Here is a 288,358-nt window from a genome sequence, read left to right on the forward strand (position 1 = left end):
ATAAGGTAAAACCTGTCTGAATGGAAGACCTAGGTAATTGGACTTGATTAATTTGATGTAATGTCTGTTAAGGAATTCTTAGGTGTGCATCTAGGTGTGCATCTCCCCCAGGCCTGAAAGAGTTGTTCCATGGTATTTGTGCATGTATGTGTGTGTGTGTGTGTGATCATTTCCAGACCTGGAGGGAAGGTGAGATCCTCTAATAAAAGAAAATGAAGCTTGGTGGCTTGTGAAAAAAAAAAAGCTTCCTGAAATACCTATGATTGTTTGGCATGAGCAAGCATGAAGGTCTGATTGCAGTATGAATGTGAGTATGTGTCCCCCATGCCCCAGGGAGTGATAAGTGAATGGATCCAGAGATCCACGTGATTGCCTGTGTGAATTCCCCCCCCCCCCCAATCTTCCTTCTGGGTCATTCTTTGGAGGGAAGTAGGAAAGGCGGGGAGAATGAGTGTCTGCTCATTTTTACCATGAGTGTGTGTATGAAACGCCCCAGTGATACCTGTGAATGCCTCTGGGCATCCCCCCCTCCTTCTTTCCCTCCTTCCTTTTGGGTCATTAAAGGCTGAAATTTTTTCTCCTCACTTTAACCACTTTTTTTCCCCCTCTCTTCTGAGAAATTTGGAGTAAATGGGTGATCTGCTCCGCTTACCTTTCACTATTGTGATCTTTCATCTGCATATAAAAATTATGCAGTTACATTTCTTTGCTCTGAATACAATTTTGATTTTTTTTCTTCTTCTGGAAATTTTTGAGGTTTAAAATGCTTAATTAAACCTATAAAAAGGAATGATTTTGAGATATTTTGCTTACATTTGTAAATGTTTTAACATACTTAATGAGAATTTGCTTCCATCTGAATGGAATTTGATATTTTGGAGTGTTGACTCAAAGTACCTTTTTTTTTAAATTGCAATTTTTTAAAAAGCTGTTCTTCTTACCTTCCTCTTTTACACCTGTGCATTTTTAAATGTTTATGAGTCAAGGTGCTCTACCCTATGATATTTTATTTGTTTGTTTGTTTGTTTGCAACACAAGTTGTTGTCCCTCTTGGAAATTTACTCATCTTACTGCAAAAGTGTTTCAATCATACAGGCAGTGGGAATGCCATGTTCCATGAAATTTACCTCGTCTGCCTCCTGAAATAATGTTTGGATTTCCACACTTGGACAGAATGGGTGAGATTGCACAACATGAGACTAAAGATATGTCTGTAAAGAACTGTATTCTTGGCCTCTCCTCTTTTTTTTTTACCTCAGAAACAAAGGACTGCTAGCTCAAACCATAACTCTCAATTTGCTGCTGGTGATTGTGTGCTGATAAAACCTGACATGAGGGGAAAAAAACTTAGCCAAGCCTGGGACAGACTACCAAGACTGACTGACCACTCTTACCAGCCTTACCACCAAACCAAGCATGCCACCCTAGCAGACATGAAAGAACCCTGAAGGAGATGAAGAAGTAAAGACCAAAAGACTCTCTTCTATCCCCAGAAGACAGCTGTAAAGATTATGGGGGAGGGTGGAAACTGATTGTAAAGTTTTGTTTCTTTGCCTCCTTCACAGAAATTGTAAGGTCTTCTTTCCTGTCTCATTTATATTGTAATCAGTTTAATGTATTCATGTAAGAATTGTATTTGAGAATGGCTAGCACAGCAAGTTCTGAACACCTTAGATTTCTGGCTGGTGGGAGGGAAATTTTGTCCGAAATGTCTGTATTTTATGTATTATAGAAGTAGCTACACACACACACACACACACACAAAGAGAGAGAGAGAGAGGGAGAGAGAGAGGCTCCATTCAGAACTAGATTGAAACTATCTCCTTGACCCAACTCCACAAAGCTTTTCCTAGGTTGATTTTTGCCTTTGCACAAAAGCCTAAACAGTGATATCTCCCTTTTAATCCCATGGGGGAGGGTCAGTTCCCCTCAGGCAATTCCCCCACTTGAAGAGTAGCAGAAAGGATCTTCAAAACTCAAACCCTGACTGACTCTAAAATAAAATAAAATGATGCTGCCCAGTTGCCCAGTAAAGCAGGACATGTTGCACTGGTGGTCTCTGATAGGAGTCCCTGGGCTCATTGTGTGTAATTAAAAAAAAAACTAAATATTGCACACTAGCTAAACTCAATTTGGCCTCACTAAAATAGGAGCTAGGGCAGATTAAAGAAATCCCTTGGAAATGGGCAGCCTGTACTTCTTTAAAAGGCAGAACCATGGCTGTGAAGGTTTTTTTGGGGACTTCTGCTTGCTTGTAATCTGGAAGCTCACAGAAAGTGATATCTGATATTAATTGGCATGGTAAATTGGATACTGTAAATTTCTTTCCAGAAATTGTGCCCTGGTTGCTAAGACCTTCATGGTTGAAAGCTCTCTGGGAGCCAACTGAAGGGATCCTTCTGCTGTCTCTCTCAATGTCTTTCCATCAGAAAAATTAAGCCTCCCTGATCTGACCAATTTTTATCTTTTGTCAAAAACATGTGCGTTCCACTCACATGTTTTGAAAAAAAAAAGGAGGGATTGTAGGAAGTTATCACCTAGCCCTCTCCCAGAAAAATGAAATATCCTAGGAAATATTGATAAGGCAGAATATTATATTTTCCTGGATGTGAAAAAAGGGAGAAACACATTTTAAACACAAAGTAAATTCCTGCGGCTTCCAGCCCATCCCCACTTTGTCAATGGGCCATTAAGAAAGCCAAGCTAGTCCACTTTAGATAATAAAGAGTTCCGCTCCAGGGGGATGGGTGTAGAGTTCTGGCAGTGACAATGAAGGCATGATAATATAAGCCTTTACTCAACTGACCACATGGCATCTGAACTCAATCAAACCTGGATTCAAAACTCAGCAGCCTAGAGGGTTGCCCTTGCATGGGCCCATGTGAGTCTGACAGCCAATCAGAATACATTTCTTACACAGGAACAGGAAACAGATAGGTGGGGCCGAACAGATTATAAAAATCCCTGCAAGCCCTTCTTCAGTCCTTCTCTTCCCTTCTCTTCTTCTCCACCAACATTGAAGCATGTGATCACCTTTTCTGTTCAGGGCTCAAGCCATGTGGTCCTGTCCACCATTAAACCATCTTTCCAAGCAGCCTCCATGTCTCCAGTGTCTTTTTCCCCACTTGGAGCCGAACCCAGAAGGACATTTCTTCCAACAATGTGATCATAATTTGCGACATTCTCAGATAGCTTCTGACAAGTAATGTGAATTGGGCAAGCTGGATTCACTTAGCCATGTGATTTGCTTAATGACTATGATGGTTTGCTTAATGACCATACAGTAAAAATAGTTATAAAGTCAGGTCCCAGATCCAGTCACATGATGGCTCATTTAATAGCCATATCACTTAGCAACTGAAATTCAACTGGGTTCATAAATTGAAGACTGTAGACTGAGGATAAAATTTAAAGGAAGAAAATTAATATGTGTTAACATTGTGGTGCCACCTAGACAACAGGTAAATTGGGATTACATGGAACAGAAATTATGTTATATCATTCCACAAGAGCAGATTTAAATATTTGTGGGTATTTTAAAATCAGCTAAAGTTTGGAAATATTGAAATTAAAGAATAAAAGCTTTTTTTTAATGGGTTCATTTTCCCTCTAGTTTATTTATCACATGATAAGATCTATAGTTTACATGAATCAGAATGGAATCAGTCTGGAGATTTTTACTACCAGAGGAGGAGCTGTTACTGATTATATATTTATGTTGCCTTTATTGATTTCACTAGTATATAATGTTTTGATATTATAGATTGACCAGAAAGTGATCACTTACCATTTGGCTTGGACTTAATGTGGACATGTGGAAATAATGTAGCACAATAGTCACAAAGTAACAGACACAACAAAGTAAAGTTATTGCTAGGTTTCAAAATTGTGTCGTAGGCACCAATGTGCCCATCACTATTTCATTTAGTGAGCTCCACCAATCTTCCTACCTGATGTTTGAAGATTCTTTCATTTTTTTTAAAAAATGGAAATATTTATTCTACAAAGGAAAGGACCACTCTGAAATGCAATCTATCTTTTCTCTGACCTTCTTTCAGTATAAAATGTGGTGTAGATTCAGCCATGCCACATTCTGTTGGGAAGAGAGTCCAATCAGTTACAACTAAAAAATAAATTAAATTTAACAGAACTGATGCAACCCAAGACTACAGAGATAGACTTTCAACAAATGCTTCAACAAATTCTACAGGGCCAGGAGGAAATTAAGAAACAGTTAAGGGAAATGAAAGATGAAATTAAACAGAACCAAGCCCAAATCTTTAAGAACTCACAGAGACTGGACCTTGTGGAGGGTGGGGTGGCGGAGGCGAGGGGGGGGGGTAGAGGCATTACAGAAGGGGAACAAAGAACTTGACATCCAACAAATGAAAATAGAGTTTGAGAGAATGTCCTTTTATCTTAGATTTCAAAATGTAATAGAAGCAGATGGGGAAAACATAAGGGACATTATGACTAATATTTTAGCTGAATACATACACAAAGATAAACAGCAGATGGAATGGGAGATAGACCTAGCCTATAGAGTGAATTCAGCATATGCCAGAACACATAATGTACCCAGGGAGGTTCACATTAAATTCCTTAGGAAAACCACAAGAGATGAAATTCTGGGTGTACAAAGGGGGCAAACATTGACATACTGTGACAGGGAGATAACCATTCTAAAGCAGATTCCCAAAAAAATTAGGGAAAAAAGGAAAAGCTATTCGCAATTGGCGAATAAACTATACCAGAAGGGGGTGTGGTTTAGATGGTTGATGCCTGAAGGTATGCTGATATTCTGGGAGGAGACAAGAATCAGAATTAATACACCCATAGAGGCACAGGCCTTTATGGAAAAAAATAAAGCCAACCTAGAAAAAATAGAAGACACTACAACGGTCATACAGGACACGGGAGGGGCCGGAGCTCTGCCAGCGGGGGGTGAAGGGTCAACACCAAGAAAGCTCAGATCACAAAAATAAATAAGAAAATCACAATGTTATAAACAGACCGAAAGTAAAAATGAATTTATAACTAGACTATATATTATAATTATATAAATTGATTGAAAATTATTCTTTCTAGAATTAATATGCTGACTTTTTATGATCATGTATTAAGATTTGATATTTTGATGTAACCTAGGAGTTTGGAGGGAGGGGGCGTCTGCCACACTTGCAACTGCCAAAATTTGTAATTCCACCTACCCTTTTCCACATAAATGTTTTTAAAAAAACCAATAAAACTTTTTGAAAAAAAAATAAAATAAATTGAGGATTTGAAGGCATAACTTCAGGAATTTGTCTTATTGTAAATGAGTTTTATGTACAGTAGAACCTCCTGTCACCAACACTTCTGACCATGATCAAATTGGGTTCTGACCAAAAAATTCACTATTTATTTTCCCCTGGCCGATTTCCCCTTCCGCTTGGCATATTTTTTTGTAAATGCCAGATTTCCAAAATTAGGTTTGGGTCATGACCAAATCGGGTTGCAACCAAAGTTATGGAATGAATTATGGTCGTGACCAAAGCTTCTATTGTATACGTGCCCTGACACCTGTTTCATCCTCATGCCGCCAACATGTTCAAAACTCCAACTTTGTCACCCTGCTCAATACAAGAGATGTCAGATTAGCATATTGATTTCAGAAGTTCAAGGCAGCAAAACTGGGAGAAAAGAATTAAGAGCACAGGGCTTTATCCCATGTATGTTGTAAAAGAGGAAAAGTGTAACAAACAAACGGGGAGAAAGTTTTGCAGGATTTCTAAAAAGGGTCGAAGGAAAGTTTAATAGCTCTGGGGCAGTGTGCCTGCACATAATTCTATATGCCCTTGCTTTTTAAACATAATTCGTGGTTATTGCCAAGTTTCAAACCTGGGCTGGGAGAGTTCATAGTAGAAAAGACTGTCACATTTTTAAAAGCTTAGTTCTGCTATAGTTATCTTATGAAGTCATGCTATGTGTCACAGTGGCAATTATCTACTCAGTTTTATTATATACAAAGTCTTATATATTTATTGACCACAATAAATTTAGAGATACTATAAAAGTCAATGTGACTGTAGCTTAAACAATTGAAATAGGAGCAATGTTAATATTTGACACATATTTTGTTGTGTCCTTACTGTGGAAATTGAGTATAAACTTTAAATTAAATAGTCACTTTCTTACATTGTGTATCAGCAGTGATAGTTTAACTTATTATCAATAGATTTGAGGGATGAGGAATAGCAGTCTATCAGAATGGAGATACAGAAATCTATATTACCACTTGATGGCAGAAAATACACTGTGCTGCCATCTAGCTTTCATTCACATTTTTGCAATCCAGAGCTAGTTTTTCTAAATCAGGGTATCAAACTGGTGGCACATGGGCCAGATGTGTCATGCACTGGCCACACCCACACCTGGTTTAGCAGAGTGGGAAAAGTTGTGATATGTCACGTGATGATTCCGTCACAAGTTTGACACCCCTGTTCTAGATGAACAGCATGAATCTTGCAAGGTTGGTCTTTAGAAAAGCAAGTGATGAGGTAGGTTTCTTTTTTAGCCTAATAAACACGTTTGGAATTTTGAAAACACGTTTTAGGTGTTCTTAAAATATAAATTGCTTGCTTGGTTACTCAAAAACTGATCCCTCCCACCGAATAAATCTGCACAGCCTGAGGCCCAACTGCATCCCTTGAAAACAGAGCTTCTGCAAAACTTGTTGCTGAGTTGTAATTGCAACAAGAACAATTATAAAATAATACGACTATTAACTGAACTAATTGAATATAATTAGTTCAAGTAAAATAATTTGTTGTTTTTAATGACCCATTTTGAAAAGAGACAAGTAATACATATAGAATAATTCTTAGAGCTTACCCTCTGAAGGCACTCTCTCCAATCCCCAGGATGCAAGTTGAACATATGTGCCAGTGTCTGAAATCTCATTTTCGGGAAGTGGGGCAATCCTACGGTCAATAAGGCTTTCCATCAAAACTAATTCCTTTTCAAACTGTATTTCCTTTACTGGCCTCATGACTAGTTGTCTGAGTAGGGCTATTACGCAAGGGATAAAGGTCAGGCCGGCCACACCACATAACAGCAGAAATAACTTCTGTTTTGGCTATTTCACTGACCACACCTGACTTGTTCCTATAGAAACAGCAGTCTTCTCCCAGGAATACACACAGCCCACCTTTCTCAGCAGTTAAGGGGTCTATGGCACGCCAGTTTTGTAAAACTACTGCTGCCAAGGAGTCTATTGGATCTTGGACCTCAACCAAGGTGCCAGCAATTTGGTTTAGGCTTTCTTGGAATTCCTCTGACAGCTGCCTAACTGTGTGATGGAGTGTGTTATTCCACCCACACCTGTTCCAACTGCTGTCCCTAGTCCCAGGATCACTAACAGTGGGATTAAGAGCGGCACCCTTTTCTGAACATGTCCCATTAGAGGTACAGGGAGAGCCTGTTCCCTGCTTACCACACCCATTTTGGGGAGGAGGTGCATCAGGGTACACACTCCAGTCCAGTTGGAAGGTAAGCATAGATACGCATTTTTCCCATATAAGAAGAAGACTCCATTTTCTCCTACACACACACCTATGTTCATGGACTCGGAGGTTCCTTTCATTAGTCCAGACCTGTAATGTTCCTGCCAGGAACATACCAGTTAGGGGCTATAATGGAGCTTTTTGGTTAGGGTCCACTTGCTTATCCCTGAGGACTGGACTTTCAAAGAGATAGTGGGAACTGGTGTTTCCAGGGGGGAAATGAACACAAAATCCTGTGGTGGATTGAATCGAGAGCCAAACGGGGAATCGGGGTGGCTGAAATGGCCTTGGACATCTTCCAGTAGTCAAATTCCCCTCCCAATGGTTAAAAACGAGGGGGGAGGTGGAAGCGAGAAAGTGACCTTCTGTTGGAAGAGGTTGTGAGCAGATAGGGACATACTGCGGGTTAATTTTATATCTACGAGTGTCTTCCTAGGGCAAGGTACATTTTGGATGGACATTGTTCTTCTGACAGTGACCCCACAGGAATGCCAGGTTCCTGATAATGTTTGATGCACAAGGAGGGTGACCCTATGATTTCCACACCCATGGCTATGGGGCCAACAATGGGGAGATGGCTCATCCCCAGCCTTTTGAGTGCATTGTACAAGTCACTTTGCAGCTGGACCTCTGCTGCTTTGGTTCCCCATCTACCACCCTTTTCAAGGACTATTGTGGCCTTGGTCTTTTCCCAAAGATCTGGCTCAACTGGAACAGCATGGCAAGATGAAGGTCCAACAGATAAACACAAGAAGCATTTTTGACCTAGGGCAGGGTCAGACTGATTAATTAAGCTTTGACCCAACTCCAGTATTCTTAACATATAGTTCCCTTTTCTCAATTGTTGCAGGGGCCCGTTCTCCCTATGTTGTACCCCATTTCTTACAGATGTGGGATTGTCAGATGTGGGAGCGGACCTGTTCCACACCCTGTGACCTGATTCTGCCCTGTTTTTTGGGATTCTCAACATCCTTGGATCTTCCCTCAAGGACAAAGGGGGGGGGGGTTACTCGGGTATTCTCACAACATTGGGAACTACTATTCAGGATGTTAACACTTAGCAGGCCCTTTGCCAATAACAGCCAAAGCCACAAAAAGCTCATAATTGTCCCTTATGCAGAACCTCTCCAAACACAATTCTTTTAACCTACAGAATCACCACGTTAGGGAGAAGGTGGGGGTTATATATAATTTGAGGAAGGGTAATATCAGTTTTGGGTGATTCACAAAGCCAAGTCTTATTTGCTAAATATATTGGCCACAATCCCAAAACTCCTACTATGCTACACTACCATGGTTCCCACGGTTCCTCAAACATAAGTGTCATCAGAAGATTCGCACTCCTCTTTGTCACAGTCAATGATTGTAGCCTCAGCAACTGTCTTTCTCAGGAGGGGGCAATTCCCGAAGAATGAATACCCAATACAACAAATCACAATAAGGGTAAGCACACTCACTAAAGCAATAGATAGTGCAATTATGGCTATGAATACTTGACTTTCCATACCCTGACAGGTGCTCAGACTTTCTAATGCATCTTATATCTAATAAATGGAACATTGTCTTCCTCCTCCAAATCTTCGGTCATACGTAGAGGAGTCAGTTTCCAGGGGTGACTCCCAGTAAGGCCTCTTCTGCCCCGTATGTAGTTTGTCCATTTGCCAGTAGGACAGTTATAGGGGGCACTTCTTCAAGCATACCACTAGAGGTCGGGCCTCATCCTGGTCTACCTTCCAATACTCCTCAGCAGCTGGCTTAATTTGTGTCCAGTGAATCCAAGACTTGGATTCTAACACTTTTACTGCAAGTGGAGAACACATGACCACAGTATACGGGCCCTTCCACCTATATTTCAAATTCTCCCCTTTCCAGTGTTTAGCCCAAACTCTGTCTCCCACCTGAATATTATGACTAGAGGTGCTCAGAAATGGTGGACTGAGACACAAACAGTATTTTTAGATTTCTTGTATTTGCTTATTTAATTCTCCCACCATTTGATTCACCCATGAGGTCCCTATTTGACCTAAGTCCCCAATGTGATTTTTCAAGTTAGCACTTATAACTGGGGGTCTCCAAACATCATTTCAAAAGGAGATAATCTAATTCCCTTTCATGGAGTGCATGCACAGACCAAAGTGCCAGCAGCAATGCATTCACCCATTCAAGGTGGGTTTCAAGACACACTTTGTCCTTGGACTTCCGGTTCCGGCGGCTACGGCGACAGGCAAGCCTTTGCCTGCTCCCGCTCTCCCGGTGGGCTTCCCCCGCTTCTGGGGGGGCACAGGACGCCCCGGAGAGGTGTCCTGCCGAGGGAACGGCTCGCGGAGGGTCCTGGCGTCGGCGGCGGCTGGCGGGGGCTCCTCCGCTTCGTTCTAGGCACCGGGGAGCAGTATCGGAGGGCGCCCGTGTGCGCGCGCCTCGCCCCATGCCGATCGGAGAACGCGCTATTGAACGAAGCAGCGGCAATGTGGTGAGAGGCTGCCCTTCTCCATTCCCTCTATCTTAAATTTATGGACCCTTCAGCATCTTTTTAAGAAAAAAAAGTTAAACTTTCGGACTTTTGCCAGAGGTGCGGCTAGAGGGAGGGGGATTTCCCCCCCTCCCTTGGACAAGCGGCTTGAGAAAATTTTGCTTTCGCCCTCAGGGGAAGGAGGAGGGGGGAGAGCCAACTAATGATGCCTCACCCTTATAAAAGTGACTTTCATCGGACTTAGCTCCAGAATCTATGGGTGAACTGAGAACTTTTTGAATTTTTAAAACTTTATTATGCCTCTGAGCCCAAAGCTGGCAGGGCAAGATGGCACACTTCCGTTGTCTTCATGAACTGTGAAACCTGACTCCACCTCTAAAATTCAGGCTTCCGGTCTTTGTCTCCGAGCCACCCAGAGGAATCTTTTGTGGATTGTTCTTCTTTGAACTCTTTGGGGAAAAAACTTTCATCTACTGCTAGACTGACTAAAGAAATCCCCATCTGTTTGGATCCTCTGCCTTCTGGATTCGCCTGCCTGCTCTACTTCTCCAGCTGCCCAGTCTCTATTTTGACAGACTTCCTTGCTTTAAAAACCATGCCTCCAAAAAGACCACCTCCTGGAAAGCCTGGATTTGCTACTTCTGCCCCAACGTCTGCAACGTCTAGCCCAGCTACACAGTCAAAGATAACAGAACTGATGCAACCCAAGACTACAGAGATAGACTTTCAACAAATGCTTCAACAAATTCTACAGGGCCAGGAGGAAATTAAGAAACAGTTAAGGGAAATGAAAGATGAAATTAAACAGAACCAAGCCCAAATCTTTAAGAACTCACAGAGACTGGACCTTGTGGAGGGTGGGGTGGTGGAGGCGAGGGGGGGGGTAGAGGCTTTACAGAAGGGGAACAAAGAACTTGACATCCAACAAATGAAAATAGAGTTTGAGAGAATGTCCTTTTATCTTAGATTCCAAAATGTAATAGAAGCAGATGGGGAAAACATAAGGGACATTATGACTAATATTTTAGCTGAATACATACACAAAGATAAACAACAGATGGATTGGGAGATAGACCTAGCTTATAGAGTGAATTCAGCATATGCCAGAACACATAATGTACCCAGAGAGGTTCACATTAAATTTCTTAGGAAAACCACAAGAGATGAAATACTGGGTGTGCAAAGGGGGCAAACATTGACATACTGTGATAGGGAGATAACCATTCTAAAGCAGATTCCCAAAAAAATTAGGGAAAAAAGGAAAAATTATTCGCAATTGGCGAATAAATTATACCAGAAGGGGGTGTGGTTTAGATGGTTGATGCCTGAAGGTATGCTGATATTCTGGGAGGAGACAAGAATCAGAATTAATACACCCATAGAGGCACAGGCCTTTATGGAAAAAAACAAAGCCAACCTAGAAAAAACAGAAGATACTACAACGGTCATACAGGACACGGGAGGGGCCGGAGCTCTGCCAGCGGGGGGTGAAGGGGCAACACCAAGAAAACTCAGATCACAAAAATAAATAAGGAAATCACAATGTTATAAACAGACCGAAAGTAAATATGAATTTATAACTAGACTATATATTATAATTATATAAATTGATTGAAAATTATTTTTTCTAGAATTAAGATGCTGACTTTTTATGATTATGTATTAAGATTTGATATTTTGATGTAACCTAGGAGTTTGGAGGGAGGGGGCGTCTGCCACATTTGCAACTGCCAAAATTTGTAATTCCACCTACCCCTTTTCCACATAAATGTTTTTAAAAAAACCAATAAAACTTTTTGAAAAAAAAAAAAAAAGACACACTTTGTCCTTGACTAAGATTCTAGTCACTTCAAATCTACAATTGCCTGGAGTTCCTCTGCTTTAGAATATCTGGGGCTCAGTCCCCTTTGCATTTCCAATGCTGTATAAGCTGTCATGTCAGGGTGGCTCTGATCATCTTGCGTTGCTGACAGCTTTGCTTCTCTGTCAGCTGCTCTTCCCTTTTCTGCTGGATCCGACTATCCAACTTGGAGAGATAAGCCACGGGCTGCCGCCAACTTCCCTTTTCTGCTGGATCTGAGCATCCAGCTTGGAGATTGTGCAGATCCCCCATATGAGATCTTAATTCCCCCGGGTAAGCACACTAGTTGCTCTTTGTTTCTAATACTCCATGAATTGCATGACTAGTAAATATAGTAATTGGCTGCCCACAAGTCAATTTATTAACTTCCTTGATCAGAAGAGCAGTTGCGACCAGGATTTTAAGGCAATGTGCCCCCCACTTTTGCTAAGCTGTGGGGTGTTGCCATTTCCCTTTTCTTGAGTCAATAAAGATTTCTCAAGGTTGGGAAGTCCCTTAACATAAGCTTGAGGCAATGCTTACTTTAAAATCTCAAATGCCTGTTTTGTGCATAACAGAGACAGGCTGGAGCAACCTGATTAACAATGGCATATGTGCCTTTTGCCAGCATGTATCGAGTGACAAAATCAGTGAGTATTTTCTTTCCAAATAGCCCCATGAGCATGTAAAACTCTAAATGCATATTTTCTGTCTGCGTAGACATTAACTATCTTCCATTTAGCTAACTGGAAGGCTCTTCCTCTGACTGGGCGTGGGATTCTAACTACTGACTCCTCCTCATACATTCTTCCAGCAGGTTCCCCTGGCCTCCCGCTTTTCCTGTCTAAGGGCCTCGGTGAGAAAAGTTACATTTCTTCTTACCCTTTAAAGTTCCTTCTTCTCTGAAATTTGAGCCCAATTAATGTATGCTTTGTATGCTCATTCCACAAGTTCAGAGATGCCTTTCCTGCCCCCCTTTTTTGTCTTCTGTAATTTTTATCCTAATGTCATCTGCAGAGTGACCAATGAAGATCATATTGACCATTCTCTTATTTTTTCAACCTCAAGATCTAATGTGGTATATTGCCTAAAGATTTGATAAATGCATTGTAAGAATTCCCCTGAATTTTCATCATTTTTCTGTTGAATTTGATAGACCTTCCCTAAGTTCTTAACTTTTTGTTTGAGTCATAACAAAACTAAGGTCCAATAGTTTTTCAGCTCAATGGACTAAGGTTCCCAATCTGGTACCTCCAGTAACCATGTCCAGTCCAGATCTTTTGCATGATCCTTCTGAAAAGGTTTATTCATGGTTCCCTTCACCAGCCTTCTTTCCTCTGGGGTTAATAAAATTTCCATCAGATTTTGTATGTCTGCCCAAGTAGACTGGTGAGTTCAGAAAACTGGATGCAAAAAGAACATGCATCTCATCTGGATTTCTCTATAAGCAGGAATTTGATTTTTCCAATTATATAAATCAGCCATTGAGAATGGAGCATATATCCACACCTTACATAGCTCCCTCTCAACTCCTGGCAATAAAAATTCCCTTGGGGCAATTTGAGTCTTTTAAAAAAAATCTCAACTGCTCCCTTGGACCAGGTTTGTGGCCCACTTATCTGTCTCCCTTCGGTAACCTTTTTGGTTTTCTTCCTCCTGGCCCCACCTAATGGGACCGTTTGTTCTTTCTAACCAATATCTGATTCAACCTTTTGTCTCCCTGGGTCTCCTACTTCTTCAGTATCAAACATTTCATGTCAAAGATACACAGGTGGAGGGCACTGATGTCAGAGACTTTTTCTCTTTTCTTTTCTTTCTTTCTTTTTCTTTTTAACAAAACAAAAAACACTTAAACACATCAACAAGGACAAACACGCAAGTTAAAACAACACAGGAACTAAATGTTTCGTTGAGACTCTCTTTTTCTTTTTCTTTCCTCCTTGAGGCTTGTTACCCATTCTGGTAACTGACTATATCTCAGGGTTTTTCTAAGAGTGTTGTATCCTGTCCACCCAGGACTACACACCTTACAACTCTTTTTCTTCTTCTTCTTTGTTCTGGGGTGTTTAGTGTCTTCTCTTTTCTAATAATTTTTTATTACCTGCTCTTAAGTCTTTGGTAATATGGTCTTGAATTGCTTGTACAATGGGGGTGAGGATAATTTCTCTGCCAGAGACTTTAGTTGAATGACTAATGGTGTATGGTGACCTGTATGTTCTGGAGGATTATCTTCTGCCCATAATTGCTGCACTTCGAACTCCTGCCAGGTATCGAGGACTCAAACCTCTTGGGTCACCATTTTCATAGAATTTCATCTGGGGGGTGCCTCATCACCAGGGCCATCTTATCTTCTTCAAAGGACAAGGTAACTCCTATCTTACATAGGATGTCACGACCCAAAAAATGAACTGGACACAGGCATATAGAGGAACTGGTGTTCTATATTTCTTCCATTCAGGGAACATTTTAGGGGCTTCAATAAAAAGATTACATTATTGCCCCCTATCTTCATTCGGACCAAGGGTTCAGGAGGGGCTTGACTTAACCCTGGTCCCCTTTAGTCTTCAGGCCACTCATCTACTGCGGCCAAGCCTATAGCTTCTGTCCTCTCTTACAGCCGACTTCAGCCTCTGCCCTGGAATCCACGGGGGCTCATTCCTCTTCCCCTTCTTCCTCTTTGTCTCTAGTCACAAAGACCTTACGTGCAATTTCCATTAATTGGCTCATATTCATTCCTAAAGCTCCTTCCTGCCTCTGGAGTTTCCGCTTAATGTCTGGGGCGCTCTGTTGGCCACTCATTCTCACAGAACTTTTTTTAAATCCCCGGGATTGGGTTTGGGATCTCCATAATCTCCACTAAAAGCTTTCTTAAAATTTCTCAACATGCATTGAAGAGGTGTCCGAGGAACGCTTCCTCCACCTCCCATGTTCTATTTCTAAGACACTTTCCACTGACCTGTGGCCACAGAGACTCACGGTCACCAACAGGAACTGCAGTGGCTTAACCACCCACGCAATTCTAGAGCCTCATTAGATACACCAGTTCCATTAGGAAGGGATGCTATCCCGGGCTCAGGGGGATGATCAGGCCCCCTCTTCTACTCTCAACTGAGTGGGCCTACAATTCCCACAATACTTGCCTGCAGGTGTCTTCTTTTCTCAGCCAGCGTAATTTATTGATTTGTTCTGATCCCGGTCCGGTTCTTGGATCGGTGGTGTCCACCAGATGCCTGAGTGGGGTCATCTGCCCCCTTCCAGAGAAACTCTCTGTGGTGCCTGAAGGTTGGGCGAGACCGCCTCGATTGGGCACCGGTCGCTCCATTCTGTCCTCAGCGAAATATCGTTCTAAGTCCTGCCGCAGTCGCCACAATTGTTGCAGAAAACAACAGGACTTAGATGTCTCGGGATCAAGGAGAAGTTTATTGGCAGCCAGGTTCAGAAAAGCTAGTCAAAAGCCTAGCATGCAACTTCTGAACAACCCTTCTCATGGAAGCACACATTCTTATACTTTCTCAAAACCAGCACAACACGGAAACACTTAACCCATTTCTTATTAGTTATCTTGGGAAAAGAAGCCTTATAAGTAGATAGTGTCTTACTTCTCCTTTTGTCTTGGGCCACAGGTAATGGCTACGTGGCTTTGTAAGAACTTTAGCTGAACTCTGTGGTTTTGGGCTTTTGACATTTCCTGTTGTTTTTGTACACGTCTTAAAAGCAGGTCTTTACATCTCCTTTCTGCCACGTCTCACTTTTATATTTTAATTCACATTTTATCCTGCTTTATCAGCACATCTCAACTGTGGGGTAGTAACTGGGAAAAATAATTTGGCAGTTTGAATATGAATAATTTAATCAGGATATTTAGGTGTTTTTCCATTCAGGCAATTAAACAGATATCTGAGTATCCTTAAACAGAATAATCTGAACCTTTATATGTTTCCGATTAAACCAGTGTTTTCCAACTTTGACAATTTCCAGATGAGTAAATGTGAATCTCAAAACTCTTCCCAATAGTCACTCTGGCTGGGAAATTCTGGCATTTCTAGTCTACACATCAAGGGGATGCCCAGATTGGGCAGCGCTTCATTGAAAGTGGAAAAGGCAATGTGGTGACCTTAGCTAGTTTGGAGATCAACTCTAATCTGTCTCAATTAGCATGAGTAATAGCAAGAGTTTGTGAGAGTTGTAATTCCAAAGATGTGGGAAGGAGCCATTGCTATTTTAGTATGAAACTCCCCATTTGAAAGCATATATATTAAGCATGTTGTCATACATGGGGTCCTTCTTTTGAAGTAAATGAAATTTGTTTTCAGTAGTACCTCAATTAATATAAAATTGGTTGCAATTGGTTGTATTGCTTGTTTTTGGAAAATGATGTTTGCATATCTGAGATGAAATGACGGCACAATGTAATACATTTCAGAGGTCTCTGCTGCCATCTATTGATCACCTGGATCTTTGTAGCTTATGTATGGCAAACCTTGTTAGAACAGATTTGGGAGTAAGCTATCTTCAGAATGTCTATCATTCAATTATTCCATCTAGATTTTCTTGAGTTTATTTCAAACTACACTACCATCTCTAGAATGGTTTCTTTGTATTTCTCCACACATAAAATGATATTTCAACTTTGTAGTCATCCATAGGATTAATAGCTAATTTGTCTGACTAGAATGTTTCAATACTAAAGATCAACTAAAAGTTAATTTCACTCAATGTAATGCTATTTTGACTCAAGAATAATTTGTACACAACATTTAGGGACAAGACTGTGGTAGATGGCAGCCACTTATATTACATTCTTTATGTTTTAGTTTTAAGTTTGCAATTCAATGAGTTGCCATTTTAGTTAACTAAAAGAGTTGCTGGTAGTGGGTATATTAATAGAGAATTTTCTGCAAATCAGCTAAATGAAAAAACACTACATGGGCAGCACATTGTACTCTTTGATGGATTTGTAGAACCAACCTCATTATTTGGTGTTAGTATTAAATTGCTCCCTTTCATTTTGACTGATGACTTTCTCAAGTCAGAAATTTTAGGCTTCATGATTCCTGCATGCAGCTTTACCAATAAGGAAATAAAACACTAGGCAGGAATAACTGTAAGCATGAGAATGAATTTTAAACGGAAAGGTTTGACATTTATTTTTGCTGTTACACTGGCCAAAAAATAAACAAATCCATGCATTAAATTTCAGCTATGGGTTTTTGAGTTACCAGGAAATTTTGAACACAATTTCATCATGATTATTAGCAGCCAGAGCAGTGGACTAAACTGACTGCTTCAAATCAAGATGAGGAAAACAGTCCTGTTACTGATACTAATTCAAAATATTTTTGTAGACGCTACAGTTACCATAATTTTTCTGTAGAACTCTTCAATCAGATAGGCAATTTTAAACGTCTAATTAGCAATCTGGCCAATAATTCTTCACCCTCACTTTTCTCTGTTCCGTGCCTGAGAATCTATTTGAGGCTCTGACCACATGATAAATTCTGATATCAATTCTTGTCACTTAGCCGCGTTTATGGAATATTATATTACAAATATATACTCTCATCCAAATATAGACATTTTATGAGATTGTTCATGAGACTTGCCCTGATTGTACCTTGAACTCTACTACCTGCATTTCTGTATAGATCCCATCTAATGAGACCCATCATTTCAATTTGCCCTGCATTTTGTTCACCCTACTTTTTGGTCATCTTTTCTATAGTAGCCTTATAAGTTTTTGATTATCTTTTAACCCTTATTCCCTGTCGTATACAGTTTAACACCCAGTACTCTGAGTTAGTCTCTCATGGTTACTATTGTTTTAAGTCCCCACTTAAGTCTATCCATGTCTGATAATTTGAAATGTTTATGGGTTTTCTGTGTCATTAACTCCCTTCACCAGTACCAGATGACTTACCATTTTAAGTAAAACCATCATTATAATATTTAAGATTTATATAGAGAGCGTTTTAAATAGATTACAATCCTATTTAAGCATTCTAAAACTAGTCTTTGAATAACATTGCTTTCAGGAGCATTATTCTGCATGGTTTGCATTTTAATTTAAAGAAGCTTTATAATGAGTTCATTGCTAAATTTTCATATTGTAAAAAACAGATATTAAATCTTGCAACCTTATGGTATGCTTTAAAAACATAGTGAGTTCAAGGACTTAAATCAAGGACTTTCCAACTCATGCTACATAGAATTTCTTCTAAAGTTTGTTGAATGATATGGAAATCATCACATTCCTTCCATATATTCATTATCTATGGCCTCATAACTAAAAACATATGCATATGATTTCATCTGAAACTTTTACTGAAGTATAATGGGGTAGGTGCTCATTCAGATGGAATTTTTGTTTCCTTAAAGGTATTGTGATCAGAAGAAGCTTGGCAAGTATTGGCTATCCTAGAGCCCTTGTCCATTTCTATCTAGCCTAATCACAGTTCAAATATGCTGGTTTTTTTCTATTGTGCTCCCATAATGCTGCCTTCATTTGATCTTCAGCTCATTAGACAAACTGAAATTGTCCATATACTGGTGTTAATGTCTTCCCCCCATACCTTCTTATTTTGATATTGTCCAGTGTCCAGTGTAAATTCTGTTAGGTTTCATAAGTCATTACTTTGAAGAAAAGGCGACTGCCTCCACAGGAACATGCTGAAGCTCTTTTTGGTACCCAAATGGGTCCATCCGTTTCTGAAGGCAAATGTATGAATTATGATCCAAAAAGAGATATAAATTAGCCAAGAAATGCTGGGAAGGAATTTCCACACACTGAAGCTGGAAAACTAAAGAGACAGCACAATATTGTTGAGCCGCAGAGCCACTGGGGTTAGAATGCAGTATTGTAGATTGACTCTGCTCACTGTCATGAGTTCGATTCTGCCCAGCTCAAGATTGACTCAGGCTTCTATCCTTCCAAGGTTGGTAAAACAAGGACACAGATTGTTGGGGGGGGGGCAATATGCTGACTCTGTAAACCGCTTAGACAGGGCTGTAAAGCACTATGAAGTGGTATATAAGTTTAAGTGCTATTGCTATACCCAAAATCAATAGGACCATACTACTCAGGCAAAGCACAACTGAAATAGCTGCTAACAAATCCAAAAACAGTTGACAATAAGTCTGTTTTCCTAAATTAGTCTTGCACAAAGCTATTGAGTTATCCAAACCCTGATTTTGTTCTCTTGACCAATCAGTATGTGCCATAATTAAGCAAGCAACTTTTTTCAGTATTCACTTCATTCATTTTTTTTCTTCCCTCCTTTCATTGATCCAGAAAGTTGTGTCACCTGCAGAAACATGCCCTTGGAGCCAAACAGCTGCATAACTGGGTGAAAATGGGACTATGTAGTGATTTGGTTCATCATCCATTTACTGGACAAAGTAAATGTATCTTACATCACCTTCAGATTAATCCAGTATGATTCAATGAAGCATATTGGCTAAACTATGGAAATTAAATTCTTCCAAGGAGTGTGATGTTTTATTTGATTTGACTTTCATTTATACCATGCTTAAAAGTACAAGATATTTTGAAATAAAGTATTCCTTGATTATAATATCTTGTTATCTCCTTTTTTTCCATATTGCTCCTTGTCACCCATTAAATGAGCTGGGAAGGGTCGCATTGACATTTCCTTCCACCTTCCTTAAAAACATGCCCAAGCAAAGCCACAGGTTAAAGTCACTCCATTGTTCCATGTGAAGGTGATGGAGAGGACAAAAAAATAAAATAAACTAGTCATTACTTATTAACATCTGGTTTTTAAATAATCAGTCCCCATGACCAAGCATATGTCAAATTGTTATGAAGATAGTTTGGCACAAGAAGGAACATGGATTTCCTTTTTATACTATTACACAATTGAAAATTACTTCATTTCACCACTTAGTTCTTTTTCTTACTTAAATGCCTTGAACATCTGGAAACAGTCAAAAGCTCAATAGAAGGATTTTCACACTACTTTTCCCTAACTCCCCGCCACCACCAATTCAGGAACAACTAAGGAAACATTTTTTTTAAAAAAAATGCTAATATCAGGTTAGAAAGCCATGCCTTTTTCTTGGAAGGTGCTTCTGCAGATGGCATTCTTGAGTAGTTCACTTTTTGGGAGTTTGGCCAAGGAAGCTTGATCTGAGCAAAGGAAAAATTACCTTTTTTCTAACAGATATTTTAGCTTTTGCTTGCAAAGTTATTTAAAACTGTTAGGAGACCAACTCTTAGCTGGGTCAAACCAAATTCTGAGCTCCATCACTGTAAAATCATAAATGTGACCAGGATATATTTCAGACATGATGTCTAACCAAAGGCTACCCCATTCAAACCTCTATATCAAGATCCCTTTTTGATAGGATGGCAGTCCAGAAAAATTACCTTTTTTCATTTAAGAAGATACGCTTTTTCTTCTGTGATGTAGCTTAGCTAGCCAAAAGCCTTTTTTTTGGAGGGGGGAGATAAAGGACTTTGAATCAATATTAAAAACGGGGGAAATGATGATGAGAAAAAAATCAATGCTGAGTTTTTAGACAGGATTATGCTGCTTAACATGAAACATGTTTTTGCCAATGAGTCTGTGTAAGAGGCAGAGTGGTGTAGTGGTTGTTATTTGACATACTAATCCATTCTCAACTGTGGGGGTTCAGTGGGCGACAGTGGGCCAATCACTTTCTCTCAGCCAACCTACCTCATAGGATGGTTGTTATGAGGGAAAGTGAGAAAGCGGAGCATTAAGGCTGCTTTGTGTTCCAGAACAAAAGGTGGAGGGAAAATCAAATGGTGTGAAAGAGAGAATGAGAAAAAGAGAAATGTTGATTGTTTGTGAAAGAATAGCATGCTACAAATCCATACTTCTTTTAAAGTTTAACATTTGAATGGTATGTTAAGGCCCCATGGAATTAAAAAAAGGCATGTGTGCTCAGCTCTATGTAAATCATCGTATTGGCTTGCATAAAAATTGTCTCTGCGTTCAAATAATAATTGCTTGGTAGCATTCCAACAGGGAAAATATGTCTTAATATTTGTAGCTATGTTATATTTTGACTCTAATGGTTCCATGTCAGCCTTTCCCCCTAGTTTTCTTTCTTTTTAATTAAGTAACATGTCTTCTTCTTTTTGTATTGAAAATAAAAATGTTGATGCAGAGAAACAATTCAATTGTTTAAACTGTAAATGTCTTTAAATATATTAGAACATTGTTTGCATTTTTGCCATTCACCCAGAGCATTAACATGTTGAACAAATATGCACATTGTTTTGTAAACTATCACCAGATGTGCTAGATGGTATCTATTTCTGAATAGGCAATGAGACTGTAGTTGTGGCTGTACCAATATTAGAAAAGATAAGCCGTGATGCCTTTGTTGTTTCTAGGGTGGCCCCATGGGCCAGATCTAAGCACCCTGCGGGCTGGATCTGGCCGCTGGGCCTTGAGTTTGACACCTGTCTTAGGGCTTTTCTGTAATGTCTAGTGGCCCATTGCCAAAATGGGCCAATGAGCATTTCCGGAGGCAGGATGACATCCTTCTCGATTGGACTGAGATGGGTGGCTACAGAAATTGAAAAATGAATGAGTAAAATACTCATATCATCTTCCCATTGCAAGTATGATTTCTGTGCTCATTTTCCTGCTATGGTTTCAAGCACTTTTTCCCTTTCTTTATCACATCAAGATACAAGCTAAGCAATTCATTGGCAATATTGCAGTGGGGGGATATACCCTCACAACTGAATCCAAGATTATTATAATTTCTAAATGTCTTCTAGAATTGTCTTTACCAATAGTACTACAATAGCACAGGGGCTATAACACTTCCTTTGTAAACAGAAAGTTGATATTGCCATTTATGCAGTCGTTTGAATCTCATTTGAGAAATAACATAGTGATACATAATTGAATTTTATTTTATTTTTTACAAAAAAGCCCAGAAAAAGATTTCTATCAGGTTTTTCAAGTGCAGTCTTCTATTCATAAAATAAGATGCTGCAATCCCTGTGCTATTGTTGCATTACTGGAGAAATGTAGATTTAAGAGACATTAGAGATGAACAAATATTTTAAAAAGCCATTTTTATGTTATAGTTGGTAGTTGTACCTGCATCTATGTGTATTTGATGCTTTTACCTTGTGCACATAAATTTAATTTTGCATCTATGTCTACTCTGTTTATCGTTCTGTGTGTAAATATTTCTATGTACGCATGCCTTTTGTACGCACAAGAACATATATACACACATATATAGTGCCTTAAGCATATACACATATTTTATATATATATGACATCATATATATATATATATATATATATATATATATATATATATATATATATATATATATATATATATATATATATATATATATATATCTGTGTGTGTGTGTGTGTGTGTTTATTTGTACTGATAAATAAATAAAGGGAGACTGTGTGTGTGTATATATATATATATATATATATATATATATATATATATATATATATATATATATATATATATATATATATATATATATATATATATATATATATATATATATATATATATATATATATATATATATAAACAGTGACGTGAGTGGAGGTTTGCACTGACACAGTTGTGGGTTTCAAATATTTTTAGACTTGTGGACTTCAACTCCAGAATTCCACAGCCAGGCATGCTCAGTTCTGACTTAAAGCGGCAGCATTTGTTTTTTTCCTTTGCGAAAAAAGGTTCCTTTTTTCATTTTCTTTTTCTTCTCCCTTCCCCTCCTTCCTCCCTCTCTCCCTTCCTCCCCCTCTCTCAAACACACACACAAAAGTTGGATTGGATATCTTTTCCAGTGGCTTGAAAGCACCTCCTCTGCCATCTCCCCCATTCCCCTGCTGCCTTCCCCAAACACCTCCACCATTGCAAATGCAGCCTGCTGTCTGGGTGGGAAATGCCTGGAATGCAATAAAGCCAACCCACTCACCTCCTGTTGGCAGGCTGGGGTGAGAGGAGAGGCAGAGAAGCCGGAGGGAAGGGGGAGCCGATCCGAGCCTTCCAAAAGAAAGAGGCTGGGGGAAAGTGTGTGTGCTACAGCATGGCTCTTTGCCTGGCTTCGTGGATGAGTCTGGTTAACTGTTTAAAAAAGCCTCTAAAAAGCGCCCTCTACTATGAGGCAGGAGTATTGCGTGCCTCCCCTACATCAGGAATTTTTAGGCTTTTAACCCTTGCTTAACTCTGCTTGAGTGATCATAAAACGTCTAAAGTCAAACTAGAGGAGGCATGCAGTTCTTCTGCCTCATAGTAGAGGGCGCTTTTTAGAGGCTTTTTAAACAGTTAAGCAGAGTCATCCACAGTGAGGCAGCAACTAGCTCAGCTTTTTCCTTTTACATTTTTTTTCTTTTCATGATGAGAGCGGTGAGGCTGTGCCTCACTTGCCTCACCTGACTGCACGTCACTGATATATAACTAGTAAGACTCACCCATTCAGCAATTTCTGCAGAAAGTCAAATGGCTCACTCTAATAAAAGCAAATTGTGTTGTTATAACACAAGTTGCAATGGTAAATGTGGTCCTTGAGCATCAAAAGGTTTATATTATAAGGAATATGTGTACATGCTTAAAATTTAAATTTTTAAATTTAACAATAAATTTAAAAGACAAACCACTAGAAGACACAGCCTAATTCACCATTTTTTAAATCATGGTTTTTCCACTGTTGTATCCGCCGAATAGGGATAAGAGATCTCTGCGTCTCCTAGGTACAAAACTCCAAACTAGGATTTTTAACGTTTTTACAATGTAATCTTCTTAGAGCTCAGTAGGTGATTTCCTTTGTAGGCTGAATCATAGCAAGCTATTGAATAGAAAAAGTTATACAAAGCACATACTTAAAGAGAGCTAAAATCCACTCATGCATGGGAAAAGTGGAGAGTGAAGATCTGAATCAACAGTAGGGTTGACTGGAATCAAATTGTATAACGAATTGTCTAAGAATGAAATCATCACCCAGGACCGCAAATGAAACTGTTGAAAGGAAGGGAGATGGTCAAAACCATAAAATGATTGAGTAATAGTTGCATATTGTGTTGCAATCAATTCTGCCACTTTTAAGATTTCTTCTACTGAGTAGAAGAAAGATGAATTGGGACAGCCATTTTATTTTAAAGTGTACCAAGAGTAAAATTTATGATCATCACAATCTTCTGCTGCAAAAAAATAATATCCTATATTGACATGCAAATCTTGTCTTTCCATGTGCAGAAGAGTACTTAACTCCTCGATCTCCTGTTGGTCAGCTCTAGATAAATGAACTGTTTTAAGTGAGGACCAGCAATTTATTTCTCTTATAGCTGTTATAAAGTATTGAGTTATTATGGTTCTTATTGGTTGATTAAACATGCTTATGATTTTGTATTCTTGTTATGCAATTTATTTGGGCTGTTTGTGTGCATTTCAGTTAGCATACTTCTGCTTGGAGGGTGTGCTGTTCAGCCAATAAAAAAGACACAACAGCTGCCTTTTTAGTTTCAATAGATGTATCAACTATATTTGAGAGTTGCTAAATTACACATTGAACTGTGGTGCTGGAGAAGACTCCTGTGAGTCCCTTGAACTACCAGGTGATCAAACCGATCAGTCCTCGAGGAGATCAATCCTGACTGCTCTTTAGAAGGCCAAATCCTGAAGATGAAACTCAAATACTTTGGCCACCTAATGAGAAGGAAGGACTCACTGGAGAAGAGCCTAATGGGGTTACGATGTGTTGGACGTGACTTCACAACAACAACAACAAATTAAACATTCCATTACACATTCAAGCTTGTTTCTGGCAAAAAATGGGGTGCAATATGAAAACATGCCTTTGGAAAAAGGAACCCACAAGGAGAAAAAAAAGATTTAAAAAAACTTCAACAATTTTCTTTTTAAGATACAACCAAACTTACCCCCCCCCCCCAGCTTTTAAGTATTTGCACATGCCATTTGTTTAGCATGGAAAATTTCAGAAATGCCTGAAATACTTATTGCATCCTCCAAATAGATTTTTCATACATAATTGCAGGTTACCAAGTTTCCCTTGTTTTTTTCAAAGTTCAATAGGAAAAAGAAATTTGTAATATTTTCCTCATTTCTCTTATTTAGTAATTATGTGGGCAGTATAGAAATTCACAAATTACTTAAGTCTAAAATTAAAATGTATTTTATTTAACACTGTGTATTTTTTAAATGAAACATTGCTTGAAATAGGGATGGACAGGAGGCTGTGTGAAATGTATCATCTCAACCATCACGATACAAAGATCACCGCAGATGGGGACTGCAGCCAAGAAATTAAAAGATGCTTGCTCCTGGGGATGAAAGCTATGGCAAATCTAGACAGCATACTAAAAAGCAGAGACATAACCCTAACTAACACAAATGTGTATAGTCAAGGCTATGGTTTTCCCAGTTGCAATGTATGGCTATGAAAGTTGGACCATAAGAAAGGCTGAGAGCCAAAGAATTGAGCCCTTTGAACTATGATACTGGAGAAGACTCCTGCGAGTCCCTTGGACTGTAAGATAATCAAACTGGTCAGTCCTAGAGGAGATCAACCTTGACTACTCTTTAGAAGGCCAGCTCCTGAAGATAAAACTCAAATACTTTGGCTACCTAATGAAAAGGAAGGACTCACTGTAGAAGAGTCTAATGGTGGGAAACATTGAGGGCAAAAGAAGAAGGGGGATGACAGAGAATGAGGTGGCTGGATGGAGTCACCAAAGCAGTAGACGTGAGCTCAAATGAACTCCAGAGGATAGTAGAGGACAGGAAGGCCTGGGGGAATGTTGTCCATGGGGTTGCGATGGGTCAGACATGACTTTGCAACTAGCAGCAACAAACCATCATTTTCTGGAATGCTTTGAAATTACAGTACTGAATGTACACATCAGTGTAACTTACTATGCCTTTCTATTTGCAGGACCACCTCTGTGCTTGTTTTACTAGTTTAGGTAGAGTGAGCAATGTCTCTCTCCCTTAGATATTGTCACCTGATGGAACTTTGGAGGAACATCATCTTATTGGTTGTTCTTTGGAATAGTCCCCCACTTGGGATCCAAGGATTCCCCTTTTATCCTTTGGAAAGGCTGTGAACCCTTGGATTCCCCACAAGCATTTGAACTAGGAGACTATAGGGTCCGGCATCTGAAGGGGAAAAGGAATTTTTGTTTTTGTTGAATATTGTGAGCTGCTTGGAATCATTATATGAGATAGATGGCCATATAAGTTCTGTAAATGAAGAAATTACAGAGTGGAAAGATGATCACAAAATTCTCCTTTGTAATGATTTATGGGAACCCGTGGGTCTGTCTCACTATATGTAATGTTCAACAAGCAGTAGAGAGAAGAAATAAACAGGCTCAAATTATTATCTAATCACTATTTCCTACCCTAACCCATCTCACAGGTAGAGTATGGAGGATAAAATGGAACCAGTAGGTAAAGACCAATCTTCACTGCTTTGTGTTCTGGAGGAAAAAGAGTGAGACTCAAGGCTGATTCCTGGTGAATTTATGAACATGTCTCTGTAGTTTTCTTAGGTACAACATGCAAGTGGATTGTCATTTCCTTCTTTTGAGATTCCCCCCCCCTTTTTTTTTTCTTTCTTTTTTTACTTCCTAGCCAATGGGGATTTCTACAGTAGTTGTTATCCTTTCACATCCTAACCAAGTCAGGCCATGCTTAGTATTTTGAGTTCAGCCAAAATAACTTAGGCATTTTTACCTGCTGTACTGGTGCAGAAAGAGGAGATTGGATAACATAAAATAATTTAATAAATAAAAATATAATATAAATTGGAGGGATTAAATGGATTAAAGAAGGCCATACTTAGTAATCGTCATATATCAAAGTAGTACATGAACAAAATAACCATGGATTTACTTTCAAGATATTGTGGAACCTTTGCAGTTATAATATTTTTATAAAGATAGTGATATTTAGGTTAAAATAATAGATCAAAATGACAGTCTGCTTAAACTGATGTCATGTACGTCAGATTATTCTCACGGACAATGCTATTAACAATCTCCATTTAGGTCTCAACATTGAGATGTTTATAGAGTATTTGGAAAAACGTTCCATTGACCTTTTTATTATATATAGTCTTATGTACAGATATTTCTTTGATTGGAATTTAGTAGCCTATCCCAAGTCCAATTTTTCCTAGAGAACTTCAGTAGAAACTATGTGATGCTGTATTTCTACTATAGACAACACCATCAATTATTTTTTTAAAAAACCTTGTTTTCTTCTTAGTATACCAGGAGAGAGAGAAAAATAATAATTAAAAAAACCCTAGTTTTATCATATGGCAGAGAAACATAACTATTATGATGAACTCATCTGGATATACTCAACAGGAGAGGGATAGAAATTTGCAAAGGTGTCGCTTGGGCTTCAACTTGAAAAGCTGGCCATTTCTTTCAACTAGTCACTCATATGAAGATTTCTGAAACTTGTATATGAAAATCAGCACTCAACTTTCTCAATTATGGATTGTGGAATCAACCAGGGACTATACAATTTAATGGATGGGATATAAAGAGCTTTACCAAGGGAGTATAAAACAATAGACTTTATATCACTTCCAAAATCCTGTTTTTAACTGCTGTTAAAAACAAAAAGAGCTTTTTGTTATATTTCATCCTTACTGATAATCCTTGGCAGGTTTTTGGAAGTGATTTAGCATCTACCATTTTATATACAGTACATCCATGCATAAGATTGATTTATTATTTGCTATCAAGTCATTTTTGACTCTTAGCAACCATATAGATAAATATTCTCCATCAGTGTGTAAGATTACATTGTAAATTATTAGATTAAAAAACGGTATAATCTTTCACATTTGTTTATTAGTAACCAAGATTCTTTACATTCATTGCAAGGCAGAAATAATAATAAGAAGGATATTTGCATCTTTTTGCAGAAAATACATTTTTCATATTCAGATGTGTAGTTTAATGCACGTAAATGTCTCTGAAATATTTCTGTTTGGTTTATTTTTTAAGGAAAGACATAGCGCTCACAAATAAGTGGCCCTCCTCAGTCTTTTCTATAACAAAAACTTAAAGTTGTACCAACAGCATGTCACTCATTATGGTGAGAGCATGTTTCCATTTTTCTTATTGTTGTGTTCAAACATTCATACTGAAAACTCTCTGTATTTCAGTCCAGATTTTTAGAGAGATACCGACAAGGTGTTTTTCTAATTTCTCATCTGCTCACACCTCCTGTCTCTTCGTGTTTTCTCCTCTACTTCCCGTTAGCAGCACTTAATGTTTGAGTAATGTTTGTATGAAATTGATTACTTGACCACGCACTTCTTTTCCTGTTTGTTCTACAATCAAAGTTCAACACTCTTGAATTTTGCACAGTATGAAAATAAATACAAGAGCAATGTGCATACCTAAGGCAGCTTACCTAGGAGGCACTAGAGTAAGTGAAAAAAGATATTCACTGCTGACAAAGAAGCCATTATGCCAAAATTTCGTGGAATTAATTCTGTAGAACATTTATAACTTCACTTTATTGTTTGGTAATTGTATATGGGGTCTTTCTGGCTAAGAGGCGTAAAATGTGGTCTCCATACAATAGAAAGATCACATCACCTGGAGGCATGTAAAATTGTCACAATTAATTATATGCATTGCACTTTAAAAACACCATCTGGATACAGCAAAAGGCACTGTCCCATAAGCCTCTGTGGCAGATAAACAGTTTGTTGCCCCAATGAACAAGATGTTAATCATCAGCATCAGCTGTTGACTAAAACAGAATAGAAAAAATAAAATAAAACTTGAGGAAGCTGAAATTTTTCTTCCTTTAAAAAAAAAAATGCAACCCAGTTAATACGTATGGCTATCATAAAGAAGAAATAAAAATGCTGGATTTTTCTATTATAGGTCAGTCCTTCCTTCCTTCCTTCCTTCCTTCCTTCCTTCCTTCCTTCCTTCCTACCTACCTACCTACCTACCTACCTACCTACCTACCTACCTTTCTCTTTTTTTCTTTCAGATACTGCAATCAAGTGACTCTAGACATTCTCTTTATCTCATAGAGTCAGCTTAAACTTGTTTTGAGCTATTCTAGTATTAACATACTGTTTTCCCTCCTTTCCCAATAAAACGTTTTCCATGGATTCAATATAAGATGCTTCACTGAACAGGTAGTTGATGACAACGTCAGGAGTAGGGATTTCTTTAGCTAAATGTTGATGATTTTTAGGCTGCTACTGGCATGCTTCCTTCCCTCTGGGCAATGCCCTTCATGGCCATTTTGGCATAAGCTGCAAGAATGATCAGACCAGACATCTGGCTTCAGCTCTGATTTGTGTTTTCAGAATTTTTCAGGCCTTTTGCACATGACTTTAGTGTTCTTTTGGAAGAGTGCTACATTTGAAAAACAGGATTAGCATTCACTTAAGAGACTGCTAGATATGTGGTGCCCCAGAGTCAAGCTGGGAAAATGAGTTGAGTCCTGTCAGATTTGTGTTGTTAGTTCTGTCACCATTAGATACTGTACTTTATAGGTGTTTTCCTGTGTTGCAGTGGAGTTTCTTAAGGAGAGACTGGAGGGGGAGACAATTTTGCATACTCATATGCCCTTTCTCATGGCTGTTTGCCACCAGCTCTGACATTTCCATGTGGATGGAGGTCACTGGTTATTAATGTCTCCCTCCCACATCACTTCTGCTCTGTATCTCTCAGTCCTGCTCATAGTGAAGAAGAGCACGGAGGAAAGTAGGAGGCAATACCTCCAATATGTCTTGCAAAATTCCATGATTGTGACCTGCAGGTTGGGTTACTTTTGAACACAGATCTATCATTCTTTCAAAAGAGTCCTAATCCCACGTCCCAAAACAGCCCAATTAATAAATTACAGGTATAAAAAAGCCATGTAAGATAGATGAGAGGGAACTCTCAGAGCAGCTCCTATGCTCCTCACAATTATTTGATATGGATAAATCTGAAACCTCTTAGGCAATTTGGCTGGAGTCTACACCTGCCACTGAAACCACCAGTCTATATTTTCCATTTCCACCTCCCCACGTGTTTAGGAAAGTGATTGGTGGTTCTTTATCCCAACAGTAAGTTTTCCTTCAGTGGAAGGAAAATAAAGCTGGACAATCTACCATCTGATTTCCTTAAATTTTGTCCATTAAAGCTGTAATTATATCAAAAAAAATTAATTAAAAAACTGTAAGCATAGCACCATTCACTGGCCTTGTTTCGGAGACAGAAAGGGCTTCGCCGTCACTATAGCTCAGAGTATGCTCAGAGTACTTCTGGCTCATGGACTAGAGGAAAACACTTATGTAGTTGTCTGGATGTGCCCTAAGAGAGGCATTGTGGATTGTGCTTGTCGATATAATGTTACTGTCTGGATTTTATGAAGACTTTTTTAACACTACTACTACTTTGTGGTGAGCGTCTTCATTGTAAATCAGAAAAATATGACTTTAAAAGGAAAAGACAGAGATTTAAAAAGTACTTGATTAGCAGAGGCTTGCCAAGCTCCAATATTATTGACAATAATTTGCTCTAAGTATCATAACTCTTTTGGCTTTATGAGCAGAAGAACTAAGGCAAAAGAATTATCCAATCTGAGGAGAAACCAGAGAAATTTCCTGCAGGGGAACAAACATGATTTAGAGATGGCAGATCTACCATGGATCAGTGTGCCATCTTGCAATTCCCAAGCTCAAGGATAGGTAATCTGCTGCTATCTGTAGATAACACAGCAATTAACTCACTTACACAGGTGGACCTTAAAATAATTTTGTAGGCTTTAGAAGAATTCTGCAAGGAGGTAAAGCTTACAGTTAATTTTTTCATTCTACCCATGTAGATGCATTCCTGCTGCCATTAAGTTGATTAAAACTAAATTGATATCCCAAATGCTGTATGGCACTGGACCCCAACCTTTTGGGCACAAGGGACTGGTTCCATGGAGAAAGATTTTTCGGCAGATCAAAGGGGGCATGGTTTTTCATGCTGCCTGCATCCTGTGGATGGGGCTTTGTGCAGCCCAGTTGCTGGCATGCCATGGACCGGTGGCGGTCCAGGGACTGGAGGTTGGGGACCCCTGCTGTAAGCTACACAGACATGCACCTACAAGATCTATAGCCATGATGGTGAACCTATGGCACGCGTGCCAGAGGTGGCACACGGAGCTCTCTCTGCTGGCCCACGCGCCATTGCCCCAGGTCAGATTTCAGTGGTGTTTCTTTGGTGAACTTCTGTTCTCCTGCAATTGATGAAACAGAAGCTCATGAAAGAAAAAGATCTTACCTCTTGCTGTGCTGCTAGTGTTGGGATGTCCCACCTCCCACTGGCCAGTTGGTCTTCAGGTCTCTGCTGCGCATGTCCATGCATGTCCGTGCATGAGCGCATTTGTGCATGTTCACAAATGTGCATATTTGCACATGTACACGCATGCACACACACATGCATGTCCACGTATGCGTGTGTTCGCACATGCACACACACCATTCCGTTTGGGTCTGCACAAGTGCAGTTTGGGCACTCGGTGTCTAAATGGTTCCCCATTACTGATCTATAGCTATGCCACCTCCTAGTAGAGATTAAGCTTTCAATGGGGCAGAAGTGGTTTACTTTCTATTCTTAGACCGGACTCCTGCTATTTCAGAAGGAATTGCCGAATTCTTATTACTGCTTTACAGATGTCCTAATCTGAGAACTATGTCCTGAGGAAGTCCTTTTATTCTTCTATCTAAATTCTGTTTCATCTATTTTGCTTTATTTTGTTTTATTTAGTTCTCATTTGTTTACTTCTTGTACGTGTAAATTTAGTCTACATGGCAACTTTATTACTTTCATTATACTGCATATTGAATCTTAAAAAAAACCATTTTATTGGTTGTTGATCATAAATGAATGAATGGACAAACATTTTTTCTTTATTAGAGCCATCAGTTTCTCACAAGAGTAATGGACTAAATTGCTTTTGCTTTGGGACACCAAACATATTTTTGGTAAGCCCATTGAGGTTCTTTTGGTTGTTATGAAATTATAATTTTGCATAACAATCAAATCTTGGCTTAATTTGAGTTTTTCAAAGATATTGTAAAAATTACAGTATTTGCTTCAATGCTAGAAAAAGAATGAAGTGTTGTATATGCTGCTTATCAATTAACAATGCAAAAAAAAATGTGATTCTCCAAATTTTCTCTATGGGTTAGATCAGGCTAGAAGAATCTTTTTTCTGAGTAATGTTGCATTACAAGCAGGTGTTAAATCAGGGTACCTCATAAAGAGGCCTGTATTCTATTATTCTTTTGTTATCAAACTTTTACTCTGTTTAACTTGTGTGGCAGGTCATTGAAAATAATTCACCTGGCAAAGACATATGAAACTGTCTTACAATGATCTAAAGAGGGAGCTAATTCTAGATCACATAAGAAGCTGTGTATCTAAATGATTGCTTGCTCTCACTGGCTAAAATGAGATGCACAACTTCCTATGGGATAAATAGAAGCCTCATTTCAGTCTCCCTGACTGACTGCCTGATCACAAGAAGCTTTCCTTAAAAGCCTGGAAGCATTCTGGAATTTGAGCATATTTTTTCATACTCTTGAAAGTTTTCTGGTCTTTCCCAAGTGGAAATAGGAAAAGGGATTTATAGAGGCCACATGGTTTGAGATACCCATTTATATTTATATATATTTTTAATTGTGTTATTAGCATTTAGTCATTATGCTGCTGGATTTTGACAGTATGTAGACTCATGAATGACTGCAGTTGCAAACATTTTCTCCCATTCTAAAATCTTGAACTGAGTTCTCTCCAATTATTATTATTCATGCTTCTAGACCGCCCCCTCTCCCAAAAAGGGACTCGGGGCGGTGTACAGTCCATGCAAAATATATCAAAATACAATAAAAATTGAATATGTACAGTTGGAATGGAGGAGGTTAAAAATGGAATTAAAAGAACTGTACAAAGCAATATATATAAATATAGGATTTTGAACCCCTAAAACACACACAATAAGTTAAAAACAATACCCCTAAAATAACCAGTTAATACATTTGCCAGGAGGGACAGTTGTAATTATGCCAGGCCTGCTAATCGGAACAGGTGAGTCTTCAATTTTTGCCGGAAGGAGCAGAGGTCAGTAGTGGTTCTAATGTCGGGGGAGAGGTCATTCCAGAGGGTTGGGCCCATCACAGAGAATTGCCTGATCCTTTTAATCAGATATTCCAGGAATTCAATTTGGAATATTGCCATGCAAGCCCTGTACATTTGAGTTAATGTGTCATAATGTAGGAGCATGCTTTTAACCCTTTGCCTTAAGTAGAGAGCTGTCGCATTTAATTTTCCTGAGGAATAATGGCATCACTTGGACAAAATCACATTTGTCTGCTAAAATACCCCAAAATGTAATCCAGACTTACTTACGTTTGTGGTTCACCTTATCTTTTTAAACTCATCTCAACTAAACAGAGCTAAAAAGCCTGGTAAAAGGGGGAACTGGTTAATTCTGTTTATGTCAAAAGAGTTCAGATTTCTTTCCTTTTCCTTTAATCTCAAGGATTTCAGGAAATTTTATTCCAAATAATCTTTCTTAGTTCTCCATTTTATTTCATTTTATAGTATAGTAAAAATGACCACTGAGGCAATCACGTTTTGTGAACATCAGCAACTGCATGAATGAATGCTGATCATTAGCTACTAATAATGTAAGAAAGATACTTCTTCAGCATTTTTGTAGAAAGGGAAGCAAATTCCAATTTTAATTAATGACACAGTAATTTCCTTGACACTTGGATTTCCCCCCTTTCTTTTCTTAGGATTTAAGATAGAAATGATAAACTGAGAAACATTTTTGTTTATTGAATTTCGGAGCCAACCAACCAACAAATATTTCAGATTATATTTTGCCAAATGTTCTTTTGAAAATATTCATTAAAAAGAAAAAAAAGAAAAAAGAAAAGAAACACAAACAAATAGCGTCTTTCTCTGCAGATTGAAGAAAAATCACCCTGGTAATGAAACTTGTTCTTATGAAGGTGCTTAATATCTGAAAACCAATTTACAAGCCTTTTCCAATAAAGCTGATAACTAAGGGAAGCCAGTGAACCCAGAGTCCTTTTGAAGGCTCCAAACCATAGCTTAAACATAACTGACTATCCAGGCTCCCAGCAAAACCTGATGGAAGCTGAATGTCTATGAAGATTCTCAGTCATCCAGGTCATGGTTGTCCCAAAGGTGCTTTTTTCAAAGCTAAAGAAGCTTCTTGGATGAGAAGTGAAATGTCTTCAAAGAATAACCAGAAAGTCCAGTTACCTCTTGAAAAAAAAGCAGCTTTGGGACTAGTGGAGGCTGCTGTTTTATGGTCTTGTTGCAAGGAGCATCTGTAAAGACACTCTGGGCCAGGGGTGGAGAACATGCGGCTCGCGAGCCGCATGCGGCTCCCGGCCAAAATAAATGAGGCTCTTTGCCTCTTATCATTATTTAGTATACTGTGGCTCGGATCGCGCGCTCCCTTTCGGAAGCTGGGGAGGTCCTTTGCAGGCAGCTAGAACGGGCCGCCTGCAAAGGACTTCCCAAGACTTGCTTTGAGGAGCACGGGGCGACTGAGGCTAGTTGTGAAGCCCCAAAGCCCCCACCGCCACCGGAAGAACTGCTGCCACCTCCTCCTCATCCTCCTCTAACAGGCAGCACTGCCGGATTTGCCGCCCGGCGCTGCGGCTGAGATGAAGCCGCCAAAGCTCCAGCCGGCATCTCCGCGCATGGCAGCGGTGCCTCCCCTCCGCTCGGAGCAGCTGAGCTCAGTCAGCACTGGGTTACCCCTGCCCCCTCCTCCTCCTCCGCCGTGCTTTTGAGGAGCCATGAGGCTGCAGGAGCCAGTAGGAAGGCGGGGGGGGGGAGCAGGGGAAAAAAAGCCTCATGGCTCCTCAAAAGCACGGAGGAGGGGGAGGGGGCAGAGGTAACCCAGTGCTGAGCTCAGGAGCAAATCTGGTGATTCTGTTGGAGGAGGAGGAGGAGGAGGAGGTAGCAGCAGTTATTCTGGTGGCAACTCGTACTCGTCGGCATCTTCAGCAGAAGCCCTGCCCACAATGAACAAAGCAAAGATGGAGCAGATCCACGCAGATGACGTCGCTGCAACATGACTGGAGGAGGAATTCTGGGAGTTGAAGTCCACAAGTGTTAAAGCTGTCAGGTTTGAAGACCCCTGGGGTTTTTTTTCCCTAAAGGGTTAGGGGTGCAAGGGTCTTGTGACTTGACAGCTTTAAGAGTTGCCTGCTTCAAATGCCAGAGTTTCTGAGCCAACATTTTGGTTGCTAAGCAGGAGCGTTGTTAAGTGATACTGATATTATATAACACTTTGAATTAAGCGGGTACCTTGAAGAAACATAGCTTTGAGTTTCAAATAATACTGATTTCGTTGTTGTCTTAGGTGACATCTGTGAAAAAAATTTGGGTGCTCAGGCATGAAAATGTGCCGCTCAAACACTATACTTTTCTGCTCACATCGAAAAAAAATTAGAGGGAACATTGCTTCCGGGTCTGTTTTGGCAGGTCACTGCGTGGTGTGGCTCTCTGACTCTCACAGTTTAAAATTTTGGCTCTTTTTGTCGAACTTGTTCGCCACCCCTGCTCTGGGCAATCCAGTCATCTCCTTAATCTGGGGAGGACTGTGGGGAATCAATTCATTCACTGGTTCCACTTTCTACCATGTCATTGACTCTGCTAAAAGTGAAGCCGTCTTCAGTCCACCGCTGTTTCCAGTGGTGGGATTCACTTACCTTCCCTATTGGTTTGTAAATGCAAGCGCACCGTGTCTGTGCATGCACAGTGCTTGCGCATTACATCAGGGTGGGTGGGTGGAGCCTCCCACAGCCACCACTACAGGTTTGCCCAAACCGGAGAGAACCAACTGAATAGCACCTCTGACTGCTACCCTTAGTGTTTGCCATTTGGGAAATCTTTGAAGATGTGGGTGTTTCCTTGGGCATGGCATCTGGACAGTGTGAGCCTGGCAGTGTGATTTTTTTTTAAATGTGGCTGTTGTTATATCAGTTGGTTAGATTACCCTTGAGATTGTATTTATTGTTTTTCTCTTGTATTGTTTTTTTTAAATGTTGCTTTATGAAATGGACAGCTGCATAATTAAAATATTTGCCTGTCTATCTCTCTATATATTTATCTACCTTGGAAGGCTTTTTAAACAACTGCTTCAAAACTATTTATTTTCTATTCACCTCTTCCTTATTGAATGTTTAGAATGGGAAAACCTTTTTTTTTTTTTTGCTTCTCTTTGATACTGCCACATAAAACCATGTACCGATATTTTAGTTCAATTATATCAGAGTTCCCCAAAGTGGTCAACATCAACTTTCAGGGGTCAATGGGACCAGCCGTGATTGTTGTTATCATTTATCATTAGTAGTAGTAACAGCAATAGTTAAAGTAGTAATGAAATGTTTTTGGGTTGATGACAAATCTGAAACTTTATGAGAAGGTCAATCAAATGAGGAGTTTGAATTGTACCAAAATGTGTTACTTTAAACTACTCTATTTCCACCTAAGAGTGGCAATTTTCTTTCTTTCTTTCTTTTTTTTTTAGCAAAGACCATCTACAATCAAAAGGACCTGCAGATGACATAGGGATAATACAGAAATCTCAACCAACAAAAAAATGTAAGACCTGGAACCTATCTGTTGTCTGCTTAATCAATGGAAAAGAGAATGCAATTGCTTAATACAATACTTTGGGAACATTGGAACACTTTGCTCATGTTTTATTGCGCTGTATATATCTTAGGCTTTAATGATTCTCATTGAATGTATAGCATAATGAAATCTTCTTCAGGATTTGCATGCCTTGTAAGGTCAGGCAATGTGAAAAGATTTTGAACAGGGCTCCGTTTTTGCATTGTTTTAAGTCTTACGTAAACCCAGAGAGGCCCAGAAAAGGCAGGCTCTGCTCCATTTCAGCATCTGGTGTCCCCCCTTAAAAAAAAACCCTGCTTCGGGTAATGCAATGAAAAATCACTTCTAATTAAAGAAAAAATTAGCTTCCCTACTCCCCACCCTACATTTTTGCATAATTTGAGCAGTCTCCTTTGTGTTACATTCCAGAAGGCTTGGCTGGGCAGGAAGATCGGGACACTAGTCAGAATGCACATTGAATTTATTCTTTGTGAAAAACCAAATGTCATCCTCTATTTTAATGGGCAGAGCATGAGAAACTTTAAACAAAGCGTTTTGCTTTTTGGGGAGGACCCAAAGTTTCTGGTTAAACTATCTACATTATGACTATCTCAAGATTTTTATGCTATTTTTAGCATACAGTGTAGTGCGTGTGTGCGTGTGTGCGTGTGTGTGTGTGTGTTTGCGTATGTGTGTGTGTGTGTGTGTGTGTGTGTGAATGATCATTGTGCAAAGGTAGCATTTGTTTGTTAGCAGGCTTTGAGCGCCTTAAAGCTTGCAATTCGGAAAGAAGCAATGTCCATTAAAAAGGTAGAACAGGAAAAAGTAAGGCTGAATAATTACGAGGAAATCAGATGCTTGAATTCAAGTGGAAAACATTTAGTAGGTTCAATTTTTGCTTTTGCAAGTGCAACAATAAACAATATTTAAGTCAGTGGATTTAGAGGCAGGGGCAGACATTAGATTTCACTTGCAAATGGTGATCACACATGACTGAGATACTGTGGTTGTGAGTTGATTGCCAATACCCCCTCATTTTCATGTGACGGGGGGGGGGATGACATTGCAACAGCCACAACTAGGAGCAACAGTCTTAAATCCCCCTAGATCAGTACTGTCATAACTTTGAACAGTTGCTGAATGCAGGTTGTTCAGTGAGAATGTCTGTATACTTCTTCCATCTTTGTCTGATATTCTTTGAATCCTTTACTATTTGTTATTGTCAACCTTTAACATACCAATTTGAACTTCCTTCTGAATTTGGGAATTTATTGAAAGACTTTCCTTGTTTTTCCATGTCTGTTTCCAATCTCAGTGTCTTTACAGATATAATTTTAGATTAGTGATCTTGTCTCTGTTAACAACTCTTCTTTGTTAAGTTCCTTCCTGATATCTTTATCTTTCTTAGTTTTGGCTACCCTTCTCTTCCTGTAAATGTCCATAGTTTGTTTTGACATCCAGTCTGCTTCCTTGTGCTTCTTGCTCTTTGGCAGTCTCTTGTCACATTCATTCTCAGCCACTTAATTAAATTCAACCCATAGTTGCTCCACTTCCCTGTCAAAGGGGGTTCAAGGCATTCATAGTGATTTCTCATATCCTCCTTGAAAATGGTGACTATATGCTCAAGACTATATCGTAGAATATGTTTGTGTTTGTTATTCCACATTAGCTTCATTTGGGACTTGTACATGATCAAGTCATAATGTGTTCCACAATCAGTCCCAAATCATGTCTTTACTTCTGTGTGCTTTTCCATTCCCTTTTAACAATTGTATAGTCTGTTGGACTTTGGTGTACTCCATCCAGTGATGTCTGTGTTTATAGGCATCCTTTTGGTTTTTGAAGAATGTTTTAGCTCTTAAGAAATAATTGGATAGGCACACATCAATAATCTTTCTGCTTCGTTTTAGTTTCTTAGGCAATCTGTGTTTTCCTCCTTACTGTTTCTAACTTTGGCATTCCAGGTTCCAACTACAAATGGCACATTTTGCATGCAATTTTATAAATTCAAATTGAACTCAACCTTTAACCTGTCCATTTCTTCTTCTTCTGCCTCAGTTGTTGAAGCATAAACTTATAAAACTATTATGTTAAAAGGTTGTCTATGAAATCTAATTGACATTCATTCATAGATTGCCTTGTACCTGAGAAGTATCTTTGCTGTATTTTTCCTCATGATGATACCAATGCTCTTTTTCTGTGCTTCTTTGCTGGGTCCTGAGTAGTATTAAGAGCAACAGTTTCCAACCTTTTGGGCACCAGAGATCAGTTCCACGGAGGCCAGTTTTTCCATGGACTGGGGAATGCATGTTTTTGCATGTTGTCTCATTCCTGAGCATGCATGCATGGAGCTTTGTCCCAGTTCCTGGTGGGATGTGGACTGGGGTTAGTTCATGGTCCAGAAATGGGGACCCTAGTATAGAGCATGATTTTCTGAATGCAGGTGTCCATATCCAATCCATCTCAATTTGCTGATGTCTAAGATGTCAATAGGTAATCTATTAATTTCATTTTTTACTCTGTGCCCACCATCCAGCACTACATTTGTCTATCATTTCCAGTGACGTGCAGTGAGGTTTATGACTGGTGAGGCACTGACACAGTGCTGGGTTTCAAATATTTTTAGACTTGTGGACTTCAACTCCCAGAATTCCACAGCCAGGCATGCTCAGTTCCAATTTAAAGCGACAACATTTGTTTTTCTCCTTTGCTCCTTCTTTCTTTTTCTTTTTCTTCTCCTTCCCCTCCTTCCTCCCTCTCTCCCTTCCTCCCCCTCTCTCAAACACACACACACACACACACACACACACACACACACACAGAAGTTGGATTGGACTATCTCTCCTACCCCTTCCCTCTCTCACTCACTCTCAAACAAACTCCCCCACACACAAAAGTTGGATTGGATATCTTTTCCAGTGGCTTGAAAGTAGCTCCTCTGCCACCACCACCCCCCATTCCCCTGCTGCCTTTCCCAAACACCTCCACCATTGCAAATGCAGCCTGCTGTCTGGGTGGGAAATGCCTGGAACACAATAAAGCCCACCCACCACCTCCTGCTGGCAGGCTGGGGTGAGAGGAGAGGCAGAGAAGCAGGAGGGGAGCTGAGCCGAGCCTTCCAAAAGAAAGAGGCTGGGGGGGAGTGTGTGTACTACAGCATGGCTCTTTGCCTGGCTTCCTGCCTCCTCCTGTGGTCTCCTCAGTGCTCGCTTGTGCTCTCCCTCCCCAAGTGTAGTTTGATTGCAGGCGGAGCCACGTTGCCTTTTCAAACTTGTAATCAGTGAAGCTGGGCTAGATTTTTATATAGTTTTATCCAGCTGTGTGTGTGTGTGAGAGAGAAATGAATGGGGGCCTGGGGAGGAAGTCACTACACTTGGGGAGGGAGAGCACCAGTAAGGAGACCACAGGAGGTGGCAGGAAGCCAGGCAAAGAGCCATGCTGTAGCACACACACCGGCCCCACAACGTGGCTCTGCCTGCAATCAAACTACTCTTGGGGAGGGAGAGCACAAGCGAGCCAGGGTCCTTCCCTCCAGCCTTTGCCCAAAGCCCTGCACAGCACCAGGAGGATGAAGTTTGAATTCCTCCCCCTCCCTCCAACCCACACATACCTTTTCCAGCTTTTTTTAACAATTAAGCAGAGTCATCCACGGTGAGGCAGTAACTAGCTCAGCTTTTTCCTTTTACTTTTTTTTTCATGATGAGAGTGGTGAGGCTGTGCCTCACTTGCCTCACCTGACTGTACGTCACTGATCATTTCATATGTTCTAATCCCACGGTTTTCTTGAGAAATACAGGAATAGTTTGCCATTGCCTTCTCTCCCTCAGAATGAAATGATGAATTTACCATTATCTTTAAAATAGTCATCTGCAACCATCATTTTCCTCTATCACTGCTGCTTAGGATAGCTTGGAAGCCAAGATGAGATTCACTTCTTGGGTTATCCTGCTAGAAATATATAATCTTGATGTACTCTCTTGTTGTTCTTTATTCTAAGAACACCTCATCATCATAATGAGGCAGCAATAATAGGTGCAGAGGGGTTTACTGTATGATGTACTGTGTGCATATCCAGAAAGTGAGTCTCAAAAGATCACTTATGGAAAAGTATTCATTTCCTTTTAATCGCTAGAATTTTGTGATAAAATGCTTCAGATATTGCTACCCTTCCCCCCCCCCCATGGCTTTCCTGTGCTTTCATTTATGTTTCTTAGGTATTTCAAGATGATAGGTCTACTCTACTGGTTTTCAAAGGTTATATAATTTCTCACAAATGACAAATTGTATCACAATGTATTTTTTTGTGTAAAAATACAGTCTGTTTTTAGGGTAGCTGCAAAAATCAAGAAGTTCAGTAGTATTGGGGAGATTTTTGATCTTCTCATTTTTCCTATGTGGGGTAAGAGCATTATGACCCTCATCATGAATCCCCAAAATGTCAGAAGCATGTATTTCATTGAAAACAGATGTTTCCACTCTGAATGCATTTATACCCCCCTCCACTGCTATCCTGAAACATCTGAATGTAGTTTCATGGCACTGATGCTTGGATATCTTTTTATAACATGATACAACAGTAAGGTTTTGGAAATAAAACATTATTCTAAATCAGAGAACTCTGGACTTGGAGTAACAACAAAATTGCACATAAATTTTTCTTCTAAATTTCAGAACTCCTGAACTGGAATAAGGAGGAGTGTTTCAGTTGGACTTTTAAGACTAGAATACTTTAGACTAGAATACTAACCAATTGATCAGTCCTTAACTTCAGAAGCTGCTTTCTCCTCATAACCTGAATTAGATCATGACATGCTTTCAGATATGTCTCATGGACAGTACATCTATATACATTATTGACCACTTCCAACTCCACTATGCATGCTGACATCATCAGTGGAACATTAAGTGACAATGTTCCAAGCAGACAAGTGTAGAAAGTTAGCACTCACCCCACTCCTAGTAGAATGAAATCTTTTAGGAAATATTTAAAAAGACAGGGTAAAATATTTCTCCTAAAAGAGAAATAAAAATGTTAAAGGAAACAGAAACCCAGAAACCCAGCTCACTGCCCCCAGCAGATATTTTGGTGCACATTAAGAAAGACTGAGCCAGTCTATCTACAAGACAAAAGACCTCCAGCTCCAGGGTGATGGGATTAAGACATGACCCCTCAGGACATAATAGGATTAGCCCTACTCATCTAGCACCAGGGCTCACTACATTTCAAAATTTCCTAAGGGCATTGTATCACCCAGCAAGATTCAACCAAACTTATCTCAGACAACCTCAGCTATGACCCCTGAGAGTCTGACAGCAGCCAATAGAATAGATATTCTTGCACAGGAACAGGAAGCTCAAGTTCAAAGTCCAAGGGAGGGTATAAATAGCAAAAGCACTTATACCACTTTACAGCCTCTCACTCTCCGTTCCATGTCTTCAGCTGCACCAGGACCTCAAACCCATGTGGTCCTGTTCATCATTAAACCCTCTTTCCAAACAGCCTCCATATTTCCAGTGTTTTTCTCCCCACTTGGAACTGAACCAGGTGGATATTTCTTTCAACATGAGCAATGGGAAGTACATTCATTTCTTTTGCTATCACTGTCAACCAGCTAAAATTATGGCATTGGCCCAGGGTTTTATTCTGGCACTTTTTTGGAATAGGAAAACATGCCTGAAACCATGACTAATGTGGCCAAACAGTAATAGTTGGTAAAATTGTTTTTGACCTTGGTGGAGCTTTGAGATCCATATTTCGGATAGTGAAGAAGCAGTAAATGTAGAAGCCATGCATGCAAACATAATACTAATACCGTTACTGAAAGTAAATTTTCATGGAGAAATAGAGGCCCAACGATTGGGTCCCAGTTCTCATGTGCCTATTCGATGGCCTCAATAATAAAAGGGGAAATCTGAACAGTCCATAAAAAGGCAAATTCATCTGCTCATAGTCTTCTGGCTACGATTCTTGGCCAAACCACAGCCGACTAGTATCTCTCACAAGATACATAGCAGGCAGCTTTTCAAATAAACTGTCCTTCATTTCTTGCAGAGTTCCCAATCTATTGTTTTAAATCAAATATATTTTCCTTCTTCTTTCCAAACACCTTCCTTATCAGATTTTGAGTTCATTCACAGATAATGTTTTGGCATGATTTAGCAACTGAGTATTAATGTTCCCTATTTGGGTAAGCTATTTCCCTTTCTTACTGGGGTCTCTGCTTTTTTAAAAAGACTAGACAGTCACAAGTATGAGATGGTGGCTATATAAATTCATTCAATCAATCAATCAATCAATCAATCAATACTGATAAGTTGTGATGAAATCCAAGATTAATCCATCATGAAAAAAAAGAGAGAATTTTCTGCCCAATAGTGATATCTCTCAGAAGTTGAATCCAATTTACTCTAAAGAAACCACTTCCGTTAGTGGAAATTAAATTCAATGGGATATCAATTGCAGCTTTGTCTTTCCAAAGTATAATTAATTTCTTACACAGTGCAAGAAAACCTTATATTAGCAGCTTCTATGATTTCTCCCTTTAAAATTAATTTTCACTTCTGCCTCACCATAGAAGGGACAACTTCTGTTTCAGGCAGTATACTTGATTTCTCAGAGAAAACTCTGTGAGTTGATTTGACTAGTGTGCATTCTCATTTTCCCATGTAGTTGCCTTTTTGGTCAAGTGCTTCCTTTGCTGCATTGAACTTAGCTGTGATGAAAAGGTGATGAATGAAGCTCTAAAAAGCCATGTAGCATACCATTTGCTGGGCTTAGGGAACAGAGAATGATATTGTAGATCCTGATTGGTCACGAATTGTAAGCAAATGATGTATGAAACCGTTGACAAATTGCTGTCATTAAGAATTTTTGGATCATTATTGTTCAATGGAGATTCTCAGCATTATACATATAGTGCCCTTTAAGAAAATTATTTGCGTAGAAGAATGTAATTACCACTCAAGTAATGAAAAGAGTCCTTTTCTTTCCTTTGAGGCAACAGGGACCCGTTCTGTGGAGAGAGGTTTTTCCGTGGACCAGAGGAAGCGTGGTTTCGCATGCTGCCTGCATCTCACGTATGGGCCTTCACTTATTTGGGTGGCTCAGTTTCTGGCATGCTGTGGCCCAATGCCAGTCCATGGACTGGTGGTTGGGGATCCCTGATTTATATGTTCTTGAAACTCTCACCTTGAGTTACAATGAATGAATGAATGAATGAATGAATGAATGAATGAATGAATGAATGAATGAATGAGTGTGCGTGCGTGTGTGTGCGTGTATTGTGTCGTTTCCCTGCATCCTTCCCTAACAAATTTAAGAAAGTGCAGTGCCACGTATCTTTTAAAATCAGAGGTTATATGTGCAGTTTCCAAATCATTTTGGCTGAATTTTAAACTCCCATTTCTACAGCACTGCAGTTCTTATACAGTACAATGACCTTACCCATTGATTTATGTTGCCTGAAATCACAGAATTTATTATCTCAGGGCATGATGCAGAGCATTTTATTCTTCCTTTGTTTATGCTAAAAGTGATTTAAGTCAATAATTCCTTGCAATATTTGAGACAATACTCATGTCTCTTTTAAATGAGATGCTCGGGGTTACATACAGACCTCCAAAGATTAATACCACAGAACATTATAAGCATCTGAAATATAGTGATAATCATAATTATGATAATATTTTTGTCCCTATCCTAGGGATATTCCCATGTCATATCAATTATAACCTTTTGCAGCAGCAAAAATAGTAAAACAAAAGGTTGCAGATTGCACATTTTTTGCTTTCTTATATCTGGTGCCTTTTTATTCTGCTTCTTTTTGGTGGAATATAGGTCAAGTGAGAGTGAAATTAAAAATGCATAATAAATCAATATCTAAACATCAGAATTAGCAAGAAAACATTCTGGTTGCTGAGAACTGAGATACCAAAACACCAAATCATCTGAATTTGTTAGAAATTAAAGAATGAGTATGACATTTGAGCTTCAACAAATGAGGGTAGTTATTTTTATATTAACTCTTATTATCTTTATGTAACTCATGAAATCATGTTTACCACAATTCCTTCAAATTTTCCCTTGCATGACTATAAAGATAGAAAGCTGGAGTATATCCATTCCTATCACCAATTAATCAATGATTTAATCAGAAATCATGGGCTCAGATAAGAACATAATATGAATTTCTTCTAGAAAAGTTACTTTCTCCACATTGAAGTATTCCATCAAAAGAAATGATTAGTTTCAAAAGGCAGCAAGAGACAAAACTACAACATTGTCCATATTGACGTTATACTTTATCATAAATATATTTAGTGATGTAGATGAATTTGGAAAGGAGGAAACTCTCTTATTTAGAAAGTATCACCCAGTGATGAACCAGGACAAATTATTGCAAATTTTCTCAGAATTCCAATAGAATTTATTTGAAAACATGAATGTTTTGAGGAAATAAAAGGCAGCTCTAGAAATAACAAAGCTTTTTCACATGGAGGTTTATGTTGCTTTTAGCTATCTTTCTAAATATCACATGTAGTATTACTGATAATGGGCAAGTCAACACCCCCCCACACACTTACCTCCACACATGCAATCTTAAATAATAATACACTTTAGCATGCTGTATGAATTGCACCTCTATAGTTTATAGTTGAAGTTAATAATTTAGCATGTTGTTAAACCAGATAAGGTTTGCAGTGGCTTGTAACTAATTAGCATATCTTTCAGTTTGCAGTTCCAAATGACAGTTTTACCTACTCAGAAGCAGTGACGTGCGGTGAGGTTTATGACTGGTGAGGCACTGACACAGTGCTGGGTTTCAAATATTTTTAGACTTGTGGACTTCAACTCCCAGAATTCCACAGCCAGGCATGCTCAGTTCCAATTTAAAGCGACAGCATTTGTTTTTCTCCTTTGCTCCTTCTTTCTTTTTCTTTTTCTTCTCCTTCCCCTCCTTCCTCCCTCTCTCCCTTCCTCCCCCTCTCTCAAACACACACACACACACACACACACACACACACAAGTTGGATTGGACTATCTCTCCTACCCCTTCCCTCTCTCACTCACTCTTAAACAACCCCCACACACACACACAAAAGTTGGATTGGATATCTTTTCCAGTGGCTTGAAAGCAGCTCCTCTGCCATCCCCCCCCCCCCCCATTCCCCTGCTGCCTTTCCCAAACACCTCCACCATTGCAAATGCAGCCTGCTGTCTGGATGGGAAATGCCTGGAACACAATAAAGCCCACCCACCACCTCCTGCTGGCAGGCTGGGGTGAGAGGAGAGGCAGAGAAGCAGGAGGGGAGCTGAGCCGAGCCTTCCAAAAGAAAGAGGCTGGGGGGGAGTGTGTGTACTACAGCATGGCTCTTTGCCTGGCTTCCTGCCTCCTCCTGTGGTCTCCTCAGTGCTCGCTTGTGCTCTCCCTCCCCAAGTGTAGTTTGATTGCAGGCGGAGCCACGTTGCCTTTTCAAACTTGTAATCAGTGAAGCTGGGCTAGATTTTTATATAGTTTTATCCAGCTGTGTGTGTGTGAGAGAGAAATGAATGGGGGCCTGGGGAGGAAGTCACTACACTTGGGGAGGGAGAGCACCAGTGAGGTTAAGCAGAGTCATCCATGGTGAGGCAGCAACTAGCTCAGCTTTTTCCTTTTACTTTTTTTTTTCATGATGAGAGTGGTGAGGCTATGCCTCACTTGCCTCACCTGACTGCACGTCACTGCTCAGAAGATACTCTAAGGACCACAGAAACACTTGCAGGGCCCACAATTTATACATCTATTTTGTCACTTTTATAATTGCATATTTAATGTGCTGTCAAAAATGATATAGCCACATATTTCTGCAACATCTGGAAAATTCGTCATCATTTCCGGTGTACAGCAACTCTTTGGTCCAGACCTACTGTATAATTCTGGGTTCCATGAAAGCTAGTATAAAAACATAAAAAAAGGGAAGCTGCTTCTATGTCAAACTCTCTCCATGCTTCGTAAACACCACTTATCTCTCTACTTGTAAAAACAATAAAATTAGTAGGCACAGTGAAGAAGCAGCATCATGTTTATGAAATTCCACTGGAGATATTCTATCACAAGTCTTTCAATGTTCTAACAGTACCGGTACTTTTATTTACTAGTGCTTTTATTTCAGTAAAGGTTTTATCTAATTACCATACAAGAGCTTTTATTATAAATATTCTAATTATTAGGTTGCATTTTATATGTTTGTTATTGAAGGCTATACTTATTAATCTTATTACTAAGATAGTTAATGGTTTTGTTGCATGTATTTATTAATATATGATATATATTATTACATTATAAATTATTAGTTGCTCCCTTGGGAAAAATGTGTGAAGTAGGTTTTTTAGAACATAACTCAGGCTAAAGAAAGAGAAAGGAATAAAATAATAAAATATTTGTTTTCTTGGGCAGCTATCTATTTTAAATAATATATTATTTTACTGAGTTCTGAGAAGATTAATCTTGAATCATAACGCATAGCATCCCCAGTCAGCTTAGTGTTGGTCTCCACTTTATATTTCATGAAACTTTTTTTCCAAAGGGGAGAGTCTTAATTGATATATATTTATTTATTATTTATTTTACCGAGCTTCTAGACCGCCCCCTCTCCCAAAAGGGACTCGGGGCGGTGTACAGTCCATGCAAAATATATCAAAATACAATAAAAAGTTGAATATGTACAGTTGGAATGGAGGAGGGTAAAAATGGAATTAAAAGAACTGTACAAAGCCAGTATATATAAATATAAGTTTTTAAACCCCTAAAACACACACAATAAATTAAAAACAATACGCCTAAAATAACCAGTTAATAGTACATTTGCCAGGAGGGACAGTTGTAATTATGCCAGGCCTGCTAATCGGAACAGGTGAGGCGGTCTATAAATTATATATATAATTTATAGACCGCCCCCTCTCCCCAAAGGGACTCGGGCAGTGTACGGACCACAATAAAACGATATACAAACTTAGATAATTATAAATACCCATTAAAACAAATTATATGATAGGCTGTACAGTTATAGTTAAAAATTAAAACAACCTAAAAAATCTATCTAGTTGATGTATCTCCTAGAAGAGATTTGAAAAATAAGAGAAGTGGACATGTGCAAATGATTGTAATATGTATACTGAGGAAAGTATGCATAGATGCCAAAAATGAAGCAGTCCCTCTGTACTGTCCAGAAGCAACAACCTGACTTTAATTAAGCCAGAAATTAGCCTTCTATTACAGCACTTGTAAAGTATGGGAAACTGTTGAACGCATTCTAATTGCCTTGGCCTCACCCCATACCCCACATGCAGAACATCCCTCTGGCAAAGTCCAGAATGAATTGTGGCCATAGAAGTGGAGGAAATTGTTTTCCAGACTGTGCAAGTCTGCGGCGCTCAGAGTGCAGTGATTGTCCTAGCGCACTTCTTGCCAGCTGCGTTTTTCTTCATGGCCCAAAGCAACGGCTGCCCTGATGATCTCCATGAGGCGTACATAGTATTGTAACAGACAGGATGATTTGCTGCTTTTCTTCTCAGCCACATGCTAGGCAAGAGATCTACAAATATCTGAGCTGATTTATGAAGGCTTGAGAGAGTTGGAGAGAGAAGCTGTGTCGAGAAAGGAAGCCCCGACTCCTTATCCAGGCTGAAAAGGATATATAGTCTGGGTTCATACATTGTCCTGAGCTGTGATTTGTTTACAGTGTGGCTTACACAGTAGTGAGTTATCACACTATTATTTATTTATTAAATTTGTACACCGCTCGTCTCTTTACCGAGCAACTTTGGGCGGTTTACAATGTCATAAAAAAAGAAGAAAACAATTACAGGATTAAAACATCAGAAAATCAGACATTAAAAGATAAAATATTAAACTTAAAATTTAATTAAGAGCCGTAGTGGTGCAGTGGTTGGAATGCAGTATTGCTTGCTAATTCTACTGACTGCCAGCAGTTCAATGCTCACCAGCTCAAGGTTGACTCAGCCTTCCATCCTTTTGAGGTCAGTAAAATGAGGGCTCAGATTGCTGGGAGCAATATGTTGACTCTGTAAGCATATTGGAGAGGGCTGTAAAGCTGTATGAAGTGGTATATGTCTAAGTACTATTGTATTACTATTAACTATGCTTAGTGATAAGCCTCAATTTACCAGTACAAATCACACAAGGCAGTTGAGTTTGAAGTGCCAACTAATACATACTATAGGTTAAGACATTGTGTGAATCCAATCATTGTGGATATGATAACATCACCAAATCATAAACTATATTCACTCAAAGCCTATCCCACAACGTGGACTGTTTGTTTTGGGTTTAATCTATTGTGTGAAGCCAGATAATGTGGTTTGCAAACTATGGGATATGGCTTATGATATATGGCATAGCAGATGCAGATGCAACCAGCTGTGGTTTATTTTATACACACCATTTAAACAATCCATGGTTAATGCAACGCATGCCAGAGACAATAATCCAAGATAGAGTGGGGGCATTTATCCTATTGTCCATCCAAGTAGGCAAATCATGCTCTATGCTGAAAATGGTGCAGGAGAACCATCTATAGCTTTATCTTTGAGAAACTATATCTGTATTGACTATCCTTAATTCCTAATTATTCCTAATTGCAAAGCAATTTTATTTCCAAATCAACTATCAAAATCAATTATTTTCTTTTAGACCCACTGAGATATTGCTCTGTGTAAAAAGAAACCAATTAGCTCCTCAGAAATTATGAAATATATAATAGTTATTTGGAAACTGTGTTTGTAGTCCTATATGCATGAATGTAGAAACCCCATTAGATGTATTTCTTAGTGGACTCTACAATATAATAAAATTAAAGATGGGATTAAGCTCCATTTGCATACTCAGGTAGGGAACAATATAATATATTCTTTTCTTACTGCAGCTCAAAATTAAAGAGATAAATATTTTATTGACATAATATTGACAAAGAATATTATTGTAATTCATTATGCTGAAGTATTTTTTTGGTAAAGTTTTTTATTTTTCCTTTCAAATTCATTCTTAAATATACATTCTCATAATTGCTATTTAACATTTGTCAATTCATATCATTTTCCGCCTGTATATTTACATTTTCATATTTTCTTATTTCGCCTCCCCCTAATTTAATCATGTGTCACCTGAGATATTTATTTCATGTTTTGTTCCTTTTTCTTTCTATTTATATCTTTTTTTCAAGCCACTCATAAAATCGCCTCCATGTCCTGTAGTACACTGATTCTTCTTTGTCCTTTATTCTCAATGTCAACCTGTTCATTTCTGCACAGTCTAATATCTTCTTTATTACCTCACCTTCTGATTAATTATGACTTGTCACTGAAAATATCCACTCAAACCTGCAGGCTAATCTCCTTGAATGGCCTAGATAGGAAAAAGGGATCTATACTTTGGCTTAAGGTTGGATGTCCTCTTCATTATCACCTTCTAATTCTGCTAACAAACATGCTTAAACCAGACTCTACAACCTGGGGATGGGGTGGTACATTAAACCATACATGGCCATGTAATCTCAGTCTTCTGGGAGAGGGGGTGGTATAAAAGTTTGAAATAAAGTAAGTAAAGTCTAAAAAGTGGGCAAAATAAGACAAAAATATGTTAATATTTATTTCTCATTCACATTGAATCTACTTCAATCAATATATTCCTTTATATACATTCAGTAACTTTCTACTTCTATTACTTCAAAAATTACAGTTTGGAAATAAACTTTGGAGGGCCTCACTTATAACATTGCGGATCCGAATGTGCTTCTGAGACCACAATTTATACATCTCGAATAAACAATAGAGCTTTCCACAGACATTATGGTAGAATGACTGTCTTTCAGCTGCACCACTCAGGGGAGGAACCAGTAGGTGTAAATGGAAATATTCACAAGTGGGCCATTTTAAAGCTGATCACGACATTCATAGATGAGTAGTACTTACAAAAGAAAAGAATGGAATATTCTTTAAATAGAAATAAAATGCACTTCTTGTCAGGAAAACATGCAGTCAATGCAAAAAGTGAAGAGAAGTTTTCTTTTCCAATACTTTTGGATTACATTTTCTAAAATAATAATTTACAGCTGGGGGAAAATTAAACATACTAACAAAATCCAAGGACATTTAAAAAAAAAAAACTAAAGTGCTGAAAACTAAATCATTTCAAGGGCTTTCAATGAGATCAGACATCCAAGTGCTGGAGGACTTTTAAAACATGCTTTGCAGTAGTGAGCAGGGAAACCACATCATGGAAATGAGCTTTGAGATTACTCAGTTGATCGTTCTCAGACTTAAAAACAAACCATACAAATGAAACCAAGAACGGACATGCATATGTTATAAACTAATTTCGAATTGGAGCTCTTCTCATCCACCCCACCTCCCCGAACCCGATACTCAGTTTAAATAATGTGGGAGCGTGGAATAGATATTGAGTACAGAAGCGATGTGATTTTTGTTGTTATATAATTTCAACGCTTCTTGTAAATTCCCAGAACCAAATACTCATTTTGGTAAACACTTTTTCCTAGCCAGTTCATCAACACATCCGTGCAATTTTCTTGGCAACAGAATGGAAGTGGTTTGGAATTGCCTTCTTTTGCGATGCAATTTCAACTTTCCAGCTTGTCTTAAAGCCCTGGGATTTCCTGGTTGTCACCCATACAAGTTTCATCCAGATGCTACTTGCCTAGCTTTCCTGAGACCCACTGTGGATCAGCTATCTACCCACACCTGCTGTAGATTTCCTGAGGAAAGGAGAGTGACAGAAATTCTAAATGTTAGTATATGTTTAATTAAAGGTTTAATATATCTTGTTATTTAATATTTAATTAAGTATTAACTATTTGACTAAATATTTAATAACATTAAACATTTTAGGTAGTACATTTCATATTTTGATAGGGCACATCAACAATACATCTATTTATTTGCAGACTATGCTGTTTTGAGCAATGAGTTCTTTGTGGTTCATAAATCATTACACAGAGAGGCTGAACTTAAGGCAAGAGGGATTGATCTAATATGAATGATTGTTCCATCTTCTTTTGTGGACCTCAGATAATTGTCATGGAAATTGTTACAGTTAAAAATTGGAGTTTGAGAACACCATTTCTCACTAACAAATTTTATTCAAAAACATAAACTTTTATGAACTGCAATTCACTTCAAAGGTAGCTTATGAAAGCCGCTGAGTGAGGTAATGTGTCACTATAGACTGAGGTATCTGCAGTAGGCTGATGATGCCCAGCTTTGAATTTCCACCCCTGGGGACCCAAGTGTTGCTGTTACTTCCCTCTTGCAGTGCCTGGAAGCTTTCGGGGCCAGGATGGGGCAACAGACTTTGACTGAACCCTGGCAAGACCAAATGACTTTGGGTGCATAGACCCCTTGAGATTCCAAACTTTGTCATCTTTAATTCTAGATGGGATTCCAGTGACACTATCCCAGGCAGATCTGGTCCCACAACTTGGGGGTTCTCCTAGACTTGTGACTCCTACTAAAAGAGGAGAACATTTGTGTAACTTTGGGTTGTGTGCTAGTTGTGGCCCTTCCTGAGCAGGAGTCCCTGCATTCAATCATTCAGGCCTCACTGCAATGTGCTCTACATGAGTGTATCCTTGAAGAGCATTTGAACAACAGATAGGGCAGAGTGCAATGGTATAGACAGTTCTTGGGGGTCCAAGAATGGACCATGTAACACTACTCCTCTGTGAGTTGCATTGGCTGTCAATCTGCTTCTGGGTGCAATTCAAGGTGCAATTCAGGGTAATCACCTTTAAAGTCCTTCATTGTATGTGCCAACGTACTTGAGGAATTGTCTCATTTCACTGGCTTGGCCATCCCACCCATGCCTCACCCCTACTGATAGAGGAGGCATGCTGTGAGGCCCCTCAGCCTGATTATTCCAATTGGCGGGATCCAAAAGAAGGGCCTTCTCTGTTGTTGCACCTCCACCCTCTGGAACATCTTGCCCCCTCCCCCAACGCTCCTGACCTTCTGGAAGAGCCTAAAGACCTGGTTCGTTCTGCCAGTTAGCTTGGGGCTCCAATGGGGGTGCATCACAACTAAGGCAGTTGATCGACTGGCAACAGATCCCACTTCACTGTTTTTAGTTTATATAGTTTTTATCTTTTATTATTGTAAGTCACCAGAGTTACTTTGAGATAAGGTGGGCAGCCTGTACATTTTGTAAGTAAGTAAGTAAGTAAGTAAGTGTAAGTAAGTGTAAGTAAGTAAATAAATCAATAAATCTTATACCTTTTTGTAAAATGCATTAGTTGGAAAAAGTTGTTATCAGACTTCTTCCTTTTACTTTCTTTTCTTTTTCTTTTCTTTTTCTTTTCTTTTTCTTTTCTGCTACATAGACTATCACAGCTCTGCTCCTATATTGTCACTGTAGGCACTCTGAAGGAAAAGTGGGATAGAAATGCAATGAATATGGCTTTCTGACCAAGTAGTAACTTGGCCCAATTCTTCTTAGCTTCGGAGCCAAGAGTGACTCATGGGAAAAATAAAAACAGTTCCTTCTGCTCCCAACTTCCCAGCAACATGTTGAACCCTTTTGAATATATTCAATGAGGATTAATGTGAATTTTGGAATATTTCAAGCAACATAATAAAAAAGGATGTGGGACTTGGGAAGCATGGGTTGCTATGGTACAAAAAGTCAAATTTGAAACAGAAGAACAAAAGAAAGGATATATGATAAAGTGGGCTAAATTTTTGGTTATAATATACAGATAGAACAATGGGGGGGGGGGAAACAGTTGAGGCGCCTGAAATTTATACTATGTTATAATCTTAAAGATAATTTTTAGAAAATGATACACCAGACAAGTTGTCTGGAATATATAAAGGCAAATTCACACTGGAAATGTGAACAAGAAGAAGGGACACTTTACCATGCTTGGTAGTCATGTGCCCAAAATTTTGGATTCAAATACCTGCACTGATTCAGAGATTTTAAAAATTAATGTACAATTGATACCAGAGATCTTTCTTTTGAGACTAATGGACAAACAGTTGGAAATAAAGCAATGAAACTTTGTTTTTGCATATGGTAAATACAGCAAGATTATTGCATGCACAAAATGGAAAGATTTGACAATACCTACAATGGAGGATGGTTGATGAAGAGGATAAACTTGCTGAGATGGCCAAATTGACTTCTTTAATTAAATAATATCTGCATTTATTGCTGAGACTGGAAAGTTCTTATAGACTTTTTGCAAAAAACAGAAAAAAAATTAATTTAAGATATTTGGTTTTGATAACGAGATAGCATAGTTATAGAAAAAAGAGAGATGTTACAACATTAGAGAAGTAGGTGAACTTATAATTGTACTTATAACTGCTGTAACAAAATCAGAGACCACTTCTTTTAATCTTTTTTTTCCTTTTTATTTTTCTTCTACTTTTTCTCTTTCTTGCACTTTTAGCTTCCTTTGATTTTTTTCTTTCTTATTTATGCCAATTTATATTAGTTTCTATTTCCTTTTAAAATATTTTTAAGCACAATTATATTCCAAACAAAAGCATGTCAATATGTTTAGCATGTTGCCTTTGTGCGGTCCTGCAATTGACCAGCTGTAGCAAGTCCTATCCTGGGGACAAATATGTGTTATTAAATATCCCATTAGAATAGCATAAATGTCCAAATACCTTAGTGTGGTATAAAGTCAGAGTGTATTTAAGGGGTTAACAAGAAAATATAAATCTCAGGGGTTTGTGAGATTTATATCTATTGTTTTCAAATGTAAACTGTACCACAGCAATGAGATATGCTGTGCCAGCAAAAAAATCAATAGAATAAAAATTATTCAGTATGCCACTGTAATATATACTTGCAAATAACCAATTGAAAAACCACATGCAATGAGTAAATAACTAATTCTAAGCAAGTGAAGTTGCCAAAAGATTTACTTTGCCCCCTGTAAGTTATTGATCCCTTGTAATGGCACAGATAGATGTCAGGATTAATAACCTCTCTATATGGGTCTGTAACATTGTGGCACATGACTTAATATTAATTTTTAGTGTTGGCAGGTAATACATACATAATAGCGCATTATGCAAAAAAATATATGAGTGTGTTTGGTGTGAATACTGTAACTATTCCCCTATCACATTGGTAGCAGTACTTGGATGCAATAGAGAAGATTATTAGAGAAAAGTATTTCACTGAATTTGGGGAAAATATCATAATGATCAGTATGTAGACTTACAGTACTGACAATCTAGTTAAATCTTTAACTGAGAGGTAAAGGTAAAGGTTCCCCTCGCATATATGTGCTAGTCGTTTCCAATTCTAGTGGGCAGTGCTCATCTCTGTTTCAAAGCCGAAGAGCCAGCGCTGTTCGAAGATGTATGGTCATGTGGCCAACATGACTAAATGCTGAAGGCACACGAAATGCTGTTACCTTCCCACCAAAGGTGGTTCCTATTTTTCTACTTGCATTTTGACGTGCTTTCAAACTGCTAGGTTGGCAGAAGCTGGGACAAGTAATAGGAGCTCACTCTATTACGCAGTGCTAGGGATTCGAACCGCTGAACTGCTGACTTTTCTGATCGACAAGCTCAGCATCTTAGCCACTGAGCTATGTAGTTTATCAATAATGCATAGATATTTGCATAGAAGAACCCCAGGTTCAATATTGGGCAATTAATAAATGTGTATCTTCTTCCTTCACTTTGCCTACCTTTCTCAGTATTTTTCTCATACTTTGATATCCTAAAACATAGAAATTTCTACCATCAGCAGGATGGACAGAATGTTTAAATGAGATTCTTCATCTTGAGATTCAACTGTACTACTAATTGAAAATATTCTTTCTAAACAAAGAAAGGCTTGCTCACATATTCCACTACAACATATGTAGTTTATTTGGCTTTATCTTAACAAAGATATGTAAACCCAGCCATACTAGATTATAAAGCATAGTTTACGGCTCAAGTGATGTATCAATCAGGTAAGCATGGCTTGGTTAACAATGCATAATTAAACATACCACGACTTAGTGGGGTGTGAATACATTGTTTGTGAACTTATTCATTCCCTATTTTGAAGCTGGAAAAATTAAACTTGTTAAATGTATAAGTCATCTTTATAAGTGAACTTTATGAGACCTCTTCAGGAAAGAAACTTGGGTCATCCGAGATAAATGAGACAATTCTATTTGAAATGATGCAGACACAGATATTAAACTGAGACCAAGATTTCTAAAACATTTTGTAGATTTTAAAAGTGTATGGTTACCAAGGCCTTGTGATTGGGGATAAAGAGATGATAAAAGTCAAAAAATGGAACATCTAAATTAAAAGCAGAAATCTGAAACTAGACCACCAGCTTGGCTACGAAAGCCATTTTTTTGTTTAAATTGATGATTGGGAATTTCGCCCAAAATTGTTATAATCTTGGCTCTTTCATGCTTGCATATTTTCTCTGCAGCTCTCCCAAAGAAATCTGTCGTCTAATTTATCAGGGGGCTTATTAATGAGGGTCATTGTGTGCCTACAATTCTGTTGATTCCTGGGAGGACATTTAAAGTCCACCCCCAACCACCAGCACCCGGATGAGATTCGACAAAAGCTGCCAGAAGACGCTTTAATTAAATGTCTGGTTTCAATGGGATTAACAGCTTGATTAATCCTACCTCTGTCTGTGTGTCAATCATGCCTGTCATTATAATTGTCTGCTTTATAGCTGCTAACTATGTGAAAGCTCAGTCTGGCTGCTCTTTATTTAAATGGGTGGTTTTATATTTATTTATTTTTAATTGGCCCTTGAGAAACATAATTCTCAGCTTCCACTATTTATTACTGCAGCCTGTTTGTCAGGAAAGAAACCTGACTTGAGTCCGTGCTACTTTATTCCAGTGGGCAGTCTGATCATACCCAGCAGCAAAACCTACTTGGTTCAGGTTGTTCAATTTTGTTCAGATTACTTGAAATGTGATTGCGCAGAGAGTTTCACATTTTTCTTACAGGTGCAAATTCTGCCACTTGGTATGTATTCTGATGTAATAAAAACCAACTCATAAAGGATAATCCACTGGCCGTCTTCACTGTTCCTAAGATTATTTTCAAATGGAATTTCATGCTCTGTCCTCCCTCTTCTAGTCCATACCTCTTACATTTTATCATTACTAATTCCCATCTTGCTACTCACTAATCTCCTAATGCTTAAAAAAAGATAGCTATGGCTCTTTCCCAGCCTTTCTTACCCAGATGTTTTCACATGCAGGACTATTCACACACTAAAGCATTCAACAAAACAAGTACGTATTACTTTAGGGTCTATGCATGCATGTACTTCACCCATCGTCATCTTCACCTAGCAAAAGGGCAGAACTCTAGATAACACTGAGGTGAAAAAGAGGAAATCATGCTTGCTAAAAGATTGCTGGAATTGTGGTCTGGCAAAATTTAAGGACACCAGATGGGGGAAGATTGCTGTATGCAGGCAATTGCCTATTTGTAAATAATAATAATCTGGACAGTGGACATGGCAGTACCTGGAGACATAGTAGATAACAATATCTGCCAATCCTAGGTCCTTGAGAAGAACTCAATCGGTGGATAAAAATGCCAAATCCAGTCTAAACATCTGGCTAACATTCTGAGATGAACAACAATAACAATAATAATATATACCATAGGGTTTGCAACTTAAAGTACCACTCAAAACTAGAGAATAAAAAAACTCAACTCTTGCTTTTTTTTTTTTGCCACAACTGGCAATAGTATCAAGAACTTGCATATTATTTTCAATGATGTCCATGATTAACATTACAATATATAAAGCCATGACAACATCAGACCTGATTTAGTGTGCTGCAATTGAAGCAAATATTCCTACTGTCTCTCAGGAAGAAGCAATAAATTAACTAGAAAATATAAAATGAAGTAGACTGGAGCTTAAAAAGAAAATCCAGAATGAAAATAGTGGTTTTGATGCATAATGTAGGAATCAGTATTTTCTACAAACTAGGATCACACAATATATTAAGTCATAATATGATTGTGGTTTATTCAGTTAACCACTTGTAAGAAAATATTGCTGGGCATGTATAAATACTAAAGAATTCAGGAAAATGACCTGGAGAACCTATAATTAAGGAAAGCTGTTGAGATTCTACAAATATGTAGACATAAGTGATGCTGAATTGGCTCTAGACAGGTCTGACACTTGTTTAAGATGTCCTCAATGCTTTCCCCAAGTAGATTTTCCATCTTGCCAACATTGTCATTATTTTTCACTAGACTTTTCTCCTTGTCAAAATCTGCTTCATTGCTCAGAAAGGCAAGTCATGGCAAGTGGCCGCTGAGGTTTCTCCACATAGCTCTTGGAGAGGAACAGGCAGTTATCATAAGATAGATGAGCCTCTACTAAGCAAGAAGGGTCTGATGTCTGTAATGGGCAGATTTTCTGGTAGAGTAGAAAAACAGAATTTAGACAAGAAGTCTAATTCAATGGAAGCATAATAAAGTACAGGTAGTCCTCACTTAACAACCCTAATTGGGATTGTGAATTCTGTTGCTAGGTGATGTGGTCATTAAGCAAGCCATCACATGACTATCTGAACATGGGTTTAGTGCAATTGCAGATTAGCACCATTCTAGACAGTAATATTTGAGATAGTGCAAAACCCATATCAAAGAAACTCAAATGTCAAATGGTTAAGCCTGTTGATCTAGCTATCTATTAAAGAACCCACATTAAGGAAACAGACCAGTTAATACTTTCCAACCATCTGGTGACATTTGGTAGGAAGAGGGGAAAACAAAGTGAAAGGAATCCACTGATCCTTGTCCATAAAGGGGGCTAAATACAGTAAACAAAAACAGAACAATGTACCAGCATTATGTTTGTGGCAGGATAGAAATTATCAATAGGAGCAGTAAATGTTGATGGATCGGCGGCGTTGATACTGTTTTAATGGACATAAATTTCTGTTTATGATACAGCTAGAGGCCTTGCTGTACAAAGGGAAGAGCTCCTAATATGCCAACAATGCACAAGTCCCACCCCTCACAAGAAAACCAGATGGAATGGGGCTTGCCAGTAGATGTCCTGATCCAAAATCAGCCACTTCCAAAACTGGAAAAGACAGCTTTCAGTTTTATAAGCTGGAAGACACAACCCCATGAATCTGGAAAGGGTGAGGCTTGCAAAAATAGCAGTAGTACTTAGACATATATACAACTTCACAGAGCTTTACAGCTCTCTCAAAGCAGTTTACAGAACCAGCATATTGTCCCCAATAATCCAGATCCTCATTTTTTTAAACAAAGTTTTATTGGTTTTTTTTTTAAAAAAATTAAGAAGGAAAAGGGTATTGGAGTAAGTTACAAATTTTGGCAGTTACAATGTGTGAAGGGTGTCCCCACCCCCCGTACTCATAGTATTCATTTAAACAAGTAATTCAATGTTACATAGTGGTAATTTGTCAGCATGTAAATTCATATAAAAGTTTCAATCAATTTGTATAAAGCTGATTTCCTTATTCATTTTTGTGATCTGAGTTTTCTTGGTATTGCCCCTTCTCCCCCCGGCAGCAGAGCTCCGGCCCCTCCCATGTCTTGTATGTCGGGTATAGGATCATCAGGTATATCTAGGAGTGTTTTATTTTTTTCCATAAAGGCCTGAGCCTCTATGGTTGTGTTGATTCTGACTCTAGTATCCTCCCAGAAAATTAGCATACCTTCAGGCATCAACCATCTAAACCACACCCCTTTCTGGTAAAGCTTCTTCGCTAATTGCGAATAATTTTTTCTTTTCTCTCTCACTTTCTTGGGGATCTGTTTCAGAATGGTTATTTCTCTATCTTGATATTTCAACACTTGCCCTCTTTGTGCACTCAGAATCTCATCTCTTGTGGTCTTTCTGAGAAATTTAACATGTACCTCCCTAGGAACATTATGTGTTCTAGCATATGCTGAGTTTACTCTATAAACCAGATCCAGTTCCCACCCCATCTGTTGTTTTTCTTTCTGTATATATTCAGCCAAGATGTTTGTCATGATGTCCCTTAAATCTTCATCATCTGCCTCCACTACATTTTGGAACCTGAGAAAGAAGGACATTCTTTCAAATTCTGTTTTCATTTGGTGGATTTCAATCTCCTGATTCCCCTTCTGCACCCCTTGCACCTCCCCCCTCATCTCAGCAGTCCCTCCCTCCAAAAGATCCAATCTCTGTGTATTTTTACTCGTCTGGTCTTGGTTCGCTTTCAGCTGTTCTCTCATCTCCTTTAGTTCACTTTTTATGTCCCCCTGTCCCTTTAAGATTTGTTGGAACATCTGTTGAAAGTCTGTCTCAGCAGGTTTAGGCTGCATCAATGATGTTAACGTTTGTTGTCCGCTCGGATTTGAAACTGTAGATGTGGGGGCGGAGACAGCAAAGCCCGGCTTCCCCGGAGGTGGTTTTTTGGGTGGCATTATATTGAGCAGTAAAAGTTCAAAGTCAATACAGAGAGGAAATTAAGGAGGGAAACCGCCGAGAGAGTTCAGGAGGCTAGGAGTCCAAGCAGAGAGGAAATTGTTCTAATTACTCCTGGCAGTAGAGTAAAAAAGTCCTTTGTTCCAGGGAGATGCAATTCAACTGGAGATTTGTCTGAGTGTCACAGAGGACAAAGACAGGAAGCCTGAACTTCTATAGGTGGAGTCAATTTTCAATGTTTATAAAGACAACGGAAGTGTGCCATCTTGCCCTGCCAGCTTCGGGGTTTAGAGGCATAACAAAAAGTTTCCAAAGTTTCCAAAGTTTTCAGATCATCACCTCATTTATAAAGTTAAAATCCAAAATCCGCCTTTGTTATGGGCGTGAAATCATTAGTTGGCTCTCTCCCTTCCTCCTCCTCTAGGGCCGAGAGCAAAAGGTTTTAAAGCTGCCTGTCCAAGGGGGGGGAAATCCCCCTCCCTCCAGTCACGCCTCTCCAGCCAAGTTGAAAACGACTTTAAAAACAGCTGGCAGTTTTTTCTTTCCTTTTCTTATGAACAAGCAAGGGAACGGTGGGGGGGGGAGTTTCCGCCTCACCACACAGCAACCGTGTCCTTCAAATCGCGCGTTCTTCCAGCTGCCTCCTCCCGAAGATGCCGCCGTGCCTCCCCATCATGCCTCCCGGTGCCTAGGGCGATGCGGGGGTCCCCTGGCTGCCGCCGACTCAGGGGATCCCCCGCTACGCCGCCCCTTCGGCAGGAGCCTCTACGGGGCATCCTGTGCCCCCCAAGCGGTGGGGGGCCCACCAGAAGAGCGCGGGGCAAGCAGAGCCTGCCCGTCGGGTCAGCAGCCGGAACCGGAAGTCAATCTAGATCCTCATTTTACTGACCTTGGAAGGATGGAAGGCTGAGTCAACCTTCAGCTGGTGAGACTCGAACTGCCGAATTGCAAGCAGCTGGCAGCCAGCAGAAGTAGCCTGCAGTACTGCAGTCTAAACACTGCGCCACCACAGCTCATAATGTCATAATTCAAACACCTTCTGTCACAGAAATAGGAAAACAATGTCCCCATCCTGCACTTGCATTCACTACCAGTGACAGAGTTGGACAGCACAGATGTTTTGCCCTGTCACAGCCATATCTATTATCTCCTAGTGCCTAATTTAATGTCTTTCTCCTGTCATGTGCATCTATCCCATAACTGCTATGACAAAACAAATTCATAATATTCCTCCCAACAAACAAGCTTGCTTCTTTAATTCTAAACTTATCTCTGTCTTTCTCAATTTGGTGGAACCTCAGGTAATAAAGTTATGTTCTAGCTATTGCAGTAGTAAATCACCTACCAGCAAGATCTTAAAGGCAGAAATTCCTTAAAATATGGAAAGCCAATCAACTTCCCTTTCCCACCCATGGGAAAGGCACTAAATATACTTGGTATGTGGATCATACTGCCATGTGTGCTACTCACTCACCAAGAAGAGTTTTTTATGAGAAGTTGTGTCTTCATTGGTGAAGGACACATGCAGTCTGTTGCACAGAAGAGGCAAAAGATAGTCTTGGACAACAGCTGAGTACCATGGATAAAACTTATGCAGCCTTGTAGAATGTTCCCTGTGGCTGTAGCTAGCCTCAGCCTTAATTCTAAACATAATGCTCCTTCCCAAACAGGAAAGAACAGCAGAAAAGTACAGATTGTAATGTTGGACAGGAAGTCAAACAATGCCAAATAGACTCTGAGTACACTTGGCATAGTCAACGAAAGGCTATTTGATTAATACTGTGGACAGCAAAATACTGTTTCTCTAGTGAATTGGCCACCACCCTTACTTGCTCTGCTGCCCACTGTGATGGACTGAAGAAGGCAGTACCGATGGTGGGTCCCATAAATTGTTGTAGACCAGTTAATAAATAATGGTCTTTATCAGCTATAGTTGTTACTACATAGGATATCTGAACTGAAGGCTAGTATTTTGCCTTCGGACTGCCTAGTGTCCCAATATCATTCTGCTGTTCCACATACATGGAATCCATGTCCTAACAGTAGTCACAACCAAGGAAGTTAGATTCTTTCTCATTTCTTAAAGCCTCATTAGCCTCATTTATTGTCAATGGGTTCCCAAATCATAAAAACTGCAGGTGTACTTAGCCCCTTCTCATTTTTTCTTTATGAAGAGTCTCCTTGATAACTTTATCTTGGTCCCCTTCTCTAATTGAAAAAGGGACAAATAATTCCGCATGCCCAGCACAGAGCTATTCTATTCCTCTACATGTGTGTGTGTGTGTGTGTGTGACAGAGAGAGAGAGAGGGGGGGGAGGGAGGGAGGGAGGGAGGGAGGGAGAGAGAGAGAGAGAGAGAGAATGAGAATTGAAATTAGAATTGAGGGTGAACTGTAGCTACTGGAAATGGATACGAGTGTAAAAAAGGGACAAATACCATTTTTGACCTACAGAAACACCATCAGAGAAACAACAACATATGAACATACTATATAATATTACTACTGTATCTGTAGTAATAGAAATGACTCATTTATCCATAGCCAATGTCAAAAGAACATTCCAGTTCATCCTGCTTGGAGCTGGTGATGGAGAAGAGGAACAATGAGCAGCAAGCAGCAGTCCTTAAGAAGGAAAGAGCAGTGACACAGAAGAGAAATTAGGATGGGAGGCTTCTAATCACTTCATCTGGTACAGGGTGGGTCTTATGTGTTTCATCTGCATAAGAAGCACTTAATGACATCAGAGGGAAGTCGCAAGCAACACTTCTTAAGGAGGAAGGAATAGCAATATATCTATGAGAGCAACCACAATGAGACACAAGGAAAGTCTTCCTAGACCATGACCCCTGGAGAAAGCATCTACTGACATAATCCTGCAGCAGGATATTCTTGCCGTGCTTGAAGCACTTTAACACAAAGAGCAGCACATAAGAACAAGGTACTCATGCATTTCAGTGGTGGAACCACAGTCCAAACGTGTTCACACTCCCCCAGAGACTGAAATGGTACATCATTCGGTAGTGGGCAGAAGGAAATTGCAGCCAACACAATTCCTCCTCTAAACCTAGCATATATATATATATATATATATATATATATATATATATATATATATGTATGTATGTATGTATGTATGTATGTATGTATGTATGTATGATGTATGTATGTATGTATGTATATCCTTGTGTATAGGAAGTCTGCCACTGTATCTATATTTCAAGAAGTCTTAGCATGCCTCTGGACAACTGTGGAACTTGTCTGTAGAAGTTGTTGAACCTCTGTCTAGTTGTTATGAACTGCCCGAGAGACCACCTACAGAAAAATAACAGGAAATTTGTACAATGCACCTTTTAGATAGCTAGATAGTATTGTAAACATGGTGCCCACTGCTTCAACAGCCCAAAAGTGGAAGGTCTGCATGCCGGATGTATCCAAACAGAAATCAGAATCTGGACAGATTACAAAAGGATGTTCCAGCAACTCCTGTTGCCAAACCTTGATAAGGATTGTGTTCACCAGAAGGGTGACATAGAGTTGTTTTCCATGTGGACCAATTGTTCCTATAGTAGATATAGAAAGTCTGTACAAAACTCTTAAAATGCCAGGTTTTGAGGATGTAAAAAAGATAGACCAAAATAAATGAATTCAGATTTTTCCCCCACCTTTAATATAGCCTATAGGCCAGTGATGTCTAAACCGTTTTGTAAAGGTGTGCCAAAATTGTGCGTGCACACCCAGACCCACAATGGAATGTGCCTCACCCACCTGCGCATGCATGTGTGACTCATGGGAGGGGGAGAGTTTTCGCCCTCCCCAGGCTCCGCTGGCTTTCCTGAAGCCTGGGGAGGGTGAAAACGGTCTCCCCCGGCCTCCTGGCTGCTTTCCGGAAGGTGGAAACGGATTGTTTCCGAACTTCCAGTTGGCCCGTTGAGCCTGTTTTTTGCCCTCCCCAGGCTCCGGAGGCTTTTCTGAAACCTGGGGAGGGAGGAAATGGCCTTGCCTGGCTCTCCGGAAGGCTGAAAATTAGCTGGCCAGCGGGTGCACGCACACCAGAGCTAGGGATGGTGTGCCAGCAAATATGGCTCAGCATAGCACCTGTGGCACGCATGCCATACGTTCGCCATCACGGCTATAGGTTGTACAATTCAATTGAAAAACAAACTGAAATTTTGGGGGAAATAACAATAAAAAACTAGAATAATGGGGCTGTATAAAGATGTACACCCTTAAACTAATACTTTGTTGAAGCACCTTTTGATTTTATGATAGCATTGAATTGTTTGGGGTAGGAGCCTATCAGCATGGCACATCTTGCCTTAGCAACCTTTGCCGACTCTCCCTTGCAAAAGTGCTCCCAATCTGTCAGATTGCAAGGGCATCTGCTGTGCACAGCCCTCTTCAGGACACCCTACAGATTTTCAATTGGATTCTGCTCCAGGCTCTGGCTGGGTCACTCCAACTTTAATATTATTCTGGAGAAGCCATTTTTCTGTTGATTTGGAGATATGCTTTGGGTCATTGTTGTGTTGAAAGGTGAAATTCAGGCAACTGAATAAATGTCAGGAAAATCCTACTAGAACAAGCTGAAAGCTGTATGAGCTTGATCAGAATCACTTTAATTGATGACATCTGTTTGCTAACTACTATGTACGAGTTTGAATATGGTTTATTAATTCTGAACACAGTCACATCCCTATTTATAAGATTTCACACTTATGTGGCCATATTATCCTAATTTTTTAAATTATTTTCCCCTCTAAAATATTTGCTTGCTTTTCAATTGAATTGTATAGCTTATATGTTATATTAAAGTTGGAATTCTCTCTTGGTCTGATTTGTTTATATCTCAAAAAACTGGCTTTTTAAACTGAGATGTATAGACTTTTTATATCCACAGAAACTGTACAGGCGGGGGACATTGTAACATTGCCACTTGCTTCCTTCTCAAGAGAAGGCTACTTACTAGGTATCTCCCCTGCTTTGCTGCTTTTTCTATTATCAAAAATGTCTTGGAAGTTCACATCTGGAGAAGACACAAAATACCTTGCATGAAAGATACAATGAACATCCAGTCCCAGTCTAGAAAAAGTGATGTGTAATTTAGTGATTGCTATGGACCTATAATGGGGATATTTGCATCAACACAGTGGCCATGTCATTGCATGTTGAAGGACTGACAACTGTTACCATGAAATTAGAAGATACATATTTGCAATCAGGAAAAGCTACATGCATAACTACCCTTACTGAAAATATTTGGCAAATCAGATGAGGGGGGTTACAGCCTGGGGATCTCTCCTCTGGCTTTTGGATTCCAAGGGCATCAAACCAAAGTGCAACCCCTTCAGCCACCACCAAGGCCGTTCACATCATATTTAGCAACACAGTAACTAAATACCATACAGGTGAGCTGTTGATCAGCAAAATATCAACAAGGTTCCACCTGAGAAGCCAAGCCACTTCCTACCAATCAAATTGCAGCTTCAGAAGGTCCTTCCTATAGCCCCACCTTGACCTTGGCCACCACTGCCTGAAGCAGCAATATTGGTTGCAGAGGAAAATATAGGGAACAGCATTCACAGGACTTGCAAAACCCTACTCTTTTCTGAAAGCTGTTTCAACTCTTCTTGAGAGGGAGGGGGAGACAGTGTCAAATCTACATGTCAGACAATTTCAAGGACCTGCAGCAGTGTTGAAAAGAGTACCCTAGAGTACCCTATGCAGAATCTTTTGGACTAGACTTAGAGTGCATGGTTTCCAGTTTAGGAGGGCTGCATTTAGAAAAGCGCATGGATCAATTCACCAAACTGTTCAGCTAAGTCTTCATAAATGCTATTGAGCCTCCTTGAAAAACCTCACTCAGGCCAGAGAACGAAAGAGGGAGGGGGGAGAGACAGAGAGAGGGAGGGAGGGAGAGGGAGAGAGGAGGAGAGAGGGAGGGGCAGGGGGAGAGGGGAGGGAGGGAAACAGAGAGGAAGAGGGTGGGAGAAAGGGAAAGAAAGGGGGAGGGGGGGAGAGAGAGATGAAGACAGGGAGGGAGAGGGAGGGAGGAGAGAGACAGAGACAGAGAGATGGAGGGAGGGGAAGAGAGTGGGAGGGAGGGAGGGAGAGGGAGGGAGAGAGGTACAGGGGGAGAGTGAGATTGGAAACATCCCTTGGAATGGATCACTTCGCTATTCAACGGATACTCGGAAGACTGCATCCTTTGTCTCTAATCGCAGCAGCTTTTGTCTTCTCGCGCTTTCTCTCTCTCGTGCGCGCGTCCGGCCGCTCGCGCTCCGCTTTAAGTACTGATTGACACAGGGAGGAGGCGCCTCCCGCTGACAAAAAGTCCGAGGCGCAGGACTCGAGCGCGGGGTGGGTGGGTAGGTAGGAGAGAAGAACAAATCCGGTAACTTTCAGACGAGAATTCGACCACCAGGGGGAGGTGGGAAGAAAGAGAACCGCGACGAAGTTGGAGCGCTTGGTGGAGACCGCTGCCATTCCTCCGCCAGCTTTTTGCAGAAACTAGCGCGCCTCGCCTTCTATTCCTTCCCGCCTTGGACTGCCGCAGCCTCCCCGTGGATTATCACCCCAGCTACCGTCCCTTGTTTGCTTTCCTCGTCCTTTGGGGAGACTCGGTTGCTTCGGCTTGTCAAGCTTGCTCCGCTGTCCTTTGCAAGGAGGGGGAAACTAAGAGGAAAGGGAGCATCTCGGAGGATACAGGAGCCCCCACCCACCCATTCCCACTAGGGGTCTTTTTTTCGGAGGGGGTCTTTTCCCACTCCCTTTGTTTCTTTCTGCCTTTCTGCCCAGCCCCAAACCTTTTGGCTTCGACATGGTGGCTATTGGGAGAAGGAGGACGACGAGAGCATGAAGCCTCCAGGATGGGCGCAAACAATGGCAAGCAGTACGGCAGTGACGGTAAGTCCCGCTGCGCCGAGGCGTGGAGACCGAGGAGTCATTGGATGTCACCGGGGAGCGATAGTAGCGCGTGCGGCCGCCTGCTTGGGACGGGCAGCCGGGCGCAACTCCAGCCGCTTCTAAGAGGCTGGGAGCCTTTGCAGACGCTCCGCTAGGAGCAGCGAGGGAGAGGAGGTCGCCCCTCTCTTGCAACGCCGCGATCCGGGACGGCAGCTTGTAAAGTTCAAGGCAGGGTTTGCGGTTTCCTTTCTTAGTCGGTTGGCGCATCTGCCGTTGGTCGTCGCTCAGAAGTTGCTGCAACGGACCGAAGTTGAATTCTCCGAAATATTTGCAGTACAACTTATTGGGGTTTGGCACTCCTTGCTTCGGAGAGGGACGGAATGGGACAAAGGGCTCCCCCTCCCCCCGTCTTGTTAAAGTTTGAGCCGAGGAGCTGTTTAGGCTGAATAAGAAACAAGAATTGTATACAGGTAGTCTTCGACTTACAACAGGTCTCCTAATGACAGCTCAAAGCTGCAATGGCACTGCAAACAGTGACTTATGACCATTTTTCACACTTACGACTGTTGCAGCATCCCCTTGGTCAGGCGATTTACATTCCGATGCTTGACAACTGACTCACATTTGTGTGGGTTGCAATCTCCTGGGGTGTGTGTGTGTCATGCGATCACCTTTTGCGACCTTCTGACAAGCAAAGTCAATGGAGAAACCAGGTTCACTTAACTGCCTTGTTACTAATTGAACAACTGCTGTGATTCAGTTAAGTGAGGTGGCAAGAGAAGTCGTAAAATGAGGCAAAACTCACTTGACAAATTTCTCACTTAGCAACATAGCTTTGGGGCTCAATTTTGGTTGTAAACTGAAGACTACCCTGTGTATTAGTGCATAGTATGGTAGCTTCCCAGGCCCTGTACACCATAGGCTGAATAAATAATATATCAGTAGGTTGAAAGTACACAAGAACACCATCACTGCTCACTTGATAATGCTGTGCAGAGGCATGTCTCTGGTGTCACAGAAGAGTTTTGTGAGTAGTATGGGGTATCTGTTGCATATCCTTTTCTTTCCTCTCTTAATCGAGAGTCATATAGAATTTATCATATATTCTAAAGATGAATCCTTCTGGCACATTCATACTGAGAGTCTCCTCCAGCAGTCATTAGTTTGCTAACTTCACTAACCAAAATTGTCAACAGAGCACTGACAACTCAATTTGTCCCACCCATTTATCAGGAAGTGCAGATCAGAACTGTATGATGGAATTCTGTGAAGGAAAACATTAGTATTAATTAATTCAACCCAGATAAAGAAAACTGTTGGTCTCTAATTGAAGATTTAAAAACCCCGCATCAGAAACCATGGTATGACCAAACTGAAGCCCATCCTATTCATTCAGCCCATTGCTCAAGTCTGCCTAGGCTTTTTTTAATTCTTCTCTTTCATCTAAAACTGTGGCTCTCAACCTTCCCAATGCCCCGGCCCTTTAATACAATTCCTCATGTTGTGGTGACCCCCAACCATAACATTGGTGTCTCTGTTCCTAAGACCATCGAAAATATGTTTTTCCCGATGGTCTTAGGCGACCCCTGTGAAAGGGTCGTTCAACCCCCAAAGGGGTCCTGACCCACAGGTTGAGAACCACTGATCTAAAATATTAGCCACCCCTCACAGTTTTGTGTAATTTGCAAACTTTATAAGCATTGTCTCAGTTCCCTCAGTCAAGACATTGGTAAACTTTTTAAACACATTGGATCTAGGACAAAGCCCTATGCCATGCCATTCAGTATTTTCCCTGAAGCTGGAGCTATTCATTAGCATTCTCTGAGTACAGGCATTCAGTCAAATGTGAATCCACCTAGCAGTAGCTTCATCTACTCAAGACATTGGTAAACTTTTTAAACACATTGGATCTAGGACAAAGCCCTATGCCATGCCATTCAGTATTTTCCCTGAAGCTGGAGCTATTCATTAGCATTCTCTGAGTACAGGCATTCAGTCAAATGTGAATCCACCTAGCAGTAGCTTCATCTAGTCCTCAACCTTTCTGGCACCAGGGACCGGTTTTGTGGAAGACAATTTTCCCCTGGCTGGGGTGATGGTGGTGGCTTCATGCGCAACCTAGATCCCGCAGTTTGCTTCTCTCATTCACCCGTCAATTGTGCAGTTCAGTTCCTAAGAGGGGACCAGTGATCTAGTCCATATTTTATCATTTTATTAAGGTGAAGGGTTTGCTAAGGTCCTGGTAAGCTGATTCTTTGGCATTCCTCTGATCTATTACAATTGCATCTGAGAAAAAGATATAATCTGCAACAAATTCATCCTGGCATCTGTTAATTGGAGCATGTCTATCCAACTGCTCACAAGCATTCTATTTACTAATCAGTTCAAGAAAATTGCCTAATATAGACATTAAATTGACAGGTTTGTAGTTTCCTGGATCCTCCTCCTTCCTTCACCAGTCCTCCAGGAATTCTCAAAGAAGACCAAGAATGGTAGAATGTAGTTGATGTGACATTAAAGATCTGAATCTATTCAAATTGGCTAAGTTTTGTCTTGCCTTTTACTTATCCACTATATCTTCAGCTGCAAATCCCTCTTTACCCCAGTGACATAACAATGACCAATCTTTCTGCAAGAAGACAGTGGCAAAATAAAAGCCAAGACATTTTTTGTTTTCTCACTATGGCTCATATCCAATTCACTACTTTCTCCTCACACCCCTTTTGGCTTCTAACAGAACCCTTTGTTGTTTCTAATAGCTGTCACAGGCCTCAGCACATTCTGACCTGGAGCCTTTCTAATAGTTCCTACCATTTCTGGAGACTGTCTTGACTTTTTCTTTGGGTATGTGTTTCTCCTTCCATTTCCATGCATAACCTTTTTTTTCTCTTTAACCCTTTAGAGAGCTCAGCGTGGATGCTCATTGCCCTCTAGTTTCCCCCATTTTTTTATTTTTGTGGGAATTTGTTTCTTAAGATTACCATTTTATCCTGGACCTTTTTCTCCTTCAAGATTTCATGCCATTGGATCCAAGCTACCTTAAAATTACAGGTAGTCCTCAACTTACAGTAGTTTTTTTTATTGACCATTTAAAGTTACAATGGCATTGAAAAATGTAGTTTATTACCGTTTTTCATAGTTATGACCTTTCTAGCATCCCCGTGATCATCTGATCAAAATTCAGATGCTTGGCAACTGGTTCATATATATGACCATTGCTAAGTCCTGAAGTCATGTGATCACCTTTAGTGACAAAACTCACTTAACAAATGTCTCACTTAACAACAGAAAGTTTGGACTCAATTGCGGTCCTATGTCTAGGATTACCTGTAATTAGAATAAACTCTTGAAATCTGGTATAAAACTGTGAGTCTTCTCACTGACTCTTCCTCTGCGTGTCACAAATTCAAAAGAATCAGATTCCTACAGGGTACTTTTATTACTTCAACCAATTAATTTCTGTTGGTGAGGATTAGGTCCCCAATTGCAGTCCCTCTTGTTCTTTCTTCTGACAAATGAAATCAGCAAGTATTTGTTGCACCTCTGAATCTTGGCATAGTTAGATTCCAGGCTAATTGCATGCGCTTTCATCCATGTCCATCCATATACCCAGGCAGTCTGTTATAAACTCCTAAGTTCATATTGCTTTTTTCTCATTATATTCATACTTGGACACTTTCAATGGAATTTCTGTGTTCTGATTGTTAAATTTATATTTACAATGCTGAGTATTATCCCACCAAATCTTGGTGATACCTATCATATCATACCTCTTTATTTGAGTTTTATTCCCCATACTCCTTGTATTGGTCTAGAAATATCTAAGGTTTTGAATAGTACCACTAACTGGATTTTCTGTTAGACTGTAGCTCTCTACAAACTCTTGAGCCCACATGGCCTTTTTCTCCCATTATGTTCTGCTTTCTAATCCTTGGCTACAAATTTGGATATGGGTTTTTACCACCCTTCCCCATTTCTTTTAGTTTAATGCCCTCCTGATGAGATTGGCACTTGCCTTTATTTCTTTCCTTATCTAAGTTGTAGCCCATCTCTTCCCAGGAGATCTTCATGAGGCAATATAGTTCATCCCAGAATCCAAATCCATCTGGATAGTAGTACTTATGTAACTATCGTATTTTTCAGAGTATAAGACACACCTTTTTTCCACCTAAAAGTGAGTGAAAAATTAGGTATGTCTTATAGATAGAATGCGGGCATTTTGGGCCTCTCAAACTCTCTGGGTGTTGCGTTTTCACCCTCCCTGGGCCCCAAAAGGACTCTCCGGGTGCACTGCATCAGTGACGTGCCGTGAGGTTTATGACTGGTGAGGCACTGACACAGTGCTGGATTTCAAATATTTTTAGACTTGTGGACTTCAACTCCCAGAATTCCACAGCCAGGCATGCTCAGTTCCAATTTAAAGCGACAGCATTTGTTTTTCTCCTTTGCTCCTTCTTTCTTTTTCTTTTTCTTCTCCTTCCCCTCCTTCCTCCCTCTCTCCCTTCCTCCCCCTCTCTCAAACACACACACACACAGACACACACACACACACAGAAGTTGGATTGGACTATCTCTCCTACCCCTTCCCTCTCTCACTCACTCTCAAACAAACCCCCCACACACAAAAGTTGGATTGGATATCTTTTCCAGTGGCTTGAAAGCAGCTCCTCTGCCATCCCCCCCCCCCATTCCCCTGCTGTATTTCCCAAACACCTCCACCATTGCAAATGCAGCCTGCTGTCTGGGTGGGAAATGCCTGGAACACAATAAAGCCCACCTACCACCTCCTGCTGGCAGGCTGGGGTGAGAGGAGAGGCAGAGAAGCCGGAGGGGAGCCGATCCGAGCCTTCCAAAAGAAAGAGGCTGGGGGGAAGTGTGTGTACTACAGCATGGCTCTTTGCCTGGCTTCCTGCCTCCTCCTGTGGTCTCCTCAGTGCTCGCTTGTGCTCTCCCTCCCCAAGTGTAGTTTGATTGCAGGCGGAGCCACGTTGCCTTTTCAAACTTGTAATCAGTGAAGCTGGGCTAGATTTTTATATAGTTTTATCCAGCTGTGTGTGTGTGAGAGAGAAATGAATGGGGGCCTGGGGAGGAAGTCACTACACTTGGGGAGGGAGAGCACCAGTGAGGAGACCACAGGAGGAGGCAGGAAGCCAGGCAAAGAGCCATGCTGTAGCACACACACCGGCCCCACAACGTGGCTCTGCCTGCAATCAAACTACTCTTGGGGAGGGAGAGCACAAGCGAGCCAGGGTCCTTCCCTCCAGCCTTTGCCCAAAGCCCTGCACAGCACCAGGAGGATGAAGTTTGAATTCCTCCCCCTCCCTCCAACCCACACGTACCTTTTCCAGCTTTTTTAACAGTTAAACAGAGTCATCCACGGTGAGGCAGTAACTAGCTCAGCTTTTTCTTTTTACTTTTTTTTTTCATGATGAGAGTGGTGAGGCTGTGCCTCACTTGCCTCACCTGACTGCACGTCACTCCTCTGCATGTCCCGTTTTTGCCAAAAATGGGACTGTTTGGGGGCTTTCAAGCCCTCTGCGCATTGTGTTTTCATCCTCCCTGGCCCCCAGAAGCACTATGCAGGCCAAAAACGGGCCTATTTTTGGCAAAAACGGACCGTATGGAGGACTGCAGAGTGCTTCTGGGGGCAGGGGAAGGCAAAAATGCAACACTCGGAGGCCAAAAACTATTTTTTCTTGTTTTCCTTCTGTAAATTTAGGTGCGCCTTATAGTCCGAAAAATATGGTAGTTATTGAATTTCAAGATTTTGTCATGGCTTTTGTCTGGAAGTATTGTTAAAAAACAATACCTCTCTTCCAAGTTTCGTCCTGCTTAAAACCTCACTGGTTTTTGTCATGCTTTCTTCTGGTCTATGATTTCTACGCATAAAGGAAAGAAATGGCTTTGAACAGTGTCAATAACCTCTCTGTTACATTCTGGATACAGACACCTAGAAGACAACACATTTCCCATGACATCATACTGGATCTGTACGTAGTTGCCTTTCTCACAGCAGGGCATCATTCCCTTATTGGCTAGTTTGAGATTTATTGTTACATACAACCATGGCATTTAGCTTCATTTTAAAAAGGCCAATGCTTATTTAACCTTGATGTGTTTTTTTTTTTAAAAACCTATCGATACATTTAGCAGAAAGGAAGATGAACATATAAAATTAGGTTAAAATCACATTGTTTTGACCTAATATGCTATATAAAAGATGAGGCCATGTGTGCAAAATGACACAATAATGGAGGATAATTTGACATCATTTGTAAGCTTAAAAGCTGCCTTCACCTTTGCAGATTTCCAAGGCTAGTTCTGGATGCTCATGTGTTCTAACATAGGGTTTGTGCCTGCCTCGTAGTATGAAATAAACATCGGAACTTTTGCATTAATCATGTTATGATGGCAGACATTGAAGAGCCAGTAAAAACCAATCTGTGCTCTGGAGTTTTGAGCAAGTACCACATGCATTCTATGTCATCTTTTGTAGTTTGTTTCTGATATTTCAAGATTCTGTATTGTACGGTATAGCACAGAACTGCTTCCTGACTCAATGGCAAGTTTTTCAACCCCAGGGACAAAGCAGGAGAGAGGCAGGGTTTAATGTGCTCCAGCTGTTCTGTTTAAATGCAATTTCATTCCACTTACATTTTTTTTCCCCGAGCCTGCATTTAGATGTGTAGTATTGTGTCTGCCTTATATAGACTCCTTTTAGTGTAGAAGTGTAGTGACCACAATGGAATAATGATATCATAGTTCAGTGCATCTAATAAGTATTGGGTTAGAAATAAATTATGGCATGGCATAAATAATTATCAGAAAAAATTATGTTAAAGTCAGCCACTTCATTTAGTCATTGTAATACAGGTAGCCCTCGACTTGCGACTACAACGGAGCCAAAAATTTCTGTTGTTAAGCAAGACAGGTGTTAAGTGAATTTTGTCCAATTTTGTGACCTTTCTTGCAACAGTTGTTAAGTGAATCACTGCAGTTGATAAATTAGTGGCACAGCTGTTAAGTGAGTCTAACTTCCCCATTGACTTTGCTTGCTAGAAAGTAGCAAAATGGGATCACATCATTCTAGGATAGTGCAACTGTCATAAATATGAATCCATTGCCAAGCATTTGAATTTTAATCAGGTGACCATGGGGATGCTGCAACAGTTGGGTGGAAAATGGTCATAAGTCATTTTTTCAGTGCCATTGTAACTTTGAACAGTCATTAAATGAAGTGTTGTAAGACAAGGTCTACCCGTATACACAAAATACTTCTATGTAGTTACTCATTCTATGGTAACTTGCCACAGGAAATTATCTTTCTCCCTTCATACATGTCTCCTTATTAAATTGATTTTATTATGAAAGAGGAATAGATTTGAGTCACAAAATATCAGAATCATCCTGACTGCAGGCTGTAGGTTAAAGCTTTCTGTCTGCACTTTTGAGTATTCCTGAAAGCAGGACTCTGACCTAAACAATTGTTAATGGAGCAGACAATCTATAGCTGTAAGAGAAAGGACATTTAACCACAGCTAGTACATTACTGGCAAAGCCTAGCACCTAACCAGCTGTATCCTACCAGGAGAAGAATCAAGATACATGTGCTCTCTATACATATGTGTCAGGAAAGAAAAGTAGGAGTGAACAATCTCTTTGACAAAGAACAGATGAAATGATTAAAAAAAGGACACGAGTAAATCCTTAACTTTTCATCAATATTCTACTTCCTGCTTATGGTCATATGTGCCAAAGAATCCGTGGCATTGATTTGGATCTCCAACAACTTGATTGTTTTACATGACCCACTACCCATGAGATAGCTTTGCAATTTACTTTCTAAAGCAGGGGCGTCAAACTCATGTCATCAGGGTGGTGTCACATGATGTATCAGGACTTCCCCCCCCTTCATTTAACTGGGCGTGGGCGTAGCCAGTGCATGACGCATTCGGCTTGCGGGCCAGGAGTTTGACAGCCCTGTTCTAAAGCTTTATCAATTGGACAGCTTGACTTTCCACTGTGGCACAAAAGGGGGTCCCAGTAATTTAGTTAACATCTCTTTCTCTTTGTAAAATAACAGCTATCATCAACAATTACTGGCATCAAAACTCGATAAATAAGATTGCTTATTCCCCCTGGAAATTTTCCTCAAATATTACTTCTAGGCTGTCATGGAGAACAAGCTGGATGTATTGGCTGGGTCCAAACATGGCTTAACTATGGGTGGCTTGGTTAACTGTGATTAGTTGGATTAATGCAGTATGTTGGGCTATACATTTTGATTTACAAACCACACTGAGTGGGCTCACATACTGTACATGGCCGGAAACAAACGTTGAGAGGAGTCAAGTTGTTGTTCCTCAAGATTGTACAAAACCCTTCACATTATCTTTCCCCAAATCTTTCCACAGGGTATTTGGCAGAATGAAGTACACAGTATTTTTTAGTACAGTATAGCTTATCATACAGTTAATAAACTATTTTTTCTCAGTAAGGTAATTGAAAATCTTGTTTTGGTGGCTTTATCCCTCACCATTATCATACCCATAGATGGCTGTGGTTGTTCTAAAAACCAGTGCAATAAATTACAAGATGGCTGCATTTTTTCTTTTTTACAACTTCTTCTAAGTTGAGAACGCTTCCTTTTAACTTGGGGCAGCTAAAGGAAAGCCCGCAAATAATGTGATATCAGTAATACTTCTCTCACAATTCTGTCCTGATACAGCTAGATTGTAAGGTGGAGACTGATACAGAGATTTGGGACACCACAAGTGACCCTGGGCCTTCCCTAAACAATGGAATGCAGTGATTGAAAGAAATATGAATTTCCCAATTAGGACATAATCAGACCATGTTTTATAGCATTCAACTCTTTTGGCATTACCAGAAATCTAGATGAAAACTGAAAGTGTTCAGGTGGGAAAGGTTTGTTCCAGTATTGAAGATGGTAAAATGTAACCTACGGATGATATGTTATTCTCCACTTCCTGCTAGCGGTTATATCGACCAATAGCTCTCTCTGCTGATAATTTATTTCCTATTGGCCAGATATATACTGAATCTCTTTTAAAAAATTTGAAGCCATATTCTTTGCTTATATCAGGGTTGATCCACCATTTGGCACTTTAGAAGGTAATAATAATTTTATCTGAGGTCTCTTCATTGGTGAAAGTAAAAATATAGTAACAAAAAATACAGTAGAATTAAGTTTGGTGTTTTTTTTTTGTCTTCTCCCTTGAGAGTCATCACATACTGAAATATTATTTGTGCTCTTTTGTAAAACCTCCTTTGGGAAAGTAACTTTAACCCTCCCATTATACCAGACACCAGAAAAATAAACATTTCCTGGAATTACACCTCACTTCCTTTGAGGAACAGCTGTGTCTTCTGTGTTTTCCAGCTGTGGAAGTAACTATGGCTGGGAAACCCCAGCTTGGAGTACGGGGGAGAGCCAGGTTGTTCTCATTTTCCTCACTGATGCCACTCTTGTGACAGTCAAGAGAACCTTCCTGGGCGTTGCTATCCCCATTTCTATTATACTAGCTGAAAACCTTAGGTGCTGTTCTTTAACATTCTGTCCAGCTGACTTCCGGATGCTAAAACCCTGAATGGCAACTAGTGAGAAAAGTTCTTACTCCCCCTTGCTAAGCCCACATTTGGTTATCTGCTCAACTGATGTCCTTGAATTGTATTGTTTAAACATTTTCCACTACAAATGGAGCAAGGTTGCTATTCTCAGGTCTGAAATGGAAGGAATTTGCTGCAGCTTCAAGGGAGGAAGATTTTCTACTGCAAATTCCTCTTTTTCTGTAGAGCAGGGGTGTCAAACTGGCAGCCTGCAGGCCGGATGTGTTATCCACAGGCTACACCCAACCCAGCTCCGCAAAGGCAATACATTGCGATACGTCACATGACTCGATCGAGTTTGACCCCCGTGCTCTAAAGTTAGGAAAACTTTTTGCCTCAATATCACTAGAATGTGATCTAGGTCAAGGCATCCTTTATGGATGCAAGTAGCCTTCAGTTATCTCTGATGTTTTTTGGCTGCTCTTATCTTGGGGTTTTTTTTTTGTAACCCTTCTGGTGTCTTGCTTTTTTCTCTTTTATTTGTGGCTCATATGGGATTTCTCTTATTTCCATTCTTGCCTTCCTAGATGATTCACACAGCAGTATGTTCTGGCCAAGCTCCTGTCTCAAGCAGGAAAGTCAACTTTAGAACAGAAGCATGTCCTCTTCCAAGTAGAACATAAGTATTTATGGAAAAATCATTTACCTTTTTTCCTCAATATCTGCTATTGTTAAGTGGGGTTGCCCTATTTTACAATCTTTCTTCAATCAATCAGAATAGAGCTGGAAGGATCCTTGGACAATTTCTAGTCCAACCCCCTGTTCAAGCAGGAGACCCTATACCAGTGATAGCTGAACTTTTTGGCACAGAATGCTGAAAGCATGTGCATGTGCACACCCATAATGCAAACCTGTATGCGACCTCCCCTAGAAACTAGCTTGTTGAGGCAAATCTTTGCGTGCGAATCACGCAGTGGATCACCTCTCTCTCTCCCTCCCTCCCTTCCTCCTTCACTCCATTACCTTTGGCTGCTGACCAGTTGTTTAGGCATATATAGGCTGGAAGTTTCTTGCATGTCATATGTATGGTGGTTTTTAAAGAGCATCAAAAACTTCCATTGTTCTAGATTGTTTTGTGAGTCTAGTCTTATTTATTTCTGATCTTCCTATCTATTAAAGCAGTAATAGCAGAATGACTGTTAATTGTGACCAAAGATGACTCCAGAGACATGACATCTCCAAAACATTTTATTGTTTGAAGGAAAGCACTAACAGCAGCACCGCACCAAAGTACTTTGTTACAAAATATTCAAGTAATATCCATCTAATATATGGGGTAATTATACTCCCACATAATCATACAGTAAAAAGAGCTTTTTTAGACTGAGCTAACATTCTGTTTTAAGCATAAATAGGGCACAGATCTGTAGCACTGTCATCATTAATTTTTTAAGCTTGCCTCTGGCCTCACATAGGCATGGATTAAAAAAATAAAAATATTCAATGGCTGTGACTCAGTGCTTTGTTTGGAAAGGTGCTTATCTATCTATCTATAAAAAAGACAAAGATGGTGAGGAAGACGGCTTCCTGGAAGAATAGGAGAGGCCAGGGGATTACTTCACCAGCTTACTTTCTGGTAAAGGAGAGTTTATAAGTGACTATCCCTACCATGGCAACTACCGGTATTTTATAAATAGCAAGTCCCTCCATTTTGTGAGACCATCCATTAAACGCTCTGAGATATGCTCAGACACAGATAAGTGAGCCTGTCTAGTTGTACCTCTCCAAATGGGATAAGGAGAAGGTTGTATCTGACTGAGTAGTAACTGCACTTTATGTCTCCTGATTATCCAATCTTCCCTTGTTAGTGCTTTCATATATCATGCAATACTGCCTCTGCTTATCTTTGCATGAGGCCCAGGGCGACCATTTTTCTCTAACTACCATAGTTCAGGGAAGACAGCTTTTGTCACATCCATATCTTTCCAACATGCTGTCTGGGCACTATGCCAGTGAAGCAGCTATGAAGTTGAAGCTCTGGCCGGGATCCCTTCCATTCTTAAGTGGCAGACATTTTACTTCATTGAGATTGGTGACTTTGCTGTGTCATTAGGCTCATATTTCAGATTACCTATAGATTGTCTCTAGAAGGCTGCATTTGCCACCATGCACTGACCTTGCTCTAGCCCAGGGGTGTCCAAACTTGGCTGGGGAATTCTGGGAGTTGAAGTCCACAAGTCTTAAAGTTGCCAAGTTTGGACACCCCTGCTCTAGCCCCACACTTAAATAAAACTCATAGGAAGCAGTTGGAGTGATCATCAGGAGTTCTGGAATGAAGCATCACAATTCTTTGTACCACTTGAATTAGGAGAGGCCAGTTAGATGTTTATATGCAGGATCAGGAAGCTGAGACTGAATCTTGATAAAGTAGATATATAGGCAGTTTTGATGTCGGGGAATTAAGAAAAAAATGCATACTCCAGATAAAAATCGAACTCCTTCCAGTGGAGCAGTTGCGTAGTCATGCAGTGCTCCTGGTTCCATCATTTTCAGTGATGAATCAAGTATGCTCCATAAGGTAGGAGTATTGTTTCTTACCTCCAACTGTTCTGGGTAGTGACAACTTGGCCATTATGATTCATAAGCCAGTAAGTCAAAACTGGAACTATTAAGTGTCCCAAAGATGCTTTTTTTCAAGAGGCAACTGGACTTTCTGGTTTTTCATTGAAGACATTCAACTTCTCATCCAAGAAGCTTCTTCATCTCTGACTGGATGGTGGGAAATTTATACTATTTTCCACCTTCCAGTCAGAACTGAGGAAGCTTCTTGGAGGAGAAGCAAAATGTCTTCAAAGAAAAACCAAGCAGTCCAGTTGCCTCTTGAAAAAAGCACCGTTGGGATTACCATGACCTGGATGACTGAGAATCTCCATAAACAGCTATTAAATGTGTTTTCTGTATGGGTGCTTTTGAAGGTGGACTGGAAACTGCAGCTAATCCAGAATTCTATGGCCAGGGTGCTAAAGGGGGCAAGTGATGATGGACACATTCACACTTGCAAGAGCCAGTTGTTACATTTTCTAGAATTTTGCCAGCTGTTTGAAAGCAGTACTGAGCCACTCTGCCTTTCATGCCATTCAGCTGCTCCTTGGCTAATGGAGTTTGGGCACTAGCGATGGAGCTGGCAAAGCCAGTTCTTAAACATTTACTAGCTCATCACTGGACACATTGTGCTACCTGCATTCTGGGCATGGTATGTATATTGTTACGTAAAATCCTGCATATTTTGGGAACTGATTATTGCTGGATGACCTTTTCTCTTGAGAAGCTGTCTGACAGTTATGATCAAGTGAGATATCTTCTTGAAAATGCTGCCATTTTCAGAAAGGGCATTTTCAACACTAATGTATTAATTCATGAGGTTTCCACCCTGCCCAGTTATGAATGATGTATAGTTGAGTGAGGTGTGGATATCATGCTGTTGTGCCATTTATTTTATTTCCTTTTTCCAGAGTGAGGGACAGGAGGCTCCAGTAGAGGGTATTAACACGCCCAATTGGCCACAAGATTGGGATGAAGCTGAAGCTACGCTTCTGTGCTCCACCCTTGACTCCCAGTTTCATCTCAGTCCGGCCAAAAAATGAGACGCAAAAAACCTTTCTCCTGTAACTACACCTACTGGAGCCTCCTTGCCTCTACTGCCTCCTGGAAAAGCAGCTCCTGATCTTGCCAGTAAGTGATCTGCTGTGATTCCTTTTATTGGCCACCAGGGAGATTGCTCGGTTTGCTGGAGGTTGGGGAAGCTTCGGTCACCCTTGTGGCGGCCATTTTGGACTGCACCAGCCACATGGCGACTATGCCTGACTCCTGGGCGATTGGGAGGCTTGCGACTTGGGATTTCCAGCCCTACAGCCTCCCTTCGGCATAATTTCCTGGCTGAAGACTTCGGCGGCTGCAATCGAGCCGTGGAGACACCAGCAGCGCTTGCAAGAGCACGAATGCTATTTTTGAAACTGTGAACATGCTGCGTGTGGGTGCTGGGAGCCGAGGCAAGCCTTGAGGACAGCATCCAAAGCGCGCCGTGCTCGGCATTGGAGTGGAGGCTGCCTAGAAGTTTTGGAAACAGGTTTTTTCCTCTTTTTCTCCTTTTCTCTGCTGCAGCCGAAGAGAGGAGCGTGGAGGAGGCTTCGCGAGGAGGGCTGAGAGTACTACGCATGGCGAGGATGGCGGAGAAGGCGGGAAGGTCCCCTTCACCCCCACATTCCCCTGGGGAATGCCCATCTTCCAGGAAGCACCCTACTGCCTCTGCCAGGGCTCAAAAGGCTGCTGCTGCCTCTTGTCCCTCACGAGCCACCCAGCGAGATGAGCTTAGGAGACACAAAGCCATCTCTAAGACCTTTTCTAGAGCAGAGAAGTTGAGGGCCCAGCAGGGTAGGCTCAGATGTTGGTGACGTAGAAAAGCAGACGCAGACAGGAGTAAGGTTGTGATGGGAAGGCCACCACAGCATTGTTTGGGGCTCCCTTTTATTGTAAAAGCTCTGAATAACTTGTACTGTTGGCAGAAGCTGATTGGATTACAAAGGCATGGTATCCTTGTGATATGCTCGTGGACAGTTCATGATATAGATCTGCTAGTTAATCTTCTGCTGCATGCAATGTGATGTCTACGTGCTAATTCTATCGTGCCTTCTTGTAAGCAAAGGATTAAGAGGAAGAAATGTGGACTTTGATTTATCCCCCAGTGTGATTTGCCAGCTACTGGGTAACCAATTAACTCCACATCAGTACTTCCCCCCTTGCTCTAGATCTACATTGGGGGGGGGGTGTCTCCGCCTGTTCCCCCCCCCAGGTTCTCCGGATTCCCTAGGAAGGTTTTTTGGACAGGTTTCCGCATCACCACCCCTTTCCCTGGAGACCAGGAAATGGATCTGGAGGATAGCTGTATTCATGAGGATCCAATAGGGAATCAGGCTTTGCCTAGGCCCATTCTGGCTCTGGTTTTCTCTGAGCCCAAGGCTGTTAAGGAGGAGATTCCTGCTCTTCACCTCTTCCTGGAAGTGGTGAAGAAACAATGGGAGAAACCTGCAGCTTTCCCCAACCCTGGCAGTAATGATATATGTTTTTATAACATTGAGCCAGATTTTTCCCAAACCTTGCAGCTACCCACTGTGGATCCATCTGTGGTTGCGTTGGTGTTTCCTGCTTCTCTGGGGGCAAAGGATGTGGCTGACAACTTTAAGGTGGATGCAGAAAGGCGGAGATGACCCTCAGGAAGATGTTCCAGTCTGCAGCCTGGGTCATCAAGGCTGCGGCATCGGCTTCGTTCTTCAATCGCACGGCTATCTTGTGGATGGAGAAGATCCAAGAGCGCATCCCCCCGGAAGATGTGCAGCTGCAACAGGACCCAAACAAGTTAGTGGCGGTGGCTCAGTTTTCGGCAGATGCCACGTTGAATGCCATGAAGTCCACTTCCAGGGCTATGGCGTGTCTGTCACCTCTCGTCTTCCTTGGCTCCGGAGTTGGCAAGCGGACAACAAGTCAAAGTGGCAGCTGGCATCAGCCGACTACACGGGGGGGTTGCTCCCTGTTTGGGGCTGCCCTTGACCCACTCCTCGTGGAAGACAAGAATAAGAAAAAAGTCCTACCCACCTCGGTGAAGAAGGCAGAGCAAAGGTTTCATCTGTTCTACCGCAAGCCCTCGTACCAGCCTCAGGAACAGGAAGCTCAGCAGAGCAGGTACTCTTCCCTGAGGTCAGAGAGGCAGCCTGAATGTAGCTACAATAGGGACAGGCCTTGCTTAGCACTCTGGCCATAGAATTCTGGATTAGCTGCAATTTCCAGACCACCTTCAAAAGCACCCCTACAGAAAGCACATTTTATAGTTGTTTATGGGGAAAAAAACATCAAAACTATCTACTATTGTTAAAGAGTAGAAGAATGTTTTTTTAGTTCCAGCATAATTGATACATCTCATTTAAATCCTAGAGCTGCACTTTCCTAACTAGATTTTCTCATGCCCTTCCCTTTGTTCCATAGAAATCCATAATAATGAAAGCTGGATTTAGTAAAACTTACACATACCTATTTGCATTTTATTGAGTCCTTTCTCTCAATCTTTCCTGCAGAGTATCTTTTCCTCGTTATTGGCAACTGAAATCGTAAGCACATATTCCTTATACCTCATTTTACATTTTAGCTTAAGTATGATGAGAGTTAATTTTTTCATCATCTGTAAACTGTAGTTGGGAATATGCAAAGGAGCCCACTACTTTAAAAAACCCAACCTTAGTCCACCTACAATTAGTGACTGTAGACTGTAGATGATTTTAGACTGTAGATGGTTTTACATATATGCTAGTCTCTATGTCATTATTTCCTAAGATTTGTAACCAGAAAGACACTATTGACACTTTGACACGCACAAAGAAATGTAAGTTTTGCAGTTATACAGGTAGATTACAATTAGTATGAGTTCAAACAGAGCAATATTAGATTTAGTGCAAGTTATAAATTGATAAAAGATTGCATTTAACGTGAGCAAAACTTTAGTTAATATTATGTGAGTTTGTGTGTAGCTGAGGCTAGCACTGCATAGTTACTGTTGGGGTTTTAGACACTAATCACTGTGTATACAAAATGAAAAAAGGAAGGTTCTATTTGAACAAAGTCAAAAAAGAAGAATCCCATTTTGAAGAACTACAACATAATATAGAAATTATGAATATTATAGAAATTAAAAATAAATGTAAGTATTAAGCAATCTTTTGCTGTTATACTTCACTAATAAACATAAAACTTGGGTAAAAACTTTGACTGTTTCAAGCCGGCACCAATCTTCTTATTTTCCCTAGAAATATTGCTTTGAATTTAGTGGCGTAAATACAACTAATTCATTGAATTTTTAAATACTAATTGGGACCTACCTGTTATCCCTCTTGTTGAAATACTAGGGAGAAAAAAAATTCCTTAAGGAGTTGACCTTGTAAGATGAGACCTATATTAGTCTATGGTGGCAAAAAAAGCCAAGAGTCTTTTATCCCTTGTACATCTAATAAATTTTATTGAAACACATTATATTTTGTGAAGTGCAGCTTACTTCATCAGATGTGTAGGGTGGAAATTGCTGAAGTCATAATGAGATTTGATTTCCATGGGTACAGATGATGAAGAAAACATCATAGTGAAGCTCAAATAAAGGAGAGGCTTCAGAGGATAAGAGGTAATAAAATTCTAGGGCACCCATGAAGATACTGGCATGTTAATCCTTCTCCTACTTATTCATGGATTATTGTAAAGATGTTCAGCTGAAAAACAAGAGAATGGAGAGAAGATTAGCCAGCTTAAAGGTAATGGCTGGAACTGTGGAATGTTACATTTTGAAGAAAAGATATACTGCAACATTATGTTCCATGTTCTACTTATATGACAAATTAAGTATTGTTTGTGGTTTGCCTTACATTTAAAAGTTGTAGGGTTATAAGTTTCTGTTTAAGAGACTCATACAAGCAAGTTGTATTACCCTCTTTGCCTTTGATAAAGTAATATTTTATATATTGCTCCCTGTGTTTCTTAATCTAGTGGGAAAGCCAAAGGAGTTTTTTTTTCTTTTTTACTGTCATCATGCAACCACAAAAATGTTAAGCTTTTAAGAAATAAGACTTCTTGCATCCAAACCAAGGAAGGAATGGGCAATTTATTGTTTCAGTCTTTATTTTCATTTTGCCATCTTTCAATACCAAGTTGAGCTCTTGAAACAAAACACTGGCTGTTTTTAGACTGTGTGGGATGGTTATAACAGAGTGCAGGTAGGTGTGGATTCCTATGCTAACCAAAATGTGATGTCTTTTAAAAATAAACAATATAACTTTTAGTAGGAATAAAACTAGGTCAACCTCTGTAGCCATTTGAGCATTTATTTTAATCTTGGGAGGAAGTGTAGTCTACCATTTTAAATTGATGCAAATTGTTATTGTTGAATCTCAAGTGAAAATGGATACCAAAGATTGATCTAATTTGCCAAGGTGATCCACATTTTATATCATCATAATATTTAGATGTTTGGGGCACATGTGTGCCAGAGCTGGATATTCTACTAAGCTTGTCATGAGATGGATTCTACTTTATTCTCTGAGGAGGAGGGAATCTAGCAATGTTTCCAGGGCCAGCGTCATCATTCTGATAATATTTAGATGACATGATTATTTCTTGGACCATATATTCCCAAGTCCTAAATTGTATTTATTCATTAACGTATTTGTATGATTTATTTTTCACCTCAGTTAACTAGGACTCTTGAAAATATACAATTTTGAAATGAATAAAATAATAACAACATAAATAATGAAATAATATCATCTGAAATTGATAACGCCACACTGATCAAGTCACAGAGGACTTTCAGAAGAATCAAATTTTTATACGTTTCTGGCAAACCGTGGAAATTGTACCCATTCTTGTCTCTTGTGGCAGGCTACACTAAAGGAAAGAAACAGAACATCTGCCCTATAGCCCATTTCTCTTCATAATTTGAAAAAACCCTAATAAACACTTCCTGGTTAGATTGTGATGGCCTCTAGTATTGTACTAGAAGAAGGAACAAGATTTACAACATTCCTCATTTGGTTTGGAGTGTACTGGGCATCAGTACATTCCATAGCTGGGCATCATTTGCATATTGATGATATCACATTTGAACTGGAGGATGACTCTTAGCAATTTCATATAGATGTAAACCAGGATTGGAGGGAAAACAGATCATTAGGGCATCAATTATGAACTGTCTAGGGTTCCAACCTCTCTGTTCCTCCCACACCAACTAGATTCACATTAACAAGTAGGAAGGGAACTATCCCAAAATAGTACCCAATCAATCCAAGTACATCAGTAGATATTGTGGTTAATAGTACTGAAGGTTGCTGAGTGGTCCTTTAGAACAATAATGATCATTCCTACCTCATCCACCCCAGGTCATCCATAAAAGTCACCAGTGTGGTATTCATCCTATACCCATGTCTGAATTTGATCTGTTCTAGGTACAGATAAGCTATATCTTCTGGAGCAGTGGTACCCAAACTTTGTGGGGTGTGTTGGTGCACACAACTTGCACGAGTGGCAGGCTGGTGCACACATGCATGCACACATAGATCAACTGCATCTCATGTGTCCCAGTTCTGAATAGGCCATGGCCCAGTAGTGGGCCACAGTCCTGGGATTGTGTAACTTTGATTGCCTCTGAGTAGCTAAGAGGGGGCTTGGAGCACTAGCAAAATGAGTTGCTTCTGCCACCATACCTAGCTCTTCTTGCTGATGAGTCTCAGGTTTACTGATGTTCCAATTTCAGTGAATTTAATTATAAGTCCTTTGTCTAAGATCATAGATAGTTACTGCCAATGAGAGGAGATTGTAGTAAACAACCTGCAGTTTAGAATTTTGGCTTCTGTCAGCACAGCCAATATCAATGGGTTGCAGTAATTGTAATGCAAAAAAGCTGAATTTCCCAAGTTGTGTCATCCTGCAATAGTACTGCCTGACCATGCCAATTCTCATGAAAAATATTTATCCATTTTCCTTTTGCCAGATTCCTTGTATTGTAGAAAGGCAACATTTTTCTGCATGCCATGTTTGATTTTTCCCAATGACTCTTTAAATATTTTTTAATAATCCACAAACTATTCAGTTTTTTTGAATAATGAGCTTCTATATACGGATTGATAATTGGTGTGTGGTGGGTTGCAGGCGGTATGCCCCAGTATGGGGGTACTGAAGCCTGCCCGGAGCACCGGATACCGTTCTGGTACTGTGCTCCGGAGAGCTCACCCATCCGCCGGAGGTCTTTACCTATGCTTTAAGCCTTTGGGGCTTCCATGCACATGCATGGAGCGTACGGCACCTGCGTGATGCTCTGCCGAACAGCTGGAGCATCGCGGAGGCTTGCGGAAGCGTCGCAGGCAAGTACGAAGCATGCGTCTGCCGTGCGCGTCCATGTGGGTGACGCTGGGGCCGTTCCAACCGTATCGGTTGGAATGGAATCCGGAACCCACCACTGTAATTGGTGAAAATTTGAGTAAGGTGACATTTATCAATGATTGTTGACTATCATATAATAGTAAGTGTGTTCCCATCATATTGCCTATGTGATGCTAAAGCTAGCTGTTTAAACTGAAATAAGGGAACACTAACATTAAGCATTTTACAAGCCTAATATTTAATTACTAAATTTCCTCAGTTCTAAAATTATTAACTGTTTACACACTTATGACATGTCAGATAAAAGCGACTTTACACACAGATGTACATTGACTTTGTAAGTAGTTAGATACGCCTTTTTTGATCACAGATAAGTTCCTTGTTGACACTTGAGTGAATGTCAAATAATGGTATAAGATACTTGTTTGTTCTAAAGATTGTAATAATCGTTTCTTGACATACAAGAAACATTATAAACATACTTTTACACAGTTAATTTCAATGAACTGCAAAGGGAAGAGAGAAAAACTAGTTTACTTTCTGGGTAATATTTTCTGTTATTCTGCATTGAGCTTGTGGTTCTTTCACCTCATGCTCAAAACAAAGCCCATTATTAAGACTGAGATTATAAGAAGTATGTTTCCCCCAAAATATCTTCTTTAAAATAAAATCTATTTAATCTAAAAATCATTTAACCCACAGGGTTTCTGTTTTGCTTTGCTGATTCTGGTCCTGGCAGCTTTTAATCTTAATGTTGGGAAACATTAACTATAATGTAAAAATATAGGTATCTCAAAAGTGCAGGTCTTTATTTTGAATGGAATGCTGTGTGTCATGCTGAGAAAGTTGGAGCTTTCTAAATGTTGCTGAACAACACACTAGCAAGTCCTAGTTAACATGGCTAATAGTGAAAGAAGTTGGCAATTGATATTCATCAATGCCTAGAAGGCCATTGGTTTCTGATGCCCATTACTGAATATTTTTATGTACTGAGATGGGAAGCACTTGTCTGACTTGCCTCTATGTAATGAAATGGTTTGTTCGTGTTGTTTTTCATGCCATGTTGGGGGCCTCCTCTTAGGTTGAAGAAGTGAGGATATGTTTTCCTCTCCATTTTATATTTCTACAACAATTTTATCCTCTCACCACATGTGAGGAAGGAAAAGGGCTGTTTCTAACTTCGGTCTTGAACAGGGATCTAACAGAAAAAATTGAGATAATGAAAGGAGTAAGACAAGGATGCCCTCTTTCTCCACTCCCGTTCATTCTAACATTAGAAACACTCCTAAATAAAGTCAGACAGGATCAGGAGATATTAGGACTAAAAATTAAAAAGGAAGAATATAAAACTCAAGCTTTTGCCGATGACCTAGTGTTTATTTTGGAAGACCCTCTGGAATCTGGCCCTAAATTAATTAAAAAGTTAGAAGAATTTGGAGAAGTGGCAGGTTTAAAAATCAATAAAAACAAAACAAAAATAATAACAAAAACATGACAAAAAACAAGATAATGAATTGGAGATTATAACTAAAATGCAAATAGTCAAGAAAGTTAAATATTTAGGGATCAGGGTATCGGCAAAATGCTCTTCAATTAAGAAGGACAATTATAATAAATTAATAATACAAATAAAAAAGGACTTAAAGAGCTGGAAAAACATACATTTGTCACTCATGGGATGCATTGCTACGATAAAAATGAATATAATCCCAAGAGTTTTATTTTAATTCCAAGTAGCACCAATAAATCCAGGAAAATTATTCTTTCAAGAACTAAATTCTTGTTTTTCAATTCAATCCACTCTCTCAACTGCCTGGAAATATAATTACCAATCTGGGAGTGCCAAACCTCCCTTTTCCTTGCTACCCTGTAATGGTTTTAATTTAATCCTTGGCTTTTTTTCTTGCCATTACAGGATAGCAAGGAATGGGGAGGTTTGGCACTCCCGGATTGGGAATTATATTTCCAGGCAGTAGCATTATCATGGTTGAGGGAGTGGGAAAAATTCTGGAGAACAAATTTGAAATTGACCGTGTCTGCGGCATACAAGGAAAACCAGTACAAAATGTTTTATAGATGGCACCTGCCGCCCGCAAGACTTGTGAAAATATCCTCAAACTTATCGCTAATGTGTTGAAAATGTGAGAAATCATATGGGACTATCACATATAGACATGCGAGGCGGTCAAAAAATTCTGGGTTAAAATCAAAAACTGGTTGGAAGTTATACCAGGGAATCACATAGATTGGAAACCAGAGACATTTTTATTAGGTTTAACCATAACAAAATACAATAAGGAGACTCTATATCTAATTCTACATATTACTACAGCGGCCAGAATAGCATATGCACAGAAATGGAAGAATAACACAGTACCGAATGAAGATGAGATAATAAGGAAGGTCTTAGAATGCGCAGAGATGGATAAATTGACCAAGAAAATCCAAGGAAAGGAGGAAACAGTACTGTTTAATTTGGGGAAAATGGTGTAAGTGGTTAGATGATAGAAATAGGAAATAAGAATTTGGGAAATGTAATTTGTATTATAGAAGAAGTAGATAACAGTGATAAGAATGTAGGAAAAGTAGAATTTACAAAAGTAGAAAAAGTTATATAATAGAAGAAGAATGACAAAGACTGATACAAATGACCAAACATAGACTGTTAAGCAAAAGAGTAAGAAATAATAGAACTATAAGTGTAAAATTAGAATGTATTGAAAGGAAAATAGTGTTTGTAAAGATGCGCCAATAGATATCTGCTGTAAGAAGGAATGTGTAGTTCCGATGTTATTTGTAAGTTTTGTGTATGTTTTTGTCAGTGTATGTGTTTATAATAAAAAAATTAAAATAAAAAAATGGTCATACATTGAGGACTACCTGTAGAAATCTTTCTTTTGAAGTAGGACTTTTAAAACCGAGCTTTATTAATTTAGTTTTAAAATTATATTTAATTATATTGATAATTATTAAGGGTTTTAAAAACATTATTCAACCAAATGCTCCTGCAATTCTTAAATTATTTCTTTTTTACCTCTTAATAATCTTGGCACATTTTAAAACAAAGTGTTGGCCTGTACAGTAGTCATTTTTAGTTTTTAAGCATATGTGCTTTCTAAAATTCCCCAAACACAGATTTCTTGAAAAATGCAGATTTCTTGAAAACCATAGTGAGGTGCATCCCGAGAGTCCCTATTCATTTCTAAAGATTAGACAAACTTTTTCCTTGGCTGGCAAAATATATTGGAGTACAGCCAAGATTCTTAAGCAGCAGCATTGACATCTTTTAGTGAATTACTGCTGCATTTTACCAGACATTCAGTAAAACTAATTAATTTGAAAGTTACCCTAAAATTGCAAATGGTTCCGGCAAAGGGATCTGGTGATGAAAATGGCTGAGCAAACAGTACTTGAATAAGGTCTAAAGTAGATTGGTTTCTTGCAGGATGTCTATTCTCAGTAAATAATCTTGCACAAACAATTCTAGCCTTGAGATACTGCTAAATCCCACCTGGGCCGAAGAAGGCTCATAACTGCTTTGCATCTCCATTTCACCAGCTGAGACTGTTTGCAGCTTATATAGTATTTAAAACAGTAGCATGCAAAAAAAGGGGGAGAAGTTAACTCTGGGCATTCAGCCACAGTAAACGGGATGGGAGCTCTTTTGTGTTTGAATCTGAGTTACAATAAAATAAATACTGTCACAAATGAGGCATAAGATGAAGCCTTCTGGTTCTGTCTCATTAAGAAGTACATAGACTAGCTCTTCAATGTAATAAATAAAATGCATTGATTATAGGTGAAATACTCCTGTGCAACATGGCAAGATGCTTTTAACAATATAAATTGTGCACTTGACCTTGGAGAGATTGCATTTAAAGTACCTGGCTATTCTAACACTAATGAATATTGGGAAAGATAATATGAAAAATCCCACTAATTATTAGGCATTTGCCAAGAAGTATTGGCACTGAGTTCTTCAGTTCCTTCCCCTTCTCCAATTCAGTCTATGGCAACATGGAGGAATTCACCAGAAGGTAAAGATTGGAATGGATTACAGAGTCTCACTTTTTATAAGTCAGTCAACTTTCAGATGGCACAGAATACCATATAATGAAAAAAGCATCTGCTTCCTGCTGCTGGCTCCCAAGACTAAATTTGTATTTTCTGAGTACAAACTTACAGGATAGTTGTGATCCACTGAGCCAAACTAAATGCTATATTGGGGAGAGATGGGGAAACATCATCTTGCTCATATTTCTGTCCCTCCCCACACTGTCTCATGTCCATTTCCAAAGCAGCAATAAAGCATTTTGGATGTTGAATTAGCAGTTCAGGACAAAGGAAAGTCATTTTATCCAAGGAATAAATAATTTCCAGGCTACAAGATTTAATGGTAATCACTAGTTTAGGTACTTTTAAAAGGATGGGATGTGACTTACTGATAGAGAATAGATCTAATGATAGCCGCTATAAAATATTCCATTTCAAGGAACCATCATTCCTTTTTAATGTGAGGTCAATTTCCCCCACGTTTTATATGGATATAGCCTTCCTCCCCGCCCAGGCAAGAGCTATCAGCTGGTTTGGAAAAGAATGCAGTGTTATAAGGTGAAGTAATTTCCTGTCCCCCAAATAACAGCTTCATGATATCTTAATGGTTGGAATGCTGACAGATTGAGGGAGGAGAGGAAACCCTGGCAAATGGATGGGAAGTAGATAAAGAGTAAACAGGGAGGAAGGTAGGAGACATGTAATGATTTTTAAAATGTGGAAAGAATACCAGCTCTTTGTATTGAGAAGAACTGGTAACTCTAATGTTATTTGTATGAGAAACTTTCCTTCAGGCGCTATGATCTTTCTTATCCATTAAGGAAAGCAGTATGCTGGAACAGAATCAGACTTGTGACCTAGCCTAACAAACTTTTTTTTGTCAACATTCAAGAACATATTTTGAGGAAAGACGCAGTTCTAAAAAGAAATATCTTTTTTGTTACTTGTGCATGCAAACCAGAGCTAAAAATTCTAGTTTTCCTCATTCAACTTACCTTAGTGAAGTTCCCTGACTGTGAACACTACATCTTATCTGTTTAATAGCTCAATTATAGGTAGTCCTAGAGATATGACAGGTCATTTAATGAATGTTTAAAGTTACGGAGGCACCCATAACTACATATAACTCTGTTTCAAAATTACGATGGCTGCATCAACCCCACGAGTTATAATTTACCTTTATAACTGACGATAGGGATGCTGCAGTACCTCATGCTCTCTTTTTTCCTCTTCCCATCCTGATGGGACCCACAGCGTTTGCGTCTGTCCCCATGATTACTGGAAGCAACCAACATTTTCAGTGTTCCCACAATTCCTTTCAGAAAATGGCAGCTGCTTTCAAAGCTTTCTCCCTGATCAGCTGGCCATTGGGAGACTGCAAGCCTCTCCTGCCTCCTGCTAGGCTTTGGGAAGTCAGTCCCTACATACAAGGTGGCATCTTTGGGACGAGCTTCCCAAAACCTTTTCCTTGCTTAACTGGCTCCATCCCCCTGAAAGCCACATTTCTTCAATAAGGAAAACCAGAGACCTTTCTTTTGGGCTTAATGGAAAAAGACTTGGGGGGCGGGGGGAAATTGGAACTTTGAGGCTATACATGTTGACAGCTGCAAGACTACTCTACGCACAAAAATGGAAGGATATTTTGACCCCCACAATGGATGAATGGCCGCAAAAGTTGATGGAGTCAGAGATGGCTAACTTGACTGCTTTGAACAAGGAAAAAACCACAAATACTTTTGTTTCTATCTGGAAACCGCTTCTGGACTTTGTGCTTGAGGTAGAAAAAAATGAAACTTTGATTCTGATTAGATAAATTTATTGTTATAGAAAGGGCTAGTTTAAACTATTATGTAAAAGTAAAAAGTTGTGGTTTGATATTACTACTCTATTCTACTGCACCAAAGTGAGTTGGAAGTTAATGCCTTTTCTCCCCTCCCCCAAATTTATTGATCTTTCTCCCCCCTCCAACCCCAAATAGGTGCTAAAACTAAACTTTTCCTGTACACCGCTTGGAGAGTCCAAGCAATGGGTTAATTCAGTCTGCTTGCCCTTAGGACTGAGGAACTATTTTTCCTTAAGCCACACCTCCTCCTGGTGTGCTCAATCCCCCAGAATTCTTCCTCAGTCAGCCCGTTTGGACGTATTTAGTTAGAGCTCTGAGCTAAATTAATCCTTTTTTGGCTTGGACTCTCTATTACGTTTAAATTCTATTTCCTAACAATTTCCCCAACCTTGTGAGACGTTTCTCTCTTCAATCCTGCGACTCTCTCCAGTTTAAATTGCTTTTGAAGGCCAGGAGGTAAGCTGGAAGGTGGTGGGGGGTGCCCCTCAGCCGATCCTCGTGGGACGGCTTCGGAGGCCTGCCGCTTGTCGTTTAAAACGGCGCGGCTGCAGCGGCGAGGTCCCTACGTTCCCAGGCCCCCCGTTTGTTGTTTTAAACGAAGTATTTTTCGTTCCCGGCCTGCTAGAAGACCTCGACCGCAGGGAGGAGTGGGCGATCGTCGCCATTCGAGGCGCATTCGCTCCTCGCTCTCCCTTAGCCCCACGCTGTTGCGGCGGCCATTTTAGGCGCAAAAATAGCGCGCCCAGCCATGGCCGCCATTTTGCATCAGCCATCGTTATCAGGAGGCCGCTGGAGGTGGCAGGGCCTAGCAAGGGTTTCTCGGGCTAGGATCGCCACCTTCGTTTTTTGCCTATTTTTGCGAGCGGCGCTGGTTCCTGTGCCATTCCAACGGTCATCATACCGGCTCAGGGAGGAGGCCTTAAGTAAGCGCAGGCCAAGTTTTTGATAGTCATTCTCCTCCCTGCTTCTCCTGCAGAGCCTTGCACCTCGGTGCAGGCTCCAATCCTACCCCTGGGCCTCCGACTGGTATTAAGCATGGGATGGTGTTTTACGTATTGATTTAATTACTGTGCATATGGCAATTTTAACGAATCCTTTCGTTTTGTTTCCCATTGCAGCAACCAGTCTATCTCTATCCTTCTGCCTTATCATAGCCTTGCTCCATCTTGTGTGGTCATTGACTATGGATCTGCCCAGTCCCCCCGATTCCCAAGATACTAGGCCGAGCCTATCGCAGGCCCCTAGCAAGGGTTCCTCCTCATCGGGGAGTGGGGGAGCGGGCAAGAGTGGTGGGGGTAGCTCTGGGAAACAGCGTTCCAGGCCCCCTTCTGTGGCTGAGGCCAAGGATGCTGAAAGGCGCCAGCGGGCCCTTTACAAGCAATTCGAGAAGGCCAGACGCCAGGCAGACAGGGAACAGTCCCTCTCAAGTATCCCTCCCTCCCGGGAAGAGCTCCAGATGGTCCTCGCCGAGGAGGTGGAGTCCCAGGACCTATCCCCGAATAGGTCATTTGCAGAGCCGGCTTCCCCGGCGCCCTCTTGGGCCTGTGAGCAGGCCCCTCCCCCTGGGGATGCTAGCATAGACGATATGCAGGGTGAGGCTTCACCCCCCCCTAGAGGAGGGTTTGGATCCTGATTCTGACTCTGAGGAGTTATCGCCCCGCATGCAGGAACTGATGGCCCGTGCCATTGCCAAGGGCATCACGGAGGCCATGAAATTTAAGAGTCCCACTGCAGTGGCCCCTAAGGGCCCCAAAAACGATCAGGCAGCTCCCCCTCCAAGCAAGCGTGCTCGCCACCCTTCCCTGGAATCCTCGGTGGTCAGCGAGGCCTCTGCCATTGAGGACCCTGACCCGGAGGTGCTAGGTCTCTCGGACGACGAGGACCTTCCCCCTGAAGCGCCCGCCTTTGCGGGTCTGTTCAAGCCCAGCCTTTTCAAATCTGTCCTGCACAAGGTCAAGGCTGCCACCAGGGTGGGGATCAAGCCCAAACCGACCGCGCCGGCGGCGGATGCCACTCCGGCTAATCCCAATGCGGTCATGTTTGATGTCCCAGCGCCCCAGCAAGAGCTGGTTCCGGTCCCGGGGTTGTTTCTCGACCTAATCCAGCGCCAGTGGGCTCAGCCAGCCACGCAGTCCTCTCCCAGTGGGGTAGATAGGAAGCTTTATACTATGGAGCCAGTGCTGGAGGACCTTCTGGCCCTGCCCACTGTCGACCCGCCCATCGCTGCGCTCACCTCCAACTCCTCCCTACCGGCCGACCTACTGGAAGGCCTTAAGGCGGAGGACAAGAAGGCGGAAAAGGCGTGCCACAAAACCCACCTGGCGGCTGCCTGGGCCATCAGGGCCTCTTCATCCGCCTCCTTTTTTAATAGGGCCTCTGTGATCTGGCTGCGCGAGCTCCTAACCAAGCTCCTGGCGGGAGAAGTCCGTCTCCACCAGGACGTGTCAAAAATAATCGCGGCCTCCCAGTATGCCGCTGATGCATCCCTTAATGCCACGAAATTTGCCTCCAGGGCGCTCGGCTCTAATATAACTTCTCGTCGGCTGATCTGGCTCCGACATTGGCAAGCGGACCAGAAAAACAAGTGGAAACTGGCTTCCGCCCCCTTCAAGGGGTCCAAATTATTTGGCGAGTCCCTGGATCCTCTCCTCATCGAGTCCAAGGACAAGAGGAAGATCCTACCTTCTCTAAACAAAAAGCAGGAACGTAAGGCCGCTCCCTATTCTAGGAGGCAGTCCTTTCGTGCCCCCGAGCCTTCTACCTCTGCCTCTTCCTTCTCTCCCTCTAATAGGTCCTTCGGCCAGCAGGGCGACAGATCCCAGGACAGGGCGTCCTTTCGGGACAGAGGCAGGCAGCAGTTCGGCTTCCGCAAGTATAATCGCGGTGGGGCCTCCAGCAGGCCGTTCCGTAAGTCTAAATGACTGCCCGGGCTTGGCGCCCATCGGGGGTCGCCTCCAGCTGTTTGCCTCCCATTGGGCCCAGAACACCGAGGATGCTTGGGTTCTGCAGACAGTCAGGGAAGGCCTATCTCTGGAGTTCCTGTCTCTCCCCCCCCGGACCTTCATCCGGTGCCCTGTCCCATCCTGCCCCCAAAAGAGGGAGCGTATGGACCAGGAAGTCAGTCATCTCCTAGACATCAGGGCCGTGGAAACAGTTCCCCAGGGCGAAGAGGGGAGGGGGTTTTACTCCATCCTCTTCCTGGTGCCAAAGAACTCGGGGGGGTGGAGAGCCATCTTGGACCTCAAAAACCTCAACAGGCATATCGCCTACCGGAGGTTCAAGATGCAGTCTCTGCAGACCATTCTGGCGGGGATTCGACAGGGAGATCTACTCACATCTATAGATCTCAAAGAGGCATACCTCCACATCCCCATCCGTCCTCAGCACAGGAAGTTCCTGCGCTTCTATTATGCGGGTCGCCACTTCCAGTACAAAGCTCTTCCATTCGGCCTCTCGTCCGCTCCTCGGACGTTTACCAAAGTGCTGGCGGTAGTGGCGGCCCAGCTAAGACGCAGGCCCATAAGGCTCCAGTGCTACCTGGACGACATTCTTATCCAGTCGTCGTCCAGGCAACAGGCCCTACGGGATCTCCAAACCACTATGAGATCCCTCAGAAATCACGGCTTCACTCTAAACATAGAGAAGAGCCATCTCACTCCAACAAACAGACTTGTACACCTGGGGGCGGTGATAGATACCAACTCGTGCAGGGTTTTCCTCTCCCGAGACAGGTTGGCCGGTCTAAGGTCCATGACCCACAAGGTGTTGAGCTTGAGGCAGGCTCCAGTGGTCCTTCTGTCGCAGCTGCTGGGAAAAATGATCTCCTGCATTTCCATAGTGCCGTGGGCCCGCTTGCATTCCAGGCATCTTCAGTGGCTGCTGCTGCCGCACCAGAGGGCATTCAGGAGCAACTCTACCAGGCCGATTCGAGTTACGCCGGACGTAAAGAGGTCCCTCCGCTGGTGGGTGTCTCCAGCCATCCTCAAGGGCCATCTATTCAAGGAGCCCGAGAGGTTGATCATCACCACGGACGCCAGCCTCTCCGGCTGGGGAGCCCACATGGGGTCCCTGGTTGTTCAGGGCAAGTGGTCCCAAGTGGAAACCAGCTACAGCATCAACCTGCTGGAACTGAGAGCTGCCCGCCTGGCCCTGCGCCATTTCAGCCGGTCCATCCATCGTCAACATGTGCTTCTGATGACGGACAATGTGGCCACCAAGGCCCACATCAACCGCCAGGGCGGCACCAGATCCAGAGCACTGATGAGAGAGGCGGAGTTCCTGGGACGCTGGGCGGAGCGCCATCTGGAATCCCTTCGCTCCGACCATATCTCCGGAGTGGACAACACACAGGCCGACTGGCTGAGCAGGACGACCATAGATCCTGCGGAGTGGAAACTGGACCCTCGCCTGTTCCACCAGATGTCCGACAGATTCGGGACTCCGGCCGTAGACCTGTTTGCGTCCAGGGACAACAAGCAGCTCGACCGCTTCTACTCCCGGTTCTTCACCCCGGGGGCGGAGGGGACAGATGCACTGCGTTGCAAGTGGCCCCGCGAGCTACTGTATGCCTTCCCTCCCCTGCCTCTCCTTCCTCAATTCATCTCCAAAGTCATCGCAGAGGGAGCAGAGGTCCTTCTCGTGGCCCCGCATTGGCCCCGCAGGTCGTGGTTCGCCGACCTTGTCCACCTGTCGGTGTCTCCTCCGTGGCGCATTCCTCCGGACCAGATCTCCCTCAGCCAGGGGGCCGTGATTCACCCAGAGCCCCAGTGGCTCCAGTTGGCCGTCTGGCACTTGAGGGGGACCAACTGAAAGGCCAAGGCCTGTCGGAGGAGGTAGTGAGCACCATTCAGGCGGCGAGACGCCCTTCAACCACTAGGATTTATGATGCGTCCTGGGCCGCCTTCGCCAAGTGGTGTGAGGAGCTGCTCATCGAGCCGACGACCGCGCCTGTTCCCTGAGTGCTTGACTTCCTTCAAGCGGGACTCAACAAGGGCCTGGCCCCGAACACCCTTCGACGCCAAGTGGCGGCTTTGTCTACTGTCTGGTCGGGCGACCACCTTTTGCCTCTCAGCAAAATTCCGAAGGTGCGTCTTTTCCTCAAGGGCGCCTCTAACCTTCGCCCTCCCACTGTTCATCGCTACCCTACTTGGCAGCTGTCCGTGGTCCTGCGGGCCCTCTCTGGCCCTCCATTCGAGCCTCTACGCACTACTTCTCTTCGTTTCCTGACGCTGAAGACGGCCTTTTTGATTGCCATCACGTCAGCTCGCCGGATTTCGGAGCTGGCGGCTCTTTCTGTTCGCCAGGATCTGTGCGTCATCCACCCTGACAGGGTCATTTTGAGGCTGGACCCGACCTTTACCCCCAAAGTAAATTCATGGTTCCATAGAGCGCAAGACATTGTGTTGCCAAATTTTTGTCCTCATCCGTCGCATCCCAGAGAGCGATCCTGGCACAATCTTGATGTCAGGAGGGCCCTGAAGGTCTACATCGCTCGTACTGCGGAATTCAGGAAGTCTGAGGCTCTTTTCCTCTCCTTCCAGCCCGGTTCCCTAGGGAAGAAGGTCACTTCATCCACAATTGGCAGGTGGCTTCGCGCTTGCATTGCGACTGCCTATGAAAGTCAATCCAAGGCCGTTCCGCGCGGCATCACTGCACACTCCACACGAAGTGCTGCTACCTCAGCGGCCTGGGCCACCCAGGCCTCGATCCTGGACATCTGCAGGGCCGCTACGTGGTCCTCTCCTTCTCCATTTGTGCGACACTATAAATTGGACATTTTCGCCTCGGCTGAGGCGTCCTTCGGCAGGCGTGTGCTCCAGGCGGTTGTGTCAGAGACCGAATCCCGGGAGCCTTCTTCTGCCCGCCCAGATGGACAATAACTTTGGTATGTCCCATTGCTTGGACTCTCCAAGCGGTGTACAGGAAAATGACCATTGGCTTACCTGAAGGGTCCTTTTCTGTACACCGCGGGAGAGTCCAACCCACCCTGGCTCTCAAGGCCGGGATTCGGGTTCCTCGTGTCAACAGTACATCATCTTGGACGCTTCGCTCCGTCCGCACGAACTGACTCCTTCTAAGAATTCTGGGGGATTGAGCACACCAGGAGGAGGTGTGGCTTAAGGAAAAATAGTTCCTCAGTCCTAAGGGCAAGCAGACTGAATTAACCCATTGCTTGGACTCTCCCGCGGTGTACAGAAAAGGACCCTTCAGGTAAGCCAATGGTCATTCCCACCTATGCCTTCCAATCTCTCCCCTTTAACAACAGTAATTTGCAGCTAAATTATGGCATGCCTGGAAAGAGGGTGTAAGTTACTTACTTTGACTCCAGACTGAAAAAGGAAAGAGATGAAGCAACCAAAGGAAATCTTTCTGCAGCTTTTTGGATTGAGGAACTGAAGAAAAAAAGTCAGCCTCAAAACTTTAGCTTTTTGCTGTGTGTCTGACTCTCTTTAGGATCTAGCTAGTCCTTTGCAGGGACCCAACTTCTGTCCCATTTGCTGCACACGTCATGCTCTAGTTGGCTAAACATTCTGAGATGAATTTTTTTTCTTCAGAAAAGATTTTCCTTGTTTGCTTGCTTCCTTTCTCTTCAGCCTGGAGCCAAGGTAATTTTTTTTTAAAAAAAGAATAGAGATTGGAGGTCAGAGGCAGAGTTTTAACATCTAATGGAGGGAGGGGGGAGTTATCAACGAGTCTGTCCCTCCCAGCTTTTTTCATTTTCTTTATTGAAGAAATCTGGCTTTCTGGAGGAAGGAGGGGTAAAGCAAGGTAAACATTTTGGGAAGCTTGTGCTGAAGCTGCCGCCTTATCATGCAGATCTGGTTTCCCAAAGCCTAGCAAGAAAGAACTAAACATTTGCAATCTCCTGACAGTCAGCTAAATTGGCAGCCAGCTAAATGGGGCAGAAAGTTCTAAAAGTCTGGAGAACTGATCCTTTTTTTGCTCCAGAAAGGCAGAGATATCTTTGCAAGAGGAAGGGCTGGAGTTGAACCAGACTCATCTGACATTTTCCTTGTTTCACACTGGTGAGACAGTCAGCTGTGTGGTGGATGCATGTGAAAGCCACTTAACAACCTCACGTATATTTCACAAAGGCACTGGGAAGAACAGGGATGACTGGTTGTTACTTGTAGTTCATTTAGTGTTTGTCCTGACTTGTGACCCTAATGAGCAGGCTCCATTATGGTCATATAACAGTTCATTAAGTGACTGTCGAAAGTTACAATGGAACTGAAAAAAGTGACTTAAGACCAGTTTTTACACCTGTATGCGCATTGCAGCATCCCCAAGGCCATCTGATTTACATTTGGATGCTTAACAACTGGTTCATATTTATGATGGTTGTAGTGTCCCGTGGTCACATGTGATCTTCTGATAAGCAGCAAGGTTATTGGGAAAGTCCAGATTCAAGTAACAACCATGCTACTAACTTAATAAATGCAGTGATTAACTTAACAAGAAAAGTCATAAAATGAGGCAAAACTCACTTAACAAATTTCTTACTTAGCAACATAAATTTTGGTCTCAACTGTGGTGCTAAGTAGAGGACAACCTGTATATGCTCATCTTGTGAAATATAATTCTAATATAGATTATGGTGGATATTGTGTATTAAAATAATTTTATCAGAAAATAATCAGAGGTATTTTCTTAGATGGAGAGAAATAAGTGTTTCTTTTTTCATGAAGAATATAAATATTTTTCAAGACTTTTGACAAAGTGTTCAGTTAACTTGCCCTCTTTACTTTTTTTTAAACTCAAAGGATTTTTATTTCTTCGTTCCTTCTGTTTACTTCTATCCTTACAAATCTGCTTTTTAATTACTTTCTTTGTGGTCCTCTGTAGTCTCCGTTGATTGAGAAAATGAAAGAGAAAGTGGCATTTTAAAAATGGACTGCAAACTGACTGCTAAGGTTCTGTAAAAAGCTTAATTTTTGTCTGCCTTGACTGAAACATAAACATTATTTAGAAGTGATTTTTGATGTGTTGTTTTGAACAGATAAAAGTGTGTTTTGCCTTCTAGCTGAGTACAGTTGAATGCTTTAATTTCATCCATGTGGATTGGGGGGGGGGTGTTATATGTATACATACGCCAAGTAACCCTACTCTGTCAAAATGATGTTCAATTCTTAATGTTTTATAACCTAATTAAGTGCCTGGCTAAGCCTTTCTCCCTCCAAAACTTTGGACATACATTGATTGATGGGCCTCCCTGCTGGCAGGACTATATACTTTGTGTAAATAATATTGACCTTATCTCAGCAGGAAAGGAATTTTCTATTCACCATAGCCTCCATATATAAAAAAGGAGATAAGGCAGATCTCATAAAATATAGGTCCAAAAACCTTATTAATATATTAGTGGCCAAGATATCTGTGTAAAACATTTCTTGAGCAGGATTGAGACTAGGTGGTGGAGAAAAATCTTACATGAACAACAGGCTATGTTCAGACCTGAGAGCTCCATAATAGTTTTATTCTATACTATCTCATAGTGAAATTTGAAACTGAAGTTACGCAATTGATGGTATCCTTTATAGATTTCAGTGTGGTATTTGAGTTTATAAATATAAATACTTTATTGGATCCTGTACTTAGTTACAGCCATTTACACAAATACCAGCATATGTACCTATAAAGGTGTTAGACCAAAGGGCCCTTGGACTCCCATACTATTCAATCTCTATGCCAGTGATATTCCATCAATGATATTGCATATGCCACAGATTTCTAATACATTTATTAGTATAGTTACTGTATATTCACAGAAAATCTAATTTTAATGTCGCATTCCCAATTTGGCCTGAGAAGACTGTGTGCAACAGTTAGGTTTGTTTCAAACTCCTTGAATAGTAACAATGCCGATTATAAATTGATGGTGTTCAGTAAGAAATACACTAAATGTAATTGGCCTCTGGCTAGGGAGCCCATTGAACTCCTTGATTCCTTTCCAGAATTAAGGAGAGATTTTATCAATAGAAGGACTGTGGGTATGCTGCTTCAAAGGAATACCAGTAAGGGCTCAGCAAGTTCCAGAATGCTAAAGGTAGTCCTTGCTTGACTATGATAATTGGGGTGGCAATTCCATCTCTAAGGAATGCTGTCATAATGTGCACTGCCACATGACTGTGCTGACTTTTGACCGCAATTGCAGCGGTCTACGTCATCTTGGTTAAGTGAATCCTGCATGGTCACAGAGTCCCATGGTGATGAGAATCTGAATTTGCAATCTCTTGCTGGCTTCTCTATTGACTTTGCTTGTTGGAAGCCCGAGGTGAAGGTTGCAGTTGGTGATCATGCAACCATGAGATGTTGTGACTGTCATAATCTTCATCAATGATTTGGATGAGGGAATCAATGGGGAACTCATCAAATTTGCAGATGACACCAAGCTGGCAGGAATAGCCAACACTCCAGAAGATAGGCTTAAGATACAGAAGGATCTTGACAAACTTGAACATTGGGCACTATCTAATAAAATGAAATTCAATGGTGAAAAGAGTAAGGTTCTACATTTAGGCAACAAAAATGGAATGCACAGGTACAGTATAGGTGGTACCTTGCTCAGTAGTAGTAACTGTGAAAGGGATCTTGGAGTCCTAGTGAACAACCATTTAAATATGAGCCAGCAGTGTGCAGCAGCTGCCAAAAAAGCCAACACAGTCCTAGGCTGCATCAACAGAGGGATAGAATCAAGATCACGTGAAGTGTTAATACCACTTTATAATGCCTTGGTAAGGCCACACTTGGAATACTGCATTCAGTTCTGGTCGCCACGATGTAAAAAAGATGTGGAGATTCTAGAAAGAGTGCAAAGAAGAGCAACAAAGATGATTAGGGGACTGGAGACTAAAAGATATGAAGAACGGTTGCAGGAACTGGGTATGTTTAGCTTAAGAGAAAGAAGGACTAGGGGAGACATGATAGCAGTGTTCCAATATCTCAGGGGTTGCCACAAAGAAGAGGGAGTCAAACTATTTTCCAAGGCACCTGAGGACAGAACAAGAAGCAATGGGTGGAAACTAATCAAGGAGAGAAGCAACTTAGAACTGAGGAGAAATTTCCTGACAGAGCAATTAATTAGTGGAACAGCTTGCCTCCAGAAGTTGTGAATGCCCCAACACTGGAAGTCTTTAAGAAAATGTTGGATAGCTATTTGTCTGAAACGGTATAGGGTTTTCTGCCTAGGCAGGGGGTTGGACTAGAAGACCTCTAAGGTACCTTCCAACTCTACTATTGTATTATTGTATAATCATGAGCCATTGCCAAGAGCCTGAATCATGATCATATGACCATGAAGATATTATGATAGCCCTAACTATGAGGAGTGGTGGTATGTCCCCCTCATTCAGTGGCATTGTAACTTTGAGTGATTGTTAAGTGAGGACTATCTCTACTTAAACTTTGAAGTTAGAATTATCCAGATCTTGGTCTCTTACAAGGAAAAAAATAACCCCACTTGGTATGCAGCACAGAATTGTGAGATCTAATAAAGGCCTCTACTTGAAAAGGTTTTTTTAAAGAGGATCTTGAGATTTCATAAAAATATGCCAATCCCCATGGTAAGAGCTGAGTGAGATCTTTATCCCATACTCCATTAGTCAATCATTAAAGTTTTTAACTATGGATGGAAGGTTCTCCTAATGGGCCTTGATAAACTACACAAAATGTGCCTAGAATAATCAATAACTCAATAATATTAGCCAATCTGCAAATATTATTTTGCAGCTCAAACTGTGAACCCGACATTTACTTGCAGCAAGACACTAGATCAAGGATAATAAAAAATACCAAAGAAAAGTTTTGACATAGTATCATACAACAACTCTTGCCAGAACACGATACTTTGCCGAGCTGCAAAGTAAAATGCAGGCAATTCCAGTTCATGCTATACTATGAGAGAAAGTGTATATGTGGAGGTTCAGATGTAAAAGTATATTTTATTTGAGTGGCAGTTATATGCCCCAGCAAGTCTCGGTATTTAGAAACTTTATTGACAGAACCTTGTGACTTCAAAAGCAGCTGTGTCCTACTTCCGTCAGGGCACTAATAATAATGTAGCTAGCAAGAACAGCCAGATTATTAGTCAGAACTGTTCAGCGGAGAGCCCATTACATGGAAGAGACTCGGGTCCCATGCAAAAGTGATCCTCCTTTATTCTGGACTTTATAATGTTTTCTCCTAATTTTAGTTAACACTGTTAGGTCTTGATATACTTAATCTTCTAAACTAATAAATGCATTATCTAACCAATTTAACCAACTTGTCATTTCTCATTAATGTTGATTTTGTGTGTTCTCATGTGTTGCTTCAGATTTTTTTTATTAATAAATCTTAACGTGCAGATGGAAGCAAAGTTAACTGGCAAGCCAACCCTGTTGGGATTTATACTGTTACACTCGCCTAACCACCAGCAGCTGTGTACTTTTGGATGATGGCTAATTTTTCCAGGTTGCTCTTTGCCAAATAATAGGATTCAAATGGAATTCATTCCCGCTGACCAACCCATGCTTACACTCTGATCATCTCCATGCCTTTTTCAATATGGTAAGACGAAAGCCAACATTTTACAGATGGTACCAATCTTTTGCAGATTTCAACTACTAGGATTTTCTGAAGAAGGAGCGGGAGGAAAATATTGAGAAGAAGGAGCATGGACCATTCAAGGGATTTAGAAAGTGAAATTTATTTTGACCTTGTTTCCCCAAAAATAAGACAGAGTCTTATTTTCTTTTGACTACCAAAACAAGCACTTGACCTTATTTTGAGGGAGGTCTTATTATTTTTGAGGTGCAGGAGGTGGCAAGCGTGGTCACCTCATGGCTGCTGCTGTGTTGCAATATTTTTGGGGAGGGCTTAGAGGTCTTATTTTTGGTGAAACATGGTGAGGTAGAAAAAAAGTTATTAGTCTGAAACTGAGGAAAGGTTCCCCTTAAGTTCTCTTAGGATACATTTCATTCCAGAATTCTAATCATCTTCCCATTTGTCATTTTATCTTAGTTCACCATGCTGTGTGTCTAGGCTTTAGGATGACCCATCTGGCCTGATACTCTGTATCTTGCTCATGTTTAATCGCCACACAATCTTGGTTTTAAGAAATGATTTACTGCCTTAATGACCTTACATTCCTTTGCGCTGATTCTGCTATATGTCAGTTGGCAAGCTTATTTAGGCAGATTGGGGGTTACCTATTGAGCCTCTGCTGTCAAGCAGCCTGTGCTTTTCAATAGTGCAGTTTTCAATTGCTGTTAGGATTTTAGTCTAATCATAAACACATGATTAACTACTTGCCCTTTTCTCCTAAAAAAGGAGAACTCTCTGTGTTCACATATATCCATTTACTTACTTTTTGCATTTAACATCCTATAGTTCATACTGGTTTCTCTATTTATACTCATCCCATTGTCTAACGGTTTTATTTTTTTCCTTTGATCAAATAACATGCTGCCCTTTGTGTATTTTGACTGACTCATGCATGCATATATGTTTTTAAAAATAAAATCTGATCTCATCACTTTGTGGGCCAATTCATTTGTACCTCTCAATCATAATTTAGCATTGCACACATGAGTCAGAAAGTGTCCAAATGAAGCTATGAATCTGAGCATTTTCTCCTTCCCCCTACTTCATCATGAAGCAATTAGATTCCATTTCACTTCTACAACAATCTAGCATGTTATTGTTACATGTGAGTCGAGTTTGGTGTAAAAGAAACTCCATTTTGCTAAAGAAATCACAAAATATTCTCATAATTTAAAGCTGATTTGTTTATAAATTGACCTAAATTTATTTTAATACACATTTGTGTATAACAATGAAAATGGTATCTGTAACATGTAATTAATGTTTTATTTCTTCAAGCCCTGCAGACAAGTCTTGCATTTTAATCCCAATTGTTGGAGGTTGTGGGGCATGAATGGGGCACCACAGGCATCAGCTCAACCAAAGCAAGGCTGAGTGACGTTGGGTGTTTGGACCTTCCATTGCTGGAGAACTTCCATTTTTGGTCCTAGATAGGATGGCATTGTCTACATAGTGCAAATTTTCCTGCTGGAAGAGCAGGTGGCAGTTGTGATCTAGAGAGCTTTTGTACACCTTTGGGCTGCGTGGTAGTTGTTCCTATTATTGGACCAGCAGGCCCTGCTAGTTCTATACTGGACCCTCAAATGTTTGAAGGGACCCATGTCCTGGTTGTGCTGACAACCATCCAATATGACTTTTTCCTCAGCTGTTACGCATTTTAATGTTTATATTTGTGGTGGGATTGTTTTTCATTTATTTTAAGATTGTTTGCTGCCCAGTATTGCGTGTTGAGATGGGCAGCCAAACAAATCGAACAGATAGTTAGATAGTTAGATAGTTAGATAGTTAGATAGTTAGATAGTTAGATAGTTAGATAGTTAGATAGTTAGATAGTTAGATAGTTAGATAGTTAGATAGTTAGTTAGATAGGCAGGCAGGCCAGGCAGACCAGGCAGGCCAGGCAGGCCAGGCAGGCCAGGCAGGCCAGGCAGGCAGGCAGATAACCATGGTTTAATGTTTTCTATGAACAAGCACTTGAGAAACCACAAAATGAAGATGAAAGACTGTTCAATTCTGTTCCACCAGGAACTAAAAAAAATTGTAACAGTAGGCTTATATTGCAGCCACCACAGAATTTTGAGCAATCAAAAATTTCCTATGCTTATTTTAGAAAACATAAATAAGTACATAGTATAAAATGAATAAGTCATAGATTTGCAGCTGAGCATATAAAACTGTCAAATTAGATCCAGACTAAATAAATTGAATTATTCTCACTGATTGTAATGGGTGTTAATATCCTGGCTAACAGAGACAGTTAGGGTTGTGGTTAGAGGCATTGGGCTAGAAATCAGGAAACTGTGAGTTCTAGTCCTGCATGAAAGCCAGCTGGGTGACTTTGAGCCAGTTGCTTTCTCTCAGCCCTAGGAAGGAAGCAAGGGCAAACCACTTCAACCACTTCTGAAAATGTTGTCAAGAAAACTGCAGGGACTAGTCAAGGCAATCACCAGGAGCCAAGACTGACTCAAAGGCTCCACATCTCCTGGCTAAACTCAGTCCAAACCCTTTAGGGTTTTTGCCATCTCTCTTACATCTGCTCCTTCCTTGTTCACTTATTTAAACCAGCTTTCTACCACTTAAAGGAATATTTTAGCTGCTCCAGGTTCAAAACTAATGAAAAGATAGACTCTCCAAGCTTCACATGGGGTTGTTTGCTAGGAGTTGTGGTATTGGAAAGAATGACCACTGATGGCTTCCACAAAAACCAGGAAGTATTTTTGCAGATAGATATTACTCTAGCACAGGGGTGTCCAAACTTGGGAACTTTAAGACTTGTGGACTTCAACTCCCAGAATTCCCCAGCCAGCCATGCTGGCTGGGGAATTCTGGGAGTTGAAGTCCACAAGTCTTAAAGTTCCCAAGTTTGGACACCCCTGCTCTAGCATGATGGAGAGAGCCTCAGGAACTTTTTGACTACAGTTTTAATCAAGTTGCCTACCACTATTTGTAAGGTATTAAATGGTCAACTAAATGTATCAAAAGACTTGCATCCAAAGTGCTCCAAAGCTGCTCTTACAGAGCCATTTGTAATCTGCCAGTGGGACATCACAAGCTGCCAAGTATGTGGTTCTTTTCTACCACATGTGCATTGGGAAGAAAGTATGGTATCTTCTATATGGTATCAATCCTTTACACTATAACCAGAGATGCGATCTCCACTAGGCCCTCTGCTTCTCCAAATGCCATTTACAAACTGCAGCAATGGAAGTGTCTAGGAAGATCAGTGGCTATGTTTACTTTCTGTTCCAAGGACTGGCATGATAGTACATTTCATAAAATCTTTGCTAACAGAATTTGTCGTGTAGTACTGTGTTTCCCTGAAAACAAGACCTATCCCAAAAATAAGCCCTACCATGTTTTTGCATGTGCACCCAATGTAAGCCCTACTCCCCAAATAAGCCCTACTTAAGTACCTGCACAGCCTGCTGCCTGCCCATTCTGTCTGGTTGCTTGTGGTGCCACGGCTGCGCGGCGGGGGGGGGGAGTGATGGAGCTGCCCCACGCGCCCTACACCGATTTACCTCAGGACCTCCACAGCCAGGCCATCCATGCCCCAACACCTTCCTTACTTTGCGGTGGCAACTCCAGCAGCCCCGTCCTATCTCTCATGGTCGCTGGCCCCCTTCTTCTGCTTGCTCGCATGGCCACAACAGAGCAGGAGGCCGAATAATGTGCTGGTGCCACGAGGTAAGGCAGGTGCCGGGGAATGGATGGCCTGGCTGCGGGAAGCCTTGAAATAAGCCAGTGAGGGCACATGGGGCAGTCCATCCCTCTGCCTCCCCTTGCACCCGCGGCACCAGCACATTGCTCGGCCTCCTCCATTGTGGCCACATGAGGAAGCAGAAGAAGTGGGCCTCCCATGAACTCTTAAAGTATATGGGGAAAAAATAAGACATCCCCAAAAATAAACTCTAGTGCTTACTTTGAAACCCAAAAGAAAATAAGACAAGGACTTGTTTTTGGGAAAACACAGTAGTGAATTGTACAAGTCTTCACATTATATGCTTATTGAGTGATCACCATTGCATCTCTGAACTCCTCCTAGTTCTCTGGTATATTTCTAAGGAGCTGTTGTGATGTTGATAGATCATTAAGTGCCCACTGATCAAGGTGAAAAAATATTAACTTTACACAGTAGATTAGGTTTACCAAACAAGAACGTATGACTGGCCCATCCATATGCATGATGCCATTGCACTTGCAATACACAACATGTAGCTCTTTTAGAATGGGTCTTCTAAGGATATCTATTAAATGTCGACAAGTGTATCAGGGAAGACTTTGGCTGCTGTTACATTTTAATTTGTCTACCTGGAAACAACAGGTATTTACAGAATCCACTTTCAATGGACTGAATAACGTTTTAATATCAATAAATTGTGTATTTTTTAAAAAGGACTTTATAAAACAATGCACCTCTTTGTTGTCGAAATTGATAGTGATTGTTAAGAGGAATAAAGTGCAGATTTTTACTTTGCATGCATATAAGAAGCTGTGACATAACTTTGTTGGAAGGTTTTTTTTGGGGGGGTAGTTATGTAGAATTATGAAGAAAGTGAACCTGTAAATGCTGATTATTGGAAACATCAATTGAATCCCATTTTGGCTATGGAGAACTTATCAAAATCTTTTTGTTTGCAAGCTTATAATTGCAAGAGCATGATATTTCATACAAAAATGGAGATTATCCTAATTTTGGGTTTTGTGGTTGTTGAGAAGTTGCCAGATACAACGTGGTTTGAATTCAGTTTGTGATTACTCACACTCAGGTAATAAGAGTCCCACACATCAGAACCAGATAAATGTTTTTAGAAGTGTAAGTCCAAGACAAGAGGGACAACTAGCCATTTCTTTCTGTTTCTTATTGGATCAGATTTCCAAAAGGAGTTTATCCAATCCCTTATGACCTCGGGTTGGCAATCTCCTATTAGCCAACCTCTTTTAGGAGTTCATTCCGGTTTCCAGTTGGTAGACATATGATGACCCATCATTGCAGAGATTACAGTTGATTCGAAGACAGACTCATTTGGTTGGTTTTCTTTTAGGTTTTCACAGAGTTGAAAATATGCCTGTCAGTAGCTTTTTATATACAGGTAGTCCTTGACTTATAACAGTTAATTTAGTGACTGTTCAAAGTTAAAATGGCACTGAAAAAAGTGACTTATGAATGTTTTTCACCCTTGTGACCTTTGCATCTCTATGGTCGCATGATCAAAATTCAAATGCTTGGCAACTGGTTCATATTTGTGATGGTTGCAATATCCTGGGGTCATGTGATCAGCTTTTGCAAACTTCTGATAAGCGAAGTCAGCAGGGAAGCCAGATTCACGTAACAACTATGTTACTAACTTAACAACTACAATGATTCACTTAACAACTGTGGTAAGAAAATTTGTAAAATGGGGTAAACTCACTTAACAGATGTTTCATAAATTTTGGGCTCAATTGGGGTTGTAACTCGAGGACTACCTGTATATAGCTTTGGGATAAAATTCTACTGCACGATCAACAATACTGTCTACACAGAGCAGGAAGGAGAGTTTTGGAAGAAGGTTTGTCTGGGTGATCCAGCTCCGTGCATCTCACTATCTTTCTTTCCCAAATAGTTAGTTGGTGTTGGAAGTTTAATAATAGGAAGTAGGAAAGGAGAAACAAGCCATCTTTTTTAACCTAAAGCATTTTCATACAAAAAAAAACTAGACCAGTTCAAAATTAGGAGTGCCATTCTTTCACAGCTAAGTAGATTTATTCAGCTGCTTTACAGCTCAAATGACAATAAAAATCTTTCTTTTTCTTCTGGTGAAGCTGCAGAATTTACCAATTTTCCTGCTGTAGAAACATCCTTTCTCATCCCTCCTCCTGGCTCCTGATTTTACCCATCCTCGCAGATCCTTTAAGGCAGGGGTGACAAACTCGTGTCGTCACTGCACACACACGTGATATGTTGTGACTTTTACCCCCTTCGCTAAGCCGGGCGTGGGCATGGCCAGCGGGTGATGCATCTGTTCCACGGGCTGCCAGTTTGACACCCCTGCTTTAAGGGGAATGCTTAGCAAAATGAGCCCACTGTTTTCCCCTTCCTTTTGGCCAGGAATAAAAAGTTGTGCAATGCTTCACATTTGGAATGCAGTGCAGTATGGAAGGAAATACCCATAGAAAAAGTTCCAGATAAAAAAGAATTCACACAATATATTCCAGTCTGCCCAGAACTCAATTTTGAGGGCTATAGAGGCATGGTTTTCTCAGCCCAACCATAATTGGGGAATAAATAAATGAGGTTCAAACTTTCTCTTTTGGCTCTGGAATCATTGCATGACTTTATTGTAAGGCATCAGAAGCGCTCTATTGTTGTGTTCTTTCTTGTTCAAGTCTGGGTTCCTTCCTTCTTTTTATTACCATTTTTATATTAATAGTATTATTTCAGTTCCAGATTTGGTTCTAAGCTGATTTTCAGGTTTTGACTATTTGATCATAATTTGACCATTATGGATCTTTAATATATTGCATTATCTAGAAACTGGCAGTTCAACATGACTCCTTCTTACACGTGGAACTAAGAACAAAATCTTCTAGACCACAACATATATTGTGAGCTTTTTCTATGCTAGCATTATCTATCTCAGAAATTTAGAAAGTATTTGCAGAGTTGGAACCTAGTTTGAGATTCTTATTTTGATACAAGATTTCTGATAAGGAACTGAATAGTACAGAAAGAAGCTGCAATATTGAAGTGGTACTCATGCAATTTGACATTGAATTTTGAAAATTCATGATGCACAAGGATTTAAGCTATCATAGTCTTGCATTGTTTTTACAGTGGAGAAAATAACTTCCTGTGTGGTCTCTCCCTGCCCTCCAGCCATAAATATAAGTCTGTATCTATCTCTACAGCTCTTTGTGTAAACAAAAAACTGAACATATATGCACATGCATGGATAAAATACTTAAATATTTGTGCCTGAGAAGTTGATTTCATGGATTTCACTTATTATCCTCAGTTGCTTGCATGAATTATGTAACAAGAAGGAATAAAATAAATCCCAGGACTTCTTTCAATCAATACTTTCTTTTAATAACTAAAATTATGAATCAATTTTCTGGGGCAAGGGGTGGAGATATTTCTTTTAATTTATGCTGATTTTTAATAATTTGCAAATATGCTTCCTCAGACGCCTGACCCACAGAATATTTACCTGTATGCTGTACCAACATATACTGTACCTCAAAGTATATTAATTAGATAAGATGCACTGATGGTTTGGAAATAAAGAAGTAATTAGTTTTCTTCCAGTTTACAGGAGCTTCCATATATAATCATCTGGAATTAATTAATTTCATGATTTGCAATAGAAAAGAATAAATATTTATGATACAAGATAATGAAACGTAATAGGCCATAATGAATCTTCATGATTTAAATGACTCTAGAAAATGGCTATTTACAAACCTAAGGGCCAATAAATGTGATGCTACTTGAAATAGGAATCAAGTTGGAAACTGCCTGATTGCTGCATAAACATACTCTGTACAAGAAACATAAATTAGAAATAATACATTTAGACAGGAAAATGTGACAGTGGAAGAATCTAGAAGTCTTACTATGTTTGGGGTTTCTCACATGAATCAACCTCATTTTACAAAATGTGGGATACCTGATCTACAGTAGTTTCCCATTTATAGCATATATAACAGTTTACAAGTACTGTTGCATCAATCCCTATTCAACTTAAATGATGTTTCTGTAATAGAATATTCTGTATCACACAAAATTGGGAATAATACCATACATCATATTTAAGCCCATATCTAGATATGACCCCTTTTTGGGAAACAGGTGTATAACAGTTATTAAGACCCTTACATTAGAAAAGAAGTCCAGTGTCCTACTTTAAAGAAAGCCCTTCTTTTTAGATATGCCAGCTGATGGTTCAATTTCAAAGAATATGAAGGTTTGTTTTAGTATTTTAGGACTGAAATGCTTAGATCCATATCACATATTTGTATCTGATAGATCTAGGAAGAATCTTATCTTTAATCCAAAGCAGTGCTTTGAATGATATATAAATTTACATATCCATCCTCTGTTGTATATATGTAGTGTTATCTTTTTCAGTTTCACAAATTGCCTTTTAGTTGATCTACATTCCCAAAGGTGTTCATGAAATATATGGACCTGCTAGCTGCTCAGCTCCAAGTGTTAATTATTGATGTCTTACCCTAATCTCCTGGTTTGCCTGGCTTGATGTTACATTCTAATTACTCTTTAAAAATGTTTGCTGCTTTGGTTTCTGTGTCAGTCTGCAAAATATTTTTTTCTATTCATCTCATTGCTTTTATCAGGACATCGAAGCAAGCTTGGTTTGCCACTGCTTAAAGTAGTTGAAATAGTATATGCTATCATCTAAAGCAGAAATGTATCCCAGGTCATAGTTCATCTACTGTAAGTTGAGATGAGATTTGTGTGGTCCATGGTTGTTGTTGTTTTTTTTACTAACAAGCCCAAGATCTTGTTAAGCCCAAGATCTATTAGTTTAAGCTTGGTGCAAGCAACTGAATTACATTGAATTAAACACTGAAATAGAATAAACAAGAAAAAACAAGATCAGTTCATCCTGAGAACTAGACAAGACCTAGACTGAATTCATTCCTTCATTCATAAGTCAACTTCTGTTTATTCCTACCTTTATCCAGCTCAGCAGAAGAGCTTAGGGCAAGCAGAGAAGTAATTGTTGCATCTACAGTTAAGTAATTAAAAAGCAAACATTCTTCCTGTTTTAAAAATATTTGAGATTTAGTTCTGCACACTAATTAAGAGAGTCTTCATTTTTTAACCAATAAAGCCAAAATCTAAAATTGCTTAACTATTCCAGCAGGCTTACAAGCTCCACTACTGTGATTGTGTTTAGTGATGGCACTTAACATATAGGATGTGAGCTTCCAACATAAAAAATGTCATTGTAAAGACACCTATACATCTGCCAAAACACTGTAATTTCCATTGCAGAGAACCCTTCAGACCATATAATTCTAAGTCTTGTGCAGAATAAATCTTGGTCTGCAGTGCAGAAGGAAAATCACCTTCCTTTCTCTCTCTTTTTTGTTTCTTCTTTAAGTAGGTGTAAATTAGGCAGCAGGGATCTATCTGAGACTGGCACCGGACAGTTCTTCCTTGTCTTGACTTCAGAAAATGCTTCCATCTGTTTTTCAGGTGTTCTCATAGAGTAAGGATGGGATGTTTTTACTTAGTATAGTTTACAATATTTTTTCAGCAGAGGGTTTCATGAGAAACATATGCTGGGTAGCATATACAGTAAAATGGTATCTTAGCATTATAGTTATACAGTAAAGGTTATGTACATTTTCCCTTGTGCATAGTGGTACTTCTGCAGGTAATGATGATGTCTAAAACTGGATACTAAACATAAGGAATGAAGCTGGCAGGGCAGGAACCATCAGTCTCAAAAAACAAAAAGCAAAATTATATCGATACAGAGCAGATGCCTTCATCACCTTTGCATGAAGAGAAGGGCTAAGTATCATCCTGCTGCTCAGAAAGCAGGAAGAAAAAATGAAATTCAAAACCTGAAAGATATAGTAGTCTGAGGCGGGGGGGGGGGGCTTTTCTGTACACTGAAGTCTGCTTAATTCTTGTCTATGATAAAAAAACAAATGAGAAATTTCTGCTAAATAAATAGTTTCACTGAATGAGGGGTTAAGTGCCTGGATAGTCAAGATTTATAACTAGATCTGACGTGAAGTTTGATCCTATTATATTACCTTGCACCTTAGTTTCATGTTACTTATGTCACTTTGATTTGGATTAGGAACAAGAGGAAATAGAATAACGATTTCCCAAGGGATCTGGAATATACAGTAGCTGGTGTCAAAGGCAACTTCAAGGGAAGCAAATTATGATGTGTAATGGCACCATCATGCAAATGATATGATTTGTGTGTTTGCATCTGACATCGTATCATTACATATAGATATCATTTGTGCAATGACAACATTGCAAACATATCACCAAGGCTTGTAACAGACATTGTTGAATATCATTAATCTGCTTTCTGAATTTCTTACAAAATGTATTGGCCAACAGAATTTCTTACACTTATCAATGCAGAGTCACTGTCCTGTCCTGTGGAAAATTATCTCTCCCCCCCCCATCTGCTAAGATCTAAATGGCCTTGACCTTGTTGGCCTTTTGTAAGGCAATCAAGACTTGGATGTTCCCACAGGCATGGGGCCAGGAGGTTAAGCAAGCCCCGTTGCCTGGTTACAGTCTCCATAATTTGAAGTGGAACTCCAGGCATGTTATTATAATATGGGTTTTAAAAAAATATTTTTGTGAACTGTGCCATTGTCTTTCTTTCTTTCAATATTTGTACTCTGCCCAGAATCCAGAGGTTGTAGGTGCTCCTACACTGGAGATGTTCAAGAACAGATTGGATAAAATATTATAGAATTTCCTGCGTGAGCAGGGGGTCAAGGTCCAAGATCCCTTCCAGCTCTGTTATTGGTGAGATGAATGGCTATGTAAATTGCTTCAATAAATGCAAGGCAAATGAAAAATGGGGTTGAGCTATCAGGCCTACCAATAGGGAACAATCTCTCTCTCTTCCCCCTCTTCCCCCAAATACAGCCTTCTGACTTAGATAATGAAAATACTTTTCCTGTTTCTAAAGTAATCTGTGAACTCAGAAATACATTATCTCCAGAGGTGTCCTGTCCTCCTCTCTTCTAGTATTTAAAAAGATGTGGTTGTTGTTTTTTTCTTTTTAGAAGGTTTTTAGTGCCTAGGTTATATTAAAGAGAGTGTTGCATATTGCGTTGCTGTATATTGTATGGCTACGTCTTTCAGATGGTAATTGACACAGTTCACTTTTGATGCCATTTTCTATTGTTTCTATTGTTGTACCCCACCCAGGCTCATGGGATTGGGTGGTATAGAAATGTTTGAAATAAATCAAATTCATAAATGATAAACTTCACTATGAAGTCATTGTTGGGATCTTCATGCAGCCCCATTGATTACGTAGTTGGCTGAAGGGAGGAGTTGAACCTCATGAAACAGCTGTGAGATGGTCCTTACATCTCCAGCTTCCCTGAAGAATTGGTCTTTCAGTGATTTGTTCTGACATCCTGCTGCTGCAAGTGATCTATTCTCTCTGTATGATTTTTTTGTGGTTTGCAAAAACCACTCAATGTATTATCATAGAAAAATGCAGATTTTTTTTAAAAGACAAATGTTGTATATAAAACCTAGATAAAAGACTTGCAATCTCTTCTTCTGGAAGCTGTATCAGATGTTACTGAAATGTATTGTCTTAAAGCACATATCCTACATAAAACTGAAATGTTTTTCAAATTTGAAGTGAGATTCATAAAAAAGAAACATAGTTCTTAATTTTTTCCGTACCCTTCTTGTCCATATTGCACAGTGCTGTTAGGATGGCAACTCATTTTTGGAGAGGGAGGAAAACTCTATTTCTTGGCAAACATTTTGATGTTCTGCTTTTTGAAAACAGAGGATTTTATTATAAGACCCATTCTGTGAACTCCCTTTCCCATCAGGTTTATCTGCCTTCAGATAAGAAAAGGCAATGAAAACTTTAACTCACTATAATATTCTAGAGCTAATGAATGAGCTCTTTCCATTTGAATTCTTGTGATCTCACTCTTTTAAAATCTTGAATTTCATATGCTCAAATGTTGTATTGTACCACAAACTGGGTTTGGAATTCCGGAGCAAATCAGTTTGTCGCACAGGTGGTTGAGATTGTGGAAAATATAGTGATTACAACAATCTAGAGCAGGGGTCTCCAACCTTGGCAACTTTAAGCCTAGAGGACTTCAATTCCCAGAATTCAAAAGCTGGCTGGGGAATTCTGGGAGTTGAAGTCCTCCAGGCTTAAAGTTGCCAAGATTGGAGACCTCTGATCTAGAAGAATAAGAAATGGTTAATGGATCTATGAGGAAGATGAAGTGCATGATGATATTTATTTTATTTTTGTATTTGCGGATTTATATTTTTACATATGTTTTGTCTGTTGTATTTCTTAATCTTTATTTTATGCATGGAATTTTAATAAAGTTTTATAAAAACATTTACCGTTTTGTGCTATGGCTCTTAAGAGCCTGTTCCTTCTCTGTTTTAGTTTTCCAGAATGGGCCTTATGGTCTAATTTTGGAAAGCAGATATTAGGTGATAATTAAAGTCTTGTTACCTAGAGTATCATAAAGGTGTTCTTTTTAAAATGTTCCAATATTTTCTTTGCAGGTAAAGGCAGCTCAAGCATCTCATCCGACGTGAGTTCAAGTACAGATCACACGCCAACCAAGACTCAAAAGAATGCCGCCACCAGTGAAGGTGCACAAATGAATGTCCTTTTTCTGTTTGGTCCTAGGAGATTTTTAGAACCATTAATGTCTTTTTCTATTGATACTTAGAAATCCCTGTCTCTGGCAAAATCAGACAAGAGCCAAAAGACAACATCATACCTTCTCCCAAGTTTAGTTCACCATATGTTATATTTTAATATGTTATACTCCTCCAATAGGGCCATTGAAGAAATACTCCCCAAATATATGTAGTCCTCAGGTTGCAACAGCAAATGGAACCAGAATTGCTGTCACTAAGTGATGTAAAGTGCAATGTTATGTGGTTGCATTACTTAGTAATGGTGGTCCCAGTTGCTGTTGTTAAGCTAGGACTGTTCAGTTCACTAAGCAAGACCCTCGTGGGACTCTGGCTTCTTGCTGGCTTCTCCAATGACTTTATTTTTGGGAAGTCAGTAGGAAATGTTGGAAACGGTCATCAGGTGACCACAGGAATGGTGTTATACCTGGAACTTTGAGGATCAGCCATAAGTACCCCTCATTTAGAAATGCAGTAAATTAGACTGGTTGCTGGCCAAGTGGTTGAAGGCCAAGGATTCCCTTTAATTCTGTATTAATGTGGTATAGTTATCTTGCTACATCTTATGTTTAAACAATAAAAGATTCTTTCAGGATTGCCCTTGGAAGAGCTACCATTTATGGCTAGAAAAAAGACAAAATAGTGAGGATTCACCCAGACTCAGTGGCACCTAGCTAGCTATATTTCTTAGGATAGAAATGGCGTTATTCTGGAAGTTGATCTATAGATAACGTTTTCTTGCTTCTTAGAAGTGTATGCCAAGTGAATTAATGTACATAAAACTAGAATAATGGGTTGTTGGAAAACACATGGATGAAGTGTTTTAGAGTTGGGAGGAAATTTGGAAAGCACTAAGCTTAAGTGGAGGAGTGGAGAGTGGGTTATGAGATGGTGGGAAGAAGTCACTTTAAGAAAAGATGCAAACACACTGTGTCTTATAATTGTGTAAGTTATTCAGGCGTAATATATCCAGATAGGTTAATATCAAGAACTTATACTAAAGTTGTACAAACACCTCATAGCATTATTATTAATCTACACATATTGATCACAGTTGAGTATACTTAACAGTACAACTAAAGTACATACTCTGGTTGTTAAATGAGAATAATATATTATTCTCCAAAGCATGCTATTTCATTATGAGAATGAATGTAGCACCTCTCACTGTCATTTCCTTTATTCTCTATTTTTCCTTTCATACTGTAGAAAGTATGAAAGGAAATATATTTTCCTCTATAACTTTCAAAGCTGTAGGCCTTAGATTTATGGAGTTCCCTGGTGGGGAACTACTAATACAGTAGGAAGAGAGTTTTCTGTGATTCCTCATCATTACTGGTTCATTACTTTTCTAAATGTGTGAAAAATTTCTATTGAAAAGTTTATATTTATATTATAAAAATACATGTGTAATTCATCCCGAGTGATCAAGGCAATTGCGAGAAATTATGGAGTTCTTTTATGATTTGATTTACAGTAAGAAATAGTATGTTCTTCCTGGAAGGTAAAAATATATGTTTTGCCAGTGAGTAATCTCAAAAAGTCTGCTCTGAGAGTTTCAGCTGGAATCTCAGTTTTTTTTTTCCAGATGTGTTAAAAAAAAACTCAAAAACTGAAGAGTTTTTTAAAAGGCTAATTCTGGAACTTTCCCCACTTCTTTTCTCTGGAACCCCAAATGTATCCCGTTTCAGTACAATTTTATTCTGCATTAGTATGTTTTTGTTTAATTTTATATCCCTGTTTTGTAACAGCCGCCTTATGCTTGCTTTTTAAAATATTTCTCCCATTAATCATAACACTCAAAAGTCATTAAGCCAAATTTACTGCAAAGAGTTTCCTTTCTGGTATAGGAAAAATATAAAAAAAATAGAGAATAAAAAGGACACTTTTGTAGCTAATAGAAGCTTTTATAGTTACTGCATCATATATGAAGCTGCTTTGCAAGAGATCAGGGAAGGACCTTAAACTCGTACAATATCTTGTTTTCTCCCTAGCATCCATTGTGGGGAAAATTATTGAAATTAATGGGGAAGATATTGTCAGGCACCAGAGACCAGGAGCCTGAATAGAGTTTAAAAGTACTGCAAGTTTATTCCATGCTACCTAAACACAAGAATCTGATCTACTAATTGTCAAGGGAAATTGCTGCTAGATAATAGTCAATGAATTCCATTGACTATTATCTAGCACCAATTTGCCTGGATCATTAGTTGGAATTCATGGGGGATTGGATTTAGGTCTCTTGTGGGAGCATAGTAGCTCCAAACTGATGAGGCATTTAACCCTGCTGTTGGGTTAGCCTGATAGGTTTCTGGATATTTGGGATCCAAAATCTAAGCATGATAAACCCTGCTTTTTAAAACCAAGTTTTAGAAACTGCTTCTTGTTCCTACTCTTTTTTAAAAAAATGTTTAAGATAACTTATTTAATCAAAATAGTATCTTATTGTTAGCTCTTCAAGGTAGGACTAACAATCAAGATCAGGAATTAGACACAATAAATGCATTCTGTTTTATTGTTGTAGGGCAGGGGTGTCCAAACTTGGGAACTTTAAGACTTGTGGACTTCAACTCCCAGAATTCCCCAGCCAGCCTGGCTAGGGAATTCTGGGAGTTGAAGTCCACAAGTCTTAAAGTTCCCAAGTTTGGACACCCCTGTTGTAGGGCATAAGAACAGAATCTTGAAAGTCTACCAGATTTTCAGTTTGTTCTCTCTTATATCCAAGTAGGGTTATTCTGAATCATTTTCTTATGCTTATTTCTTTTTCAAAGCTGAGATTTCATTTACTGTCTCTTTTATCGGTTAATAGCTTTTTCATTCCACTTTTTTGACTCTAGTGTTATTGAGAATTTATTATTTTTGTCATTATTTAGTCAAAAGTCTTGTTACATATAAGATACAAACAACTAAACAATAAAGCACATTTTAGCCTATTAAAATGTTAGACTATTACTCAAATATGACAAGAGAGTTTCAGACAGGGGTGCTGTGACTCTACTGTGAAAATCCTGAAGTATTTCCTTATTTCCTTCCATAGGCTAATTCCTACGTGCACTTAATATGCAAATGTCACATTCACTAAGTAGTAAATTTATGGGGGAGGGGGGAATATGTCCTTGTTAACATTAAATAAATCATTATGTAAGAACTGTCCTCAAATTCACATAACTGGATAACCTGCACTGAGTTGCCAAATTATTAAATTCTTCTGTTTCCCGAAAGAAAAAATGAGTGTCCCCCTACCCCAATAATTATCTATGACTTAAGGAGAGCTGTTTTACATTCCCTAATAAGAGCAGAAGAGCTGTTGAACACAAAGGAATACTAGTGACACAAATAACTAGAAGCATCTCTTTTTCCTTTGAAAATTAAATTAGTCTTTCCTGGGTAAGTGAGGAGCTGCTGTTTTGATACCCTTATAGATTTTCTGCCCTTTTCTAAATCCCTCAGCAATATTTCTCTTTGTTTCATTCTTTCCCTCTCTAATTATCGCTTCTCCATTTTAAACTACTGTATATTTGTTCTTCTTATCCCAATGCATCTTAATTCCACTCCCCTTCTCTTTTGGTTATTAGTGAAAGAAATATTGTTAAAACCATGAAGAATGTCAGATAGCTATGCTTTATTACTTCATTTTCAAGAAAATATCAAATAAAAATGAACAATTCAGCACACGTGAAGAAAAAAGGGAAAATAACAACAGAAGAAACTGTAGGAAGTTATCACCTAGCCCTCTCCCAGAAAAATGAAATACCTAGGAAATATTGATAAGGCAGAATATTATATTTTCCTGGATGTGAAAAAGGGAGAAACACATTTTAAACACTAAATTCCTGCAGCTTCCTGCCCATCCCCACTTTGTCAATGGGCCATTAAGAAGGCCAAGCTAGTCCACTTTACATAATAAAGAGTTCAGCTCCAGGGGGATGGGTGTAGAGTTCAGTGTAAGAGACAATGAAGGCATGATAATAAGCCTTTACTCAACTGACCACATGGCATCTGAACTCAATCAAACCTGGATTCAAAACAGCCTAGAGGGTTGCCCTTGCAAGGGCCCATGGGAGTCTGGCAACCAATCAGAATACATTTCTTACACAGGAACAGGAAACAGATAGGTGGGGCCGAACAGATTATAAAAATCCCTGCAAGCCCTTCTTCAGTCCTTCTCTTCCCTTCTCTTCTTCTCCACCAACATTGAAGCATGTGATCACCTTTTCTGTTCAGGACTCAGGCCATGTGGTCCTGTCCAACATTAAAAACCATCTTTCCAAGCAGCCTCCATGTCTCCAGTGTCTTTTTCCCCACTTGGAGCCGAACCCAGAAGGACATTTCTTCCAACAAAACAAAAAAGGAAAAAGAAAAAATAACACAGGACTAAAAGGGGGAAACTCCCCTGTAATTATCAATATAATACAAGTTCATGTGATTTTATACATTTTTGAAAAAGGAAACTAAGCTTTCAATAGTCATCAAATTTATCCAAGAGGTTTTTTTTCCCCCAAAGGGAGAGATAATGTGATTTTTTCTGATTGACAGAATATATAAATGAGAATTTATTAAATGTACTATTGTATGCCACCCAGAGCCAGGTATCATGAGAAGGGTGATTGTATAATATTGATTAATAAATAATGTAAAAATAAATGAGATCAGGTAATTCAGGACTCCGAATCCCTTGGAGAATTTCATAAATATCTACAGCCAAATTGTGTATTTAACATGTATTTTATTTGAATTATTTCTTTATGTGCAAGAATGTTCTTGTCTCCAAAGTGAATTAATCCTATAAAAGCACAACGAAATAAATAAAACTGCCAAAATTAATGCAATTTATAAACAAGGACAACTGAAATATTATCTGCAAGGAAGCATTATCAACTGGACAAAAGAGAGCCATGAAAGAAAATCTTATTGTCTCTGTCAATAACTAAACAGCTCAAAAAAATGTTAGAATGGGATAAGATGTCTAAAATTTCTTCCAAAGAGAAATACCTTGGTCATACAGCAGAAGTCCATAACACTACAGTTCCTTCAAGTGGGAAAAAGGTATTGTTATTAATTAGCTGTATGACACTCAATCCTCATTATCAGTGGTGGTTTCATTCTTGAAAACCTCTGTGGAAATGAAAACCACAATTATTGAAACATTGTTCCTAGTGAGAACACAAGATGTAGTATCAGATGAGGATGGAGAGTTAATAAACACCACATGAACAAGAACACAGTTTCCCTTATTGTAGCCCATGTCGGCACTGGGCAGGAAGGCTTGTACATGACTGTGTATAGCTGGATTAAGACTATATTTGACGATAAATGGGTAGCACTTTTATAGACGTCTATAAATGAATCTATGGAAACAGCATTCTAGAATATCAAGGATTGAGTGTAAATACAGGTAGTCCTTGACTTACGACCGCAATTGAGCCCAAAATTTCTGCTGCTAAGCAAGACAGTTGGTGAGTTTTATTCCATTTTATGACCTGTCTGGTCACTGTTGATAAGTGAATCCCTGCAGTTGTTAAGTTAGTAAAACTATTGTTAAGTGAATCTGGCTTCCCCATTGACTGTGCTGGTCAGAAGGTCACAAAAGGTGATTACGTGAACCCAGGAAATTGCAGCTTTCATAAACATGAGCCAGTTGCCAAGGGTCTGAATTTCGATCACATGGCAATGGGGATGCTGCAACAGTTGTGTGAAAAAATGTTCATAAATCACTTTTATGTCAATTTTCAGTGCCACAGTAACTTTGAACAGTCACTAAATGAATGGTTGTAAGTCAAGGATTACGTTTTATTATTGTAATCATAGGTGATAACCATGTAACACAACAAAACTTATAATACAATAAAATAGAATAATAATAAAATTAAGTGAATAACAAAAAATAGTGTTGGATTAACAAAGTTAAATTAGGGCTATGATTAAAAACTTTAAAAATTCTTTTTGCGCTTAAATGACAACAAAGTAAAAGCAGCAATCTGATTACTATCAGTTGGAAACACATCTACAAGAAGATAATTCAACAGTTTGAGGGTTGAGCCCTTGAATTCACCTATAAATAATTTTGCCTTAATCTCAGCCTAAACAGGACTGTGAAGGATGTAGTAAAAATTATTTTCCTCCTGACTAGTACCAGAGAGATGCTATTTGACAGGAAGCTTACAAAAGTTTCCTTCAAAATATGCCAAAAGCATGGTCTAAAAGCTTTTCTCAGTGGGTCATTGGTGATATTAACCAGACTCTGGGAGAGGCTTCTATGTTTTTATAGTAATGCAACCAAGATGAAAATTTGAATGTCTGTACTGTAGTAGTGGTGTCGGAAGGGAGTGGGTGATGGCTCAGCAGTTAAAGATGCTGATTTGAGACTTGAATGCCACACAACAGGATAAGCTCCTGTTACTTGCCCCAGCTCCTGCCAACCTAGCAGTTTCAAAGCAGGCAAGTAGATAAATAGGTACCACTTCGGTGGGAAGGTAACAGCATTCTGTGCACATTGGGACATAGTCATGCTGGCCACAATACCACAGAAATGTCTTTGGACAACAATATCTCCCTCGGGTAAGAAACAAGATGAGCACCGTCCCCTAGAGTTTAAACACAATTGGACAGGAGAGACCTTAAGCTTTTTACTATAGTAGCATTTTTATTGGCATCCCTTAAAAAAAATTATCTAATATTTCCTCTGTTCCAACAGCTGCATATAGAGTGGTTGGGAATACATATGTAGGTGACAAAAGTTTGTTTATTGATTCTCGGCTGTGTAACGGAGAAAATAAAGTTTGGCAAGATTATTTTCTACCTGACTTTCTAGTTTTGTAAAGTGCCACAGCATGACCTCTAACTAGAAGTTAAGCCTAACTTCATCCTTAGATAAGGAGCAGGAATGTCCTGGGAGTTTTGGTCTATATTGAATTGGGCAACAACATTCTCATTCCACTCTTGCATCTCAGCATCATATAACATCTGGTCTATCACCTTGGAATTCTTTAAATGCAGGGGCTCTATAGCTTTGTATCTGTAAGTGTGTGTACATTTATATATATTAGGCATCTGGCTTTATCTTTCATTTAATAGCAGATTTTCAAGTCATGCTAAACCACTAAAAGTTTTATATGGGCTTCTCCAGTGGTGAAATCAGCCAGTTTGCACCACTTCAGGAGAACTGGTTGTTAGGTTTCTGAGCAGTTTAGTGAACTGGTTGTTGGAAGAAATCATTAGGGCAGAGAACTGTTTTTTTTAAATTATTTGAATCCCACCACTGGTTTCTCTTAGTGCACCGTGTGAATTTTACTATTAGATCTTGCAAACTTTAGCTTCTGGGATAATGTGTGTCAATTGTGGTTGACCTAATACAACACGATTAACAATAACATGACTCAAAGTGATTTATGAACCACCTTGACTTGTACATGAAAACATGTTATAACTGTCATTTTTAAAATGTAAGCCTCAACCGGTTAGGGTTGTCTATATTATGAACCATAGTTGGTAACCTAAAGTGGCAGATTGTTGTCAAGGTAAAGCAAACCACATTAAGGCTTAGAGAGATGTGTGAACTCATATTTGGCTCTCAATGTGTAGGTGCAGGATGCTTTAGGAGCAATCTGAAATGGTCAGCAGAAGCACAGCATGCTGGAGTGCCTCATCGTTACATAAATAGGGGGAGCAAGAGCTGTTTGCTGCCATCCTCCATCCTCCTTTCTTCTATTATTTTAACTGTCCTTGAGCAGCCAGTGTTCTGTAACAACCTATTGTATCACAGAAATCCCTGGAAAGTTTTGCTCAGGTGTAGATATCCTGATGCCCTGCAGATATTTGGACCATCTCCCATCAACTGCAGACAATTTGGCCATAGTCAAATAACTCCAAAACATGGAGAGAGCACCAGATTGCCTGTTTCTTTCAGCTGATCAGGGAAGCAGGGACTCTTTCATATGGATTAGGTGATCTGGCTCTTCAGCTACTGAAATGAGAGATATACTAAATTGGCTACTTACTGACTCTTGGAGCTGCATCACTGGCACATCTGCCTGGTGTGTGGTCAATATTTCTTTCTGCCTTTTGAAATCTGTGAGTTATGATGTATATCTTGAACTTAATACTGATGGACCAAAGGATATATTAGGCATCCCAAACCTCTAAAATATTATCCATGCTTTAAACCTGCAACAAGAAACTGGTTGATGAGAGAACCAGACCTCTGCTGAGCCAGGATGTCCATGTTGTTCAGGCTTGTGGTGATTTTCCATTGAGAATTTTTTTTTTTTTTGGAAATACTTTCTGAAAAGCAAGTAAGAAGAGCTTGTAATTAGTTTGTGGTAAGGACAGAAGCCAGATTTGGTTTTTTTAATGGAAAATGTCTGGAATGTGGAATTGAGGTTTTTAAAAACATGTTTGCACATCATTCCTTTGACACTATTAGCATCACCAAAATCTACTTTTGATCATACTAACCCTAACCGAGTCTCTGAAAGCAGAGTCCTAATGTACAATCAAGTGAAATCAAGGTGTTTGCTAACATTCCTCATGTCTCCTCCTGTCCAGGAACTGAAATAAGCAGATATTAGACAAGTTACACATTCTCTCTCCCTCCCTCCCCTCTCTCCCTCCCCTCCCTTTAAAAAAACTGCTCATCTCACTCACAGAGCGGCTCTGAGTACTGTAAATTAAAAACATAAAAACCATATAAATATTATAGCCCATTAGGAGGCAGTTGCAATCAGAATAGAATGATTAGAAAAAAAGGTGGGTGGGGGGCCTTTAAGGCTCTAACCAACCCAAAGGTTGTGTTCTTCTCTGCAAGCCCCCAGGGAGTCAGCAGAGTCAGGTTTTCAGATACTTCCGAAAGGCCAGGAGAATGGGGGCTTGCCTTGCCTCTTGAGAGAGAATATTCCGAGCTATGACTGCCACCTGCTCTTTGAGCTGTTTCATGCCCCAGAAGGATCAGTGACCCACTGGGATTTAGTCAGTCCAAGAAATTATTGGCTGAAAATTTCAAAAAGTTTAAGTCTTAAGAAGTCTACAAATTTCAAAAGACTAAAGAATTTAAGGATACCAGTCAAATTTTGCAGTGCACCCAAACAAAAGGGGAAGGTCTTTATTATATATTTCCACCACACTTGATAGTTGTTTAAACAATGAATCTTGATAGACCCAGAAGTAGAGAAGATCTGATTGTTGTAGTAAGGAAGAGCAGTGCAAGAAGATCTCCAAATGATATGGTCACATGCTCTAAATCCTAACTCTGTTAGAGTAGATAGAAGGTAAGATATAGAGAAAGAGAAAGAACCAAAGGCTTCAGAAGAAAAGTGACATTACAATAGGAAGGCAGTCAGGAAAGATCGAGAGAGAAAAAGAAGAAAATTAGTCTAAGGAAAAGGGAAAGAAAGTGGAAAGAGAACCGAGAGAGCTGTGGAAATAAGGGCAATATCCATTCTGATTGAAAGAGCAAGGCAAATTGTTGACTGCAAGTTTCTTTTTATAATTTAATCTGTAGAGCAATTGCCAGGCTCCTTGCTGTAAATACTGGTATTTTTTTTAGAGAGGAGGCATAAAGCATTGTAAAATTACCTTATTGAAAAACCAAACATTTTTCTTCTGCTACCTTTTCCCATAATGAAAGCCCCTCCTGTTTAATATGGGAAATTGGGCTTCATCCATGGAAAACCCGAATTGCAATAAGACACGGTGGAGATCTCTTTTAGATGAACAGTCTGTTTTACAGGTGTGTGTGTGTGTGTGTGTGTGTGTGTCTTCTTTTTTTCCCTAAGATCTGTAAATTGAATCTCACACGTTTCGTCACTTTATAATAATGTAGCATGTTGTTTATTTAACAGCTGGAGTTTTATCTGCTCTGAGCGTCCTATTCGGGGATGAGTCTTGCCCCCATTTTTGTAGACCACAGCCTGTTGCCTCCCGAAAGTGGGATAAAGCTTTCCTCACAGCCTGCTCATTTGCTCCTTGAAGTGCTGGCCAATTTGGCTGAACAAGGCAGACACAAATACATCATATTACATTTCCCTTGCTGCCAAGTTCTAGACTGCTTCAGCAATATTGTGAAGAAGCCAAGGCAATGAAAAAGAGAGGAAATTGCAATTAATTTAATCTTCTCCAAGGCTATATTAAAGCATGGCCACAAGATGCAGAGATGCTGCGTTGGAAACAGGGAGAATGTGTTGACGTGCCTATGTTGAAAACCATTGTAGTTCATGATGGCAACATGACAGACAGAGGTCAGACTTTAGAACAAATATGTCAAAATGAATCTAGCAAACAGATCATCACAGGAACAGCTGTATTTAAGGGGGAACCCTTTTTTCTATAGCCAGTGGTTTGTATCCTGAAATATACCAAGTTAGTTTGGCATGATGAGGCAAAGTTGGCTCCATTTAGCAATAAGAGTGATACAATTATGGTACAACATGTTCAAGCCAGTCTCAGAAAGAAATGTGATATTAACTTTAGACTTGCTCTCTTTCCAGCTCATGAAGGAAGGCACACATTATTATTTAAAATTTGCTGGTGATGCTTTGGTAACTGTTTAGTAGGCCACTAGAGACCTAATCTTGAATGAGGTAATCGTTTACCTCATTACAATAGTAATTACAAAGATAAATACTGTAGTAATTACAAAAGATAAATGATGGAATAATTACAAAAGAAAAATAATAAATAGCGAAATAAATTACTTCATAACTAATATTGATATGATAATTATATTATTAAATAAATTGAAAAATGATAGCAAATATATATCTGTTTAATTTGTTTTAATTTTCAAAGTCAGAATTAAAGGGTATAATGCAACTATTGTATTTCTGTGTATTTTTCCAACTCTTTAGATGAGCAAAGCATACTCAGCCGAGTTAGCCTAGTTTTACCTTTATATTGGGATCCCTAGTCTTTTCCCAGCACTTTGCAGATATCAAGTTTCTCTTTGCTCCCTTTTGAGTACATATGTTTAGGTATAGATTTAGAAATATCCAGGATGAAAAACAGTTTGCCTTAGACCTGAAGGTATTTGGCGCCAAAGTTCCCTAATATTATCAGGCTTGGGGAGGATCATAACATTCATTTTTTCAGAAGATTAATCTCAGGATTGCTAGTGCAAAGATGTATGTACTATGGGTTGTCCATTTGGATTTTCAAGCAACACACAGATTCTGCTGCCTATAATTGCTGCAGATTCTTTCCCAGGTTGCCTGAGGTGCCACAGAACCTACGTACAGCATATTCTGCCTTTTACATTTACAAGTATCCTGTTTGAAGCAGGTAACTCAGCTCCATCCTCCCATTCTCATTGCCAATTGTTAGTATAGCATAGGATTTCAGTGAAAATAGGGTAAAAGTCACTTGCCAAGTCTTGAGCATGACCAAGGCTTCAATTTTCATTCTTTAGATGCCCAGGTAGAGAATGTGCTAAATGAAAATGTGGAATGTTTTCACTGTCACGGACTTATTCAGTGACTAAAGCGACAAAATGCAGGTTCTGGATGGACATATTGTGTAGAAGTTTGAAGCTTCTCTACATCCTGGAATTCATCTTGTATTAATCACAATATAATGGGAAACATGAATTTTGACACAAATTCATGCTTCCCATTACACTTTGGTTAGTATAAACATGTCCAGATGTTTACTCGAAATGGCGGAGACATAGCTCAGGGACTGATCATAAAGTTTGAAAAGTTGAACATCCTAGTAGCCATTCCTGGCATTTGAGAGCAACACCAGTTCTCAAAATAGTTGGCACTTTTTTGTTTTCCAGAAAAAGAAGATAGATTCTGGTCAGAAATCACATCAGAAAGCAGTTTACTAGGACGTAAAAAGTTCAAGGATCAGTTATACTATAAGTAATATATCAATATCATTACAGTTTAAGAAATGTCACAAAGCATGCTTTCCCCAAACACTGCTACTATTTTAGCGTCTGTGTTTTATTTTTCTTATGTTTTGTTTTATAGAGTTTTAAATTTTACCTTATTCAGACTCGTTAAAAGAGTAGATGGTCTTTTAGTTTACCTTGCCCTTTTTTGTGAAGGGAGGGGAATCAAATTAGTATGCTAAGTGGGTGTTATTTCTGTTGGGGAAAACAATTGAAGGTTTACTTAAATGGAAGTATACTCAAAAATAATATTGTATATTGCTGGTACACTGAGTAGATTTTGAGAGACGAAAGGAAGAAGCAATTCACTTTCCGCTTATATAATACTACTATGGAGTCTATTGGTAGAATAAGCAATTCCCATTAAAGTTCCACAGAAAAGAATTTCCTGCTGCTGCTGATATTGTATTACGTTGTTTAATTACAAAAAACGAGAAGTTCAATGTTCTGTAATACACTTGCCCATTGTTCAGTTAATGAGGTGTAGTAGCCTGCCAGTGATCCAAGAGAGTTAATTGCACACTGGGTAACTTCCAGTCTTTACTACAAGATTTAATATAACAGATTCTGGGGTGGAGATGCTGGTGAGCAGCACTTATCTACCAGTTCATGTATTCATTTTATGCACTTAATTTATGCCACATGGAAAAAGGACATCTAGGAGAAGACCATCAGGATTAATTTGTTTGACTCAGCCATCTCATATCATTTCTTGCTCAGGAGCATTTAAACAGATTTCTAGCCTAGAAGAGGACCATACAGGGCTGATTTGTCCCAATTGCAGAAAAGTGGAGAAACCAACATAAAGGTTAGATCAGATGAAGCCGCTTGATTAATGTACAATACTTTTTAAAAGCCTGTGATATTCTGTCTTTTGTTCACTTGTCCACACCTTTAAATTTCAGTATGAAGGGCTTATTCTTTTCATTGGCATCTGGCGTGCAAAGTCTTCTAAAGGTTTGGTGTGCAAAGGTCAAACATAGCAATGTCTGTTATTTCTTATTGCAAGAAAATATATAATTCAGCCTGTAGCTGCCTGCTGGCCTTGAACCATAGATTTTTACAAGTCTTCAACATAACCATTTGAGAAAGCATGAAAAAAGACTCCTCATTTTCTCCTATTCCCATTCATATATCATACAGTAAGGACCGTGTGCCACCACCCCCAACCTCCTGGTTAATATTATAGGAGATAGCAGTAATTACCCAAATATCTGACTTCAAAAAGCTAAGCAGGTTTGGATCTGATTAATATTTGGATGGACAATTCATCCCTCAATTGTAGGCTTAAAAAGAAGCAAACAACAGGCACTCACAAACCTGTATTGTTACCAGAAAAACCTTACCTAGGTATGTCCACTAAGCTATCAGAAGTTATCCTCAGATTGTTAGAGTATAAATCTAAACCCTTCAAAATACTTACCATAACCTCTTAGGAGATGGAACAAGGGGATTCTTGTCCTTCCATTTTCTTTTTTCCCTTTAGCTGTCAACTCGGCAAACACTCTGTCCAAACACCTTGTCACATCGCTTTGGGCTTTTTAACATTTTTCTTTTAATTTACATATGGCTAAAAATGCCCCTCAGCAGGATATCCTGTTTACTTTCATGGGAATTCATCCACTTAAATTCATTATTCGAATACAGGAAATAACGTATGATAGATTAATGTGGGTCTCCACTAATCTCCACTCCATTGCCAATTAATTTACAACAAGGTTTGTTCATTTTTCCAAATTTAATGCTGAAAGAAATGCTTTTGTACCCACTTATAAAATGGATCAACTATTTTTCTTTCCGTTGTACAGAAGCAGAATCCTAGATCTTCCTTTTCAAAGCATTCATTACCTTGTAGTATTAGTAGTCTTGGATTCCTTCCCCATCATTAAATTTATCGTCCTTGTATTATTCTCCCATTTCTGTTAAAACAGATGACAAATAACATTGGACATATTGTAGAGCCAGAGGGCTTAAGTCATCACTCCATGTCAATAGAGCTGTAATGTTGTTCAATTTTTAACAATCAACATGTGGCTCTGTGCCATTTATTTCTATAATGAAAGCTAGTAAGACGGAGCTGATTTTTATTGTTATATAGTGGAACATCAGTGCTACATTGATGCTTCAGTATAAACATCTAGTTATATGGATGTTCCATATGTCTGCAACAAATCACTTCTGAAATCTTGCCAAGAAAACTGCAGGGACTTGTCCAGGCAATTGCCAGGAATCATAACTGAATTGAAGAGGAGGGAAAGCAGTATAAGCCACTCAGAATCTTATTCAGCAGCATGCAAAAACTCAGTAACATAAACAAATAAGCCTGTTATTGCTCATAAGACATCCTTCATGACTGTGGCCAAACCAATACTGCCAAGTTACATGACCTATCAGGCAGTATAGACTGAAACTAGAACCATAAACTATATCCAGCATTTTTACCTTAGTTCTATCAATATTTTTTGCATTACGGGTCATGGGCACTTGCTGGTTTTTTTTAAAAAAATTAAACAAATCCAAAACTAACATTATGTGAGGACAATTTTGAGATATGTATTTACTAGAAGATAAGGTGTTTGAGATATTTGCAGCATTAGTAGTCTGAGGTTTGAAAGAATAGATTAAGGCCTAGTCTTCTAAAGATTAATCTTATTCTGATACACTTCATAGACATTTGTTATACGGTTAGTTTTTCCCCTGATATACTCGTTTTCTGTACATACAATAGTGCCTGTGTACATATTTTCACATACTCAATTACTCTTTTTCCTCCTCCGGCTTAGCCCTCTTAGGCTATGCAATATGTAACAAATTGGAACTTTCTGGCTTTTTCTTAGCCCAAGGGCACATAATTGGGCAAGAGAGTACAGTACAGCAAGGGTGTCAAACTCAAGTCCCAGAGGACAAATCCGGCCCATGGGATGCTTAGATCAGACCCACAGGGCCACCCTGGAAACAGCAAAGGACTGCCTCGCAGTGCCTCTGCCAGTGAAAACAGAGCTCGGGAGGGCTGCACACGGCATTCCTGAGCTCCATTTTTGCTGGCAGAGGGTTACAGGAGGCCACCGCAGCTGAAAACGGAGCTCAGGAACCCATTTTTTTCTGACAAAGCACTCAGGCCACCACAGGTACCCCGGACATGAGGGCCCACCCCCCAGGTCAAACACAACCCTGATGCGGCTCTCAATGAAATCGAGTTTGATACCCCTGCAGTACAGGCAATCTAGCTTAACATTCAAACAGACAATGTCCTTTCCCAAAGATATATTTTTAAGCAGTCCTCATACCCCATACAGACACACTAAATGCTTAAACCAGGGGTGTCCAAACTTGGCAACTTTAAGACTTGTGGACTTCAACTCCCAGAATTCCCCAGCCAGTTGGGGAATTCTGGGAGTTGAAGTCTACAAGTCTTAAAGTTGCCAAGTTTGGACACCCCTGGCTTAAACTATCTAGCTGGTCTGCATGTTTTAAAGTGAGACAGTTCCTAAATAGTTTTAGAGGGGAAAATACAAAAAGATTGCATTCAAATCCAGACTCTGCCTGTATGAAGGAGCCATGGAGACTATCAAACATGCCTTACTGTATTGTCCACTTTATGCCAAACTTTCATGAGCTTCAAATTCTACATAGAACTAAATTCCTGATTACTCTGATCAGTTCTATTTAAATCATCTTATTTTCAGGCCCAAATGATTTGTCTCTTTTAAGTGTGGCAAAATTCTGTCACATGATATATAAGATGTGCAGCAGTTTGAATGACAATGCTCTTCACCTAACTAAATAATCGGTATAAATTTTGTGTAATCCAGGAGTTTTACAGGCTAGTACAGTGATGCCGAACCTTTTTTGGCTCGCGTGCCAAAAGCGGGGGGAGTGCAGGGGGGTCATGTGCGGGTGTGCCACACCCATATGCAATCGCATGACCCCAGCATGCATGCAAGCATGACCAGCACTCCCCCCATTTTACATGCTTTTTTCACCATCTCCAGGCTCCAGAGGCTTTATAGGAGCCTGGGGAGGGTGAAAACAGCCTCCCCCAACCCCCCAGAGGCCCGCCAGAAGCTCCAGGAGCTTCCCTGAAGCCTCCGGACCACAAAAACCGGCCCTACGGGCAAACCAAAAGTTTGGGAATTGACTTCTGGTTTGCTTATAGGGCCGATTTTAGCCCTCCAAAGCCTTCAGGGACCTTCCGGAGGTTTCCCTGAAGGCTCTGGAGGGCAAAAAATGACCCTACGAGCAAACCGGAAGTCACTTCCGGTTTGTCTGTAGGGCCGTTTTTAGTCCTCCGGAGCCTTCAGGACTTCCCTGAAGGCTCCACATGCGCGCTGGCCAGCTGACAGGGCAACGCCTCATGTACCCTGAAAAATGGCTCTGCCTGCCACCTGTGGCACGCATGCCATAGGTTTGCCATCCCAGGGTTGGTCACTGACCTCAACAAGAATTTGGTTCTGTTACAAAATAAACATACGGTGTTTATCTAAATGGAGTAGTTATTTAAGATTTCACCTGCAGTTTAAAATGTTACAACTCCCAAACAGCTTATTCCTTTATTTCCAATTTATGATAACTTTATCTGTAAAGTTTGTGTTGTATTTTGGATCTGGAGAAATCATTTTAACATTCCCCCCACCCCACCGCATCACTTGTTTGTCCCATAGAATATGTTCTGAGGTCTCCCTTCTCTATTTGTCAGCAAGAAATCAAGAACAAAATTCTTAAAATAAGGAAGGAGTAAGTTGTTTACTTGGTAGCTGCTGCCATATAAAAATTAATAATCTGCCTATTTCTGTTCTTTTGATTGGAACTTTGCTTCTTAGTTTGAGAGATGAATAATTCTCAGAAGCAGTGTAGCAAAGATACCTGGTTTCCCTTACCAGCTGCTTACCAAATGATTCTGCTTCACATTGATCAGGAGAGTTGGCATAAGCCTTGGTGCTTTGGCAGAATGTAAGAGCAGAATAAAAAGGGGATATCTTCAAAGGTACTATTCTAAAAAAAAGTAAAGCATTCCTGGATGCAAATCTAAGGAAATGTTAACAGGGTACATGTGAATGTCTGGCAATTCTCACCTTGCAATGCCTAGGCATTGGTGACATCAAACTAACATTATGCTTGCATGAATTTTAACATACATTGAAATTGCTTTGCTCTTTGGCTGGTTAGTTTAAATGAAGAAAAAAAAAGAACTAAATAAAAACCCCATGGGTAATTCTGATAGTGCTACATGATGAGTACATAAATAAAAAGACAGGCAGTGGGATTATCAGATGGATATTGTTGCATTAAAACAATTGTTTTTGTAGTGGTGACAGAATAAGTAAGCAAATGTAACTGGAATATGATACTCAGTGTGCAAAATCACGTAACATTTGGGTTGTATCCAAAGTCTGCTAACGGAAAAGCTACAAGAAAATGTGTTTGGCAAATAGTTACGTATTTGGTTTTCAGTTGCTGAACTACTAGTGGAACAACACAAGAAACTAGTGGAATAACACAAGGACCTTTCACATGTTCCGTTACAACTTCAACTGGCCAGAGTGCAACCACTGTAACAGAACATGTGGGTGTTCTTGTGGAACAAGGGGAAGCTATGCTGCCTCAGAAACAATCAGACAAAAGAGACAGAGCCCCCAGTGTCTTAGTAGCCAGAGAAAAAGACTTAGGAAGGACCCATCTAATGGATCAAGAGGTTAAGAATAGTGGTGGGAACTTTGTACCTTCAGACTTGCAAGATTGTGTTAATTTAGCCTTACAATAAAGTAAAATCAGTACATCTGGTGATGTATCTTGTTTGGCATATCTGGGAGAGCAGGCAATGGCCCATATATTTCTACTGCAGTATTGCTTTGCTGCTTCAGGAGCTACAGTAGCCGCCAGTGTATTTTCAAGTGCAATTCCAGGTGCTGGTTACTTCCTTCAGAAGCCTATATTGCTCCAGGGCTGGGTATCTAAGAGAGTCTCTTTCTTGAATGGTCTCTGCTTATTGGACCCAGGTGGCCAGAGAGTACCATACTAAGGTTCCCTTCCTCTATCTACCAGGAGGTGAGGCAGGAGAGAGCTGTAATATTAAGCGTGCTTGACAGCAGCTCCCTTCTGCAGAGCAGCTTACCCTCTGAGATACCAGAAGCTAGTAAAAACTTGTTTTTTCTAGAAGGCTGTTGGAGAATGACTGCAGAGCCACAGGTGTCTATGTGTGTGCATATATAAATGTATGTGCATATTTTTCACCCAGAGTTCCCACTCAAGGCACAAATGACTAGACACAATTATTTTATTTCAGTCACAGTATACAAAGACCTAGCTCTCTGGAGAAGGATGTAATGTTAAGAAAGGTTAAAGGAAAGGAAAGAAGATAACCATCAGCAAAGGTGATAGATCCAGTTACAGTAGTGAAAAATGCAGTGTTGGAAGAAAATCTATATATGTGCTCACTAGGAGTCAACAGTGACTCGATGGCACATCAATCAAAATGTGCATGTTTTCTTATTATTTTGTTGTTAGTCATTATAAAATAATTTCATTATTGAAGTTTTAAAATATAATTTTAACTTATTTCTGCTTCGTTATTTGTAAACCATCCAGAGTCTGCAAGATTGAAGCAACAGATTAATTGCAGAAATAAATAAAAACAAGCACATAAATGCCAAAAGCCATATCAGAAAATTCCCATTCATGGTTGTTCTTCCAGATAATAGGAAAACAGATCAATTACAGTTTGCTGTGTTCAAAACTTTTTTCAAGCAAGTGACTAATGAGCATAACAGATTGTTGTAATTCTAAAGTATTTTTATTTTGGAAAGAATACTATTAGGCAATTTGTCTTTTTCCCTATAAGTATCAAGACAATACTGGTGTTCTGACAACTGATTATATAGCAGAACAATTTGATTTGATCACTGCCTACAGCCAAAGTCAAATGAAGTAACTTTATAGTGTTCATTACTTAATAACTTTGGGTTTATGAACTTCCAAGATTTCAGAAAAGATACTGAATCCACATGAGTCTGTAATGGGCTTTTTGGTCTATTCAAGTGATCTCCATTCTATAATTACTTAGAACCGACTCTCTGCTTGTACAGAGGCTCTTGTATGATGGGTAAGATAAAACAGTTCAAAGTTGACTTGACTTGAACTGAGAACTTTATATAAAAGTAGATTGAGAGCAATCCTCTCAAAGGAATACTGATAAAAATATTTTAATTGGGAAAATAAGAACAAAATAGGAATAGGCCATATCCTAACTAGCCAGAAAAGACAAAGAGCTGTAGAAGAAAATGGACAATCTACTTACTACTGGAAGAAAAACTATTGGAGAAAAATAGTATGCCCAGTCATTTCTGTGCTCCTGGGGACTCCTGCTTCTGAGTCAAGCTGAGGCATTAAGTGTTTTATTCTATAAAAGAACAAAGGCCGAGTAAACTTAATGGAAAATCAGTCATATGAAGAAAGCCAGGAGATATATATACATATACATATACATATACATATACATATACATATACATATACATATACATATACATATACATATACATACATACATACATACATACATACATACATACATACATACATACATACATATATATATATATATATATATATATATATATATATATATCCCTGAATACAAACTTTATAAGAAGAATGGAACATATTGTGATTTGGTGTCCTTCTATACATCAAAGAACACAATTTATGTTCCCTTCCTAATACAGTTAGGCATATAGATGGGTGTGTTTTACACTAGCTGAGTTTACAGTTCACTGAGCTATCTGCTGTGACAACACTGTCACTCCCAGTTTAGATCCTCATTAATACTGTTTGTGTATGCATTTGTGTGGTAAAAAAGAGGGGGGTTATTTATTTTGCTAACATGTATCACTTTGTCCTCCTTTACACTGAATTGCATTTTACAATTTTGATGCTTAGTCATACAATTTGAAGATGTCCTCCTGTAGTTCTTTACAATCTCATTTGATTGATTTCCCTAAAAGGATCAACAACCTCAGCCAACATCTGCTCATAATTAATTCTAGATTATAAAAGTAATGGTCAAAACATTGATTTGGGCGTAATTCTTCATTAAACATTTTTTTCTTATTTGAAAATTGCCTGTATATTAAATACACTGTTTCTGTTTTTTAGATGGTTACCACTCATGGGTCTTCTTATTCCACAGGCGATCAGGTTTTTTTATAGTTTTTGGTGAGGTTTTTTTTTCAAAAGCTCTTTGAAAATCCAAGTATGCAATATCTTATCTCTTGTTATAGATTATGTGCTAACACTAACCCTCTTACCCTTCTGGGTAATTGGGTCTATGACATCAATTCAGTTTTAAAAGCCCTCAAAAGCTGAGGTTAATTCATAGGCTTGGGTCTCTGAAGAAGCTCTAATTACATTTTAAACATACTATATACTACTAGAGAATATATATTTTTCCTTTAAAAAGTTGAGGTTTGATGTTATTTTCTTATTCTACTGCACCAATGGGAATTGGAAGTCGATGCCTTCCCCCACCTCTTTCCCTATACTTTCCCCTTCTCTTTGCCTTCTCCTATTTTTTCTCCTATTTTCTTTTGTATGTTTGTAGTTTATATTATAAACTAATATAAAAGAAAGGCTTTTCCAGTCTGTAGGAGCATCTCAGCATCTCTTCTGTCTGAACTGTAGGGCTTGCTCTCAAGTAAGCTTTTGTTGGCACAGATTTCTCCAATGTAAGCCACATCCTTCTCATATGACTTCTCTTCCAGCTTTTAGAAATAAATGGCTTTTTGATGTGGTTTTTAATTGGAATACAGGTACTAGCAAATTTTTCTCAGATGTTAGTGTCCACAGAATTCTGTACCATATTTCTATGTCCCCATATACAATACCAGCATCTAGGTTACTGTAAGGCTTGGATTTGTCTGGGAATGAACAAATCATTTACAAACTGGCATACTAATTTGTTATCAGAACAAAAATCAGAAAAAGTAAGAATTCAGGAAGCCACATTTAGAACTGCTGAGAAAGAAAGCTGAATAAAGTTGTAATATCTTTTTTAGCTAAAGTCAAAGACTCCATCAAACTCATTTTTCCTCAAACAACTTTTCCAACTCCGTATTTGTTTTTTTTAAAAAGGCGGGAAGTGCAAGTATTATGAAGGTTTTCATAATTACCTAAATTGTTAAAATGGAGCCTTCTGTTTCAACATGGTCTTAGCTAAAACCAAGATTATTTCATCTGGTGAGGCAGGAGAAAGGAAGGAATGAAATAAAGAAAACCTCCAAAAATGCTGGATATGTTTTACAACCATAAATGGTAAAAGCACTCCTGTTGTTCTGCCAGAAAGCAGACCGATAGCGTAAGGTTTTGATTTACAGAAACAGCTTTGCAGAGACCCTTTAGAGAATGTTGTGCTTGTTATAAGAATGTAATTAACTTATTTCATGATATTGGAATATTTTTTAAAAAGTAGATTCATATTTTTGCCAATGTTGGGAACAAGTCATAGAAACAAAGATGATGATTAGGTTGTAAGATACCTTGGAACTGAATTAAAATACATTTTTTCTCTTCCAGAAATAAAATGTATGATTCATGATGAGTTAGGTCCCTATATAGAGTTTCTAATCCATAGGCCCATTTGTTCATGACATAATCTCTCTGGCTATAGACATCTGCTGTTGAAATGCCTTTACTATCTTGCTTAGGCTCACTGGTTGGATTCTTGTAGTTCCTCCATTCCAAACCTAGAGGGAACTTGAATTGCCATTATGATATTTGGAATATCATAGTTAATGTTCTTCTGAGTCATCAGAGATAAAACCAACAGTGAAATGTTAACTCTCTCTTTTAAGATAGAAAGCAGGGCTTAAGACTTGGCTTCTGGAAGAAAATGCTGTCCAAAGTTTGCAACTGAGTGAGCATTATCCTTCTTCCTTTATCATACTAATGTATAACCTAAACCATAAGACAATAATTTTATTCTAATGAAATAAATATATTAGCAAACTGTGATGGATTTTGTCATATTATTGATCATCATGAAACTGACATTATTTTGGTTATTTTAGATACAGATGATTTGAGAGATTGTGAAGAGTTTGTGTGTAAAAATTGGTGTTAGATAGGAAATGGCAGATAGTATACTTTAAGAAGCAGCACTTGAGTTCAATATGTGGGAAACTAGATTACATGTCACTCTTTTTAAACACCCACACACACTTATTTTACTCCCTTTTCTCAGTATCCCAATAACATTTCATCTTCCTAGATGGTCTCTGAAGTAGCCTCCACTTGTTTTGTGGAGTAACCAAATACAGTTCCTTGGTGCTCTTTGGGAAAAGGAAGGGATAGCCTCAATGTGTGTGGCCACAACTATTTCCGCATTATTTACTCTAACAACAAGCTAGACAGATAAATCAGGTTCTCTTCAACTTTGGCTGTCTTGAGCTGACAACTGGATAAACATGAATTACATACAACGATGTGGGGATTTTTTTTGCTTGTGTTCCATGTCAGTTGTGTTAGAAAGGTATGTCAAAGTTTACTAAAATGCTGATGGATGAGTGTTGAGTTACTAGGGAGTGCTGAGTAGATGAGATGGTTATTTAAAGCCTGATCTGGAGAGATTTCATAGCAACATTGTAGGGACATTTCTTGGAAGGATGATGTTTCAGGGCTGATACTTGTGAATTGCTAATATTAAACTTGGAGATAAATCTTGTCATTTTGCAATCCCAGCACTCATTTGTTAATGTATTCTTTAAAAACATTTAAACAAATCATTCTTGTAATTCTCAGGTTTATTTATTTACCACAGTTATATCTCTATTTCATAGAGACCTATATTGTTTCAGGGGTAAAACTGGAGCATGACTTGTTGAAAAAATAATATACAATGGAATGACCTTTAAAATCACCAATATCCACACTGTTGCAGAGACAATCTTGCATTAAGAGAAGAATTTCTGGAATTAGCAGTCGAGCCATTGTCATGTAGTTATCTTACAAGAAACATACATAACCAACAGGTTGAATGCTAGGTACTTGGATGTACATTTTTTTGCACAATGATCTAATGAATCAAGGGGAATAGCCATCATATTTAAAGCTGGTATAAACTTCAAGATTGAAAACATTAAAAAAAATAAGGATGGTTGAAATATATTTATACAAGGGGAACGTGATGATAAAACATTAACTCTAGTATCTATGTATGCTCCAAATCAGGGTCAAATTGGTTTACTATAAAAGGTTATGAATAGAAAAAACAACAACATGGATCATTTTAAAGGAAGATGCTTTAATATTTATGCAGTTAAGTCTCTGCTATATCAGAGACCTCTGAATTTAATTCATAGAAAATGTTTGCTAACTGATCTAATGGAAGAAAAGCCAGGATAGGTTATACTGTAAACTATCAAGTTACTATAGAGGTTGGATCCCTGCTTGACACCCTTTTTTTATTGGTGCTGATTCAATCATAACCATGAAGCTTCCAAAGAAGATGTAAAAAATCCCAGTCATTGAGAATGACTTGAGTTTACTCCAGATTTTATCCCTATGAATAACATGAACAGCTGCTTAAGGCCAATAAAGACAACAAATAGCAAAGCATGGAAAACAACTTAAAAGAAATCTTTTACAAATTTCCCCAATTTATTTAAACTGGAGACAGGACACAATATACCATTGAATCTTGGATGCTTTATTATGGTATTAGGGGAAGCAGAAGCAAACCTAAGAAGGTTGAAGAGGCAAGGATGCACATACAGAATTGTGCAAAGTAAAACACACATTTGATTGACTCCAACAAGATAGTCGATTGAATATGATTGGATATGGGAGCATCTTATATGTTAATGAGGTCAGATGTGGGATGGATTCTATGATGCAATGGGGTGAAGCTACAAAAACAATGGTGCATTGAGAGTACAAAGACAGTTCTGTGTACTCTGAATTTGGTAACTTCTAGTAAGCTATTTTTAAGGGTTTATCTTATATTGCCCTTGCTTCCACAAAAGCCGCCTAGTATCTTCCCCCAGCTTTATCAACATTCCTTGGCATTTTGAATGTTTTATGGCTGAGCTGATGGGGTTTCTTGTTTCTCGAGTCCCTGGAAATGTCATCAGGGAGAGGTATGTTTTGCTTTATCCTAACCAATGCCTTATTTTCTTTGCATGGCCTTATGACTTATATACAAACTGGACTCTGGCAACATTCTCTCCTGCTCTGCCTCGATAAGCTGTCAACCGGCTTGCCCAAGCAATTTTAACATAAGGCATCTGCTGTTTATCCCTTCTTCCATCCACCTGGTCAATAGCAGTTAGTGGAGTAAAGAATGGGGAAAAAGAAAAAGGCAAATAATAGGATCTTTTCAGCCCTGGAATATAAGCTTATTGGCTGGGGTTTACTTTTGGGGGTTTTCCTTGACTGTTTCTTGTCTCTTTACCTCCTCTTTGAAATAACAGAAAAAATGTTTTCCTTTAAAAAAAATCTCTGGAAGTTTCCTCTGAGCTGCTCTTCTGGAATGGCATACTTCTTCATTTTGTTATTGTTTGTACTATTTTACTATAAATTAATGACTTCTATTTGAGTTCAGTCTTTCATCCACCAATAGCTTCGGTGTGGATAAAAGACCATACATTGTATATGCTGAATCCTGTATAATGAGTCCTATAGCAAATCTTCCTCATCAGTCACCTGAGTTCATAGGCATGTTATCTCTCCTTGAATATACTATTTATTTTTCACTTGCCCAAACATTCAGGCTAAACTGATTGAGGCTTGTTTTAGCTAGGAAATCCAATCATAGCATTTTATAAACAAGCAATTATGCTAATTTTTCACGTTGAAAGTTTTGCATGCTGAAAACTAAGGGGCATTTTATTTATTTTAGTAATTCTATTTTGCTCCATCCCATCCTGTCCCATTCCTGTCCCATCCTCATTCCATTCCATTCCATTCCATTGTTCTTACGGTAGTAATTGCTTTTCTTTTCTTTGACATTCTGTGTCTTCATCTTTTTAACTTTGAGCTTCAGGTTATTTACTTTGAATCACATAAATTTTAAGAATGTTTTCTCATTCCAGTTTTTTCCATTAGTGTTATCAAATTACTGAAAACACAATTCTGTCTCAAAGGATTGCATTTGGCATTGGAGTATATCATATGTATTTTTTTTTTGGTCTTTAATTCATTCCTTAATCCTTCTCACTATGACAAATGCAATCCTTTCCCATTAAAACTATAGTATTGGGTATTCAGTAGTCTTGGATTAAACAGTAAGATTGTTACTGTGAGATATTGGATTCAGAATAAAAGTAATACACTTCACTAAGTATCCAAAACTGTATATATACTGTTGACTGACATTTTAAAAAAATTGAACTATTTTTATTTCATAACTGCAGAATACACTTGAAGCAAAAATATCCCCTTTGAAAATGTATAATCTAAATTGTGATTCTTTGGGAGACAACAGAGACAAGGGGATTCAGGAAATTCCAGAGTAACAGGAGAATGTTATCAATAAATACAGCTATCTATAGCTGGATTTGGATTTGAATAGTTTGACATTTTTCTCTTTTGCTCCTCCCTTTGGAGGAGTCCATATCAAAGGGCAAGCTTCCCAATTAATGAAGCAACCACTTATATGTTGGCAAGCCTGCACAGACCACTTGTGCTTCAACCTTGAAAGGGGGTTTGGCAAACCACACCTGATCAGGAAGACTGGCAAGCAAGCATGCCAATAGTTGCTTTGTTACAGATCAAGTTAAAAGAACAGCTAAACATTAACTACTTAAGCATTAGTTCTGCAGTGACATCTCTGCATATAATGCTAAGGAAGAAGTTTTCCAGCTGAGAATTCTGCATCTTTTTACTATTTCACCCTTTTTCTATTAAAACAAAGAGAAAGATATTTCTGAACTTAGAAAATCATTCTATTTATCAGTTTGGGCTGAGTCTTCAGTATATCTTAATATGGCAAGAGATATTAGGTAGGGATATAGTTGCTCAACTGTATTTGTGTTGTTATATATGACACATTCTTTGTATGGTGTCACTCTACTGTTGATGTTAGGAGAAAGATTTTAGAAGCTCAGAATACTGTACCTAGTGATAGCATCTCTTCTTGTTTAACAACATTGATCGTTAAGCCACCCGTTAGTTTACATTAGATATCCTTCTGCTAGCCGAAGCCTTTCACTTGTATGGGGTGAGGCAATTTTCTCGTGGAGGATTATTTTGTTCTTTAAATTAAGATCCAATTATTATGAAAGGGTGCTAAATCTCCAGCCCTATATTTATCATTTGACTTTTGCAAATTACCTCCATAATGACTCAATGCCTCCTCTTCTCAGTAGTGCTGTAGGGTTTGTAGTATTGTAAACATGCTGTGCTTGGTGAGACTCTCTGAGTGATGCCAAGCTCACTTTCTTGTATGCGTAGATTGCATTATACTCTTATTTACCCAAGACAAAAACCACATCTAAGTTAATAATTAGAGGCAGTGGGAGGGGCGAGAGCTGCCTTTCATTCCCTGATAGGACCAATAAAAGGTTTAAAGCTATTATTAGGAAGAGCAAATAACTGCAGATTAAAGGGAAATGCCTGAAGAGGGGCTTGGTCAGGGGTGCACTTCAAAAATTTCAGCAACGGGTTCTGTGCCCAGTTGCTGGGTGGGTGTGACCATGGTGGGCATGGCCTCAGTCTCCTGCACCATGGTAGGGGGGGAGTTTTTGAGCTCCCGGGCCCATTTTCCCCCATGCCTGAGCCTAAGCGTGGGCCCTGCACTTATCTCGCATCCAAAATTGGCCATGTGGAGACTCCTGGGAGGGGTGGGGCATGATGGGTGGGGCCAGCCAGGGGTGGGATTTGGAGGTTCTCTGAACCAGCCATAAAGCCCCCACTGGGCTTGCTTCCAAGTTTCTTCCACCCTTTCTAACACACATATGCAATATTCCTGTCTTTACATCCAGTTGCCTCTTCGATTTTCCTTTATAAACGATGCAAAAGTAGAAACTTGGTCCAGTGAAGTAAAATAAGACTTTGTTCTATTAAAGTCAGTTTTATTTATTTGGAGCCCACATTTCTAAATTCAGATTCTTAAATATAACCCATTCTTGCAGTGGCAGAGTTCATGGACTTCCTTTAACATGAACTGGAAATGGTCAATCAAGCTTGGTTGCTCTTTTAAATAGTATTCTTGTGGCAGGGATCATCATTCTAATAAAATGCCGAATAAAAAATGTAGGCAGTATATTCAGTCACTATGTTGTAACCTTATTCTCAAGGGATGGTGACAATGATACATGATTATTTCCCCAGGCAGTCATGTGTGCTATGTTACACAACTGCCTCCGGTACATCTGCATAAACAATGCATGGAAGGAAGCTGGGAGTTTGCATTTGAAAGTGACACAAGCATGGCACATCCTGGATGTAATGTTTAATGCATTCTGAAAGACTCTCTTCTCCCAAACTATACATTTCACATTTACAATGTTTCAGTAGAATATCACATCCCATACATAATTAAGGTTACAAGACCTTTGAAACATTATACTGCCTCAGCAGTATACTGTCAGCTTGCAGTTTCCCTAATATTAATCAAAATAAGGTAAATTGGGACACGAGGAATTAAAATGTATAACTGGCCTCTTTAAGCAGAGTTACTCATCTGTGAGTAATATCCAGTTTAGTTTCCACCCAGCACACTAACAGTCAATCCCTGTATTCACACATGCCAACCAATTACAGAATAATAAGAGTTGGAAGGGACTTTGTGGAAGTTTTCTAGTCCAAGCCCCTGCTCAAGCAAGAGAGCCTATACCATTTCAGACAAGTGGCTGTCCAGTCTCCTCTTAAAAAGCCTCCAGTGATGGAGCACCCACAACTTCTGAAGGCAAGCCATTTCACTGGTTAATTGTTCTGACTATTAGGGAATTTCTCCTTGGTTCTTCTTGTGGCTTCTTTCCTTCATCTATTATTTCTTGTCTTGCCTTCTGATGCTTTGAAAAATAGGCTGAGCCCCTCTTCTTTTTGGCAAATATTTGAACACTGCTATCATATCATCCCAGTCCTTTTTTCCCCTAGACTAGCCATATCCAATTCCTGCAACTATTTTTCATATGTTTTAGTCTCCAGTTCCCCAATCATCTTTGTTTCTCTTTCCTGAACTCTTTGCAAAGTCTCAACATCTTTTTTATGATGTGATAACTAAAACTGCTAACAAAATATACAGGTGATGTATTTATTTGTTTAGGGTGCTCATAGAGCAGGGGTGTCAGACTCGTGGCCCGTGGGCCAGATGTGTCACGCCCCCACCCCCATTTTAGCAAAGGGGAAAGTCGCAATACATCACATGACAACATGACAACACGAGTTTGACGCCTCCATTATAGAGTCATGTTTGTAACAAGAGGCCCAATTAGAGTTAGTCACCAAGAGGATCTATTGCTAGTCATGGCTGGTGTGATTATGACCAATTAGAGAATTTTTGGAGGGTACCTTTAATTCAATATTGACTTCTGGTAACTGCCTGGATATGTCACAGTAGTTTTCTTTGCAAGATTTTGGATTTGTCATTACCTTCTTCCTAGGGCTGAGAGAGTGATTGCCCAAAGTCACCCAGTTGATTTTCATGCCTAAGGCAGAACTAAAACTCACAGATTCTTGGTAGCTAACCTGGAACCTTCATTAACCATTTCACCAAACTGCATTTATCTCATATCTTTGCTACAAGAATAGAATGAGCGAGGACTGAATTGAATTATTGTGAGGTGATCTATAAGGGATTGATTTGACAGTGGTTTGGTAACAGCAAAGGTAGATTTCACTTCATTACAGAAATTGGGACTGGAATTTTGGTCATTAAAAGACATGACAGATAAAATGAAAGTATGAACACACAAACAATCTGTGCAATGTCTACTGCCCCACTTTATTAACATAGGGTCCAATTCCTATTGAAATTAATCTTGGATATTTTTCCCAATAAATGGGTAATAGATTTAATCTTGGTCCTGGTATTTTTAAGCGTGTGACTTCTGGTCCATATGGGTATGCATAGGTGTGTGTATAGATGATAGGCAGGCTGGCCGGCCGGCCAACTAGAAACTACACTTGTAAAATATAAAAGACCAGGACAAAAAATAATAATAAAAGCATGAATAACTGTTAGTTGTAATAGTTGCCTATAAAATAAGAGGTCCATTCCTAAAAGAAATTGATTGCCTGTTTGTGGTTCTCCTTCTCTCTTTGTACGGAGACAGATACATAGATATGTAAAAATACAGATATGCTATGTGCCCCTTCTCCTTCCAGAGGAAAGAATATAAAAGAGGGGAAAAGCAGATGGGGGGAAGGAAGGGGGGAAGGTCGACTGAATGGAAAGAAAAAGAGAACAAAACTGGAAGAGAAGGAAGTGAGAGAAGGAGATTATTGGCCAAGGAAGGATGGGGGGAAAAAGAGATTGCTATCTACGTAGAAAGTCAGCAAATCAGGGATTTGCTAACTGAGGGAAGAGCCCAGTTGTCTTTGGCAGTTCAACTATTACTGAACATTGCTGCAGAGAGACAGATGGCCATTTGGCTAAGAGATGTGTCAGTTTTGATGCTTACAAGCTTTCTTTTAATGCGAACAAGTTTTATAATTGTCTTCTTAGACAGTACTGTCAAATGTCTGGGCTAATTGCAATAAAGATGATTATCCTTTTGGATCATCTGCAAAAGTTGAGGATTAAATGTATAGTTTTGCAGTGGTCTTGTTCTTTCCTGAGACATCAGTTCCAGGCAGTGTTACTGGGGAGATATCCATCCCTTGAGCACCATAGTGTGAAGGTATTTCCAAGCCCCTTCCCTAATTAAACATCTTTGTGAAATACCTGGCAAGATTTTGTTCAATTTTATGGAAGATGCCAGCAGATTTAAATGATTTTAATAGTAACATACTTTGTTGTTTTTAATGTGACTGTTGTAAACCACTTAGAACAGTGTTTTTCAAACTTGGCAACTTTAAGATGTATGGACTTCTGCTGGCTGGGGAATTCTGAGTTGTTCCACATATCTTAAAGTTGCCAAGTTTGAAAAACACTGACCTAGAGTCATTTAAACAGGCAGCCTACCACTAATCATAGCTATTAACTGACTAATTAAATATACTAAATGCTTTGAAAAGAGTAAACAAGACAAACTTTATATACATTAATATATTTCAGGAGTAATATAATTTGTGGGATGCTGTTTGTGTAGATCGAGGATGAAGCTTAGTGTAAAAGGAAATTCTCCAGTTGGCAGGATCTCTGAAAAACTGCTCAGTATTCATATGTTTCTCAGTATTCATATATTTCTTCTTTGCTTTCCTTGATGAACTGAAAGTATTTATTGATACATCTATGGTAAAAACAGGATAAAAGCATGATTTATTTCTTAATTACTCAGATCTTAAATCAATTCTTCATCCTGCCTGATTTCAAACAGTATTTTTTCATATTCTTTCCCCAAAGAATTTATATGTGTGTAACTTATTATCCATAATTAATGAATAATGTATGTGGTATCATTGGATGACTTCCATGAATAAAATAGCAATTAGAGATCCAACAGCATAATACTGTTTTAAAGCCAAATGTTTTTAGAGGCGGCATATACATTTTCAGTTAGAAATGAAGTGATAAAGGAATGTTTTCAATTAATAATATCAGGTTTACTTCTGTTTATCTAAACCAATTGTTATCAGGATTACATTTAATGCATAATCAATGTATTTCTCAGTAAACTGTTTAGTGATTCAGCCTAACTGATTCGTAATTTGTTTAGCAAATGGCATCTACAGAGGTCATGCAATTACCGATATACAAATTTAGTTTAAATAAAGCATCAATATATACTGTATGTATATAAGATTTGTAGACAATACAATGTAGGAGATAATATATTAAATTAAGATAAAACCATAATAAAATCACCATTATATGGAGCTATAGAATTGCATAGAATTATCAGCCCAACTGATAATAAACAATGTGATTAATATGATACTTTAAATTCTGAGGATCGCCCCCCATATTCTCTTACAGCCCTTCTAACAATAGTTCTGTAAAGTAGATCAGTGTTGTAACTTTCTGAGATTTATATGTTTACATGAGTCCATCTTGTGAATTGATGGCAAAAGGTGAAATTTGAATCAAGCAGTTGATTTAACTAAGTTTTTAAGACAAAAGCACATCCCCATTTCTGTGGTTTAATCTTGTTTTGCTATAAGGAGCATTTTGTAGGATTAGTTCACAAAAAAAACCATTGCAACTTGAATTCAGAAAAGTAGTTTGCCTCCCCTTATTTCTCAAATGTAGCTGGCATCTTCACCTTCCATTAACATCATTGTGGGCATCTCCATATGAGCCCAAAATGGATTCTTGCCATAATTGAAATGTAGAAGTGGAGAGGATTTAATACTGTTGTGAGAGACACAGCAGGCCATGCTTGATGACAGCTGTTGCAGCATTGAGAAAGCTAAATTTAGATGTGTTGGAAAGAGCAAGTAGGCCCTTTCATGAATTTCTGCCTTGCTTGTGACTGTTTCCTCATTATTATTATTCTTTTTAACTTGGAGCATGAAACAGATTTAAATGAATAGTGACAGGAGATGTGGAAAAGTGGAAATGAAGCTAGGTTCCGATTAAATTCTGGATACCTCTTAGCCATTATTGATGTCTGTAATCCCCAGCCACCTGCACTCTTCATTGTTTGAGGTAGCTTCAGTGGAAGTTAGACTAGGGAAAATGAAACATTATAAGAAGTAGCATGCTATATTGCTGTTGGAGAGAAACCTGTTTCTTCAATTTCCCTTCTGTGACTTGGGTACACAGCTCAGCAAGCTGCAGACATAATTGTTTTAGCAGGTAATTTTCTTTTTTACTGTGGAAAAAAGTGCCCCCTTACAAGTGTGTGTGTGTGTGTGTGTGTGCACGCGCGTGCGTACTCCAAAAATATTATTGTATTAGGATTAGAACAGATATGAATAAATAAATAACCAGGACATTACAAGCTACAACCAAGATGATAACAGCTGAATGGTCTTTACATGTTTATGAACAAGAGCTTGGGGAATAAAGGCTGCTAGAAAAAAAATTAAATGTAGAGAATTCTTGCATTATATACATTGCAGCAGCATATTGATTAATTGATTGATGGATAAGATGCCACCAAATCCGTGTAGATTCTTATTAGTCACTGTCTCTGAAAGATTCATTCCCAAATTTCAGATTTTCTAACAGTGTGCCTATGGGCCATTGTAATTGAGTCCATCCACCTTGCTGATGGACATTCTCTTTTCCTTCTATTTTTCCCAGCATTATTGACCTCTCAAAGGATATGACTTTGCAAAGTATGCCCAAAGTAGGATAATCTGAGATAATCAAGTGACTGGATTGATTTGATCTGTTTGTTGATTTTCTTATCTATTCAGGGAATTCTCAACATCATCTCCAAAACCAAATTTCAAAATTGTTAATACTCTTCTTCGGAGTCCAAATTCACTTCTCCAAAGTGTCACAGGGAAATACCGTGGCTTGCACAATTCTGATCTTTGTGGGATATAAACACATCATTGTGTCTGAATGTCTTTTTTAAGGCTGCTATGATTGCTGTACTATATTGATTACTTGTTCCTTTACGGTTGATATAGGATCCTAAAGGGCAGAAGCTATCTACCACTTCTACATATTCATTGTCAATTTTAAATCTGGTTTTTGTACCTGTTGTCGTTGGTTTAATCTTTATATTTAATCTTATTCCCCTTTTTCATGGTATTTCTTGACTTTCTAGAATTTTTCATATCATTTGCGGCTAAGAAATAAATATTTATTATTATTATTATTATTATTATTATTATTATTATTATTATTATTATTATTATTATTATTATTATTATTATTAATCCTATATGAAGAATATATATTGAGAGCAACTGGATCGGAAGAAAATGAGTATGATCTTAAAACTGGAGGAATATCAGCTATTAGAATAGTATCATCACCATATTACGGGTTATTGATGTTTCTTCCTCCAGTTTTAAGATCATACTCATTTTCTTCCGATCCAGTTGCTCTCAATATATATTCTTCATATAGGATTATTAATAATAATAATAATAATAATAATAATAATAATAATAATAATAATAATAATAATAATAATAATAATAATAATAATAAATATTTATTTCTTAGCCGCACCCTCTCCCGAAGGACTCGGGGCGGCGTACAACAAAACATAGGAAATAAATATATAGACAAACATACATATGACCAAACATATACCAAGACATATACAAAACATATACTAGGAGGAGGTGAACTGGTAGATAAAAAAAACAAGTAAAAACACAATGTTTAAAAACCCCTAAGTAAATTGGATGCAATTAAAATATCCCAGATAAAAAACCCGTCAGGAGCGATATAATTGGATCAAAGTTGAGCCAGGCCAGCAACTTGAAATAGGTGGGTCTTGAGCTTTACACAAAAGGAGCGGAGGTCAGAGGTATTCCTAATATCCGGGGGAGGTCATTCCACAGGGCTGGGCCCGCCACAGAGAAGGCTCTACTCCTAGGCGCCGCCCCACGGCACTGCCTGGTGGACGGCACCTGGAGGAGACCCTCTCTGTGAGAGCGGATAAATAAATAAGAATATGGGACCTTGTCTTACTTTCTAGCCAATCTACAGTCAGTCTGCTTCACCATATTTCATCCAGAACTATATATCGATTTTTGCATGAGAACAGTAAGATCTTCAGGGAGTGCCATTTTCCTAAGGATATGACATAGCTCAACATCGTGGATACAATCAAAGGTCTTTCTTTTGATATATTGATTTATTTGGGTTATTCCTTGGCTTTCTCATTATCCACTATGGACTAACAATCCCTTTTGTTCCTTTTATGTTTTCTGAAATGAGCTTAAATATAGGACATCTCTTTTTTTAGATGGAACTCTACTGTATTGAATTATTGTAAGTATCATTTTGCTAGCATATTGAATTAAGGGCATGAAATTTTGCGCGTCCTGTTAAGCCTTATTAACATTTTTTAAAATTTCACATTTCTTCAACTTTTCTATCAGTGCTACTGAAAATGATGGATATACGGTCGAGATCATATCACTGCTTCCCCACTTTCTTATACTAATGGTAGAGCTTATTTGATTTCTATGTAGTCATATTGTGATATCCATGCATATAGCTGCTATTTTGGCAGTTTGTATTTTGTTAGCAATAAATAAATCATTCAATTGTCAGAAATTGGCAAATCATTCTTCTGCTTCATTTCTGTATAATAGTGCATGCAGTCAACTACATTTTCCTCCTTATTACTTCCAACTTTGGCACTCCGGCTGTAATCATAAGTAACACATCAGATTTCAGATTGACCCTTGACTATAAAACTTGTCAACTTCCTCTTCTTCTGCATCTGTATAAATATGAATAGACATCATAGACACATTAAAGGGTCAATGTCTAATTGATATTATTCAGTCACTGGCTGTATTGTACTCAAGTACTGTCTTTGTTGTATCCTTTCTGGGTATGAGACTAATGTGATTTCTTTTTTTTCAGTGTCCTGAGTACTAACATCTTCTCATTGAAATGGTACAGTTCTAGTCTATTTTAGTCTCTGATGCCTAGCATGGCAATATATTGTTGATTCGTTTTATCTTTCATTGTGTTGAGCTTTCCCATGTTCATGCTACTTGCATTCCATATTCCCACGTTAATTCTGTCTTTGCACCTTCAGATTCTCTGCATGGCACTAGATGTCCTGAAGACTTTCATTTGTCCTTGCCATAAATATCCTTGCCTTGGCACTAAAAAAGGTTCATAGTTCTATCTCAGTAGCATGTGAGGGCCTTTCAACCTAAGGAGCTCACCAGTCAGCACTATATAATCAGGAATAGTATTCAGTATGCCCCCAGCAAATAAACAAATATGGTGATGGAAACATTAATTTTTCTTAAAATAGATCTTGAACTATAAAGAGTTTAAAATGGAATATAATAAATGTGACTTTCTGAACATAGCAGGCAGATGCAACTGGATTGTGGAGGGATATACAATATACTAGAAGGATGAGCTCAAGTTGCAGCATAGACCATCTGTAAGACATGGAATGAAGCAGACTTGTGGTCTTTGAGGTTAGCTGAGATTGCCATTTATTCTATTCCTTACACCCAGCATACAAATGAAGAGAACACTGAGGGACTCCACCAATTACATATATAGATTTTTCCTTCTGTTGAAGAGCTGCCAAATCCAACTCTGATTATTTTAAGAGAAGGTTTTGGCATACCATAACTGAGCTGGTGCTGACTGATATGTATGAAATATTTTTTAATGTATACATTGTGGATGCAGATAACCCCTGTTATCTTCTGTCTGCATAATAGATCAGAGCATTGTTTGGTTTAAAGTATCATCTGCATTAAATAAGATGTAATAAACAGCAGGTTTTCAATTATGTATAATTAGTAGACAATTTTCCTACATGCTTACATCTTTTTATTCGTATTCCTCTGTAACTATTTATCATTTTACTAACATTGAGATTTAGATCTCTCTCCCCCCCCAAAAAAACCCCAACATCAATGAAATCAAATTGTATTTTGCAAATTGTTACTGGAAGGCATACCTAAAGATGTATTTATCTGTAACTGAAAAGGCTAGCTAGCAAGCCAAATATCCCAATATTGTGGTACCTTGTTGTCCTTTATTCAAAATATATGTGTTTCAGTATCCTCATAAGACATATGGTTGTGTAGAAAATGTTAAATGTTTTGTAGCAAAGTATGGTCTAAAAAGAGTTTTGAGGGTCTTTAGCAGGTCATATCTTTCTATTAAATATATGGGGTTTCTTTTTAGCCAAATAAAGTTTGAAACAGGATTATCTAGGGGTTGGGGGGGTGTCAATGTCACATGCATGAGTATGGCTTGTATCAAAATGCCTTGCCAACATTGATACACAGAGACATATTAGACCAGGGGTGTCCAAACTTTTTGCAAGGAGGGCCAGATTTGGTGAGGTGAAAATGTGTGGGGCCGATCATTCAGCCTGACATTCTTTGAACCCTTAACATTAAATGCGAATTAACTACCATATTTTTCAGAGTATAAGACGCACCAAGATTTTGAAGAGGCAAATTAAAAAAAAAGTTTTTGCACTCTCCCCAAAATGGCCAATTTTTCATGAAAATGGGCCTTTTTTTTAAAAGGGCATGGATAGCCTTTAAGAGGCTTCTAGAGTGCTCCTGGGGGCTAGGGGGGGCAAAGTTGAGCAAAAAATGGCCCGTTTTTTGCTCATTTATGCCCTCCACAGCCCCCAGGAGCACTCTGAAAACCTCCTAAAGGCTATGCGCAGCCATTTTGGTGAAGGGGGCAGAGTTTTGGGAGGCAAAAAATGCTGTATTCAGTGTATAAGAAGCACCCAGATTTTAGCCTCTTTTTTGAGGGGAAAAAGATGCATCTTTATACTTCGAAAAATATGGTATTTTATGAAAGGCTAAACAGATAACTCCAGTGGGGAGAAGAGGCTGCGGGCTGCTTGAAATTTGAAAAAGGGCTACATTTGGCCCCTGGGCCGCACTTTGGACATGCCTGTATTAGACAAGGCTGGTTTGCAACCCTTGAAATACTGTGATACAGAGGTAACAGCAGGATTCATGTGCATTAGACAAGCAGTCTTACTTTTTCAGGCGATCTCAGTTCTGTCCATCACTGTTACCAAAATTCCTTTTGCATCACTGAGAACCCTCTTGAAAAGAGCATCCCAAAATTGTGGCCTTTGTTTGAGGGATTGAGAGGACAGAGGACTGAAATGGGTAACCTAAACATTGCAGAGGCCTAAGGCTCTTAGACCTCTCCCAAAATGTGGGTGATATTTCCCATTCTTTTTAAATATAAAAGATGCCAAAAAGATATATTCTACCCATTCTGATAAGAACTTGGTATTTCTGGCCATAATCACTGTGCCCCTCAGAAGCCAAAATAATAACCATTCCTAAAAAGTACAGTGAGAAGAAACTTCTGCATGTTTGATTCATACTGTTAGATAAAGTTTTGTGATACTGAATGGAGGCAGGTATCTTTTAAAAAATCAGTATTGATTGTACAGATTTTCAGGGGCTAAAACTTGATTTAGAGATAACTTGCTTGTGGTTTGCACTTGTTAACTCTTGTATCAAAAAAAGATATTGTTGCATTATTTCAAAGTACATATTGCGGAACTGAATAGTATTACATATGGTCATCTGAAGAATAGGAAAAGGATTGTAATTGAAGCTTCGAATTATGTAAATTGCAAAGTTGTGAAGAAAACAGACATATAAAACATTCTATGATTTTATTTATTTAAATTTTTTTAAGTATAACTAAAAATACAAACTAAGAAAGAAGAGAAAATAAGAAATTTAATAAAATAAATAAGCATCTTTAACATTTAAATATTTTCCCATAAATCTTTAAACTTTTATTATACTTAATATATTGTTTCTCTCTCCCCCCCCCCCATATTAAATATTTATATGACCATATCACATCGATCAAAGAACTCTCAAATTTCTTACATATCCAGCATAGAAAATCTGTTGTCCATCTTTCAGATACATTCTTTGGACAATCCAATACACCTTAAATACAATTTTTGATTAATCAAACTCAGATCCATAGATACACTACCATTTTAACAGTTTTAAGGACATAAAATCATTGATAGACTTTGTCAGAATTTCTAGTTTTTTAGTTCATGTTTGAAAATATCTAAAAAATGTCAACTTTAAAATACGTTTGAGTTTTTGATAAAAATATAGTATATGTTTTATTTCTATTATTTCTGTTCATGATTGCATTCATCTTCACACTGAGGCATCACCATGCTTTATGGACTGTAGGCCATAGCAAAATATGTAGAAATCAGAGATGTTGAGCATCATGTAAATTAGGGATCAATAATTAAATGGTTTGATCTTCTCAATAGTAAGCTTTTGCCTTTTTTAAAAATAACACCACCTGTTGTAAACAGGAAGAGTATTTTTAGATTGCACATGATAAAAGCTGACCCACATGTGACATAGGAAAAGGTTCAGACAAAGAAAAAAGATACAAACTGCACATGTACAGGAAATCTAGTCTCTTTATTTCATCAGCCAGCATATTTTGAGAATTTCTTTTGGTAGATTCATATAAATACCATCTGTGATTTGTAGCTTTCCATTAATAGAATTGAATAGGTTCAGATGTCCTGTTACTGAAAGAACACACACATACATACACATATATGCACACATAGACACATACATATATACATACATATACATTAACTCAAGTATTCTAACGTTGATGGTAATAATTGTTTTCTTGCTATTACAAAACCAAAGTATGTTTGGCCAGAAATGTACTAGTATACTAGATAACTTATAAATAGTATGCCCCAAGTGATTGTAGGGTCTTTTCTTTAAGATGTTGCTGCTTCCTCTATTTCCTCTCCCCTCCCCCCCAAAAAAATCAGTAATAAACTTTGGTGGTCAGTCTTATGTATCTCCTGCAGGATTTGTTCTTTTGCTGGCTTCATGGTATCTTTAGTAATAGGCTGTATTCATTTATATATCCCATTTTCCCAAGAGAATCACACACGTTTAAACTTTAATAGTAATGCAGTAGCATTGTACAAACTATGTATATGATAGTTTTCCTTTAAAGAGATACATCACTAAATCTACCCCTCTGTATTTAATTACAGAAAGATGGGCTCATTCCAAGGGCTGCCATGTTTTTTTCTTTCTTCTCTCTTTTCTTTATCTTATTCTACATCCCTTTTCATCCCCCCCCCTCCACTCTGTACTAGAGCAATCAGCTCTCTTTCTCTTCTCTTCCCTTCTCTGTCCTCTCCAGGTCTCTGAGTTTTCTGGCAAACCTCTTCATAAACAATTCCACTTAACCCCTTATTTGTGTTCTGACAGAATAAGAACATCTGTCAGTGCCACCACCACTACTTCAGTAATGATCACAGCTAGGGTGGTTGAAGGTTCAGAATATAATACATTTTGCTCAATGCATTCAAGGAAAAACAAGCAAGTATTGTTTTCTTGGATCATCACTAACTCTGAAATAAGGAAACCAACTGTACAAATGACTATAATTCTTGTCAGTCAGATAGGCAATGGGGAATCAATGAAAGATGGCATATAGTCCATGTAAACTCCATAATTTCATATCTTAAAGCTGAACTAAAGGGAGATAAAAAGCTTTTGATATTGCTGAGGGTTTTATAGGACTGCACCATGACTGAATGCTGGTGGGACTCCCTCTGTTCAGATGCTGCCCAGTGTCAGTGACGTGCGGTGAGGCTTATGGCTGGTGAGGCACTGACGTCATCAAATGATCATCATGAAGGGAGGACTGTGACAACTTTGATCTTTGCAAGCGTGCAAGCAAAATACCCCAGGATCACGGTGGCAGGGACAGCAACTCCTTCCGCTGCGCTGCGGAGAAGAGCCATGTTGGCTCAGGAAGGAGGGGAATGGGACCGCGGCTCACGCTGATCTGAGGCTAGCGCTGAGGAGCCTCATGCACACACGATCCCATTCCCCTCCTTCCTGAGCCAACATGAAGGGGACCGCGGATCGCGCTGATCTGAGGCTACCACTGAGGAGCCTCCTGCACAGCGTGGCTCTTCTCCGCAGTGCAGCGGAAGGAGTTGCTGTCCCCGCCACCGTGATCCTGGGGTATTTTGCTTGCACGCTTGCAAAGATCAAAGTTGTCACAGTCCTCCCTTTTTTAGAGGCTTTTTTAAGCCTCACCTCAGCACTCACCTTTTCCCTTTTACATTTTTTTTTCTTTTCATGATGAGAGCGATGAGGCTCTGCCTCCCCTGCCTCCCCTGACTGCACATCACTGCCCAGTGTTAAAGTCACAATAGCAGCAAATCGCTTGGCTTACAGAAAGCTGTCAAACAGGGACAATATTGATCACTATCCCCTTTCTTGATTTCATATTTGAAAGTTTGGAAAATCTAGTTTATAGATCATATTCTAGATTGCAATCCCTCCCATCATATTCTGGGCAATGGTTTTAGTAAGGATGAAGTTGTAGGCATTTCCTGAACATTATAAAGGTTCTTGGCTTGCTTTCACAACAGCATAATGGGAAAGAAGGTGTACTTTTGCCAAAATCACCTGCGATTGGCTCCTTTTATAAATCTGTGATGCTGAGCTGATTTGTACTTCCTGCTTAGCCCTAGTGGAAAGTTTCAGAAGAGCATGAATGGATGACATATTCCTCAGTCTGCCCTGTACTGCTGGAAATACATCTTCATATCAAAAGTAGTGATTTCTCCCCTGCACTGGCAGAAGCTGGGCAAGCCAGCCTCCTGCTGCGCCTCATTCCATTTTACACAAACATCTCTCTTCCAGTTGGCTGGCATGTGCTTTAGCGGGCATAATCCTCATCTCTGTTTTCTACCTTCAACAATCATTTCATATTGGACTGTAGGGCTGCCTACCCTGAAAAGCTGAATATTTGTTTGGATTTTGTTCTTTTTCACAGGCTCCATAGTGGAATGGTGAAATGCTGGCTGTTTCTTTGTCCTCCTTTTCCTTTTCACTGGGTGAAATAGACAATGGCTTTGCCAAGTTTCCTCTCCTAGCCCAAGTGACAAGAAGAACTGTAAATTTGTTGTCATCCTGAATAAACATGCCCACCGAACAGGAAGTAATTGGGGCTTGCATGAGGAAAAGAAGCAAGGATTTTAGCAATGGGGGATTGTATTAACCACTCTCCAGGCAGAAAACCTGGCCATACTGCTGAGCAAAGTGGATGAAGAGATTGAAATTCTGAAAAGCACTTCTTAATCTGGCTTCATTTCCAGCTGCTTTATACCCAGGAGACAAGCAACTGAAGGTTGCAATATAGAAAATCCTGCAGATTCAATATTATTACTAAATCAAGAGATTCTAAAGGTGAAGGGAAAGGGGAGAGAGCAAATACATAAGTGCAGTTGTCTTCCCAAAATATTCTGGAATAATTAAAATTAGAGTCTTTTACAGTAATAGCAAGTGATTGGACTGGATTGGTTGTTTTAGGAAGTAAGCAGAGGGTGTGAGAGCGTCCAGGCTTCGAGCTCACTGAGGAGATGAAGAGGAAGCTAACAGGAGTTTGCTAGAATTATTGAACAGGAGGGGGGAGGTGTGTGTGTGTGTGTGTGTATGTATGTGTGTATGTACAGAAGTTGTGTGTCTTGAAAAATTGTGAGTTGAGAAAAGGAAAACAAGTCAGCTGTTGATTGCAAGGAGTGTATTCTGAGAATTGCCCATTGTGGTGATTAAGTGATTGCCTTCTACTCAATAAGAAGGAAGCTAAGAAGAAACAATGAGACTTAATAGGAACTTGCTGGGGGGAGAGATTTCAGGCAAAATCCATCACAAATTTTCCCTTCATAGGGGAAATGCATTTGGCTTAAAGTTCAATAAGAGGGCTTTAAATGACTCCTGAGGGGAATGGAAATTAAAACCCTGAAGTAAGGACTTCGGATAACAATGTATACCTGTAGAAATGGAGATGTGGATGAAATGGGACTCTGAAACTACTTACAGAAAAATCAGGAATGTTGGCTCACAAAGTTCATTCCCTCCTCTGCACACAAATGCTTATATTTTTCATACAATTTTCATACAGGAATGAATTAGTTGTGAGAGTCATTCCCGCCTCTACCATATACCATTTGTTCAAAAGGAATAGAAGCAAAAGAAATGGAGGAATTTCCCTGTACATTACAAATATCCATTCCTGCCCATTAATTCAGAGGAATACATTTAGCCATGCTGTAAAGAGCATCTAAGTTAAAATAAATAGAGGAACAAATAGAAACAATAATATTGATGGTGTCTATTCGGCAGGTCCAATACTACACCAGGTTAGAATCCCCGAAACATAATATTGCCAATGGATTCCTGTAAAATAAGATCTTGAACACTCACTTCTTTCTCACTAAGTGTTCAAGCAGAAAATGGGATGGGAAGAAAGAAGTACCTGGCATGCTATCATTGGGCTCCCTGTTAGCAGCCAATGGCAGGGGCCCCTGAAAGTTTCATAGTCCTATCTGGTGAGAACAGACATTGGCTTGAGCAGTGAGGTAATGTTAGTGCAGCCGGGCACAGCCCAGGTTGGTGGAAACCATGACAGTAGGGTGACTATTAAAATACGTTAAGAAATAAGGATTAATGGTTTTTTTTATAATTAAATCCCCTTTTTGATAAAAAATATTTAACATTAAAGAATAATTTAGGTGTGAATGTACTAAACCTATGCAGATTAGTAGTAATCTAACCCATGGCTGTCAAACTCCCGGAGTGTGGGCCAGATGTATCATACACTGGCCACGCCCACACCCGGTTTAGTGAAGGGGGAAAGTCCCAATGTGTCATGTGACCATGCCGTGATGTCTTGAGTTTGACACCCCTGATCTAGCCACTTTCCTGGCACAGCAGCTTTCTGTTATCCAAAAAAACAGAGAGCAGCATTTTCTTTGATGCTGATGTTAATATCACAGTGACAGTGACATATGGTCATTGCTTGCATCCTACCCAGTCCTCCTCCCCTTCTTGAACTTATGCATATATAGCAGTGGTGGGTTGCAGGCGGTACACCTGGTACAGGGGTACCGGAGCCTGCCTGGAGCACCGGATACCATTCCGGTATGGTGCTGGGCCCACCCACCCACCCGAGCTCCTTACCAGTCTTTTACGTCTTCGGGGCTTCAGCGCACGTGCACGACCCGTACAGCACCTGCGCAATGCTCCGCTGAGCAACTGGAGCGTTGCAGAGGCTTGTGGAGGCGCTAAGATGCATGTGCGCACTGCACGCATGTGTGCGCGTGTGCACCCATGCTGCACACGTCAATGTGGATGCTGCCGGGCCCGTTCCAACTGTACCAGTTGGAATGGGATCCGGAACCCACCACTGATATATAAGACAGCACAGGAACATGTGCTGTTGCTACCTCACCCTGGAACAGAGCAGATGCAACATAGCAGATTGACATCATCATAGTAAGCAGGGGACTATTGCAGTAGCAAGCAAAATGTAGGGAGAGACCAAGTGTTATGAATCCTAGTCACCTCCCCCCCCAACCACCTTATGGTACACTTTGAGACACACCCCTTAAAATGACATTGTACTTTTAAAGAGGCAGGGGGTTACAGTGATGGACAACTTGCCCAAAAACCTATGAAAGAGAAATTTTACCAAGCATGGACCTTATATGGAATTACTGACTTATATTGCCAGCAACGTTCTCCTCTAGAGCAGTGTTTTTCAACCTTTTTTGGGCAAAGGCACACTTGTTTCATGAAAAAAATCACGAGGCACACCACCATTAGAAAATGTTAAAAAATTTAACTCTGTGCCTATATTGACTATATATAAAGTAATTCTCTTGAATAGGTACAGGCATGGCACAGGTGATGGTATAGGCATGGCACAGATGGTACAGGTATGGCACAGGTGATGGTATAGGCATGGCACAGATGGTATAGGCATGGCACAGATGGTACAGGCATGGCACAGGTGATGGAATAGGCATGGCACAGATGGTATAGGCATGGCACAGATGGTATAGGCATGGCACAGGTGATGGAATAGGCATGGCACAGATGGTATAGGCATGGCACAGATGGTATAGGCATGGCACAGATGGTCTTCCGAGACCCGACCGTGACTGACTGGTTCCAGATTACCTCCTCACCTCACGCTGCACCTGCGGCCTGGTCTGGATCCGGATGCGGTCTCTCTGCAGTGCCGACTCCCGGCGAGTCCTGGTCTCCATCCGTCTCCTCCTGCTCCGGTCCTCCTGGTGACTCGAGTCGCGATGTCTTCTTCTTTCCGCTGCTGCGCACACTGTGCTCGGGCGAGAAGGAAGTCGGAAGATGATGTCCTACTGTGATAGGTCCAGGCTGGAGTCTGGACCAATCACAGCCCGGACATCAGAAAAGTGGAGGGTGTCCCCCTGAGGAGCGCCAATCGGCGCCCCTGCTGACCGAGGGTGGGGTCAAAAACCCCACCCCCCCATACCCAGGACACAGTCCGGCGCCCGCCTAGTGGGCGAAAATTTGACATTTTTTTTTTAAATCTTTCAAATTTTTCAATTTTTCCCACGGCACACCAGGCAACATCTGAAAAACACTGCTCTAGAGGCTAGATGAAGGGCTTCATAAGTAAGATAGACTTGATGAGAAAATGTAAATGATGTTACTGCTGAAGGTATGCCAGGCTTTTAAAGATTTTCAAAAACTAAGAGAGACCTCTTGGCCATTTTGAATACTGTTAAAAAGCAAATGCAACCATTCTGCCTACTTTATATTTAAAGCTTTAACAATATTTTACTTGAATCTGGTTTTCATCTTACCATGCTCTCAAATAAATTTGTGTTGAAACATGTATTAGGCATTACTAGTGATCCATTACAAAGAAAAGAGGATACACCTAGAATTGGTTACAAAGATCACCAGAATTTTATGTTTTCATTCCCCAATAGCAAACTTTTTCTTTTGTCTTAAAACATGAAAGAATGGTTTTTTTTTCATTTTATATCTCCTCATAATATAGGAGAGGAAAGTGCATTATGAGGATCTCAGAACATTGTTTAAATTGATTAATAATAGAAGATTTGTTCTCGATGTCAAGATGTCATTTTTTTTAGACAGCTCCATGGTGTTTGCCATTAGTATAAAACTCTGTACAAGTGGCCCTCAATTTATGACCACAATTGGAAATGGATTTTTGGTTGCTAAGCAAAGTAGTTGATAAGTGAGTCACCAGGTGACAGATCCAATTTTACAACCATTTTACTGCAGTCATTAAGCAAATCACTGAGGCTATTAAGTGAATCACATGTGATCATTAAACAAAGCCACATTCCCCAATTGACTACTTTTTAGAAACTGGATTTGTTAAAGATTGCAATGATGTGAGTGCAAGATGCTGCAACTGTTGTAAATGTGAGCTGGTTGCCAATTGCCCAAATTGTGACCATGGGTGTGGTGCAATAGTGGTAATTTTGAGGATGGGTTCTAAGTCACTTTTGCTGATGCTATTGTAACTTCAAACCATTGTTAAACAAATGATTGTATGTCAAGCAGTACCTGTATTACAGTATAGACATTTAATTTAGAGTGATCATTTTCATTCTTACCTCTATTCTGCTTTGATATTTAGATTCAAAAACAAATTTATCTGGATAATGTGAATTCTTAGATTGGAAAACAATGCCTTGCAGAATTACTTTTTGAACAATGCTAATGTTTTTATGCTATTGCATGATTTGAGCTGGAGTCATGGTAGGTCAATCTTGCCCAATCTTTAGTTACTGAAAAAGTTGTGCTTAAATCCCTTGATTTAAATCCATCTCAACTGGACATGCTCAGGTATTCAGCTTCATCGGAAAAAAAAGTTGCTTCTGCTGATCCATGAGATCTACTAAAGCTGTAGTAGAAAGCTTATTGAAATATGTTTTCTAAAATAAACACTAAAGAAACACATATATTCTACCTCTTTTGAAACCACTATGGAGATAGCAGATGGCAGGAGAATGATGGAAGCATTTTTACTGAGCTGGTTTACATTTTTCCAGGCCAAGATGCAGAGGGACATTAACCAGCAGTGTTTGGGAATCTACCTCCTTTCTTCCAGCTTCTCGCATGGTACTAAATAAACTTACTAGAAAAACAAAATACACTTTCAGCATCGCCTCTTTCCTGGGGAGCTAACCCTATAAAAGACAAGACTAGAACTTCTTAGTAATTGAGGAAATGTGAAAAAAAATGCAACCTGGCCAGTTGCATAGTTTAAATGTCATATTTGGCCTTGTGTACATTATCAGGACAGCCTGCTTTCCATTCCTTTGTATTCTGGTAATAAAGCACAGTGTCTCTGGCTTGGGACTTTTAGAAATATTCTTGTGCTGTCTATGGACCCCCTCCCTAAGTCATTGTATAGTGTCTTTGGAATTTCAGAGCAATCTAATGTGTGTTTGCATAACCTTAGTGATCAGTGTAGAAGAATGTACTGCAGTTTATTACAACAATGCTGAATACCCCTTCAAAGAAATAAACAAAGCACCCCAGAAACTATCCAACAAAACAGGACACTGTGTAGTGTTTACTGTGAACTCCATGACTTTCTTGTGAGTTTGTGTCTGTCTGTTCAGTCTCCCCAGCGTGAAGCCAATTTACCAAACACATTAGGGGGTATGAACCGTATCAACATATAAGGAGCTTGTTGTATGCATTCTCTTTTAAATGGACATTTTCCATTGACCATGCAGCCTTCTCTCAAAGGGAGGGGACACCATGCCTTTGCTTTCTGAAAAGCTGAATTCTAGCAGACATTAATTATGTATTTATGGCCAGTGATCTTCTCTCAATTTGGTATCTTTGGGGTCCTCTAGAAGTATTGGGCTTAGGTTCCTGTTATTCAAAAGCCAGTGTGCCAGCACATTAGTTTGCTTTAATTCATTGTTTCAACCCTTCCAATTCCTACAGCATTGAAAGTAGTTGACTGGACAAAAGTTAAAAATACTTACTATATTTATACGAATGCATTATTGTTGTTGTATGGTATTATATACATTATATAAACCAGGTAACGTACAGTAACTGAGATAGGCTTCACAATTCCTTCCCTGCCCTTTGTTCTGCTTTATTAAATAAAGGCAAAAGGATAGTGGTTAGGCTGTTTGTTTGGCATTCTTTTTTGTGCCTTTGAATCAGCCTTAACTTCAAGTGACTCCCTGGAAAAGTCCCTGCCTTCTTGGCAAGACTTCAGAAGTGAGTTTGCCATCGCCTTTTTTCCTAGGGCTGAGAGAGAGTAACTGGGCCAAGGTCACCCAGCTGGCTTTGTGCCTCGAAGTTTAAGGTTTTTTTTAAAATCTCTTTAAACATGAAAAGGATACAATTCTAAGGAAATGTTTTCCTAACTTTGGTTCTTACTTGCACCACCTCATTCAGCAAATTGGATCTCACATCTGCAGCAATATGTTGCAAAAGCTGATCTATTCTATCACTAATCTTTCACAACCTGGTATCCTCTAGATACGTTGACGTACCAATCCAGAATTTCTAACTATATATATTTACTGTGTTTTATATTGCCAATACCTGTGTTCAGTGTGTGTGTGTGTGTGTGTGTGTGTGTGTGTGACATGATTAGGTGTCAGAAAGTAACAGAATAACAGAATTGGAAGGGACCTTGGAGGTCTTCTAGTCCAACCCCCTGCTCAGCAGGAAACCCTATACCATTTTAGACAAATGGTTGTCCAATCTCTTCTTAAAAACCTCCAGTGTTGGGGCACCTAAAACTTCTGGAGGCAAGCTGTTCCACTGATTAATTGTTCTAACTGTCAGGAAATTTCTCCTCAGTTCTAAGTTGCTTCTCTCCTTGATTAGTTTCCACCCATTGCTTCTTGTTCTACCCTCAGGTACCTTGGAGAATAGTGTGACTCCCTCTTCTTTGTAGCAACCCCTGAGATATTGGAACACTGCTATCATGTCACCCCTAGTCCTTCTTTTCATTAAACTAGACGTACCCACCCAAAGTATTGAAATAATATTTTGTAGAGTTCTTGTTCTCATGAATACAAAAATGCAATACAAACTGAGCCTTATGACAACATTCTTTTTCTATACTTGTGATACATCATCATCTTCATAATCATCACTTCAGATTTGGATTTGTTTGTTACAGAAAGATATAAGAGCCCCGAATTGCCCATCAAGGTTAGCAATTTTTTTTCTTCCCAAGTAGGACAAGTCAGAATCATGATTCCTTAATGGCTGATATTTAGTAGAACCTGAAAACACCATAATGCACAGTTCTGGGAGATTTTCAAGTACTGTCTGTGTTTAACATCCTGCTGGTCTCATGATTTGCTTTAATGGGCAAAGTAAAAAAAATGCATTAAAGCATACGCTCATTCATTGTTCTCTATGTACAACATCAGCAAAGAATGTGTTCAGTATCCAAATTTGACAAAACATGTGAAATTTGATATTAGCCTCATTTTATTACCTCCATGGTGTTCAGTGTCATAAAATCACCTCTGGTGATTTTGGCCTCTGTTGCCAAGTGGCAAATTTGTTTGATTTATCAGCCGGAATTGAGAGAGAGTTTCCACCACCACCCCACCACCACCCCTCATAAATCAAGTCCCGTGTTTCTTTTTCTTGTATCTTATGGCATACATTTTGTTTAAATCTGTGATTTAATTTGGTAGAATGATATCCTCAGGTCAGTGTCACCATGGAAACACTCAGTCAGACACCCTAAGCAAAAAAGAGGGACTATATAGCTGCCAAAAAAAATCCCCCAAAAAAGAAACCCAGAAAGAGCATATATGAAATTGTTGGGCTTGCAAAAGACTGTCAAAAACTTCGCTGGTTGGTGCCAACTTGCCAATGCTCCTTGCCAGCTATTTTGTCTTCTTGAGCTGCTAGTATATTTTTGAGTACACATCTTGCACCCATTTGGTAAAAGCACCATCTGTAATGCATTCTGAAAGGATAATTGTATCTGGTTCGCAACATTTGTGCTTTTTTTTTTTTTAAAAAAAAAGGCTTTTAAAAATCACATTCTGAGTATTGCTTCCCTCATATGTTTTCTATAATATTATGGCAGCAGTAAAGGAGAAATCAAATCTGGGAGAGAGGGGATCGTGCATTGTGTTTCACCCCTTTTCCATCAACAATGTTTTAAAATATTGCTCAGACTTTTGCATCTTTCTATATAGAGTAAGCAGAGTTACTTTGAAGTACTGAGTCTATACAATTTTCATTTTTTTGCTAAGAGAAGCAGCACTGAAGGTTGTAGCAATACAGATGGAGGTCAGAAAGTCAGGTAGAGAATCTACTGACAAATGACAAAAAAGTATGTTAATACAATAGAATTTACTTTACAACCTTAAACATTGCTTCCGAGCTACAGTGGCACCTCATCATTAATTAGTTCTGGGAAATAGGATTAGTATGAAAAATGTCGAGTACCAAACAGTTTTTCCCATAACAAATAATGTAGTGAATCACAAAGCAGCCAACACCAACAAGTTCTAGCTTGTACGTTGAGTACCAAACAAATGATGAGTACTGGGAAAAATGTTGGTGTCAAAATGCATTGAGTACCAAAAAGCAGATGTGTACCAAGATATCACTGTACTTATCATGTTGCTTTAGCAATTGTAGCCTAATAAATTACTTAGGCTGCTAGCCTCTTTTACTATTGAGCAGATAAAGCAGTAATTGAGCAGTAATATAATTTGCATTTTTTTAATTTATAATTTTAAATACTCAGCCTGATCAGGGTTTACTTGAAGGCATTTATTATGAACTTTGGACTGAATAAAGGAATTATTTCGCCTTTCCTTCAAATTCTGAAGGAGAAACATTTACTTTTAAACAAGGATTTTATTTGCTTTCCCGATTTTTCTTTTTTGTGTAATATAATCTTTATTAAGAATTTTCATTTTCACTTTCATTCATAAAAGTGAAAAGTAATACAAATTAACTTAAAGAGAAAGAGAATAGAAAATAAAAAGAATAAAAACACAGGAAACAAGAAAAAGAAGAATATGATAATATAACATAACAATACAATACAATACAATACAATACAATACAATATAATATAGAAAAAGGAAAATATGTGGAGAAGTGATTTCCAACCTTCATCATAACATGTTTAAACAAATATAGTAACTTTTCGCCCACTGTAAGGTTACAAATAGAGTTCTCTTCAACCTATATCCCATCCCTTATCTATAAGCACATTCATAAAACATCAACTTTTCAATCCTGGTATCAGCAAAAGGATTCACCAGAAATTTGCAAAAAAAGAGTCTTGTTTTAACTTTATTCAAATAAACTAACTTTATATTTTTTAGTTTTGCTTTTAACAGTCTTAATCTTTCATTCAAACAAATATTGTCATAAGATTTCATTCCTCTTTCATTCTTCCTCCCCTATTACACAGATTTCTTCAAGTTCTAACAAGTCTCTCTTGTAAATCAATGAAAAATATTTTCCAAGTAATTCTCTTGGTTTATCATTTGTACTTCCCTTTTAGTTTTTAAAACTTTAGCCAGTTTCTTTTGTGTATCCAGTAAAGTATCTTTTTCCAAATCATTCTCTTGACCTGTCATTTGTAGTTCCATTGCTGGTGTTTATTCTTATTGGATATTTTTCCCATATTAGTCATTCCTTTATTAACATCTTTTGGGCATAGTCTATCCATAGAAGCAAATATTATTATTGAGTGAATATGTTGATATGCTACAGGCAGTCCTCAACTTACAATCCCAATTGGGACCAGAATTTCCATCATAAATCAGTACAATCATAAAGTGAGTCATCAAGTGACTGGATTGGACCTGGAATGACCATTTTACCTTGGTCATTAAGCAAATTATTGCAGTCAGTAAGTGAATCCAACTTCCCTAATTCATATTACATGAGGGAAACCATCTGAAAAGGTTGCAAATAGGATTACATGAATGTAAGACATTGCAACTGGTTGTAAATGTGAGTTGGTGGTTTCCAAGTACCCGAATTGCAATCACATGAGTGCAGGGATGGTGTAATAGTTGCAAGTGTGAGGACAGGTCATAAGTCTGTTTTTCTGATGTCATTGGAACTTTGAACCATTAAAAAATGATCATAAATTGAAGACTACTATAATTGCTAATTTTTGGCTCCGTTATTCAAAGATCTCCTTTAATGTTTCCAACGTTTTAATGTTTTGTGTCATTTTTAAAGTCTTAGTACCAACATCAAAAACAGGCTTGTACTTTTGGTTTGTTCCTATTGCTTAGGAACTCTCATCCCTTCTAGTGTCCAGTTTCTAAAATCATAAAGTAACATATTTATTACGGCTTACTATAGTCAGGATAGCCAAAATAAGAATACTTCCCACAAGAAGCTGTTTATTTTTAATTATTAATTCCAAAATATTATAGTAGAAGTCAATGAAACAAATTTATCTGTCTCCTTAATCCATTTATAACTTTCTTAGATCAAAATCTTATTTTGCTTTTTGCTTTTCATTTCAAATTCCTTTTGAATTTGAGGTTATTAAGCTTATAATTCATTTTTGTTTTGTTCAAAGTTGAAGATTAAACTCACCTATTGACTTTTTCAAATTTGTTCCAAAGTTCTGTAATTACTTTTTAAGATGGTTAATATTTCCAAAAGTGATTAGAAATTTTGGTTTGCAAAATTAGTGTCATTCAAACATCCTTCTACAGGTGTGAGCAAGATGGCTAATCCCTTCTCCTCTCAGTACTCAAATCCATGGAAAACCACTGTCCTGTCTACTTGTCAGAAGGAGCAGCCTTCATAGGGCATGTAAGAAATCTTCCAGCCTCTCCTTATCTGGAAAGCTGTTTAAAAACTGGTCTACTTTCTGGTTCCTTGGACTTTGATGCGGTCGTTGGCTCGCTTTTATGGATTCACCATACTTCCCTAAAAAGTTCCTTGCTAAAACTGATTTTGGATGTCTTTAAATGATTTGCGCAAGTATAGATGTCCTGTCCTAAAATTTCAGGGCTGCAATGTTTTTCAGATATGTGATTTATGCAGCAAGGATTCCAAACATTTTTCAGGTTTGGTTGGGTTGAGAAACACATCTGAGCAATATCTAAATTTACTGGATTGTGAATGACCAAGATGGATTTTAGTTTTCTGCCCCTAAGAAGAAGATAGCAGTAATGACTTTGATAGATAGTAGTGTAAGGAAGAATGTACAATGCAGATTATGTCCAATAGATTGGCATATATAATTATAGAATCAAATTATTACTTCAATGTAAGTAATAAACTAGGTCAGATATCAGTGATTTTGGATTATTTGCATATTGTGCTTTTTGTTAGGTTAAACTGATAAAACAATAAACTGATATAACTAGTATATAAGCACAAACTATGTGTGAGCCAGTTGCACTCTTCCTGGTGTGCTCTTTTGCTTCTTTGTGTTGTAACTGTAAAGTCATCTTGCAGTATCTATATCTGGAACAGTCTTGTTTAAATTTTATGACAATAGCTTTAATTATATTGTGATTTTTTTCATTTTGGCAACAAGAGTGATCATAAATCTAACATGAATAGCCTGCACTGCATGTATATTAAAACTCTCCTGTCTCTTTGTAACCCTTAATTGGGCAAAACGGTGCATCACACGGTAACAATTTTTGAATCAATATAAATCAAATTGGTCACTTAAAGAATGTGTCCAAAATCTGGGACTCATTGCACCCAAGGAATTGAAGTTTAGTAAAGTTGTGTCTGCTTCAGTGCCCCCATGCTTTTGCATTGCCACACTATCATGGTCAGCCATAGGCAGGCAATTTTCATTACCAGTCTGTGGCTTATGGGCATTCTGTTTCTCTGTTGTCACAAGAAAACATCTTTGATTTCCCAGTGGGTTACATGTTGTCTAATTCTTCCTATAAGCCAGGAGTGTCAATTTCAATTTCATTGAGGGCCACATCAGGATTGTGTTTGACCTTGAGGGCCTGGAGTAGGTGTGGCCAGGATGGGCGTGGTCAGCTTGACGTCAATCCTGTTGGGGGGTGCCTGTGGTGGCCCGAGTGCTCTGCCAGCGAAAACAGGCTCACGAGCTCCATTTTCAGCTGACACAGCCTCCTGCAACCTCTGCCAATGAAAATAGAGCTCAGGAGGGCTGCATGTGGCCCTCCTTTGCTGTTTCCAGGGTGGCCCCACGGGCCAGATCCAGCTTCAGGCTTTGACTTTGACACCCCTGCTATAAGCTATTAGAAAGAAAATATCCACCATAGCTAATATTGTTGATAGAAGCATAATTCTAGCAGAAAACCAATGGATGTTTTTCCAAATCATTTTGGAAGTGCTACTCCTAAATTTGGGATTAAATAATACATTTCACTGTTCAGTGAATATACTTGAGCACACATTAGTGGAAAAAGTCCATAATGCAAAGCATTATGAATACTCCCTCCCTCAGCTACATTTACTGGCAATATGAATCTAAAGTAATTCCAAAAATATATTGTTTAAACTTCTAACTTGGTAATACTGGGAGAAGGTTGGGAAACTTAACCCACATTGGCTCCTTCTTATATAAACTATAATCCCCTGAGGTCCTATATTGTTCAGACGTCTCTTCCAGTGTAATATATTTTATATTTGTTAGTCCATTAAAGTTTGGCTATTCTGTTCTTTATGCTGTAGTATGTATTTATAGCAATGAGCTTGTTTATGCTGATTACAGACAATCAGCATTGGGATAAATGTATTAAGCTATGGCTTGATTAGAGAATGTCTGACATCTTTTCCTTAAGAATTCTTAAAAATTAAGAATTTTGCAGTCAGAAAATAGGGTTGATTTTTAAAAGTGTCTAATTTACCTAAAGGTGAGACTGGTAGTAAATTCCTACTGCAATGATATATGACCACATTATTTTCTTTAAATGGCAGCTAACATTTGATCGCAACTTTCTTTGTGAAAGTAGAGAATTGGGGAAACAATCCCTTAGTTTTTTTTTACTGTAATATAATTCAGATAAATTGGGAGAAGTTGAGAATGACTGATAATCTTATTTTGTTCAATCAAAACAGCTAAAGATGCAGCATCACATTTATTGTTTTTATAGGCAAGGATAATTCATGGAGAAAGGCGGAATTTAAAGGAAGGCAGTTTTAAATAAAAGTAGTACAATCAGCTATCTAAACTTAAATAGGCTAGTTTGGGTTTAGTGCCTGTTCAGAATTTATCACAAAGAGAATAATTGATGGGAGATCATTAGATCTTCCTCTTTGGATGTTGTTAGGAAGGTCCTTTGCCCACCAGGATTCCTTGACCATTATTATCATTATATAATATTACATTATTATATAATATTATAATATAATATAACATAACATAATATAATCTATATAAATAAAAATGTAATGTTTGTTTGTTCAAAATCTCAAATCTCCGAAAGTTCTTGACCGATTGCTTTGAAATTTTGACATAAAGTTGCATTCAACTACACGCATATTTTTATATATGTATATTATATAGATGTCACACCTGTGACAGGTATAAACATGTTTTTTGTAAAAACATGCTTTTTTGAAAACCAGCGCCATCTGCTAGCCGTAGAAGCAACACACGCTATACCATAGCGTTCATTTCTTGATTATAGTATATTCGGAACAGTTCAGCCTCTCTCCAGCTTCGTCCCAATGGTCCCTTTATATGTGTGGCTGGGCAGCGGCTGCACCCTTTCCCCTTTCCGCCCCTCCTCCGACAAGCTTCGCCATTTCCACCAAGGGGAGCCGAAGCCTTTCGGCCTCCCCCTCCCCTCTCTCTCCTCCCCTCATGCCAGACCTTTGCTGTCTGCGGTGGGGCGACGCCTGCCCCATCCCTCGGCCGCCGCCTCCCACCCTTAAGCCGGCCTCCCTCTGCCCAGCCCAGTGGAGCTCCAGAGGAGGTGGAGGCAGAGCGTCTCCTCAGCCTGGCTGGCTATGCACGCTCTCCAACCCCCCCTCACAGGGAGCCAGCTATGGCCTCACCAACGCGGCTCCGACAGGGTGGCGGCAGTGTCAGCCTGAAAGCGCAGCGGGGCTGGGGCGGCCGCTGGGTGCCCCGTGAGGTGGCGACTGCAACAGCGACGGCGTCTCTGGATGGGGCGGCGGCCAGCGGGGGCAGCCTCACGTCTGCTTCGCCAGGGGCGGCTCCTTCCTCCTCTTCCTCCTGCTCCTCAGGGAACGCCAGCCGCCTCCTCTTGCCGCCACCGCTGAGGGAAGCCAGGTAGGGGGCGGCAGCCACCTCCTCCTCTCTTCCTCAGCTCGGCCAGGCCTGGGCCTGTGGGAGCGTCCTCTGTGGTGGCTCTTGCAGGGGCCACCGTGGCTCACTTCCATGCGGGGGCTGCCTCTGCCGGGGGACTTGTGCTTTCTTTTTTCTTTCTTTTCCATTTAACCAGACTGGGCCACAGCAATGCGGGGTCAGGTACAGGTAGTATAATATAATATGATTAATAATATAATAATTAATATAATATAATAATATAATAATTAATATAATATAATATAATATAATATAATATAATATAATAATATAATATAATATAATATAATATAATATAATATAATATAATATAATATAATATAATATAATATAATATAATATAATATAATATAATAATATAATATAATATAATATAATATAATATAATATAATATAATATAATAATATAATATAATATAATATAATATAATATAATATAATATAATATAATAATTAATAATATAATATAATATAATTAATATAATATAATATAATTAATATAATATAATATAATTAATATAATAAATATAATATAATATAAGATAATATAATAATACAATACAATACAATAATAATAATATTATAATTAATATAATATAATATAATTGTATTGTATTGTATTAATTATATTATTATATCCAGTTGTACAGAATATAGAGGAGAAGTAAAAATTTGAACCTCTTAGGAAATATTACTGTATTAAGCAAATGTTCCATCCCTGATGCCTTTAATCTAGCCAATTAATCATATATTGTGTACTGGCTGAACCCCACTGCCTTCTAATAATTCTGTAGCAGAAAAAGAAAGGCAGAAACGTCTTTTTGCCAGGCATGTCATTGTAGAAAAAGGATTGCATAGAAAAAGATAGTTGAGAGAGAGATAAATTAAAAATGGATTCTAGGTATTCAGCACTGTTATTTTGAGCCTAGACTAACTCTCCAAAGTACAGTATTTTAGGAAGTACCTTAGTGCCATGACAAAACTAGAGGCATGTAATTTATTTTGTTTTATTTATTACATTTCTACACTGCTCATCTCACCTAAATGACACTGGCAAGCAAAACAACAAATTTATTTTTTTATTTTTCCATGTTATGAAATTACAAATAGTTCTCAACTTATGACTGCAATTGAGCCTAGATTTACGTTGCTAAGTGAGAAATTTGTTAAGTGAGTTTTGCCCCATTTTATGACTTTTCTTGCTACATGTGTTAAGTGAATCACTCTTCTTGTGCCACATCCATCATCGGACTTTGGCAATCATGTTGGCGATGCTAAGTGAATCACTGCTGTTGTTAAATTAGTAACTCAGTTGTTAAGTGACTCTGGATTCTCCACCAACTTTGCTTGTCAAAAGGTCGCAAATATTGGTCACGAGACCCTATGACACTGCAGTTGTCATAATGATGAACCAATTGTTGAGTATACAAATGTAAATCTCCTGACCATGGGAATGCTGCAAGGGTCATAAGTGTGAAAAATAGTCATAAGTCGCTTTTTTCAGTGCTGGTGTATCTTTGAACAGTCACTAACTCACAGTAAGTCGAGGACTACCTGTACTCTGATCATTCAGAGCAAATTGGATAGACTTTTTAAAAATCATATATACATGCATGTGCATAGTGTTTGATCATCCATGTGTCATGTTCAGTTACAACTGAGAATGCAACCTATAGCAGTGAAACCCAGGAGTACTTCATACATGCATATTCACTGCATAATGAATTCAGTCTTAACTCTCTAAGAATGGTAGATTCTGAAAGTTCTAATGCATAAAACATTATAGAAAATATACAGATTCAGCACATGTATATTTACATCTAGCGTCACTAGGATCTAAATATATAGCTCAAGAGGGATTGTGCACAATGTTTTTCAAAACATTCAGTCAATACAGCTGCTTTGTTAAATTGAGAAATGAACTGTCTGAATAAGGTCTAAGAAGAAAGTTGTGGCATCATCTATTTTGCTTCTGAGAACATCTCTAATCACATCTCAGGTGCTTGTGCTAAAATAAACACATAAACACAGAATTTCCCAAAGAATAAAAACTCCCTTTACCCTCCCTTACTTACTACAATGCTAGAGATTTATCTACAAAGGAAAGACCTTAAGGGTCTATCAACCTCCTGTTCGAAAACATTATTATTGTGTGGAGAACAATGTCTCCTTTGTTTAATGTCAAGAGCACAGGAGATCTTGTATCTCGGAATACAATTGTGTGATCATCACATATGCCTGTGTCTCAAAGTTATTCCTTTGGTGTTGGCTGCAAGATTAGTGAAAAGGAAAAAAAAATTAAAAACAAACCAAGAACAAGATTTAGCACTTTTTGCTCTTCCCATGCTAGATTCATAAATGTTTAAATACTTATTTTCTCATTTGGTCCTTTTACTTTCTAGTGCAGTAGAACACGTGTGAATTGTAAATGCATTGTATTTATATGACTTTGAATGAAGAATAGTAGGATAAAGAAAAATGCAAACTTGTAAAGCCTTGAAACATTTTGTCGGTTTCATTAAAAAAAAATGTAAATAGTATAATGTCACTAGATATTTCTCTATAACAAGAAGAGCCCAGGCTTTGATTTGTAAAATGCTTCTTCAGTCAGAATCCACCTTCGAATCACTCAAAGGAGTGTGAAGAAGTGCTTTCTTTTATCTGTTTTAAGTGTCCTTCTACTGATCTTCGTTGGAAGACTCTTAGTCCTAGTGTCCTAGAAAAGGAGGATCTCCAAGGAAGATTTATTTTATTTTTTCCTACCTTTATTATATTTTTACAAATAACTCAAGGCAGAAAATATATCTAATACAGGTAGTCCTTGACTTATCACAGTGCATTTAGTGACGGTTCACAGTTACAAAGGCACTGAAAAAAGTGACATCAGTGTTTTTCACAGTTATGATCTTTGCAGCATCCCCATGCTCATGTGATCAAATTTCAGATGCTTGGCAACTGGTTCATACTTATGACCATTGTAACGCCCCAGGCCTTCTGACAAGAAAAGACAAGGGGAAAACCAGATTCACTTAACAACTGTTTTACTAACTGTACAACTGCATTGATTCACTTAACAGATCTGCCAAAAAAGTCAAAAAAATGGGGCAACACTCACTTAACAGATGTCTCAACAAAAATGTTGGGCTGAATTATTGTCATAAGTTGAGGACTACCTGCATTCCTTCTCCCCACAACAACTCTGTGAGTGGGTTGGGTTGAGAGAGCATGGTAAGGCCAAAATCTCCAAGCTGGCTTTCATAGCTAAGTTAGGACTTGAACTTACAGCCTCCCATTTTCTAGCCAGCTGTCTTAACCACTACTATCATCTATCTACTTTCTCAATGCCATGCCTCATTTCGTACACTTGGTCTTAGTTCATCCTCCCCAAAGCTAAAGGAACTCAAATATTCTACTCATTTCATGTTTTTAAACTCCATGATCCCTTAATTACCCTCTTTTCCACTTTTTCCAGTTCTGTTATATGCTTTTTAAAATATGGCAATCAGAACAACATACCAGATATTAACATATGATAGATTTGTATACAGACCTTACAATCTGGCACTTTTATCTTCTGTCCCTTTTCTAATAAATAACAGATTTGCCCTTTTAACAGTTGCCATCTAAGTTGGCATCTCCATTGTGACCTCAAATTCTTTTTTTTTTTTTTGTTCTTCAGGCCAATTATCAGCAGCTCAGAGACCATCAGGGAATACATGAACTTTTGCCCCAAGTTTCTTCTTTTATACACTTACATAAACCACATTTGTCATTTAATTGACCATTGAGTTTAAACACATTCTCCTGGATTGCTTCTCAATCACTTTGAATTTTTACCTCACAGAATATTTTAGTATCATCCATAAATATGGGCAGCTCACCATTTAAAAGGCAAGCTATTTTATGAATAGGTTAAAAGCATTAGTCCCAATATTGGTCTTTGAAGGGATCGGTTTCTTAACCTTCCTCCGTTAATACAATTTTCTAATTTTTCCAATTTGTTTTATTTTAAAACCACTTAACAATCCATAAACGGATGAATCTTGTTAAGCCATGGTTGCTAAATTTACTCAAAAGCATTTGATGAGCAATTTTGTTAAAACCATCATGAAAGTCTAAGACTATAGCATTGAGAGAGTTACCTCCATCCATGTGCCTGTCAACACTCTAGAAAAAAGTTGGTGAAGAAGGATTTACTTACCCCCCAGAATAACATTTCCTCAGCAAGGTTTATTTCTCTATGTGTTGAATTACTTTTTCTTTGAATGTTATTTCTACCAATTTACCTGGAAGAGACATTAAGTTAACCTGCCTTTAATTTTCCAGATCTCCCCAGTTCCTTTTTTAAAGATTGATATCACATTGGTTACCTTCTAGTTCTCTGGCACTGAGCCTGATTTGAAGGAGAAATGAGGAAGTCAGCAGTTTCATGTCTGAGCTCTTAAGAACACTTGGGTGAATGCCATCGGGGCCTAGTGATTTGTTATTTTTAATCCCTCAAAATGTCTTATAATACGGTTAAATAAAAAAAATCATGCCTCCACCTCTATCTGTAGTTTAAATTGTGATATTTTAATCAATTAAACAGGAAAATAATCTTGAAATTAGCTTTTTTGTCATCTGTGCTTACTTCCCCACATACTCTTCACCATTGCTACACACTTCGGCCAACAATGTGCATGCTTCTTAAAGCCATCACAAAAGAACTCCACACTTTACTTCTTTACTTAAGTCAGTGGATCCTATGAAGGCAGCCCTTTAACTTTGGGAAAAGGTGGAAGCCCCATAGCACTGATTTAAGACTGTATGACACATGGTGTAAAATGGGGAGATCCAACTTTACAATTGCTTCATGGGAGGTTCATGAAGTGTGAGGCTTAGCACTGTCATCTTGCATCAAGATTTCCTTTTTTCTGCTTCCAAAGTCTGCTTAATCATTGATGCAAAGTTCTGAATGTTTCAAAGTAGCACTCTAAGTTGATAGCAGTACCAGATCCAAAGAAATCCATTTGAATAACACCAGCTGTGTCCCCAAAAAATTTAAACCATGCGTTTCTTGCTAAAGCTTGGGTTTTGATTCCCCCACCACCACCAAGTGAAGCTTTGTGATGATATGCCATAGACCAGTGGTCGACAAGCCGCGGCTCGCGAGCCACAAGCGGCTCTTTACACATTTTAATGCGGCTCTTCTGTGTGCCGGATTATTATCCTCCCTAATCATTGTGGATCGAAAAGAAAAAAGGGAAAGGGGCGCTTGTTTTGAAGCGCCCGCTCCCCTCCCTCCTCTCGGGCACTTCAAAGCAAGTGCCCCTTTCCCTTTTTTCTTTTCGACCCACAATGATTAGGGAGGATCCTGAAGTCGGGCGGGGACGAGAAGAGAGGAGGCAGAAAAAGAAACGCAGGCTAAGGAGCTTCCCCCCCGCCCCCTCCCAGCAAAAATCTAACCGGGGAGCCGGGCGGGCAGTAGCAAATTAGCCGATCATGCGAGGAAAGCGAGGTCTGACCGGGTGGGCAGCGAAACTCCAGGGCTCTCTGTTCTAATTCCCCGTGAAAACTGTTGCCTCTGAAGCGTTTGCTCTACTGTTTGAACCTTTAAGCGTCCCTTTCCTTTTTCTTTTCAACCCACAATGATTAGGGAGGATCCTGAAGTCGGGCGGGGACGAGAAGCGAGGAGGCACCCGCCCGACTTCAGGATCCTCCCTAATCATTGTGGGTTGAAAAGAAAAAAGGGAAAGGGATGCTTAAAGGTTCAAACAGTAGAGCAAACGCTTCAGAGGCAACAGTTTTCACGGGGAATTAGAACAGAGAGCCCTGGAGTTTCGCTGCCCACCCGGTCAGACCTCGCTTTCCTCGCATGATCGGCTAATTTGCTACTGCCCGGCTCCCCGGTTAGATTTTTGCTGGGGCGGGGGGGGAAGCTCCTTGGCCTCCGTCTCTTTTTCTCCCTCCTCGCTTCTTGGGGCTCCACCAATGGGGGAGCAAGGCCCAGCACCAGGCTTTGGGCTAACACAGGGGTCTGCAAAGTTGGTTGTTTTAAGACTGGTGGACTTCAATTCTCAGAATTCTGGGAATTGAAGTCCACCAGTCTTAAGAGCCAATTTTGCAGATCCCTGGGCTAATATGATTGATGCCCTTGGTGGACTTCAATTCTCAGAATTCTGGGAGTTGAAGTCCACAAGTCTTCAAGCTGTCAGGTTTGAAGACCCCTGGGGTTTTTTTTCTCTAAAGGGTTAGGGGTGCAAGGATCTTGTAACTTGACAGCTTTAAGACTTGCGTGCTTCAAATGCCAGAGTTTATTGAAACTAAAAACAGTGTACCATCCTATGTATTTTCGGTTTTAAAAATGTGGCTCTCAAAATAAATTTCAATCGTGGTTTTGGCGAGATTTGGCTCAGTTGAAAAAAAAGGTTGCCCACCACTGCCATAGACTGATGCTTTAATTCTCAATCATAATAGTGATTCCATGTTTCACTGGCTGTCTCAATACTTGGGAGAAATTTCTCAACTTCATTCTCATAGAATAACAACAGTTGTTGGCAATTTCATCTTGAGAAACTTTGACCTCTGCAATTAGCACATGAAGAACCCATTTTGCATAAACCTTCCGATATTGAAGAACGTTAATAATGTGACCGAAATATTCCTGTGAAATGTAAAAGTTGACCGCAGCTCTCTTTTGACCAATCTCAGTTGTCCTTAATCAGTTCATTACTATGTCCTATGTGAAATTTGTCATTTGCTGCCACAGGCTGTTTATTTTGTTCTTGATCAAAAATTAGCTGTTCCTGATATACTGTGTTTATGTTTTGACCAAGGGTGGTATTCAGCAGGTTCTGACCAGTTCTGGAGAACAAGTAGCAGGAATTTTGATTGGTTCAAACTAAATACCACCTCTGACTGGCCCGCCCCCATCTATTCTCTGCCTCCCAAGTCCCAGCTGATTGGGAGGGAATGAGGATTTTGCAGTAACCTTGCCCTGCCACGCCTATCAAGCTACACCCATCAAGCACGCCCACCAAGCCACACCCACAGAACCGATAGTAAAAAAAAATTGAATCCCACCACTGGTTTTGACCCAATGATGCACAATATTTATGGACGTCACTATAAACTAATAATGGTGTGTTCTAATGAGTGCTCATTGCATGCTTCCATATCATAAGCAACAGCAACACAATTTTTTCTCACAACAACTTTCTGAAGTTAAAAAAAATATGCTAAATAATATGGCGTAGTTATAACATGTCAGTATTTGTAATCTGTTGGCAATTTGTAGAAAATGGAGGCATAATTTTGATTCAACCATTGTTAACTCAATTTACTTTAAATTGTTCCCATTGTTTCCAGAGACTATCCATGCAGATATTCCAGTTTAGTGTCTGGGGAAAAAAGGGTCAACTCATAATTCATAATAGGTGCTTTCCGAAAACCATTTTATATGATTAGCTAAAAAGCGCTTTTTCTATCTTCTTTCTAAAAACAGAGCTACAATTTTCATCCACTTCTAGGGTAACCTAAAATGCTATATGTTATTTTAGACATCAACGCAATAATAGAATTAAAATAGAAAATAAGACTAAAAAGAGAAACAAACAAAAATGTTTTGGAATAAATATGAATGTATGAACCTATGTGTTCTTAAAGAGAATCACATACTTTTAATTGCCCATATTTAACAGTATACAGCAATGACATTTAAAGGTGATTAATGGATAACCTTAAATATTAGATTAGTATTATGTTTCATTTTAGCAAAGCATTCATTTCTATGGCATGTAGAACATTCGAATTATGACAACAGGCTGGGCACAAGGGGATTAAAAGAGGCTGAATCTACATCAAGTATAAAGAAAAATATTAAAACCCATTTTTCATCAGAAACAATGCTGTCAAAAACTAAATTATAAAAATCACCCTGCCTTGTGGCCTTTCAAGTGTCACTTCCTCTTTAGCATGGTGGAGAGCTGCAGAACTCTAGTAGGTAGTAACTTTGAGACAATTGCTTATCCATTTGGCTGAATAATTTTCAAAAATATAGCAAAGTTTTTGAAATAGATATCAGTATCATGGGTTAGTGTTTGGTCCAAGTTATAACATAAGCATGGGTATACTATATAAAAAGTACACCAATATAATGAAATTATCCATTATAAACTAACAAATATTTTAATTTTTTTAATGAACTGTTCCGTAAGATGATTTTGTGTCATACCATTAAGTTCTTCAGTGGGGATCACATACTGATACTCTTGATCCTCCATACACAAATTACATAAGTAGGTAAATTTAAGAGATAAATCTAGTGAATTACCTGATAAAACAGGCAACCATCCTTTAAATTAGCAACATCAGGAGGACAGGGTGCCGTGCAATAAAAAAATGTCAGGTTCTTAATAAGAACAATAAAGATTTTTCTATAAAGGGTAATTGCCGAGGTGGCCCAGTGGTTAGCGTGTATCTATACGGGAAGTGTAGTATAATATGTTCTACAGTCCCATGGTTCTCATAAGGACACGTAGTTGATCATAGTTTAATTTCATCAAGGACAGAGCATTATACCTGATACATGTGAAGGTATAAGTGCTATTTTAGTAATGTAAGGTAAGATGGATATATACTTATGTAAAACTGTCCTTCTCACTCATTCTTGTGGATCTCATTGTCATTTTCCTTACTCCTTTAGATCAGGGATATAATAAATTTCTAGAAAATCCATAGAAACGGATTATATTTTTCCCCCAGTCTAAGAAATAAAATTCCCTTTGAGACACACTTAATTCCTAGTGACTTAAATGGTTGCATCCATAGAGTACAAATAGTCCTTGCACACTGACCATTCATTCAGCGACCATTCAAATTTACAATGCTGTTGAAAAAAGAAACTAATGACCAGTCCTTAAAGTTGTGGTCAGTGCAGCATCTCCACAGCCATGTGATCACCATTTGGGCACCAGGCACTGGTGCACATTTACAACAGTTGCAGTGTCCCATGGCCTCATGATTGCCATTTGCAACCTTCACATCCAGTTCCAATAAAGTCAGTGGGGAAGCTAACAGAACATTACAAATAGCAATTAGATAAAGCCACATTTAACGACCCATGGTAATTCAATTAGCGACCAAAGCTGGAACCGATGTCATTGAATCAGTGCAATTATGCAAAATTGCACTTAACAATTGCATCCCTTAACAACAGAATTGCCAGTCCAAATTAGAGTCAGTGAGTGAGGACTATCTGTATTCTTATTAGAAGTGGGTTTTCTGTAAATTATCAACGGGGATTAATAGTTAAATCAGCTGGAGGAAAATCCATTCTAACCAAATCCATATCCTGGTTTCAACTGAGAGACCATAGTATATAAAGACACCATAACATTTGATACATACGGGCAAAATTGACTGATGAAGTTTGGCTGGGTGAGCTTCTATTGAGCTATAATCTTTACATACCGTATATAAATTTGAGTGTCGCAAAATCTCTGAAAGGTTCAAGGATGAATAACCACCATCTCACCAGGAAAAAAAGGTTGAATTGTAGCAGACTTCCTTTTAGTTGTGTAATGGAGATAGAGCTTCCATATTGCTGAAAATGGGGAAACAATCCCAAGTGATTTAGTGTGTCTTATGTGATTGTTCTCCAGCCACCCATCTATGATTTTTACTTCTTGCAAATCTCTCTCTCTCTCTCCCTCTTCTTCTCCCCCTCTTTGAATACATAAGTTTCTTTTCATTCCACCAAGAGTAAAGAAGAGGATTGCCAAATAATTTGCATATAGGATACCAGCCAACTGCTTTTTAAGCCAAAATAAAAGAGTGATTTTTATTTTAGATCCGAACCTAGACATATAAGTTTCTCTAGTAATTAAATAGCAAGGAGTTATAGCCATGACTCACCCCTCTGGGCTGGATCACTTCTGTAGGATACCCTTGTTGAGAATATCCATTTCTTGATGTATTTCAGGTAGACTTCTTACAAGCAGGAGGATACATTTATCAGTGGAATTTTCCGTTACTGTATTCCAATTTTTTTTCCCTCTGGAAATGAAAAGGTGATTTAAAGTTAATAAAGGCCATATAAAGAGGTGTTCAATCTGGAAGCCTCAGTTAGTTTTTGCCATCTGTCCATCTGGGCATTTTTCTTTTTCAGATTGAGAAATGCCATATATTAAGATATAAAGAGGGAGAGATGTTCCCCATAGGTTTCATAAATGCCAATGACTTTTGGCATTCTCACTCAAACCAGTGCAGAAAATTATATAAAAGTAGTAAATGATAAGAGCCAGATACAGAAAACTGAATTTCAGGGAACTGTTTTTCGACAAAATTCTGTGGGGAAAAAGCATTGGCAATCTTGAGTGTATATCAAAACATATGGTACCAAGATTTTTTAAAAGTGGTTTGCCACTGCCTCCTTCTTAAGACTGAGAGAGAGTCACTGGCATAAGATCATCTAGCTGACTTTGTGCCTAAGGCGAGACTAGAACTAGCACTAATGTCCTGGTTTCTAGCGTGGTGTTTTAACCATTACACCAAAACTGGTTCTTGCATATGGATCTGTTGTGGCCCACAGCAGCCAGAGGAGCTGGCAGCAGATTTGGACAGTGAGGAGGTTGGGGAGGATATGGGTCAGTCCTGGAGTCTGGGGAAGGCTCTGATGAGAGCTCTTTGTAGGAGGCAGAGAGGGGACCAGAGCCATATGCTAGTTATCAGCTGCCTTCAGAGTCAGACATCAGTGAGGCAGGTGAACAGCTGGATCCTGTTCCCAGTGTGTACATGCGCAGAGTTGCCAGATGAAAGGAACAACTAAAGAACAGGGGTCGACTTGGGAGTAAGGCCAGAGGTGGACAATGAATGGGCCTTCCCAGAGAAAATAAAAGAGGAGCAAAAGAGGAGTGGAGTTTGCAGGAGACAATTAGTTCACTTAATTGGTTTGTGACTCTCCAAGACTCCTTGCCAAGTTTTGCAGATATCGTCCTGGCAGCTCTCTAAGTCAGATAAGGTCTGTGACTGTAAATCTTTCCTTGAAAGATTTTGCTGGATGTGAATGAGCAGAATTCACAGTAAATTAATAAAAAGGGTTTTTTTTTGTCAGGACAAGGAGTTTGCTTCATGCTCTTGGGAAGCCTAGGTCAGAACAGGATCTACAGGTAACCTTCAACTTACAACCGTTTGTTTAGTGACCATTTGAAGTTACAATGGCAATGAAAAAAGAGACATCTAACCAGTTTTCATACTTACGACCCTTTCATGCGCGCACACGGACACATGGCCACATTTCAAGTAGTCAGCAACTGGCTCACTTTTATGGCCAAAGACAAGTATTCCATGGTCACATGACCCTGATTTATATCACCTTTCCCCAGTTTCTGGTCTTTTCAGCAGAAAACATCCATGGGAATGAATCAAGTCATTTTCCGACTACTGTGTTCGCTTTATAACCATGTTCACTTTATAGCTAACAGGGTCATAAAATCAGGTCAATCACGTGGGTGCCTCAACTTATGGACATCATGACTTATAATAGAGAATTCAGGCTCCATTATGGCTATAAGTCAAGGACTACTTGTTTTTTTAAAAAATTACTTCGCCATCTCCCTTCTAGCAGGTTGCTATCATGGATCAAGTTACCTAATCTCCCACTAGATCCCCTGGTTTATAGGCTATGGCAATTTATTTTGCAATTTATTTTAAAGGCTCTAGGTTTTGACTTTTTTATCTTCTACTGATAGATTGTCAACAAAAGAGCAGGAGTCATTGGTGAAAAAGTCTGAGACAAGTTGTGGGAAAAAGAGTGGTATCATCTGTTTATTTACATTTTCCTGGAAATTTTTAAAATCCATAAATGTTAATATTTTGTCAGTTGTCTGAGAGTACAACTGACATAATAGCTTGTGCCTTGTGAAGTAACAAAGCCTTTTAAAAATTACATGGCAACATGCTGTCACAGTAAGAGTCAAAACTAAGGTCTTGCTTGAGATAAGCTCTTTCAACATGTTATATGAGTGGCTGGAAAACTCTTGCATTTTTGTTTGGACCCCTATTGTTCTCTGCTATTGGCAGGCATCTTTCTCTTCTGTTTGGAATGGCAAAATGCCAAACACTGCTAAACACCCACCCATACCACACAGAGCATTAGATTTGCCAGATTTCACACATAAACCTTGATTGGAAATTTCCCATTCTCTTGAGTGCTAAGTTCAGTTCACAGGAGAAACAAATCAGGATAGGCTTCCCCCACTCCCCATGTAATATATTATATGGAATCCATCACTTCCATGATCTGTGTTTGTAGATAAAAAATACTGGTGTCTATAATTGTTCCACATTTAAGGAGGCACGGATAGGATTGTATACTTTGGGACAATTTAGTTTTGCTTGAGTATTTTACCAGTAACTTCAGTTCACAGAATAAAATATTCTCCTTTATGGATAAAATGATTTTTTAAGATCACTTGTGACATGAAAATAAGTGTGTTGCAAGTTCCAGAGTTCTTGGCTAAGAGACCAGAAAGAGATAAACTAAATTTAACAAAGGCTGTTGAGTTTTATGTTCCCATTAGAAACAGTAGCCATCTAGGAAAGGATATTGTTAAGCAGGGAGAACAAGATTGAGGAGAGTTACCAGGCTCTCTCTCTATATATATCTCATATATGCACGTGAAATGTTCAAATAATTAGGGGTTTTTTTCTTTCTGGTTTTTCATGAGTCATTTGCACATAAAATTCAGTCACTTCTGAAAACTGATTTCTACTGGGGAGCAGAGTATAATTTAGACAGGGTCAGTCTAAGTTAGTTTTCTCTTTGATGCCTCATGTTTTTCAGTCCTGATGTATAGAGGAAAGAAAAAACACAATGGCAATAACTTTCCTTTTTCTCTTATTCTTCAAAAGATTTGAGTGACAACATTGTTGAAGCCCAGATAACCAAGATCATTAGGAATAGGGTGACATATAAATGTAATCGTTTAATTATGTATGGTTAATCTACAGATTTTTTTGTGTTGTGAAAAAGTTTTTATTTTTAGACAAACATAAAACAAACAGACATAAACACACATAAAATAAAAACCCTTCTCCAATTACTTACAGTGTGTCGATTGGTTACAAAACCTTTGTGCTTTCTCACAGTAGTCTTCACTTGCAATTTACATAAAGACTCATATCATCATTCTAATATATATGTATACAATTGTTATGGTTATTAAACATTCATTTGACTATAGCTATTATTATATCCTTTTTATGTAAAATATTCTAAATTTAAGATAAATTTATATTATGGCATTTCATTACATCATCCTGAAATCATCTAATAGTATTACATCTTTATATTCTATTCTATATAGAATTATTTATCTTTTATAACAAAGCTTTTCAACATCCTCTCCATAGTCCTCACTTACAATTTATATAAAATTTCATATTATCAATCTAGTGCATAGATATGCATTATAACCATTAATCATTTATTTAGCTATAACTATTATTACTTTATTTTATACATAATACTCTAAATTTAACTAAGTTTAACTTAATTTTTATTCTAACATTTCATTTCATCATCCTGTATCCTTCCAGCGGTAGTGCAGTCCTATATCTCTTGCCATTTGTGGTATTTGTATTCTAATTATTTTCTTGATAAGTCTCATGTGGACTTCCCTTGGCACCTTGTTCATTGCGTATGTTATAAAAACTTGAAACCCTCCATCTGTTCCTTCCATCCGCTTGCCTTAGTTATCACTGGTGCTTCTGCCAGAATTTCTCTCATTGTTTCTGCCAAATTTTCTCCCTTTTCTTCTTCCAAGTTTTGAGGTTTGAGATAGGGTTCTTCCAGTTTGTTAATCTCTCCTTTCAACATTCCACTCCTGTCGTTTCCAACCACGCTCGCTTTACTGTCAATATCAACAATTTTCTTATCACTTTGTTCATCACTTTGTTCATATTTTCCTTCAATTTTCCTTCATTTATCTTCAAATTTCATCATTGTTTTATAAATATTCTTAACTCTTCCCTCTTTTTTTTCTGGTTTTTGTTCTATGTTCTCCATCCTCTTTTCAATGTTTTTTGTACTTATTTGTATTTTTTGAATTTCTAACATAATCATTTGCAATGTTAATACTTTTTCTTCTTCATGTTGCACCATTCTTCCAGGTTATAGACACTGCCACTAAAACATCCAAGGGTTTTTTGTTAAGTTTCAAACAAATTCACTATAATCTTTCAAGTCAAGGCTTTCTCTTCGCTCCAGTCCAGCTATTGATAGTACTCCAGAAGAGCACCTGCATAAACAATCCATACTCTTCCCACTATCCCTTTCAATAAACAAAATCAAGAGCCTTGAAGTATAAGGTATGAGTTAGATGTTCAAAGGGGAAAAAAAACCAATGCTTCCAAGCCTCCATCCACTGCATGGCAGTGTTACTTCTTTTTCCTCTGCTTTTACCCCGCCCTTTAAATTCTGAACTTAAGAAAAAAAAGTGCTTAAAAGCAAACAATCCAGCCAAGCATTGTAAAAAGAAAAGAAAGAAAATCTTAATCCACAAATATGAAAAAAGAGGAAAAATAGAAGAGGGGAAAAAAGAAATCAGTCCAATTTAAAAAGTAAGAGGCATTTGTAAAAATTCCATCCATAAAAAAAAATTAAAAAAAGATAACACACTAATTTTAATTCAGGCTTAATTCGCTGCTTGCTCTCTTCTGTCTTCAATTTTAATTTTACTCTAAGTCTTTTTGGGTGTTCTCTTCTCTAATAATAAATTTTATCTCACCATTTCTACATACCCTCTCTCCTGCTTTCCTTACATTCAGGGGCTGTCCCAACCTTCTGCAGCTTCAATGGCTCTTTCGGTGGAAAAAAGTGCTTCTCTTGGTATCAATCAGGGACTTTGTGGTGTCCCTGAGATCAGCATGCCATGATTGTAGCGACGTCAGCCCCGCCCTCTCGGTTAATCTACAGTTTGATTCATAGTTTAAGACTGGTAGAAGCTAAATAATTCAAATCCTAATTAAGACCCAATAATAATTAAGGGTCTAAGAATATAGGTAGTTCCAAGAAAGGATTTTTATTTGTTTGTTTATAAAATTAGGGTGTTCAGGTTTGATAAATTATTCTGCTGGTTAATTACCGTAGTAAAGTTATTTGATTTGATTTGATAAATTCAATATTTCCAGGTATCAAAGGAGTCATTTAGATATTGCTCACAGGGTGATAGGGATAACAGATTTCTTTTTCTGTAATCTCTCCCTCATAATTTTTACGATTGTTTTTCCTCAATCCTGGTATTACCAACAATAATGAACCAGACTACAATTATAAAATTATAAGACAGAGATGACAGATAAGCAAGAGATGAAAAAATACTTTTAATTGGATTTACAAAAGTTTTCTGAAGCCTTGAACAAATCTTTGAGAAAAAAAATGTTGAATGGAGATTCAATCCTATTACAGCAACTTGATGAATTACAGCCCAACACTGTCCGAAGTAATAAATAAATAAAAGGAATATTTTGTTTGATAAAAGTTAAAGTAAAAAAATCTTCTTTAAATGTTTTTCTATTTTCTTTTTCTTTTTTCTTTCCTTTATTGTGTACTTTTTTCTTTATGATACCTGTTTGTATTATCTTTTAGTAGTGTTAAACTCTTCAATACAAAGTATTTTTCTAAGAAAAGGATTATCATAAGGCAAAATAGGAAACTACATATAGTGCTTGACCAAACCTGAGCACTATCAGACGTGGGTGGAGAATGGTTGGGGCGACAGAATAGCAGAAATCCATTGATTAAAAGCCAAAGGATACAGGAAGATAATGTGAAAAATTTGTAACTGAAGAAAACATTTTGGAGATGATGAAAAAAAATCCCAATATTATTCTTTTCAATGAGGGAGTAACACTATAATAATGTCCAGGTTTGAGCTAGTTTGAAATTTTGTTCAGAGGCCAGAGTAAAAGAGGGAAAAGAAAAAGGGACTACTTTTTTAGTTAATTCAAGTCTTTATTAAGCTCCTAGTTCAAGTTTGCTCAAACAATCTATCCATTGATAGGTCAAGAGCTGGCCATCAGCTCTTCTGTCACCCGTAGAAGAAGTAAAGTTGCATGGATGCTGGTTATCACATGGCTGTTTGTATTAGAAATGAGAAGTGTACTAAAAGGACAACTCAGAATCTATGCACCTGTATAATTATTGTTCTTGGTGACTGCTGTACCCAATAAGGATCTTAAGATCCACCTGGTCTAACACCATCGGTCAAGAAGATGAAACAAACAAGTAAGAGTTTATACTAACAATGAAGAAAAATTGCTTTGTAAGAAAGGGTGGTTGAAATGTGAGGGATTGAGTCTCCAGTTGTTTTAAATTTACCATTTGACAGGCTTCTCTTCCGTTCACTAATTTTCTCCATGGAAAGCAGATTGTTCCCAGTGACAGGGTGACCTAAGCAGTAAATATGATAAGACCACGCAATTTTGACTTGTGCATTCTAGGGGCCAAACTTAGGTTGCTGGTTACCTGTTTTAACTTTAGATCAATCAAATGAAAGAGGGGGATTCCTGGGTGGCTTTTCCAGATCAGTCGTTGTTTTATGCATTAGAAGAAAAACTGATCGTGCCAATCACTCCTAGGTTCCTTTAAATCAGTGTGATGCCTTAGATTAGGTGGAGAGATTATCTTGTTAGCAGTATTATATTCATCTGTCTGTCCAGCTGGCTCAGGAAGCAAAATAGCAAGCATCTGATTGTAACAATTCTGCCTTGCACAAAAATTATTCCATCCAAGCTTAATAGAAAATTCTCAAGTTTTAATAATCAGTCATTTGTAGTTTGGACTTTCAGTTTCTGAATTTTCCTTTGCATTGGGGATTCTAACCAATCAAAGGGAAGATCTTCATCTGAAAAGATATCCATAAAAATCTATTCCAACGCTTCTTGGAACAAATCACTTCTACTGAGCGTAAAACTGCCTTGTTGGTACAGAGGGAAAAGTAACTAATTCCACATTTGCTTTCGTTGCTGTTAAATTGTATCAGAATTATGCAGCTGCAATATATAGAGGGCTGTATTGATTTTTAGGAAAATGGACTGGGGTTTTTTTTTTCTAGTACAATTCTGTAACTAAGGATGTATTGTGCTTTCCATTAATGAATGCTGTGTAGATCAATAGTATGAATAATTATGTTTTCATGTTAGGAAGTCAGAATAATACTAACATAAAGTGCAGTTCATTCAGTGTGAAGGTCTGAGGACTTTAAACCTCCAACTGAGCTCCAGGTACCAATGCAACACATGTAGAAAACCATCAAGTCTTTTTACTGCATTGTATAAACTGCAACTTTGTTTTCTTTTTAATATATACAAATGTACATTGTTTTTCCTTTGGAAACGGTCATAGGCACTTCATCACTGAGGATTTGGAATAGCTTCGGAAACTTTATAATTAGTTTTGCTTTTAAATTTTATGAGATCATATACACTTATGAATGCAGAAGTAAATAACTGACCATAATGTGCTTTAGCTAACAAGCTTGCACTGTAGTTTAATTTCAAATCTATTTCTGATATAAAAATATGATACAGAATAATTTTACTCAAAATCCTGTAGCAATTAGAAGGTCGAATATTCTTCAGAAATGAATAGTAACTGGAGTATAAGTATGTTTTAGCTGCCTTGAAGTCCTGAGATATCAATTCCCTCTATGATGCTTCACTTCCCTATTCTAAATAAATGCAGAAAAAATATTTTATTCTACAAGTTCTGCAGGTTGGATCTGATTAGTACTTGGATGAGATTCTTCCAAAGGGTAGGACTGTAGATAGAACACGATGTTGAAAAACATCCCCAAAGAAACCTATGTGGAACCCAAAATCTTTTGCTACTCCCATTAAACTGACAAAGAAAAATAAAAGATGTGCATTTAAGATGAATTTGAAAAATGGTATTTAAATTTATTGATTTCCATACTCGGTTTACATCCTGTTGAATTCCATTTATTGTGAGAAAGGAATACAAACTATTTTCCATTTTTACTTGCTTCTTAATACTACTATAAATACTTGAAATTATTTGTCAAAATAGATTTACAAAACCTTTTATAACTGAAGTTTAAAACATATTTTATAAATTACCAATCTTTATGGTACTTTAATTCATTATGGTTATTTGTTCTGTTTATGCTAAATGTATTTAGCATTTCTGCTTTAGGGACCATTTTGAATTCAACTATCTATAAGTATCTGCAAGCAATTAGCATCTTATGCAATTGGTGGCCAGGTATAATGGCAATTCTTAATCAATGACTCTTAAGTGAACGTTTTCTTCTGTTCACAGCAATATTTTTAGAAAATATATTGTTGCGCTCAGGCATCCTTTCCATCATCCAGCTCCACAATTCAAAACACAGTTCAGGAAGCAGTTGAGAAACTAATAACACATTTACAGGATTTGGAATGAGAATTAATAGTTGATCGCTTTTTCACCAATATGCATCTAGCTAGCGGATTAGCTAAGGGGAAGAAGGAATGAAAACAGTGTCTGGTTGGCATATTGAGAAATATAAACCAGAAAATATCCCAACATTCTTTTCTTGCAAATCTAAAAGTGTGAACAGTTTTCAAGATAAATGATGGAAAGGATCATCTCACATTAACTGAAAATGGGGTAATAGAGTAAGATGAGTTGAAAGTTAGCAATTAGGCTGGAAGTGCAGTTAACAAAAGCAAGAGGCGAAACAGTAGTAGGACATGAGGAGAAACGGCTTCTTTGGCCAAGCCACCTACTCTATTCTTTTGTGGCCCTTCAGAATATAGGGAAATCAGGATTTTCAGTTAATAGAAAGGCTCCCTGAACAAAAAGAATGTCCACTGTAGTCACTTAGTCCCTTTTTTAAAGTGTATGCATACATGGCCAAGGAAGTCTACAATGCTTTTTACCATAGAGTAGTTCTGTCAGTCTAAGATTGCTAGTTCATTTTGTTCACACATCCATGGTACATCACAGGGGCAAAGTAGTTTTTCATCAGCTGGCCAGCAGCATTTGGGGGTTGTCTAGTCATTCAGGTTTTCTTCTGCTGACCTTACCTCACATTCAGGCAGAATCAGTGCTGGGCCCCGCTTCCCCACAGAATGCTACTAGCTTTTCCCATTAGAGTGATACCTATTTATCTATTTGCATTTTTACATATTTTTGAACTACTAGGTAGGCAGAAGGTAGAGGCCAATTATGGGAGCTCACTCCTCCGCATGATGCCATGAGCTCAAACCACTGGAATGCCGATCATCTCTAGTCAACAAATCCAAAGCATCTTTAAACTGCTGCACCACTACAAAACATAGAGGGAAAAGTGTAGGGGAAACATTTGACAGGGTTGCCTTACATTCAAGATTATATTTTACACTAGCTGTACCTGGCCACGTGTTGCTGTGGCCCGGTCTGCTTAAATGGAAAAGAAAGAAAAGAGAAAGTGCAAGTCCCCCCGGCAGAGGTGGTCCCCGGATGGAAGTGAGCCACGGTGGCCCCTGCAAGAGCCGCCACGGAGGATGCTCCCACAGGCCCTGGCCTGGCCGAGCTGAGGAGGAGGAGGCCGCCACCTCCAACCCGGCTTCCCTCAGCAGTGGCGGTGAGAGGAGGAGCAGGAGGAGGAGGAAGAGGAAGGAGTCGCCACCTCACGGGGCACCCAGCGGCTGCCCCAGTCCTGCTGCGCCTCAGGCTGACACAGCCGTCGCCCCGTCGGAGCCGCCTTGGCGAGGCCGTAGCTGGCTCCCTGTGAGGGGGGTGGAGAGAGAGCGCAGCCGGCCGGGCTGAGGAGATGCTTTGCCTCCACCTCCTCTGGAGCTCCACTGGGCTGGACGGGGGGAGACCGCCTTAAGGGTGGGAGGAGGCGGTTGAGGGATGGGGCAGGCGCCACCCAGCCGCAGACAGCAAAGGCCTGGTGGGAGGGGAGGAGAGAGGGGGAAGGTGGAGACCAAAAGGCTTTGGCTCCCCTTGATAGAAATGGCGAAGCTCGTTGGAGGAGGGGCAGAAAGGGGAAAGGGTGCAGCCGCAGCCCAGCCACACACATAAAGGGACCATCGGGACGAAGCTGGAGAGAGGCCGAACTGTTCTGAATATACTATACTCAAGAAATGAACGCTATAGTATTGCGTGTGTTCCTTTTACGTCCAGCAGATGGCACTGGTTTTCAAAAAAGCATGTTTTTACAAAAAAGCATGTTTTACCTGTCACAGGTGTGACATCTATGTAATATACGTATATACAAACATGCGCGTAGTCGAATGCAACATTGTGTCAAACTTTCAAAGCAATTGGAGAAGAACCTTCGGAGATTTGAGATTTTGAACAAACAAACATTACATTTTTATTTATATATAGATAAAGGAAATTTTTCCTATTCTTTTAACTGTTTTTCTTGGGATAAGGCAGTTTCCCCTTGACATTGGGCTGTTATGAGATTTTGATTATAAATAATTATGGATACTCATCATCATCTTCTGGACCATTGTTTTTACAAGGTTTATAATTAATATCATTTATGTTGCATTATAGAACAGCCTGTCACTTTCTGGGTATTATCCAACCCTTGAAAGCAGTTTTCTTTTCCAGTTCAAAGAGTTCAAGAGATGACTTCATATAAAAGAATAATAAACAGAACAAAGTACACAGAATCAGGATTCAGGGTTGAAAGCTTTGGGGCCAAGACCTTCCATTTTTCCATCTTTCTGATGGCTATGAATGTGGTCAGCAGGCAAGTACTGTGTTTCCCTGAAAATAAGACAGGGTCTTATTTTCTTTTTACACACAAAATATGGCTTGGGCCTTATTATGAGGGGAGGGTTTATTGTTTTGGGGTTGCCGGATGGCTGCTCTCTTGCGAGCGGGCTCCCAAAGAGCCAGGCACAGCCTCATGGGCGAATGGCTGTGTTGCGCTGTCGCAGATTGTGCCTTCAAAATGCCAGTGAATGGCGCTCTGCACTGCTGGAGAGGGGGGTTGTGCGAGTAGATGTTCCACTCTCGCTCACATGCCTTCCAGCCTCACGATGCCCTGGCCCAGCTCTCCCTGCAGACTCAGGGCACCCCCGCTGCCGCCGCCATCCCAGCATGGCTTTTTCAGCGGTTCCAAAGCAAGTCTTCTGGCAGTGGCCACTCTGGGCATACGCTCTATGGTTGTACGTTCTGCCGACAGCCAGCCCACAACCATTGAGAAACGCCCAGAGCGGCCACTGCTGGAAGACTCAGTTTGGAAGCTACCGAAAAAGCCATGCTGGGATGGCGGTGGCAGCAGCAGAGGTGCCCTGGCTCTGCAGGGAGAGCTGGGCCAGGGCATCATGAGGCTGGGAGGTACGCAAGCAGGAGCAGAACAACTGCTCATGCAATCCCCTTCTCCAGCCATGCAGAGCACCATTCACTGGCATTTCGAAGGTGCCAAGCCGCGAGAGCCGGGCAGCGGCGAACAGGCCTTCATGTGACTTGGCGATACCCCTGTGCTGTGCCCGGCTCTTTGGGAGCCTGCTCGCAAGAGAGCAGCCGCCTGGCAACCCCATTCTTCAGCTGGGCACAGCGCCACTCACCAACCTAGTGATATCCCAAAGGCACCAAGCAACACAATCACCTTTGCCCCCCCCCCCCGGTTCCCACGGCTTGGCACCTTCGGGATACCACTAGTTTGGTGAGCGGCGCTCTACCTGGTCAGAGGTGGGGGGTTGTCCAGGGGGCTTATTTGCGGGGGAGGGCTTATATTTTTGCCCACCAGAAAAATGTGGCATGGCCTTATTATCAGGACATGTCGTATTTTCAGGGAAACACGGTATTATTTTGATACAGAAGATGTGCTTTGTATCAGAGCAATATCTTTGCAAGAAAGTTTAAAAGTTTAAGGATTGCCCTAATATTGAGCTTGTTTAGGGAGAGTTTTTTTTTTAACTAGCTAAAGCCCAATCCTTGTTTCATAGTTATTGCCAAAACTTAATGTGTCCATAATAATAGCCTTGCATTAAAGATTTGGATGTTCCTCAGCATAGGGGGATAAACATATTCTTCAGAATAGGGGAAGAAACAGTTAATGGCAATTTATGTTGATTCAAGTGGTGCTAGTATTATTACTTCACAATTCAGCCAGAGAAAATAGCCTTAGAGCCAGAAAGTAAGTTTTCATTCCATTTCTTCTGAATCTTTTCTCTTTATGCAAAGGGATTGGCAATGCATAACATTATCAGAGCCAAATACAATTGAATCCTGTGCAAGATGTTTGCAGTTTAGATCATTGCTGGGGAACCTCCTCCTACTTAACACCATAGTTCCTTATAAGCTAAGTGGATTTTTAATTGGAATCCTAAATATTTAGGTGCTGAGCACAATAATAAAAAACGGATTAGTTGAATTAAAATAGTAAATTTTCAAGCGGAAAAATATTTTTAGATAAATTCAGTTTGATTTATGTACAGTATTTTTATTTAGAGAAATGTTGTTAAGTGAATCATGGCAGTTCTTAAGTCAGGGGTGTCCAAACTTGAGAACTTTAAGACTTGTGGACTTCAACTCCCAGAATTCCCTAGCCAGCATGTCTGGCTGGGGAATTCTGGGAGTTGAAGTCCACAAGTCTTAAAAGTTCTCAAGTTTGGACACCCCTGTCTTAAGTTAATAACACAGTGGTTAAATGAATCTGGCATTCCCATTGACTTTGCTTGTGGGAAGGTCACAAAAGGTGATCACATGACTCTGGGACAATGCAATCTTTAGAAATATATGTTAGGTGTCCAATCTAAATTTTGATCACAAGATCACATGGATGCTGCAAGAATCGCAAAAACCAGTCATAAGTCACTTTTTCTCAGTATTGTAACTTCAAATGGTCATTAAATGAACTATTGTAAGTCAAAGACTACCTGTATTCTGGTGCCGCTTAGCTTTGAATGAAAAAATGAAATCAAGTTAGCAGATTTGATCATTTTTTTCTGTTGTTTACTTGATACCCTCTGAAATGTCATGCATTCAAGTTCTTTAATTAAGGAACAAGTAGAGGACTTTTCCCCACTTGATGTTTTTCAAAAGTTGGAGAGTTAGCACTGCCACCCAAATATGTGATGTGGTCCAACATATCTGCAAGTGAACAGATTGGGAATGTTAATATGTAGAATTTAGAATTGAAAATGTTTCATTGGGCTACGTTTATGGCTTGCAATTGTTCCTTCAATATCAAAATATATTTGCTTGTTTATGGAGATTGCTTCCCAATGTCTGTGGAGATTCTCAGTCATCCAGGTCATTTGTGCTTCTTCAGCTCTGAGAGAAGCTTCTTTGATGAGAAGCGAAATGTCTTCAAAGAAAAACCAGAAAGTCCAGTTGCCTCTGGAAAAAGCACTTTTCGGATAGCTTCCCAACGTTTCCATTGGGTTCCTTCTCAAAATGTTTGGACAATGTATACGTAAAATGTTTTAGTTTAGCTATCCCAAAGATTAACCACTAGATGTGATTATCTCATATTCTTATTTTAATAGCTAGATTGAGCAAGCATGACCATAATTAAACGATGCTTTAACAAGAATCACTTGGACAGTTTTCAGTAGACTGCATAGAATAACTTGTAAAGCTTATTAGTATCACTTCTTCCAACAGTCTAGCAAGACATCTCTTCATTAAAGAGGAGTTTCTTGGACGACCTTTAACATTCTTTGTTTAAGTCTGCGTTATTAAAAGATTGGTATTGTTTCGTAAATTTGAATCAGTGGACTCATTTTCTCTTAAAGCATCTATTTCTTTTAATGAGGGACATTCAAGGAGACCCACCATAATTGAGAAGGAGATTTCCAACAAAGATGGGTCAAGGATATTGATTAAATTTCTCTACCATTCTAGACTTGACATCTTTCAGAGTGGATATAGTTTTCCTACTTGAAGAGTTGATTGATGATTGCTAGCTCACATTTGTACTCTGTAGGGATTCAATCAGGACTGATACCCTTGCGATGAGATTTTACTAAGTACAGTACAACCAACCAAGTACATTTTTGCTTTAGCTTACATTGCATATTTTGGCACCCAGCCCTGATTTGAAATACCTTAGAGCTTTCTGTGATTACTAATAATGTGAATTCCTAAGGATCATGCTTTCTGAATCCAGAATGCTGTCATGTTTCTGTAGGTGATCATGGAAATTAATAACTTTATTTTGGCCTGCCACAATGTTTCACAGCAAGATCCTCACATAGAGCAGTTGTGATTAAAATCTGATTTCACTATCAGATAAAAGGCCTCTATCTTTAACCCAATGCTTTACACTGATACCCTTATCTTTCCCAGTAAGTTAATTTCAAAACCAACTGTGCTATCAGTAATGTAATTTTCTTTGCTATGCTTTTTAATAGAAAATTAACTGGCTCCTGAAAAGAATGAAGTAATATGTATAGCAGGGAGTGAGTAATTCTTTTGCAAATGGTAGAGAATAGTTATAGTTTTGAAATACAGGACAACTTGTGTTCTGTTGAATCTAACAGTATCAGTTATTTTAGGCTGGTGAAGTTCCAGTTAAGCTAGAAAAATGAGATGCTTATCTAAATTCTGAACTTTAAATTTTAACATTATTTTAGCCTGTATCTTAGTTAAAGGGACTTAACTTCCAGAGATTTGATTTTCTGCCACCCAACTGTGTTGACCCAGGGCATTTTTGACTCTTTTCAAACCTATTCAGAATTCAGAGCAGGGAAATTTGCTTGCTGAAAACTACTATGCAAAGTTATCACCCAGCCCTCTCCCAGAAAAATGAAATATCCTAGAAAATATTGAAAAGGCAGAATATTATATTTCCCTGGATGTGAAAAGGAAGAAACATGTTTTAAATTGAGAGTAGCTTCCTGTAGCTTCCTGCCGCCACCCAATTTGTCAATGAGTCATTAAGAAGGCCAAGCCAGTCCCTTTACATAATAAAGAGTTCTCCCCTTCAGCTCTAGGGTGATGGGATTAAGGCATGATAATATTGGCCCTTTACCCAACTCACCATATGGCATCTGAGAACTCAACCAAATCTGGATTCAAAACGCAGCCTAGAGAGTTGCTCCTGCATGGCCCCATGGGAGTCTGACAACCAATCAGAAGACAAGCTCAAGATAAAAGGCCAGAGAGAGCATAAAACCAGGGACTCAGCATCTCAGTCCTTCCTTCTCTTCTTCTTCCCAACATTGAAGCATGTGATCACCTTTTCTGTTCAGGACTCAAGCCATGTGGTCCTGTCCACCATTAAACCATCTTTCCAAGCAGCCTCCATGTCTCCAGTGTCTTTTCCCCCACTTGGAGCCGAACCCAGAAGGACATTTCTTTCAACACTACCAATAGTCATACTTGCCCATTCTGGCCATAACTGAGAACAGACAACTATTAGCCTGTCAGTTCTTATTTACTATCTAATGCCTGACTGTCTGTAGGCTTGCTGGTGAGGCAAAATTCCTTTTAAAAAACCCTAAGGCTAGTGTGTCGACAGTAGTGCATTTGAGTTTCTTTTCCTTATCATTTTCACATGCTGTGGGATCCAAGAAGCTGGGATATAGCAGTTGTCAAGCATCTCTTGCAAGAGCAGAAAATGACCTATCCGCATAAACAACAATACTTTACCACCATTCCAGAAGTTGCTGCATGGAGATATGATGCAACTGTCACAAGGGTATATTGAAAATATTCATAATGTCAGCTCTCCCCTACCGGTTACAGGATCATGGGTCTAAGACAATTGGCCATGGCTGCATTGTCTCAGCTACTTGATCATGGCCCCCCTAACCCAGGTGATCTGCTGTGCCCCGGTGCCCCCAGAGCACTGCCACAGCTACCCACCCAACCCCCACTGCACCACCACCAAATCATTGCTGCATCCTATAGTGTTATCAATAATTAACTTTTTTTTTTACAGTAAGTGAAGTATTTTATAACCTAATGCAAGAGACTTCTTGAATAATGAAGAGTATTTTGTTTGACTTTCACCAAGTTCTTCAACAGGGAGCAATTTGATTTTTATGGATCACTTCTTCATAGCATACATTCCTGTGACAGGGCTTCAGCTGCCTGAAAAGCAGGATATTTGTAAGCAATTTCGGTACTATGTGCATTTGGCTTTCCTTATTTTGGAATACAGCAGACATACGTTTCAAATGATTGTATTTGGTCTATTCTGATGCAACTTTGTGAGGATCTTTACTATTTTGTTGCTTTTCTTCCCTGCAAGTTGAAGTAGTGTTCTTGTTATTCTTGGTCAACTATAACCTCCTTATTGAAGCCCAGCCACTTTCAATCCTGTGGGTTAAAAAGTGGATGTTCTGTTTGTGCTGAGGTTGTAGATTCTAGATTTGTAATGCTGAACACCGTCATAGCATCCATTTCCATTGGAAGCTAGGCTGATATTATTGGGATCTTGCAAAATAGAATCAGAAGCCATTACGTTTTCCTTCATTTTTTGTACTCAGAATATGTCTATGTCGGTTCCTATAGTAAGCAAGAAAGCTGTGGACATAACTGAGGAAGTGCTTTATGTGAATGGTACTTGTGTGGTGTAAATAGTGTGCTGGGATGCATCAGCACGTGTGAGACTCTTGATCTAACCTCATAGGTGTTATAGTTCCTTCTCTATTTTATCCATATTTATTTTCTAATTTGAAGATGGTGTGTATTTGCTGCTTACCTGTTTTATTATGTGACTATCCATTCCACACATTCTTTTACTTAAAAAAAAAATCAGTATTTTTAAAATCTTCAATTGGATTTTTCCCCCTATAAATTAAATTCACTGTTTTGTGGCATACACTCGGCAACAGTAGAAAAAAGATTTTGACCATTGTGACATCCTTTTGTGTATTTGAAGAATATTAGCCTATCCCCTCTCAATTTTTTTCAATTCCCAACATTCTTGATTTTATCAATCTCTTCTAGAACTTTGTTTCTAATCCACTGATTAATCCTTGTGGCCTTTTTGCTGAACTTGTTCCGGTTGTTCTGAATCATTCTTAAGTGTGGTGCCTAGCACTGGATGCAGCAACTATAAGAAAATCAGACTAAAACAGCAGAAAGTAGAATTATTCCTTTCCATGATTTGGAAACTGTAGTTCTGTTGATGCAGCCTAAAATTGCATTTGATATTTTTCCCAGCAATATTACATTTTTGCCTGAAAGCAAGATTGCAGGCAACTAATATTTCAAGATACTTTTCGCAAAAGGAGTATTACTAATTTGGTTATCTACTATAATTCTCCCAATGTATATTTGATTTCAATTTTGTAAGCAAAGAAAGAATTCGTATCTGTTAAGTTTAACTCTTTTACTTTAAACCCATTATTCTTCATGCATCAATGTCATTTTGATCTTTATTTATGTCTATCTCATTCAATCTTAATTCTTTTGCAGTCTGGTCAGAATTCTCTCCATTTTTTCATCCAACTCATTAATAAAAATGTTGAGTACGGGATCCAGTACTGAACTTTGTGGCCCTCCACAAAGATCCTCTTTAGAGCTTGATGAAAAACATTGATGGACTTTCTTTGAGTAGAATTTTCAAGCTAGCTATGTATTGACTTAATTATCATGCCACTCAGCTCATGCTGAGTTAGCTTGTTGCTGCCTTGTTGTCCAGGACATAAAAGCTTGGTTTTGCTGCCATGATCGGAGAGCAAAGCTTCTTTATATTGCCTACTTCAAAGGTATTTGGCTTTTTTAAAAAAAAGATTACTATTCTTAGATATAGCTCTTTATTTGTTCAGGCCTGACCAAATCTGCATCTGTGCTTAATCGTATGCCAAGATGTTAAAAATAGTTTTAGAGTGTAAGCATGATTTCATCTTTAAAAACTATTATATTTCCCATTCAGTAAAATAGGCAGATGGGCTTTTGTCCTCTCTTTTCTTGCTCCATTCTGGATGTTCGGTTAAGTTTCCGTATAGATTCTTGCTTCTACTGCATGTCTCTTTTTCTCCCCCAACTTTGGATAGTTTTTTTTTTCATTTTAAGACCACTTCCATTTATTTAATCGTTATTTTTATGTTATAACATCCCTCACTAAAACATAGCATTTAAAAATACTGGCATTTTGATGGTATTCTATAATTCATATATAATTAAAATGAGACTATGTTGTATTTGCATGCTGTCTTAATATTACATATGGTATTCAGATTCCAAATTGTAGCCCAGAGTAATTAACCACAGGATTCACTTGTGTTTAATGAGGATTAGAATGGCTTTGGTTTAATTTGGACCAGCTTTAAGACAAGTATGATTTGAAGAAAAGGCAATACATTAAACTATTCATTGAAGAGAATGCTTCTTTAGTGTGCATTTATTATTTTCATAATTTGTTAAAGGTTCCATTCTGTTTATCTAGGCCAGAATAGTGCTGAACATTACCCTTTTTCCATGTTTTTTGTTGGTATGTTGTACAACATTTATTTATTCCAAAAAAGCAGCACATTACAATACTTAACAGAAGAACATGGAGGAAAAAAACAAGAATGTTTTGAATTGATTTTGTTTATTTCATTTTTAGTTGTGTTTCCTGAAGCAGTTTTCTCCTATGTGAAAAAAGTACCGGATTTCAATCAAATCAGATGTGGCTCAGACTATATACTTCTATACATTTGTTCACATAATCTTTAATTTTAACAGAAATGGTGCATCACAGGGCAACAAATTTTGAATCAAGGTACCGTATTTTTCGCCCTATAAGACGCACTTCTTTACTCCAAAAAAGAGGGTGAAAATCTGGGTGCGTCTTATAGGCTGAATGTAGCCACCTGGGCAGTGGTGGGTTTCTGCTGGTTGGTCAATGAACCCAGAAGCCCCTCCCCTGTCACTCACTCGCAAGTCCTTGGCGTTTTTTTGCATCGGGGCTTGCTGCAAAAGAGAGGGAGCAAAGACCTTTTCCGGATTGGTGGTGGTGGAGGTGCGGGCCCGTACTCACTAAAGCAAGTCTGGGGAAGTCCTTTGCGCCAGCTGGAAAAGGTCTTCACTTCCCCCCCCCCTTGCAGCATGCCCCGATGCAAAAAATGGTGAGATCTCTTCTCAGAAATGTCTTCTCGGGCTGGCCGGATCTCTCTCCAGATCTTGCGGCTTTTTCAGGGTTTTCTTTTTAAAAAACACCTGTCCGAACTATCTTGAAAACCTGCGATGTTGCTTTGGGAGGGGGCAGGTGGCAGCATTTGCCCCTGCCGCCCTCCCTGGGCACCTGCAGCCTTGGAGCCTGCAGCTTTAAAACAAGCCTTTGCACAGCTGCCCATCTTTCCCCTCCGAAAGCAACCTCGCAGGTTTTCAAGATCGTCTGCAGAGGTGTTTGGCACGAACTCCTCTCCTGTTCCTTCTTCTGCGGGGGGGGGGGGGCTGCCTTGCTTTCACAGCCACCTCGTTTCCAATTGGGGGGTGGGGGAGAAATCCTCTGCATGGATCCCCCCAATTGGAAGGAGGAGGCTCCATCCGCGGGGGGAGAGATCTTTTTAAGCAGGTGATCTTTAAGCAGGCGATCTTTAAGCAGGCGATCTTCGGCTGCTGCACAAGCCGCGCTGCCTTCTTCTCTCTGATAGCTGCCTGCTTAAAAAGAAGGACGAGGCTCCGCTGGTTCGGAGCCCATCCGTGGGGGGGAGGGATCCCCCTCGCGTTCCTCATCTTCCCGGATGGGCTGGTAAGGGGACAGAAAAGGTTGTTCTCCAGTTGGGACGGAGAGAGGGACAGACAGACAGACACACACACACAGAGAGAGAGAGAGAGACACACACAGAGTGAGTGATTGAGTGAGTGACAGACAGACAGACACACACACACACACACATATACACACAGAGTGACAGACAAAGGAAGGGAGGAGAGAGAAACACAGAGAGATAGAGAGGGAGGGAGGGAGGGAGAGTGAGAGACAGACAGACACACACATACAGAGTGACAGATGAAGGAGGGAGGAGAGAGAGAGACAGAGATACAGAGACAGACAGACAGACACACAGAAAGAATGACAGAGAGAGACAGAGAGGGGGGAGGGAGAGAGAGACAAAGAGCTACACAGAGAGAGAGAGACAGACAGACAGACACACAGAGAAACAGAAAGAGAGAGAAAGAGAGAGAAAGGCAGAAAAAAAGAAAAAAGAAAAAAGAAAAAAAAGAAAGTGGGAGAGAGAGATGAAAAAAACAAACAAAGAAAACTTATGACCACAATTGAGCCCAAAATTGAGTGGCAATTGAGCCCAAAAATCTTTTTTTTCTAGATTTTCCTCCTTTAAAATTGGGTGTGTCTTATATTCTGGAGCGTCTTATAGGGCGAAAAATACGAACTTCAAATGATGCCCAAAACAATACAATACAATACAATAGCAGAGTTGGAAGGGACCTTGAGGTCTTCTAGTCCTACGCCCTGCCTAGGCAGGAAGCCCTATACCGTTTCAGACAAATGGCTATCCAACATCTTCTTAAAGACTTCCAGTGTTGGGGCATTCACAACTTCTGGAGGCAAGCTGTTCCACTGATTAATTGTTCTAACTGTCAGGAAGTTTCTCCTCAGTTCTAAGTTGCTTCTCTCCACCCATTGCTTCTTGTTCTACCCTCAGGTGCCTTGGAGAATAGTTTGACTCCCTCTTCTTTGTGGCAACCCCTGAGATATTGGAACACTGCTATCATGTCTCCCCTAGTCCTTCTTTCTATTAAACTAGACATACCTAGTTCCTGCAACCGTTTTTCATATGTTTTAGTCTCCAGTCCCCTAATCATCTTTGTTGCTCTTCTCTGCACTCTTTCTAGAGTCTCCAGATCTTTTCTACATCGTGGTGACCAAAACTGAATGCAGTATTCCAAGTGTGGCCTTACCAAGGCATTATAAAGTGGTATTAACACTTCACATGATCTTGATTCTATGCCTCTGTTGATGCAGCCTAGAACTGTGTTGGCTTTTTTGGCAGCTCCAAGATCACTTTCACAGTTACTACTGTTGAGCAAGGTACCACCTATACTGTACCTGTGCATTTCGCTTTTCTTGCCTAAATGTAGAACCTTACTCTTTTCACCATTGAATTTCATTTTATTAGATAGTGCCCAATGTTCAAGTTTGTCAAGATCTTTCTGTATCTTTAGCCTATCTTCTGGAGTGTTGGCTATTCCTCCCAGCTTGGTGTCATCTGCAAATTTGATGAGTTCCCCATTTATTTCCTCATCCAAATCATTGATGAAGATGTTGAAGAGTACTGGGCCTTGGGGTACTCCACTGCATACCTCCCTCCATGTAGATGCAATTCCATTGAGGACTACACGTTGAGTGCGGTTGGTCAGCCAGTTACGAATCCATCTGGTGGTGATGCTGTCCAACCCACATTCTTCTACTTTATCTAGTAATAGGTTATGGTCTACCTTATCAAATGCCTTACTGAAGTCCAAGTAAACTATATCGACGGCATTCCTCTGGTCCCCTAATTTTGTCACTTTGTCAAAGAATGCAATAAGATTAGTATGGCATGATCTGTTTTTGACAAACCCATGTTGGCTTTTGGCTATTACTTTGTTTGCTTCTAGGTGTTCGCTAATTCGTTGCTTGATTATCTTTTCCAGAATCTTTCCTGGTATTGAGGTCAGGCTGATAGGTCTGTAGTTTCCTGGATCTGTTTTTTTCCCTTTTTTGAAGATGGGAACCACATCAGCTCTTTTCCAGTCCTCTGGTAGTTCCCTGGTGCTCCAGGATCTCTAAAAGATATAGTTCAGTGGTTCGGGGTCTCGTCTGCCAGTTCCTTCAGAACCCCGGGATGTAATCCATCCGGTTCTGGTGATTTGAACTCGTCTAGGGTAGACAGGTGCTCACTTACCATTTTCTTCCCTGTTTCAATTTGTGTTCCTAATCTGATTTTTGTGGTGCTGTTTTTGATAGGTTGGACTGTTTTATCCCTTTGTGTAAAGACAGATGCAAAACATGAGTTAAATAGTTCTGCTTTCTCCCTGTTGCTTGTCACCTTCTTGCCACTTTCTCCCACCAATTGTTTCCTTAACTCTTTTCTTGTTTTTAACATGTTGGAAGAAGCTTTTTTTTATTTTTTACTTTTGTGGCAAGCCTTTCTTCATTGTGAGCCTTAGCTTTCCTCACTTCATCTTTACATGTTCGGGCTATTTGCTGATATTCTGCCTTAGTTATGTCCCCCCCCTTTAAACTTTTTGTACTTATCTTTTTTGTCTTTCAATTTGTCAGAGAGTTCTTTATGCAGCCATGCTGGTTTCTTTTGGGAGCTGTTATTTTTCTTCTTCATTGGTATTGTGCTAGACTGGGCTTTTGTAATCTCATTTTTCAAAATTTCCCAAGCTTCTTCAGTTGTTTTCCCCTTGAGGATTCTCATCCATGGAATTTTTCCTTTCCCTCTGGAATGAGCTGCCCCCGGAGCTTTGCATAATCCCTGACCTCCGGTCCTTCCGACGCGCCCTAAAAAGTTGGCTTTTCCAGCAAGCCGGCCTGGCCTGTTAATTTTTATCTCATTTTTAAAATGTATTGTCTTATAAATTGGGTTTGGTTTTTTGGATATGTATTTAATTTCTTTTTAACTTTCGGGATGTGTGTTTTTTAATGTTGTACGCCGCCCTGAGTCTTTTGGGAGAAGGGCGGCATATAAATCCAATAAAACAAACAAACAAACAAGTAATATGGTTGTTAAATGAATCTGGCTTCCCCATTGATTGTGAAATATGAATCAGTTGCCCAGCATTCAAATTTTGATCACGTGACTGTGGAGATGCTGCAATGGTCATAAGTGTGAAAAGTGGTCCTAAGTCACTTTTTTCAATGCCGTCGTAACTGTGAACAGTCACTAAAGGAAATGTTGTAAGTCAATAGATACTTGTATTTACTGTTAAAATAATATATACTATACTATTTTTTTTCATTTTTCCATTGTATTTTTAACTTATTTTTAAAAGCACTGTTTTTTTCTGTGATAAGGAATTTTGTCTTTCCTCTTTTCCTTTTTTGTTAGTTTAAATCAGGGGTAGTCAACCTTTTTATACCTACCGCCCACTTTTGTATCTCTGGTATTAGTAAAATTTTCTAACCGCTCACCAGTTCCACAGTAATGGTGATTTATAAAGTAGGAAAGTAACTTTACTTTATAAAATTTATAAAGCAGAGTTACAGCAAACTCCTACCACCCACCATGAAAGCTGGAACGCCCATTAGTGGGCGGTAGGAACCAGGTTAGTCACTGGTTTAAACAATAATAAATATTTAACCTTACAAGCAGTGGTTCTCAACCTTTTCTTCACCATGAACCCCGTTAAAATACCTTTTGTGACCACAGATCATGGCCACAGACCCCCACCCCAAACTTAACTCAAGCTTTAAATCACAACATTTCTTCAAGCCTTCACAGCCCTCCTGTGACAACATTGTGGCCCCTCAGGGGTTCACGAATCACAAGTTGAGAACCACTGCTTGCCAAAATTTTGTGAAACTTGAGTTGATTTACTAAAGATGCTGTTTGTTATAATTTTAAATGCAGATAAGGGAAAGATAAAACTATTCAAATGTAACGTTGGGGATTATTTGGAGGGGAGAGTTTGCAGATTGGAAAGTGGAGCTATGTGATGAGTTGGATGTGATCTTGTAAATTGGAATTGTTATGCAGAGGTAGAATGTGGCTGTGTAAACTGGACTTGCTATACAATGCAGATATACTGGGAGACAAAGCAGCTGGAAATGCCAAACAATGCAGAGGAGAAGCAAGGGTCCATGGGAGCAAAGCTAGATACAAAAATGAGAATAAAAGAACAGTTTCTAAGTACAGTAGGTGATAAAAGCTTAAATGATTAAAAAAAAAACATTTGACATTAATGCAAAAGAACTTCAGATTGCCACACCCATTTTTCCTAGGTGTATTTGTTTGGCATGAATGCTTGATTTATAACATGCACTGCCATTACTTGTAAAATATGATATTGCTGCTTGCCTGCTTTTTCTATATAAAATTCACTGCATTGTTTTGCTTAAGAGAGAATATTCTGTTTTTTTGCAACTATATTTCTTGATCTGGATACTCATTCCCCACTTTTCCCAAATGATAAGCAGATCCTACTGGCTTATAAGATTGCCAACATTCAAATGAAGTAAAACATGTATTTCAACAAATGTTTAACAGAGTACCACAGCATTCAAAATATTTTCTTTAAAAAAAAAAAAAAACCTGGGAATCAGGGCTGCATTTATTTTTCTCCCCTAGTCACATGGGAAAGTCTTCCGAATGTGCTGATATTTTCTTGGTTGCTTTCCTTGGCAAGGATGTTAAAAGTCATGTTGTCAAGAGTAAACCTGACCTTTCAGCACTGATAAAATAAGGTCAGCGTCAAAGGTCAGTGTGGACAATGCACTGAATGGCCTACTGAAGACAACAGCTGCACATGGAATTCTGCCTTTTAAAAAATGGACACTATGAGCAGCTTTATACTTTGTGAAAGGATTGCACGAGCCTCATAAAGCTATACTGTATTCCAAAGCGGCCATTCCATTAAAAAGAAAACATAATTATCTTCATGGTCTTCTTTCAACTTGTCATGCTGCCAACCTTTATTAAAACAAGAACTTATGAGAGTCTCTGTACGTAGCAATAGTGTACTTCTGAATAATGGACAATGGGGTGAGGCTGTCACCTTCTTGTGCAGTGTGTGTTTCCATAGGCTGACTGGCTGCAATTGAAAATTGATTGTGGGTTTGCATGCTCAGTGAAAACTAGCAACATATTGCCTTTATGGTGTTAAGTCATTGTTGTTGTGTTGAAAGAAATGTCCCTCTGGGTTCGGCTCCAAGTAGGGAAACAGACACTGGAGACATGGAGGCTGCTTGTAAAGATGGTTTAATGGTGGACAGGACCACATGGCTTGAGTCCTGAACAGAAAAGGTGATCACATGCTTCAATGTTGGGTGAAGAAGAAGAGAGGAGAAGGGCTGAGATATTGAAAGTCCCTGGTTTTATGCCCTCTCTGACCTTTGATCTGGAGCTTGTATTCTGATTGGTTGTCAGACTCCCATGGGGCCATGCAGAGACAACTAAGCTGTGTTTTGAATCCAGGTTTGGTTGAGTTCTCAGATGCCATGTGGTGAGTGGGTGAAGGCTAATCATGCCTTAATCCCATCGCCCTGGAGCTGAAGGGGAGAACTCTTTATTATGTAAAGGGACTGGCTTGGGCATCTTAATGGCCCATTGACAAAGGGGGATTGGCAGGAAGCTGCAGGGAGCTACTCTTTTTTAAAATATCTTTCTCCCTTTTCATATCCAAGGAAATGTAATATTCTGCCTTTTCAATATTTCCTGGGATATTTCATTTTTCTGGGAGAGGGCTGGGTGATAACTTCCTACAGTTGTTAGTTGCAAAGTCATGTTCAACCCATCATGAACCCATGGACAACATTCCTCCAGGCTTTCTGTCCTTTACCATCCTCTGGAGTCCATTTAAATTCATGCCTACTGCTTCGGTGACTCAATCCAGCCACCTCATTCTCTGTCATCTCCTTCTTTTGCCCTCAATCTTTCCCAGTATTAGGCTCTTCTCCAGTGAGTTCTTCCTTCTCACTAGGTGGAGAAAGTATTTGAATTTCATCTTCAGGATCTGGTCTTCTAAAGAGCAGTCAGGGTTAATCTCCTGTAGGACTGACCGGTTTGATCATCTCGCAGGAGTCTTTTCCAGCACCATAATTCAAAGGCCTCAGTTCTTTGGCACTCATTCAGTTAAGTCATTAATGAAACAATAGAAGACATGACTGCCCCATTGCAATAATTATAACTCATACCTTTGGATTAAACAAACCATAACCACCACCCCCCCCAAACTTCATCCTTGTGGAGTAACTCAGTAAAGACACAGTTCCCTTGTTCCAGACTCCAAAACTTCAACTCTGCCCTTTAGATGCTCCATTCCTCTTAATTCATCAGCTGTAAAGTTCTCTGGAGCCACATGGGGCTCTGAATCTGGGGGCTTATCTGTCTGAGAGAATTTGTAAGGCAAACATTCTTCCAGTGAGGCCACAAATGAAATTTTTGCTTATGCCTGAGACAAAAACATATGTTCTCATATTGAGTCTCCATGTAAAGTTGGCATTGCATATCTCCTGAAAAATTCAATATCTACAATTCATTTTGGAAGTTAAAGACATTTCAGGATATGAAACAAACATTGGCTGTGGCCAGCTCTTAATTAAAAATCTAAACAGTGATTTGTTTGCTTTAGGCAAAGAAAATGAGAAACATTGAAAAATATAGGAGACAGTCAAATACGTCTGTCTAAACAAAAGCTAATTGCTCTCATAAATGTAGGGACCTTGTTGTTTAAGACCAAGAGTTTACGTATTCTTATGAGAAAGAGAGTGGACTAAAAAAAAACGGATGAAGTTGCATCCCATAAAAGAATTGGACTCCCCGGGTCCCTCAGTTGTTTTGTTATACAATTTAGATGCCCCGCCAAGTTTACATTCTCAGTGATTTCAGTCTATGTATTTATAATAGCACAAAAGAAACGGCTCCAGAAATTTCAAGGGGACGTCAGTATGGTTGGTAGTGTAACTGAGAGCCAAGCAAGAGAGAAAGCACTGGATTGTTTGTTTATCCAATAGCTAAGTGTATCTGTGAGGGTTTATTTTTTTTCATTTTCTTTTCCTATGCTTAAGAACAAAGCATAGCAAGTCTACTGAGATCCTAATAAAGCATTTCTAAAAATCCTCCTTTCTCTTCCCCTTCCATCCTTTAAGTGATTATAATCATATTATTCATTGAGGCACTACAAAAATAATACATTCCTTATTTATATTTTATTTGAATATTCCCCCAAGAGATCCAAGATTGCTTACAATTAAAAAGCACTGATTTGAATGTAGCTGTCATGCTTAGAGCACATTCGTTGAAATAGTTGAATAAATTAATAATGGCTAAGTATGTCTCTCTGATTTCAATGACGTTATTTTCACCATGTCCAGCCAGTGTACACATCTTTATTTTACTTTTAGATTTATATATATTCTGCCTTTTATTCAACAGCTCAACAGCTAGCATGCACAGTGCTGTCTTCTATTTTTCCTTGCAAAAAGGATAACATATGATAGAATGGATTGAGAGAGAATGACCAGCCCAAAGTCATTCAGGGAGCTTTCATGGCCAAAGGTGGATTAGAATCTATGTCTCCTAGTCCAGCAATGTAACCACTATGCTATACTGGCTCCTAAAAGATGTCCCTGAATCAAAGGTTTTAATAGTCAATGAACTTTTCTGCAAATAAATCCTATTGAACTCAGTGTGACTTGTTTCCAAAGCAAAACAAATGAAAATGAATAATGAAGATAAAAGATTTGATGAAGAGATAGAGCTGGTTTACACGACAACATAAATTTGAAAATTAAGATCTAGCTGTTTCAAGATTTTTTTCTATATATAAAGATTTCCCTGGACTATTTTAAAATCTGTGTCATTAATTTTGATGGACACCTTTATATTTCCCGAGGAGTGCATTTTTAATACTGCCGGACTGCACCATTTTTATAGAATCTATATATTTAACTGCCTGACAACATTAATTCCCTATCTATTTGAGTGCTTCCACTTTTATTGATCATGTCATCATGTCACCTGTCAGGTTTCTTCACTGTTCATGCATACAAATCAAGGCAGAGACCAGAGGTGTTATTCAGCAGGTTCTGACCAGTTCTGGAGAACCTGTAGCGGAAATTTTGAGTAGTTCGGAGAACCAGAAAATACCATATCTGACTGGCTCCCAGAGTTCCAGCTGATCGGGAAGAAATAGAGATCTTACAGTATCCTTCTCCTGCCACGCCCACCAAGCCATGCCCACAGAACCGGTAGTAAAAAAAAATTGAATCCTAACACTGGCAGAGACATATGAAAATAAGTATCAGTGGTAGTGATGAGAGAACTCTAACAGAATTTATAATTAAATCTAGTTCTAACAATAAACTCCCCTCTGTAAAAGGGCATGTCAATCACTTGGATATATATATACCGCCTTCTCTCCTGGACTGACTTCAGAAGAAATCACTCATACCAAAAAAAACCCACTGATTGATTGGTGTTAATCATCCTGATTCATCCTGGAGAAATTACTCCAAATCTTAAAAGGTTATGATTATGCCCTTTAGAGATATAAAAGTAGAGGGGAACAAATATCACAATTTAGTAGTAAAGTCCTACTCCTGCTTGCAGGTACAGTCTTATGGAATTAAGCCCTCTGTTACTGTAGAGGTAAAATATTTTCTTTATTTCAATTTATGTGAAACATACAGAGAAGTCTAAGAGAGAGGATACATCAGATTAGAGAATTTTCTGGAGGGTCATAAAGAAAATCCTCAGACTAGCATTGTTAGAAGCAAATCTTACACTTCTTATATACAGTGAAGTATAGCAAATTCATGGAAGCCAATGATGGCCTCACATTTTATGAATTGCAAAGTATAATCCATGACCAACATGCTCCAAATGTTCTGAGACGTACAGTATTATAGAGATGTCATTGCTTAGCTCTGTCCCACTCTGCTCTTAAGATATTGGACCCAGGCCCGGATTTTAGAGTGCCATGGAAGCTCAATGGGTCACTTTGTGCCAGATAAGTTGGTTAACCTCAGTCAGTAAGTTGGCTTTTTTCCTGACCAAGCTACCTCACAGGATATCATTTTGGGGGGAAATGTTGAGCATCTGAACAGAAGGCAAGGTAGAAAGCGGATAAATAGAGTTTATTTCTCTTATATTAGAATTATGCTATTTTGATATTTTGCAAGATCCCTCTTCCCTCGAGTGTATGGTAATTCAAACATATTGTATGTGTAAATATATCATTATCCTCCCTGTTTCTAAGCTGAAAGAATGCATCCCCTTCCCACCATACTGCCTTTTCCTTTCCAAGGTACTTTGTGGTAGCGATAGACTTTTGACAGGCTTGTCATGTTGGCAGAAGCAAAGATGCTGATGCAGAAACCAAATATGTCTTGGCAGACCTCATATATGCCGATTGCTGTTTTTTGTTTGTTAAACAAAGGCAACTGTGGTATTTTTAGTTCTATTCAAAATACGGGAAGCAAAAATCATTTCTGCCAAGTGGCAAGGGACAGAACTGGCCAGGGGGAAGAAATGGTTTCCATATTTCTATAAAAGAATTTGAAAGCTTCAGTCACATGTTGTGCTTTAGTCTACTCTGTCTTTCCATCATATATATTAAAGGCAGCTTCTTGCTTTTAACTCAGGGCCACATGGAAATTGCAGAGTTCATGTCCCCAACATGTGAATCTTCAACATAATGAAGTGTTTGTGTGGTGAATGCCTATGGAGATTATTAGTCATCCAAGTCATAGTTTTCTCAGAGGTGCTTTTTCAAAAGGCAACTGGACTTTCTTTGTGTTTCCTTGAAAATGTTTCACTTCTCATCCAAAGAGCTTCATCGGTTCTGACAGGAGTGTATTTTGTGGGGGGGAGGGGGAGATTTTGCTGCCACTCTATGAGATTCTGCACATACCTATACATTGATGTACATGCCTAGTGTTAGAAGCAATATATCACTGAATATTGAATATTGTAGTGATATCATTACCCATTGCTGGAAATAAAATACCATTGTACCAGTTGTCTTATGTCCTTGTTGATTTCTCGGAAGCATCTGAATGGCTTGGAGATCAGAATGCAGGAGGAAATAAGCTTTCAGCCGATAAATCTTGAGGGTCAGGACAGTGGAAAAATTATCTTCCCTTATATTTTCTCTTGCTTTTAACTCAATGCAGTGAGCATGAGGGTAGAGCCAACCCATGCTCAGGACAATGGATAAGGAGCAGGAAATTTACTTATTTACTCCCTAAATTTGTTACAAGAGAACAAGAAGAACATTCAAGCATCTTAACCGCAGGCCTAGGAGCAAAGCCAAGTCTTAAAGAACATCTGGAACACTTGAAGAGTATGTCCTTCCTCAAATATGCTTATTGGTTTGCTTGTTATATGTATATTATATGCGCAAGGTGGCATGCATAGTACTTCCTCCTCTCTGACTTTTCTCCACAAAAGTAACCTCGTTTTTAATGATGGGCACTAATCCATACAACTGACACCCATAGCTGAAAATGACTATAAATTGTCTCCTGCAGTCCATCCCCTTAACCATTACACCACACTGGCATTGGCTTCTGCTGCTCCCAATAGTCTCTTCTGCTTATTATGTCTTCTTTTCTCTTGGCCATTTTTCTCTCTGTATTTATGTTTCTCTTAGTAACACAGAGATCTATCCTGTTCTTAGCTATTCCCTTCTAGCATCTTTTTATGCTTTGGGGTTCCTCTTCTATCCAGTAATTATGGATCATTATTTTTCCTTTGGTTGAAGTGCTAAACTTCCAGATTCCTTCAATTATTTTAAGCTCACAGATGGTGAAGCAGCTCAGATTTTTCTTAAATTTAAAGAGATCAGGGATGAGGTTCAATCTACAGACATCCCATAGTGCTGGCCTGATCGAATTGTCAATCTTTGACTTTGATGTCATGCATCAGCACTTGTGTCTCTTCTGGACATAAGCAGGGAACTGCATGAAAATGCAGGGAGCAAACCTATTGAGATATCTGGGTGTTGCCATCAACAATAGTTGATTGTGGTTTTGTATTATGTATTGTGTGATTATAGCTAAATGTCAGCTGCTTTTCAAATCTGCTTCTACTTCTAAACATTTTTAAGTTTTTTTAAATAAAATTCACATTTGTTGTTTCTGACTGCTATTGATTGTAACAATCCTATTCAAGAGGAAGATAAATATATGATTAGGTTTTACATGAAATCCTTTTCTTTACCATGGCATTAAAACTCTGAAATTCACATCTGAACTGAGGATGCGAGCTCTCACTATAGTAAAATTGCAGTTCTACAAACAACTACTACTCTCAATAGCCTTGTTTCAGTGTCAACAAACAATCCTGGGAATTGGAAGGAAGCTATAATTATAATCATCCTGCACTAGAGGATTGATAATCATAGAGGAGTACAGTAATAGTCTGGGTTTTTTCCCCAATTTTGAGTTTCTTCGGTCACCATAATATAAATACACATGCCTGGACTTTTTAAACATGTTGTAATTAAGTATCCATTTGAAAAAAAATTCAATTATATTTGTTCAGTGGAAAATAATGTTTAATGCATACATAGCCATCTGGAATTGCCCTCCTCTTCTGCTTCACTGACTCTGTATGATCCTTAAAGATCATGCTTTTGATGCAACTGTTGCTAGGTAGGAGTTGGTAAGAATTGTGCAGTGGTTTAATAGTGGAAGCTGAAAGGTAGCATAGTTCATGAAAATAAATGTTGGTATTTTCTTAATTCATGTAAATGGAAAATGCAGGTCTGTTTTTGGCTTCTTCCTTTTCACAGACTTGCCTTTTCTACTAAACAAAATGAGTAAATTTTTATGTGTACAGTTGTGCTGGCAAGGATTTTATCTAGTTTGGATGTGCTTTAATGTTATACCAATTTTCATTTTCATCATAATTCCCTTTCTTCAGCCATGAAATTGGCATTTTTATTTATTTAATGAACATCATTAAAGATTTATAGAAGACCTTTTTGCAATTCATTCCATACCCTACCCAATTCAGGTTGTCTAATGCCTGATGTTTATATAGCTGTTCTTAAGTATTCAAAATACTTTACACATATCCTTATAACAAGATGATCATTTCACTCACTTTCCAATTAGAATGTCTATGAAGATTCTCAGTCATCTAGGTCATGTTTGTCCCAAAGGTGCTTTTTTCAAGAGGTAACTGGACTTTCTTGCTTTTCTTTGAAGATGTTTTGCTTCTCTTCCATGAGAAGCAAAACATCTTCAAAGAAAAGCAAGAAAGTCCAGTTGCCTCTTGAAAAAAGCACCTTTGGGATTTCCAGTAGGAGGTGGATGCTGCAGCTGAAGCAGTAGATAAAAGGGACTTCAGCAGAAGTGAACATAAATGAGGAAACAATCCTTGTGGATCACTTGTTCCCCCACAAGGAATGCTCTACAGTGTTGGTGGGAAGAATCACATCAATTTATGACATGTCAGAAGCTCCCATTCCAGATGAAGAAGCAGACACTGAGACAGGAGAGGAAATTATTTTTGTAAAATATATTTATCTTTTGTGGAAGCTTAGTGATATTATACTATATACGTGATATTAGATCATTTGAATTTTGTGTGCCTGTTTTGGAGCTTTGTTGGCAAATGCAATCACACTGTTGACAACTCTAATCATTGCTTTTTTGTTTGGAAATTTCAAATGAATCCCTAGAATTGCTTTTAGATACAGATAGCAATAGTTACCCCCCCCTTTTTTTTTTAATTTCAAGCAACTCACTAAATTATTTTTCCTTATATGTATATGCAGTTTCATTTCTTGAATATGGCCAAAACCTTTCCTTGCATTCTGGTTTAAAACTATAGTTGAGGTTTTCGGAGTAACAAGACCCTTTCCACACTGATTTGACTGCCATTAAAGTCTTATGTAGAAAATCTGCCAAATCTATTAATCCTTACCTTTGTTACCTTTATGAAAAGAGAATGCATAGAGAAGAAAGCCAGAATTACCCCATGGATGCCTAGGTTGCAGAAAAAGAGTTGTGGTGCTAAGCTATCTTGTCATTGTTCATCTTTTTTTATTGAAGTTCTTGTGAATTTTAAGAAAATTCCAGATACTTTGGATCCCTGAATTGTTGAACTCTCAATAATCTCTATTTCAGACAAAAATTACTTTACAAAAACCCAGGTATTTAGATCCCCCAATATTTTGTTGTTGTTTTCAAGCCTGTTTCACAAATTTCCTTCACACTGGTCACCAAATTAAGATTCCAACTCAGTTCAAGGGCAGGAAACTCAGCCTGTTAGAATAATAAGAAGTGTATGTTGCCCACCTTAAATGAGAGGTGTTGTCTATGCTAACAACCAATTGTTGTTGTCTTTAATGGCAGAGGTCACGTTCATTCTAAAAGGACTGCAAATCAATGAAGAAGAGTCTATATAGCATGGGCAAACAATGTTCCCCACAATATGGAAAAGAACCAGCCCTCTCCAGAGATGTGTTAAACTTCTACCTAATCACCCTATGGAATTTCGAGTTGAACTAAAGCTGCACTAAAATCTGTGTTTCTTTGCTAAGGTGTGATTAAGAGATTGAAGAAAGAATTTAACACTTTAATTTCTTAATTTTTTTTAAAAAAATGTCCAGTGGGGAATGCTAACAATGGCATCAATAACATGCAAACATATGCTTGATCTTTAGGGATAGATAGGCTTTATCTATCCCTAAATATTTTTACTGTCTCTCACAGAAAGGTTTTTATCTTCACCGGACATGAGAGTACCAAATCTGTCCTTGCATGTTACTGAATCAACATTTCGTGTTCTGTGAAGTTGTCCACTATACATGGTGCTCTGAATTAATATTATTAATTGCTCCAGCATGAAATTGCACCATGAAAGAGTATACATCCTTTTTATTAGTTAATAAACTATTAGCCAATACATATTTCCTACTAGCTAATACATCTTCAGATATTTCCAGAAAGGCGGCAACATATTGCTTCATCACAATTGCTGTAAGGAAACCTGGGATGTGATCACGCTTTGTAATACTGTCCCATATGAGAAGATATTAGCTACATTCTTCTTAACATTTTAATCCACAGATTGTCATTAATGTTCTATATTTATACTTTGATCTAAATAAACTGCAATGTAAATAAATGAAAAAAATGCAAAGAACTAGATGAATAAAATGTGAAGATGTGACAATTCCTAACAATCTCTTGAGTTTATTTCTATTATAAATTGTATTTATAACCAGGCATACTATATCAAAATGTTGGTTTCTCTTTTTTTTAACCACCTTGCTATTCTTTGGTTTTATCTCTATGCAGGCATCCAAACTTCACTTTAAGTGTCTCTGGTAACTTTTTCTAGAAACCCAGGTCAGCTGTTGCTGCTCATGCTAGGCAAGATTGAATTAAATGTATCATGTTAATTAAAATAATAGTTATATAAAGCTGAGTATAAATAATTCTATGAATTTTTAAGAGTTTTTTGGCTTGGATAGACTACTAGGGAAAGAGTAATCACTTCTTCAAAAAATATTCAGTGTTATTATTTAATAGCTAGAAGATTCCCTTTTTGATTTCCTATACATTAGATTTTTTTATAGTATCAATAATAAAAATTATATATTTGTTCTAGGATCTCAATTCTAGCTTCATGTTTCCATAGTTGTATGCACCTCTTGGTAGTAGAAGTAATACCATAATTGGAAATAAGCCTGTTCTTATAGCTTTAAATAATCTCCAAGACAAAATGAGATTTCCCAACTAGTATGCTTCAAATATGCTGGAAGCCCAGATCCCAGAATCTCCAACTATATTTGTCTTACAAAAATTCTGGCCATTGTAGCGGTGACACATGTGGAGGAGATTTGGTTGAAGAACTCTGATTTGGGTGTTGCAGGGTATCTGACAGTACTGTTCCAGGAAATCACTCATGCTAAATACTCAGCAAAGTACTGCTGTGTTTCTCAGTTCAAAACTCAACAAGTATTTTCACATTGTTTTGCAAAATAATTGTAGGAAGCAAATTGATAAAAAAGTTGATGTTAGTTTTTTGTTTGTTTAAAAATCCATCAGGCACTAGTCTGAGCTTGGCAACTACAGATAATAAATGCAGACAGAATCTGTTTTTATTCATGTAGCCTTCTTTTAGCTTAAACATCCTTGGGAACTCTTCATGTTGATGCGGAACGTGGCTTCCACCTTATGAAATAGTCTCATCATCGTGTCCTTTGGTGTCTTTCAGATTCCGACCTGAGCATGCGCACTCTGAGCACTCCCAGTCCTGCACTAATATGTCCACCAAATTCGCACAGCTTGCAAAATGGAAAAGAATCTTCTACATCTTCCTCTTCGGTCACCGGAGAGACTATTGCAATGGTTCATTCGCCTCCTTCCACTTGCCTCACCCACCCTTTCATTCATGCTGCCTCTCGGATTCAAAAAGAACAGGCCAATATCAACCGGCTTCCCGACCTTTCGGTGATCCAGATATTTTCTTTTTTGCCCACCAACCAGTTGTGCCGCTGTGCCCGTGTGTGCCGCCGCTGGTATAATCTTGCTTGGGACCCCCGACTTTGGAGGACTATTCGCCTGATAGGGGAGACAATCAATGTGGACAGAGCTCTGAAGGTGCTGACACGACGACTTTGCCAAGACACCCCAAACGTCTGTCTCATGCTGGAGACAGTAATTGTTAGTGGCTGCAGGCGGCTCACAGACCGAGGACTTTACACCATTGCTCAGTGCTGCCCAGAACTGAGGCAATTAGAAGTATCTGGTTGCTACAACATTTCCAATGAGGCAGTTTTTGATGTAGTGTCCTTGTGTCCAAACTTGGAACATTTGGATGTATCAGGTAATGGAAAAAGTCTACATTTATACTCTGGCTGGAGAGTTTTGGATAAAGCATGTCAAATTTAATGGAGAAAATATTCTCAATATTTTTGATTGCAGTCTCGATAGTAACTTTTTCACTCTGTAACTAACATTTTTAGAATATTTCTCTGTTCTCCTCCCCACTCTCTTTCTCTGTTTTTAAAAATAATAATAATATGGATTTCTCCAAATAATCTTGCATTTAAATCTCAATTTTAATCTTGCATTTAAAATTGTACTCTGTACCATTAAATACTTCAAAGGGTTTGTAATTGAGCATGAGTCTTTAAAGAGTGCCAGGTTTAGCGTGTCAGAACAACAAAGGTCCCTGCAACTCTTTAAACAGCCACATATTATTGCATAAGCATTTGTGGATATCAGTCCATTTCATGATGTGTGCATTGTACCAATGTGTTAGTGTTTAGATGCCACAACACTTTATAAAAGAAAACAATGTGATGTTGTGGTTAAGATTTCTGAACTATGAGCAAAGAGACCCAAGTCTACCCATGGAAATTCACAAGATAATGTAGGGTCAGTTGTTTTGTTCTCAATCCAACTGAACCTCCAGATGAGTGAAGGAGGGAATGCCCTATATGTTTCTGGGAGGTCTTTCAGGAAAAGCAGGATAAACCAATAAAAAATTACTACTGCCCTTATAGAAATTCTTATGTGACCAGGGCTCACTTCAACAGTAATATCCAATTTATCCATTTAGCCTGCTTATAAAGAGAATAATCAACTTGGATCATAGATTAATTTTCTGGGTTGGAGGAAGTAAAAGGCAGGTAGGATAAATTTAGGATATGCCATTTTTGACTTGCAAGTCAAAGAAAGGAGAAAAGAGAAGAAAGGCAAATCAGTAACAGTAAGCTTTGATCCTTGGGTCTCTATGCTGTCCCGAAGAGATTATATGACCTCTTTAAAAGTGATAGTGTTTCTTGCCACAAAGCATTTTCTTATGTTTGCAGCCACAATCATCCTTGCAAAATTCACTCTCAGATTTTCTCAGTGTGATGCTATTGGAAAGCAATACTGCCCTCTGCTGAGAAAAATGCCCAAACTAGCAAGTGTGTATGTGTGTTTGTGTGTCTGTGTGTAGAAATTAGATAGATGATAGATAGATAGATAGATAGATAGATAGATAGATAGATAGATAGATAGATAGATAGACAGACAGACAGACAGACAGACAGACAGACAGACAGACAGACAGACAGACAGACAGACAGACAGACAGAGGGAGATGATAGGGAAATGGAGAGATGGATATGAGATGAGATATATGATTCCCCCCCCCCAAGATGACGGCGCGCTTAGACGCTACGGCTTTGAGTGTGAGGTTAAAACCAATTTCGTTGTATTTAAGTACAATGACAATGAAGATTATACTTATACTTATGAGATATGAGATATGAGATTATATGTGTGTGTGTGTGTGTTGTATTTGTGCTGATAAATAAATAAAGGGAGACTAGTATAGATCTATTTCAAGCTATTTAGCTCTCATCAGCTAGCCATACCCTTACTGGGATTTGAACCTGGGCTGTATTACATATTAGGCAGATGTGTTAGCCACTAAGCCACAGGCTCTCCTCCTTTATCAGCTATAGCTTGAAATAGATCTATACTAATCTCCCTTTATTTATTTATCAGCACAAATGCAACACAAATATAACAAAGGCAACATTAAAAATATGGTTTTCTGCCTGGATGGTCTCCTGGAGTGAGCCAAAGGACAGAAAGGGAAAGCAGTGTGTTCCCTCCCATATTTGGGCGTACCAGGGGTTGTGACACAATACATATCTATATATAATATTACTAATCCCAGTAAGGGTATGGCTAGCTGATGAGAGCTAAATAACTTGAAATAGATCTATATTAGTCTCTCTTTATTTATTTATCAGCACAAATACAACACACACACACACACACACACACACACACACACATAGAGAGAGGGGGGGCACAGACATTCTTTCCCTCGACCTCCTCTCCTTTTCCCCCTTCACCTACCCCAGATTATTTTAATGCATTTCAGCATCCTAGTTTCAGTCACTTGCCAGTAGATCGATTTGTATTTTGCACAATTGCAGTTTCCTGAGTCTACTTTAGCGCCATATTATAAGGTAGAGAAAATTCATCATTGTATCCTGATGTAAAGCACCATTCATTTACTATTGATCCCCAAACAAACAGTTCCTTCAGACTGTTTCATAGATAAAGAAAAAGCCCTTTGAGAAAAACAAGTACTAAGTAACAATATTTTCATTAGGAGTTGTTGGTTTTGGAAGGGGTGAAAAATAAATTCATCTCACTGCCTGCAATAACTTTGATTCAGAATGTTTTGAAATCTCACTCAATTGCTTTAGAAAGAATATATGCAGCATAAAGCTCTAGGAACAAAGACTACATAAAGCCAGCAGAAATGGTAAATGGATTACAAAATTTACACACAACATTCAAAATCTTGCCAGGAGCAGACATGGGACACAGACATTTTTATTCCTGGATGTTTTCTAACATTGGGAAAATGTTGTGAGTATGCATGTATGTCTGTATATAACTGATTTTGGGACATATTCATGGTACCAACAGATAGCTGACCTGTAAAATATTATTTAAAGGCAGTCCTTGACTTACGACCACAGTTGAGCCCAACATTATTTTTGTTAAGTGAAACATTTGTTAAGTGTGTTTCTCGCCATCTTATGACTTTTATTGCCACCGTTCTTAAGTGAATCACTGTAGTGAATAAGTTAGTAACATGGTTGTTAAGTGAATCTGGCTTCCCCATTGATTTTGCTTGTCAAAAGGGTGCAAAAGCTGATCACATGACCTTGAGACACAGCAACAGTCATAAGTGTGAGCCAGTTGTCAAGCATCTGAATTTTGATCACATGATCATGGGGCAAAGGTCATAAGTGTGAAAAACGGTCATGCGTCACTTTTTTCAGTGCCATTGTAACTTTGAATGATCACTAAAAGAACTATTGTAAGTTGAGAACTACTGTATATAAAGTTTTCCACAGAGAGCCAGTTTGATGCAGCAGTTAAAGAAGCTAGACTAAGAGGACTTGAGTTTTAGTCTGTCCTTAGGCACTGTGGGATGCCATGTGCGTGACTCTTAAGCAATCATTTCTACCAATTCTATCTTGGGAAGTTGAAAAAAGTCCTTTAAGAAGGTATTGACAATGTACTTTCAAAAATCCTGCCAAGAAAACTGCATAGATCCATCCAGATAGTCACCAAGAGACAACTGACTCAAAAGTTCATAACAACAGAGTTTTTGCTAGCTGCCACCCTTCTGGCATACTTGCCATTTTACATTTCAAATGTGTGGTTCTTACATCATGCAAAAATATATTTCTCAGGAAGCAAAAGAACTCTGTGCATCACACATATTCTTTCATTCAGCCATTGAACAAAAATTCTGCTAAATAAGCAGACATCAATGTAGTACATACTGTACATAACTTTTCAGTAAAAGTATGCAAGAGAATGTAAAGAGAGAGAGAAAGATAAATGATAATAGAATGCATAATCTTTGGAGTGTATAGCTATAATGTAATCATTATAGAAATATTCTGTTAGGTATAGCTTGCACTTACATATTTCCAAGTGTGTATATAAGGATAGTCCTGTATACATGCTTTGGGAAAAGTCGTTGGTTTTAGCTGGCTTTAACTCTTCAAATATTTTGCGAAGAATAGATGTCCATATAAAATGGGACTCTATTAGTATTAACATGACAACTTATCTGTTAGAATATTTTGCAAGCCTCATGTGAGACCTAGTTTACTTTGAAAATTCATTGTGGGATCTTATGAATAATGCATCCTAGAAATTATACCATTACATCAAAAACCACAGAAAATTTGGATATTAGATTTTCCATATTTTTAAAAGGTCTCTTTCAGTTTTCAGCAGAGAGTCTACACAGATGGACTAGACCAGGGGTAGTCAACCTTTTTATACCTACCGCCCATTTTTGTAACTCTGTTAATAGTAAAATTTTCTAACCGCCCACCGGTTCCACAGTAATGGTGATTTATAAAGTAGGGAAGCCAGTTATATTAAAAAAAGGAAAGTGCTTCAGTGTAGGACAAAACCCGTACCGCCCACCATGAAAACTGGAACGCCCACTAGTGGGCGGTAGGGACCAGGTTGACTACCACTGGACTAGACTGTGATCTATTATTTTATAACTGGCCAAAGTTCATTCAGAGTTTCAAAGTTCCCTGAAACTTTCTCATTTTATTTAAAATTGTTTACATTTTCTCTATGGAAAGTTTGTTGCCAAGAGTGAATATGTATGTATGTTTTTATTATTATTATTATTATTATTATTATTATTATTATTATTATTATTATTATTATTATTATTATTATTATTATTATTATTCAGGATAGATAAAATGCTTCCAGACATTGTGCATTGTGTAGGTAAATATACTAACTAAATTATAGAATCTATTTAAAAAAAGGTTGGGATGGACACTATTTAAATGGATTCGGAATTCATAAGTAGCCCTGAATTCTTCAGTATTCATCAGGCAAGCATGATTTCACCTTCTGATTTTGCAGGTTGTTAATTTTGAGTAGTTCAGAAAACCGATAAATACCACCTCTAACTGGCCCCGCTCCCCATCTATTCTCTGCCTCCCGAGTCCCAGCTGATTGGGAGGGAATTTTTCTATTGTCTTCCTCTGGCAAAAAATAGCAAGGAGGTTGCTATTGTCTGCAGGTGTCCAGTGAACTGACAACATTTTCATGGAGAATGAAAGAGAAATTGGGAAATTAGAAGGAGGAAGAGAGAGAGAGAGAGAGATTGAATAGATGGATGTGTCCATCTGACTAAATAAAGAACATAAAAAAGAGACAACACCATCAGAGAGTAATAATTATTATCATCCCCACGCCATGTGCTTTATTGTTTCAACTCCTAGTTTCTCTCCTACAGCACCTCATTTCTTTGTTGAAGTTTGTAAGAGGGAAATGCGGGAAAGAAGCAGGAGGGATGGTTTGAAGTGGTGGTTATCTCTGAGAACCAAAACAAGTCGGAGGTGTTTTGACCCGATCCATTATCAGAGTCTTCTCCAGGGACTGAAAAAAAAGTTGTTCTTCCTTTCTTTTCCCTTTCCAGATGGTGGCAAAAGTCAGTTTTATCATTAGCCCTATCTATCATTTGTACCTTCGTAAGAATATCAGCAGCATGTTGAATCAGACTTTTCCTTTTCTCCTTCTCAGGGCTCAATGGTGTGGGGGGGGGGGTGCAAAGCATGAACAAAACTAACCAACTAAGGAATTCAGGTGTGACATTACCTAAAATTGATAGACATCAACTAGACCCATTTTCTGAATATTGCCTGTAGTTTAGCAAAGGAAATGTTACATAATATTATTTTAAAGTGTGACTCATTGGGTCATCTTTCCAGATGTTTCTTTATCAGATTCCTCAGTGGTGTCTTTACTGGAAAAATTGGGATACATTCAGGTATGTATCTGCTTTGAAAATGCTCAGTGTTGAAATGTGTAGTATCGCCAAACATCAGCACAGGAAATGTTTTATGACATTTCTGTTTTATGATATTTATAGCATAATTTGTTGTATAAAATTTGCACAATTTTAGTTCCATGGGAATCATGGGTCTCAGTTTCTGGAGGCATTCTGCAAGTTAGCTCATTTACCTTGATTCTAAATTTGTTGCCCTGTGATGCACCGATTTGCTTTAAATTAGTTCAGGATTATGGGAATAAGTGTATACAGGTAGTCCTCGATTTACAACAGTTCATTTTGTGCATGTTCAAAGTTACAAGCCCATTAAAAAAAGTGCCATGACCATTTTTCAATAACTCAGGGGTGGGTTCCTGAACTGGTTAGTATCGGTTCACTGCGCACATGCTTTGCATTGCTCATGCATGCACATTTGACTAAAAATTGTTTTGCACATGCACAAAAACATGCCGGCAATGGCAGAAGACACCGGAGAACTGGTCTGGAGACATGGCCAGTCTGGGTCATTGCCGTTACCAGGAGTAACCCACCTCTGCTATAACTTTGATCATGTGATCCAAATGCAGATGCTTGGCAAACTGACTCATACTTTTGACTGTTGCTGTGTCCCAAGGTCATGTGATCACCTTCTGCAACTTTTTGACAAGCAAAATCAATGGGGAAGCCAGATTGACTTAACAACCGGGTTACTAACTTATCAACTGCAGTGATTCACTTAACAACTGGGGCAAGAAAGGTTGTAAAAGGGAATCAAACTGACTTAACAAACATCTCACTTATCAACAGAAATTTTGGGCTCAATTATGGCCATAACTCAAAGACTATCTGTAGTAGTATATAATCTCAGCCACATTGGATTGATTGAAATATGGTAACTTTTTCAAAGATCTTTAAACTTTTTTTTTTTTAAAAAAGGAATGTTACTTAGCCTTCACTAGTTTAACTACTGAATTTAGGCAGAATGTTGTAAGCTCCAGGCCATCATTCCTGGGATGAAAATCCTATACCATTAAGATCATTTATATAAAGGGGAAGTGGACCATGTTTGTTAACAATTCCCCCCCCCCTTTCCAATATAGGTTGTTCCAAAGTGACGTGCATCAGCTTATCCCGTGAAGTTTCCATCAAGTTATCTCCTTTACACGGCAAGCAGATTTCTATTCGCTACTTGGACATGAGTGACTGTTTTGTCCTTGAGGATGAAGGACTGCACACTATTGCCACCCACTGCACTCAGTTGACACATCTCTATTTGCGCCGCTGCATCCGCATTACTGATGAAGGCCTCCGGTACCTGATGATTTACTGCCCTTCCATCAGAGAGTTGAGTGTGAGTGACTGCCGCTTCGTCAGCGACTTTGGCATGCGCGAGATTGCAAAGCTGGAGTTCCGCCTGCGTTATCTCAGCATCGCCCACTGTGTCCGCATCACTGATGTCGGTCTCCGATACATTACTAAGTACTGCAGCAAGCTGCGTTACCTCAATGCGCGAGGCTGTGAAGGCATCACAGACCATGGAATAGAGTACCTGGCCAAAAATTGCACAAAACTCAAGTCATTGGACATTGGGAAATGCCCTCTGGTGTCTGACATTGGCTTGGAGTTTCTGGCTCTGAACTGCTTCAACTTGAAGCGACTGAGCCTGAAGTCATGCGAAAGTGTCACCGGACAAGGCCTGCAGATTGTAGCAGCCAATTGCTTTGACCTGCAAATGCTGAACGTTCAGGACTGTGAGATTTCAGTGGAAGCTTTGCGGTTTGTTAAGCGCCATTGTAAGCGCTGCATTATAGAGCATACTAACCCTGCCTTTTTTTGAAGCAAGAGTCATACTTGTTGCTGAAACAAAAGATTACAATTGTTTGTATGTACATATGCACAGTTTGTCCGCATATGCAGTTATACTTTTCTTGTACCAGGGGTAGCAACATAGACTTTGGCCATCTAAGTTGATTCCCTATATGATATTTTTAGTGGCCTTGTTCAACTCTTCAACTTCTGAAAACTACATAAAATCATCACACTCTGGCCTTTCAGGTTATTGAGCAAGTGATATGTATGTAGAGTTCAGAAATCCCAAGGCGAGTAACAAGTCTAAATTTGTTGTTGATGTTAAACATCCTGTGGTCTAATTCAGAGAAAGTTTAATTTTAATTCCTGGAAAACTTGTTGGAAAAGATAGTTATGAAAAAAAAACTTTGTTGTTCTCTTTGGAACTTTGTCATGGCTATCTTTAGCTAAATTGGAATGATAAAAACCTACCCTCTTTTAAGACTGTGTTTGGTTTTACATGTTTGTGCCATAATTATTGCAAAAAAGAAAAGTTACCACCAAAAGTGCAATACTTTTAGCACCTCTGCTCTTTCTAGCCATTGTAATTATGCAACTGTGGGAGATTAAGCACACATGTATTTTAATTGATTCTCAGTTTTGAAGGAGTTCCCTACTTTTCCTGCTCTCTGGTGCCTCTCAGGAATTCTAGTAAGGGTTTTTCTCTAATAGAAAAATGGTTGTAGGACACCTTCCTTCAGAGTGTCATAGCATGTCCTATTATTTAAAAAAAAACCACATATGTTTAATCTACTCAGTATCCCTATGGCAATCTTTTATCTCAAAACATAGATAGTAAAGGAGGCCACTTTTGATTCCCCAATTCCCCTTTGTGCCTTCCTCCAAACTCTGATTGACCACAATTGCTGAACAATGACATCACAATTTCCTGCTATGATTGGTCTGGACTCATTTAACCAATAAAGGAGAATATTTGTAGTTTAGGGGTTGAAATGAAGGGATCTTGGTGCTCTCTGAGCTTGATTGTTTCCTTGCAGATATTTTCATTACCCAGACTAGGTAACTTCAGCAGCTGCTGTTATTACCTAGTTTGGGTAATGAAATGTCTGCAAGAAAACAACCAAGCTTGGACTACTGTAAACCCTGAAACAGACCCATCACAAAAAAAGCAAAAAATAAAATAAAATAAATTCCTCCAACTTAGTCCCAAACCACAATCAACCTACAAAGTGTAATCAAGCCATATTCCCCTGCTTATAACAAAATGTGGCCATTGACTAGACTTCCCATTCCCCTCTATGTAGAATGTGGCCCATTCTTCACACACACTGTCCTATCTTTTACTATTTAAGATCTGGCCTATGGCACAATGAAAGAATATTGACATTTGTGTAATTAATGGCAATTGCCTAATTCTATAGCACCTTTCCTTGGTTTAGCATTCTAGAAACAAACCTCAATTAATGCTCAAGGGACTATGTGTGTCCTGTCATGGTGCTGACAGAAATTTATTAGACTAAGCAACATTAAGTTGGAGGGAAATAATGTGTGTTCCCAATGATTATTCAGGAAAAAAACTTCTTCAAAACAAATAATATTGTGCACTTGTTAGATTTAACAAGAGAAAAAAAATAATGTTAACCATGAAAGTATATTCACCTGGCACTTTCATCTTAGCACCTAAATCCTATTTTTCAGGAATGCAGTAAATTGATATTAGTAGCATAGAATAAATTTTCCAATCAGTACATCCATCATATTGTTCGTAGTCTGATGAGACAATGAAAACTGTCCTGTTAGGAGGTCTGAGAATTATTTTAGAGCCCCTGCATACTAAGGAAATGTTTTAAAATATACAACACTCAGTGCTTTGAGATTTACCTGTATTCCTATTTCAGAGTTTTTCCTTCTCACCTCACATCCCTGTGTCCTTTATCCTGAGTGCCTTTCAGATGTTTCACAATCCATGACGCATCCATGCAGAACCTTACAATCCAGAAATATCTCAAAAGAAGAAAATGAAAAGTAGATGATCACAGGCTATAGTCTCAGCTTCTAGACCAGAGAGTTCTGTTTACATACATTTTTGTAGCAATAATTTTTTTTATGGGGAAAGTTCTATTTTCAGAGTGCTAATACCGTTTTCATTTTTCAGACCAATATTCTAACCATTACATTCTTCCCAAATATTTCTGATACAATAATTAATTCAGTGTGTGTACATATTAAACAAGCTCTATGTGTCTTTGGTCAAATCTGAGCAAAGGTTTTATATATTTGCGCAGAGATTTAGGCAGTTTTATTTGTCATGGATAATGTTATAAAAATGCTACAATTTTTTTTTCCATTTCTAAATGACAGGTAACTTTCTGGATTCCAACTGCTGTGCAAAAAAAAGTATACAGGGATTAATAAAGCAAGGCAGAGAGCAATTTATTCTGCTAAACCTGGGGAAATATTAAGATTAGAAAAATTTAGAAAAACCCAAATTTCTGTTGTTGTTGTTTTTTTACTCTGATGGGTAAACAGGAAATCTGTATCCATAAATCTATAAAAATAATAGATTCCTCAAAGTTTTTGTAAGAAATACGTTTTCGCTAAGTATTACTAGCATGGTATTCTTAGGAAATTTTTGTAGAAGTAACAGGCATAATATGTTTGTTTCTCAATGGCAGAGGTATCTCATGCTGTTAAAAAAAATCCTTTGGCTCATGTTCTAATATTCTTTCTCTCAGACCAAGCAATATTTTCCAGACAATAAAGCAATTAATTTTTAAAGCCATTTCCTTAGAGAACAGAGATTTAGGATACTCCATCATCTAGTTAAAGAAGGCAAATTGAAAATGCACCCCCAATTTCTTCTGCATGTGTGCCTTAGTGCACTGGGAAACACAAATACCAACTCCAAGTATCTTATATAGTCATGGAAAGCTTTTTTGAAGCGCTGTTCTGAAAACACTGTTCATATTCCCTAGTAGTACAGGGCCAAAGCCTATAAGATTTGGGGGCAAAGCCAAATGGTCTCTATGCACACACATCTCCTTCCCCAGACACCCTCATGTACAAAACACGTAGGAGCTACTGCAATCAGGTTTGATAAATACCTCCTGTTGGAATCATGGAAAGTTTGCTTTCAAAGTACAATTGCAGAGTGTAGGAGGAATGTTCAGGGAGGCCCCAACAGTCAGCAGTTGCATTGATATTCTGTACATATGACCTGCAGCTTGGATCCACAAATCACAGGAAGCTGTAATGTGGTTTGTTTGATTTGGGCTTAGCCTATTATGGCAATCCAGTTATGCAGTTTGACCTGTTATCGCTAAGTAAGCATTCTTTTAGTTGCTGAAGTTCAACAGATGTTAGGAAGCCTAAAATTGTAGCAGAGTAAGTGTCTATTGCCTTGAGAACCTGAAAGGAATTGAAGAATGGCCATGTTGGACATAAATATTGAATTTTTGCTCTTAAAAGCCATGTTAAAATCAGGGGCATTCACATGTTTTAGCTTCATTGATTCATCTTTGGGGAACTCAGTGCAACTACTGCAGAACTCTATATGTCATAAGCCAGTACAGTTTACATAAGAATGCAGAGATAGGTTTTTTTAGGGCCCTGACCAGGCATGTAATTGACATTACTTTTTTACCTACATAAGCTTGTTTCACACAACATACTAATCCATACAGTACTGTGGTTTCTTTGACTTTGCATGTTGTAACTACTCAGAAATAGTGTTTTATTCAATAAATCAAGTCAGAACCATGAAAGAATTCAACATGGGAATAACCTAAATAACTCTCCTATAAATTGTTCATCATAAGAGAAGCATATTGAATTTAAGAGAAGCTGTCACCTTCATTCTGAATTACTGAAACACCCGAAAATGCCATTGCTTATCTTCAAAGTGTAATACAATACTTAAAAATTGTCTTTTAAAAGTATTTTCCTCTTATTGTAATCACTTTTTTCCTGTGCTAATATTTTCACAATTTCTATCTGAAGAGACAGACTGTGTCCTGTAATATGAAGCTCAGCAAGGCTGGTTATATCTTCAGATGGACTTCCTCATATATGGCTAACAACTGGTTTATGAGCATTACTGGAAACCTCTCTTGAATAGAACTGTAGGAAGAGAATCACCCTGTCTGGTTTTCATTTTTTTTAAAAGAAACATAACTAGAGTATCTCCAGATGTGGAACAAACATTCAGCAAAAAACCCACATCCTAAGGAACAAAAGAAATGCACATTATTTGTAACAATTCTCGTTTAAAAAACTCTTTTTAAATGACTGAAGTAAAAATGTTAAAAATTGTTTCCACTTTTATTAAATGATTCGGACAAGTAATATATATTGCAATAGCATGGATTCTACAATACTCAGATATGTTAGACTGCAATGCCAACCAACTTGGCCAAGGAAAATAAGAAATTGATTTTGATCAGCATCTAAAGAGCCATAGATTGTCCATGTTGTGTTTACTGTATAGACTTTTTATACATACATAAATGTCTTCTAAGACCAGTGTTTCCCACACTAAGTAACTTTTCAACTCCCAGAATTCCCCAGCCAAAATCCTGGCTAGGAAATTTTAGACTAGTCTACACATCTTAAGTTGGTGAAGATGAGAAACACTTTCTTAAGATACATATCCAAAAGGCAATGCCTCTCACTAAAGAACACATTCCGTTTTCTATTATATATTGAGCATTTATATTCAGCAATAATAATGGTAGAACACTGCTGTAATGCTAGAGCAAATTTTAAGAAACAACAATGTTAATAGCCATTTAATTTCCTCCTTTTTTATTTATGGGTTGATTATTTTGTACAATATTATCCTTGCCCAAAATAGTCTTCATTATTTGCTCACTGAAAGGATAAATGTAGATTTAAATTATGATCTGTGTCCTGAGGAAAAACTAATTGTGGTCTGAGCGAGGCTTCCTTTTTTCAAGGTTTCAAACAAGATTGAAGGATGCTTTTTTTTCTCTCTTTTTGAAGTAATTTGGTTTGCTGATTATATTACGAGGAAAAAATAACAATACTTGATTCCTAAAGGGAGTTAATATGTAGACTGGCTTTTATTGTGATTTACTATAAAGCCTTAATTCACTACAAAGAAATAAATCAGTATATTAGTATAATGCCTTGATTGATCAATGAGTAAAATTGAAAACACTTCATAGACATGGGGACAGCATTTCACTTTAAACTTTTTTTTTAAAAAATGGCTTCATTTTACATTAAAAAGGCAAGGAAGGGACAGAACTGGTGCTGATATGTGTTGTACATTTCAGATGGCGTGACAACATCCCTAGCTAGGCCATGCTTTCATAGAAATTTCACCTAGTCACCCTGGCAATGTGAAGAAAAACAAAATGGGAGCCCATTACATTGCTGGTCCCACTAGCTACCCAAGCCTTTCCTGGCCAGGTATGCTCTTTAAGCTGTTCAGTTCTCAGGATATTCAACCAATCAAAATAACTAACTTCCATGGCTAAGAACCATCTCATGCATATCAGTTACAATTGTAAAGTGGTATCTACTCAGCTTCTGACTCCATTTCTCACTTGTCCTTCCAGGCTGAAACTATCTACTTGCAAAGAACTTGGCATTAGAATTATATTTGAAGAACAGCAACTATTTAATGTGGCTAAACATACTGATACATATGTTGCCTGTTAAATGTGGGATAGACAGATTATGTGGTTCCAGGTCATGAGGCCAGCATACAATGAAACCTTCGTTTATAAAGGGCCTGGCGATATTCCCATACGGGTTATTGAAAAACTATGAACTATTAGTTTTTATCACAGGTACCTAGGAGTATCTTGTGTGATAATAGCAGAATATTCATTTAAATAATATAATTTTACATATATAGTTTTGTCTCTTTTTAAAAAAATAGCTTTCTTCAACCTTTCCTGTCCCAGACCCTATCACTAACTTCCAACTTTTATTTACTCTCCCCTGACTTTTAAAAGTAAGCAATAATTATTTTGCATTCCCTATACAGAATATTCCCCAACTACTGTTATATTATTATACTGGTGCTTACATAGTTGCATTATTAAAATACAACCAATAATTATTAATATGAATTTAAAATCTAAATATTGTAAAAAGTTTGAGAAATTGACTCATTTTTGTTAAGTATATACTATAATGGTTATGTAGTTCCAATGTTTTTGAGAGTAGCCCTGATACAGTTTTTTCTGAGAAAAAATACAGCTAGTCCTAGATTTATAACCACAATTGAACCCAACATTTCTGTTGATAAGCAAGACAGTTGTTGAGTTCTCCCCCATTTTATGACATTTCTTGCCACGGTTTTTAAGTTAATCACTGCAGCTGTTAAATTAGTAACACGGTTGTAAAGTGAACCGGCTTCCCCACTGACTTTGCTTGTCAGAAGGCCGCAAAAGGTGATCACTTGTTCCTGGGATACTGCAACTACCATAAATATGAGCCAGTTGCCAAGCATCCAAGCATTCTGATCATGTGACCATGGGGATGCTGCAATGATTGTGTGAAAAACAACCATTAGTCACTTTTTTCAACTTCAAGGTTGTAAGTCAAGGATTACATGTATTGATTTCAATGCAATATTAACTTACCGATCACTATTTTTTTTCCACCAGTGATTATGTGCTGCAATACCGCTCCCAAAAACACAAAAAAACTCAAATCATATTTATGAAATTAAATACTCATGTTCTTTTCCTATCTGTAATTTTAAGTTTAATAGTCTGTTGTTCAATAATGTTTTAGCACTGAATCATATCTTGGGTCATTTCCTTGTTTTTTTAAATCATTTCGTTTCAATTACTTTTCTTAACTCCACTTTCATTTCTACCACGCAGTTCTAAATATTCATTCACCATTCTTTATTTGGACATAAGAATCTACTATAGATTTTAACCTTGAGGAACTGGACTATGCCCAGCAACTCAATTAGAGGTTTGAATGTTAAATCAGCAAGAGAACTACTGCATTAGCCTGAGGGTGAATATTAAAATCTTTTCATACATTAATGCATGAGTCTCTACTCACTAAAAAATAAAAGTATGATAGTGTCCCATATAACCATATATTTACTAAATGTTAAAATTTCATAATGAAATAGAGCTACTTGTAAAAAAAAAAGCTGTTTAGGTGGTATCATTAACCAGCAAACTAATATTCGGTTTAATATTTGATTGATCTGATCCAAATCTAGCGGGTTTTTTTTTTACTTTCTCAGAACTCTTCCCTTCCTTCAGTGTTTTTTCTCATTTGCTGTCCCTTCCACTGAGCTGCCACTGCCAGAAAGCAGCATCTACTATGTAGTATGTAAAGGAGAAGGTCCTGGAAGATGGTACTGCTCTTTGTGAGAGGCCCTGAGATGCTGTTGTGCAGGCAGGTAAACCAGCTGAACCAGATGTGTCTCTTCCTAAAAGCTCGATTTCTTCCCCTGACTCAGTTTGCAAATCTTTATGGAACTGAGCTTCCTGATACCTGCTTGTCCAACAGCAAGTTTGGTTCCATGTATAGGTATAGGTATGGGTATATGTAGGTGATGAAGCACAACTGTGTGACAGAACTATCCCATATCAAAATGACAAAACCCTTGATTAAATAAAATCATCCCTAGAATCTATATCAATATAACTGCCTAGCTGGGAAACACAACTCATTTCAAAGTGAGGTGATCATAATCCAGTAACATAGCTTGCTTTTGTCATACCACATAATTTTTGACTGCCAAAGGACTACAGATTACATTCCTCTTGCACCAAACCCTACATGTGCAATTACTACAAAGGTTTTTAATCTGAATATTCATTACTATGCATTACTATGTTTGTTTATGAGAGTATTCAAGCCACATCCAAAAATAATCTGAGATAGGCCGCCTCACTAAAGGGTTCAACTTACCATGCACTATCCAGGTATAAAGTTTCCTCCTTACATCACAACTATTTTGGAATTATCTCCTAAGGGAAGTACATAAATATGGTCCTCAAAATCTTGTTTGAATGACTGAAGCTTGGCACTATTTGTAATTCCTTCAGGATAATGCTGAATGTTTATGATCTTTTAGAGCTGATAATCTTATTGTTTGATTTGTTTTGCTGAGGCTTTTTTACTACTGTAGATTTCCTCAGGAGAAAGAGTCATATAAAGTTAGTAATTTCACAAATTTACCTGAAGAATAAATACGTTTCTGTATCTGAAACCAGAAAGTTTTGCACAATGAGAAATATCCCAGGACTTAAATAATCACTTTTGTTCTGAGATTCCTTTATTTTATCCAATATGGAATATAGCTCTATTGCCAATGAAGTTTCATTTTTCTCTTCAATATTTTATATAATAAGAATAATAAACTTTAATGACCATTCTCTATTTGAGAAGCACCACATTAGGAAATAGGAGATGAAAGAAGAAGAAGAAAAAAACAATGAAGAGATAAGCAAGTATAGGGATATCATTGTATTTTTTTAAGTGAAACTAAATTATCCCATATTTAGTAGGTAAATTCATATCCTGAAATAAGGCAGACATAGCTGTGTACAAACCAAATCACTGCTTTCTTACACAAATGGTCACTAAAGCAAAATACTGCTTAATATGTTGTCTGAAGCTAAAGAATGAAGGAGTTGCTATCTACTATAGGTTCTACACTGAATTGTCCAAGCTTGTATTATATAATTCATATGACACCAGCCAGAGTTATTTTGGAGTTAGGAAATAAACTCTTTTTGACATCTGATGCCCAAACTTAGCCAAGGCTTGGCTTTAGAAAGAGGAGGGAGGACATTATGATAGTAATGTCCTCCCATGCTGATGATATGCACTGTAAAATGTGAATATTTTGCATTCTGTTTCTTGTTAACTTCAGCAAGAAATCTATAATTAAACATAGATCTGTCAGGATATTGTTTAAGCCTTTCTTAACATTACAAAATGTTAAGTCAAAAATTAATGAGGCTTAGAATATCTGTGCTACAATCCAAATGATCTCCAGCAAAAAGACACAAAAAACAGCAACCTATTCATAGTCCAGTCTATGAGTTTATCCATTACTAGTTTGAAACTTCATTTAATCATTACTGATTATTAACTGCAGCTGTAGCTTTTCCAATGTGTGAAAGGGCTCATTCACATTTCTAAGGTAATGATTTATGCAGTAGACCACGGAGGAAATATAGTTTTGCCTAATATGAAATAATCCATCCTATTTCTTCCCATCAACCGTCTTTTAAAAACTAATGCACAGTGAGTTATTTAAAGGGGCACTAAAACTCTGGCTAAAATCCAGTGAAGAGCACACCAACTTTCACCTTTCTGAAGGCAAAATAATTTATACTAGGTAAGAAAGGTGGATTAAAGATACAAGGAAAAAATAGATTTATCCTTCTGTCTAAGAGCTGTGAACAAGAATATTGAAGTTCTGAGCATGATTTACCTAATTTTAGCAATACTGATTAAAGAATAGACCAATATAAAATCACAGCCCATGAAATTCTGCATGAAAGTTGAATTTATCAAACATTACATTGACATAGCATAGGTTGTGCTCTATTTGCCCATAAATTCTACAGAAATATTTAGCAGACTGACAAGACACAGAAAATAACAGAATTTAGTAATTCTGTAAACAAAAAAATTTTCAGCACATGTAATGTTGCATGCCAGAGAGACATACCAAATGCTCCCTTCTACACAGATATTAAAAGTACAAACATCCTGTCTTATTTTTCTAAACTGATCCAATCTTTTGAGACAGTTCTTTTGCGGCCTTAGAATGAACAATTCTTAATGCAAGACTTTTCAGCGGCCTTTGGAAAAGACAATAATTCTTTGTCCAAAAAAATAGTTGTAGAGTTAAAAGAATAAAATGGCAAAGAAATGGAGAAAATTGATCTATTAATTACCTTTTGGAATCAGTTATACTATAATTGTTTCATGCTTTGTATAAAAGACTTACCAAAGATAACCCTTTTTTGAATTGACAAAATTAGATAGCCAAACAAAATTATACAGCATTTTCCCCATGCTAATTAAACAAATAAGGTCTTGATGGGGAAAGAACTTTTCCCAAGGTGTGGTACAGCTGCAACAGCTGGAACTTTGGATTCTAACAGAGAACTTGAAGAAGTTAATCTTTGAAGCTTCCAAACTTTATACATTTTTCTGCTCCAAGATTTTGGCTAGTCAGTCTCTTTTTGTTAACACACAAGATTCCCAAAATAAATAGTATAAAATGCAGCATATATTCCTTCCAGCATACACTTATTAAGACTAGAGAGGGATGATTTCAGTTTTCTAGGAATGAGTGAATAAGTTAATGATGATGACTTGTATGCATAGATCTTTCTACTAAGCATTGTGGTTGCATCAAAGTTTACTCAAGAACATGACCTGCTAATTTCAAGGATGATTTATACTATCATACATCTGTGTATAGTGTTTACTTTAAACTTAGATATCTATTTATTCACCTGTAAAGAGTACCAGTGCAGCAACTAAAATTGGAGACACATTTGTACAAAATTATTTGAAAACTTCAATAAAAGAAACTATGTTAAAATACCTGGGAAGACTTGAATTAAGAAAAACTAAAAAAAAATACTGATTTATAATTCTATTCTTGTTCTATTGATACATCAAAATATTTTTTTAATTCAGTCTGCATTTTTAAAGGATGTGGTCCTTAACTAGCATTTCCTGGACTGTTTGTTTTCTCCCTCAACTTTATATTATTCTTAACTGAAAAAAATATATTTAAAAGCAGAGATATGGGAATTTCAGTTTGAAAGTACATATTTTAGTCCAATATACAATATACCTAAGAAATCTCCTAGAATTCATACTTTTATGTATATGATTTGTATTCCCCTTTTTATTGTTAAATGTTATTCCAAAGCAGATTGCCCACAAATATGAGTGTTTTATTTAAAATTTCATTTTTAAACATTTTTTTATTTAAACTATTAGTTGATGCAAAAAAATGGGGTAACCCATATGAACCCATTCTATGAAACTGTCAGAGTAGAAATATTCATCTGAATATCATATCTCTCTAACAGGGAGATCAGTTTAGAGCAAAAGGAATTACACAAAAATTAGTATTTTCGACCTAGTTTGCGGATTTCTCCAGCTATATAAAACGCTGGAAGTATTTTTTTAAAATTAATTTTTTTTTTAATGATTTGGACCTTGTGTTTCAGGATATATCTTCAAGTGCTGAAATGTCACTTGAAGGAAAAAAAGAAATAGAGGAAATATAGTAAATGTTCTAGATGTTTTAGAAGAATGGGAATTAAGGTGGGCAATTAAAGGTAGTGAGATTTTTAATGCTGTTCAGGAATGTTTGAAAAAAATAACTTTTGTTTCATTGCACAGTTTCTAGAAACATATTTGGAGCAATAAAATTTTCATGACTGGGACTTTCCTCATTTTAGTTATTTTTTAATTATATATAATGCAGCAAGGGGAGGACCTCTTCTCTTGAAAATCCCTTTCCAAACATGAGCTCAGGACAAAAATTCTTGCAGATCATGCAGTAGACATAATAAGGAAAGAGTAGTTGCTCTTTTTAAAACAATCTATTACACACAACTCAATAATTTTCAGATACAATATTTTGAGAATGCAATGCCCCAGATTCCCAGACAATTTGCTGTTAGTTTATTCCCTAATTATATGCAGGGCATATGGTTGCTAAGACTGCTTTATACCAAACAGTTAATCATACAAAAAGTGTGTATGTATATGTACATACATACATACATACATACATACATATATATTACAGAACATTATTACTATAATGCCCTGGTGCCCTGGTTTGTTGTATTCGTGGGTTAAATCATAAATATATATTGTACCCCATCTTGACAGTTTTTGTAACCAAAAGGTTAAGTTTGAGTTGATCTTAACTAAAAAGTATATGATAAATCTAAATAAGTAGATACATTACATTGAAAATAGGATTTTCAACAGAAGATTTACTAAGTGTAAGACTTAGGGCTGCACTATAAATATTGCACCTACTTACCAAGATATGTATAGTCTGTTAATCAGTGAAGCTTGCAGCCAAATAGGACTGCAAAGAAATATAACACTCATAAAAGATTGCAAATATCTCTTTCAGCTCAAGCCCACACATTTTTACTTAGTTATTTCATTATATTCCACAGGAGTAATACTGATGTAAAATGTGTAGAATTAAATTAATTAAAGAATTAATTGAAGATATTAATTTTAAATATCTTTAGGCTAATGTTCTAGTTATTTTTGAAGTCCTTGAACGTTAAATGAATGAGCATTCTTCTTAATTATGTTCACAACTTTTGAAAACAATGAAGAATAACTATTAATGACAACCCAATCTGAAAATTAATAGCAACCCAATCTGAAAAAGACCAAAGTGGATAACTACAAATTATTAAAATTACTATGGTGGCTTTCCAGGATATAATTCAGATTTTCTGAATTGGTAAGAAATAACATTGAAATTTAAACTGATTTTACAAACTTGGCTTTAAAAAAAAATAATCTCTAAATAGTTCCAACTCTATGTCTTGTTTTAAGCATAAAAAGGTGTAATAAAACAATGTGATAGAAATATAAAATTCCTGGATCTTTCTAATCTAAATCAGTATTATTTCTGATTACAAAATGATTTTGCTGAAATTCTGGCCAGTGTGCTTAGATGTGTGTGAAGAAGTTGTAAAAAGGCCATCTCTCTGGTATAATTTCAAAACAGGGTATTATATAATCTGATCCTGCTGCATCCAATTTGCATAGGATTAAGAAGGACAAATTTCCCCCCTTCATTTTCATAGTGTGCTATGATGAAGATGATCAGGTAAATCTATTTCATACAAATTATTTGTCCAAGCCTGTGCTGTTTCATACTTAAAAGAATTTTATCAATCTCTTAGGTAAGGTTACTCAAGTAACAAAACTTTGGAAGAATACAAATGAATATTATTTTTTTCTTGCCAAGATATCTGGATTTTAAGCAATTACTTTTTCTTTTTCATCTTTAAACAAGTGAAAATGAATTGAAATGTTAAATGCAGAAGAAAAGATACAAATAATTTTTAAAAATGGAAATACAGTAAAGAAAAATTTTTTCAGTATAACTGAATTTAATTTAGCTAATTTGAAAATAAAATCAAATAGAATTGTCATGAAAGTAAGAAACAAACCATCTTGCTAAATGCTTACAGTCAAAAATCCTGAAAACAATTATGGAACTTTTTTTCTGTCCTGCATGAAATGCTTATTTAAATGCTGATTTCCCTTTTTTTCCATAAAAGAACTCTAAAATTGCTTCATTGAACCTATATTATTAAATATGGATAACAATATCTTGGAACCCAGGTGATGTGTATATCTGTGAATCATATTTCACAGATAATTCATTTCTTTATTTTCAAGAATGCAATATTTTGTTTTTCATCTCTTAGTTTACAGCATGACCCCTATCCAACCCCAAAATAACACTATGTCTGTCCAAAGACCAGAATGAAACATACTTTTTTCCCCAAACTGAAATTATGTAGATGAATTTCTATTGTTTCCTTGCCTTAAGCCATGTCATTAATTTAATTTACTATAACTGGAAAATTATAGGTGACGAAGAACTTTAAAAATACATTTAAATCTATCAAAAATAGTTGTAGTTTAAAATATTTGTCTTCACATTATTAAAGCTACTGTTAAATTATATTTTTATAAATGCCAAGTACAAATAGATAAAAAGTAATAAATCATGGTATAAAAAGAAAGAAATACTTTCCTGTGACAATGTATTTGCAATTCAACTGATCATATAAAAGCATAAACTAAAAAAGTTTATATATTTTTATGTGCTATGGTTTCACCATTCATTGCATTACATTCCAGAATATTTCACAAGTTCTGGGCAAAATGTCCTTGTTTGTGAAGCATAATGATCACAACTTTTACACTGAAGTCACTCTCATAACAACCTCCCCAGAACTGTTGTCATCTGATGAATCCTCTGGAGGTCTCATTCGACTGAAGAGTTGTAATAAAACATAGCCACATTGAAATCTTGGTGAAGTTAACTGTGTTGAATGAACTAAATTTCTGTTTCTCAATGCATTTAGTGGTAGCCACAAAGTCCTAGCTGTGGAGGATTCTCCTCGAGTGCTCTCTTCTATGTCTGTTGCTTTGTCATAATTTTGTACATCCCAGTGCAAATTGACAGCCCTCCAACGCTTAAATACTCTGCAAACTGATGCACCTTCATGTACAATAAGTCCTGAAATTAAAGGAAACAAATTATTGAGGCCTTTAGTTCTGTACATCAAATGTACTTTCTGTAAAGAAATACAAAATTGAAATGCTGACTTGAATCAAAGCACAAAGACTTGAGTTATGGATAACAGATTCCCATATATCCATTATATAAATGTTTATATCTAGGTGTATCTTTTTTTGGCAGCTTACAGTATGTATTATTGATAAACAGAAGAAAGATAATGCTTTTATTTAAACATTTAGAAGTTAAGCCTAAACTGGGGTCTATTATTAATTTTAATAAGTACCATTAATACATGATAGATAGATAGATAGATAGATAGATAGATAGATAGATAGATAGATAGATAGATAGATAGATGATAGATAGATAGATGATAGATAGATAGATAGATAGATAGATAGAAGATAGAGAGAGAGATAAGAGAGAGAGAGAGATAAACAGACAGAGATGGACAAGAGAGATGAGAGATGGAAAGAGAGAAAAATTATCTCTCTCCCTCTCCATCTATCCAGAAATTCAGAGCAAAAACAGCATCAAACAACTACAAGAAGCAAACAAACAGTAGGCAGTAGGATGGTCAGGAAGTTTCATTATGTATACATAATAAAAATAAAAACTGTTCAGACAGTTTGGGAACAAGAGACATCACAAGTTCAGCAAATACAGAATTACTTGCATTGTCCAAGAAAGGGTCATCTTGAAAAAAAAGGAGTTAAAATACAGCTGTCCAGTGTTTCAATGTTTAAAAGGACCTAGGACCAGAAGCTCCTAGTCTCCAACCAAACAAAACTGGTTCTGTTTGAAATGAATTTTAATCACTGAACTACTTGAAAAAGCAGCCTACTTCAGAGTAAGATTTTCAGGACATTTCCCCCCACAATATGGTATTTCTATTTTTCTGTTCTCTGGTACTCAAATGAAAGATGCAAGCATTATTATAGATTTTGTGCCTCTGTCTTTCCTTCAGAATCTGAGTTAATGTAAGCAGAGCCTGTTGAAAGTGACTCCACCAAGACCTTACAGATAGAACTAACTTCTTCAGTTTATACTTGCTAGAATCCTAATTCTCACCTAGTTGTGCTTCTCTTCAGAGGAGAAGTTATTTCCCTTCCCAAAATATATCTTCTGCAGTTGTGTGAAAGTTACTTTAGTTTAGAGGAAAGTGGTTTGTCAAGCTGAGAGAATGCATATCTAAAGCACTCCAAAAGAGAAACCTTCTAATCCCTTCCCAGATACTACACACATCAATAATAGAAATGAAAATTAAAAATCTGTACTACTACATAATCTTCTTGTCCTTTAATCAGCATTGTTAGAGGATGAAAGAAGCTGACATGACCAGACTGGGAAGGAATATCAAGAACAGATGTGTAGTTGTATGAATGTAGCTGGTATGCTGTAAGATTAATTTGAGCAGTTATCTTGAAGGCTGCTATGAAGTGTGGGCTTAGGTTTCTAGTCTGAGCATAAAACAGTAGATGATTCATGGAATGTCAGACTTGTTACCAGCTATGGGGGGGGGGGGGTTCCATTTTGTTTTTTCTGGTCTGTATAGCCATTGCAGTCTTGTTAGGCCATTCTTGTTCTATCCAGTGTGTCTAATCCATTGTAATAACTGAGGAAAGAATAATTCTATTGGGGGAAAAACACAAATGAAAACCTGGAGTATTGCTGTGTAGAAGATTGCTATTATATGGCAACAGGCTTACTGAAAACTAATGAAAGTACATATATTGCTCCAAAGTGGCATTGACATTTTGCCTAACTACAGTTATACAAAGTAGACAACTTGAGTATTCTAAACAATATGTTGTGCCTGAAATTTCCAAGAAATTAAGAACGTTTGTTTATGGTTGTATTCTGTGAGGCCACATAGGGACAAAGATACTTCAGGAATAATTGTACAATTTCATAACTATGCAAAATTTAAATAACTACTAGCTGGTAGCTAGGAAATACACCAAAAAATCCTCTCTTTGTTGCTATCAAGCTGTCATCCAGATTTTATGCAGTTCACATTTTATGTCCTTACTTCATGAGCTGTGGGCAAGGATTAGAAGGAAAGTGACCACATTCAACTATGAACAAAACTATATTTTGATTTATATTTGAAAATAAAGTCTAAAACAATTGACTATCTGTGCTTGAGGACAGAAGCATAAGAAGACATGTACGCTAAACAGGCCAGCAGTTCACTCAACTACATTAGAGATTGTGGTGCATTTGATAATTTCTAATTTGAGGCCACCAAGTTCAGCCTATGAAGAGGTCCTGGAAGGCACCATCTTGCACTTTGAGAATTTCTATTATTTTCTTGAATCTTCACTTGTGTTTCAAATAATATATATTTACAGTAACAAGAATTATTAACAAGTCAAATTATGAGAATATGTTAAGCCAGGCCAGTTTCCATTTTACCTTGTACTCTATCAAAAATTGCTTATCGCTAAATCCAAATAAATATAACCCATGGAATTATAAAATCAAATTAAATTACATCATGATCATCTGACTACTGGACATTTCTGATTCTACAAGAATTTGTACTTCAAGTGGGGGGAGCACAGAGTGTATGTGCACGGGCATGCCAAACCCATAATGCAATGTGTGACTCCCATCGTGCCTGCGTGCATGTCCAGGACTCCCCACCCTTTTTGGCATGCTTTTTTTCGCTCTCCCCAGGCTCCAGAGGCTTTATAGGAGCCTGGGGAGGGCAAAAACATCTTCCCTGCCCTCCCCCGAAGCCCTCAGGAGGCTTCAGGAGCTTCGCTGAAGGCTCTGGAGGGCAAAAAATGACCCCAGGAGAAAACCAGAAGTCACTTCCCGAACCTGAACTTCCAGTTTGCCCATAGGGCTAATTTTTTGCACTTCAGAGGCTTCAGGGAAGCTCCTGGAGCCTTCGGAGGGATGGGGGAGGCTGTTTTCACCCTCCCCAGGCTCGTATAAAGCCTCTGGAGACTCGGGTGGGCGAAAAATGGCCTCCAAAAAAGGCTGAAGTCAGCTGGCCACCACACGCATGCACGCTGGCCAGCTGGCAGGGCAACGCCTCACGTGCCCTGACAAATGGCTCCGTGTGCCACCTCTGGCAGGAGTGCCATAGATTCGCCATCCTGGGTTTAGGGGATGTCAGTGTCAATGTTCTTCTGTTTATAAGGTCTTCGGGTGTGGGTCCTGTGATGAGTCAGGTGTGAGTCATCAGTGACTTGTGATGGGCCTTGTGATAAGGAGATTGCATCAGGTCAGAGTCATTGGGAGGTGAACTGCTGGTGGGGGGTTGCATGGGTTAGTTGAGGGTCAGTGCTGTTTCTGATTGGCTGTAGGATTGATTTGGATTCTGAGGGGCTCGTAGGCTGGATGTTAGGTCAATATGTCTGTTGATGGAATTGCTTGTGGATTGCCAGCATAATGCATAATATACATTATAATGAAAACAGAGCTCCCCCTAGTCTTCTATTCTTGAAATGAAACATATCCAACTTATCCATCCATTCCTCATAGATTTTCCTTTTCAGTTTTAATTTATATTAAATTATAATAATGGTTTTAGATAAGAATCTAATCATGAGCATGGTAGATGGTAGCATGACCAATGATTCTTGTGTTGCTCCAATTGAATTCGTGTTGTTTGGTGTCATGTGTGTAGAAGAAATATTTGAGATTGCAGCATTTGACTGCCAGCCAGTGTTCGTGGATCCTAGTTTTTCATTGATGTGATGTATGCCCCATGTAGAATTGGCTGCAATGGTTACAGTTGATTTTGTAGATTACATTGTTTCTTTCATCCTTCTGTATTTTGTCTTTGGTTCTGCATAATTCCTGATGGGGTGTGGCTGTGGGTTTGTGGGCTATGTTATTTCTAGGGGTTGGACGATTCTGGCTGTCATTTCCGACACCCCTTTTGTGTACTATAGGGTTAGTTTTTGTGTGATGGTGGCTGTGTGATGTTGTGTGGTTTGAGTGCTGTGTGTCAGAATATAACATTATTTGGATAGTTATTATGGAGGAAAGGCATCGAGCAGCCAAACATCACATCAATTAAAAACCAGGATCCACAAACATTGGCAGTCAAATGCCATGATCCCAAATCCTTACTCTCTACCCACTCCGACACCAAACAGCACCAATTTGGTTGGAGCAACACAAAAATCATTGACCATGCTACCACCTGCCATGCTCATGAGTTCATCGAAGCCTGGCACTCCACAAATCATTCCATCAATAGATACATTAACCTACAACCAGCCTACGAACCCCTCAGAATCCAAATCAGCCAAACAGATTGTACCCAACAATGTGGGTTCTCATTTTACTGGCCTGAATGGAAGACTGAATCAATCTTGAACCCTGTAAGGATCAAACTCCTGGCTATGGTCACAGTTAGTCTGCAATACTGCATTCTAACCACTGCACCACCACACCTCCTAATATACCATGGTAGTCATGAGCTACCAATCAGTGTTTGCTGGTGTATATAGATCTCTGTCCCACACCTTTTATGCAAATGTATACTTTAGTATACAAATGTATACAATGCAAATGTATAATACAGCTTTTTACATTTTCAAGAGTTCTTACAAAATATTTACATTACCTTTGCAAAGATTTTTATATAAGGTGTGACAGACTTGGAAGCTGGACTCATGTATCTCTTTCGTGTAGTAAGTTATCCAGTAACAATAAACTTTACTGGTTTCTCTTTGTGAAATCTCTTGCTCTCAGCATAGAAAGTATGCTGGAAATATTACAGTATCGTTATCAGATTTTCCAGATAGATTTATTCAGAATTTGCATATTTGATGCTTAGGTGATGGAAATAGTTAAGCCCCAAGCTGATTTAATTAACTTTTCATAGCATTGGTGACTATGGCAAAAAGACACAGGTCCTTAGAACTTTATCCTGCTATTTAATACCTCCATCTGTGCTTTAGTGGCTAAAAAAAAAACCCTGCCCTTTTTTAGTGCTACTATTTCAGAATGGTAAATTAAAACAGCATAAGATGGCAACTAAGAGTTAGATTTTCTGTGTTTCTTCACTGCCATCTAGTGATCTTTCTTTATCTTTCCAAGTCAGAAGTTGTATTTGCTGTGCCGTAACAGTGCAAGAAGCATAACTTGAAAATCTGGGGTGAAAAAGCAGCAGTAAACATTTACAGCAAAGATAGTAAATAAGTTCTTAGTCAAGATCTGATCCAGAGTTTAAGGAATATTGTTTTGTTTATAAAACAGAGCATTAGACAATGATTGTACCAATGTTCTGGCAGATATCAAATTATCTGGATGATCAAAGTAGAAATGCATCTCAAGAAATAAGTTTCAGTTATACTTTTAGAAATATTATGTCAGTACCTTATGAGCCCTTTATCCCAGAAACTCCCACTCTCTGTTCAAATACAGTCAGTACTGCTTCAGTTGAATTGAGATTGTAAAGCAATTATAGAATTATAGAAGCACAACCTATTCAGAGTAACTCTTATTTCTGTACAGACAAAGTATTTCCCCCAGAAATCTGATATTTCATTTTTCTGCTCCCAATTTTAAGGAGGTAGTGATCTCTTAGACACTGTGACTGTCCTTGCTTTGGAAAGTTAGTTCAGGGTTGCAAAGCTGGCGGCAGTAGAAAATGATTTTAGTAAGCTTAAGGCAGGGGTCAGCAACCCGCGGCTCTGGAGCCACATGTGGTCTTTCATCCCTCTGCTGTGGCTCCCTGTCGCCAGTCAGTTCCACAATTGTAGGGCTTTCAGTTAGGACCGATAGAGGAAAAAGGACGCCATGCTAGGAAGAGACTCTATAGTGGGAACCAGACTTCTGGTCAGCTCTAGAATTGAAGGAGGGGCTTCTGGTTAGGACCTTTGTGGCTCTTTGAGTGTTTAAGGTTGCCAACCCCTGGCTTAAGGCATATCTGGGTTTCAAAATCCAGACAATAAATTTATACCATTGCGTACATAGGATTTTTTAATCTCTTTGCTCTAATGTCATCTAGATTTTTAAAATCCAAATATGGGAGTCCTAAGGCTACAAACAAGAGCATAACTCTCTTTGGGAGTGATCTCATTAGAATTTTTCTTCCAAGCAAGTTAAAATTCTCTATAAAGAAACAACCATCAGTTTTTTAAAAACTTAATAGGAATATCTGCATCAATGGAAATAAAAGCACAATAGTATTTAAAATATTTTCATTACTTCCAGGTAAAAAATAATGGTATCAGAAATGTTATGGAAAGGAATTTCCATTATTAGAAACACTTATATAATCACTTACTAATATCTCATGTAGTGAGAAAGCAAATCATTACTTCACTTCATTGTATGGATTCATCCTTACAGAAACCTATAAAGTACAGATGGGGGAACAACTTGTAACCTAGAAGAGCCCTTAGCTGCAAAGGGTGCAGCTTGCAAAACTGTGGGAATGTCTAGCAGCTTTTCTCTCTAGTCAAATAACTGGTAGGGAACTTACTATTATTTCCCCTTTGCTCTTAGCAATAGAAAATTGCTTTTCTGTTTCCCATCAGGCATTGATCATGTTGATCAATTGCCCTGTGAAAGTAGATGCATCATTTTCTGCTGCTAATGCTAGAGAAAACAGCTTTCCTGAGGAGAACTGCTTGTGGGTAGGGATGAGGGATATACTTTCCACATACTCACTCAAAATTACTACAAGGAAAAGAAATTATGCTTCCATTCTCCTTCTCAATACCAGCATCATTCCTGTTACAGAAACCCAAGGATCTTGTGAGTTGGAAATAATAACATCTCATGGGCAGGGAGGGTGGTGAGAGAGGGATATACATGTAGTACATAAAAATGGGGACATGTCAATATTAGCCATCTATTCAAATGCAAAATGAGAACTGGGACTGAAATCATACCAGAAATCAATATACATTATACTTTTTTTTTTGCTGGGCCTAGTTAGTTTGCTCATAACCACATTTTGAAAAGGCCCAGTTTTTATAGACAAAAGGCATGATGATGTAGAACATTAATAATCTAATTTGAATGTGATTCAGTCATGTGTGATTGTAGCTCAATTTAATGTTTCTTGGAAAGGCAGCAACAAACATACAAACAAATTTCCAGTTCACCACCAGGGCACCCAAATTTCCAGTTCACCACCAGGGCATCCTAAGTTGCAATCCTGATCAAGATCTCTGGTCAAAGATCTATCTACTGTATGCAACATCTTGTTTCTCATTTAAAATTCTAGTCAACGTCGATCTTATTCAAAGCCAATCGAAGACAAAATAATATAATAACTATTCTATTCATAAGCTACTCAACTATTTTGTTTAGTATTGATTCTACATATTTCTTTAGGACTTCCTAACTGTTTAATATCCAACAGAAAAGGCAGTGCCGAAAGTCACTTTTTAGAAAAAAGTAAATATCCATTTATGTTTTCACCAATAACTTCAAAAAGTTGTTAAATAATATGATAGACCAGATGAATCTGCGGGACAACATGGCATTTAGCTGTTCCTAAGCATACCCTTCAGAAGATTAACCACAAGGAAGAAAAATAGAACCACCTAAAATGGTATGTCAATATCTAATTTTTAAAAGTATTTCTTGAAAAATCAATTGTATTTGAAAATTGTTCAGTTCTCAAAAACCAGTAGCCAATGAAATAGTTATCTGTGCAATAGATAGATGAGTCTCCAGATTAGCCATCTGTAATGAATGGAACTAATGAATATCATTCAGAAATATGTGAAGGCTGTTCACTGGTCCAAAGACATTTGAGTACCTTGCCAAGGTGCCCTATCTCAATAATAGATGGAATGTCTCAAAGAAATAAATACAGTTACAAATAGTTAAATGTGATGGGATTTGTGCCAATATTTGTATACAAATACTATATATGTATGTATTCAACTAAAATATAGTATTTGTATAAAAGAACTACAGCATTTTTAATACTATAATAGTTGGAGTTCTTTGTCAAAAGAATAAATAAGGTAGTGATATAGTGGCATGACCATAAAGGTGAAGTCAAATTTTGATCCAGTCTTTCTTCTTTTATTGTTTTGGGCCCTTTCCTATTTGTAACTATATTAATATGTAATTTTTGTGAATTCACACTGTATATAATATTAGTTTTTAGTGATTTTTAAGAGTTTTTAAACTTCACCTTTATTATTTTTATAAATATATCAAGGCAGTGAATATTTCAAATATTCCTGTTTGTTCCTATTTACCCCACAACTTTCCTGTGAAGTGAGTTTGGCTAAGAGAGAATGACAGGCCAAAGTCATCCAGCTAATTTTCATGCCTAAGAGAGGACTAGAATTTACTAGTTCCTGGTTTTTAGCCTTAACCACTAAACCAAACCTGGTTCTTTTGAAATTTTCAAAATTTGCTACCAAATTTCAGAAATTCAATTTCAGGTGGTTATAGAAGTATGTGACCCATGATCCTCTGATTGATTGCCCCTGATATTCTTGAAGGCTGTTGTAATTTCATTTAACTTGAGAGTATATTATGGATCTTTCTATGGGTATTGCGGGTAAGCGTAATTATGAGGCAACTTTTTAATACTGTTTATGTGAATTATTGCATCTTTAAAAGTCTTGTTATATCTAAAAGTGACAATATTCACATGCATTTTATTTTTTCTAGAAACTACCATGTATGTAAATCAGATATACAAAAGCATAGTCATAAATTATATCATACCACATTATATCATACCACAAAATGAATGACAATATTACTTTTTTAATTACTTACCTATGCATACTAGATCCATAAAACCATACATTCCATAGCAGATTTGAAAAAGGAGGTCTTTTCTTTGCCATACTGCATAGGGACTGAAGGCTGACCACAGAAGCCAAGTTGCACTTGCTACTAAGAATAATGATCCCAAAATTACAGCAATCATCTGTACCTTCTCAACCAGAGTTACAGTAATGCTCTGCCACTAAAAGGAAGAAAAAGCAACACGAATAAAATATTAATAAAAAATTCTAAGTCTCTTTAAATTCATCCTGACAATATTCACAAAGTTCTATTATATTTGTTCATAGCATTTTTTCATATTCATTCTGGAGAAAGAAACTCCATTCATTTCATTAAATCATCTTAAATTGAATAACTTTAATAGTTTAGAAATGTGAATTGGAACTTTCTAACCAAGACTTTGGAAAAGATGGATATGGGACCACGATTGCGGCAGGCGATTGGAGCAATTTATCAGCAACAAAATGCACAACTTATTATTAATGGAAATTTGTCAACAACTTTCGAGATACAAAAAGGCACAAGACAAGGTTGCCCATTATCCCCATTGTTATTTATTTTAACTTTGGAAGTCTTGTTGAATGCAATTCGGGACTCAAAATCCTTAGATGGCATAGCTATCAGGCAAAAGGAATACAGAACTAGAGCATTCGCCGATGATCTGGTTGTTACCCTTTCACATCCTTTGAAATCAATAATCCAGATGAAAAATATCATAATAGAATTTGGCATGGTGTCTGGGTTTAGACTAAATCAAAACAAAACGAAAATGATGGTTAAAAACATGACAGAGACTCAAAGAAAGAGACTTGTAAGTTTAGCAGGTTTTGAAATAGTTTCTAAAGTTAAATATTTAGGAATACAAATTTCAGAATCAAACACAAAACTTTTCTCAAATAACTATGAAGTGTTGTGGCAAAAGATACAGAAAGATCTTGAAGCATGGAAAAAGTTACAATTGTCTTTGCTTGGAAGGATCTCAGCAATTAAAATGAACATTCTACCTAGATTTATCTTTCTATTCCAGATGATTCCGGTGCTCAAGTCAGATAAAACCTTGTTAAATTGGCAAACAACATTAAATAAATTTGTTTGGAAGGAGAAAAAACCGAGAGTAAAGATGAAGATTATGCAAGATACACGTGAAAGAGGTGGCCTCAGACTCCCAAACCTTCGATTGTATTATGAAGCTGCGGTATTAACGCATGTAGCAGATTGGTTCGGGAAAACAAAAATGGAATTGCTCAATATAGAAGGCCATGATCTTGTTCTGGGATGGCATGCATATCTTTTTTATGAAGACAGGGTGGATAAAGTGTTCAACAACCATGTTCTCCGTAGTGCCTTGATGAGAATATGGAAGAAGCACCGGCCCAATTGGGATTATAAAATACCGCTTTGGTTGGATCTTGCAGACACCATGGGGATTATGAATATTAAGTCACTCGGGGGTTGTTTATATAAAGATGTGCTTATTGCTGATGGGGGCAAATGGAAGTTAAAAACTTTGGAACAGCTGTTGGAAGAAGGAATTACTTTAAATTGGTTACATTACATACAGCTTCAGAAGAGATGGGAAGAAGATCGCAGGGTCGGCTTTATGGATAAAGAAGTGGAACTGATTAAGCAGATAAAAGAGACTGGTCCAAAACAAGTTAAAAGAATATATAATGTACTGTTAGAAAGAGACTCAGAAAGTGAATTGGTTAAGGATTGTATGATTAAATGGGCTCAGAATTTTGGTGAAGTGGTTATGTTGGAAACGTGGGAAAAAATATGGGTTCAGAATGTTAAATTTACACAGTCACAGAATTTAAGGGAGAATTTTTATAAAATGTTTTACAGATGGTATTTAGATCCTAAAAAATTATCATGCATGTACCCAAATGTTCAACCAAAATGTTGGAGATGCGGGTGTCTAGATGCTACCTTTTTTCATGTATGGTGGACTTGTAACAAGGTTAAAGCTTTTTGGATAAAAATATGGTGGGTTATGCAGAATGTATTTAAGAAAAGAATACAATTCACTCCACAAATGTTTTTATTGGGTATAGTTAAGGATTTTACCAAAGGGGAAACAAAATTGGCCTTGTATATGGTTACAGCAGCTAGGTTGTTGATTGCGCAACATTGGAAAAAAGATTTTTTGCCGACAATTGATCAATGGATTCAGAAGGTGGCGGGGTTCGCTGAAATGGCAAAAATTTCAGCTTTCTTAAAAGCTCAGAAACAGGAGGATTACACACAGGAATGGGCAAAATGGATTGATTATATACAGAATAAATACCAGACTAGGAGTTATTATCTAGCCTTTAGGTAAGAATGTTTAGACCGATAGATGATCAGAGTAAATAGTATATGGGATGTTTGGAATTATTAGAGTGGTATACAGCGGAAGTCAGGGGGGTGGGTTTGTGTGGGAGGTGGGGGAGGGTTAGGGTGGAGGGTGGGGCAATATATATGTATGAATAAATTAGAAGATGGGACTAATGAAACATTGTTAGGCTAGGAGAAATTTATATTAAGAGTTATAGATGTTAAATTAGCTTAGAAAATGATCAATGTGTTATTATTAATTTAAGAGTAATTTATATAGTTTTTGTTGGGAGGAGAGGGGTTATGAGTAATCTATTTTAAGATGGGGGGAGGGGAGGGGGTAAAGTGTTTGGTATAATATTTGAATGTGAATTTTTGCGGGGGGTTGGGGGGGTATAGCATTTGTATGAGATTTATATTGTGTGGAGGGGGGGTGAAAAGGGGGAAAATTTGTTTGTACAAAACTCTTTTAATTAAAAAAAAAAAGAAATGTTACAAATCTCCATTTGGACATTGCTTTTCAATGTTTGGTAAAAACATGGTCCTTGTCAAATCTGGGTCCTAGAACAAACTTTTAACTGGATTGAGTCTACTGTGTGCAACACAATGAAGAATGCTAATAAAGTTCGTCATGTTTCCTCTTTGTCAGGATAATTGTACATGTTAGAAATCCAATTGTAAAGATACATACAAAAATGCTTTCACTGTACATAGAACAGGAAAGAAAGAAAGAATGTGTTTGAATGATGCAGTGATTAAGAATAAAGCTCTAAACATTTATGAGCACATTTATTACGATACCCTACAATCCCCATTTTAGTGTCTCAATTTATATGAATATGCTTTTTGAACAGTTTTCAGAGAAGCACAGAGAGTGAAGTCTGCATAAATATATATATTTAGGCATACCAGGGGTTGTAACACAAATATATACTTATTTCCCTGGCTCAACTGATAAGGAAGAGAACCCGTGGCTTAGTGGTTAAGACTCCTGCCTAAGATATATACAGCCTGGGTTCTAATCCCAGTAAGGGTATGGCTAGCTGATGAGAGCTAATTAGCTCGAAATAGATGTATCCTAGTCTCCCTTTATTTATTTATCAGTACAAATACAACACAAATATAAAAAAAAGGCAACATTAAAAATAAAAATATGGTTTCTGCCTGCATGGTCTTCTATGATGAAACCGAAGGACAGAAAGAGGGAGTGTGACCTTCCTCCCATATTTAGGCATACCAGGGGTTGTAACACAAATATATACTTATTTCCCTGGCTCAACTGATAAGGAAGAGAACCCGTGGCTTAGTGGTTAAGACTCCTGCCTAAGATATATACAGCCTGGGTTCTAATCCCAGTAAGGGTATGGCTAGCTGATGAGAGCTAATTAGCTCGAAATAGATCTATCCTAGTCTCCCTTTATTTATTTATCAGTACAAATACAACACACACACACACACACACACACACACACACACACACACACACACACACACACATATATATATATATATATATATATATATATATATATATATATATATATATATATATATATTGTTTATAATTACACATTAGTCTTTTACTCATACTTGTATATACAAATTCATTGTGATTAAATACTGTATAAAGTGCCATTCAAATACAATTTGGATAATTTTTACTCATGGCAATTGTAAGCAATTTTTCTTCAGTGACATATTATCTTTGCATCAGTGGTGGGTTGCCAATTTTTTTACTACTGCTTTGGGTGGGCACGCCGCTTCTGCACATGCACAGAAGCATCCAGGTGGCTGGGTGCAGCCTCCTGTCACCGCTACTACCAGCTCGCCCAATCCTCTGTTTTGTATATATAATCTTACCACAAAGGGACAAACCAAAGTTTTCCCCATTCTTCAAAGCAGAAATGTCTCTTATGTGAAAATTATTCTTTTATTCAACCATATACGGTAGATTACCGTATTTTTTGGAGTATAAGACGCACCTTTTTGCCTCAAAAAAAGAGGCTGAAAATCTGGGTGCGTCTTATACATTGAATACAGCATTTTTTTGCCTCCTGAAACCCTGCCCCCTTCACCAAAATGGATGTGCATAGCTTGTAGGAGGCTTTCAGAGAGCTCCTGGGGACTGGGGAGGGCAGAAATGAGCAAAAATGGCCTGGGTTTTGCTCAATTTTGCCCACTCCCCAGCCACCAGGAGCACTCTATAAGCTTCCCTATGCCCCTTTTTGATAAAAAAAAATGGGGCCATTTTTGCAAAAAATGGGCCATTTTTTGCTTGTTTTTGGCCCCTCCACACACACACACACACGGAACACTCTACAAGCTTCCTAAAGCCTAAAGAGGCTATTGATGCCTCTTTAAAAAAAACAGACCATTTTTTACCAAAAAACAGGCCATTTTTGGGAGGTTTACAGAGTACAAAAACTTTTTTTTAAAAAATTGCCTCTTCAAAACCTTGGCGCTTGTTATACTTCGATGCGTCTTATACTCCAAAAAATACAGTAATACAAATTTATACCCTATCATTTTATTCAAACAACCAACATTTATTTTTAAAAAATCAATAAATCAAAAATATTACCAAAATTAACAGTTATAGATCTTCTGAAAGAGGTACAGAATGGTTAAAGAATGGATGGTAGTTTGATTTCTTACAACCTCATCTGTCATATATATCTGACCTAGATTGTATATACTCTATATTTCCACTCTTGGTGACCCAAGTGATGCTGCGGTCACTCTTTCATGGTGCCTGAAGGCTATGGAGGGCTGGATGAGGAACAAAAGGGGTCAACTGAACCCTAGTAAGACCAAATGGCTTTGGGTACAAGACTTTGTCATCCTTGACCCTGGATGGGGTGCTGTTGTCCCACAAAGACCCAGTCTGGAGGGTCCTGGACTCATGACTCCTGTTCGAGGAACAGGTGGCAGTCACGGCTAGTACAGCCTTTGCAAAACTTCATTGTGTGCCAGGTTGTGGCCTTTCTTGGACCAGGATTCCCTGCCTTAGTTGTTCAGTCCCCAGCCATCTCATGACTGGACTATTGTAATGCACTCTACATGGGACTATCCTTGAAGAGCATTCAGAAGCTACAATTGGTTCAGAGTGTGGCAGCATGGGTAGTTTTGGGGGGCCCAAGAATGGCCCTGTAGCACCATTGCTCTGCACACTGCACTGTTTACCAATCTGCTTCTGGGTGCAATTAAAGGTGCTGGTGATAATCTTTAAAGCCCTTCATGGCATGGATCAAGTTACTTGAGGGATTGTCTTACATCACTAAGTTTGGCCAAAACTATTCATGCCGGCAGAAGAGGCATGCTAAGGGTCCCATCAGCCCATGTATTCTGGCTGACAGGGTCCAGGAGGATAGCCTTCTCTGCTGTTGCTCCTGACCTCTGGAACATCTTGCCCCCTAATGTGAGGTTGGTCCCCAACCCTTCTATCTTTTCATAAGGGTCTAAAGATGTGGCTGTGCCAGTAGGCTTGGTGCCCCAGTGGGGTATCAGTGCAATAGACGTGGAGGTGGTTGATTGAGTAATAAGAGATACTCTATGGTAAGATGGATGGCCAATAAATTTTACAAACAAACAAACAAACAAACAAACAAACAAGGAGTTAATTTGAATGCACTTTCATTGATAAATGATGACACAAATCACTGCTGACTCTTAGAAATCATGCAGAGCAACCTTCTTCAGGATGACCTGTCCCCAGTCTGGCCCTTCAGAGATTTCAAAAGTATATCCATTGTGGAGGTGGATTCCTACCGGTTCAGACCGGTTCGGCCAAACCGGTAGTGGTTTGCCACCCTGGGTCGCTAGAACCAGCAGCAACCCAGGCCTTCCATGCCTCTGAACTGGTTCCCCAGTCAGCATGGCACCCCCCCTATTTTTTAATGTACCTAATTTTGGGGAAATGCACACTGTGCATGCTTCGTGCGTGCACCAAACCAGCAGTAAGGCCAGCAGTAATCCATCCCTGATCCATTTGCTGCTGTAATTGAGTCCATCTACTTTGCTGCTAATCATTTTCTTTTTCTTTCTACCTTTCCCAGCATTTTAGACTTTTGAAGAGTTCTGGATCTTTGTATAATGGGTCCAAAACAAACAAACAAGCAAACAAACAAATAAGAGGAAGATTCTCATCACACTGTTTGAAGATCCAGTGAAAAAGGAAGAAAATTATTTTTAAATGCAAGCATTTAACTCCAGAAGAAATTTAGGTATTTGTTGTGTTTTGCTGGATATCAATATATCTTGGCTATTGAACTGAATAGTTCAGAGTTTATATCCAGCATATCAGTGGTGGGTTCTGGGTGGCATGGCCCAGTATGGCTGTACCGGTAGTAGCTGGGAGCAGCGGCCACTGTACCAGTATGGTGGCTCGTTTGGCCCACCCGCCCGCCCACGTTCTATGGCTGTTTATACCACGACCAGCCCATTGTGCATGCGTGCACAGGATGTGACACCTGTGCGACCTCCGCCGAGCAGCTGGGTATCACAGGGCGGTGGCGTGCCCGTCAAGGACACCCGGCCCCATGTGCAGCTTACCGGCTGCACCGTGGTCCGGAACCCACCACTGCAGCATATGAATGTCAGATGAAAAGGCATAGGAGCATACCAAAGAGCAAAAGCAAGGAATTGTAGCAGAATTGTGTAAAATCATGGATGAAAAATCATTGCCAACATTTCATATTCTAACGCTTGATAAAGACACAAACATTATCATCAATACTGACCTTTTACTTTAAACTGTGATATATTCCTCAAATTATAAAGCCTCACTTGAAGAATATTAGTTTCAAGTCCGTGATGCTATAGCAAGAATCTCTGAATTCAAATAGCTTAATTAAAATAGAATGATGTGATGAAAAGGATGATGGTCCATCATGATATTGCAAAGACTCAGTAGTGTAACCATATAGATGAAAAATGATATTCTACACAGTCCAGCAATATGGCATTACATGCTAATTGAGTTATATTACAGACTAACAGACTGGAATTCACCTAGTGTACTTAAAAAAATTATTTGTTTGTTAGTTTGTATTCTGCCTTGAGTAGAATAAGTCAAGGGGGAAAGCATATCCAATACACCTTCCTCCTCTTATTTTCCCACAACAACACTGTGAGGGAAGTTGGGCTGAGACACAATGATTGCCCCAAAGTCACCAGTTTTCATAGCTAAGGTGGTACAGCTTTTCACTAACCATTAGACTAAAGTGGCTCTTTACACACCATACCAAAATTGGGAGATACATTTATGTAGTTTATAGCCCATCCAATTCATAAATAACTTTGAGTAACAAGTTTACAAGTTTAAACCAATACCTGAGAGGAGGAGGAGGAGGAGGAGGAGGAGGAGGAGGAGGAGGAGGAGGAGGAGGAGGAGGAGGAGGAGGAGGAGGAGGAAAATGATAACCCAGGGACTAACACACCCAACATATTAATGAAGTCACACACACACACACAAACACACAAACACACAAGGCAAATGCTTCTTAACCCAGAGTCTGGGAAAAGAATCAGGTCTTCAAGGCTAGTTTAAAGAACAATAGGGCTAGTACAACTGAAACCACCAAAGGAAGACTATTCCAGAACATTGCTGCCACAACAGAGAAGGCATACTATCTAGGTTCAGTAACTGTTTTAACTGACACTGTACTAGAACATGTTCAGCATTTAGTTCAACACCCAAGTCATTACCAAGTTGGATAATCACAGGAATTGGTGGAATATCTGCAGAAGTATGGCAAGGTGACCACAGATTGGAAGAAGTTAGTCAATACCAAAGAAAGGAGACTTAACAGAATTTGCAATCTATTATACAATGCTAACAAAATGATGCTTAGGATAATCCAATGCAGATTAGGGCCTTACATGAGAAGGGAGAGATGCCAGATCTTCAAGCTGGTTTTACAAATGGCCAAAAAACCAAAAGGCGTTGTTGTTGATGCACACAAGATAATTTAGAAAGTCAATATATATGCTTTGCTAGTTATAGAAAGGGCTTTCATTGTATCAGCCATGAAAAACTATAAATGTACTTGGGAAAATGGGATCCCAGAATGTCTCATTGTCCTCATGAGAACCTTATACTGTACACAGGAAAGGAAACCATAGTCAAGAAGGAAAAATGATAAAACAGACTGGTTCTAATCAGAAAAAAGAATGGAGAAGGTAGTATACTCTCCTCTTATTCATCAATATATACACTGAATATATATTGAGAAGGGTTGGATAAGAACAAAATGCATATGTGGTTTTAAAAGTAGAGGAAGAATCACGAATTACTAGTGTTAAATTGAGGATACTAATCTGATAGTTTATCACATTTTGGACCCATTATACAAAAATCCAGAACTCTTCAGAAGTCTAAAATGCTGGGAAAGGTAGAAAGAAAAAGAAAATGATTAGCAGCAAAGTGGGTGGACTCAATTAGAGCAGCAATGGATATACTTTTGAAAGATCTGAAGGGCCAGGATGGAGACAAATCAGCCTGGAGAAGGCTTCCCTATGTGATTACTAAGAGTCAGCACTGACTTGTGCCATACTCATTTATCAATGCAAGTGCATTCTAATTAACACCTTTTTTATTTTGGTTCTATAATGTTGCTCCTAGAATTTCTCCCTTGGAACACACCCTATCCCCAATTTTAAAGAATAGAATCATTGTTTATTTAAATAGAAAGTTATATAGTAATGAATAAAGCAACGTGGAATAAATAACTGGTTCCTGAACTAGATGTTTTGGGCTACAGTGATTATAATCCCCAACCATTATAGTTTGGGATTAACCAAATAGTCCAAAATATCCTAGAGTACCAGGTATGGGAAAGCTGGAGTAATTAACAACATTCTGAGATCAAAGTAGCCCAGTAGGAAGTGGAAGCTTTGCATTTGCAATTTGATGAAGAAATAAAGATTTCACAGTGGGATTTTAATAAAGAACTTTAAGTGGTTCCTAAATTGTAGAACATCTACTGTGGGGAGCCTGTATGACTATCTCACTGCTGGCATTTTCATGAGCAGTTAAGATGTGGCTTCTAAATAATGTTTGTGGCCTAGATTATTATCATTATTTTGCTTTCTGCTGTAAATTTTCTGTGGCTGTCAATAGTTTTATATTTTAAGTGATTGCTTTTAAATATTGCATTATTAAAGGAATTTATGATCACTGATAAATTAGAGAGACCATGCATAGTGTGGCTTTTGGAATGCTTTCCAATCCCTTAATAGCAGCTCCACATTAGGCCACATGATCAGAAGAGAGGAGGGAGGGACTTAGAGTGAAGAAGGGATTTTTTTTTCTGGGCATTTTGCATTGAAATCAGGTCCAGTCCATTTTCAGACTAGATCTTTCTACTGTTGATTTGTCCCAGACCAAATCTGGTCCCATTCTATTTTGTTTTCAGAGAGTTATCAGGTTGAGTCCTGAGATCCCAAACTTCTTTACATAATTCCTATTCAACATTCCATTGGATTGAAAAAATAATAACAAATATAAAAATAAAGAACAGTCCATGCTTCACTCTGCGATTAAGATGTCTTCCTTATTTGATCAGCAGCTAACTAGCTGAAATTTATAAGCTATAAATTAGTGCAGTTATTCAGTAGCTGAGAACAGTATCTTATATCTATTTTAATGCGGATGCTCTGTTTTGGGGATGGGGTGTATGTATACATATACGTGATATATGTGTACCACTGCACTTTCTAATTGTTGTGAATTTTTCTGTAAGAGTCAACAGAAAAACAAAATATAATGCTACTAAACAAATTAATAATTAACATTTGCCCTATTACTGTAACAGTAATAATATTGAAAACATGGCAGAAATTACCACAGCATAAGATATGTGGGTAGGCTTAGCTTAGACAAGAAAACTTCTTATCTCAGCTAAATTCATCCGGACAAATTTAATAGCCAAAATATGGAGACCACATTTTAGGGAATTACAATGTCGAAAAAAATGATAAGAGGTTTTGGATGTTCAGAATATATATAAAATATTAGATGCCAACTTCATTTTGTATGCAAGAGAAGCAAAGCCAAAAATAATTTGCTTGCAGCATGTACAGAAATGAGAAAACCTAGAGATAAGAAATTCTTATCTCCTATCCTATTCAATCAGATGAGCTCCATTAATCCTACAGATTTAACTAAGTAATGAGGAATAGTCAGACTTGTAGAATTGTAGGGCAACTGTTACTCTCATAGATGTAATAAAATGTTCAGGTTCAGTATAAAGAACAATGCTACACAATTTAAAACTAGAATTTGTGAGATATAATTTTATTTTATTGTATAATTTTATTCTATTCTATTATTTTAGTGTAGATATCCTAATGCACTTTAGGGTTGCAAAAATATAGATGACCATTAACCGGGAGAAAAGAGGTAGAGAGGTCTGTACCTCTTTTCTGATATTTATGATATCTAAAGAGGACTGATACAATTATTTCAATTAATTGACAATGAGGAGCATATGAATGTATTTGCTTAATTAATAGTGCTTAATTAAGACTTGAAGAAAAACTAATAACACAGTTTAATGAAATTTTCCTTTAACATTAAGGGTTTTTTAAAGTGAATTACAGTAGTAGTAATTTTAGGGAATTACAATGTCGAAAATAGTAATAAGTGGTTGTAATTAGTTATCCTGAACCATTTCCTTCCCCCGTCCCATGCAGTTCAGGATTATTCAGTCTCTAGTCTTTGGTCCCTCTCTGCCTCCTCTCTGGGAAGATGCAGTACTACTACCAATATTCTCCCTCACTCCTTCTTCAACTACACATTCCATCCAAGTTAAGAACCAGCAGAGATGGAGGGCTGTTGGTGAGAGAAGGGATTGCAGATTGTTAGTGTGCTATAATGATGAGCTGGAGATGGCTAGAGAGGTAAAAAGAAAAGTAACAAAGGGGTAAGAAAAGAAGTCACACAGAAACTGAGAACTGCAAGGCTCAGAAGACAATTCTGAGTGGTGGACTGGGGAAGGAAGATTGCTGTTAGAAATGTGGATATGTATATGTATATGTAACAAATATGGAGAAATTATTAATCAATTCAGCAATCCATCAGAATAAACACTTTAGACGTTCCAGGCAAATCTGACCTGGGATTAAAAAGGCTGACCATCTTGTCATTTTGTCAGCTCTTTTCTATTCAGAATCCATTAAGAGTAGTGATGGTTGTTGGTGCAAAAATGTAGGAGAAAGTGTAGAAAACAGTTGTAGGGAATCCAAGAGAGTTCGGATAAGCAACCAGACTCAGTTATAACCATATGTAAGCGTAGTAAGTAAAATGATAAAATCCATCTTCTAGCTTTTAGAAGGTTGAGAAAGATTCTTCCTGATTGATTGATAGATAGTAAGAAAAGACAATTGTTCTTCCTATGTAGCCAAATAAATATTGGAATAATTTCTTTACTCCCTTGTCCTGTTGAATATTTCATGTAGCTATTGTATGATACAACTGTACATGCACTCTGTGTTCTGTGAATTTCATACTTCGGAATAAGTAGTACATGTTAAGCTGCTTTTGTTTTTAATCCTTGGCATAATCCTTCATTAGTTTATCATGAGCTAGAGTCTGGGTGGTTATTCTAACAAATCCAACAAAGATTTTTCACCCAATGCCCAGCTGTGTGGAAACCTGTCTTCACCTCCCTACCTAACAGGGAATGAACAGAGGGCAGACAATTAGTCCATTCGTGGAGATTTTTGCTTCCAATGCTATCTCATTTCCAGGAACTTATTCATATGAATGTAAGCAACACCCAGCTCTCAAGATTCTAAAAGCTTCATAATAAGATTGGAAGAAAAAGATATAAAATCCAATATCCACATTTTTAAAAAAAAACAGAAGCTCAAACGCCATGTAGTCATAACAGTATTAAAAATCAATCCCCAAATGCCTGTTGAAATAAAGCTATTTTCATTGCTCTATGGAATTCAAATAAGTTGGACTCCTAGTATATCTCTAATGTAAGGTGTTGTATAACCAGGCAGCTATGATACAGAAGAATTGCCTTTGGATCTTTGTCCCTTTGCGTTCTAATGGGGACATGACCCCAAAGCATCTTCTTCTTGCTTATGCCCAGGCTGGGCAGACAGTCTGTAAAGTATCCTTGAACTTAAATTTATAAGTCTTTATAAGCCAAAAACAGCATTTTGAATTGGATTTACTCACTGGAGAATTGGCTCTCAACACTAACATTTGTGCCCACTAATACATCTGGGACCTTGTAAGAGGCAAGGGGATGCAGAGTACATTACAAAGCCTATTCATATAGTGATGAGGGCATGAGTCACTGTTGGCAGATAGGGCTGCAATCAGCACAATTGGGCAAATACCCCTCTGTTCATGGCTTCCATCTCCAGTAGAAGACATAAGTCTAGAAAGACATCCAAAATTCAGAACTGTTCCTTCAAAGGGCAAGTACATTTGTCCAAAGCAATCACCGGAAGCCTGGCTATTTCTGTATTGTTGAGATTCAGATTAATTTTGTTCTTGCTATAGACCTATCGACCTATACAATCTCAAGACACCAGGTAAGGATTTCCACACCATTTCTGGCATGGCTTGAGGTATTAATGTATAATAGACTATCATGAGTATCTTTCTAGGTTGAGAAACAACTTATTTCTATTGATTAACACCTCACACACAACACAAATAATCATGAACACAGTTTTAACTAAACCATGTGAAATACAAAAAGGAACTAGGGAAGGATGCCCACTATCTCTTATTTATTTTAGTTCTTGAAATACTAAATAGAGATGTAATACAATAAGAAAAGATCACAGGTATAAAAATTACGAAAGAATCATAAACGTTAAGAACTATAGTAGATGATTTAGTTTTAATTTTGGCAGAAACTTTAGAGCAGAACCAATACTAATAGGTGTCTTAGGTGGAACATCATTTGAACATCCACATTGACCTAATCATCATCAAGTCAACTCCAAATAGCATTTTTACTTGGGACAGCTAACATCCTGCAATGATGCCACTAACACCATTGAACAAGAACATCTGCCTATCCCAGGTCCTTAGGACGAACTTGATAGATGGATAAAAATACCAAATCCACTGTAAACATCTGGCTTGACTGACCTATAATAATAATATGGGCAGACATGTCTCAGAGAAACAGCAAGAGTATTATCCTAACCACTCATCCCCAACATGAACGAAGTTATTCAAAACAAAACAGCTGCATACCATTTTATGACACAATTAATTAACAGCATACTATTGCATTGTCTCAGGGTAGGCCCAAAAATAGGTTCCTGTCATATTCACTGTTTATTTATCATTATTTTTATTCTACAGATTTTTTCATTATTTTCATTTCTCAGAAATAAATCAATGGACTTTTCATATTGGCAGCACTCTTGTCACTTCTTTATTCTACAAAGCAACTAGGATTGCCCACCAGATTACAGGGAAATCCTCAAGCACCCTCAGGAAGTCTTCTGGATCCATCAGACACCCGGGGTAGACCATACAAAAGTCTACCATTTTTGCAAAGAAAAAAGGTAATATAAATATAAAGCTTGTACTTTAATTGCCTCACATCTCTGAGGAATTTTCTCAGCTACTACAACAAAAAGGGAATATGTCCAGCTGACCTACTTTTCAAGGCAGCCAGCATATTAGGGAGATAAATTCTCTTTTCTTAATGGGGGAAAACCTTTCATTATTTGCATTGGGAGGAAATTTTGTGCTGATACCCTTATGCATTTTTAAAAAGATAATGGCAGATTGAGAGGATGTATTTTTCTCTAAATTTTAGCATAAGAAGAAAAGCTTATAAGAAATGTGTTATGTTCATGTGGCATATTGATAGTGGAAATTATTTTATATTACCTGGCAAGGCCTTTTCATTTTAATTGCTATGACATGGTATCTGTAACAGCAGAGTTCACAAGTCCATGATCCTCTTTCGCTGATCCACTTCAGTAGGCAGAGTTGATGTGTATATCTTACAGAGCCATCACAGCGACAAGGATTTAGCAACTCACCCTAGAAAAAGGTTTAAAAATTAAATAAATATTAAACTTTTAAAATTCCAAAATACAACACATTTTTATAAAAAAGTCTTATTGGCTGAATAAATCTATTTTTTTCTAATATACAGAAGTAATTCAGATTGCAATCCTTAATTATTAGACAACAGGTAGTCCTCAGCTTATGATTATAATTGAATCCACAATTTAAGTTGCTAAGTGAGAAATTTGTTAAGTGAGTTTTGCCCCATTTTACAACTTTTCTTGCCACACTTGTTAAGTGAATTGCTGCAGTTGTTAAATTACTAGCATAGTTGTCAAATGAATCTGGTTTCCCCTTTGACTTTGCTTGTCAGAAGGCCGCAAAGGAGGATCACATGAGTCTGGGGCACTGCAATTGTCATAAATGTGAGTCAGTTGTCAAGCATCTGAATGTAAATTATCTGACTATGGGGCAGTGGAACGATCATAAGTGTGAAAAATGGTCATGTCACTTTTTTCAGCACCATTGTGACTTGGAATTGTAAGTCGAGGACTACCGGTATGGCATCTATGAAAAGAGAAGTATTATGATTCAGAAGATATATATTTCATTCTTTCTCATTTAGGCCTTCAATATAGATTCTACTCTGAATGAAGATAGTCATGTCAGCAGATGAAGACCTGCTCTAAAATAGAATAAGGTCTTCTCAGTCTTCTAAGGTTCTACTGTATTTGCTTCAAAATGTGAGAAAGATCAAGCTCTCACAAAAAACACTTCCCTCATACCAGGCTAAATTTATGAGCAAAGCAGTTAACAGTATTTAATTGAGGAGATTAAAGATGATTCTGCTATTCAGCTCTTATACATATAATTACATTGTCCTCATAAAAAATAGCCATGATGGTGCTGCCTTCCTCCTTCAGTAGTATTGCTGTGATTGCCTCTAAAATCAGTGGAGGAATGAACTAAACCAAAGTACTTGTTCACAGACCAAGCTGCAAGGAAAGCAGATAAGTTTGTCTAGGTCAGGAAACAATATATTTAGCACAGATGTTAAATTTCAGAACAGCCATTATTATCTAGACATGAAATTATATGTTAAAAGAAAAGATGTTCAACTAAACTGCCAATTAAAGCATATTAAAAGGAATGGAGAAAAATATACACTGCTGTGAAAAGAGAATGAATAGATTATGAAAACACAACCATAGCATAATGCTTAGCAAAATATAGCTATCTTGGGGGACGGGGAATGAAATTTAAAGGAAGTGGAAGGGCAGTTACTGTACCTATATCTATTAATGTATTCACTCTGTGCATCTCTGTGAATTAAACTAAAAATAGTAACACAAAGTTGCAAATTTAATTTTTTTATTAAAACAACAATGGAAATAATATTTTTGCTAATTAGATAGATAAATAGATAGATAGATAGATAGATAGATAGATAGATAGATAGATAGATAGATAGATAGATAGATCTAAAGACTACTTGCATAAAATCAATGAGATCAGATTGGCAACTTTGCTGCATCCCCTAAGCTTTGATCAAAAAGCTGAATAAAGCAGTATATTTACAGATCTTAGTGACTCACAGCTTCTATCCTAGGACGTGAAGTTGCACTTCCTGTTACAAAGACTTAGAAATATTGTACGATCTACCTCTTACTATTTATTAGAATAATTAGAAGTTGATATGTGCAGTTGGTATTCTGGCTCATCTACAGTACATGTGGATTAGGTATTCTGGCTCATCTACAAGCATGTTTTGAAATATAATGTAAAAAGGGATAGGAAATAAATATAGAATTTCAAATCTGTAATTCTGATTCTTATACAATAAACAATGTAGACACCCTAGCCATATTTAAATACGTAGATTTACTAAATAAATTAGTAATTCTATTAAATTACTTTAATAGAATTCCACTGCTTCAGTGGGCCTACTCACTGGCCTGATTTATGTATATCACTAAGCTAAAGTGTGATTTGGCTAGTTTTGGCTTAGTATGTTGCACAAACTCAGACAAACTGGTTCTTATAAGATAAGATGCATAAACTCACTCTACTTATAGCTATAAATCTGAGAATGTTTAACTTATGGATGGATAAACCATTAGTTTCATTTAGAAAGAAAATGATTAAAAGTCAGCAGTTTGTCAGGTTTCCGAAAGATGCCTTAATTAATTCATGACCCTCAAGCCAAGTTTCAAAAGAAAACCAGTCGTTTATTAGGAACACCATTTTGGTAACACCCCATTGCAGTCAGATCTAACCTCATTTAAATTATGGCTGAACTTTGCCCCTGTTTCTTCCCTCACCTCAGTCTGTGTCATAAATCACGTTCTCCAATGGAGGACCCAAAATAATAATTTTTTTTGCAGCCTTTGTTGCCATTGTAGATGCAATTGAATATACTAGAAAAACTCAGTCAGTTTCAAGATAAATTTGAACCATATATAATCCAGTTATCTCTTGGCTAGCTTTACTTCAATCTTCAGAAAACCTGAGAGTGTGTTTGTGTGTTAGATTTCATATCGCAATAACACTTAGACTTATATACCGCTTCACAGTGCTTTACAGCCCTCTCTAAACAGTTTACTGAATCAGCATATTGCCCCCAACAATCTGGGTCCCCATTTTACTGACCTCAGAAAGATGGAAGGCTGAGTCAAACTTGAGCTGGTGAGGATTGAACTGCTGAACTGCTGACAGATGTCAATCAGCAGAAGTGGTTTGCATTGCTCCATTCTAACCACTCCGCCCCACAGCTCTTCAACATTGTCAAAGAGGACATTTAGTGATTGTCTCAATGGCTTTTCATGGCCCAGCTACATATATAAAAATCCTAAACAAATGAACCTATCATCTTAGAACCTGAGGAACCTAATGTACCATGAGGCAATGAATACAGACCTTTACATTCCTGATCTAATTGTAGAAAAGGCAAGATCATCTAGGATTGGGAACAAGATCAGATGTGGATTAAAATATAATAGATTGAAAGCTGGAACTGAAGCCAAAGGTTTGCAGAGTCCAAACCTAATTCATCAGGCCTATAAGGAGATGTCCCTGGATGGGATGAGAAAGTTACTCTGCCAATGGCACCATTTCTAAAATTGTACTTTTCCTGACTCTTGGATGAAATGTGACATCTACTACCCTTGAACCTATTTTTGGTACTTCTTGCTGAAACTTTAATTCTTATCATGAGTTAGAAACATCACTACTGCTTGGTTCCCTGTTATTTTCAGGATGATGTACAATTTACAGCCATTAATATATCTGTGATTTACAACCCACTTGTTTGCAATTCACTGAACTGAATTATGCTTTGAAAGGCCCTTCTGTTTTCTCAGTCCATATATCATCAGGAACATTAATGGAATAACTGATACTTGTTTCAGAAAAATACTTGGAAATTGGAAATTCAAGAATCTATCAGATTTCATAAACTTCTGGAGTCAGGTCATCTTAATACATCCTCCTCCAGAATGGGGGAAATGAAACTATGAAATGAAATGTCATCAGGTGGTAATCTAAGCATATACTAACTTCTTTAATATCTATGCAGAAAAAAAACTATATCTAAGGGGTACACATCCCCAAAATTGCGAAAACCTGCCACAAAATTATACTTTTTACTGTGGCATAGGGAAAGCAATAATATTAGCTGTACTAAATTATGGTACTTTGATCTAAAATTTACCCTCAAATTACATCGATTTTTATTTTAGTCCTGGTCTAGTTGTTTTGGAATGTAATTTCTGCTATACATAAGTGTAATTCTTGATTCGAATGAAGGTGCATCCAGATCTAGGCTGCACTCAAACTGATACCCCCTTATAAAAATTAACACAGGCCAAGTAATAAATGTATTACAACACACACATATTGCTGTATTATTAAGTATACAAAAGTAGGCTGTTATAAGATGATAGTTTACAATTTATACTGATCTAAGCCACCTATTTATTTAAGCGAATTGTATAAGTTATCTTGACTGAAAGGCATTCAACCCTGTTAACATTCTCTAGATGCTGCAGCTGTATGTCAGAAAACAGCTAATGGTTAATTAATAACCGATTCTTTGACCTGCAGATGTATTAGCAAGCCTCTATGCAACTTGTCATTGTAACAAGAAAGTTACCCTTACTTGCTCTTACTGAATGTCGAAAGGTGCCACCACCATGCTATCACCTCGTCATATAAGAGGTAGCATGTCTAGTCTGGGAGCTTAACCCCGCCTACTACAATATTATGATCATTCAACCCAGCGGCGAAACGAGAAACCGGATTCTTCACTTCCTCTTTTCTGCAGTGCTTTTCTAAAGCAGCCCCTGGCGCTGTCCGTGGTGCTGATGAGCAGCCCATGTAGTTACTACTATTTCACTAATCGTATTTGAAGAAGCAGTATTCCTTAACAGAGACATAACGAACGGAGCTGGGCGGGGGCGCGTGTGCCCCCCCTGCTTTTCTGCTTCTTTCTCCCTGAAAGTCATTTAAGGCATCTTAACCTGTCATTCAGAAGCATGAGACCCTCTGTCGTTCCCAATCGGGCGTCCTGACTGTATACAACTATAATTGCTGCCTGTTTTGGGGGGGTGGGGTGGGGGGGAGGATGGCAGGCTGTAAATCTGCCTGCCCACCCTTGCCAATGGAAGACTATCTCCCCACTCTCCCCGCTCCTCTCTGAGCCCGTCTCTACCCCAGAGCTCACCTGCTCAGCGCCCTGGAAGCAGATCTTGCAGATGGGGCCGGCACCGCCCCCGCCGGCTTCCCAGCTGTTGTTACTACACACCGAACGGGTCTCGGGTTTCTCGCTCTGGCCAGTCCCGCCCTTCGCGGAGCGGTTACTGGGGCCCGGCCCGGGCGGGACTCCAGTCGCTTTCCCAGCTGCTGTCCCAGGCGACACAGAAGGCGAGGTGGGTTTTTGCTGCGGTAGATCCCCGCCGCTGGGGCTACCACCGTCTCCCCCACCGGAGCTCATGGGGGACACCGGTGTGTGACAGCCCCCTTTTTTTTCACCCGCCTGCCCTGCCCGGTCGCCGCCCCCTCCTGCTCTGCGGAGGGGACAGGGCGAGAGCGAAAGAGGCGAGGCGGGCACGAGCCGCCTGCTGGCTGGCTGGCTGGCTGGCTGACTGACGAGGGCAAGCGAAGCGGTCACCGCGTGTCAGCGTCCTCCTCCCTCCCACCCCGTCTCGCGGTTTGGTGCGGGCGCGAGATTCCCCGCTTCTGACGCCAGCGGCTGCCTCAGAATGCGGTGGGTGAGAAACCGTTAGAGACCGTTACCGGGCGCGAGCGAAAGGGGGGGAGGAACATGGAGAGGGGTGGGGGGTGGGGAAACTCCACCACCCTCACGCAGCACGTGCCTCCTCGCGACCACCTTCCTCCCCTCCACCCCCACCCCACCCCGATGATAAATACATTTTTCTAACCCCCCCCCCCGGCCAACGAAGCAGCCATTCCCCTCAGAGGGCGCCAGGTGCCTCCTTCCGATTTCACCATGTCGCCCCCCTAGGGTCCCAGTGCGCTTCCTCTTCCCCTCACAGAAGCCCACCGTGGGGGGCCCTTTCAACCTCGCCAAAATCATTGGAGACCTCTTTTCCTCAAAAGTGCCTGTACTTCTCGCACCTGTTCTGCTCGTCTTGACCCTGGTTTACCCTCTGCATGTTTAAACACATTTAAGCATGTTTCTCAGCTTGCCTTCAGAAGTTGTAGGTGCTTGGCCACTGGAGATTTTTAAGAAAAGGCTGTCTGAAATGGTATGGGGTCTCTTGCTTAAACAAGGAGTTGGACTAGAAGACCTCCAAGGTCCCTTCCAGTTCTATTCTGATTTTCATGTCCCAGTAGTTCAAATATGAGGACTGGCTTCAGAGTAACCTGCGACGTTTGTTCAATGACCCTTTAATACTGTAATCATAATCTCAAACTCTCAAAAGTCTTGAATATAGTAAGAATTCTTCCCATGAATGAAGGAGAAAGTTATACATTGTGTCCTCCTGGTTTTTTCTTCCCCATTTTATCTTAGGAAATAAGGACACATTAAATATTGGGGGGGGGGGGGGAGATCCAAAATGCATAAAGGCAATATTTCTCCAAGTGACATTTTAGAAAGTCCAAGTGACATTTTAGAAAGTAACTGTGATGTCATCATGGCACATAGTTTAAGAACTATGCAGATTCATTTATTGCATTTATAAACCTCCTCAGTTAAGGATAATCTCAGCACTGCACAAAAGCAACAGCTGCATTTGAAGAAATCACAAACAATAGTATAGAATAACAGAAGTACAATGTAATAATTTGACTCATCATCCTCAGGCAGGAGACCCTGATGTAGATACGTCACTTTCTCCCCCTCAGAACTAGACTATAATGCACATATTCTCTGTCTCCTGCTATGTTCTCAGTTTTTCCCACTTTGCATGATGTACACCCAGTGGAAAAACAATTAACTCAAGAATGGGGGGGGGGGAGCTTATCCAACTCACTCAATATTTGACATCTATAGACTTCAGCTGAATGCCATATCTGCACAAGTATATCACACGTGAACGCCTTAATTGTCAAAAGGAGAATTTTAAAGCAAGCAGCAAATTATTTATTTAAACCATTTGTTAATATAAAAGAACACTTTTTCCCACCTTATAAATGTATTTTGTTTCCCATTTATATAGTTTAAGGGCTGATTTATTTATTACATTCATATTTTATATGTTCATCCAATCAAGACTAGCTTCTGTGGGCTACAAAAACAACAACTGTATCCAAGGAAATAGTAATACCAATAAATAATAATATACAATAACAGAAATGCAATCTAAAATTAAGTACAAATTATAATTAATATAATATTCCTGGTACCAGAAATTTGAGAGGACTTGTCCAAAAAGCCTTTTGGAACAACCGAGTTTCTACTATCTTTCAGAAATCCGGAGAATGGATAATACTATTTATTCGAGTTCCAAAAGTAGAGTCATCACAAAAATTGTTGCTTTAGGCATCCCATCATATTTCTTGATAATTGGGAATTTTCAACAGACATTCTCAGTGTCCCATGACTGGGCAGGCAGAATATATGCAGAATATTTCCTGTATATAATAGGTGGTCTTGAAGATACCCAGGCTCTGACTCATTTAGGGTTTCAGTATCTTTCCCACTGGCTATGTATCAATAGCCAGTGATACTGCAAGAGCAATAGCGGTATATGGCAGTAACAAGACTGTACAATAAACATATTGGCCATTGGATTATTCACCACCAACTGAATTTTTCAGGTTGTCTTTCAAGGTGGCCCCATGTAAAGCTGATATTCATTTATTTATTTAAAATAATGCCCCAGCCAAAAAGAACAAGCATTAAAAGGCAATGTCACATGCAAGATTCTAACCCAAGTCATGAAGAAAGAGCCTGATTTTCAAAGCTCATTTGAATATGGGCAGGGTGGAGGTCAGATGTATTTTGAAGAGGAGGAGGATGTTCCAGAGAGCAGTGCTGTGACAGAGAAAACATGTTTCTTAAATCCCATCAGCTGGGCCTGATGGGATCTACTTAGTAGATGGGATCTGGGGCATGGCAACTCTGCCCAATTGTGCAAGCCAGGAGAAGTCATGGAAGACAGTCCTTGTATGCCTCAAGAAACTACAGGTTTCCTGACTTACATCTGGAAGTCTAATGGTAACTAGTGCAGAGATATACCCATAATTGCCCATGTCTCTGTATTTTGAATTAGTTGCAGTTTCATGTATAATGCATTGCATTGTTATAAACAGACCGAAAGTAATAATGAATTTATAACTAGACTATATATTATAACTATATAAACTGATTGAAAATTATCTTTTCTAGAATTAATATGCTGATTTTTTTTTGATTATGTATTATGGTTTGATATCTTGATGTAACCTAGGAGTCTGGAGGGAGGGGGCGTCTGCCACACTTGCAACTGCCAAAATTTGTAACCATTCCACTTACCCTTTTCCGCATAAATGTTTTTAAAAAAACCAATAAAACTTTTTGAAAAAAAAAAAAAAGCATGTAATATTTATCTGCTCCACAAATTGCATTGGCTACCAGTTTTTTTCTGAATTCAAGGTGCTAGTAATTACCTATAAATTCCTACATGGCATAGAACTGGGATATTTGAGGGCCCACCTCTCCCAATCACATCTATCCTATTAGGAAGTAGAAAAAATGTGTTCTATCCACAAAGGAATATTATCTATCAAGACTCAGAAGGAGAGCATTTGATGTCATATTGCCCAGTCTTTGCAACATCATCCCAGCTAAAGTGAGATTGGCTCTGACTTTGTTAGCCTTTTGGAAGAAACTGAAGACATGGCCTGGGGATTCAGTGATGTTGGTGAAGAGACTGCTAAGTGGTACTGTTAGGAAAATGAATGGTACCATACTCTCCCACAAATCATATGTTTTACAGTTTTAATAGTTTTAATAGTTTTAATAGTTTTTATTGTTAATGTTTTAATAATTTTTGTAAACTGCCCAAAGTCAGGAAAGTGAGATATATAAAACGAATGCATAAATAAATCATGTGGGAGAAGCCAAAACCATGAATGACCCTCTTCAATGTCCTCAGTTCTAAGTTAGCCTAAGATTGATACCCCAGCTGAAGTTGGACAAAAGTCATTCAGGCTACAGTTACCAATTGCTATTCTCGAAGAAGACATAAATCCAAGACAAATACCAGGTAGCAAGCCTGTGGTTCATATAGAGCACAATCCTACAAAGAGTCAAAAATAAATCAGTTGTTGGAATAGTCATTTTCTCTTAGGTTGAGCCTATTCCTCCCTATTCAGATTCTGACAGTCTATAAACACTGGACCAAAGCTTCCACGATAATTTCATTCATCCCAATGTGGAGATATATAACTGGCCATCATCTGCATATTGATAATATACTTTGTGGGTGACATTTCCCATTGGTTTATACAGATGCATAAAAGAATAGGAGTAGGATCCAGCCCTGAGGCATCACATAATGTATAACCAAAGGGCTGAACTTTCCACACCCAGCTTGATAAACAATCAGAATGTCTTAAGAACTAGAACCACTGTAAATTTGTGCCACCAACTTCCAAACTTCATAGGCAGTCCAGAAGCATACTTTGTTCAAAAATTCAAAAACCATCTAGCAAGACAAGGACCATCATGTTCCCATTAGCCAAGTCTTGCCCAACTCCTCCATGAAGATGACCAATGTATTTTCAGTTCTGTGCCAGAAACTTAATCCTGGCTCTCATGAAACTGAATAATCCATTTGTTGTAGGTGCTTTGTAGCTATTGTTCCACCACTTTCCCCACATACGGGAGATTGGATATAGAACAATATTTGTCAAATACAAATGTATACAAGGCAGTATCTTGAAAATGGAGTGAACACAATGCCTCTTTCAAAGTTGCAGTCATTATGCTGTCCCTCAATGTGGTATTCACAATATTATATCTCTCCTATAGGAACTCAAGGCAATTGAGATGGCTGCTTTTAAATATTTTGTTCATATAATAGTCCTATTTCTAATCCTATGAGTGGTTAAACATGATAAAATGATGAAATACGACTCACATATATTTTGGCTAGGGCAAATTTTTATGTAAAACAAACATTAAACCACAGTGATGCCTCCCTTTTGTGTTCTCAACACAATCCTTTCTTGCTCATGAAGATTCTTGAAGAAATTGTTCAAATCATAAGGTTCTGAATAAAAAACATATTTAATTTTCTTAAGATTTTGAAGGTTTCACAACTCATTTAATTAGAAATAATGCTAGTATTAAGTAATATGATCTATTTCTGTTATTTTTTAATTTATTAGATGTATATTTTATCTTTGTCTTTATGCAGCACTTGAGGTACCTTACAGCAATTACAGTACCAATTATAAAATGTAAGAATAAAATAAAAAAACAAAAAGATCAAGAAAAAATTTAAATCAGATAAAAGTATGATTGTGGAATGTAAGTAATTTCAATTTTTAGATAATTTTGTTAACAATGTTTAATGTTTTTATACTCTTGTTTTTAATGATGTGAGCCACCCAGAATCACTCAACAGTGAGATGGCTAGTAAATAAATTGAATAAATACATAAAATCCTAAATTTATATATAACAACTACAAAAGCTTTGCTGAAAGTTGCCTTATCTAAATACATTTTAGAACTATGAATCAGGACTAAGAGATAGTTGTGAATTCTGGAAGTCTCTACATATATAAATAGAGTTTGAGATTGTGATATCTTTAGAAACCTGACTTTAGGAGCCAATGCAACAGAATCACACAATTATAAGGGCAACAAAACATAATTCTCAGCTCTTTGAAATAATGCATTTTGCTACATTCCTGACAGATGGCTGCTTAGCCTCTGTTGAAATATATCTAGTGAAAGGGAGCTCATCAATTACATTGTCCACTGTAATTTGTTCTTTTGTCAAATTCCTCTTATCATTAAGCATTTTTCCTAACATTCAGCCATAATCTGCTTTTATGTAAGTTATCACTGCTATACAGTGCCTTGCACTCAGGAACAATAGAGAACATATCTTGACCTTTTATGTAATACTTCTTCAGGTTCAGTGTTATCTTGCTTCACTCACTATTTTCTGGAGAGTGAACATATCCAGTTGCCTCAGTCTCTCATAAAATTTAATTTCCAGTCCCCTGATCTTCCTCGTTATTCTACTTTGCACTTCTTGCTTCTGCCTATTTCCTGACTATTCAATTGTCCTTAAGTGGATCAATGCATCAAAGTACCATGGTGCCCTTTCTTGTGTCTCTTATTGGGGAAGGATTTCAACTCTCCTTGCAGTGGCTCGTACATTTTAAAAAGTTATTATGACAATGAACCATGCAAAGATAGGCAAGGGTGGGGCAAGGAGCACAGGGTGGCTAAATTTTGTTCACCTCCATTGATCTGAGAGTTGAAAGTGCTGTTCCACACATAAACAGTTTCTAGCACTTGTTATAAGGACAACTGCAGAGAGCTGTAATTCAGTTTATGAGGATTTGGAGAGCTGGGAAAACTGGTTGTATGAAACTATCTCCTGTGTTAGGATCAAAACAAGAACAGCTTATTTTTTTATGCCTTTCTCCACTCCGAAAGAGAAAGCTGTCCGTATATTTCTGTCTTAGTTGAGTCAGTATAAATATCTGGCAGATTTTTACAACAAACAGTGTTTGCATAATCCAATCCCAAAATTCAGTTATTGAGTGTACCTGTTATCATTTTTTTTTCATAGATTGCATTATAAAATGTGAAGTTTACTTTGTCATGCATACTAAAAGACTGCATTTTGGTTTTGGGCTAAAATAAGTTTAAAAATGCAAAATGGAAGTAAGTTTGGTTAAAGTATGGTGCTTGAAAGTAGGATAGTGGGATTTGGATAGTTATTAACCAAATTTTGTTTATTATATGAGTGGCAGGCCCCTATATGCAAGAAAATTGTCTAGGAAAATGCAGTATTTGTTTTGATTACTTATCCATGAAATACATGAAATCTTGACAAGAGTCTTGTTATAGCTGGAAAATACTGCTGGATGAAAGGGTATGCAATTTTTCCAACCAGGCAATCAGATATGGTGATTGTATCAGGGATATTAAGTCCCAAGAAACACTGGTGTGCTGAACTATTCACATTCTTCCTGCTCAAATACAGCCTGCAAAAGCCAGAGTGAAATATCTTCCATGTAGAATATGATAATTTCCAATTAACTGTGATAGTGTAGAATCAGGGAAAAACAACTGCCTACACATCTTCCCCTGTGTATAATTGAGTTGGATGTGAGCTGCAAATAATTTTCTGTTTCTAATAACTAACAGTACATGAGCAAGAATAACACTGAAGTTATCAGTAGAACATTAGGGATGAAGGGAAAAGAATACTGAAAGAGATGACAAGAAAACACTGAAAAAAATAAAAGCTATGAAAGGGAACCTGTTATAATAAGAGCTGCATTTTCCAGACCTCTATTGCTGACGGTTAATAATAGTCTAGTATAACAGGGAAATATCCTGTTCACTTAATAGAATTAGGTGGCTCAACCCATTATTGTTATATATGCTGAAATAAATGATCATTATGCTTGATTAAAAATAAATATATAAAACTTCTCCACAAACATTATATTTATGCAGACATAGAGGTTTGTAACAGAAGTCTTAATAGCTCTCTTAATCTTCTGACAAGATTAAGACTGCAATTCTCTCTGTGTAAACAATACAATACATACAACAAGTAGTTTCTCACTGAACATGCATACATTGAAACAGAAAATAAAGCAAATTAGAGTGTTAAAATAATTTATAAAAAGTGTGTGGAATAATAGTAAGGTAATAGAAACTTCATATGTTTCATTGGAAAGATGTTAATATCTAAAATATAAATTTGCTCACAAATGTTTTGTGAGCAAAAGACACAAACAGAGCACTAATAATGCTTTGTTTCCCATCTTCTTTTCTGTTTTACTACCTTAATTAATCCTATGATATTCCAAGCATCCTATAGGATATATGGATACTAGCATACCTTGTATCAGTCACAAATTATTTTAGTGAATTATTCAATTCATTTAATTGTATAATTAACACTGGTGAATTTGCTTTTTATTTTCTAGTCCAAACTGATTTTCAAATGTGAAATAAAAATAATAAAATAATACAAAATTTCCTGTGGGAATTCTAGCATTTTTAAAAAAATCTGGCCCTTTTTCTTTTTCACAACTCAAGATGGCAAACATACCAATAGTACTTTGTTCTCCTAGTTTCCCTACTACAACAACTGTGTGAGAGAGGAATTGACCCAAAGTCACACAAACGATTTTTCATGTCAAAGTGGGAACTAGAATGCAGAGTCTCCTGGTTTCCAGGGCAATATTTTAACCACTACCCCAAACTGTTTCTCTTTCTTCCTGGAAAAGGAATATTTGAAATAATACCTAATATCTAGTTTCTGACTTAATAGAGAAATAAATATTTTCTTCTGTTTTAAATTTAAAATATCTGTTTAAACCTTTATTAAATTAAAGGAGATCATTTATCATAACTATTGTTTGTTGAGGTAGCTGTAGGATTCAAAGTCACGATTTTTATTTTTCCAAGTTTGATTCAAAACTTCTAAAATTATTCAGTCACCTAGCTTAAATACATTGATTACTTTATTATACCTATAGTTTTAACTCAAAAATTGATATGCTGACATAATAACTTTGTACATAAGAATACGTGAACCCATTTAAGTTCAAAATTATAATTAACTTCAAGCAAGTGAAAAAGGAATTGCAAGTCATCAATGTGCAGAACCACAGCCGAAACTAGATTGCTACAGACATGAGGCTCCTTATGCATGTCAGAAATATGACACATTTATAATGATTCTGCAAACTAATTTAAGGGAACATAATGGTAAGTAATATGACATTTGATGAATCTGCTTACACCACTTTGTGAAGAATAAAAGCTGCAATGAACTGAGTTATCTTTGAAAACCACTTTGAAGCTAAGGCTTGTACAATGTGCAGTAGCTGGAAAACACTTCCTCAACAAGTGTTCTCAGGAACAGAATGATGTTTACTGCTCTTCTATGGGAGCCAAACTGACTTCAAGGGAAAAGATGTTCCGCATCAAGAGGTCACATCAAAAAGGTCTTTCTCAAAATCTCAACTTCTTTAACTTCCTGGCAATAGGCGCTCTAACAATCCTTCTCAAAAAGACAATGTAGAATAGCCAGATTTTATCTGGAAGAGATGGTCCCAAAGATAACTAGGTAAATTAACAGCATTTTCACTACGAGAATTTAAGCCTATAAAAAATTATTTTCTGCAATGGCCTCAACACAGTAAAATATCTTGCCTCTAGATGTTTGCTTGAGGTCTTCTTTATTGGCTTTTTAGATGGTTTTGTTTGGAACTTCAGGCAAGTTGATGCTCTGTCTGAAAATCTCTCCCTTCATAAATTACAAAAATAATGGGTTCTTAGCAAAAAAAAAAAAAAAGAATGACTAATGATATTGTTCTAAGTTGCCTTTTGAACAATAATATGTCTTTTCTCTCTCTACTAGTTTCCACTACAGAGCAACAGTTTATGCCAGATGACACTCTCCTGTTTTAGCTTCTGGAGAGAACCACTGTATTGCTGGTATGTATGACTTTCTGTGAGAAATTATTTTTATTTACCTCTTTCATCAGTGAGATCTTTGGCTTGAAACTTAAATACAGATCTGAGATATACAAGATTTTAAATCCTGGGATTTTTTTCCAAACATTTGTGTAACGGATTTTATAAATTTTGAGTTACAACTGATGAATCAACACCTCTCTGAATATATTGTTGAAGTGGTTGATAATATGATATTATGAACATATTTAAGAAGCTCTATATATAAGGAAAGAGTTTAAAACTTTGCAAGAGCTAGACAAAAACTACTAAGAGCAAAAATCTGGATTCCTGCCAAGATAAACTGAAATGGATCCAAGGTCAAATATCCAGGGAAGAGAAATGCATATAGTAGTTTAAGGTTTCCCATTCTAGAAAGGACACAATCACTGGCAGTTGCAATTGGAGTGGGGTACAGGGGGAACAAGAGCTGTTTCATTTGAACTAAGGTGATTTAGTTGACATAGTATTTTGTGGAGAATAAATCTCATCAAAGTCCCAATTCTGTAGTTGTTGATTTTGGGTGGCAGGGGATGGGAGAGATATCCAAAAATATTGTCATAAAGTATTACAAGGATTAAAAAATGCAAACATTTTGGAATGCAGAGAGGGAAAAAACCACAAATTATTTTTAGATTTGCTTCCAAGAGTAGTAAAGAAGCTTAAAGAGTTTCATCAGGCACATCTCATTGCCAGAAAATGGGATTAAGACATTCTTTTTATATCTTATACATGTTGGCTTAGTCCTGGATACTAGTGTGAGAAAATGTTATGATGCTGAAATAGCTATCTAAAATATGAACTATATCCATATTGTGGCTGGAATTTTGCCACAGTGTTGAGAAATAATTACACCAGGGAGTTATTTCTGTGTATTTCATGTACATATATTTGCAAGGGTGTGTTGATTGTCTGGCAGCATCCAGGGTGATTGAGCAGTCCTTATGGGGTAGAACTCTCTACGAGGAAGGGGGTTAGAAATCTCCTTAAGCAGTTAAGAATCAAGAAAAAAAGGAATTTAAAAACCGTCATTGTTCGAGCCCGGTCATACCTTGTCAAGGCTTGAAAGATGAACAGCACACATAGCAGCTGGACTTCACTATTACAGCATTGACGTTGCTGTACTCAATGAACCAGGCTAACAGATGAAGATTCATTACAGGAAGTAGTGAGTGGATATATGGTGAGATGGTGGATTTCTTTTTCTTTTTTCTTTTGGAAAAGAAAACCATAGACTGGCAATAGTACTCAAGGAGTAGGTTTTGCGATCAGAGCTGCTTTGCTAAAGAACATATCTACTCTATCCACTTCAAAACTCTTCTGGAGTATTTCAAATGTTATAATGTTTTGTGTCATTTGTACAATCTTTGTACTAACCAGATGCCAAGGACAAATTTACATCTTTTTTTCTGCCTGGAATCTTAAGTCTTCTTCTAGTGTACAGTTTCTGAAATCATAAAGCCTCAAATCTCTGTAATGACTAAACAATTTGGTTCCCATTAAAAGCTGTTTATTTTATATAATTAGGTCTAAAAACTTGTAATAAAAGTCTCAATATTCAAAATTTGTCTGGAGCATAATTTATTTCTAACTTCTTTAAATCAAAGGCTTATTTGGATTTTTTTCTGTTTATTTCCGAATCTTACTTAAACTTGTCGTTAATTTAACTTTTATTCAAGAATATCTTTAATAGCCCTAAAATAGTTAAATAAGCAGTTTCCAAAAGTGATTAGAAAGTGGGGTTAGCAAAAGAAGTAGACGTTAGTGTCCTTTAAAAGGCTCAGCCACGATTGTGAGAATGATGATTGAGCCCTTTGTTTCCTGGTGCTCAAACCTTCAGAAGACTGCTGTGCAGACCACATGTGAGTAATTTCCTGTCCTCTCCTTATCCAAAAAAGTTTCCAAGAACTGGTTTACTTGTCAGTTCTTCAGTCTTTGGCACAATAATCATTTCAACAGCTTCAGAGATATGGTTACACACCTTGCCTTCTCTAGGAGTCCCTATGTAAATTTTCTTGTAAATTAGATTGTGATCATTGCTGTATGCAGAATACTTTTTTCCTCTTTTTTTTAACTTTCAGCTACTTGAATTCTCTTTCTCTCCCTTATATTATTTCTTAATATATGTATATGTAAGTGTGTGTGTGTGTGTGTGTATGTGTGTGCTCATACATACATACAAACATACATATATACATACATATACGCACACACACACACACATTTCAGTCCTGTGAATTTATTAATATTTGTTTAATAACCAAGATCTGGGATCTTGTCCAATTTTTACTATGAAAAATAAAGTATTTTTGATATTATTAATTTTATTACATGATGACAGAATATCTGCTTTATTGAAAATTAAAAAGTTAAGAGGTAAAATCAAATGGGGAAAGATTTTTCATAAACGCAAGTGAATAAAACTAAAATATTATTCTTAAACAAAATTAATAGTCTCCCTAATGAAAAATATTTTTCAGCTGAAACAGGATTAATCAGATATAAATATGATGAGTAAAAGTGTCTGCAGTTTTTTTTTGGTAACATCTTTGGAAATGTCTTGTCATTTCCTTCTTCCACCAGTATCAATCAAAATCAGAAGGATATCATTAAATTTTGATTGTTAGAGGTTACCCAAAAGTTTGGATAAATGTTTATACCCTAGTCTGATATTATTTGTCTTTGTTTAATAAAATGTCTGAGGAACATATGGACCAGATTATTGTAACTAAGTATTTGAATGTAATACTGGATGCATTACTGGATCAAAATGAGAATTTTACGAGGAAAAATGTTGAAATATTTTTCATGCATTAGTAACTCATAACAGATTTTTTTTGTTGAACAAGGACTGAAAAGATGACAATTTCTGGATTGCATATAGATAAAAGTTAGACTCTAGGGAGAAAGTTTTTTTTTAATTTGTAACTATAAAAAGGGGGAAAATTACTATACTTGATGACAAGCTTATACTTGATGTGATGAAGATTGGAAGTCACTTCTTTATTATTGTCTTCGTTGCTTTTTTCTTTTTTCTTCTGTTTCTTTGTTCTAATTGTTCTATATTAATGTTACAATGTTTATTAAAAACTTCAATAAAATTATTTTAAAATTGGAAGTAAACCACTGTCCAGTTGGCTTTTTTTAAAAAAGAATGTAAAATGGTGGTAAATTACTTTTTATAAAGCAAAGCATAATGCATTTGTCCTATAGTATATCCTTCACTTGTACTTACTGTAAAGAGTATCTATTTCTGCCTGAGATAATGTCCTGAATTTGTGTATTTTCTGAAGAAAGATGTTTCTTTTTTTAAAAAAAAATCAGCTATTTTAGAACATCAGATATCTTCCCCATTTCTCATTATGTCACTGCAATCTTCATATCTGTTTGTTGTTATCACTTTATAGCAAGTGGGTTGCAACCCACCACTGCTTTATAGTCACATAGTACTATATAGTCATATAGTACAAAACAACTCAGTTTCTGTCAGCCAAATAGCAAATTAGCACATTTCATTTCAATCTTTCTCCTTCGCAACATATCATAAGAACATATTTTAGTCCTCCAAATTCCTGCCAGATAAAAATTAGTAACTCATAAGTTGTTGATTTCTATTCTAACTATTAAACTGGTGATTTATCTGCAGCCTAAAAACTATTGAACTAAAATTAAATTATTTATTTCACCAGTTTTTTTTTAACTGAGGTATATTATTAAGATATTTTCAGGAGTCTTCTTTAACACCAGAAGCATCAATACTCCTCCTATCCTGCTTTGTCAAAGTCCAATTTTCCTTGGACTGTGGTGGAATGGAATGGCTTATGTTATTTATGTATGTATTTATCTATTTATGTATTTATTTATTTATTTATGTAAGTATTTATCTATTTATACTTAAGATTTCACTATACTATTTTCTTGATGGTAATATAATGGCATCATAATTAACTTGGTAGGAAATTGAAAGAAATTAATTGAAATTGTAATTATTGTTATATGACCACATTTAAGGAGCTTTGAAGTTAAAAAAAAATTATAATCAGCTCTTTTGCACTGTGCAGCTGGTAAGACAGTATAGCAATAATATCTTTTTAAAGAAATGTGTATGCAATTGAGCATTCATTTGATGACTGATGTCTCATCCAAAATCAAGAATATCTGAGCGATGAAAAATAAAGCGATAAAAGCAGTAATACTATAATTATTTATCTATAATTAGGTAAATATTATGCTTTCACTCAGTCAAGAATAATTAAATTTACATCATAAATAATTAAAGTTATGTCATCTGTGGGTTTTAACTGATCATTGATAATTGGATTGTTTTAGTTTAGTTTATTGTCATTGCACCTCAAACAACAAAATTAAATGCCATCTTCAGTGTACATTATACATAAAAAAAATAAAACAAAAACACACATCCTTCACATTCTATACAACTGTATTGAAAACCCCTGATATTGCATTAATATTGCACTATAAGTAGAACTCAATATAGTTACTGCTCTGGGGTAGAAGTTGTTTTTCAGCATATTTGTCCTTTTTTAATTGTCCTGTAGCATCTGCCCGATGGTAATAGTTCAAAAAAAAAGGATGCCCAGGATGAGATGGATCTTTAAGAATGCTTTGAACTTTCTTAAAGCAGCGGGAGCTATAAAGCTCTTCCAAAGAGTGGGGAGGGCAACCAATGATTCTCTGGGCAATGATGTTAACTCTCTGGAGCCCTGTCCTATCTGCCACTGTGCAATTGGTGCAGTAAGTTAAAAAACTGTCTATGGTGCAGTGGTAGAAGGTCACTAGCAGTTTTCCATTCAGTTGTTGTTTCCTGAGAAGTCTCTGGTAGTATAATCTCTGCTGGGCCCTTTTGACCAGTGCTGCAATGTGAATGCCCCATGTCAGGTTCTCTTTTATGATAACATCCAGAACCTTAAAACTAACCACTTGCTTCACTTGGTCTCCATTGAAAAGCAAGGGCTGGATGTCTGATCTATGCCTTCCATAGTACACTATAAGCTCCTTGGTCTTATTGGTGTTAAAGACCAAGTTATTGTCTCCACACCATAAAAGCAACCGGTCCATCTCATCTCAATAGGCAGACTCATCCTCCCCTCCCCCCCAAGATGAATCCCATCACTGTTGTATTATCTGCAAATTTAATAATAGTATTATTGGTGTGAATGAGAATGCAGTCATGTACATAAAGAGTATAGAGTAAGGGACTAAAACACGCAACCCTGTGGTATACCAGTGTTAAGAATACAATACAATACAATACAATACAATACAATACAATACAATACAATAGTAGAGTTGGAAGGGACCTTGGAGGTCTTCTAGTCCAACCCCCTGCCTAGGCAGGAAACCCTATACCGTTTCAGACAAATAGCTATCCAACATCTTCTTAAAGACTTCCGGTGTTGGGGCATTCACAACTTCTGGAGGCAAGCTGTTCCACTGATTAATTGTTCTGTCAGGAAATTTCTCCTCAGTTCTAAGTTGCTTCTCTCCTTGATTAGTTTCCACCCATTGCTTCTTGTTCTACCCTCAGGTGCCTTGGAGAATAGTTTGACTCCCTCTTCTTTGTGGCAACCCCTGAGATATTGGAACAATAAGGGCTGAGGAGATATGATTACCTAATCTGACCTTCTAACAGTGGGCAGACAGGAAATTCATAGCATGTAATCCATTAATAAAATCTGTTCTTTTCTCTTCACAGGTAAATATAAAATTTGTCCTTACAATTGCTGCTATTGGATAATTTGACTTTTGTATCTCAAAACATAAAGTTTAAAGGTTCAAAATAAAGTGCATAGGTAAAAACAACATCGCATTGAAAAATGGTTTTATTCACTATTCTAAATTATGGCATATTATTTCTCCTACAGTTATACAGAAACTTAAATTTCAAATTGCATATGCTGTTGATGCTTTCTCTTTCAGCTAATGGAGGTTATAGTTTCAGTTAATAGTCTACAGCTCCATGTTCATTTATTCTTCTACTAAAGAATATCTCTTGAAAGGGCTTTGTGTGGAAGCTTTAGTAACTATAGCTATATAACTTATAAGGCAGTGTTTCTCAATCTTTGCAGCTTTAAAATATGTGGACTGCTGACTGGAGAATTTGGGGAGTTGAAGTTCGCATATCTTAAAATTGTCAAGGTTGAGGAACACTGTTCTAAATGACATTCTTCATTAAGTTGGAGAAATATTTGTTTATGTTCAATAATCACGTCATCTAATTGTTTCTCAATATAGTAACGTTGTGGAAGACCATTGTATTTCAACATCTTTGAATTTTTCCTTCATAGTAAGATTCTAGAACTTTAGACTTCATGGGGTTGTGATGTTATCTACATTGCTTGTTGTTTTCTACTCATGCTAACAGAGATAAGGGAACAATCTTAACATAGCTCTAATACACTAGGGAGAACCCCAAGATCAATTGCGTTGGCGCCTGCTTATCTGTATATTTATCAGACTCTTGATCTACATCCAGGTACTGGGAAGGGAGGGGGGGTAACCAGGCCAGGAGGGAAGCCAGTGCCAGACGAACAGGTGAGTCCAGGAGGGAAGTGAGTGGAATGGGGGGGGGGTGTGAGGGAACAAGCTATTCCAGTAGAGCAGCGGTTCTCAAATAGTGGGGCGTGCCCCCCTGGGGGGGCGCGAGGCTCCGTAAAGGGGGGCGCGAAGGCTCCCTTTCCATCTGGGTGCAACGGCGGCGGCGTGGGCGAGGCATAATATATCCCGGCTTGAAGTGGCAGCGCTGGGGACTGCTCAGAGACTCATCAGAGCCGCGGGCTGGATCTGTGCAAGAAGCCTGCTCGGGCGGGGGTGGGAGGGAGGGAAGCATGGCTGTCCCAGGCTTCCCTCCCTCCCCCCCCCCAGCCCAAGCAGACTTTTTGCACAGCTCCAGCCCGCGGCTCTGATGAGTCTCTGAGCAGTCCCCAGCGCTGCCACTTCAAGCCGGGATATATTCTGCCATTCCCTCGGCGGCGTCTTTATGCAGGTAGCTCGCCTCCCCGCCAGCAGCTCCACCGCCAACATTCCGTCTGGAAGCGGAAGCGCAACAGCCGCTGTTGGGGAAGGGACAAAGGGGCGGCGGTCGCCCGATCTTGCCACCCCCACCCCTTCGCCCCTGGTAACGGCGACTGTTGTGCTGCTGCTTCCAGCTGGGATGCTGGAGGAGCTGCTGGCAGGGAGGGAGGGAAGAAAGGGAGGAGGGAGTAAGGATAGACAAGCAAGAGGGAAAGAGGAAAGAAGGCAAGCAGGCAGGAAGGAGGCAGAAGGAAGGAGGGAAGAATGGAACTGGAAGGGAGGCAGGGAAGGAGGGAGGGAGAAAGGAAGGATAGGAGGATAGGGAAAGAGGAAAGAAGGCAGGCAGGCGGGGGAAAGAGGAAGGAGGGAACTGGAAGGGAGGCAGGAAGGAAGGGAAGGAGGAAGGGAGGGTGGAAGGAAGGATAGACAAGCAAGAGGGAAAGAGGAAAGAAGGCAAGCAGGCAGGAAGGAGGCAGAAGGAAGGAGGGAAGAATGGAACTGGAAGGGAGGCAGGGAAGGAGGGAGGGAGAAAGGAAGGATAGGAGGATAGGGAAAGAGGAAAGAAGGCAGGCAGGCAGGGGGAAAGAGGAAGGAGGGAACTGGAAGGGAGGCAGGAAGGAAGGGAAGGAGGAAGGGAGGGTGGAAGGAAGGATAGACAAGCAAGAGGGAAAGAGGAAAGAAGGCAAGCAGGCAGGAAGGAGGCAGAAGGAAGGAGGGAAGAATGGAACTGGAAGGGAGGCAGGGAAGGAGGGAGGGAGAAAGGAAGGATAGGAGGATAGGGAAAGAGGAAAGAAGGCAGGCAGGCAGGGGGAAAGAGGAAGGAGGGAACTGGAAGGGAGGCAGGAAGGAAGGGAAGGAGGAAGGGAGGGTGGAAGGAAGGATAGACAAGTAAGAGGGAAAGAGGAAAGAAAGCATGTGACTACGGTGGGAGTCGAGGAAAGACCGGTGTGCTATGTTATGCAGAGGTGTACTTATAACAATTTTATAGACAAATTAGACTATTTACAGTCGCGCGGGGGGGGGGGCGCGAAATGTTTTCTTCTTCCTAGGGGGGGCATGACAGAAAATAATTGAGAAGCACTGCAGTAGAGGGTTGTTTTATTGCAACGGTCGCGGGGAGGGGGGGATGCAAGGACAAGAGAAGATCACAAGGTCGGTTGGGAGACCGTGGCTGCTGGCTACGCCCGGTCGTTTGTACCAACCCCCGCAACCTAGGTGGTCGGGAACTACAGAGACAGGGCCTGCGGCTGATGCTTTGCAATGCAAGGTCCGTGACCAATAAGGCCCCCCTCATTAATGAGTTGATCTCCGAGGGGGAGCTGGACCTTGCAGGAATAACGGAGACCTGGTTGGGTCGCGAGGGTGGTTTACCCCTCGTGGAAATGTGCCCACCAGGTTTCCATGCATTCCATCAGCCTCGGGCCCTGGGTAAGGGTGGAGGGGTGGCGGTAGTTATACGGGATGGCCTAGAGCCGAGGGAGTTCACTGTTCCTCAGATATCCGGGTGTGAGTCACTTGGTGTGAAATGGGGCCCAGGGAGGCAGTGGGGTTTGCTGATTGTATACTTGGCTCCTCGCTATACGTCAGCAGCCCTGCCCGAGCTCCTCGAGCTGATCTCGGAGACGGCGGTGGAGATCCCCAAACTTTTAGTTATGGGGGACTTCAACCTGCCGTCGACGGGAGCAGCATCCGAGGTAGCTCGGGAATTCATGGCTTCCATGACAGCCATGGGTCTGACCCAACTAATTCAGGGCCCCACACACGAAGGTGGTCACACACTGGACCTTGTTTTTGTATCTGAGCAGTGGACGAGTGATCTGGGAATAGGGGATTTAGATATTACCCCCCTGTCATGGTCAGATCACTCATGTCTCCGGCTAGACTTCCCTGGCGCTACCCCCCACTGCGAGGAGGCGGAGCCAGTTCGTCCAAGCTGGTACCGCCCCAAGCACCTGATGGAACCAGATAGGTTCCAGAAGGAGCTTGGGCCATTACCTGTAGCCCTGACCCGCGCTCGGTCGGAGGACCTAGTGGCCACCTGGAATAGGGCGACGGCTGGGGCCTTGGACCGGGTTGCACCTTTGCGACCTCTCCTACGGGAGCGACTCACCCGGGCACCTTGGTATACCGAGGAGCTCAGGGTGATGAAGCGCTATAGAAGACGTCTAGAGAGCAGGTGGAGGTCCTCACGCTCCGAGTCTGACCGAACACAGGTAAGAGCCTATTTACGGACCTACCTTGTGGCATTGAGAGCGGCCAAACGTAGACATTGCGCCGCTCTTATTGCATCTGCGGATAACCGCCCTGCCGCCCTGTTTAGGGTGACCCGCTCCCTCTTGGTTCAGGAGACGCGGGGGACACCCTTACAGGGAAGAGCAGAGGAGTTTGGAGAATATCTACAGAACAAAGTCGCTCAGATCCGAAGCGGATGGGCCCCCTCCAGTGGTCTGGACGGGCCGTCAACAGCGAGTCTTGTGAATCCACTCTGGGAGGAGTTTGACTCTGTTGCCCCCGAGGATTTAGACAGGTTGCGTGGACGGCTACGACCCACCACATGTTCATTGGACCCGTGTCCCTCCTGGTTGGTACTGGCATCCTGGGAGGTGACATGAGGCTGGCTTCTGGGCCTGGTGAATGGCTCGTTGGGGTAGGGATCCTTACCATCTGCCTTGAAAGAGGCGGTGGTGAGGCCCTTACTCAAGAGGTCTTCGCTTGACCCAATGGAGCTAGCTAATTATCGTCCAGTCTCCAACCTTCCCTTTCTGGTGAAGGTTGTTGAGAATGTGGTGGCGCAGCAATTTCCACGTCACCTTGATGAATCCGACTATCTAGACCCACGTCAGTCCGGCTTCCGACCCGGACACAGCACAGAGACAGCCTTGGTCGCGTTGGTCGATGATCTCTGGAGGGCCAGAGATAGAGGTTATTCCTCTATCCTGGTCCTATTAGACCTCTCAGCAGCTTTTGATACCATCGACCATGGTATCCTACTGCGCCGGCTGGAGGGGATGGGAGTCGGAGGCACCGTTTTGCGGTGGTTCGGCTCCTACCTCTCCGGCCGGATGCAATATGTGTTGACGGGGGGGCAGAGATCGACCCTGAGGCCACTCTCTTGTGGAGTGCCACAGGGGTCGGTCCTCTCGCCCCTTCTGTTCAATACATATGTGAAGCCACTGGGCGAGATCATCCGTGGTTTTGGGGTTGAATACCATCTGTACGCTGACGACACTCAGCTGTACATTTCAACCCCGAGCCACCCCAACGAGGCTGTTGAAGTGATGTCCCGGTGTTTGGAAGCCGTCGGGGTCTGGATGGGGGACAACAGACTCAAACTCAACCCCTCCAAGACTGAGTGGCTGTGGCTACCGGCGCCTCGGTTCAGCCAGCTGACCCCATCGCTGGCCATAGGGGGGGCGAGCAATTGCCCCCTGTGGAACGGGCGCGCAATTTGGGCATCCTCCTTGATGCCCGGCTGTCAATGGATGACCATGTGGCAGCCGTGGCAAGGGGGGCGTTCCACCAGGTTCGCCTGGTGCGCCAATTGCGCCCCCTTCTGGATTGGGATGCCCTACACACAGTCACTCATGCGCTGGTGACGTCTCGCCTAGACTACTGTAACGCTCTCTACATGGGGCTTCCCTTGGGACGTGCCCGGAGACTGCAGCTAGTCCAGAACGCGGCCGCGCGGGTTGTCATGGGGAGCTCTAGATACTCCCATGTAACACCTCTCCTGCGCGAGCTGCACTGGCTACCTGTAGTTTTTTGGGTGCGTTTCAAGGTCCTGATTACCATCTTTAAAGCGCTCCATGGCACAGGACCTAGTTACTTGCGGGATCGCATCCTCCCACATACATCCCTGCGGCCAATCCGCTCTCACAGGGAGGGGCTTCTCCAGGTGCCGTCCACTAGGCAATGCCAGCGGGCGACACCAAGGAGTAGGGCCTTCTCTGTGATGGGCCCAACCCTCTGGAATGACCTCCCCCCCGATATCAGAACCACCACAGACTTCCGCTCCTTCCGACAAAAATTGAAGACTCACCTGTTTCGATTAGCTGGCCTGGCATAATTATAATTGTGACAACTGTTACCTCCTGGAAACATATTCTTACCTGGTTATTTATAGGGTACGGTTTTAAATTTAACTGATTTTAGGGTTTTTAGAACCAGATTTATATTCTTCCGTACAGTTCTTTTTAAATTTTTAACCTCCTCCTTATGTGTATTTATATCTGTATTTATATTTGTATTTGATACTTATTGTTTGTTGTGTGGACTGTACACCGCCCCGAGTCCTTTTCGGGAGAGGGGGCGGTCTAGAAATCCGAAGAAAATAAAATAAATAAATAAATAAAATACTGTCAATTTGCATGATGAACAGCTATGCCATCTAAGGAAGGTCATGCAATTGTGGTGTCATGTGAACAAGGTCAGGAGGTTTTGAAACCAAGTGTAAATGGATCAACCTATCGACAAATGATTTAGTCCATAATAAGGATAAATGACACTGGTATTGACCCTTGAGTTTAGAGTTTTGACTGTCTTAGAGTATTTGCTGTTGTTCCATCTGGCTATCAATAGCTGAATGGAGATTTGTTATCATCTTGCTTGGTATGCTATGCTTTTGCTTCTGTTTAAATCTTACTGCTAGAGTGAACAATAAAACTTAAAATCTCATTATTAATCAGTGTTGTCTCTGGATTCTATAAAAGAATTGGTTTCACTTGGCAATATACCTAAATAGCTTGTCTATCAAAATAAAGTGCTTCCTGGATTTTATTCTGCTCAAATGATTTTCCTGTTGTTTCTGCAATATAAAGTAACTAATAAAACTGAAATCACAAGCTTCAATTTTTACATTTGAGCATCTATCAGTTGCTTTTACAATGTAATGACATTGAAATCATAGTATTTTTTATTTACAGACTACCATTCTGCATTTGTCCTGGCCCAACATATTTTATTTTATTACATAATGTTATCATATTATTTATTTATATTTTATTTTTTATTTCTTAGATTTTTAGACCGCCCCTCTCCCAGAAAGGGACTCGGGGCGGTGTACAGTCAATACAAATAAAATCAGTCATAATAATAAAATACATTTAATATACATTTGGAGGGGGAGATAGGCTGTACTAAGAAATAAATATATTCTAATCCTAAAAACATCACAATTAAAACCCCAAACCCAATTAAAATAAAGTAAATCCCCGGGAGGTAAAACTAAGAAAGTGCCAGGCCAGCTGATTGAAATAGGTGAGTCTTTAACTTTTGCCGGAAGGAACGGAGGTCGGTGGTAGTTCGAATGTCTGGGGGGAGGTCATTCCAGAGGGTTGGGCCCATCACAGAGAAGGATCACAGAGAAGGATCTACTCCTAGGTGTCGCCCGCTGGCATTGCCTAGCAGACGGCACCAGGAGGAGCCCCTCCCTGTGTGAGCGGATAGGTCGCAGGGACGTGTGTGGTAGGATGCGATCCTGCAGATAACTAGGTCCTATGCCAGGTCCTATATCAGAACATTGCTCTAGGTCCTATATCAGAACTAGGTCCCATTGCTCTAGGTCCTATATCATAACTAGGTCCTATATCAGAACATTGCTCCAATATTTAAACAATGCACAATTACATTAACTTGAGGTTAAATACTAGTTAAAGAATGAGGTCAGACTGGAAACTCAGATGACAGCAATACAATTTAAGCTGATATATTGGAAAAGCAGGAACTATTTTCCAGATCAGTAAGATTAACTGTTTTATTTGTCATAGCTGTTTGACAGATATAGTCTGAAGGGATTTGTTTATTTATTAATATTATTTTTATATTAAAAATATAAAATTAAGATAATTGTAGGTGCCTTAAAGCAATGTCTCAAAAAAGTTTTCCTAAAGCATTCATACTGTAATAGTCTTAGTCTTAGTGAATAGTCTTAGTTGTCTTAGTGAATTAGAGATGACTCAAGAA

At 38.8% G+C, this 288,358-nt stretch overlaps 2 protein-coding genes across 3 annotated transcripts; one reads left to right on the top strand and one right to left on the bottom strand.

Moving 5' to 3' along the window:
- Positions 1-66,350: 66,350 nt before the first annotated feature.
- Positions 66,351-224,323, top strand: FBXL7 (F-box and leucine rich repeat protein 7). The gene is made up of 4 exons (XM_081950108.1): positions 66,351-66,921; positions 116,217-116,306; positions 215,905-216,516; positions 223,134-224,323. The coding sequence occupies exons 1-4, from the start codon at positions 66,885-66,887 to the stop codon at positions 223,868-223,870; spliced, it is 1,476 nt and encodes a 491-aa protein (XP_081806234.1). The 5' UTR covers positions 66,351-66,884; the 3' UTR covers positions 223,871-224,323.
- A 12,823-nt stretch (positions 224,324-237,146) lies between these two features.
- On the bottom strand, positions 237,147-276,492 carry MARCHF11 (membrane associated ring-CH-type finger 11). 2 transcript variants are annotated; one of them, XM_081953088.1, is made up of 4 exons: positions 276,414-276,492; positions 261,069-261,224; positions 246,863-247,055; positions 237,147-238,129 (listed from the first exon to the last, which is right to left on the bottom strand). In XM_081953088.1, exons 1-4 carry the CDS (start codon positions 276,444-276,446, stop codon positions 237,807-237,809), a joined length of 705 nt encoding a protein of 234 aa, XP_081809214.1. In that variant the 5' UTR covers positions 276,447-276,492; the 3' UTR covers positions 237,147-237,806. The 2 variants fall into 2 exon arrangements, with proteins under 2 accessions (XP_081809214.1, XP_081809213.1); XM_081953087.1 differs by lacking the exon at positions 276,414-276,492 and adding an exon at positions 265,912-266,187.
- Between the last annotated feature and the right edge of the window lie 11,866 nt (positions 276,493-288,358).

Source organism: Natrix helvetica (genome assembly GCF_964273705.1).
Source record: "Natrix helvetica genome assembly, chromosome: 4".
Taxonomy (NCBI): domain Eukaryota; kingdom Metazoa; phylum Chordata; class Lepidosauria; order Squamata; family Natricidae; genus Natrix; species Natrix helvetica.

Excerpts from the sequence above, each read along its gene's own strand:
- FBXL7 (XM_081950108.1), top strand. The coding sequence starts at position 66,885 with ATGGGCGCAAACAATGGCAAGCAGTACGGCAGTGACG. Across the intron at positions 66,922-116,216 it reads CAAGCAGTACGGCAGTGACG|GTAAAGGCAGCTCAAGCATC; the intron begins GTAAGTCCCGCT and ends TTTTCTTTGCAG. Across the intron at positions 116,307-215,904 it reads GAATGCCGCCACCAGTGAAG|ATTCCGACCTGAGCATGCGC; the intron begins GTGCACAAATGA and ends GGTGTCTTTCAG.
- MARCHF11 (XM_081953087.1), bottom strand. The coding sequence starts at position 266,181 with ATGAGCTCCGGTGGGGGAGACGGTGGTAGCCCCAGCGGCGGGGATCTA. Across the intron at positions 261,225-265,911 it reads GCTTCCAGGGCGCTGAGCAG|GGTGAGTTGCTAAATCCTTG; the intron begins GTGAGCTCTGGG and ends ACCTTTTTCTAG. Across the intron at positions 247,056-261,068 it reads AAATGAAAAGGCCTTGCCAG|TGGCAGAGCATTACTGTAAC; the intron begins GTAATATAAAAT and ends TCTTCCTTTTAG.